The following is a 288,358-nucleotide window of genomic DNA, read 5'->3' on the forward strand; positions in this document are numbered from 1 at the left end:
GTATCTGAGAGGTGTCTATAAAATTGCAAGTAGAATGGACACACCCTGTTCAACACAGCAATTACGGGCATTAAATGAAACTAGCAGATGGTAAGTGCAAAAACAAATAAAGGAGATACCACTTCACACCTTGTGTGATTCAGCTGTGGAGCTTGCTGCCCCAAGCTATTACGAAAACTAAAAATTTGCAGTCAAAAACAGTTTTTGACTCATGAAGGAGTCAAAAGGAGGGGAAACTCATGAAGGAGGGAAAAAAGTACATCCAGGTTGGACTACTAAATACAAAGACATATACATTTGTCTCAAGATATCCATAAGACAAATCACTGGAACTTAGAAGACTGCTTGGCAAAAAGTATCCTCATGTGTTTGCCTTAGACTTAAAAATCATATGTAGGCTTCTGCTATAAACAGTCTCAGAAAGAGAAAAGGACAGACGAAATTCTGGTCTCATCTACAACACTGTTCCACTTACAAGTAGATGTATCAGAGGTATCTTATGTAAGATCTTAAATACAGCTCTCGATCTGACAGTTCACAAGCACAGATAGGCCTTTAAACACAAAAAAAAAAGAAAAAAAAAGGGAAGTAGCTCTAAAACATGAAGGGCTGGGAAGGAGCAAAATACATGATTTCTTAATCCAAAAAGAGCCTAGGACAACCACACACAACTGGGATATGTTCCCGTTTTCTCAAATTCTGTCCAGTTATTTATAAACATTTGAATTCTGAATAAGAAAGAGCATGGAAAAAATTGAGGAAGAGAGAACACTGTGGAGGGAGGACACATATGAGGAAAAAATTTACTCCAAAAGTTCAGTGAAAAAAGTGGCTGTGAAAGAAAGGTCTGAAACCAGAAAAAAGCAGTTCTCTGCTGAAGTAAGAGAGACCCTTTCAGTGCTGGAATAGCAATGGAGGAGGAAACCAGGAAAGAAGGATGGGAGAACCACCAAACAAGGGACAGAAAACTTGACACCAAACTAAAAGGAACAAAAATACGATAAAGCTTTCCTTTAGCTCTCACATTTCTTAACTGAAATTGCAACAGTACTGATGCAAATCCCTGTTTGCATCCAAGAAAGCAACCAAGACAGACAGGACAAGCTGTTATACCTGAGAGATGAGATTGCGGGAAACAGTACTACCAGGACAAAGATGTACAGAAGGCTGAGGAAAGAGAGGGAAATCAAGCAGGGAGAACAGCAGCACAATACAAGAATCATCACAGTATTTTTCTTCATTCTGTAGGTTCGTGATAATTTTTCACAGACTGGGGCTCCAGTGAACTTCAAGTCCAGCTAAAAGCCTTCAAATACTTCCAGTAGTGGCTGCAAAGAGAAGAATACAACACAGACAAGCAGCTGTTTGAAGCGCTCATTCTATGAACGGTGCAGATCATAGCTGTAAGTTAAATCTGAAGGATAATTTAATATGTGTAAGATCAGTACCTTTGTGCAGTATATAAACTCAAGACTTCAGTGATTCTTCATTTTCCTGATGCACTGAGACAGAAAACTTTTTTGCACTCTTCATCAGTATAATCTACATTGCCCTAAGTAATGATATATCAGTGCCACCTAACATCTTTTATATGCAAATTATTATATTCTGTTAATTAGCATAATCTAAGAATTATTGATGGAAAAAGTCATGTTGCATAAATAATGAACCTGCTCAGAAATCATAACTTACAGAATTAGAACTGCAGTATTTGAGACTAAAATTCTGCTTCGCACTGGAAGAATTTGAGTCCTAAACTATAACGATTTTATTTTAATTTGTTCTGGGAAATATAGTATAAAACATCCCTCAGCTAAAGTATTAATGCTGAGCTGAAAGTAATGGAAGTCATTCTGAAAAGGTGAGCAATTGCCATAAAGAGGAAGAGGATTTGCACAACAATCTTTAACCATTGCCATAAGTTCTAATATACTTGCATTCTAAAAGGCTTCACACAAAAAAACTGGACTGAAATATATAACTCTTATCAGTAAGCATTTCCACAGGTTCACTCTTTTTCCTCAACTATTACGACGTGAGAATGACAAACAGGAGAATACATCTGCTGCCTGCCTCTGTCAATGCACCACTCCTGCAATTAGGTTCTAACCCCGCAGAGTATTCATCACTAAGAGAATCTACCTCAATACAAAGACGTCATTCCCTGCCTCTGCTAAAATACTCATTTTCATTGGAGGGACGTATTGGCAATGCAAATAGAGGGTAACAAATACAAGCAGTAAGAAAAGATTAGTTGTGTTGATGTCATGTACATTGTACTAGACATAGATGATATCATAGATTCCCCCCCCGCCAAGTCAGTCGTCTTAGAATCAATTCACCTTACGGGGGCAGTTTTTAACAGCTGAACTATTTGAAAGCCTTAATTAAGTTGATCTACTTATATCAAAGTATTTTTCTATTCTGGCCACCCACATTTTATGGCTCTATATGCTACAGATTTTCAAAATGTCAAAAAGTACCTGCTTGACAATGGCTTTCTTTTTTTGGATGGGTGAGCAATTTTTTCAGTCATTTTATTGTAAAGCACCTTGCAAAAACAAAAAGGCAGGGTTGAAAAATGTTAAATGAAACTCTGTAATATAAACTTCTGTCTTGACATTTCAGAAAATGGTAAATTTAAAAAAGTGGCAACCACCACCACCAAATACTTTTTACAAAGCTACCCATTTGAAAGATTTATAACTCAGTGTTTTATGTGAGGTCACCAGAACATCTTGAAGGCATCAGCATCAGAAACACTGTAACGCAGGAAGAGTTGGCCTACAACAGAGCCTGGCCACTTGATACAGAGAGCGGATCTAAGCACTGCAGTTATCAGAGCACTGAACCAGCTGCTTTCCAAAACCATGCATTACTACCTTCTTAGGATCAGCTTTTATAAAATAATTTCCAGACATCTCCGGTTTCATCATTCCTTTCAAAGGGATCCCTTCCTCCCATGGGTGCCAGAACAGAGATGGATCTCAGACAAAGGGCAAAAAGAGATATTACTTGTATTCAATGTGTGAGATAACAGCACATCCAACAAAGGTAAACATTATTAAACACAGCTATTTACAGAAATAAAGCCTTCCAAAAAGTGGAAATGGAATATCAGTTGTCTAAAATAAGAAGGCAGTTCCTCTTCCCCTCTCCAGTTTTTGCCAGGAGGGGAAAAGACTACAAAGGACACCGAGGAAGATATACCATGCATTCATGTACTAAAGAAACACAAGGACTGCATGAGAGACTTACATTATTAGATTACCCCCTTTATAGCAGTCATTTTGATTGACAGATTATTATCTTTCCATTGAGTCATCCCCCTACCTCTGATGCAATTTTGGTTCTCCCCAAACTGCAAATACACCTTTTCCCTGTTGGCCAAAGACAGTCTGCTTTGTGCTGCCGTTTTATCTTTACTCCCATGTGCTACAATGCCTGACAATGGGTTCTGAGACAATAATGTTAACAACGTTTCACGTAGTGCAGATAATGAGGAGTTTGCATGAGTCTGCATTGTCCATATGTATCCATTTATTCAAATACATACCAAACCCGGTAGGGTGCACTAAAGAGATCCAACTGAGTCTACGACGAGAATGTTGTTCTAACCTCCCCTAGAAGGAACATCTACTGCTGTGAACAATTCAAAGCCTTTAAATGCCATCAGCATGTAAGAAAATGGAAAATTACATGTCAATGTATACCACAGACTCAAATGCATTTTCCAGCTGCTAAAATAAATTACTCGCATGCATGACAGAGAACATTTGAAACAAATCATGTCATGCAAATGCCAGATTAAAATCATCTCCATTGAGTGTAGTATACAGCATGCAACGAGTTCCTAACACTAGAACATTGAATGTATCATTTTTTGGGAAGCATTGCAGTTAACGAGTTACCATAATTTCCTAATAATAATAATAAAGTTTATAAGCTGTTCAGCAATCACAGCATTTTCCGTAGCACCATAATGAATTATCCCGCTTCCATCTTTTTAGAAGTTTGCTGTTACAATGCACATCTTGTTTCTTGTCTCAGAAAAGTATGTATTTCTTGCTACCTGCTAGAATCACCTTTCAGATGTCACTGTGGCATTACATACTATTTAAGATCAATCTACTTACTACAAATAACATCCACTTGCCAAATTATTGGGCTTCAACACAAGCTGAACTATCCTTGTCCATCAAGTATTAGAAATATTGTACAGTTGTGTCACTTTACAGTTGTGTCTCATTTAACCTCATCTCATACATAATAGACTGGCTCTTGGCTACCTTCAGATGCTGCACATCAATTCCAGAAGCAGTGTAGCCTGTAGTTTTAATTTTTTTTCTTTTTTTTTTAAATCAGGAGGAGGACTGTCTAATAACTGAGCACACTTACAGTTTTTCAGCCTCAGGGCTGCTTTTTTTAAAAAATCAAATAATTTAAATTTTGTTGCTTGTTGGGCAGAAGAATTCAGAAAAATACCCAAGCTAGCACTATGCTTCCAGTTCCAGAACTGTATCAACACAGTCCTATATGAACACATTAGCCCTGTGTTGCCACAGCTATACTATTCTTTGAACCTGCACATGGATCTACAAATGTCTTTGAGCAGTGGAGTTTCATTATCTACCTCAGAGTCATCTTTTGCATCCTGAAAGCAGTAGTGCACCACACGGTGCTAACACGTCTTAAGTCAGATGTCTTTCTCCACTGCACTGTTACCACACAGAAATGGTGAATAAAGAATACACCTATGGTGAAAGATGTAGAACAGAGTTACTCATATTAAACATCTAAACATAACTTTCCCAACATTTTTACATTTTCACACAAGCAGGAAACAGAACAACTGCATAAATAGAAGCACTTACCTTGGACTCTGGCATTCCTTAGGATACTGTTCCATCTTGCAAAGCCCTTCTGGGGTGTTTTGCTTTCTTTTACTAAGTGCCGGTTAAATAAATGCAGTCAAGTAAGAACACATTAAATTGTTTTTTCAGTTTCTAAAGCTTGGCACTTCAGAAGTTTCTACCCATTACTTCATCATAAGTAATAAGAAATGGTGGCAGATTTTTCTAAGATGCTGCCATTTGTACTAGCAGCCTTCTGACTCTCAACGGGTAATAGAAATTCCAGGTCAACATTCAGGTATTACAGAAACGATGTGATCACGCAAAGTGACTCTTCAACAGTGATGGTACAGTACCTCAATGAGGTGCAACAGGGTTTGGAAATTAACTGGGAAAAAGCAAAACAGAACAAAAATGCAACAGCCACTTTTAAATGGGATCATACATCTGTTTTAACAGCACTGACGGTAGTAAGATTTATGACTTAGTTATGTGCTTCACACTTAACAGAAGATAAACAGTCCCAAGCCTCCTCAAATATAGACTGTCACTTCTCCTTTCCATGTGAGAGCTGAGGATATGAGGGGGAATGCTGCTGGTCTGGTGGGTGCTAGCTGGTGACCCATTTCCTGCTTTAGTTCCAAATAAATTTTTACCACCCAGGAATGGGCAATTCAGCATAAACCACGCGCTCAATATAACAGGTCTTTAAAAAATGTCTGAAATACAAATCACAGGAAAATAAATAATGTAAGTCTTTAAGATTCATACTCTCATGCCTGCTTTCACCACCACGCAGTCAGACACCTGGGTGGGGAGGGGGGAAACAGTAAGGAATCACATTGCCAAAGGTTGCACTGCCAAAGGTGTAATACAAATTATCAGATCTTCCAAATCCTACAATACAAATAATACTTAGGATTATTCCCTAAAAACTTTGCTTTTTGAGGTTTTTAGGTAAAACAGAACATTTTTTGAATCTATCCAACTTCATGCTGTGCAGAAAACGGAGCAGTTGTAAGGGAGCACTAGACAAAAACATTGTTATGATATCAAAGACAAATATAGAAGTCATTTGCAGAGCATGGGCAGTGAAGAGTTTTAAAATCTATACAAGCTGATGATTCTTGGTTCATTGATCAAAGATCTGCTGGCATAAAAAACATTTCAAAACAATCTCTTGCTTCAGCTTAGATGAACAATTACATTTTAACCGTACAAATTAACTAAGAGGAAGTGAAATAGAACCCATTTTTTATGCAAACCCTAGCAGCAAAGTCCAACTCTGACCCCACTTACACATTTTACAGTGGAACCATCCTGACTCTTCCACCCAAAGAAAGTGACTTCATATATACTTGTCCTGGTTTCAGCTGGGATAGAGTGAATTTTCTTCCTAGTAGCTGGTATAGTGCTGTGTTTTGGATTTAGTATGAGAATAATGTTGATAACACACTGATGTTTTAGTTGTTGCTAAGTAGTGCTTACACTCGTCAAGGACTTTTCAGCTTCCCATGCTCTGCCAGGTGCACAAGAAGCTGGGAGGGGGCACAGCCGGGACAGCTGACCCCAGCTGACCAAAGGGCTATTCCATACCATATGGCATCATGCTCAGCATATAAAGCTGGGGGAAGAAGAAGGAAGGGGGGACGTTTGGAGTGATGGCGTTTGTCTTCCCAAGTAACCGTTACGCATGATGGAGCCCTGCTTTCCTGGAGATGGCTGAACATCTGCCTGCCGATGGGAAGCAGTGAAGGAATTCCTTGTTTTGCTTTGCTTGCGTGCGCAGCTTTTGCTTTCCCTATCAAACTTCTTTATCTCAACCCACGAGTTTTCTCACTTTTACCCTTCCGATTCCCTCCCCCATCCCACCGGGGGGGAGTGAGCGAGCAGCTGGGTGGGGCTTCGTTGCTGGCTGGGGTTAAACCACAACAGTATTATAGAACTTAATGCAGCAGGATACAGAAACCCTGGGATTGACGCAGGCATAATGAAAAGGAGCCTGGAACAGAATTCACCGAAGAGACAGGAACTGTAGATGGTAGCCAGAATGCTACTGAAAAAAACATTATTCCAGAAAAATGTGCAGAAGCCCAAAGGTCACAATGAGTACAAACTAGAACTGTACACTCAGTAACTAGCTCTTCAATGAGTGACTCTAGGGCAGTGATAAACAAGCACATAGAATCAAATGAATCCTGACCTACAAACTAAACATTGCTAATCAGTGTAACCACATGGGGAGAGCAGTTACTAGGAAAGGATATTTGCGTGACTACCCCTAGATTTACTGCCGCAGTTTCAAGATACATTGGCTGGAAGGAGGGAAAGGGAAAGGACATGAACTTCATTTTTCTCAGCCCAGCAAAACTGGCCCAGCTACTTTTAGAATTCTTTTCAAGCATCCCTTTCCGATTGCAACTTTAACTTCTCAGAAAAAAATTGGGGTTTTTGACAGAGACCTTACAAAATTATCTTTCTCACAGTAACCTGATTAGGAGCCGTTACAAGGAGATGCATTTTACCATTACATTACTGCAGGTGCTTCAACAGAAGAACAGCGCTTCCTATGTAATGCTGGAAAGACAGAGAAAGGAATTTTCCAATGAGCACAGGAATAAACCTTCTCATAAAGGCAATGAGGGAAATGTGAATACAAAAAGCAAATTTTGTATTGACAGAACCTTAGACTTTTCAAATGTACACTCACATGTTTAACTACGCTTATCACATAAGTCCTGCTGGGATCAAACTCTTTCCCACAGATATGCATCTGTCAATATTCTCACTGAAAAAAATCTGGGACTATGGAAGAAATAGGTGGTGATTTTATTCCCAAAAAGCCAAACTAGATGTATGCATAGATACTCAAAGTGAGATTTTGTAGTAGATGGTACCTTTCAAGTCACTGATTAAAATCCAGTCGAAGAAATTCAACATAGCCTTCTTTCATCATCAGATAAGATATGCTATCTTACAGTTATTTCAAGGCAGCAGGATAAGATCAGCCACATAACTGAAAAGCAAGTAACACAGATATAAACTGCTTGCATGTCAAAACCTGTTTCTCCCCACAGTTAACGGAAGATTGTAACCAAACTGCAGGTTTATGCTATTGCAGGATGGAATTTCTGTATGATGCTAACTTGCTGCATCACCTTTAGTATCTCTAGAGGTAGCAAAGCTGAAAGGACATGACTGCTGAGCTACTTGCATATGTCTGGAGGTGACACTCCCAGGGTGAAGTTGCTGATGAACCTTAGTGCCATCCACGCTGCACCATTCTTGATCTACTTAGGACACCTCTGCCTGAAGGAAGCACTTTCCGCAGCATTAAATTCACTTAAAATGCAAACTAGGAAAAGCATCGCCTATAATATCAACAGGAGTTTTTTAAACCCAATGAATAAGATTAACCAATTTCAGTGCAAATTACAAAATTCCTTTCAGTTTAAACTAACTCATTAAACTCCCTTACGTGTTAACATGCTTAAGGCTAAATGATTAGTATGCAATTTCTTCTACTGAATCTGTAAGCTGCAACAGAAGTTAAGCTAAATATTTTCACAAAAGGACCCTCTTTCCCCTACTCCTTATTTTACAGCCTGAAAATTCTACTAGCTGAGCCAAATCTCACATGCCTATGTGACTTCTCTCGCTGTCTGTCACAGAGTTACAGGAGTGTAATGTGAAAATAAGCATTAGTGAAAGTGGCAGGGAAAAGTGCTAGTTTATGATTTATGTCCTTTACAGAATAGATGGCTAGAAAGTTCACTAAGTCCCTGTTGCCTGATGGCAGCTACCATACATATTAAATTCATGCTTCAGTTCACATTTTCCTTACAAATGGCTGAAACCTCTTCTATAAACTATCCAGTTTTGCCAGTAGTAAGCAGATGCTACCAGTGTGACATATTCTGTATAAACTTTGCTGGTTTACAAGCCTGTATTATACTGGAATCTTCTGTCTCTCAGTTGCTTTAATCCACTGGGCAGCTACTGTTGTTTTCATCAAGGACATCAGGAATCGCCCCACACCTTTATAAGATATTCAGTTCCACACTTGTGGGAACAGATCAAACAAGATTTATTATAGTCATTACGTGGCCAGACCATTTGCCTGACACTGATGAAGCTAAAAAAGGTCCCGGCAGCTCCCAGCAGCAAACCTGCCAAATATTCAACAGATAAATGGACAAGGCACATCCCCCTGATCCCCTCTATGGATACCGTTTGGATTAAGATAAGACAGAGGCAGTATCTGATGTAAAAAAATGCGGGTGGGAAGAAACAGGTAAAGAAGGAAAAGCAACCGGGGGGGAAAAAAAGAGGTAGAGGTTGAAGCCTGAAGAACAGAACTTTTTTCCACCTTCAGCTGCAACCCTTGTACGTGTCATTACATAGTGACTTTTTTCCTGCAGCCTCCTGCTGCAGTTTCCAAGGAGGAGCTGCAAAGATTACCATTTGTTGGCTACATTTCTTGTACCAGCCTTACATTACATTTCCTGAACCCTCAACAATGGTCCATAGCACATGAGACTGGTATCATCAGTAACACAATTACACCACAGAAGGGCTAGTCCGAAACTCCAGTAAATTACTGCTCAGTAAATTGCCCAGCTCATGGGTAAACTTTGCATTCTGAGAGACATCCTGGAAATAAAAGAAATTCACCTCTCCATAAGGATTACAACAAACCAATAGGTTCATGGGCCATCCACATTGACTTTCTGCTTCCACCCAAACTCCATCTCTCTTTTAGGACTCGTCTCATGACAAGCTCTTTGTCAAGCTCTTTGTTCTACCCCGGTGCAAGAAAGTTCGTGGACTCAAAGGCCTTAGATTTATCTCACCTGCCTCTATGCACCTGAGCAAGTTACCTCCAAGGATTACTAACTAGTAATCCTGTTACTAGTGTCTTTCACTACCTTCATGGGAAAGAAAGAGGTACATGGGGGAAACCGAGGAGGGGAAGCATTCATTTTCCTCCAAGACAGCAGAACTTAGTGCTGCTCCCCAGTTCAAGTCTTAGCCTGCTACACGGAAAACATTGGTAGCGACCAGTGCCTAAAAGTTAACAGTTGTTGCCTATCCTATACCCCCTTAGTAGTAAACAAGTTCTTTGCTTCCTCATACAAACACCTTTACAAGAAATACATGTAGCAGGAGAGGGAAGGAGAGAGTAGGTAAGCATATGCAAACAGAATCATTCAATGAAAATAAACTCCAAGGACAGCCAGACCACCAGCTATTTTGGTGCCTTGAGAAGAAGCACCCTAACAGTAGAAAAAATGAATGCTTAACTGCAGACGCAGTATCTGATCTAAAAAAGTGTGGGTGGGAAGAAACAGGTAAAGAAGCAAAAGCAACAGGAAAAAAAAAAAGAGGTAGAGGTTGAAGCCTGAAGAACACCTTTTTCCACCTTCAGCTGCAACCCTTGTACATGTCATTACATAGTGACCTTTTTCTTGCAGTCTCCTGCTGCAGTTTCCAAGGAGGAGCTGCAAAGATTACCATTTGTTGGCTACATTTCTTGTACCAGCCTTACACTGCACCTGACCCTGCACAGATGCCAGCTGCTGCCCATGTGAGAAACAGAATGAACTGTCATGGGCCATTCTCTAAGAATAAGACTTTGTGCGCAAGTTAGTGTGTGTTATTTTATATATCACATTGAAACGAGAAAAGGAAATGAAAGGAATGAGATTGCTCTACACAGGAGCTGCCTGGAATGCCAAATGTACAACAAGGTTAGTAAAAGGTGGTGGGTGCTTCCATAGGGCTAGAAAAAAAAATCAGTAAAAGGAGTAAAATGAGAAAGTGCCCTGTCTGAAATTTGCTGCAACGATGTGAAACAGGCCGGGGGAGGAGGAAAAAAAAGCGAAAGGAAAAAAAGGCAGAGGTGGCTGCGGGGGGGGAGAGAGAGAGAGAGATCCAGTGTTGTAAAATATCTCTGGGTCTTGAAAAACAACCTTCCAAAAACTCAGTCCTTGGAAAAAGATTCAAATTGCAGATTTAAAGGAGGCAGCAAATTATTCACAGCTAGAAAATGTATTATGATTACCTGGAGTTATAAGGAAGTTTTCACACAGATACACACGTACTCTCTACCTAGGTATGTCTACACTATGAGAACATAAATGTAACAAAAGCTTGGCAAAAATTATTAATGAAGGACAAAAGGGGTAAATCAACTTCTGTTATTCTTATCTCTAAAAGAGAAAAAATTACTTTTTCAGAGAAGAATCTCAGAGGAACAAGTAGCTGCTACAACAGTCAAACGGCGTGCATTATTTTCAGTTGGATCAAGCAGTTATAAATTTGGGGCAGTCTGCTAACATCTGAGAATTAGCTTCTATACAGATTCTGGCAAAAAAAGCAAGAATCAAGACTGTTTTTATGCTAATACCCAAGCATTAGTTGGAAACAGGTCATTTGCTTAAATCAGATTTTTAATAGTCAAGGCGAAACCATCAACACAAATCAGAAAACTTAAATCTTCTTCTTACTGAATGTAATTCTGCCCAGTTTCACTGCTAGATAATTTATTTCAGCTCTCATGGAGATACGAGATTATAAAGGACATCTACACTGGAAATTCTTACTGCTGCATTAGTAGGAATAAACATAAAGAGCTGAGCCGAAGCACCCACTGAAACTCCAATTTTAATAAATCATGGAATAAATGTCCCATGTAACACAAATACGGATGTGCAGTCTGACTTGCAAGATGGGCCTCTCTTTGGACTTTACAATTTGCAGACATCTTCCTCTTTGCACTGAAATATTACTGTACGCAATTTGCACAAAATTACTGCAGGTGTAAAATGAGGGACCAAGGCACAGCAGAAGAGTCTCAGAGAGTGCTCTGTGACAGTAAATTAAAATTCCACATATAAGTGTATTTAGTTACTTAAATGGAAGGCCCCTAGTACGTTAGAGATTACACTGTACTTGCAAACAGTCATTGTGGGGAGATGCCAGGAAAAAAGCCTGTGTCTCTCAAAAGTGATAAACTTTGTGGCACTGGGTTTTTTCCAGTTTTGTTTGCTGGCTAATGAGAATGAGGCAATGTATGAATGTACTCATCAGTAATGGATAAATTTTTAAATTCATGTTTTTGAGAAAGAACCCATTGTTGCAGGTTGGCTTTTAATGGAATAGAGCTGCATAAAACAATGCAAACTTTTTCATATACAGTTCAACAACAGACAGGTTAACTAGCACTTCAATTCTAAAGAGTATCCTAAATCAACCCACACGCAGAGGTCTCCAGCTGCATAAAAGTGGAGTCCAATACTTGAACTTTGATCCTTCAGGAATACTGAGTAAATTGGGCAAGAATCCTTGTGCTCCACAAATTCCTACACAGATACAAAAATTAGTGAAAACTGAAGGCCAAAAGAACTGCCTTCTGCTCATGCTTTGTACATATCAAAGTCTGCTTACACAAATTTGTCTGGGGGAAACTAACTACTACTATGTCACTCCCTCCTAATCCCACACGTTGCTACATTTGTTATAGAATCATAGAATCATTAAGGTTGGAAAAGACCTCTAAGATCATCGAACCCAACCATCAACTCAACACCACCATGCCTACTAAACCATGTCCCTAAGCACCTCATCTACACACTGCATTTTTTTGGGTAAGATTTCATCACGACGGCTGAATTTAACTTTGTGCATGACTGATTCAGGAGAGTAAAAATTATTAAGATGCATTCCAAGTGGTCTGTATGCAGAACAAAAGTAATCCTACCTACTAATATATGATCAGTATCTGACTCATAAGTGCATTTCCCTTCAAAAGGTCCATCTCTCTTCAAAAAGAGATAAACAACTTAAACCTAGAAAGAATAACTCCCATTTCAGTTTTCTTTGGTGTGTTTAAAAGCCTTAGTTTTCAACTTTATTATAAACACCTCCACAGCTGAAGTAGCACTAATACAGAGCAACATTACTCCTTTTCCACAGACATTTCAAAAGAGGCACAGCATGCGAAAGACTCCTAAAAATGGTTTAAAATTTGAAGTAGGAACAGAATAAGCAATGCTTTGACGTTCAGTACGATAAATCCTTCCTCACCACACACAATGCACTAGTTATCCTTGTTAGCACCATTTTCCATTCTGATTTATGGTGGAAGCAAGAGACAGGAAACTGACAGAATTTAACTTTTCCTATTAAGGTCCTTCCAACCCACTACACATAAGCAGGGATTAAAACCCATTGCTTGTTCTCATTTTAATTTCTCAAAGCACTGTTTTATCTGTGCAGTTTCTGATGCAGTTATATTTGAGCTGAGATTCAGTTACCACAACTTAGTGAGTCACTGCATATCAGCTGAACTGTAGGAAAATGCCAGACGGGCAGAAGAGCAAATGCTTTTACCTAAATCTCCTTCTAATTGTTTGAATGTGTTGGAACATCTGGTAAATACAAGATAGGCTACTATATGACTGTTGCTGGATGGTAACTCATTAAGGTATACTTAAGATATACAACTTGATCACATGTCTAGATTCTTAATCTGAAACAGTATTAATTCATTTCAGCTCATGGTATCCTTATTATATTATACATGTATTTTTGCTAAGTACTCAATCACTAGCATCAGGTAATCATGTAGCTGGGGAAAGAAAAAAAAAAAGACAATGCTTGTCTCAAAAAGCAAGCATGTGACAATGAGAACAGTTTCAACAAAATCAAGATCATACCTAAATATCTAAGAGATGCATGCAAATCAAAACATGCCGGCTAAATAGGAAGAGAGAGACCAGGCAGGAAAAAAAATATCTGCAATGAGGCTATCCACCATAAAACTGCTTTCTGTATTCAATCACTATGTGTCAAAAGCGCACTGGAACAGAAATGCATTATGAAAGCAGAGCTGGTTCTGTAAAAACAATTGCAAAAAGATGGGAAGAAAAACCAAAACAGGTGAAAGGCCAGTCTGATTACTAGCCTACACTACGAAGACTTCAAAAATACATAGCTGCTATTAGTTCCTCACTAAAGGAAGTCAACTGCAGTAAAGGGCAATGACTCCAGAGTGGCAGTGTTAAAATTAAGGACAGTTCTTCAGATGATATAAACCAACACAGTTCCAGCTTGTATCAATGGAAGATCACATTAAGTGCCCAAGAATATTAATGAATTGTTCATTGAAGACATTTTTCATTTACAGGTACCTTTTTCAGAAAAAAAAAATGAAGAACATAGAACATGGAAGCATTTAGGTACACAGCAGACATCTGGCAAAACAATCAGAAATGGCAGGATTAACATTTAGATGTAGTTCTATTAAAAAGACAACTCCTCCACTGTTGGAATAATCTCATAAAAGCCCTTTCATTAAATCACACTTTCATACTAACTGATTCCTTTTCAATGCAATTAAACTCATTATGTTAAATGAGCACTATTATATTTGCAATAAAATAAACATAAGTACTGTTTTTATGCTTGCCTACAAGGTAAATCACCCTTTTAAAAATATTACAGTTCTATCTGTTGCAGAGTATTTAAACATACACATTTAAAAGTTGGTGGTGGTTACTCTCTTTTTACTTGGATGAGTTGGTCCCTGAAGTGCACACAAATACAAGTAAAATCTTTTTAAATTTTTTTCCACTTACAAGTGCTTATACTTTCTCTCACAGAAATTGTCCTACTACTTGGATAAATGATGCAATTACTACAAAGACATTGTCTTGTCTTCAGCACGGAACACTAACAAAGTCATTAAAAGCTGCTGCAAGAAATCCTGAGGCATTAAGAGAAAAATGTGATGTAAGGCTTAGCATCATGACCAGTTGTGTATTTTGATGATCAGATTTCAACTGGTGCCTCCATTTTTCCTGTTTGTTCTAACAATTGTCTTTTATACAGCAAGAATCTTTTATCACAGAGTGGGACATGCAACTCATCCTACCGTCTATTGCACCAGATATATAAAAAGGGACTTCGCAGAAGATTAGCCGAAGATTTTATCAACACATGTAGTTTTTTGGAACAGATGGGGTTTTTTTTCATTAAAAGGGCCAGTGCAGTTACCTAATGTCACTCTTTTTCTTTGTGGAGGTTCAGTGTATGTCCTCACTTATACAAAGAAAGGAAGATGGGAGTTGAAGAAATGGAAGTTTGAGTGAAGCCACACGTAACTTTCCAGGTTTGATCATACAGGTGGTAACTGCTGAATTTTCTTCTGCTGTGCAAGTTAAAAGCAACTGTCAGCTGTACACATGGCATAATACTACAGCAGGTTTAGGTCAATCTCAGGCCTATCTGAAGAGGTAAAAATGGATTCTTAGTCTTCATATCTTCAGAAAGGACAAGATTATGGTCCCGTTACTTCAGTGAAGATGCGCGAGAACAGTTCTGCAACAGTTATGTCCATTTTTGAAGATCTCAGAACCACCATTTGCTTGGTTCTGCTGCATATACACATTCTTGTTTATGAACAGCAGAAATAAGTTAGCAATAGCCTGAGGAAACTCTGCTATGCCTTGTATCACTTTTTAGGTTGACAGTGCTGCTAAAGACTTACCCTCTTCCTCATTAATTCAGTTAGTAAACTTTCACGCTACTACATTGGAGTATTGTGGGTAGGGACAGTACTCTCTCTTGTTTCATCTCCAATAGTGACACCAGAATTTGCTATAAAACATTCAATTGTATAAAACAGTCAAATGCTTTAGAAATTGAAATTGTTTTTTAAAAGAAAGGAAGTACTTTATTTAAAGAAAAAAAAAACCACAACATTGGAAATGCAACAAAAATTCAGCTAGAATGAGCAACGACGGAACTCTTGCCATTTTATGGCTGCTGAGTGCCCATTGACTTTGGCAGCTTCACAGCAGGTCAGAGAACATACTTGTACATCTCAACGGATCAATGCAGCCAGAATAATTCTACATGTTCATTTACAGGCTTAGCAGTGAGGCCAACGACTGAGAGGACTTTGGGACTGAGCCACCATTTCCTTACTAAAGGTACTGTCTCAAAGTCTAACTTCAGGCAAAAGAAAATCTTGACTGGCCACTTGTCTGTGCAGCATGAATTTCAGCATCTGTTGTTCTGGCATTCATCACACCCAGTCCACTCATTTAAAACATTTATATTACTTCAAGGGATCCCAGTCAGCATCAGCAGTCCATAAGAAAGACGACAGAATGCAGCTGATCCTGCTTGTTACACTGGCTAACCACCAAACACAGAAATGTTTCTGTTTCTTCATTAAGCAAGGTTATACAAGTCAAATTCAAACTGAATCAGCCTTAACTTTATTGTCTTTGAAAGTTAAATTAAGAAACAACCCTACCACTGTAGTATAGATCTCCTACTGTCTCTGTAGTACAGAGCACAAGTGCTTACACATAAACATTGCTTGCATGAACCAATTAATGTACTTAAACAAATAAAGAAAAGACAGAAATTATTTTTAAGGAAATCACTACTATAATGAAGTCACAGAAGTCAACAATATAGTTGTGCTTTTTTCTTAACAGAGTACTGTGAAATTACACAAATTTGCTGTGGTTTGTAACATGCTATGTAATGACAGTGGAGTCTCAATATCATGTCATTTTATTTTTTTTATACAGGGAGTAGAAGATTTGGTCCCACAGCTACTTCAAGGCAAGATCAGGCACATACATTCAATTTTTATATGAATACTTATTGTTAGATAAACAGTATCAGATATGCATTCTTTCCAAAACAACCGAAAGTTACGCACATTCGGTAAGAGCAGACGTCAGCTCAGCTGTACTGATAATTGGGACACTTATTCATAGGCCAATACATGAGGCAAGTGTCTAGGCTCAAATCAGACAGAAGGTTAGAACATGGGAAAACAGAACAGGAATTTAAAGAAATTTCATAATAGATATTATATATGATTTCTTAACAAATGCCTTAACTGCCATATTGTTCAGATCTGTGACTTCCTGCCTACCTTTTAAATCCTCTACTTGAATACATTTAAGTGAAGTATTTTCTGAAAAAAGTATTTCTGCATTTAACAAAACCTGTTAAAACCTGTTATTTACCAATAACACTGTAACGAATCTGAAGGGAACAGCACACATGCTGTTTTACTACTAGGCATAAAAGTCAATGTTCTCAAAAACAGTGTAGCTTACGTAAGGTAAGACGTCTTCACAGTATGGCTCTCACAAGAAGCAATTCGTTAACCACAGTAACAAGTATCTATAAAGAAAAGTATTCCTAAAAATAATTTCAATATACCCAGTACCAGAAACAGACTAAGCATATGATGTTCAACAGAGAAGAAAAACATTCATTTATGTCAACATGTCTCTTCAATCCCTCCAATGCCAATTAAAAAAAAATTATGCAATTGCACTTGTTACTGAAAAACTAAAAGGCACAAAACTTGCAGGAACAGTCTTGCTCATTGGTATCAATTTTAAGCATCAAAAGTTTAGTGTGTTTTTTGTTTTGTTTTTTTTTTAAAGCAAGGAAATTAACGACCCAATTAAGTCAGTAATTTGTTCCATACCAGTTATTTACCTTTTTGGTGCTTATATAAAGCACCAAATTGACTACAAAATACTCCTTGGTTTCTTCCAACCATACCAACTCAATACAGACTTTGCCCTCTGAATCTGCATAGTCTGTGGTATAGATATGACCCATGTAGTCATAAAGGCTGGATGCCTTGGAAGACAGTTCCATGTAGACTGGGGCACTGAAACACCAGAAGGGCTTTCCAGTTTCATCCAAGAGAGTAACATCCATCACGTAGCAGTCCTACGAACATAAGCAGAAGAGATTAATTCCCTATTCCATGGCACAGTAAATAGATCTGTCCCTGATTTGAGGAGAAATATCAAGGATTCAGAGAGCAATTTTTGGTATAAAGGCTAAAAACTCAAAATATAGTTGATAGTGCTCCACTGACTACTGCAAAGCAACAAATACTTATTTAGAGGTTTCCTACAGAAATCAAAATTGCAACCTACAGACATCAAAAACTGTGCTACAGAAGGTAGCACTGTCAACTTAAGTCAGACATTATTTCTTGAACATTTTTTAAGCCTTTAATGTCTGTGTTTCTCAATTATTAGTTACCTTACCATTCAAATAATAATAGTCCTTTCAATATGAGAAAGAAACCTAAGTTTAAACTCAGGGCTAAACTTGTGTGAATGCAACAATGTTTGCAAAGGTACTCAAAGAGACTACCCCGAAGGCAGTGTACACACACAACAATTACACTTATACGCCAGCTATAAATGAAAGGTATACAGCACTTTTTGAATGGCTGCAAGCTTCAGTTCCCAAAAAGGTAATATTAATATATCTTTTTACCCTCCAAATAATTATGCCTTTTAAAAATTCTTGAAAATATTTCTTACAACACTACACAATGACACCATTTTATAATGCTGAAGTCAGGATGCCAATCCTTGGGCACTTGCGAACTGACGGTTTCACACGTGCCTTAAAAGCATATGGGTTGTGTGTCATTGTTAGTATCATCAGCTGTTACCTATTCTCATGAGTTCTGAATCACTAAATGAATCAGATTATCTTAATTATGCTGTATATATGCATTACTTTCAGGAGTATCATATGCTTCAAAAGCATAAACATCACATATTCCATGCCAAAAAATTAATTTGGAATGCTTTATTTCACTGTACTACATAGTTGTGCTTCTGTTGCTTTAACATTTCTTTCACTATTACTGTACTTCAATCAAACAATACAGAGCAGATGGCACAAACATAAGAGGTAATGCAATACATACAGTCTTCCTAAGTTTGTTACTGTAGACTATGCTGAAAATACAAAATTCAAACCAAATCTCACGATCATTTAATAACTTATAGAAGGTACAAATTTACTTTAAACAAGAAAGAATTACTATTTTCTGGTCCGACATCTTGCATATCAAAGGCCAATTATGAAAAGTAAAGCAGGGTGGCCTAAAGTGTTGGGGTTTTTTGTTCCCATGTATTTCCAACTATCTGTACTTCACCAATTAATTTTTTATAAAAAAATACCCGGAAGTGCCAAAAAAAGCTCCCCCCCCCCCCCCCGCTCAGAGTATTGCACAAAATTCAAATAAATCCAATGTAATGGCATGTTCGGCTGCTGTAGCTGATTTTATTTGGTCTTCACATGTTTTAAGAGTTTTAGAGATTTATGTTGAAAGCCAAACTGAATTCTACCCACAGCTATGTGTTGACATGAGTAATCTCTCACCACAAAATGAGGGGTTTAAAAAAAAATTTGATATTTTTATTTTTCCTAGAAACAAATATTCAGTATAACTTATGCTGTAAGCACATAGGACAGAGCTAAACTAAAGGCTACAGCCATAGCCCTCTGTTTCCTCTGACAGTTAATTTCCCAGATTTTTATGTGGTACTCATGATTATTTTCACGGAAGAAAAAATTCTGCCAAGCAGCTGTAAATCATATAGAATCATAGAATGGTTTGGGTTGGAAGGGACCTTTAAAGATCACCTAGTCCAACCCCCCTGCCGTGGACAGGAACATCTTCCACTAGATCAGGTTGCTCAAAGCCCTGTCCAACCTGATCTTGATCATTTCCCGTGATGGGCATCCACAACTTCCCTGGGCAATCTGTTCCAGTGTCTCACCACCCTCATCATAAAAAAAACTCTTCCTAATGCCCAATTTAAATCTACCCTCTTTCAGTTTAAAACCATTGTCCCTTGCCCTGTCACTACAGAGCAAAAAGTCTCCCTCAGTCTTTCTCATAAGCCCCCTTTATATATTTAAAGGCCACAAAAAGGTATCCCCGGAGCTTTAATTTTCTGGTATCTGCCCAACACAGCAGCAAGATTTCCTACCTCCTATCGTATGCTTTTCAAGCAAATGAAGCATATTCTGTAATTATGTGCTAAGATCCCACTAACTTTAAGCATGCAAGCAGTTCTAACTAAATTAATGGGATACACGATAAAAATAAAATGAAAATAAAATAAACTCATTCAAGTCTAAAATTTTTCAGAAGCTTCCAAAAAGCACCTATTCTGCATTATGGTTCTCAATGAACATTCATGGCAATTAAAGAAAGATGGCAAAAAATTGCTTTAAAAGCATTTTCTTGTTAGCTTGAACTCCTTCTAATTACCAACATACAATATTTTTATTAACACACATAGGGGAAGGATTTGTTGTTCTTCTGAAAACAAACACCTAACTCAAAAAAGTTTAGTACAAACTGAGAACAAAAGCAAGTGAACAAACCTGTCACTATGCAAACAAGGAATTTGAAGAAAAAAAATTGCTATGAGCAATTAAGAGAGGGAGGACTGAATGGAAACTGCAATTCAAGCTCAACTGTAGCTGATGTTCCCAACAGATATTAGTAGGTTACTAAGTTTTAAGATAATTTTATATTCCTTATTGCACAGGAAAGCTGGCTGACACTGTAAACTGTAAAGCAACTATTTTAATATCTATGAGCAAAATATGTTATCAAACAGTATTCCATTCCGCACGTATGTGCAATTAGCAGAAAGGACAGTTATTATTAATTTTTACTTTTTTTCCAATGTAAGTGCCAAAATTGAAATAAACTGTTGAACAAAATCATTTTTCAGTAGTGCTTAAGTTACATTTATCAGAATTTTTGGTACTTCTGAAATTTCCATGCAGCTGAAGTACATTTAAAAATATGTGCCTTCACCGTTATTGCAAAATCTACAGAACTACTCTCAATCTTTCTTTGAAATAATTCTTTTAGGAATTTTATATAAGAGAAAGAGTGAGAAGTCCTCTAGAATAAAAACAGTTAATCCAGCTGACCCATGCACATGACTCAAGAGCTAGGTGCTGACTGCATGAATGTGGATGTAGTTTCTGCCTGGTTCATCAGCATTTTAATATTCTCCAACCGTTCCTAACTTCCATTGCACATACATGCTACCACAGATCTGCAGAGTATTTCCCTGGGGTTCAACACTTATTGCCAGAAAAAAAAAAAACACAACAACCAAAAACCCCACAAAAAGCACATCTGCAGAACATTTTTTGTCTAGCATTTCCAAGCAGTGCTGCTCAGTCACAGCATCTTTGCTGAGTAGAAACCACTGGAGTCATCAAGTCATCACACATGCATAATGGGTCTATCATGCAATCTAGACTCTAAGACAGAAATGATAAAACTCTTTTTCCTCAAAATTCACATAATTTTTGCAACATTTGAATTGAGTTCTTTTTCTAGTTACACACACCTTCCATAAATAAAAACCTTTTTTTTAAATTAGCATATTTAGAATGCATAAACATTATTCTCTTTTGAGATAAGCATTTCCAGAAACAAAAAATATTTCTGACTGACCTTTACATTGCCTTTAAACACATCTGTTTCCCAGGATAAGCCAACTGTCCCAATAAGAGGCAAGTGCTTCGTATTATCCTTTAAGCTTACGACTGTGAGCCTCAAATATCCATTTTCAATGTCACCTGAAAATATTAACAATATATAACATTATACTACTACAAATCAAACTAAGCCCAAGTACACCATAAATGTTCTCTCTGCTTCTCTCCATGTCTTTAGTTTCCTCCCGCTCACCCATAAGGAACCCTGACACCAACAGCTAGATATCCAGCACATTACAGAGAATTTAAGTCACAGTTCAGGGCTTTGATTCTGTGATCCACAGTAGAAGCAGCAGCTAAAAAAACAATTGGTATATTTGAGTATAAAAATCTGAATGCCACGTAAAGGACTTACGCAAGGATGCGAGAAGTAAATTCTATGTTCAATATTTCAAATTTCATGCCACCAGTGCCTCCTTCACTGCCCAGTCCCCAAACATCAAGTTCAACACATAACACGTGAAATAAATAATGAGATACCCACCACCCCTTTTTTCTTTTTTTTTTTTTTTTAATCTCTCTACTCTGTGTGGAAACTCAAATAACCCTATACAACAGGGTATAAGGATAACTATCAGTCCTCCCTGCATCATTTAAACTGACAAGAAGTATGCCTGGATTTGAATCATGTTTTTAAAGTATGGATTTGTTCATTTTTTAAATAGCTTCCCAAAGGCTCACTTTCATTTTTTGACAGATTTCTTTGTGATTTTTTTTTTTTTCCTAAACATAACCGTATTTCTTTGGCACGTCTTTCTCTCCTCCCAGAAGAGACTGACTTCTACTAATTGTTCTTTTTTCCCTTGCTACTGGAGGAGGAAAGATAACCAGGGAGTCCAACAGTCTAATTATAATTTGGGGTACATCATAACAAACAAGATCTCTGAGTACAAAAAAAAATATGCATCACATCATGATGCAAGCAGACTTCTTAGCAAGACATCCCTTAAACAAATTTCCTTGAACAAGAGATACTTTCTTAAGAGAGCAAATGAAGGCACTAGAGACCTCAAAGGGGCGGGGGGGGGAGGGGGGCGGGAAGGAACAGAACTAAGTATCTAACACTTGCAGGAGACAGATAAGAAGGGAGAGAAGGAATTCCCAGAAAAATACAGCTTGTTAGGATCCAGTAGCAGGCCCTGGATAATAACTGAAGAAGCTTGTGGAGGTTTAAGACACAAGTGGCAAAAGTGAAAAAAGAGAGAAGTGTCTTGCCTGCGGTTCTCTTTCAATCAGGCCAAAGTAGCAGCATGAGGCTGAAGACAGAAGCAGCAACATCAAAAAGACTGGCTTTGAGTTAAAAAGCTAAAGCCTGCATGCAGCAAAAGCCTTTGCCTGGTGGCTGCTGAAGGCAGAGGGCTGGAGGCAAAGTGACAGAGAAAGAGAGCCCACAGTTTACCACAGAAGCCGGAAACTTCTCTGAATTGGTACTGTGAGGCCAAGCAACTCCCAAGAGACGCTTGACTGCAAAGCAATGCTAGAAAGACATCACTCACAAGTGGGAAGTCTAAAGAATACTTACTGTGTGGAGGCAGGAGCCCAACACATGACAGGAGCAGAAGCAGAAGCAGCAGGTTTTTCAGTACAGACACTGTCTGGAACAGGAGTGTGAATACAGTGGAACCAACATGACTATGCCCAGGAAATATTTTGTATGGTTGAAGGAAAATGCATCACTCCAGACAGTGATACCCACTATCCTTGCAGTGAAGTCCTAGAGAACTCAGTGAGGAAAATGTAACCAGAATTCACTTTCAGGATCCAGCTCAAAGTGCAAAAAAGGCTATTAAGTTGATACCTACCCAAATGGTTCCGTTCCAAACCTCAGTACATCAAATCCAATGAGAAAATTTCATTCAAGATAAAAATATTTTCGATAAATAGTCAAGCTTTACTGAGTGAACACTGAAAGCCCGCATCTAGAGTTGAGCTTTTATACAAGAGACTTTAAACAACATCAGTCAACAAGCATTTTTTCCAAAGGACTATTCAGTTTTCCACAATTCAGATTTGAATGGAAGCAGCTATTCCTCTCACTCATTCAAAACAAATTAAAATTTTAACGGAATAAAGACAGATTGAAACAAAGCATACTGCTAACAAATGAATGAAGCCCAGGATATGACTACTATTGCACGGCATTAATAACATGAACTACTGCATTGCTAGATGGGTCGCCTGGCTAAGGTGTAAGTTATAAATCCCCTGTTGCAGTTACTTCTTAACTTTAAGCCCGAATGGAAAGAGGTGACACAGATCAGGAATCTGAGGCTAATTATTCGTGGATTAGTTAATCCAATCTTTATAACTTTTTTTTTTAAATACAAAAGCTTCATTGCAGTTCTTATATTTAGAAGAAAGAAAAAGTATGCCTAGAAATTAGCAAGAAGCTGAAGTGCTAAGCACTGACATCTCCCGTTCCTTATCCCAGCCAGATAAGAAAAGGAAATTAAAGGGGAGAGCAAACTACATTAGACATACCAAAAGAAACATAGAGGAAGCAAATTGGAGAGGGCTTTCTTCAGCCTGATCTAGAATTTGTTTCATTGTCCCCTTATAATATCTGCAGTCCAGAGTTTATGCAAGACATGTATAGCAGCAAAGCAGCACTTTAATCAGTATAAGTTAAAGGGAACAAATATTTCCAAATAAAGGGAATACCAATATAGAGAACATGTGTCATGTAGACAAACCTCAGGGGAAAGAAACAAATAGCCCAATAGTTCAAAGGCACTTATTTTAGCTAAAAGCCAAGCGAGTTTGTTTTGCTAACCAAGCTCTTGTTGCAAGTTGTAATTTGATTGTTATTTTCACGAGGAAGGCTGTGCTTAACACTAATTCCAGTGGCAACAACCAGCCTTACCATGCTGAAATGGTCATTTAAACTTGCAAATCAATCTTCAAGGTCAAGCAAAAACATTTCAAATACATGATGAGATATTTTACAAACAAATCTTAAAAGCTCTCTAAACAAACAAAAATAACCCCATTACATTTTGCAAACACAACTTACATCAACAAGGAATAACAATGAAAAGCCAAAGCTTAGGACTACCATATGGCTACAAAGCTATGCTTAAAAAGTTAAAAAAACTAGGTAAATACATTTCAAGAATGTTCATTAAAAAGCTATATGTAGTATTCATGGCTTCTATAAGTCATATGAAAAGCCTGTCATAGGTTTCTGAAAATAATAAAAGTTTTCTAATACATTCAATTCAATATTCACCCTACAGTATCTGTCAACCAGACCATATTACCAATTCTGTTTAAATGAAAGGAAGCATAAAATAAAATGCTAAAAACCAGCCAAAACAGAGTGGCAAAACAGCTAGTTACTGCAGTGCAAGTATTAATAACAGAAAAGATCTGAAGCCATATATACTCCATCCACTTGGTTCAATGAAGTGCGATATACCTTTTTTATTTGATGTTAAGAATTTTGCAGAAAGAATTGAAAATAGAGCAGCAAAATGAAGCGCAACGTTAATGAACATTAACAAAAAGCAGACAAAAATACAACTAAAAGTGAACAAATAGATCAGTTATTCTGCAGAACAACAAATGGGCATTCCCTGGTAACCTAGGAGTGTCTACAGCTTCCTAATGGCATCAAATAAATAAGTAAAACCCCAGTATAATAGCTGACAGCTGATCAGTGTCTCAGGTTGTGGAAACGGCCATTGGCATGTCACATCCATAATTTAAAACAAATCTGGATTGGGTAGAGAATTTTAACAAATAGTAAGACTTCTCACTATGTCGGTGACCTCCATGCTTCAGAGCCCTCCCAGAGGACAAAGAGTATCATTAGAATGGAGGCAAAAAACAAAGCGCAAACCATCATATACAACGAGCTTGGACAAACCTACTCTGTTAGCCACATTCAGAAACACCATGTGTACCAGAAAGAGCAAAGTGAACAACAAATTACTGTGAAAATATATGACAGCAGACAGCCATAAGCTGCCTCACTACCTCATTTCTGAACACAAATTATGGAGGAAATCAAGCATTTTCCAAAAGAAATTATTGTGCAAGTACGTGGAAGGGTCTAGATGATAAATGAGCTTATTGCCTGCAGAACCATGGCTTCAGCTGGCTGATGTCCCAAGAGAGCAGAATCTAGCGGCTGTCACACAGCTGAAGGACACAAAACCAGTTCAGAAAACACTCATGACCATAAAACGGATTCTCTAACTAGCAAAGTGAGATGGCATCCCAACTGTAGCTCCTGGACATTTGCTACAATCTGCATAAACACCAGCTTAATCTTTAACAGAAGTAGCTTCTTAAGCAGCAAAAAAGTGACACCAACAAAGAAAAGTGTGCCACATACTGCTTTCTCTTGTACAGCTGTATTGCTAGGAGCATGAAATTTTCATTTTAGAAAACAAAACATGACATTCACCTAAAAAAAAAAAACAAACCACCAAAACCCAAAACCAAAAACCCAAATCTCTGGCCAATTTACAAAATAAATTGAATAAATTATTTTTTGAGAGTATAAAGAGGACTCCTGTATTGACCAACTTATAAGTATTCCTTTATTTCAAGGCTGGAGCTTTTCAGGAATCTGAAAACATGTATGTTTCAAATTCAAAGGACAACAACACTCCACAATGTGCACAAGGCTACGGTCTAAATGACAGTTCTTGGAGTGATCAAATACAAATTTTTAAAAAAAAAAAGTCATGGGGAAATTTGTTCTAAGACTGTAAAAGCACTCAAGCCTGATAACAGTGCCCTCTACTGTCCTCATCAAAAACAGTGTTTTCAGAAATCAACAGAAGGCTCATTAGTACTGTTATCAGAAAAATACTGGGGAGCAATAATTAATTTACAGTGTTTAATTTTAATTGTTTAATTTTAAGTTTAATATTTTAATCTGTCTCTGCTGACAGACAGACAGCTGTATAGCTCTAGGCAGGGCTGTGTTGAAGTTAAGTCAAAAGAGAGATCACCCATATATTTTGCAAAACCCTAGTAGAATTATTAAGTTGGGTTGTACATGAACAACAAGGATAGCCAATCATGTCTCATTAAAAGAAATGCTAAGAACTGAAAAAAGGCAGCACAGTTAAAAACAACCACTGAAATTGTTTATTACACCATGAAAGGATGTCAGAATAGGCAACCTTAAGTTGACCTAAATAAAAGCTATAAATCTTAAAGTTCACAGTATCTTCTACAAATATATTTAAATATTTAATCCATCAATGCACCTGCATTCTTCTACTTGAGAAGAATTCTACACAAATAGGTCTCCAAAATGTATGAGGACAAACTCATTCTCCCTTATAGTATACAAGCGGAAGCAACATCAACCTGCACCAAAAGCTGTGCCACTGCATTATTAACCAAACGAAAATATCCTGACAATCTGCAGAACTTACATCTCAGGCCTGACACTATGTCAATGTAATAGCAGGCACACTTTATATAGAGCAAGCTTATGACGCCACACTATTCAGATACAAAGAAATCACACAACGAACAAAAAGATAGCTTACTCTTAAAAATCCATTTCGGTTTCTCCCCTTAAAACAGAGATACTGGATATAAGAGGGAAAACATAACAGCAGGGATCATTCTAAAAACAGACATTATTGTTCTGTCAACTCTACCTTTTCTGCAGAAGAGGCTTTTGAATGTTCCACACAGATAGGTGCAGCTTCTACCGTGCATATCAAGATGTAGATTGTAGTCATGCAGTCCATATTCTGGGTCAACATCATCCAATACAGGTTTATTAGGTGGAAGGGCATATTGACTTTAAAAAAAGAAAAAAAAAAAGGAACTAAGCAAGCGAGAATGACTTAATAGAAAGAGATATAGCACATAGCCCTACACTGACTGAGACTATCATCTTAGGAGAGCTTATAAGAGAGGAAAAAATTATTAGAAGATACAACTTTTCTTCTTTATTAATGCTTTTGAAAAATCAAACATCTCTAGTTTATCATATTTCTTTTAAGCTGTCTAATACAGTGTCTAATACTTCTAATCAGCTGTTCAGTCTAGCAAAGGCAGAAAATACGGCAGTTAACTTTAAAAGGTACATCTGTTAAACTCCAAAATACGGATTTGTTTACGGAAAAAAAAATGCATCAGCTTAACTACAAATCTAAAAGCCAACTAGCTACAGACTTCTCTGGAATATCAGTTATTGAATAATTTTGTATGTGCCTAACCTAAAAGAGAAACTACTGCACACAAATGACCAGAAGAGCCCAAATCCCAGAGGCAACTGAGCATCTCCTACATAGGATCCTATTTGGTAGTAAAGGAGGTGGTGTTAAGTCTCACCTTCTGTGTGAAAAGAGCCATACTAAGTTATAGCGGGCACATAAGACCATCAGTAGATACAACAGTATCTGAGCAGAAAGCTGAGGGGGTGGGCTAGGGGGAAAATAAATCCCCAAAATCATCCTCTAAAGCTAAAAAACGCCATCTTTCTAAACAGTTTACAGTGTATAAACAGGAATTATATTATACACTGCAATATACACATATACACAAATACTTCATAGGAAATCCAGCTAGTTTTTCAATAGGACTAAAAGATAAATGTAGGCACCTTACCAGTTTACTAGAATTTTTTATTCCTTCTTACACAGCTAAAGATTATTTTCGTACTTCCTAAAATGTCTCTCTCTTTTCTAGGTCTTTCAGATAGGAAGAGGGAATAAAAAGACTGCTTGTGAAAAGGGAGAAAGTATGGGCAGTGTATTTCTAACTTTCTCAATAAAACAAGTACTAGGACACTTGTATGACTAAATTATCTCCTTAATAGCATAACAGTGGTAACATTTTAGTATGAAAATACTTCTATAGCTTTGTATATAGTTACCATAACTGTTGTTTATATTAAACAAGAATAGTTAGTTACTGCCTAAATATAAACCTCTTACCAGCAGCCAATTGTAACTGTAAAACTCTTTATTCAAAAAGCTTTATTCAAAAGGTTATCTTTATTACCCACAACGGAGAAACCAAAACTTACATAGTAGCAGAACCCAAAGTGCTTCTCTCAAGAAGTTGATGATAATGAAGACTCGCCATAACAAAAGCAATTTCATTTTTCTCCTAAAAAGTTAATTAAAGTAGATGTATTTTCATCTGGAAATACTTTTTTTCACAAGGTCTTCTTGAGCATTAAAATTATAGATAAATGCTGCTGCTTATTACTCTGCCAGTTACTGTAATAATGTTAATAATGGCTTGCTTTAACACTTGGACTCCTGTAACTGCTACTGTCTTTTCACAAGAGTACAGAATACATGTGAAAGTTCACAGCATTTCTATAGTATGGGGAAAGGGAGGAAAACTAGCTATGCCAGGGCAAAAATTATCAGCAGCAATCCATGAATTGTACTTCTCTAGCTTCTACTTACCACTTTAAACTGGATACCTAAAAAGAGTCAAACAGGCCTTACTCCCAGCTACTAAATACCTAAGCATCAAGCTTATTTTCGTATGTAAGGAACTATTTGCAAAGAGGGCTAACATCAGTGAGGAATACAGAGCTATTCAATAGAAATATTGAATTTCAAAATAAAACTCCAGGTGTCTTCACCAGATTACGTACTCCTGGGAAAGCAATAAGACATATCTTCTATAGGCCTATACAGCTTAAAGAAAACTTCAGAGCTCAATGTGAGAACTAAACAGAGCCAAAGGTATCTATTTACTTCAAGAACACAGAATGCTAGGATTTCAGCTCTTTTTTTTTAAAAAGAAAAACGCATTTTTAAGTCCTACTTTGGAAACACATAAGTCAATAGCAAAATTATTCACTGCCAGCAGTCTATTACTGTCTTGAAAAGTGGGCAACTATTGTTTTCGTCTCTCTGGGTTACCAAACAGAAAATTACATCCCCTACTCAAACTTTTTTTTTTAGCTACTCCTGTACTTTTGTAGTGCAAAATTACAGCTATAAAAGATATAATGACAGAGATTTATCAATCACACAGAATCTCTCAGTCTTTCTCTATCCAAATACCAGAAGGCCCACTTAACCTGCCTTGGTTGTCAAAACTACTAGCATCAAGAATTTCTGTTGTGCCGCTAAGCTATGTGTAAAAAAAAAAAAATGTGTGGCATTTACAATTACTACACCCATCTACAGTTAAGTGCCTAATGTTACTCTGCCCACATAGAGAACAAGAACAGCTGTTCAGAAAAGTAAGCAAGAAAAATATACTAGAGTGAGGCACTCGATGCTTAACAACTTTGTGGAACTTACTTATGATTGAACCATTCCCAGGTGCTGAAAGAGTTCTCTTTCCAAGCATGGGACGGGGTAATGCGCTAGCAAGACCATAGGGACAACAACACAGGGACACCAATTTACTAAACTTCTGAAGATACAAAAGAAACTGCCGTTCACTTATTGGAGCTTTACATAGATTGAGACAACCTGTAATAGGCTCATGCAGGTCAGCCAGTCTCAAGTTTTCTAGGGAACGGACACCTTTAAGTAAGAGTGAAACAAACATTCCTTATGTGGTTTTAAACAATTCCTCTGGTGATTGTGCACATTTGCGGTAGCAAGAGTTTCCAGCTGGAAACGAGACACAGCCTAGAGCAACTGTTTACAGGCTCCCTGAGGGAAGTTCCTTGCCAGTGCCAAATAATATGTCTACGTCATTAACATGGCTGGGGGAGGAAGAAAGGGCTGCCACCTCTGAATTCAGTCCAAGAGCAGAACACCTGAGATAGGCTTCCATAGCACCTAACCATATGCAACTTCAGGCAGACACCTAGGTCCCAGTGTATTCAGTGCAAAGACACAGATTCCTTTGCAGTAGAAGTCTACTTCAGACTTTCTGCACTGCTCTCTAAAGACATTAATCTCTACGCACAGCCTACAGAGACTAACCCCTTAACTTAGACACTTAATACCAAGAATTTAATATCCCCAAAAGGGCACAGTTTACAACGTTCCTACTGCTGGAACAGGATACTACTGATACCTGGTGATGTAGATTAAAGGAAACAACTAGCAAAGTTGCCTTGTGGGAATTCATCACTTTGAGTGATGGGGATAGGACAAGACATGAGTCAGGGGAAGAAGCACGTCTCTCCTCAAACCATTCTATTTAAAATGTCTTTAGGATATCAAACTTTGGCAAGTGAAGACTGCAAAATAAATACAATTGAACACAGAAATAAGATCAGTACATTAATATACTATGATACCTAAATGTTCTTTTAATTAGAGGTGGATTTTTTTTAAAGTACAGATACTCCTGCGACAGTTCTTTAGAATACAATAAATCATCAACTAGCTGTCCCTACCTGTATTTTCTTGTTATTAGTTTAGACAAGATCTTTCAAAATCCGAAGGAAAAAAGGAAGATTAAAAAAAAAAAAAAAAACAAAAAAAACAAAACCCAAAAAAACTCCCAAAATCCCAAACTACAACGCAAAAGAATACGTTTCTTCACGTCCTAATAAAGTATGGAAACAAAATGTTATCTTACCTTCCAAAGTCCTATTAAGAGTCCTGGATTCAGCCTGAAGAGCTGGACAAGCTTATCAGCACCAACTGCTACGCTACTTTCAGTCAGGTTAGCAAGATGGTATTCAGCAATTAAGGAACGTCGACGAGGTCTTTGAAAAGAACATACAGAATGTAGCAACAAGACTATGTCTCCATATTTATGTAAAAGCTTAGCCTAATTTCATTTTTAACCCTGAAGTCTGACCAACAGCACACAATGAAAACAGTTTTGAAAGCATTCAGCATGCACAGCCATAAACTTTACTTCTGAACAACTACAGCATACTAGCAGGATCTCAACACCTAACAAGAAAAGAAACAATAGCCATCATAGGATGGGTTAATATACTACCTAAAAAAGAAGAAAAATTTATATGCTTGCCCAATATTTCAAAATAGCCACAGAATTACTTTATAATTTGTTTTTAATACTATGTTGGTACTAGATGGAATCACTGAACATCTGTCAGTATGAAGCAAGCTATTAAGAAGGTAAATTCTTCCTCCACAGAAGCAAAATTCCAAGGAAAGGATCAAACTGTACATACAATAAATTAAAAGCTTCTGTTAGAGGAAGCTTTCCTTTTTTAGAAAATTATTTCTAGATTTTGCCTGTAATTAAAGCTATTTAGCTCCATAACACCCTTTAACTAAAGTTCATACTTCACGGGCATTCTTACTGGCTAATGACGCATAAAAAAAGAGCAGAAAGCAGAGTCTGCATTACCTATTCAGAATGGAGAAATAACTCCTTCCAAAACCCTTTGCAGACTTAGGCTCTTATTATATTCAAAACTGTTCCTTGATTTCCCAATAGTATCACAGTAATATCACCTACCACTACACACTGCTGAGAAGCCAGCAACCAACAGGAACTTCGTCACATTACCTTGAACTGTAAGATTTGGGGCAGGGATGAGACATCAACCCTTTCCATCTTTAAGTCAATTAGGTTGGTATAAATACAGGGACTTTGGGAAAGCTCCATATAGTCTTAACACTCTGAGTAACATTCTGATCTTTGTGAAATCATTACCTCCATGTATATTCACAAGCTCTAACAACTTACGATTCTGTGAAATAAATACACTAACTGCCTGCAAGTTTTCTTTTACTGTTTTCTACATACGAATCATCATCTTGGTAAAACAGCTACATTTCCCACACAATTTGACTGCAAGACTTGTTTAGCTGACTTTACACAAAAGGCTTCTCTTGATTTTTTTAGGCAAATACTTTGCTTCTACTTGGGGAACCATGTTTTTTGTAGGTGAACAACAATTCTCTCTTTTCAGAGCTCTACCGCTAGGGATTTTGTGTAAGAAGCATGTAGCTGATACTACATACACTAAAACGACACATAAGATACAGATGTGGAAAACTCATTGACAGCTACCAAATACATACATACCTCAAATACACACTTTTAGTTTAAACATCTTTTCTCAGAATATAATGCCAGAAAAATACTGTACACACTTAAGTTACAAAACAACAGCTATCCCACATTGTGCTGTGGAGTAATTTTTTTTTATATGCACATACTTATATTGTACACGCAGCCAAACATCAAGTTCCCTAAATTCACATACACACCTATCAGATAGAAAAAAATAAATGTTAGTAACATAGATTACCTGATTGTAGCCACATAAACATTAATGAACTGTTCCAATCTAAATGTCTTACATTAAAATCTCCTAGATGTACATGTTTGTTTCATGCTCATTTGTATCTATGGCTTAGATTCAGCTTTCCAAGGCAGGACCTATCAATCTGTATCTTGCATGCCAGCAGCTACATTAACCTATGAATTAATGTCATAGCTTGCTGGGTTGTACCTATTTCTTGCTAAAAAGCTCTACCAATGAAGAGAAGGACATGGGCTTTGGAAGAAACACTACAGAAAGGCTTTCTAAGAAAGAATTAACTTGTTAAGTCAAACCAAGGTCAGATAGCTCCTACAGACACATTATCAACCAGTTACACCAAAAACCCCTCCAAAATCCTATGTTAAAACTCACCCATTCTTGCTGGGAGCTCTGCTTTGGTCAGGAAGCAATGGCGTAACTCCGAATAGTTTTAGGGTTGACAGGATGTCTAAGCATGGCCAATTTCTACTATACCAAAGTATAGTAACAGATGTGTCTTTAAATGATATGTTTGACTTCTCCATTACATGTTCCTTTCCATTTTTGTCCTTTAGAACAATTATCCAACTCACGCCAGAGGCTCTGTTATTTAGGAATTGAGAGGGGAGAGTAGTGTTTAAAAAAAAAGATTCTCAAAGTGACAAAACTTAAACTATGCTTCCAACAGAATTTTTAAATTTCTACTAACTGCTACTTATGTTTCTCAGGCTAGGTCATTTATAGACTATCATCATATTTTCCCATTATGATATAAATTTTATAGCTCTATTTCCATATCCCCCCAGCATTTCCAAAGCCATTAATATTCTGTACATTGTTCTCGAGTAAACATCATCTGTGGCAAGGCATTGCTTACCTCATAGCTTCTTTGTTTTTACATGGAAGACCTGTATAAGGATCCACAGGTTTAACAAGTCGCATTACTCTAGTTTTGACAGCAGCTATTTGTTTGAAGATGTATTCTTTCTTCCAGTACCCAGGCTTTCTATCATGTAGAGCAGCACAGCTCAAGGAAACAGTTTCCGTTTGTTCAGACTTCATTTTCCAAATTGTCCTTTTTGGTTGAAAACAACTGGAATAGATTTTCAGCCAGATTCCACTGAAAATAAAAGTAGAATAAAGACGAAAACCACATAAATTTCAAGAATAGTTACTTAATTATTCTATATACATGTCTCAGCTACCACTGAGCATAATGTTAGCAGAAAAATATAAAATCCTAGATTATCAGCAAACTGGGTTTGATCTAAATCTAAGTTTACAGAAAACCAGAAACTGTAGTCTCCTAGGTATTAGTCAAAAAAATGAAAAGGCACAGTTATACACTTTTCCCCATTTTGACCTTCCAACAGTTCATATGAGGTCAGTTTCCCTGGTGCAAACATGAAGGCTCAGGAACAAAAAGATGCTGGATGTCAGCATTTCTCATGGGCTTACTAGGTTATCTCAAAGAATATGGAATCTCTGAACACATTTCTTGTTCTGGATTATACATGCCAAATGAGATCCACTTATGACTTTCTGCTCTACCACAGGGGGGAAAAAACAAACAAACAAACGAAAAGTTATTCCGTTAATTCTTACAATATGCCAGTAAGGTTGATAAACATCTCAACTACATATACAGAAGATGTTTGACTAGTGCTCTTGAAAGTAGGATCATCAGATACTGGGAACTTCCCACTGTTTTACACCTCTCAATAGCACACTAGAGTATGTGGTTTTTAAAAAGCCTTCCTTCTCCTTATGCTGTTACTTCCTTCACACTCACTTAAGCAGATTTTAAAACGAACAACAAAACAGTACATATCTGAGAGAAAGCTATCATGAGGAAAAAAAGAAAAGGTAAGTCTTGTCTGTCTTCCTGAAAATACAGGATCCAGGATGAAGCTCAGAGACAGCATAGCCATACTCAGCGACTTAAGGGAAAACTGATTAAGGTTAAGCAGTTGCTTTTGAAAATTCCACCCCAAAACAATGATGCATCCTCCTCACACAAATCAGCTAGTGTAAAAAGTATTTTAATACCTCTTACTCAACAAAGATAATCTGGACCCCTCAAGTTTTTCACACAGATCCAGCTGAAAGTGCAGTGGAGGAGGACAATTAGAATCACCTATGTTTGGTGGTCACTGTCATGTCAATCCCTTCTGCACTCTCTTTTTAAAAGCTCAGAGAAGAGATGTCTTTTTGAAGACATCAAAGAAACATGCAACAGGAATGATGGGTTCACCTCTTTCCTGTTAGGAAACATATGAGGTCACATTTCCATCCCCCACACCCCCGTATCTCTAGGACAATTCGGGGAATATTGAGTACAAGAAGTTACAAGAATTCAAACAACAATCTGTGAATAAAGGTTTCCAGTAAGTTTTCTAACTTTAAAGTGCTAGCCACACAGTCTACATAACTGCACTAAAGAAAATTAATAGCAACAAAAACAAATTCTCGAGATAAATTCTCCACCATTTATTTAAGCAAGATTACCTTTACCAGTCCTCGCTTATCCCCAGGCAAACTTACACTAACGTGCTTTGTAATGCATTTTACCCCTCCTTAAAGCATTAAAGCATTCAAGGACTAAATCCATCCCACACTGCCTCCTACCCATGAAAACCACTCTCATTTCATCAGCTGCTGAGAATAAGTCCCCACATGCTGAGAGCCAGGCTCTTTGTTATTGATGCAAACGTACTCAGGAATTTTGCAAAAACCTTCCAGCCTGCTGCTCTACAGATATACGTACAATCTCCCACTGCCATTTTTTGAGTCAAAGCTGTTTAAAACATGCAAACCCATAAGCTTCTATGACTAGTAAAGGGAGGTTCACAGTCAACACGAGCTTCCAACTTCCCTTTCACCAAAATCAAGGGGGTGGATATGGAAAACATGAAGAACAATCCCATAAGTAAAACAAAGATTTAAGATACTTCAATTTTGAGATCAGAAAAGACAAGACAACCCAGTTATCAGATAGTATAAAACATTTCTGCTGGACGGAGGAAATTCTTATTTAACTCCAGAGCTGCTCAGAATTGCGGGATGATGAAAACGGAGGAGAGATGTCCTTGACACATCATCAGCAGCAGAAATTGAGCTGTGTATCATCCAATTGGTCTTATTTAGCCTAAAAATTCCAGCAAGATGTCCTCCTATTACCCTCTCCTGTTAACTAGAAACCCCTTCCCAAGACAGACATCCTTTCTTTCATGGGGAGAGATACTCAGCATCTGGCTGCATGATGCTGAAAAGATAGGGGTTAGTAGTAGGCATTTCCTGCATTTTGAGGGTACAGTCTCAGGCAATGTAAGTTGAATGAAGACAGACTTGCCACCAGTACCTACCACCCTTCTCCTCACTTTCAGTTACATATTGCTTCTTCCTTTCTCAAAACAGCATTGTGCAAAGAGATGAGAAATCAGTTCAAGAAGCTCAAAAATTCAGTCAGGGCAGGGAGGCAGAGGAGAAAAAAAGGAGGACTTGGAATCACAAGTGTTTAGGGAGGTATCACTGCCCCTTCATCCTCAACTGAAGGGCAGATAAATCAAAAAGGCATCCAAGGCATCCAACAGGGAAGCACGAATTTGCCTCTTTCACAGCAGAATATGTGCCACTTTTGCCTCAAAGCGTCAAGTATAACATTCATCTCAAGGCCTCTTATGGGATGTTGTTACAACAAGCCAACCCAACCTCCTACTGCTAACTCAGATGCCAGAATCAGACTCGCACCATTGTCAATCATCACTTGACCACAACGGCAAAAAGATCTTCCCCTGTGCTCTGGCTTCTCACTTCCTCTTACACAAGCGCTTTCTGCTGGTGATCAGGCTTTCAGGCAGATGATCTATATGAGCTTCCCACATTGCATGACAGGAAGGCTGGAATAATACCACATGCTGGGGCAAGGGGAATGCAGAAAAGGGGGTCAGAAACATTTCCTTGCCTTCAGCAGTTAACATTGAAGACATCAGTGCCAAGGAACTGTTAAAGTGCAGCCATTACTTGAAGAGCCCAAAGACAAAGCACTGCATTAGGCAACACAGATATCTCACGATGAAAGACTGATGGTCCTGTTGCATCAAGGACAGCATCCTGTACATCCAGGACAGCAGAAATATCCTCAAAAAGATACTCTGCCTAAAAACCAAGATCATATTTGTCACAGAGATATGCAGGGACTTCAATTACAATTTCTGTTAATTCACCACAAGATTCAGGGACTCGAGAAGGTCCATGGAAAGGTGATCTGGTCCCACTGAACCAGTCAGTCTCCTAGATAAGGGAAAGTATCTCTTCCTCAAATCCCATTTGTGCACATACAGTAATCTCTGTCAAGATCAGAAAATGGAAACAGACATTGTTGAGATGGAGACAGATGAATCAGCTTCCCTTGATCAGCCACAATGATTTTATCCTACCTTACTATCCTGAAGTGGAAAACACATATTAAGATACATAATTTGTGTCAACTACGCAATTTTTATCTACATGCACCTGCTGACAGCTTCAAAAAATAAACCTGGATTATGGCCTTCCCTTTAAATTCATCAGTTCTGAAGGTGTCAATGCCAATGTTAACCGCTTCACTGTACAAGTTTTGGCAAATAAGTGAGAAATGGATGAATACCAGATGCAGCAACTTCCTGTATAGGAAGACATTTTCTCATTTAAACAACACTAATGCAGCACAGTCCTAGAAAAAAAGGATACCCAGACATCCTAGTTATCGCATACCAACCACGGTCTCTTCTCTTGATCCTTCCACAAAATTATCATGATACTGGTAGGAGCAATTTGTGAACTCTGTATAAGCAATCGCTTACAAAAAAAAGGTGTCAGTATTTATCTTCGCCCTTTTTGTTTTCATTTAGATGTCACCAAAATTTGACAGAAAGAGCAACAGATAAAACCCACTAGTGAATCCCTTGACTAAATCAAACCCTCTGCAAAAACCTGATGAAAGAGCTAAATAGGTAGGACTTCAAAATTATGAAAGCTATGACAATTCAACAAAGCTACTGGCTACACACTGCTAAGGATTGCCTGAACCAAAAAGCCTGTGCAGGTGCATGTGAATACAAAAAAATCTATGCAAATTTTACAACAAAATAAATGCTAATAGTAACATTTCAAAACACTGTATTTCATTTTCGCCTCGTAACTCCCATTAAACGTAACAGGGCTTGCACAGCTAGAATTCCATATAACACATTGTACTGTGAGCTATGCAGTACATTTTCAGCAGAGTAATTGCCAGTAGGTACATGCATCAGTGCTCTGGCATCAGTAAAGTTAGAAAGACGCATAACTCAGGTAAACTCAACTGCTGCACAATAGAGACTACACTTATGCTTCCCTCTTCCTTACTTGTCATTGGCCAGATGATAGAAGTGCTTATTCACACAACCAACACACAACAGGGACACAGCATCCAAATAGGAAAATATCTTCATCAGCATTTCTGATGGCATGCTGGAAAACAAGAAAAATACCGTTAGACTTGCTGAAAACTCCAGAAATAACAATGGCAAAGAATTTTAATCCCAACCAGAGCAAAACAAAGGAGAGAGAAACTACCAGATTATAAATACACAAATCAAAACTCACCTGAAGAGTTAGTTTGCAGAGATTGGGTTCTGATTTGTCTCTCTGATCTAAAACATTTGCTTAAAACAATTCACCGCAACCTATTCAAGTAGCACAGCATAATTACGTGAAAAGCTATGGATATGCATTTTCATTAAACTTCGTTAACTTTAACCCAGTTTGACACAAAACTATCTCATTCAACTTCAGTTTCTCACTGCTTGAACCATGATTTGAACATTTAGTCCATAACCACCAGCATTTGCCAGAACTGCATACACTCAATCTCCTCCTGACTCTGGTGTCAGGTCTCAGGATGCACCAGGAGAGAAATGTCCTACTCAAACGGTGAAATCATGCTCTACCTCATCAAAATCTTCAAACCACGTGTGCTCAGGGGTCTCATACAGTTTTCATTTATGTCAACAGAAAGATGTGAACTTCAAAATAAGAGCTGAGTGGCATCTTGAAAACATTAACATTTCTGTGCATTTGTAAGGCTGCCTGAAATGCAGGTGCCAGCCTAAGTACAAGAAGCACAACATAATCTGGAGATGAGTCACTATGATTTTTGCATTAACAGACAGAAACCTCATACCCTTCAAGTAGTATCTGGTAACAGCACAGAGTTTAAAAAAGATGTATTTTATACTCTAACTTTTTGGAGCATGGTAACATCAAAATCACCACTGAAAATACAAGCTGCTGTGAAAGTCAACACCTCAGCTGTGTCTCTCGTCCATTTACTACTGTGTCACTTACAACAGCTGCTGATTTATAATACTTTATTCCACAAGCATATAGCTTTCAAGAGTAGAATGATAATAACGCCAATACTCCAAGGTTTGTATTAGAACTCAGAATCTTAGTTGCATTAACATAGAAGCGACCGTGCCAAAACTTGCACGGTTATTATGTGAAATAACTCAAACACTGTAAGCCCAAAGTAGTTAGTGCATTTATTCCAGAGAGAATTTAGAAACGATCCCTTAAAAAGCTGCAAATTAGCTAAAATAATATGCTTGATCTAGAATTCTCAACAGTAGTTTTTACAACCATATTATTTTTTCTTTGAAGGAAGCTGAAAGACAGAAAATTTTTTTTCTTTTTTCTCTTGTCTTTCACACCAAACTAACAGCATAAGAGATTGAACTGGCCATACAATGGAAAACAGAGAAATGACTACACAGGAAGCTACCAAATGTATAAAACAAAAAAAAAGAATTAATCTTTCGTGTAACGTATTCTTAGATCTTTTTTGTAGAAACGTAACTAATTTTCAAAAAGAAAACAACTTATGATTATATTGAAAGCGCCCTTTCACTGTCAAACAGGGAAGGAAATATTTACCTTGCAGCAAATACGCAGCAGCCACTTTATTCCTCCCCCTTCATCCTACTCCACCATCCTAAGCCTCTCCAAAGCAACAAGCATCAAGAGAACATCAGAAGTTTAATTCCAAATTGGCTTTTATTGAAGTAATACAATAACAATTTTTATTTTCAAGGAACAACCCATGATTTCATGATTTCCATGACAGCTACCGATGTCATCTATCTGGACCTCTGTAAGGCCTTTGACACGGTCCCCCACAAGATCCTTCTCTCCAAACTGGAGAGGTATGGATTTGACAGGTGGACTGTCCAGTGGGTGAGGAATTGCTTGGATGGTTGCATCCAGAGGGTAGTGGTCAATGTCCAGATGGAGATCGGTGACAAGTGGCATCTCGCAGGGGTCCGTATTGGGACCGATACTGTTTAATATCTTCATCAAAGACACAGACAGTGAGATCAAGTGCACCCTCAGAAAGTTTGCAGATGACACCAAGCTGAGTGGTGCGGTCCACACGCCTGAAGGACGGAATGCCATCCAGAGGCACCTGGACAAGCTCGAGAAGTGGGCTCATGAGGTTCAACAAGGTTCAACAAGGCCAAGTGCAAGGTCCTGCACCTGGGTCAGGGCAACCCCTGATATCAATACAGGCTGGGGGTTGAAGGGATTGAGAGCAGCCCTGCTGAGAAGGACTTGGGGATACTGGTGGATGAAAAGCTGGACGTGAGCCAGCTATGTGCGCTCGGAGCCCAGAAGGCCAACCGTATCCTGGGCTGCATCAAAAGAAGCATGGCCAACAGGTCGAGGGAGGTGATCCTGCCCCTCTACTCCGCTCTGGTGAGACCCCACCTGGAGTACTGCGTCCAGCTCTGGAACCCTCAGCACAAGAAAGACATGGACCTGTTGGAGCGGGTCCAGAGGAGGGCCACGAAAATTATTAGGGGGATGGAACGCCTCTCCTATGAAGAAAAACTGAGAGAGTTGGGGTTATTCAGCCTGGAGAAGAGAAGGCTTCGGGGAGACCTTATTGCAGCCTATGAGTACTTAAAGGGGGCTTATAAGAAAGGTGGGGACAAACTTTTTAGCAGGGCCTGTTGCGACAGGACAAGGGGGAATGGTTTTAAACTAAAAGAGGGTAGATTTAGACTAGATATAAGAAAGAAATTTTTTACAATGAGGGTGGTGAAAGACTGGAACAGGTTGCCCAGAGCGATGGCAGATGCCCCATCCCTGGAAACATTCAAGGTCAAGCTGGACGGGGCTCTGACCTGATCTAGTTGAAGATGTCCCTGGTCACTGCAGGGCGGGCTTGGACTAGATGACCTTTAAAGGTCCCTTCCAATCCAAACTATTCTATGATTCTATGATTTGCAAAGGAGTTGCTGAAGGCTTCATACGACTTGGAAAACCTACATACTTCATACGAACTTAGAAAAGAAAGTGAGGGAGAACCATGCCAGAAAACATTAGAAGATCAACATAGGATCACAAAGTAGGCCAGGAAAGCAAATCTTTTTTCGACTCAGAACATCTGACACAGAAATCTGCAAGGTATGAACACAGTAACTGTAAGCAGTCAAAAGATGGCTTACAGCCTGCAAGTGGTCTTCCACTCTTACTCTTAAACTAAAGACATACTCACCTCTCAATGCACAAATTCGATTTCAGTTTTATGGAAGGTGTCAAATACAGACTTTTAAATTCAGCATTTACAGTTTCAGAACATTCCACGGGCCTGGCAGCAAAGCTCCTTGACCTATTTCTAAAAAAGAAAAGCTGTTAGGAGTCACATCATCACAAAATGAAGAAATACGCATATTGTGCACACCAAGACACCATGTCTCAACTGAGACAGGATTCAGGGAATACATCACATGGTAACTCATTATTATCAGTTCACAAATTATCACCAAGTTAAAATACCTCAGATCAGGTATTAAAACTCATTATTTGAACTCATAGATGTTTCTCCTACGATTAATCTGTCACAGTAGTCAGAAGGAAATAGCGCTGGACCACCGAATCAGTTTGAATCTGGTAGAGATCCATTAACATTAGACAGCCACACCACTGTGGCCACCATAATCAAGCTCCAGGTAGGCTCCTGCAGTAAGTCAAACTCACTGATTAATCTGCTGTTTTGCAACATTACTCCAGAGATGTTTTTGAGCTGTCCAACTCTGCTAAGCTATTAAAAGATATCAAATAAAACAATACCTTGAAACTTTCCTGAAAACTGACAAGGCTCAAAAAGAATTCCCTTGACTACACAACAGAATCATATTTGAAACAAAGTTATAGTCTCATTTCAGATCTTCCCCTGCTAAAATACTTGCAGCGTTGCAAGATAAGTGTTAGTTCAACAGGCAAGACGGATATCAATGTTTTTATTGCTTATTAACACGTAACAATTGGGACAGAAATTACTTGCTCTTACTGAAGAAAGCAACTTTGCGTATTTCTAACACAAATAAATTCTTACAGTCCAACTGGCCACACACTTTTTCCCAGATTTCTGATAGTAAGAACTTTGTAAGCAAATACTATTATTAAACCACACAGAAATATTCAGATGGAGTTTCAGTCTTAATCAAATCCTCACACTTCATACCCACTGATGCCACAGACCAGGCAGAGCTCCCTATATACTCTGTTAGTGATGGTTTATATTGGCAGCTGACTTTCCAACACCTGGTCAATCCAACCCTGGCTTTCTAAGCAACCAATCGATCTTGGGGAAAAAAAAATCCAATTTTGAAGTAGATGGGTACCATCTACATTTAATGCACACTGTTCTTGATTTAAGATTGGTTTATGCTCGAAGAAAAAATTGTCAACTGTGCTATGTAAAAAAAATCCCTGAAGTTTTACTGGGAATTGTTATAAGCATAGCACAAAAAGACATGCACATTTCAGCTTGGGTGGCAATCTCTGAGACACTAACAAAATTAACAACTACAAAAAAGTAACTTTATATCAAATACACCCTGAAGGGCAAGCAAGTGTTTACTCTTGTATTATTATCAAGAAGTACACTTAGGTGATAAGATGAGGCTGTAACAAACTGCATTTTTCAAAAGCCATTCATTAAAGGGATTTAGAGACACAAGTCCTGTTCAACAGCAGTGGAACTACCACTTTTGTATCTTTCTGGGCATCACGTCCCAGGCTATTCCACCCTGTGTCTATGCTGAAGGCACAAAGATACCTAATTTAGGCATACCCTACAGTGACATACCCACACAGACTCCAGGTACAGGAGTAATTCAGATCAGGAGCTGGATCCTGGATTTTGCAACACACTTTACCTGGTACAAGCATAACCTGCATTGCCTGTATTCAGTCCTTCTTGCTCTCTTTTTAACCACTCCTTGCATCCCCCTCTTCTTCAGAAGGAATTTCTGAAGTAAAAGAAATGTTGCCTACACATGCCTTGAAAACTTTTACATAGTATCTACCACTTTTGTAAGCTTCATTTCAAAAAAAGTACTTAATTTTTGCATCTTCCAAAACAAAAATATTCTCAAGGTATGAAGAAACAACAGCAAAACTGTTGCATAAACTATTTTTCAAGTATTGTGTATACTAAGATTTGAAATTAGTATTAACAAAATGCTTTTACACCGCATTGACAAAGCTTGCCTGCCCAAGTTAAAAATCAATTAACTTATTGTTATTATTGTTATTAGTTATTCCCCCTCTTTAGAGACTTCTAGTAACAACTGAGATGCTCTTGCTTAGAGGCACAACCACCTCAATTGCTATTTCATTAGCTTTCAATTTGTGGGACTTGGTTTTGTACCAGTATTTTCACTTTCATACCCTGTAGTACTTGCAACATGACTATTGCTTTTTTGCTGGTCAGGGAACAAACCTATTTCAAAGAATGTATAGAAAGTTGTAAGTAGTGACAAAACCTGTCTCCTTCTCCAAATGTTAAAGCATACCTGGGGATAAACAGAAATGACAGTAATGTTTTGATATCTTTTTTTTTCCTCAGCTAACAATTCCAAAGTCTTTTGAAAAGGTGGGTATTATCCATTCCATTTACAGGTTAAAAAAAGGGGGGGGGGGGGAGGGGTGAAACAGCTATGAAACCCAAGCTTGTACAAATGGGTGAGCAGAAAAACCGGCTTTCTCAACTTTGCTTCCAAGATTGGTGCTTTAAATTTCTGGAAGCTGAACCTGTACTATAAGAATTAAGCTAATCACACCTTCCCCAGCTAAATCCTACCATTTATTACAAAGGCCTAACTACCCTGAACATACAGAGATTAGCCACTATGCTAGCTAGTACTTTGTAGACAGGCTACTGCTTACTACACTACCTCCTCTAAGCTCAAGCACATACCCAAGTTTAAGCCCCGCTACCCAGACAGAAAACAGCGCGTTAAACCTAGGCCTTCCCTACACCTGGAAATGCCTGTGTTTCCTACCGCAAGGCCCATCACCTCTACAAAGACATCCCCCTCCATAGGGCCAGGGGGAGGAGAGCACTACGGCCATGAGAGAGCAGGCCCGAGCTGTGGCAGTTTGGAGCTGGAAAGCAGAGCCTGAGGCGGGTGGGTTTCCCTGAGGAGCAATGGGAGTTAAGGGAAAACAACAAACTACCCCCCACGGACAAGGCGACAAAGGACGAGCAGGCAGCTCTGGGGCGGCAGAACCCCGCTCGAAGCTCCCCAGCGGCCTCTCCTCAGGCCGGGCAGGGAGACCGTTACCTGGGCCCGGCGGCTCGGCCGGGCCGAGGGGTGGCAGCGACAGCAGCAGGGGTAAAAGGCCGCAGCGGCCCAACCTCGGCAGCACCAGGGGGAGCCGCCGCCGCGCTGCGCCCGTACTGCCGCAGGGCCCTGCCGCGGCCCGTCGCCATGGCGAGCTCCGCCATGGCCACCCTCGCCCCGGGACAGCGGCCTCGCGCCGGGCGGGGGGGGAGGGGGACTGCCGCCTCCCGCGTGAGGCCGCGGGGCGAGACGGCGCCCAGCCCGGGAGAGGCGGCGCCCGGCAGCGCTGCCCTGGGGGAGCAGGCAGGCACCCGCGGCGGGCCCCCCGTGCGCCGGAGCAGGCGCCGAATACACCCAGCGGGATGGACGCGGGTTAGGACCGCTGCGGGGCTGGACTGGCTTCCCGCGGCACCCCGGGGGATGAGCGCCCCTTGCCGCGCCCGCCGCGGCTGCGTTGGGTTCCCAAGCAGTCGGGCGTGGGGCACGCGGAAAGCGTTACTACACCGGGGAACGGCAGCGACTCCCGCCATGAGCCCCTGTCAGGACCTCCGACCGGCGCTACAGCGAGCTCCGCGCCGGTGCGCCGTTCCCCGGGAAGCCGGAGCAACGGCCTCCTCCGGTGCTCTGGTCTCCATTCGCGGAAACGTCAACTGCATCGCTTTTACGCGCCTATGTGCGCAAGGTCAAAAAACAATTTGAAAAAAAAAAGCAGCTTAAAAAGGGGGACCGGGACCGGGGGCGCACGACGCCGCGGACAGCTCCCACCGTTCAAGGGCCAGCGGGTCCCCGCCCCGCGAGGGCGGGCTGTGGCAGCGCTCGGCATGGCAGTCGCTGTGCTGATCTTGCTGCGAGCCGTTCCTAGCGGCGGGCGCAAGAGGGAGCCGGTTCAAACTACCGCTCCCAGGGCCCGCTGCTGCTTCCTTCCCCGCCACCCCCATGATTTCCGCCGGGGCAATGGCGAGCAGCGGCTGTCGGCGGGTGAAGGGTAATGGCGGCTCCTGACCTGTAGCACCGGCCGCAGAGCCGCGCTCGGGGCGGGAGGCTGCCCTGACTCTTCCCCGAGGGCTCCCCCGGGAGAACGGTGGCGAGCGGCAGAAGCTTTGCCTTTCGCTCGGCTGCTTCCGCCGTACTTCAGTGAGGGCGCTTGGGAGCCGTGCCCCGGCATGCTGCCCGCCTCCCTTGGGCGGGCGGGGCAGCGCGGCCAGCGGGTGCGGGCCTCCCTGGGGAGGTGGCTGCTCGCTCCCCCTGGCTGGGCGCTGCCGGGGCCGGGGCCCTGCCTGAGGTGGCTGCAGCAGCCCCCCCGCAGGGAGCCCGCCCCTCTGTTCCGGGCCGCCCGGCAGAGCATCGGGACGCGCGCCGGGGGGCTGAGAGCCGAAAAACCTGGCGATAATGGCAAACACGTGTCCGTGCAAAGGCATCGGAGGGAAGAAACTCTGCTGTCGGCTGCTCAGAGAGGTAAGACGGGCTGTAGTCAGTCACTCGTGGGTGCGAATACTGAGCACTGCTCAAAGAGGCTGGCACGGAGAAAATTACTGCTGCGGTTGAGATTTTAGAGCCCCCAAACTCGGGAATTGAAAAAAAAATTACAATTCTCAGAAAACCAACAAGCCCTTTTCTTTTCACATCGTGTTGTTTGCAGCAGTTGATACATTTCAGTGTATGCATTGCACAAGCAGAACAGAAATTACATGGCTTCTTCCAAACAGCTGGTTGATTTAGTGTGTAGGTCACATCAGGGATAAGATGAGGTAGCCTCTCATTTCCCTTTTCAGAAGGAAAACCTATCACACACAACCTGTCTCAATGCTGTTAAAACAAGTTTACTTCCAGCAAAATTGTCTAAGCTCGACATGTGGGTGCTAGTTTTTTTATAGGACGGCTCTCACTTTGGTTGGTCTCATTCACTTCAGTGAAAAGTGGTTACTACGTAATTAACCTCAGAAATTCTAAGTGCTTTGAAAAGGTTTATGAAAAACATCTTCAACTGACTAGAAGACTGCAGGAAAATGGTTATTAAAGTTTCCTCAGTAACTTGTAATTCATTGAAAGGCACACCTTGTCGCTTAAACAAATCAGTAGTCTCTTTCCAAGTTCTCAAAAATACTTTGTAACAGAGAATCTCATATGACTTTTTTTGGAGTGTATACTGACACTTTTGTTAGCATATTAGATCAAAACTAATAGATAAAAACTAATCAGATAAACTGCAGTTGACAGTCTTAATAAATAAAATACATATTTTGGTCTAATATCCCTTCTTTTTATTGTTCACTTGATTGAGAATTCATAAAATCAGTTATTTTCAGTCACTGTGTGCCATTTATAAGCTTATGCTTTTTTATTTTTACTTCTCCCTTTCTTTGCATAAGGATTGCAATGATTGTGGGTTTATATGGTAGCTTGAATACTGCAGTGCTAAATACCTCATTAGTTCTTAAAAAAACTAGCTCTCATGTACATGAAAAGTAGCAATAAGTGCTATTCTGAGTCTTGAAAACATCTAGTAGGAAAACAGAAAATAATAAGGCTTAATACAGAGATGTAAATATGTCCTGTACAACATAAGAGACATTCCATGGTTTCTTGCTTTTAGTGATGAAGCATTATGGAAGCTGTTGTTAGAATTTTATCTTCTGCCAAAATGTTACTTGAGCTGCAGACTAAGAAAAGAGCATTTATATAAGAAAGCTGTGCAACTCTTACTATCCAAGAGTGTAACTCCTGCGTTGTTTTCTGTCTATTTCAGTGAAAGAAGCTGGAAGAGACTTTACCTATTTTATTGTGGTGCTTGTTGGAATTGGTGTTACAGGTTATTTTTAAAAATTATATTCATTATCAGAAGACTCTTTTCGTTAATTCCATCTGGTTTGATTAGTTTTCATTCCGTTTGCTGTTGTTTCTGTTACAGGTGGTTTGTTCTATGTGATTTTTAAAGAGCTATTCTCTTCTTCTAGTCCAAGTAAGATCTATGGAGATGCCTTGGAGAAATGCAGATCTCACCCTGAGGTTGGTTTTTGAACCTTAGTCATAAGTTTATGTTTCTCAGTAGTTACTGTCTCTCTTTAAGTCAAAAGTTTGCACAAGGAATCTCACAAGCAAAGCTACAGGAAGACCTGCGTGGTGCTTAGCAGGCAAACACCAGCAGATCTGCCTGTGCTTTTAGCTGGCCAGAGGTGGGTCAGCTCCAAATTGGAGCCTGTATTAGGACAAGTTAATGCAAGCACCGAGCCTGAGTGAATTAGCCTGCTAAAAGCCAAGTTAAGTGAGTGTACCACAGCACAACAACTGATGCAGCAACAGTCTCTGCCCTTTCAGCGCATGTGTTTGTGTCTTCATACAGAAAGTCTTATAGACATACCCAAGTGCCTACTAAATGTAGTAGGAGTTCTGCCAGTCAGGGAGGCAACTGGTCCCACTTAAGTTTTGTAGATCTAGCCTGCTGCCTTTCCTCAGCACAGTTTTTCTGTTGTGACACTTCACTAGGGTTCTGTCATTCTGCAAAGTATCCAGGAATTTAAACTCTTCATTTGAAACATGATTAGCATTCCTGTGGCTAATGGGAAAAGAGAAAGAGAACAGTTATGTGATCACACAGTCACATAAGATAACTAGATGTAAACAAAAATCAATCTAAAACTAGATTTTAAAAATCTCTACTTCAGGCAAAACCAGAAATGCATGGAATAACTTTCAAACAAGGTTGCCACTGATGCCACTGAGGATAACTTAGAAGTGAAGTGACAGGTTGTCACTAGAATAAAAATGAACACTGCTTTGGAAAAAGTTTGTAGAATTAAAACTTCTCTGCAGTACTTATACAGTAAAATCTAACCATGTTTAAAGTAAGTTTAAAACTAGGTTAATTTGATCTGGCTTTACAGATCTGGAAAAAAAAATCATTGAATTTCTTAAACAGTAGTGTTTTTTAGATAACATGAAGGGGAGTGCATTTGCATTTTAAACTTTGAAACATTCTCTTGGAGGAGACGAGCAAATATTTCATGCTTTTTTTTCCTTTTTACACAAAATGTCAGTAAAGAAGAAAATATACAGTAAGAAGAGAGATTAAAATGTCATAATCTCAGAGGACAGTATAAATGGAAGATATTGGTAGGATTTATTTTAGACATTTAATATGTGACTGTAAAGAAAAGCAGTGAAATACAGAGGAATTTTCCTTATACTGTTTTCTTTCATAAACTCTTCTATTCTTGACACATCAGGCTCCCAAAGGGCATTTTGTTGAAAGAAAATGCATTCACAGCAGGGGCGTGAGCTGATACTGGAATATCTGTTTGAATGTGATACTTTCTGACAACTCAAACCTCTTTTCTCTTGTAGATAATTGGTGTTTTTGGTGAATCCATTAAAGGTTATGGGGAGGCAACAAGAAGAGGAAGACGACAGCTTGTCAGGTGCCCTTTGGTGTTTGCCCCATGCAGACACTAGATTTTGCACAGCAAATACATTTTGGATCACATCATAGCAAGTTAGATCTAGATTAATGAACTGTATGTGATGTACCCTGCCACTTCTGAGTGAAAATGAAAGCAGTTTTTTGCAATACCTCTTGTGTGGCACATACCACTAAGCACACTGCACATAGAATATAAAATGGCAATTCTGAGTGCCTCAAAACAAGCAATGGTCAGCACGGTAAACATAGAGCTGGTTTCTCCAAAAAATAGGACAAGTCTGAAGAGAGTAGTACAGAGGCCTAGGCTCTGGGAGCAGGGATCTGATTGAAGTTTACAGTCTGAAACCCTCAAACGGAGTGAAATTGTTATTTGAAAAATTGTTCTTTGAGAGTTTTTCTCCTTTTGAAGCAGTAGTTGTTAGCAGGCCAGAAAGAGCAGGAGGTACTAACTTTCAGACTTTGAAGAACCCAGCTTGCTCTGTTTAAAGCTAGGCTGGGTCTGACTGTACAGGTTGTAGTCACTGCAGTGACTATTGTCCCGAGCTGATATGCAGTATCGACTGCCCATTTCTTACATTGCTTTTTGGTACTTGAGGCCACATCTCTACTGTGTCTGTAACAGAACATCTCTCACCTAAACCTTTCATAAGTGTGCCTATTTATTATTCTCCTTTTGAGGGAAACAACAGAACTAATTCTTAGAAAATGTAAATCCTTCCTGCATTATAACGCCATAGGGGCTTTGTCTTTATTGGGTTCTTTGACTTGAATTTATTCAAGGAGGTTTCGTATAGGGTGGGACACATAAGCCCAGATACATGACCTGAACCATGAATTTGAGAGGTTTTTTTTCTGGAGGAAGGTGATTTTTACTGGTGAAATTTTATCTTTTCACCAGACTGTGAAAAAGTGTTTAAAGTGGAGCTGCTAAGTGAAAAGGATGTGCACAAAAGTTTCAAGCATCTGTCTGTAAACCAAACTATGTAAATACGTAAATGTACTATCAGCTTTCCTAGTATTTAATTTCCATAATTTTGAAAGTCCAGTATTTTAAATAAATTTTTGAGCTGAGGACTTTGGAAGATTGTAGTGTTTGTGTCTGCAGTATAAGGATGACCTTAAATATCTCGAAAAAGTACAGATTTTTTTTGTGTGTATGAACACCTTGAATGTGATTTTACTGCAGTAAGGCTCATCATTCATCTTTGTTCTCTGTAACCCATCACGTCATCTTAAACTGTATTGGAAGTTTAATTCACAGTGTGTATCTGGGCACGACTGATGGAAACAAGAGCTTGGTAGCATACAGCAGTTAGTAATTTCTGTAGGAAACATCAAGTGGCACCGGAACTCTAGTTTGATCATTAGTTTCTGGAAGTGGTCATTTTGAAAGTGACGTGGCCTTTCTATTTATCTATTACTATTATTGAGCATAATCTAACTCCGGTCTAAATATCAGTATTTAGGTTGGAGATCTGATATCAGTGCTAACGTTACACAACTTCAGTAGAAAAAAATTATTGCCAAAATAAGTAAAGCATATAGTAAAACTGTAATAATTAAGTTGACAAAACATTCTTTGTGTCTTTTGGCTTGGTAACTTAGTTTAAGTGCCTAAAAATCCCCTGGCAGTCTTGGTGGTGTGGTTACTCCTGTCTAGATGTTAGGCTCTGAATCTGGGCGTTCTTTAGGATAAATACAAGGAAATTCCAGAATCTTCAGCCATTGGATTACTGTTGGGTTTTGAGGGGAGGACTGGGGTGAGGACATTTAAGCACTTCATCTGTTAATCCTCAACTGCTAATTAGTTCTTTCTTCTAATTCCACTATTTATTATATGCTCACAGTAAAGCTTGGGAAGAGCAGTAGAGAAGGAACCCGTGGTAGCATAAGGACTGCATCGGAATACACTTCGTCACAAAATAGTTAAGCAGCTTCTCTAAATCATAGAATGGCTTGGGTTGGAAAGGACCTTAAAGATCATCTAGTTCCAACCCCCCTGCCATGGGCAGGGACACCTTCCACTAGACCAGGTTGCTCAAAGCCCCATCCAGTCTGGCCTTGAACACTTCCAGGGATGGGGCAGCCACAAATTCTCTGGGCAACCTGTTCCACTGCCTCACCACCCTCATAGTGAAGAATTTCTTTCTTACATCTAATCTAAATCTACCCCCTTTCAGTTTAAAGCCATTACCCCTTTCCTATCACTACATGCCCTTGTAAAAAGTCCTTCTCCAGCTTTCTTGTAGGCCCCCTTCAGGTACTGGAGGGCTGCTATAAGGTCTCCTCGGAGCCTTCTCTTCTCCAGGCTGAACAACCCTAACTCTCTCAGCCTGTCTTCATAAGGAGAGGTGCTCCAGCCCTCTTGTCATCTTCATGGCCCTCCTCTGGACTCGCTCCAACAGGTCCATGTCCTTCTTATGTTGGGGGCCCCAGAGCTGAACGCACTTTGAATTTGAAGAAGATAAAATTTGAAGTTTAACTAGCATATAATATGTATCCTTGCCGGGTGGGTTGGTTTTTTTGTTTTCTTTTGCTGTTTTTAGTCACATTGAATACGTAAAGGATGGACTGAAACATATGCGTTTGAAGTTCTATATTGAGGGCTCTGAACCAGGGAAGCGGGGAACAGTCCATGTGGAAGTCAAAGAGGTATGTACAATTGCTTGATATAGCTGACAAGCTTAATCTTAAAATTTAAACTACCAAAGAGAAAAAAAACAGAGCCTGAAATTGTTTTCCTTGCAGAATCCTGAGAGAGGAAGATTCGAGGTCCGCTACATATTTGTGGATGTTGACACCTATCCTAGAAGAACCATTGTCATAGAAGACAACAGATAGCCAGTGATCAAAGTTGCCACCTCATCTCACTGAGTATTGGATGATAGTGGTGTAGCAAGTCTACACATGAATTGTTTGGTATTCTTGATTGTATCTTGCAGCTTTGGGGTTGTGTTACAGGACATAGCCTCTCAGGACCTCCATTAAGGTCTTTTGTAATAACAGATACAGGATTTGAAGCGAAGCCAATGAAAAATAATAGAGCCATCACTTATGACAAATAGTTTTGACATAGGAAAATAATGGCTCATAATAAACAGTTTAATGCTGGATAATACTTCTACACACCTCAAAACTGAGTCTTCCGAGATTTTAGGTTTGGGTGGGGACCTTTTTGTCTTCCTTTGCTTGGATTTCCCACTAGCACTGCAATAAAGAAAGTGGTACTTCAATTGTAGACAAACTCACTGTTTTCATTCTGGATGCTTTTGTGTAGATAAGAAGATAAAATAAGAATGTATTTTAGTGATGCAAAGGGGATCTAGCCCAAAGGCATGTAAGAATATGGATTATGGAGACACACATCCATGGCAAATGACTGAAGATAAAGACTTCAATATTGATACCTTCTAAATAGATTAACAGCACACAGATCAGCAGTACTGTCTGCCCCTTCCAAAGTTTGCCATGCTGCTCTGCTAACTAATGACAGTGTTGTAGCTGCTCAGCACTGCCTACAGTTTTTCCATTATCTTCAGATTCATATAAGTTTACCAAAACTCAAAAGCTCAACTCATGACCAAATTTCTCACCTGGGTTTCTTCCTTAGTGCAACATGGCAGATAGCAAGCATGACCCTGTGTATTAATAATCAGACTCGGTCGTGCCCATCTGTCAAGCAGCACCAACCAAAAAATTTCAAGCTTTAGCTTCTTACGTTTAACCACTTTCTAAACACCAACTAATGCATTTTTCTGTAGTTACCCATCATATGTTACGAGCTTTTTAGTTCACTAGTTAATTATCCCTACATTAAGCACACGCTGATGTTCAGTTATCAGCCCTTATTATGAGTTCATTTAATGGTACCTTTGGACTGTTCTAAAATTCATACAATATTCCCTTGTACAATGCCACAAATACCATATATAGACCTTTAGTAATACTTTTCCGGACTTTAGCTGTCCTGTTCATCTGTCTCCTAATAATCTTATTTGCGTAATCATAACAACTAAACGTAATACTTTGTTAGACCTGGATAACTTTGCTTTATATTAAGCACTACAACCGTGACTTCAGTCAGATCCTCATATTGTTTGAAAGTATTCAATGAAGAGGAATCACGCACGCATCCCAGTTTGTGAGCAGAGTAACCGCACGTTACAGCAGAGCAGCTGCCAATGTCAATCTGTGTTAAACTGCAAGGCGTTTTGGAGTTTCTACACTCTATACAATATAACTGACTTCTACCGTGCAGGCCAAAGGGATTTTTACAAAACTTTGAACGTCAGTTGAGACTGACCATAGTGATTTCATATCCATTAGTTTCAGCAGAGTTATAAATCTGTCTGTTTTCTTTCATCCCTCAATGGGTGCTTGCCAAGACTAACAAGCCCACAATTTTACACATGGTCAAAAGCTATGGAAGTCTCTGTCAGTGGCTCCCTGTTTTAAGTATGAGAAATGGTTGAGATGCTTGATATATTGCCACAAAGTAACTTTGATAAGTTTTTACCTACAGGTATTGACATCATTAATGTCCATCTGGAAAAGTGTCTTTAATTAATGAAAGCAATTGACTCCCGTTGGTCTTCATGTTATTTTCTTGAAAGCAGTAGAGTCAATAACACCTAATGGCTTGTGCTTATGACTCGTCCCAATTCCTAGTGTTACGCTTGCCAAAACTTTTGTTTCAGAAGACATTTTCAAACCAACCTAATTGATTTATAACCCAGTAAAAAAAAGAAATCTGAGGCTCTCGTTTCATTGCAACTTGCTGCAGTACTGATTGACAGCATTACATACCACCTTTACCTGCCACTTCTTATGTCCAGTTGCTATAAGCACGTGTCATACCATCGCGGTTACTGAAAACCACCTTTGCAAGGGTTTTGTCATGAATGCAAGATGGAGCAGGTTTGTCAGAGCCCCTCAGAAATTTTGCAAGCTGTATAAGTTTATAATCTAATACTAAGATTACTAGCCTTAAGCACATACTATACCTGTAATCATTTTTCACCTTTTTACAAAGCAAGACTATATAAAAACACACAGTTTAAACTAGAAAATGTAATACGATTTTTTCCCGCCCTTTATGAGTTTCTACCATATCAAGCTGCCTGAAAGCCATTGTAAATCTCCATGTCAACAACAGAACTGACAGGCTAGTTTTTTTCCTGTAACTCTGCATCCCAGCTTTGCTTTCTTACTAATCCAGCTGTGGCTTGTTTTCAGTGGACTTCACTGTGGAGAAAGGAGGACTTCCTAAAGCAAGATGTAAAAACCATTTTTTTATAGTAAATGGTATAGGTACAGCAAAGAGGCCAGCCGTTAGGTTTATTTTTGTCTTGTTTTAGAGCCTTATTTGCGCTGAAGAAAGAAACTGTCAAGACCAGAAACGTTCTGGGAAGGAAAAGATGATGACCTCACATAATGATGTTTTTCCAACAGTGAAGGTACGTGAAATTCTATGTCAGGCTTGTGGTAAAACAGCAAGAATTGGCCATTGAGGTTAATGTGTATGTTTGGCTTCAGCTTGAGAAGACAAAGAATTTGATTATTTGCAACCAGATTTATTTATGTCTTTTTTTTCAGTAGCAAGGACTTCCTAACATACATAGAAATATAATGTATTTCAAGGGTTGTGTGAAAGAACTGTGTATTTGGAAATCAGATCCCTGGTTGTTTGGTCCCTTTGAGACATCAGAATAGAAGTTTTTAAAGTTGTCTGTAAAGCTGTCAGTACCATAGTTTTTGCACTAAGTGCTCTTGTCATACTTTGGCATTTGTGTCAGGCCTCAATATCGTGCTCGCTAGCTGGGAATAAATGCTACAATTACAGGTGTCAGGAGAAGTCTTAGCAAAGTCAACCTAATGATTCTTGGCAACCAGTCCAGACCTGTATGAGAAAAATGGAGGCAGACCAAAACTGGCAATAAGGAAGAAGCACAAGTATAATTTGAAAGGCACAGATGGATGTGGAGTTGTCCACAATGCAACTGACCTTCACAATTTCTCCATGATGCTATGACTGTCTAAAAGCAAAGTACAAACCTCTGTTTTATACACTGCTTTTCAAGAAACTGGAGAATCCAGAGACACAAGTCAGGGGATTACTTTCAAGCTTAGTTTTGGTTTGGGTAGCCCCAATATGACAGGGTTATAAATAAAATGTTTCTCATCCTGTACTTGCATGGAGTGCACTGTTGTCATTTTCACAACTTGTCTTTCTCCTGTGGAGTTGCAAGAAAGCAGGTGGGTGAGCACGCTTGCTCAAAGCAGCAGGATACACAGCCGTAGTGGCACCCTCCATACACTTCGTAACAAACAAAACGTCTCACAGGCTGGAAAAAAGCTGCAGTGGAGGAGTATATCTTATGTAAATCATCTTTGTATATCATCCTGCTTTGTAAATAGCAGAATACTAGAGAGGTAGGATAATATTTTGCTTCTAAAAAGTGGAAAAAAACGATTGCCATTATAAATGTAAAATTATAATTATCTCCAGGAACTGCTAATTGCTCATTCCTAACTAAAGCTCTTTTATTTTGTTGGAGTCCAAGGAACATAGCAAGTCAGTCAGTCTCCTTCCTGGTGGGAAGGGGTACAGAGCCGCCTCGGGGTGCCTTCAGTCACCCTCTTTGCTGAAGCTGCGTTACGCACCTGGTCATGGTTAGGTCTAAAAGTTACTCACAGACTAGGGGAGCTGGAACACTTGCCGCCCTACCTCTGACAATCTCCTTTCCTCTTGGCCGCCTCCCTCAACATCACCACCCCCACAGAGAAAAGGGAGAAAGTCCTCAGTATCTGTAATTAGCTTCTGACATTCACATATCTAGAGTCAGTGACATGGGCTGTGCCCCTGGGTGAATTGTAACACAGGTGGCCTTTTTACCACGCAGTGCTAGTTACTCTCCTGTTGGCAAAAGGCCACATAAGCGGACAGCATCTTTAGCTCCTGTAATTTCAGGAGAACATTTGGTATTTCCCTTAAAGCTGCCTTTTCTGTGGAATAACTGAAATGCCCAAGAAGTAGTGTACTCCACCAGTATGCTTTGTTTTCAAGCCGTTACCAAAATGCTAGCTAAATGCAACAGTAAGAGAGATGGGCATACACGTACAAAATGTTCAGGAGGCCAAACGGTAGTGAGATCTTCACTGGTGTCTCTTTAAGAAAACTATGTAGCCTTAAATATCATTACTTTCAAAATGTTCTGAAAAACACAATATTCCATTTCAACTTCTCTCCTTTCCATCTTGTCTATCTCTAGAAGCAGCGTTTATCAGGATGTGTCCTCAGTCCATAAAGTGCTCCTCATGATTTTTTTTTACTGCCTACATCACCTCACTAGCTAAACAGATATGCAAGGGTATTTTTCTTTATATTTCTGGAATGGGGGGACATAGCTCTAAAGGAAATAACTTTTCCTGCTTTGTGAAAAAGCTGACAATATACTTAATAAAATGAAGGCAAAATAAAAGAAGTAGCAGAAGAAATCCACGTTTACCTGGGCTTAGATATATTAGCGTTCTTAATTTGGACAAATGACAAATACAAGGCTCAAATGCTTTCAAATCTCAGTGGAGGAAAGCTTTTGGGAATCCTTTTTCTAGTAAAATCTCTTCAGTGAAGAAAAAAAAGGAACTTCATAGCTTGATTTATTGTCCTCCTCCTAGCTAGATACCTATCACCAGCAAGATTATTTAACCCCCATGAGATTTCAAGGGTATTAAAGTTTTATATGTATGTAGGTTGGCTGCAGAAAAATAAGTTAAATGGCTGTCGCTAACATAGCAAGAACTAGTGGGAACTAGTTACTTCTTTTCGTATTCCTTGTGAGGCTGAAGTTCTGTCAGTCCCTATGGACCAAGCTGGGATCTGTGTTAAAAAATTATTTTCTCCAATCCTGCTTAAAGCAAGCAAATATATGGGGACACCTTCATCAACATTAGGTGAAGATTAGTCCAGCAACACGTGGTTTGGAGAACGTTGATCTCTACTGTGGTACTGTTGCGGTTTAACCCGGCAGGCAGCCCAACACAGCCACTCGCTCACTCCCCTCCTCGCCCCGCAGTGGGATAGGGGAGAGAATCGGGGGAAAAAAAAGTAAAATTCGTGGATTGAGATAAAGACAGTTTAATACAGAACAGAAAAAGAAGGGGTAATAATAATAATAATAATAATAATAATAATAATGATAATGATAGAATATACAAAGTGAGTGATGCAAAATGCAATTGCTCACCACCCGCTGACCGATAACCAAGTAGCAATTGCTACTTCCTGGACCACGCCTTTTATTTATATACTGAGCATGACATCATATGGTGTGGAATACCCCGTTGGCCAGCTGGGCCAGCTGTCCCAGCTGTGCTCCCTCCCAGCCTCTTGTGCACTTGGCAGAGCATGGGAAGCTGAAAAGTCCTTGACTAAAGGGCACTTAGCAACAACTAAAAACATCAGTGTGTTATCAACATCCTTCTCATACTAAATCCAAAGCACAGCACTAGGAAGAAATTCAACCCTATCCCAGCTGAAACCAGGACAGGTACCAATTTACCTCGTGGTAGCTTTGCACTGGAGGAGAATGACTGCATTCACTGAGTTTAAACATAATGTTTTAGAATGCCCCTGTTGTAATTTTGAAGACTGTTAGCCTAGATTGTTCCTTAAAAAGTTGTCCCTGCTTCACTGGATCATTGTGCTACCAGTGAGCCGTGCAGAGCTCCTTCTGCATGGCAAGGAGCTCAGACTGCTCCGTCCTCTCACTGGATGATGCTTGGCTGGGGGGAAAACAAAGTAACTGGAAGGTTCAGTTTCACCTTTCAGTAAACACAAGCAATAAACATTTCAGTGTTTCCTTTTTAAAGCTCTTTCCTCTTTTTCTCTGGGAAAGCACAAAATTATAGCATACGCCAGTTACTTTCTGATGTAAAACTGTCATGTTATTGTTACTAAAGCTGTGGAAAAAGAATAACTGACAGGAAGTCAGTTCAATACAATAACATTTTCATGGAAATTAAACGTATTTTCTAGAGTTAAGTTTTGATCGTTGCAGAATTAATAGATATACATATGCTCAAACCCCTGTTCTCCTTTAGGAAATGAAAATATGTCACTCACCAGTGAAATACTGTTTTTCCAGAAACGTTGAATGGCAGTCTACTCAAAATGTATTGGAGGTAGATGTGCAACTTGGTCTTAACTTTCCCGTCTCTGCCTTCATTTTTGTGGATGCCAAAACTTGTGTGTATAAGATAGGCAGCCAACATCCTTAGACCTGGTTTGTGGGAATAATAATGTCACTCTGTTATTTACATGACCTCTGTTTGAGTCTAGGTCCTGTGTATACTTGCTGTATTGTGATAAAAAAGAAATATACCTTCAGGAAATTAATTTTGTGAAAACTTTAAAATATCAAAAAATGACTACTCTTTTACTAAGCTCCAGTAAACAGGAGGTCATACAAAGAAAATGGAATTTTAGACAGGGAAAGAAAAATGTTGTTGTGCATAACTGATTGAGTTTTAAAATCACCTTGATGCATAAATAATTCCAGCACGGAAATCAAGTTTCAACAACCGATTCAGGCAATGGAGTCATGATCTTGGGAATGGTTGCAAATAAAGGCATGTCTGATACAAGAAACTTCAACAAACTCACTTAACAAGCAGAGAAGACAGGAATGTGCGTAAGCCAATTATTGTATCACATGCCAACTGAAGAAATAAAAAAGACAGCAGAGATGTGCTGGGGGTTTTCACAACTATTTTCAATCCACTTTGTTCTCAGCCTCATCTCACTACCACAAGAGATGCCATTCATCCTAATACTCACGGGACTATTCCAACATGTAAATTATCAGCAACCTAACCTGTTCAAGATTAGGTCCAAAAAACATTGAGGGCACATTTTGAGTCAAAGCCCACTTTTAGCGTTCATTACAGCCTGTAAACTGATGGAAATACATAAGGAAAGCACAAAGATTTAAAAAAGAAAAAAAAAGATTAAAGGATAAAAAGTTTCAAGGAGCAAGCTTAAAGACGAGAGTAAGGGCTCATGACTGGCTTCTGTATATGGGGTTGGGAAGTCTGCTTGAAGATCTAGAATACAGTTGGCACTGGAATAACAGATAAATTTGAAAGCAAAAAGATCTCCCCCCCTCTTTTTTTTTTTTTTTTAAAGAAAGGCCTTATCCCCAGAGAGATGTTCACTTGCTCAGAATAGAGAATAATAAAACTCCAGTGCAAATTCTCTTTGGGCAGCTGGGAAGGTATATCATTATGATATAATATACCAAGGAGTATGAAACAATGATTCCAAAAACCTGTACTGTTAATAATTGAACAGCAGGAGTATTTGATAGTTTTTCTTAGGAAGTTCTCAGGGGTTTTTTATTCTGTATGTGTTATGTAAAATAATCTATAGGAATTATGGAAGAATGTGAATTAATACCATCCTGTATTTAAATTCAGTATATTTAGATTTTCTTAATAATGATATATAGTTAAAAGTTGAAAACGTAGCAAATATATTTTGCAAGTAAAAGGAAAGAAAAGGAAAAAAAATTAAAAAGCTTGTCTGGAAGTCTTGTGGTTGTCCTAGAAGGAATACATTTGATTGCCTTCATCTCGTACAGGTCATCAAGGAACTGTTGTTACTCGACAAATAAAAGAACTAGCACAAGTACCTGTTTCAGTAAAGCAGTTCAGTTTGAAAGGCCTCTGTTTGCTGTGGATCAGATAAAGGTTTATATCTTCTCAGTGTTCAGTATCAAACTACTACGCTTCATTTTAAATATCCACATAAAAAATAATACCAGTTATGGAAAAAACATAGTAAGTAAGCTTATAATTATTTACATAAAGGAGATGACACAGTACATCTAAAAGAAAGTACCAGGGATTTTAAACTAATAGAAAATGTCAGTCTGAGTTGTCACGTATGGCAAGTACAAATATTTACCCATATATATATATATATATGTTTGCTGTATGTACTTTGATGCAGGCTTTTGCCTGAGGTTGCGGTGTGGGGAGGGCACGTGCACCCCTGTCCCTCTGGCTGGGGGTGGGATGCCCCCACCGTCTCCGCAGGGCCCAGAGCCATGCTGCGGCAGGTAGCCTCGGCCCAGACCCCCACCCGGCTGCTCCCCCGCGGTGGGATGGGGGTGGAAATGGGGAACAGCAGGAACAAGAGATCTTGGGGTTTGGGATGAAGACAGGGAGATCACTTGCCAATTACAGTCGCAGGCAAAACAGACTTCAAAATTAACTCAAGTTATTGCCAATTATTGCCCTCGTTGTCCGTGTCGCCACGTGGCACAGCAGCATGGGCAACCTGCCGCAGCGGTGGAGCGCCCGGGGACGCTGGCGGCGGTGGCGTCTCTACTTCCAGGTCATGTACACGCGTCTGCCGCCACATCTTAAAACCTCACGGTACTGTGCTAGGAAAACTTTCCAGGATAATCATGTTTATCCAACCTCCATTTAATTACAATTCCCCTTTATCTGAATCACAGTTATGTTCTCTAGCACGAATTGCCTTCTTGTATTACTTGCCACAATTAACTCTATTAACCATCATTTATCCAAGCGCGTTTTCACTTTTTATAGGAACGGGGTTGTTTTGCAATTTCAATCCTAATTCTTTTTTTCCTCTAAAAACATAACAATTCCAGCCATAACAATGTCTTATTAGAGCTGTTTTATACACCTACTAAATACATGGCTATATTCCCTGAGATCTGATTTGCTTCATTAGCGCTACAGCATCCATAGAGCAGCTGGAAGTGAATTGCTATTTTGTATGCTGTCTGGGGCCACACGTTACCTTATGTTTAATAACAGGAAGCCAAATCCCAAATGGCAAAGTGCGAATTTGCAGAATGCCACCGGTTGCTTTTTGGCGTGATACCTGGCAAGGTCCAGGCACCCCCTCCTCCTCCATGGCTGCAAAGCCACTGTATTCAGGTGTGTAGCACTGGTAAGGATAAAAGTGGTGGAGAAAGGTAGCTGAAACATCTCAAGATTTAAAACAGAAAGCAGCTTTCTATCAACTGTCTTGAGCATAAAAGCCTCATAATAAGCCACAACTATTTTCCCCCGAAAACATCCATGAAAGATATCCTACCTTACTAATTTTTTGTATTCTTCCCACTTCTTTTCCCTGAATTTCTCTTTTAACACTTTTTTTTGGGAGTTCTGCCAGCCTCTACATATATTTCTCTTTTCCTACAAGATATTATGCCTAACTTCCATGTCTGCATTTCTCTTCTTTACCTGTATTTAATTTAGCAGAATGAAAGCTGAGGAAGAAACATTACACCTTCAGTTTCCAAGGTTTCTAGAGTTGGCAGCTTTTCTCCTGTGGTTTTCTCCAACTTTTCCATCATGCTGACTCACTTAAAAGGTGGTATGAAGTCAGTGTCTACAGCTTGTAATTCAGCATCGTCTGGATGACAAGTAATCTTACAGCTAACAGATATTTTACTGTATGTTAAGGTAAATAAAGTGAAATGATTTTAGGGAAATCATTTTAATTTTACCGAGTGTCTGATTTCTACACAAAACAGCATCAGTATAACATTCAATGTATTGCCTATGAAAATTTGGAGGTATGATTATATCAATATACCATATGATACATTATGGTTTCTGTCCAAAATAAAAGTCAAGGAATTCATCCCTGCCCCATCAAAAACTGAACAATTAATCCCAAATAACAATGTCATCCAAACAAGCCCTCTGCCACATTCTGCAACTATTTGCATTTTGGTGTGTCATATGTCTCTACATAAATACATATATATGCATTTAACATATAAACATATATAAATATATAATGTAGACATATATGTTATATAATGTATCTTATGTACGTATGCCTGGCTTTGGCTGGAATAGAGTGAGTTTTCTTCCTAGTAGCTGGTATAGTGCTGTGTTTTGGATTTAGTATGAGAATAATGTTGATAACACACCAATGTTTTAGTTGTTGCTAGGTAGTGCTTACACAGAGTCATGGACTTTTCAGCTTCTCATGCTCTACCGACTGAGAAGGCTGGAGATACACAAGAAGCTGGGAGGGAGCATAGCCAGGACAGCTGACCCAAACTGGCCAATGGGATATTCCATACCATATGATGTCACGCTCAGTATATAAACTAGGGGAAAGCTGGCTGGGGGCCGCTGCTCGGGGACAGGCTGGGCATCAGTCGGTTGGTGGTGAGCAATTGTTTTTCATTTGCATCACTTGTCTTTCCTGGGCTTTATTTCTCTCTCTTTTTGTTATTTTCCTTTTCATTACAAATTATTATTATTATTATTATTATTATTATTATTATTATTATTATTATTATTATTATTATTATTTTACTTCAATTATTAAAGTAATTATATATTAAACTGTCTTTATCTCAACCCATGAGTTTTCTCACTTTTACTCTTCCAATTCTCTCCCCCATCTCACTGGGAGAAGGGGAGTGAGCGAGCAGCTGTGTGGTGCTTAGTTGCCAACAGGAGTTAAACCACAACAACGTGATAGAAATACCTACCTCCCTATATATGTGTGTGTGTGTGTATATATGTTCTTGACCTCAACTTGGTAAGCTTTTCTGTAACATCAAAGTAAACCAGCTTCTGGGGCCATTGAAAAAGAGACACCTACCATTACTGACCAAGTCATATCGGAGAGCAGGTCTCCAGTGATGTTCCTGAGATCACTGTGATCTGTGTAAGCCACGTGGAACTCACAAGTGGTGAATTCTGGGTGATGGGTCAGATCGACCCCTTCTTTTTTTAACTGATGTCCAGCACCCCATCCAAACCTTCAGCAACTGACATCTACAAAAGCTCCAGACATCTCTCAGTAGCAAATACTTCAACAGGAGTTAAAAAGAAGAGATCAGATGAGCACAAGGATGTGACTTGTGCTAAGATTCGAGCCAGTCAACTCTAATCTTCTCTCCTGCACTGAGTGAATCACAGTGGCAGTTTCTCCTTGATAATCCCTCGCTCCATCCTGCATTGCAAAGGTAAAGGCCAGAAAAATAATGCTGCATTTGCTGGTCGTTGTCAGCCTTTGGGATGAAATAGCAAACTGAAAGTATAGGGATTTGGTTTTTGTGGGTTTGTAAAAACATGCATTTTTCATGTTGAAAGTATTAATTCTAAACCAGTCACAGTCAGCCCTGTTTACCCGCAGGCTAGCCGTCGTGCTGTACCGCCCGCACGAGGGATGTGACACAGTGACTTCCTTTTCACGGAGGCCTGGCCCTCTGCTTCCCGAGTGAAGTGGTCCTACATGACATCTCCAAAATAATTGTCAACCACAACATAAACATCAACACATATGCACACAAGATCAAAGAAAAAAGAGTATTTTGGCAATGGCAAGAAAATGAGGGTGTATTCCATGGAGTGAAGTCTATGTTTTTAGATTTAACACACTTCTATGAACATTGCCAGGCAACGCTATAATCAGCAAGCAATCTTGCTGTGTGAGAGCATTAAATACTTTTGCTCTGTGCCCAATCTGATGTGGTTACGATGCTTGCGATAGAACTCGGGAGCAACCAGCACGTACATATCCACGTTGAGGTCATTGCAGTGACTTATAAAGCTGCTGTGCCCGCTGGTGTCATACCCGTGGGAGTCTCCACCGTTCAAATGGCAGACATGTTATGGCTTTCTAAAAACTGTGTGCTATTCAGCCTTGGAGCCCCAGGGAAGGTTCCTGTCTCTCATGGGTCATTTACCTCTTCCCTGGGAAGAAGGGGTGGTTTGCTGGAGGCCGGCTGCAGGCTGGCCCTTCAGACCTCTGCGTACCACGCACGTTCCTCAGGCCATGCTTTCTGCAGCAACTCCGTGCAGATCTCACTGGGATTTTAAAGACAAGAAATAATGTGGATATTTTTGGAACTGCCTGTACATCCCTGCTGCAAGTACAGGGTTACATGAGAAGCAAACTTTCACACTGAAATAATTTACCCAGTAGAAATAAGGACTTGTCAGTAATGATACAGATATTTTCTGCATCACATAAACGAGTAATGAGCACAGGGCTGGGACTCAGGAAATACTAATTCTAAACTAAGTTCTGCCACCCATCGCTGCTGTGGGCCTGGAGTGAGTATTTTTGTCTTTCTCTCTGCTGCAATGATCACCTTTCCCAAATGAGCGTTGCAAGAATCGGGTAACGAACTGAAGCTGCGGAGAGCCTGGGCAGGTCGGCAGGAGCCCTCGGAACAGAACAATGAGTTTGAGAAACCCAGAGGGACGCGTTTTCAAAAATTCTTGAGCACATTTCTTAAACACATTTCAAGTCAGGTACTCAAAAGCATTTTTCCAGGAAGAAGATCTCATCACTTCTGTCTATTAAAGTGATGAGTAAAGACGTGATTGCATAATATGTCACGACGTAGAAAAAAACCCCACGATATCAACCTTTCTCTCAGGCCATACCTCAGGAATCCATGATTATCTAGGAAGTTTTGTAGGAAACTGATCATATTAGCGCTGATAATGAAGGGCCAAAGTGTCCAGTAGCCCAAGCCTGTTATTCCTGGACATCTCATGTCCCTGCGCTGCAATTCATCTCCAGTTTTAGTCAAAAGCTCTTTGGACTTGAAAAAGAATGTGACAAGAAGCAGAACCTCGCTTTTAAGCTCAGATTAAAAAACAGAGCAAACCAAAGAATTTTATCCATAACAGAACTAAATCCATCACTGGAGGACAGTATGGACTTATTTATGCATACAAGGAATGAAATACATTTCTCTGAGCCAGATGCAGCTTTCTTCTGATGCGAACAGGAGCCATAGCACCGCACGCCGTGCGTGGGAGCACACACATCGCTCCATGATATAATGGGCTGCACGTCTAATAGCAATTAAAAGTCATTGAACTGCCACCTACTGTAAATGTGACAATGCTGTAATTTACAAAATGTGATCTGGAAGAACATTTTAAGCCTAACCATCGCGTGGTATTGTGGGGTTTTCTTTTTGCCCCTTTATAGCTTAACCCCTCAGACAGGTTTCTTTCACTAGCCCAGTGGGTCTGGCTGGGGAGGAGCAGGCGAGGCTGGAGCACAGCTCCTGATCTCCGAGCGCAGGGACAGGGTACAGAGCCCGTCAGCACGAGTCCCTTATGAGCACCACTGCCCTAGGTGAGCGGGAGAGAGCAAAAGCAGGTCTGGAAACAAGATCCAGCTGAACAGGGGTATATTGCCTTGCACTGCAAGTGCGCTCACAGGTAGACTGGTCGAGATTTTGCTCCCTCGGCTGACTTTTAGTGGATATTGTGAAACATTTGCAAAGAGAAATTTGCAGGTTTGTGTCTTGGACATGCATTTTATAGACCTTAATCTACAGCTGCTTCGGCTCCAGGATTATGCAGATGATGCCTGTTCAGGAACTGCTGCCTCTCCTGACAGCCTGTGCCTCCAAACTAACGAGCACATCGCAGCAAACGGCCGGGGAACAATCCACAAACTCAAGTGTGTTGGCAATGAGCAAATTATTTGTAAGAGTGAACAAATATATGGGAACAATAAAGCAATAATTTGCCCATCTGTTCACAAGCAAAAAGGACGGCAATAATGGATGAATATCTCTTCACTGCAAATAGCAGGTCCAGCCGCATCATACCTGGCTCTCATTGAACGTTTGCTTAAAAGTTGGTAGAAGTAAGTGGGAACACTCACAACTTCAAATATCTTTTTAGTCAACACTTGAAAGTTTTACATTATTTCATGTCTGTGCATATTAATTAAGCTTTCTAGGAGTTTTCATAATAGATTCTCAGCGATCATAGAAAAAAGCCACCAAGTTGAGAGCAGATCTTGATTATTCTCACATGACAAAAGTAACAGATGCTGCAGAAAGGACTGAGCTTTCCTATCACTGAACTGGGAACTTTATTAGGAGACGATAAATAATATTACCCTAAGTCCACTCAGATCTCTTTTCGACTCCCTACAACATTCCCTCTACAATCTTTCTGGATTTCAAGCAACAGTAACTACCATCAGTAAGTCCTTCTTTACCTGCAAAGAATGCACGCTCCCTCGGCTTTTGCCATAATTCATAGTTTAGCACCACCTTCCTAGACACGAAAGAATGACAGCTTTGCCCTGCCAGATCTTTTGCTTTGAAGCCTTCATACAAAAGCAAAGAAAAAGGAAAGTACAAAGAAGGGTGGTTATTTCCCAAACTGTTTTAATTACTAGACATTTTCAGCAATGCGGTGGAGTTCCCCATCCTCAGCAATTTTTAGACCTCATCAGTTTTTAGAAACTATCCCACAGACTGGTGCTCCCTGTAGCACTTCAGTTGTGGCAGGTCTATCAATAGCTGTGGATCTGTGCTGTCATGGTTTCAGGGCACACTACAGTTCCAAGTCATGAAAACTGAAGTTTCTAATGCAAAGTGTAATTTATGCTGAATATAACCTATTTTCATATTAAAAAGGAGATTTTGAGTGCTTGATCTGAACATGGTACATTTGCTCAACATTCTAGGCAATAAGTTTCAACCTATTTTCTACACTTCATCATAAACAACTGTTAAGGAAAGAGTTTCAATGATTCATTGAAAAACAAACAGAATTAACAAATTGGCAGCCTCATGGTCCATAATATAAATATTTTCTTCCATAATCCAAGGAGATGATAAGAAAAACAGTAAAGGTGACAGATGTATGGGTAACTGACCTGCATTAGCATCAAAGACAAGCCCGTACCTCAAAGAAAATTCAAGTGAAGCATCTAGATTTTTTTTTTAATGCATTCTTCAGTTTTCCCCTTCTGCATGTTCCCCAGCATGCCCTCACTTGCATGGGGCATGTCCAGCTAACCAAGAATAAGCTTAATCGCAAAATTACCTTACAGTCACCCTCTGCAAAACCTCCTTCTAGGCTGAGCTCCTTATCTTGTGACCCAGAAGCTGCATATAACCCCCGACATGACCTGTTTTACAAAAGTCTCACATGTTGATACTTCAAAAAACCCGAGAGGTCTGTGTACTTTCGCTTGGCTTGGTGCTTCACTTCAGTGCTCTATCAGAGACCCACAGGAAGTGCTCCCCAAGATGTGGTCACAAAATTCTGGGTGACACGGTTGTGGCAGCCCTACCTGTGTTTCTCAGGACAGCCCGGTGGCTAAGCCCATCACTGCCATGTTGGATGCTGAACCTGCGTCCCCTCTTAAGCCTTTGCTTTCCTCTCTGGTTGTAAAATTATTCTCCACCTAAAAAATGCTTTTAATAAGGCGGAAACCTCTTTGGCATTTTGTGTCTTAGTTTCTTTGCCTATGCAGTTACTCAAGTGCAATCTGACTGTGAATATAAAGCAACCGCTCATTTTTATCTCTTTTGGGAAAGAAAAAACCACCAATATTGCATATAAAGCAACCATCACACTTTCCCTGCCAGGTGTCCACCCTTTTATCACGTACCTTCATTTCCCAAAATCAGAATCCCAGTGGCAACCAACAGTGGTTTTAGTTATGGCAGTGAGCTAAGGAATAAACACACGTTTACATCTGCTGACTCTGGGCAACAGCACAGAGAGAAGATAAATGAGAAGAGAGGAGCTGTAGGTGTCAGCCTTTAAAATCTTCCCCGAACTCCACATGTGAATCAATGCATCCTTTCTGGAGGCACCCTCAAGAAAATCCATGTGAATGAGTCTTGTGAGATAGATTAGTTTAATTTCTTTACACTTTTGTGTGGATATTCTCATTCAGAATTAAAAAATTAACATGGCCTTAATTTAATTTACTTAATTTCCAAGGAGAACTAAAGCAGATCGAATTAAGGACACTAATTCTGGCTAACAGTGTCCACGTAATCCTGTGTAATGCAGTTTGATTCATGCCATTTCAATTCACATCTTTAGTTTGTTTGGACTGCATTTCCAGTGTGGCCCTGAGAAGGCAAACACCAAATGCATTAGCATTTGAAGAATGTCACAACAGCGTGCAATGCTAAACAGATACATATTATTTCCTCTCCCGATTAATGCATCATATAAATATTTCCATAGATACTGCTACTCAGTGGAGACAACGGCATAAACAGGTCTGCGTGCTCACATGGCACATATTTTGATGCTTCTGTTAATTGCACCTGGAGTTTGCATAGAAAACGTATATCAGGGAGTTCTTTCAACTGTATATAACATTTACACTTGCAGAAACTACTGTTTTTCATACCAACATGCCCAGTGTAAACAGATTAACTCCTACTTAGCAGGAAAACTATTTTTAGATGTCTGTACTTCCCTTGGCTCTCCAGACCTTCTCAGACACCAATCATTACCTCTAAAACCCCTCTCAGATTGCTCAGTATCAGATCAAGACCAGCCACAGTGTGGGACAGATAGCTCATTCGGGAAAGCCATGGGAAGGATTCAAGCTTCATGGCATTTTCCAGTCATAATGTTAATATCCCCAGTTCATTAAATTCTCTTTATAAAACATTAACACTGCAGATGAGCCAGCAGGTCTCTCAGGGGTGTTAACAGTGAATAGCAAGCCCTTTACAGCTCCAGTCCATCAAAAGCCACGGTCCGGGAAAGCACAGCCTGCAGAGTAGGCAGCCACCCTGGGCTGGTGGTAATTCTCCATCTTCCTCTCCACCATCCTTGGCGTTGGTGGCAGTGGCAGAGGTCCACACGAAGGGGAAAGCAGCACCCGGGGGCTTCGGGGCCTTGTGAAAGAGTGGCCTGGAGAAGGGTCTGTGGGCTGCCTGCGAGAAATCAAGTCCAGGTCGAAGCAGAAAAGCAATAGATTGGGAACTATGGGCTCAGTCACTTTGATTTAATGTTTTTCTTCAGTGTAATCCATCTTCCCTCATGAGTGACTGATAAGTCAGTCAAATATTGTAGGCAGTAAGAGATTTCTACCTCAAATGTACTGGCCTGGTGAAGACATTTTTTTGCCAAGCGGTTTTCCGTCCTTCAGATAAGCGAACTTCACAATTAGCTCCCCGAGCATGGTATTTGCACGAAAACCATGCCATTAAGGATGCTCTCTTTGTCTTCCAGCTGCTGCACTTCAAATTTGACAGCATTGCCGTGTTGTTAGAAATTTGAACAGAACTAAGGGTATACAGAGAGAACAGAAGGCACACCGTATTAGCAATTATTCTTTGATGAATACAAAGCGATAGTGCCAACTATAAAAGCTAGAAAAGTCCTGCTTACAGTTGTTTAACAACTTGGAATTAAATTTTACACAGCAAGCATCTGTTATCAGCCGATTTCCTCCCCCCGCCCTTCACCAAAATCTTCAGCCAAGGTAGTCTGCCCATTTCTGAGGTGAAGGCTGAACAAAAAACCTGTCTCCATTTGACGTAAAATACCTCCACCTGATGTAAAATACCAAGACCCACTTCTGGCAGCTCCAGCAACCTCCGATTTGAAGCAGGGATTTCACATTTGCCTGCAGACAGCTTCTGCTGCAGAAACGTGGCCTTTTTTTCCTGTGAAAATCCAGGTAAATTTTGCCACTACACCAAAAAGTGATAATTAACCTTGTTTGCTTCCTACAGGCCAATGCCCTCTGCCTGTGGTTATCCCCCAGTAACTGGGACTGGCAGCCCTTCCTGCGTCATGGCACCATCAAATGCCTCGGGGCACCCAGGCTCGGGCACCCCAGGATGACCATACCCCACTCTGCCCGGGCTGCTGGGTCGTATCCGTGCAGATTTCCCACTGGGCAGCAGGAAATCCCCCAGAGCCTCGCAAACAGCCCCTTCCCTTTCCTCCGGGATTTACGGCAAGCAACAGGGAATAGCTTTCTTGGAAAACTTTTTCGTCACATTTTTAAATGGTAACATCTTACTTCTTATTCTTGACCGAAACTTTTCTGTGTGCTGACAGATCCTTGCATCCTTCACGCTCGGGAAGGTGAAGGCAGCTGAGCAGCTCGCCGCTGAATCGGAGTTGTGTGGCTGCAAAATCCACTCGGCAGACCCAACACAGCTGCCGCGGGGAGGTGGGGACCTCTCCTTGGGCACCCAAGAGATGACTTCTGATTAAAGCAGAGCTGTGAGATTCTGCTATGGAGAAGAATATCAATAACTAAAAAAAACTTATTTAGAAATTTATTCCGACACGGATTTGTTCTTTTTTATCTTCCTGTATGTTGACAGCACTGGCAGCTTATCCTCAGTAATTGCAGGGACTGGCAGATCTGGTTTAATTAGCAAATCCCACCTCATCCTGGGGACGGGTGGCTCCTTCAGCCACCATGTCGCAGTTACGCCCAGTCATGTCCATAAGCCCTTAGGTTTTTCCTGTCGCTGTAGAAAAGGTGATCAGCAGAGACTGGAGCAGAGGTCTATAGCAATGGAAGAGGATGTTTTTCCCCAGGCATTTAGCAACAGCTCTTATGGAATGTTTGCAAACTCCCATGCACTGCTAGCAATTGAAAAATTTGAAAAAATTACCAAATTGTCTTAGGTCACCTGTATAAACAGTTTAACCCGTACAAATGGCACTCTGCGGATATGCTGGGGAGGAGGCTGCCGGCAGACAGCGGTGAGGATCCACTGGGATCTATCATCTTTTTCCTTGATGCACTTGGGTCAGGAGAGGATTTATTTCCATGGCCTAACGACTGAAACTCCATAGTTCTAAGCACAGCTCAGATTCATTAAATCCACTCTGATGCCTTTAACAAGTCTCTTTTTCCACTTCAGAGTTCCCAGTGTGGTAACTGGATTAATCGGTGTTTACACAGAGCTTTGTGATGGAAAGTCTTGGTAAAATGTGTTCTGTAGATTTAGCACTGTTGGAACTACAGGTTCAAAAAATTGCAACACGAAGTTATTTAAGGGTCCTCATTCAGCAAAATACTTAAGAGCATGTTTAAAATTAAGGATTTGGGTTAAGAACTCCACTAATTTCAAGCCTAGTGTTTTTAATTTCTTATACAAAATGAGCAGTTTTCCATGTTGGCATGCCAGATTTCAACAATGTTTTATTTAAAGGTATAAGGAAATTACATTTTTGTCAGACATCTGTAAATCCTACTGAAAATGTATCATCTGAGTTATTTTGCATAAACAATTTGTAAATGTATATTAGGAAATTTTAAATGTTTGGAGGCAGATGCCTCTTCTACATCCCTGAAGAAAAATTGAGAATAAAAGTGTCTTTAACTGTTTAGAACAGATGGTAGGGCAATAAAAGCGCTGAACAGTTATAAAGCAAGCGTCAGAAAATGACATCCATCACCGAAGAGCCTGTAGCAGTGCGATGCACAAGTACAGATATTAGAGAGAAGTTACTTAAAAGAGTAAAGAATGAGACTTTTTATCCCACATGTTATATTCTGTCAGCCTCTATGGTTTTTTGGTCCTCCTGATGCCAGTCTGCAATTGAACGATGAACAAAAAATACTGGAAGCATACTGGAAACTTTACTGGAAACAGGTCCAGCCATATTCAGCATTTATCCCTCATGGGCAGCAGCAGTTGTATGCTGTATGTATTACTGATTTCTTCACCCACCAATGCTGAAAACAATGAACATTTTTCACTGTAAATTTGAAATATGCTATCACACAGCCTGAGGAATTGTTTTTCCCGCTCTTCTCAGTCTTCTGCTCCAACTTGCCCTGTTATCACTTCCATGCAGAACTGGAAGGAGCCAGGTTTCCCTGCCTGGGTAGTCGATGGCAATATTCAGCACCTGATGTACTCACATGTGTGTTCATTAATGACACAACAATTAATGATACAACTGTCTATCTCTCTGCTACTACCTGAACTTCTGTGGCTTACTGCAACTGGTTTTCAGATTTCTGTAAATAATATTTTAGTAGTTACTAAAATTATTAATCATTACATTATTATTTTTACAGTTATATCTCTAGCACTCCAGAGCTTAGTGAAGAGCTGTAAAACATAACACTTCTAAACTTTTCTCTTATCTATCTACTCTGGAAGACCATTAAGTAAGTAGCCTATTTGAAAAGATAAATGGTTTTAGGACCTGTCATTATCTGGTATCTTCAGACTTTGAAAGCATCAGTAGAATTCTTATGTTCAACCTCATCTGTTCCAAATATTCATGTGTCTCTGTAGGACTTTCTTACTTGGTGGTCTTGATGTCTCTTCGGATTCCTCATTCCTCTTCTTGTCTTCAGTTGTTTGACTGAAAACTTTGGAAAAGAAGAATCTCCATAAGGAACAAATGTTAAGTTTCAAAGGACATTTCCAGATTTTGCAAGCCCAGAATTTAAGACTTTGAAAAAAATAATACCCTTTTAACAAAATTGAGTTTTATCAGACCTAACACAAATTTTTTTATGAAGTGCTTGTTTTATTTTGTCACAAACAAGCTGTGATGCTAACAGCCCTTATTCACAAATTTCTTATCCTTTTATTTTCCTTATTTAGATTCTTAGGCTTTGAATTAAATTTTAATATGCTCTGATTTTCATCACAGTCACAGAGCCTACAAATCTGTAAACTGAGAATCTTGGATAAATCACTTGACTCTAGAAACAGGAGATTTATACACATCTCTTCAAAAAAAGAGTAGCACTGCAAGTCTAGTAGCACTGCAAGTAAAAGTCTATAAATAAAAGGGAAAGAAAAGTTCATTTTTATTACCCAAGTTTAAGCAAATTCAAGGAGTAGACAAGAAAATAAAGTAGGAAAAGTAGATTAGATGCTTTAAGTCTTTCTTTTTAATATAAGAACTCTTGGTAGACAAGATGAGGATTATTTATAACTGAAAGTATAATTTAATTGTTTAATCTTCATTGTTTTGTTTCCACTGAGAGTGCTTAATCACATGTGTTGGCCATGGAATGGGCCTTGAGTCTGCACAGAGCAATGAAAATCATATGGCAATTCCTAAAGAAGTGGAGCGAGGCTTCTTCTTTCTTATAGAAGTACAGAACCTAAGTTCATTTCTTCTCTAGAAATGGAAAAATCTCTTCCTTCTGGTGCTTTCTTTAGAATTTATGACATGCGGAAGAAGGCTTGAAGTTTATTGACAGCAGGAGGGTTCACATCAACAGACACTACATGGTGATGCCTGCTGCCTTAGATCTGTTGATGCTCCATTTTCTTTGGGATTCATCACCACATAAAAATCAGACCTGTGAATTATGTCTTTGCTTCGAAACTGTTTTGTGGTTATCTAATGCTTCACGCTACATTGCAGTGTTGCAATGACAGGCATTTTATCCTGAATGAGAAATAGATGAAAGGTAGCTGGAAATGCAGTTTCTTTGGTTTTTTTTTTTCTGAATGAATGAGACCAATATTTTTTCTCTGTTCTCATAACCTAACTTGTTCAGCTGATCTTTACAAAAAGCAGGTATAGGATTTCATAGTGCATCATGCATCACTTTTTACATAGCTACAGTTACATACTATAAAATGGGAAAACAACTTCCAAACAAGGCTGACGAGTTTACAAACTTTTCCTCATGATCAGCAGACTTGGCTAGACTATTTTTCTTTCCATGCTGTATGTCAACAACCTATGACTCATATCAAATTCACACAGCCCCAAAGAGGATAATATTAACTCTGGCTAAAGCCAAATAACTCAAAGTTTTTGTGTGTGAACAGGAAATAGATTTAGCACAAATCTTCTGTTATAACTGAGATTAACATAGCGACAAAGGGGCCGTAGCAGGCAAAGGAATGAGCTGTTGAGTTGGGTATGCCTACGAGTTTCTGAGAACTGAAGAAATGTCTTTCGAAGACCATGGGTAGTACCTTAGAGTCAGTAAGTCAATGGCAAAACTCCTACTGCCTTAGCTGAACCACCTCTGCCTGGATAGCTCTTCCCAGATATTTAACTGCAGACTTGCCTGGAATTCATCCTGGCAGGTCAACCTGCAGGCAGCGATCCTGAATAACACAGGAAGAAAGAATTTGAAATAGTAGCTACATTGGCATAACTGCAAACGTGCTAATTAAAATGTGTTGCATCGCACAATAACCATCAAGCATGTACACATGAAAACATAGTAACTATTGAGAGATAATAACTTTTAATCCTTCTCTGTCATGCCGCCGTTAAAGCAGAAGTAGCCTATTAGTTCAGAACACATACTTTTTTCCTAGCATAGATGCAAAATGTTTTAGCGTACCTTGGCAAAATTCAAGAGAAAGTGCACACTAGTTTAGATGACTGTATACTGAATATGCAACCTATGCAATATTTCTTAATGCAATTCTTAGTCAGTTAGGAGAAAATGTTAAGACTATTAAATGAAATCACAGTAGCTTTTAGTGCTTTTACAATCCTCTGCAAATTTCCTGAAATGCAGTCATCCATTTTTTCAACTAGTAAATACCTTATTAAAGCTAGAGTATTTTCACCAACACAATTCTATTTTTCACTTGCAACTTTTATTCTTGTTTCCCACAATAAAGCCACGCTCACAGCAGTCCTTTGCCCTTATCTGTGATGCTGTGTATCTCTGCACAGCTGAGTTTGCACACAGGCAGGTGAAGCGCTTGGTCTCCTGCTGCTCTCCATAGTGCCCTGGGCACGGGGATGGTTGTGTGCCACCGACCTGGGCGTATAGCTCCACGCTCTTCCTTCTTTCACGAAGAAGAGCAAAGGAAAAAGATTAAATTCAAACCCCTCTTGTCTTTTGAGTCTTAGGTGGGCATTATATAAATACACAGAGATTGAAGGTTATTAGATGGCATCCTTATAAAAATGACTTTTTTAATGAGGGTTCATTACTAAGGGGCTCACTCAGGTTAAGACTTTCACCTAAACTCTTGCCTGGCAGTCATAATAAATGAAAGCTTTACACTACCGATTTTTGAACAAGCATCTTATTCCTTTTATACCATAGGGTTTAATGTTTTATTTACAATTGTGACAGATGTGTTATGCCTATACTCCAAAGCAGTAGCTGGGAATACCCGACCCCTTTATGATTTAAACATTTGCAAAAATTGCTTTGCTTTGCTACTAGAACATGGGAGAGGAGTGTTTGGCAAATCTAAATTGCTGTTTCACTGAAAAACAGTTGTGCAGAAGGTTGCAACAAGCAAGTACTGAAACCAGTACTCCTCTTCTGTACACCCAAAAGGGGTTAAAAAGAACACAAGGCACATATGTACGGAAGGTGTATACCTGAAGGAGTATTGTGGCAGCATGTAAAACTAAGGATATGTCTTCACTGAACAACACAGTACTGGGGAGATATCTGCAAAAGCTGAGAGAGCCGAAGCAGCATGGATGTGTTAGCGTCATGCCATGCCAATGTTGAATCTTACTGTGGCTCAGGCCAGATATCATGCTTGCTCAACCCAGTACGAACATTTTGTACTGTACAGACAAAAGCTCAGATAAAATCAAAATGGAATCCAGTTAAAGAAGTCATCAGCACCCACAGAAACTACACTCAACGGTTTTCCTCCAACTTTGCCCAAAAGCCCGTGCAGACCCTGTGTGGGATCTCTCACTTTTGCGCAGGGCAGGGAGGACAGCAAGCAATGTTTTCCAAATCCACAGACCACACAACCTTCATGTCTGCAATTCAAGTCCCCCACGGCTACAGCCTGCCTCTGTTTCATTGAAGAACTTTTGCTGGAATCTGCTCTTAACTCCTTTGACCTTAATGCTTAGACTCCCATTTGCTAAACTGATCATTATAGGTAAAGTACCCATAGGACACCAGAAGGTCAGAGCAACCAAACTGTGTCAGAACAACATATGCAAAACCACCCAACACATCTTCGCACTCGCCAGGATGCATAGCCCCACAACAAAAGCTGGAAAGGCACGGGTCCTACCCACGCACACGTTAGGTTATCGTACACTGCCCGGAGCCCCAGGGCAGGTAACAGCGATGCCCTCGCTAACGCTTCCCCTTTGCTTTGCAGGCACCAGCCACGGCTCCTCTCAAGTCTGATTAAAGCAATTACTCACTCTCTTCTGAGCAGCTGTTCTCAGTGTGTATTTAGCTTCACAGGTTGCCAAGAATTTAAAATCCAAAGACCTTTCACTGTACTTGCACAACGGAGTGTTTGCTGCAGAAAGCCAGCGCACGCACACCCACCCTTTCAGCTTCAACTGTATCCCGAAGTTGCAAACTGTGCTTTTAGACCTGAGGAATCATGGAAGAGACACACTACTCGTGTGAAAGTAATCTGAAGCTAACGCATCCCACACCCCCAGCCAGCACTGCCAATATCCAAACAAACGGTAAATGGAAATAAATGAAACAGAAGCTAAGTCAAAAATATGTTGTAACTAAAATATCTGCAGCGCGTTTACCAACAACAGCTAGGGACTTTCCAGAAACGTAAAACAGGATCATCTTTTCCCTGAAGAAACTACTGAACAAGGGGAGATAAACGTTAGGGGATTCTTATATCCGAGATACACTAGAAGGTCACTAGAAATTATTTAATTAGAATGTAAAGAAAAATTAATTTTCGTAAACAGTGGGAAAATTCTTAAACAACCACTCCAACTGAATTATTTTTCACCCAAACAGAATTTCACCCTTAGAAAATTTTGCATCATATAACGTAACTTTGAATAAATGGCTGAAGAGTCATTTCACATGAAAAAAATTGTCCTTTGGGATGACAGGATAATTCCAGCTGGATGGGAGCTCAGGGCAACCTCTTGCTCGCCATGGGGCCAGCTCTGAGCTCGGACCGGGTTGCTCAGGGCTTTGTCCACTTCAACCACTTCTTACCACAACGGATTTTTTTCCCCCCTCAAAGTAAGGGAAAAAGAAAAACATGAGAAGAAGCTGTACTGATTCAAACTGCGGAACCACCTAGGCCAGGATCTCATCTCCAATGGTGCTCCACCAGCTGGGGCATCGAGGGCTGCCTTCGTTCGTGTCCTTCGCGCGTGGCCCCAGGCAGCTTCACCTGATGCCCCAGTGCCGTACTGGGAGAGAGGGTGTCAGTCCCGCTCTAACCTAGTCGTACCAACCAGGATTTTATACCACTGAGGACCTACAACAACAGAATTTCCTCCTTTCCTTTCCTGGATTGTTCCATTTCTTCTTCTGTTTAGTTAAAAGATGTACACTAATGAGCCCATAGACCAACAGTACCCGGTGTCGGAGCTTTCAAATGTGATAGAAAGGACATATTCAAACATGACTGGATTAAGAGCAGCCACATCATTGCCTAACAAAAAATAACACAGGTCTAGCAAAATACAGGTTCTTGTATGACCTTCTGGGTAAGAAGTTTGCACAAAAGGAACACATCAAATAATTTCTTTTTTCCCAAAAGATAAAATTCTAGGAATGAATAAACATTCATACTACAGAAACTTTTCATGATTTTATAATAAATTTGGTCTTCCAGAAAAATCAATTGTTGCATTGTTGAATGGAAAAGGGGGCATTTTAGCTTAAAATGTGTTGAATAGGAAAAGGGGGCATTTTAGCTTTAAAATGCCACTAATTTAAAATTCACCACTGCTATAGCAAAGGCCGCTAGCAATGTTGTAAAATAAGTACTTTTGAAGGCCACAAGAGAGGTCCGCCCAGAAACCTGAAGGGAACTGAAGCACATTCTCTAGCACATAGAGTGGAACAGACATCTCAGAATCCATCTTGTGCAAATGTGAACAAGCTCACTTTGCTTGCTTTACTTTCATGGAGGATATCAACGTCTGATCTTGTAAAAAATGCTTATAAAAATGCTTTTTATTTATAAAAATTAAGTCCCAATTTATACGATAACTTATTCTGCCTGCAAAATCCATGTATTTGTATTTCTGTTACCTTAAATATTTTTCAGCTGCAGGTAAAGACTTCTTTTAACCCAGGTTTGAGAGAAAACACTCTCTCAAATTCGCCATTAACTTGTATCATTCACCAGCTTATAGATGTCCCGCTTGTGAGACTGAACTGCTGCCATGTCTACTGCCATGCTGCAAAGAAAGTTTGATACCATTTATCTCGGCCATGTCCCTTGGAGGTGATGGATTGCCTCGGTTCACTCCTAGCTCCTGCCAATGCCCGGGATGGCAGTTTGCTACCTGCAAATAATAGAAGCGAATAAATCCCAAAGGAAAAGAACTGCTAGCCTGTTTTTATATGTGATTGATTTGGTAGTTCGGGGCACAGAAACATGTTATTCCTTCGTATGTTACCAGCAGAAAGTTAATAGTTCCTTTCTTTTGCTACAAGGGCAGCAGCGATAGCTGCTTGCCTAGTGAGTCTGGCCCATTTCTCAGCTTATTTATCAGGAATGAGTTCAGATGAGGAGCATTTTGGATCCTATTCTTTAGTTGAATAAATCATGATTAATTCTTTTGGGACATTTCAGCCCAGTTGTGTTTTACACCCTTCTCCAGAACGTATGCAGTGACATATCGCTCATCCCTGGGAGCTGCTTATTTTTACAGCCAGTTTCGTACACCTTGCCTTAAGGTACTCTGACACATGTAAGTATCCACTGAAATGCATTTAACAGTTTTCCTCTCCTCCTCCTCTCCACAGCTTTTGTGGTCTGTTCCTCTTGTTGTTCCCTGACATGGGAGTTTTTGACACGCCAAGCAAAGCTGCTTTGGCATCTTGCTGCTAAAACGTAAAGCTGTAAAATATTTAGAAGTTGGTCTGAGTTTCCTGATTTAAGGAATGCTACTGCGTGCCTTATGTCAAAATGGTCGTAAGAGAAGAATTCTTGCCTTAAAGAAACTGAAATCATACGGCATTGCATGGACGTAGTTAAAGAAAGGTACAGACACAAAACAGGTATTTTGGATACAATTCAGCAAAAAAAAAAAAGTTAATTTGATCAAAATCCACTCAAATAAAACCTCTGATACATTTTTTTAGTGAAGGTTTATATATACCTGAAGGTGCAAGTTTGTTTTGAACAGGCAGGTCTTAAGCAAGTACGGGAATGAGTCTGGGTACTTAGGCTGTCTCTCAAATGCATTTTAAATCTGCTGAGTTTACAAGGTCAAACAGTTCTTACACAGTCAGCCCTGCAAAGCCTGCCAGAGAGCTGTCAAATTAGGGTTTTTTCTTTTTTTTTTTTTAATTCATTAATTAAGGTCTCACAGGAGAGAAGGTTTCCATGTTCCAGCAGCACCAGCTGTATCCTACTCTTCGTTAAGCTATCTAAACTATGCTGAAGACTGTGAAGTGGCTTGAGAGTTTTTGACTGGCTTCCTGGTTGCAATACGACATCAATTCTGGTCCCGAGTGCACTTGCAGGAGAAAAATAATTTGTTCTGAGCTCTTAGCTTATGGGTCTTGCCTACATCAGGGATTTTTTGCACAAAAATCCCCAGTTATTGCAAGTAAAGCTGAGGAGATACTCATTTAATGTGCTGCCAAAAAAAAAAAATGTGAGATGCCCTGAAGTTTTGTATGGTAATATATCCAAAATTAACATTTCAAGATGTGATCTCATCAGAGGGAATGAAAAAAATCTAATTACAGATGGGTCTTTTTACGTCAGTATTGTGATGCTAAAAACTCTAAAATCCAGAAATAATTTATTTTCATTTCTAAAATATGCATAATTGACTTCACATACAGCCTGGATGCAAATTTACTGACACAGAAGGCACCATTCTTGTTGTCATGTGCAAGAGAAGAATTGCTCTTTAAATATAATTAAAATCCCCAGAGAGACTAGTTTAAATATTTAATGATTTTCAGGTCTCGCTAAAGTGATGCTGACTATTTTTCAGATTCTGCACCCTTCCAGCTTTGGGAGATGTTTTTGCTGTGAGTGTTATGTGTTCGCATAAATATCTCATAACCACTGAGACTGAAACTTAAAATTATCAGGGTGGTGTTTTTTTTCCTAATTGTAATGACCACAGTGCACAGGATGTGCGTAGTATCTGGCAACTATAATGTCCCTCCTTCTCCCACCTCCCCTTACTGAGTTTGCAGAAAATACTGCTTTTCAAAATACATAAAGAAACCAGTGGAAGCTCTTTAAATATTTGTTAACCCTGTCTTTCTGCACATGCTGAGTATTCTGTGGATGAAAACACATTAAATAATAAGAGTATAACGTGTGTGGAGAGAGATGGGGGCTGGGGAGAGGTGGATCACTGAAGGAGCAAGCTGGAAGGAAGGAATGAGAAGACGTATCAGGGCTGCAGGCAGACAGCTGGTCCCTGGCCCCGCGCTGATGCTGTCTCAGCAGGACGTGGAGAAATTGCTAGAGGTGACATGAGGAATTGCTGGAGGTGACAAATGACAGTGGGAGAAAGCCAGGGGAGGCCGGGAGGGACGGCTGGATTTCACAGGGGGCTGAGGGGAAGGTGCGTGAGAAAGCGCCAAACGTGACACCTGAAGGTTGCGCGGGGGACTTTTGTATCTCGCAAGGCCAACAAGGCCTGGGGATCCACCTCAGTAGTGCCCTCCAAGGCTGATGTTATCTCAGTAACAGTATCACAAATAGCAAAATTAAGTTGGGATGCAGAGAAACTGGGAGTGATGAGGAAAAAGTGATTAGGGGCAGGCTATTTATCTGGGTGGAGATAGGGGGAGGTGGAGAAAGGGATGTAAAAGGGCAGCTAAAAAAGTGATCAAGAAATATGAAAAAGGAAGAGAAGGTATACAAACGATGTGATCTGGGCGCTCTGGAGGTACTTGCAGAGCAGTCCAGCACTTGGTCACAGGTTCGCAGGACCGTTCAGGCTGGAAGGGAGCTCAGAAGGTCTCAGTCCAACCTCCTGCTCACAGCTCTAAGGTTAGACCTGGTTGCTGAGGGCTTTGTCCAGTTGGGTCTTGAAAATCTCCAAGGATTGCCAGAACCAAGATGCTTAAACCACATCAGTTGTCTTGCCCACATCATGTCTCAGCCCTGCTGCCATGGCCCAGAGGCTGGAGGTGGGGGGTCCCTTCCCCCCCCAAGCCACAGGTGGTCCCATGGTACACATTGAGCCTGGACTCCCTGACCACAGCTGCACGTTATGGCAATGCAACCCTCCAAAACTGTGTTTGGTATGTCCCGGATGGCTGTCTGAAAGCTCACTATCCCTTCAGCCCCACCTCACCCCTTCTCCCAGGTCATCTCAACGGACACAGTCGCAGGGCAGGGTTTAGCCAGTGGCGAGTGACTGTACAAGTCAGGGTCAACCAAAAATTTGTTTTCAGACATAGCAGTTTTTTATCCAGAATAACAAACCTGGTGTGAATGTATATTTAGTGCACAACTTTGTTTTTAATTTGAAAAAGTTTTTTTTGTTGTTTACTTCCTTAATGGTAGAGTCCTGTTGTTCATGCTTTGACTTCATAGTATTCCAGGTCCACTAAACTTCTGATTCTCTTTTCCTCCCCTCTCAAAGTGTCTGTTTGAAAGGAAGGGAGAAACAACTGCTCTTGCTGCACCAGTACTTTAGCTATGTAGAATAATCTGTAGTTGACATATTTCATCACTAGAGGGAAATCCATTACAGCGCTCCTCCCAGTAATGCTGGTAGGCACACTATCCTCCAGAGCTGCAAAATGTGCAACAGGCTTGAGTTTGGATGCAAAAGTTGTAGCAATCGAGTATGACATAGGCAAGACTTTTTCCCTTTCTCAGAAGGGTGCCCAGGGAAATCGTCCCTAATCTCATCACATCACACCAGAAAATAAGAAGGAAGAGTCTGGAGCACAAGTGTTCCCGGGAAAGAGAAAACCCCAGACTGGGCCAACCTTAGCAGTCCGATCGTCCTGCAGCAGTGTCTCCAAGCCAAACCCAGGAGAGAAAGCTATCTCCCCGAGGGGAGCGCAGGAAAGGAGACAGGGAAGCCTATTTGCACCACCAGCCCTCAAACCACGGACATTTGGAAGAAACAGCAGCATTTTGAGACACTTGTAAAAAACACTTCCATCTGTTCTTTCCCTAGCTAGTCTCCAGAGCTCATGTTGCTGTTGACCATCAAACAGGATATGGAAGATGCCTTGTTCTGTCCAGTTTTAAAGGCCTGGGACCAAAAAGCCAATTTGGAAATTAATGGTCATAAATGAAAAGCATGGCAAGCAGAGAGCTGGGGTGCTGCGAAGGCAAATTTATTGCACTCTGCCTCATAGCCTTGATCTCACCTCATGTACTCGCTCCCTGTCTGCTACGCGCACTGCAAGCTTTCGGGACATGAACACGCTGGATGCGTACATCCTTGCCCCACCGCCCCCGAGCCTGCTGGCTGCCAGCACTGCTGCCTGGGGCAGCCGCTCGCTCCAGCTCCTGCCGCACACCCCGGTGCAGCGCAGCACCCACCCTCGCCCAGCTCCCCAGGGAGAGAGTCCCAGCCAGCACCTGCCCCGGGCGCGGCTCCAGCCCTCCCTTCGCTGAGGATGATCTGCATCGCCAAGAGAAAGAAAGAAATGAAAAAGAACTGCTAACGAGGAAGCAAACCTGATTTTCAGTGCTGGCTCTTAGGGATTTTATAGTACATTTTATCTTTGACCTCATTTGGTAGGAGTCAAAGCGAGTCAAAGGCAGAATAGAAGAGGATTGCATGAGCCACTGCCACTTTGCGTGACAGTTTGTCCATGTCTAGTTTAAATGTTTCATTTCAAGATAACAAATTGAACTTGTCTCCAGAAACACCATTTCATGCTGTCTTTACAGTGACCTTCCATGGCAAAGCACTACAGAAATCGGTATTACGGGGGTAGCTGGCATTAATTATGCTCCTTTTAATCAAAAACTCATTTTGATGAATCATAGTTGCCACAACTCAATTCTCACTACTTTTATTTTCCTTTTTAAATAGTCTTATGCTCTTTACCATTCAAATATTACATCTAAATACCAGGACATTCTAAACCCTGAACTTCAAGCTATGAATGAAAGAAATAATGAAGAGATTTCTGAGTAATTTCTTGATAGACAGATCCTCACTTTGCTGTCCATGCTTTCTGGTTGTTTGGTCTTCTCTCCACTGCAGTGGTATACACTAGTAACTACTTTGCTGCTCTGGCATCCTATGCACAGATGCTGAAAGATGGAGTAAATCTTTGGATTGACACAGGGTTACATTGACTTACACTGGCAACATCCTAAGCTCTGATCAGCCTTCTATATAATTTCCCAATTATATTGTTCCTTTAACGCACTGCAAAGTGATTTTCATCCTCTTACACAACTTTCTTTGAATGCAGCTGAGCATTAGATTACAAGTTTTTCAGGCTTCACAGATGAATGCCTGAACCTAAGAATCATAAAACCCTCGGAGATCAGACTGAAGAAACACTTGCTATAATTCTAGTTTTGAACAGCTGTCAAAATCCATTTAACATGCAAAGTTTCTTATTCTGTTCCAAAAACTGGAGTAGCTCTGTGTTTGCACATCGAACAACTGAAAAACAAGACACAGTAATACAACATGTGTTCTAGGAGGCTTTTTCTCCTAAGAGTATTTTCTTCTCCTATGAACATATATTTTAGCACAGATATTATGGCCATTTAAAAAGGACTTATATGGGATTTAAGGGCTATTCCTAGAAAATAGCAACTGGCAGAGAAAAGAAGATGAAGGAGAGCAGGAATAGAGGGAGGAAAAGAAAAAACTAGGGAAATCGCAAACAGGTTATCAGCGAAGGCTGATCAAGACAGGCTGGTGGAGACACCACCAACCTGCCTCCACCCTGTCTTAGGCCACCACCTCCCTCTCGTTGCTGCAGGTCACTTTTTGCGGTGCAGACAGGCAGGACTTGTACATGTGCCTGTTTTGGAACTAGAAATGCCTGAGATCCTCCTGATCTCATCTAGTCCGGTCCCTGCTCAAATCTAACCTTCAAGTTAGATTTAACGTTAAAATTAGATCGGATTGGTCAGGGTCACGTCTAGTCAAGTTCTGATTATCTCCAAGGATGGAGATACATGCTCTTTCCATAATAAACAAGTGGCTTAGATCCAGAGCACAGGCAGCTCAAGGACTTAACCTTTTGGAGTTGTTCTGCAAAATAAATTAAGAACACTAACGGAAGGGACTATGTGGAAACAAAGACACTTCATCCCATTCACTAGACTCAGATCTGGGCTTGGATTATAATCTACTGTTCTGTGATTAATTTTGCTCTCCCATTCCCAATATTTTACTCTCACCCTAATAAAACAAATATCATGGGTATTTTTTCCCTTAGGGGAAAAAATTAATTACATTATATACAGGTATGCAATTTAAGGGCTAAAATTAAAATTGTGTCAAGATGTTTCCTTTTATGTTCTCTCTCACAAACAGACTCTGAAAAACTTCCTTTACTGATTAATAGACTTATGGCAATCAAACAGTCCAAAGTTTTACTGGTGGGACTGAACTCTTTTGCTCTTTATCAATGATGAGCTTTTTCAAAGAGCTGTAAAAGTAATTACTTAGGCTTTTTAATAAATTACCCGGGGAAAAATTTTCCTTTTCACCAGCTCAGAGTTGTCAGTAAGCAAAATAATAAAATCAATTGGCAAAAAAATAGGTTCATTTCAAGATAAGTTTCAAAATGTTGTGGCATTTGATGTGTTCTACATTTATTTTGAAAGGCTATGCAAAATGTTGATATTTTGCATTATAAAAGATAATTGCTTAAAAATATAAGTTGTTTTGGAAAAGTTAGCACAAACAATGTTCGAATACACAAAATATTGAACAGCAACATGAAATTTTTCAGCTAGATAGGACCCAGGTGAAATACAGGACCAGACTAGAAAACAAGGGCTGCTGTAGCTTAAGCCAAAGCCATTTCAGATATTTTTGACTGTGCTGAAGGTCTCTTTTCACTGCCGAAGGTTGCTGAGCCCATCTCTGTCTCCATTCTTCATCCATCACAGTCATGGCCGCTGCAAACCCCTCTCTTATGAAGGTGGGCTTATATTAATATGCTGATTTGCAAACTGGGATATACGCCAGCTGCCACTGGCACAGAGCTGCAACCTCCAGCAGAACGGGGCTAAATCCACCACTACATGTCTGTCAGAACTATTAGGCTCAGCAGCACACAACATTAAAGCATTTGTCCTCAAATGAAGAACAGACTCCAGATTCCTTCTCCCTTTACCTGCTCCTCGTCTCTTAGAAGAGAAGTTTAGGCCCACCTGTGTAGCATGCTGAGCCTCAGCCTGTCCATGTTCTCAGAGGATACCAAAGCCATTCCTCTCAGATCAAGCACTCGGGGACTTTAAGCAGAAGGACATCTATTTCATAGTTCACATGATGAAGGTATCAATTTGCTCAGCCTGGTTAATGCTGGGACATCTCTGGATGCTACTGTAGTCATGGGGGAAACTTAAGTCAGACAGAAAGGTTTTTCTCTGCATACTAAGAGACTCCTGGGTTAAGCAACACCCAGGCATGGTTTTCAGGACCTCTAGTTTTGGACATTGGGCAATACTTTCATCTGGCTCCCAGCACCATCAGCAAGAGTACATCAACAGTAGGAAATAAAACAGGACTAGGGCACAGGTCCCCACTGTGCAGACCCAGCCCAGGCAGCCCTCGGCAGGTAGGAGGGTTGTGGATGGCGCAACATGCACAGTGGCAGGCGAACTACCCGCAGAGGTAGTGCATCCCAGCAGGTTGGTCACAGCTTGCTGATGTAGCACCATTGCTCCACGGAGCAGTAGGCAAGCGAGACAGCATCATGCGGAGATGACCACAAACCAGGAAAGTCACATGCAGAGATGACCACAAACCAGGAAAGTCACTTGCTGTAACACCAGATGACTTCTCTCTGCTAGTCTGGGCCTCTGGTAAATTGGGATTGCCATCGGCTCCTCTTGTCCTCACTTCCAGGCAGAGTATCCGGCACATCAACCTGTCAGTAGCTTGAGAAGTGTGATCCTAAATCCGTCTTTTTACAAGGCCTCATTTCTCATTGCCTGGGCAAAGGCAGCCCTTACTGTGAGCCTAACCCAAGCCCTAGCGCAGCCTATGCCATACTGTCCCCAAGATGTTTGCATATCATTTCCCTCTTGGGACATCAGAAGACTGCCACAACCCACCGGGACACTTGTCCTGTGCTCAGTCTCCAGCCTTCAAAAGCTAAAACCACAACTGCAGCATCAGCCATAATCTTACCCCATCGGCTGTAGGACAGAACATGGCAAGAAGTCCCAAACTTGATCCCTCGGGGCTTCTTCTAACTGAGGCCTTACTCTTGTTCAGTGAACTCAAGCACACACCTTACACCCCACCCCCACCCCCAAAATAGACCTATGCTGATTTCCAGATCAGCTCCCTGTCTGTCCCAGCCCTTATTCCCGTCAAATGTCCCATCATTGCAGCCCAAAAGCAAAAAGCCGTGGTTCCCTCCAAAACAAAATGTTACCTGTTCACATCAACTTCCAACAAACCAAATGCATCTAAACCATAGCCCTAACGCTTTACGCATGCCTAAAAAGCCAAACCTGATCTAGCTGTCTTCCTCAACATATTTCACTCAAGATATTCTGAGAGTCCAGACTTAAAACTTAAATAACCAATAGCTCAATATAGAAATTAGAAAATGATGTCTTAAATATTTATTTTATTTCCTTAACGCCTCACTTCTTTAACTGAAACCTGTAATTAACTCTAACTACAAATTATCCAAAGGTGCTCCTATCAGCAAAAAAGGAAAATCAAGCTAAGACACGTTCAACAAAACTGGGCATTTTTTCTGAATGCAAGACTTACCTCTATATTTAGACCATTGAAAAAACCTACTCCTGCAAAGCCCAATCAAAAATTGTACCTATTACTAGGAAAAAAGGTGCTTGGCAAGCCCAAAATGCACAAATGCTAACCTGAGCCCTGGACGAAGGGCCTTTTGAAGGTGGAGACTTAAAAAAATGCCCTCAGACCACGCCAATGCACACCCACAGCTTGGTGTGCCTGCCCTTTACAGCAGCTTGCTCCAATGGAGAAAAGGATGATCCTTCCACTCAGAGGAGCAGCCCCATGAGTTAGCCTGAACTCATGGTAGCTCAAGATAGATAGGCATTTTTGTAAAAGCAGCCAACGTGTCAGAAGCTCTCTATCAAACCTCATTTCAGAAAACTGGAGTCCAAAACATACAGCAATAAATTCAAATCTTCCTCAGACCTAAACCCAGAGCCCCAACATAAAAACTTTTTCTGCATGCATCATCCTCCCCCCACCACTAAAAACTGTCAAATCCCAAACCAAACCCCCAAATAAGTCTTATTTATTCTAAACAGCTCCAAAACATACACACCCTCCAAAGTATCCCCCACTTAGAAATCAGGCTGATCAAGGAACGAGACTGGGGATAAAGTTAGGAATACAAGTTACTGAAACAATGGTCAAGAGCGTAACATGTTAACTACAAAATAAATTAATCCTCCCCTCCCGCCTAACAGGATTAAAAATTAGTGTTTGCAAAACCTTGCCCACCAAACCCATGAAGGATCCCACGCTTCTTTGCAAAGTTGACATGGCAAGGGGATCCCAGCACATGACCCATGTCAACCCTAGGCTAAAACAGAGAGAAAAGAGCCTTGCTACAAAATTCACCTCGCTACCTCTGACCAAGCCCAAACACTTCCAGTCCTCTCCCGCCTCTCTCTGAGGCCACCACGAGTTGGTGGCTCCTGGCCCAGGAGAACTGAAGGTGTTGGGGCTTCCCCCACAGACCTCAGGCCGAGGCGAAAATCTGGCTTCAGGCAGGGTCCCCACCACCGAGGGAGGCCACTGCCCCAGGGCCAAGGACAGGGCGAGGGATGAGGGTGCAGCACCATAACCCAAGGGGGGTTGAGAAGGCACCGGGGATCGACCAGCTGATGCCTGCACGGGTCTCTGGACAAGCCTGAACTTGCTTTCTTGTGAGGACCCCTATAGCACCCCATCCCACAGGGGATGGTCGTGCTGGGTCATGGGCTCATCCTGAGAGAAAGTGGAGGCCCGGGATGAATTCTGAGGCCACACGCACATGGGGCCATGGGCTCAAGGTGGGGTTCCAGACCCTGCAAAGCCCGACGCAGGCAGGCGGCTGAGCTGGTACGGGCTCACTAGGCTGGACCGAGGACTGCTCTCCGTGTTCAGCACCATGACATTTCAGCACTTGGGACTACACGGGATGCCTAGACTAGGATTAGGTTTGGGATAACTTTTCAGGATGGCATGAGCCCTCAGGTTTAAAAAACGGGGTGTCCAGGACACACTGCGGGCTGCAGCCTCATAAAGACGGCACGGCTGTTGCAGGTAACAGGGCACAGGCTTTGCTTTGACTTTGCAGAGCCTCAGGATGGAGGTTTATCAGGTTTGCTTTGCCTGAATTCGAAGCCTGCTCGAAGCCTTCCTTTTATTTGGTTTGATTTGTTGCTGTAACAGCTATTTTTCTAATGACCATGTAGCTATGCCTAACTTGCTTTGCTTATCTGCGTACAGTATAACCACAGCTTTTATACAGATAGTAGTAACACGCAGCTGTTATGTGTAGCGTGAAATATTTATGACCTTAGCAGAATGATGTATTGCAGAGAAATGCAGGCCTGGTATGAGAGCAGAGGCCATGAAGGTGGCTTGCAAGGGGTGGTGTAGAGGAGTACAGGCACGGGGTGACAGAGACAGGGCAGGGGATAACGCTGAGGGCTGCAGGGCTACAACCAGCACACCAGTGGTCAGCTAGAGAAGTACAGACCTGGGAGCTGAACAAAACGCATCTTAGGAGCAACAAAAAGTAACGAAAAGAATAAAGAACAAGTTTCTAACATAGTTAAAATGCACTATATACAGTAAATTCAGATGTAATGTAGAATTGCAGACAGATGAAGAAAGAACAAAGCGCAAGAGGCATTGGAAAACATGAAAATGACCCTAAGTGGATCCTAGGGGAAGAGGAAGAAACCACCAACACCGTACTCCTCCCAGGGAAGGACTTGGGATGCTGTCGCCTCGCCATACCCGCTCCCCCCAGGCTGAAGCCATTGACGCAGAGGAGCAGTGGAAGGGTGAGCAGAACACCAGGGGAAAGGAATAGATCTTTGACAGTGCATGCATAACAGCTTTAACTGTATTATTACCATTACTGAGGCTTTCCATAAATAATAATATTCCTAATTTTTTTCCTCCTTCCTGTTTTGAAAAACAAACAAAAAAATTGATCTCCATAGTAACAATATTTTTATTAGACTGCTAAGACTCCAGTTATATTAACACTAAATTCTCGGCGTCCCCTGCCCTCCCCCCATGTCATGGTCTAACCCCAGCCAGCAACTAAACACCATGCAGCAGCTCGCTCACACCACCCCCACCCCTCCACCCCCCCCGGTAAGATGGGGGGAAGAATCGGGAGGGCACAAGTAGGAAAACTCCTGGGTTGAGATAAAAACAGTTTAATAATGGAAATAAAACAAAGTAGGACAGTAATAATAACAATGATAACAACAACAACAACAGAATATACAAAGCAGGTGATGCACAACGCAACTGCTCACCACCAGCCCACTATGTGTCATGAGCCAAGAGAGCCCCCCCCGTCTCTAGTTTATATACTGAGCATGACGTCATATGGTACAGAATACCCCGTTGGCCAGCTGGGTCAACCGCCCTGGCTATGGTCCCCACCCCCACCCCTTCCCCTGCACTTGGCAGAGCACGGGAGGCCAAAAAGTCCAGTGCAAGCACCACCCAGCAACAGCCAAAGCATCAATGGGCCATCAACACTCCTCTCACACCAAACCCAAAACACAGCACACCCCCCAGCTACTGGGAAGAAAGATAACTCTGTCCCAGCCGGAACCAGGACACCCCATAAGAAGATTTTGAATGTCACAAGGCTCGTACAAGCACAGGTGTATTTAGGCAAAAGGCAGCAAGGGTGGTTGACTCTGGCTAAGGCTGGAGCCAGAGTTTGGTTTAAGGTTGGGTTCATAGCTCAGGTTTGAAGGGCTCTTCCAGAAAGCATAGAGCTTGAGCTCCAAAATGTCTGTCAGGTGTGGCTGAGCTAAACCGATGTCATTCACTGCAATCCCTTCACATCTGCAGCTACATTTTTGCAGGCATCCCTAACTCTAACAAAAACATTGGTCCTTGTCCAGTGACCCTGTGCAGAGGCAGAGCTCAGTGACCCACGCAGGCATCAGCTGACAGCTTAACCTGCCGCCACCTTTTTTAACCTATCAGTTGCCTTGGTGCACCCCAAATCCCAGCTGCGGCCAGGTTGTGGGTGAGGATGACGGCTCAGGCTTGCACACACCCATGAGTAGGAGTAGGCTGGAGGTGAGCCTAGCTGGTACCGCCAGCACTCCTGCAGCTTCCCACCTCCCCTGCTGCTGCTGCCGCCCGAATTTGGGGGCCTGAAGCTCGGCTAAGGGTCGTGCTGTGCCAGCAGGCGGGGAAAAGGAAAGAGGCTGCCCAGGGAGAGCTCAAATCAGTTCACTGTCCCCAAGACAGTCTCACCTTTCCCTCGGGGTTCCAGCTCTCTGGTGTCTCTGGACCTGGCTTAGGTCTCGGGGAATGCATTACTCTGGATATTTTTCCTTCCAGTTTGGATACTGGACTATGACAATGGCTCTTAGGCAACAGAAATAGTTAATTAAGCAGCAAACCTCTGAATGGAGTTGTCATGCAACAAGGTCAATTTAACTCTTTTGCCTTGGACTCTGGCCTGGGACTGTTGCCTCTACACAGTCCAGAAGGACACAAAGTTCAAGTAAACAAAAGATTATTGGTCTGCTTGGGTAACTGGGAAGAAGAGGAAAGATAAATTAAACTGCCTGAATAACCATAAAAACATTGATTGTTGTTACCAGGGTAGGACAACGATAGAGAGTGGATAAGAGGTTTATCCAAGATTTGCAGTGACAAAAGATAGAAAAAACATCAAGAGCGAAGCCTTATCTACTTGTATCTATATGAAAATTATTCTACACATAGATGCTGAGTTAAAAAATTTACTGAATGGGTAGGAGGAAAAAGCTTTTTATCATTTCCCCACTTTCTTAAAAGGAATCAAAACCAAGTGTAAAGACCTTGTTTACTTTAAAAAAACCAAACACATTATATTATTTTCTGTTTATACACTTCATATTTACAAATAATACAAAAAAATATTTTGACCTATCATTACACTGGGGGAAAAAAAAACTTAAGGGTTTTTTTCCATCTTCTTTCAGCTTTGGATGTTTTAGCAAATGGTAATTTTTACAGAACAAAAGGCAACACTACTCTCATTCAAGATGTCAGCTTCATTATGTCTCTCCAGTTAAGCCCACAGCCTGACATAACTGTATTCCTCATCACCATAGAAAACCTTTTTGACAGTTAATCAACTTAACAAGATTCCTGCAAGGATCCCAGCATTTGCTGTTTCCTTAGTGCAACTTTATGAAGCCTCGCTTCTGAGGTCACTGAATTTCTTTTCATTAACATGCACTTGCGTGATACAGCTGATCCCGGCTCACCTTCAGAAGAAACTCCTGGGCAGCCTCTCGCAACCCCCCAGAGAAACGCTTGCTCTGAGCGATTAGCAGTCTTCAGAGGTGCCTGTGAAAGGAGTCTTGCAAATAAAGACATACTAACAGAAAAGAAAGAATTACGGAAACACAACAGGCAGCCCTAAAACATCATCTTTATGACCCAACTCCTCTGCAGCCGGACATTTGTTTAAAAAACCCTCAGCTGTAGCTAATTAAACCCTTGGCCACAGAGGGAGTCAGCAAAGTGCCTTCAGCCAACAAGCCAGCACTGGCAAGCATTGAGAAAACACACACAAAATCTCCTCTTCTGTAGTGGGTGTGCAGCATTTCTTCCTCCTCTGAACCTTGAATACTTAAAAAAAAAAAGTCCCCTAAGAATGAGAGAATCATCCAAAAACTCCCCTGGGCACAGACCAAGCTCCTCCACAACTCAGAGCCCTGTTATTTCAGCAAGGTCAGTGGGAGTTAGCCTGAACTGACAGTCAAGAAGCATTTGGCCCAACATTTTTTTAAAGGCACTGAGTTTTCCTCTGCCTCTGCCTAAGTTTCAATTAAAGGCATAGTAAAATTGAGGGAGTGGAACTGAAAGCTGGGGTATTTATACCAATCCCCCAGCTGCCGCTGCCTGTGGCATGCTCTGCATCACCCATGCTGGGGAGGGAAAAGCTTTGAAGGGAAAAAACGCAGCAGCAGCACTTACAAAAGCCAGGTAACCCCATATGGCACATATTTCTGTAATTTTACCTTGACAAGGAAAAAAATTAGAAAACCTTTTGTCCTCACTGGTCATGTTGTCTAGCAACAGAGCAGCTCTGTGTTTGGGCTGAGACCTGTGTCTCAGCTATGTTTTGGCACAGCTACAAAATCTAGACACAGGTTTTTCCTCACAGAAGGCGGCATTAAGGACTTGAGAGAGAAGGCAGAAGAGAGCTATTCATTCTTAGGTAAAAATCTGAACAGACATTTTCAAAAAGAAAAGGATTTTTCAGTGCTCAGCTCTCATGGATGAGCAGAGAAGCTTCAGAATTAATTTTTCTGTGAGAGCTTTCCCTGTTTCTGTTATTGACATATATCTATATATACGCAGCTAGATAAACAATTAGGAAGATATCTAGGTCCTTTCAGCAGCACAGAGCAATAATCCAACTAGTTTTTGGCATTAAGCAACCTTAAGACCCTGATACCTTAGCTTAGTAAATCTGTTTGCTTGGCTCAAGAATTTCTAATAAATACTCTGCCTCCTTCATGATTGTGCCTCTGAGAAGTGCAGCTATGTTGGCACGAGGTTGCAAGAGGCTTGGAGTACAGGTGGGACAAGTGGATGAAGGTGGCCTTGTTTTACCAGCACAAGCCCTCTCATGAATGCAGCTTCACTGGTACAAAGCTTCTATAAACTGAGGCAACGGTGCCCATTTTAGAGGCATCAGCCTGGTCAATGCAACAAAGCACTGCCCAAATGCTCCGGAGTAAGGACACCCTCTGACACCTGAGGAAGCTTCAGCAGCTGGAGCGTGGTGGCTTAGTAGAGTACAGGAGCCGCAACGTGCGCAGAGTGGGGCAGGAAAACTGTCGCTAGCCAAAGGTAACTCTGAAAATCCTCTGCTTTTGAAAATCAGCATCAGCAAAGTGTTGCAGGACACTCAGAACGTGGTGTAAGAAAAGCAATTCTTACTGAGAAGAGTTTCTGTCGTGGTTTAACCTGGCAGGCAGCCAAATACCACGCAGCCGCTCGCTCACTCCCCCCCCTCACCCCTCTCCCGTGGGACGGGGAGAGAATCGGAAGGGTAAGAGTGAGAAAAACTTGTGGGTTGAGATAAGACAGTTTAACAGAACAGAAAAGGAAGGGAAATAATAATAATAATAGTAATAATGATAGAATATACAAAATGAGTGATGCACAATACAATTGCTCACCACCCGCTGACCAATAACCAAGTAGCGATCGCTGCTTCCTGGATCATGCCTCTTATTTATATACTGAGCATGACATCATATGGTATGGAATACCCCATTGGCCAGCTGGGCCAGCTGTCCTGGCTATGCTCCCTCCCAGCCTCTGAAGAGTCCTTGACTAGCAGGGTACTAAATCCATACTAAATCCAAAACACAGCACTAGGACGAAATTTAACTCTATCCCAGCCGAAACCAGGACAGTTTCTCAGAGTTTTCAAATCCATGTGCTTTGTCTTTGATGCCCACTGCCTGGAGCAAACCTGACTTTTATTTTACCAATTAAAACTTGTTAAACTTGCACTTATCTTCCTTATTCTTTTCTATTGCCAGCAATCTAAAGAGCCCTGATGAGTCCCATACACTATTTCTATTTTACTATGATACTTCTAATGTCTGAACAGCTTGGTAACTCACATGGTAACTCACAATATCATTAGAAACTGGGGGAACTTTTGGATGCAAACTTCAGTATTTAAAATACTACAGTTTGAAAAAAAAAAAGTAATGTAATATGTTGGTGAACCTTTCATTTGCCATTTAGAGTGGAAATCAAATCAAGTTCTGACCTTGTGAAGTCATTGAATGTACCCTATGAAATTTTTATTATGAGGGCAGAAATATGAAATGCATGCACTCTGGCTTGGGCACATTAAATTGTAACAATAAGACTCAAACTATTTCATGAAATGGAGAAATCGGGAGTAGGATGATAACCAGGGTATACAGTATATCTTTCGCTAAAGCCACTAAACCAGTTTTGATACTACTTTCTATTTATATTGTTTGTAGTGCAACACATTGATAAAGATGATGCCTATTTTGTTATACTCATAGGAGACAAAATTTGTCATGTGCTGAGCAGCTGCTTGAATGGATTTGCGGTCTACAAATAGCTGATTTATGCAACAAGATGCTAAAAAATACGTATGCCTAAGCGAACGTTTCTGGAAGAAGGCTATGCTTATTCCAGAGCATTTTCACAGCACTTTGTTGCAGAGACTGGGTTGATCTCTCTAAAATGAACACTTGCCTCAGTTGCCTCAATTTAAAGTTTATTTAAAGTTTTAAATTAAAAAAGAAAGCATTTTTATGATATCGCAATCTAATTTCTGTGGAAATCCTGTTTTCTTCATGACATTCCTGGTCACTGATCTCCAAAGGTAACATCACAGCCAGGATACGATCAATGAATACTAGAACTCATAACACTTATATGACACTTTAAAAACCTAGAAGTCTTTTTTTATTGTGTTAGTAAAACAAGTATTAAAGTAAATTTAGCCGCCTTCTAATAGTATTGTATCAGTGGATTCAAAATGAGATTATTAAGGGAAGGTTTACCCAAAAGACAGAATGACTAGAGAGCAGTATGCCAGGAGAACTAGCACGCCGAGCAACATATGTACTCCCCTTGCTTACTTTTAAATAACACTCATAGCATGACACACAGCCACAGTTGACCACAAAATTCACACGTGGTGTCTCATTTTGTGCTCAGTTTCAAGACAAAGTTTGTAGTCTTAATTCATTCCATACTTCAGATTTTTAATTGTTCTGGCAGTTTACATAGTAAACAAAAAATCTAACACTGACGTGCAAATTTGTATTTATAAGGGAATTTAGACTCATCCGCTTGCCTGCAAGCCCCATTACTGATACCCTTTTCAGCTGTGTTATTATAACTACTGAGCACTCCAAACAAGACCAGAATCTGTTTGCACTAGGTATTTTACACAGGAGAGTGAAGTCCCTGCACTGATGGGTTTAAAATATGTGGATTTTTAAAGTACAAAAAGAATGTAGTTTAGTGATTTATTATTAATGTTACCCCTATGCTTTTTTTTTTTTTAATTAGCAGTTGGAAGTAAGCAAGCCATCTATTTTTAAGGGATTCATGAGGTCGTGCCAACTTCAGGAACAAACCGAAAGGTTCCCACGTGGAAGAGTGCGACGAGTCTGGAGCTGTATTCCTGTGCTTCATGCAAACCAGAAGCAAGGCCCAGCGGAAACCAGTAAGGTTGTGCCTACGGGGCTGATACAGATGCATGCAAGCTTGCTCTGAACTCGGCCAGGGTTCGCCCAGGCTGCAAAACTTTGTCCAAGAACCAGGGTAAATCTTCAAGCAGTTCATCTCTTCCAGCGAGAGAAAAAACAATGCCAGATTCATAGCAGAGAGGAGAGAGCAAAACTCCCTGTAGCTTAGCAGTTAGGGCACGGAGCTCAGAAAGAAAATCCTGGATGACAGTCCTTGCTTCACAGGCTATTTCTGTTCTCTCCAGCGACTGTTCCCGCTCTTTCTCACCTGCTGACACTTACTTGTGAATACTAACTTGCTGTATGAAAAAGCACAATTTATTGTGAAGAGTCTGATCCTGTTGATGTGTGTTGTATGTGATCTGAGACACCGTCCTGGATCAAGACTCTCATGGGACTTTGAAACAGGAAGGTCTTGTTTGGTCAGACCTACACACCTACTAGATGTTGAGCTTCTCAAGCATGTGATCATATATCCTTCAGCAAAGGTGCAATAAACTATCTCGCATGCAACCAAGACTAAGAGCAGCCCACCACCAGGAGCCGCCAGGGAGTAGCTAGCTTTAAATCTACACACCCCAGCTTGTATTCTAGTAACGTGTTCACCCATATCCTCAGGTCTGAAGGTCTCCTCACCATGACAACAACGTATACAATAACCTGTATTGCTCAAGTGTCTTTGTTACATCAATAGGGTCAAAAAGTGGTTCTGCAGAATCACCTAAAAATAAAACAAGGTTTTCTCATTCTAATCCCGGAAGCTGTGACTGCTCAAATATCAACTTCTGTTTATTATTCACAAATTGCCTGTCCTCCTCAGACTGATGCAGAGTGTTACTCATTGCAACGCTACTCTGAAAATGGATCCAAATAAATCCAAGTTGGGAATCCATTCAGTTTACAAATGAAAGGACACATTTATTTCCTTGTTTCCAGTTACCAGTCCACCACCCTGCGGGCTTCTACGCAGCAGAATAAGCTCTTATTTCATGTCCACACTCAAAACCTACGTAGACAACACACCTATCATGCTCTTATGGACACCCCTACAAGCCATGTTAAGACTAGATGAGTGACAATAAAAGCATCAACTGGCTTCTGAAATCTGTGATATGACAACTGAATGTGACAGGAGAATGTTCTTTCCTTATTTTCAAGAAGTCATTTAGGAAAGCACTCCCCTTGCTTGGCTTACTTTTTTCTCTCTAACCACCCCCTCCTAGACCTTGAAGCAGTTTCCGGAACACATTCTGTTTAAAGACACATTTTCCCACAGCTGACGGGTAAAAACCTTGCCATTTCAAACGAGGCTGCATTTATCCAGGACCTAAGTAGGTGGAACTCCAGAGACACCATGGAACGCTCTCACCCTGCAATAGGATCAGTCAATCAGCTTTATCCATAGACCGCAGTCTATGGAAAAAGGCGAGATTTCTGTGGTAACTGCGCTACTGGGTACCACTCCTGGACTCTGGGGGGCCACATGAGTTCTGTGGTGTTCTGTCTGGAGATACCAAAAACCCTTCCCTAAGGTTTTCCTGTGCGTAACTCTTCCTGCCTGACAGTGCTACTTTCCTCTCGGTGAACAGAACTGACAGCTCGTGGCAGTACGCTGTCTGCCTACGTGCAGTAAACTGTAAAACATAGGCACAGAAATTATACTACACAGGATAAAAATCAAAATCTGTTCCTTATACATGAGACTCTGCAGTGCAATTGAGTCCATTCTGAGCCCTGTTTTAGCAGCCATCAATAGAGACCAGTGGTTGCATTGTATGTCCCCAGTTTTAGAAAGCTGGCAAAAACATCAACGATTGTTTTATGCGCATTCTTACATGTAAGAAGATTAAGAGCAAGTCTAACTAGTTTTCAGAAAGAACAGAAAATCCACCATTAATCATCTACTGAGATCCAATGTTCCAACATTTCTCATGACCTCATGTGCTTGTCTGCCCACCTACTTATAAGCCAGGTCATTCAAAACTCGAAATATTTCAACACATAATGAATTAATCATGAGAAGGAATGTAATGTAGTATGAAAGTAAAATGAAGAAAGTAAAATTCAAATACTTGATCCATCAGTTACTAGCTTCGCCTCAGATCTGGCCAGGCGTTAGAGCTAAGCATACAGGAGTATGAGCTTCCTTCCCCCCCCCGTTCCTTCTGTACTGTTTCTGAAATCCTTTTCTATATTCAGGAGAAAACGCTGTAATAGTATTAATGTCCTACATGTTTTGTACGATACTTCGATACAGCTCATTCATTCTCACTGAGTTTTGGTTAATAATTTTCATGGGCCACCTTGCAGAAAATACAGCAAGTTTTGCTCAAAACGGCCAAGAATTTATAAGCATTCATTTACCCTCAGCAGTCACACATTGAGAAAATAAAATCAATAGCGCCTTCTCATTTTTTTACCTCTGAAGAAAGATATATTAGGACTTAAAATTTGTGATCAGCTTCCATTTGCCTAGCTTTTACCCCCTTGCCGGTTCCTGTCGAGCATTCTGCAAAATCCTGACTGCAGCACAGAAAGGCGTTAGACCACTGTGCCGAAGCAAGCGAGCCAGAGAAAGGGACAGCGTACTATTTTTTTCTCATCATAGCAGAGGGAGCAAGTGAACAAGTTGTGCTGGCTTTACTCAACAGACACCAAGAGGAAGCCAAAGCCATCTCCATTTAAGGGAGCTCTCTGCCACTATGCATTCTTGAGAACAACAGAGGAGAGGCAAATGAAGGCCAAAAATGCAATGCCCAAATAATTTATTTCGGGATACAAAGGCAGTACAAACGTTGTGAAGTTGTACAAGTAAACAACATGAGACAACATCTGATTTAAAGCATCGAACACCAAAAACAGCCTCTCCAAACAAAAATGAGTATTAAAGCTAATTGCCAGACAATTAGAGCAAGTACCTTCAGATCGGATCTGGGGACAAAGAATTCTGTTCTGAGAAGAAAGCAGACTGTCCATTCTTTTCTTTTTGCTGTCAGACCATAAAAACATTGACTATCCTTAACTCATTTGACTAGTTTTTCCATAGCATAATCATTCATTCCTCACCACACCCATATACCTTTTCTCTTCTTCTCATATTCACAATCAAAAGCTGAAGTCACATAAAAACTCCTGTATAACCCCCTATGGAAAGCAGCTCTAACCTTAGGATATTAAAAAGGAAAATTATAAGCCTAATATTATTTTTTGAGTTTACAAATTTATCAGTTTACATTTAAAAACCTGAAACAGCCAAGTCCACCTCCGAGGAAAAACATCAGCACTGGTAGAAGGGAATACGAACAGACCAACCACAGGGAACGAGCTATGTGCATCCACGTTAGCACTTTAACTTGTATTAGTTTTTGAAGCATTGCCTGCTCGTCTCCACTCACTGCACTTTTGGTTCCCATTGTGGAAATTCCCTGCCCATGTCAGCTGACTGCTTCTAGATGGAACTGAGCTTGCGTGGGTACTCCAGGGGATCGCTCCAGCCCCCAATAAACATCCAGTATACGATACTAAGCTCCCAAAACACACACAGCATGGAAAAAAGGCTTTTTGCAAGAAGTGTTTTGCCTTATGGATCCACTTTGATTGCACTACCCTGTCTGCTGATGTGGACATAATTATGCCAGTCTGAAATTCTTGCAAAAAAAAGATACGAAAGGTTAAGCTCCCTAAAGTTGTTGTGTTGGGGTTTTTTGCCTCACCTAGACATGCAAATTTAAATGTTATTTTAAAAAGACAGAAAATTCAGTACTTCAAACTTGATTTATGAGTCTAAATACCAAATCAAAGGTAATATATCCTTTTTAAAGGTTATCTGTAAAAAGTCAATAAAGCCTAAATTTTTAAACTCAGCTTCACCACGTTGAGGAAAAGCTAGGGCAAGAACAGGACAAAATAAGTTAGTGCTAGACACAATCCCAAACACTGCCATTTATACTGCAGGTTAAAATTTCCAAGGTAAAGAAGTTGATAGGATCTACGGTAAGTGCACATGTCTGTATCTGCAAACCAAGTCTGACAGAACACATGAATACAAATGGAAGAGATCCTAAACACTTTCACAGTTGAAGCTGCATGAGATCTCCTTATTTGCTGTAACAGTAAAGGAATTCCCACAACAAGGAATTCCTAAAGGAATCCTGTATTGACATATTCCTACATATGCACACGACAATCTGCTTAAGTCACAGCACTTCCCCTCCCCATTTTTTTAATTTTTTTTTTTTTAAAGCTGGTGTTTATAGTGTACTATCTTTCAATTTGATTTGACACAGGGCCTAAACTGCATGCATCTTCCCTGGTGCTGCCAAGAAGCAGCCCAAGGAATAGTGTTTCAAGTCCTGATGTATGTCAGGGAGGAAGAGCTTGCAGGGCCAAACCACTGTTGAGGTGGTGTTGAGGTTATGCTGATGAAAACATTTCTCTGTGCTAACTGCTCCATAGCACACTTTTCCCACTTTTATATGCGACTTCCCTGCATAAGGGAAGTATCTTGACTTTCAGGATGCACCATCAAACAGGTACTTCTGAGAAGTGTCCCTTGATGGTCGGACTCGATGATCTTAGAGGTCTTTTCCAACCTTAATGATTCTATAATATGCAAGAGCATCCCTTCCAAGACCTTCAAAAAAGTTTGAAGAGAATGTATTTGAGCCAGCAAGAGTAAGCAATTAAACTTTTATTCATGATCATTTACATATGACTAAAAATGTTCACCACAAAATGCAAACTTTCAGTTATCTTGTATTTAGCAGTGAAAAGTCATCTCTTCGTAGTAAAGCACCAAGGAGCACATCTCAGAACAGTCAGAAACAGATTCCACGTATCAGTTTTTCCCCCACAATGTACATGACGAAGTTAAAGATTTTATAAAAGTCTAAAAATTCCAGAACAAATTCCAGAGTCACCTGAGTGCTTGGCAGGAACAGTATTATTTAGTAGCAGTTACATTACTTGTAGTGGAATTTACATAGCACTTTTTTCTGCCTTTTTTCCACAAAACTGAGGCAGACCTAATTGGGCCAAACATTGGGTTTCATATTTTGCCTGAGTTTTTCAATGGGAGCCAACCAGAATAGTTTACTAGTAGGAGTATCTACAACTATAAGAGCAGATGTCAAGAGGAAAGTGGGGGAAAAAAATAAATCAGCTCATTATAGCCTGATTGATAGGGCCCAACTGCTTACAGGCACCTATACTCACTACCCCACTCAGCTTTTTCCATTATGTTTAATTAGCATTTCACTCAAAGACACTACATTTAAGAAGACAACACGATTTTTTAAGTAAAGTGAAGTTGTGTACATGGACAAATACATGTACACAGTTTTGGTAGTCATTTAAAGCTGTAAAATTTATATGTAAAGAGAATCCTATGGACCCCATTACAGATTAAACAGAAATAACCAGAATCAGAGTGTTACATACAAAACAATATTCTAACACTGAAACCAATACAGTTATCAAATAATTCATTAGAGAATAAAATTGTTATACAAAAAGAGAAGTGCTGCCTTTTTATCACTTCTGAACAGCAAATAAGAAGGCAACATTAAGAAAAGTGCACAGCAGAAAAAAATTGTTCAGTTTTCTGAAAAAGTTGGATTTTTCTTCAGACATCAGGCTTTTGTCTGGAAACATATTGAGTTAGGATTGCTTATATTCTCTCCCAGATCAGTCTCTTCTTGCATTAGTTCTCAGTAAGGCGCTTACTCTGACATGTAGGAACGATACATCAGGGCCACGATAATTGCTGCTATTGCCGGGATCACCCAGTTGGACCACGAACTAGAACGAAGTTTTTTGAAACAGCAGTTTAGGAGTTGACAACCAGCAAGTTTGAAATAAAAAGAGTCATGGCTTAAAGTCCTTCCTCCCTGCCCCAACAAATACTTCAAAGTTAGGGCAGCAGAACACCTGGGCTGGCCAGTAATACTCTAGTCAAGTAAAAAAGCTTGTACTGTTAAGGCTTTGTACTAGAGCTCACAAGCAGTTTGCTTACTAGAGAAGAGTAAGACTCTAGACACGTTTAAAGTCATGGCGTGCTGCCCGGAATATTATTCATTCAAAAGCCATTTAATTAGCAGCATCACATGACACTTTCAAGACACCCAAGCTTCTCACTCAGAGGGGCATGGAACAGTCCTCTGAGGTTTCAGCAGTAGGCACTTGTCAGCAGGATATAACTTTATGAAGTTTAATTCAGTGGTGTTCCAAAGTGTTCTTTCCCCCCTCCCAATTCCGACAGATTTTCCTTCTTATAGACACAATCCTCTTACTTCCCTTAGATGCAACAGTTGTAGCAAATTTTAAAAGTGAGGTGTCCATATCAGTAAAAAAGTCAGCAATGGCACCAAGTGTCTTATATTCACCCGATAGCCTCCAGAAATGAAGGTTTGTGCAACGTAAACCATTTGGTAGAGACTGATACATATCAATGTTAGAAAAAAATCTAGACAGTAAGCTAACATGCTTGTAAAGTGGTACACAGATGCCAACTTGGACTTTATCTAGAACAGAAATTGTCATGCACCATCCTCTGACATCTAAGCTTCCAGTAGATAGAAACTATTCAGCTTTTTAAGCTTCAGAAACATGATCACGAGGAACTTCAAGTTTGACATCAGGTGTCATACTATACCTGGAATTAGACTGAACAGTGGTAATAAGAGTTTCCTGGAAAGCAAAGCATAAAAAGATATTTACATCAGGCAGACATCCCTCTCCATCTTAACTAGCCCCTCAACTTTAAGACTCATTAAGTGGGACTAATTTAAAAACAACTCAGTGCATTGCATTTGGAAAGCATTTTCTCAGAATTCCTGTAATAAACTGTTGTATTAGAAGCAAGCTAGCAGCAGTTTCTGTAGTCAACATTGCTTCAAAAGTTATTAAAAAAATACCATCACAGGGAATTTTGCTGCAAGTTTTCCATGAGGCTAACTTCAACCTCAGGTTACATTTGAAAAGTTTTAGTCACTTAAAAGAGAAAGATCCTTTATTTGCCTAAAATCTAATTGAAAAGACTCTGAATTAATACACAAATATCTCCTATATAGAACCTACATGAAGAAAGCTACAATTTACGTCGACAACGCCTATAAACTTTTTTTTTAGTGTAGTGTTTCAGATTGCATAAGAATCAGTCAAATTATTATAGTTGTTTCTGATACTGATTTGGACTTCTTGTTCAATTTCCATAGGAAAAGAAGCACTACACGATCAAATCCCAGTTGGGTTCATGTGCACAATTTATATGAAGACTTATTAATTTGAATACTACTAATTGCGCATGGTCCTAAGTGCATTTAAAAGATTCAAGCCTTAAAACTGTATTTAAATTTAGTGGTACAAGATCCATCACTGAGAAATTAATTGCTTCAGTATCAGAATATTTGCAATACATTCAAAGAGCAAAAGATTCCTAACATCCTCTCACAGGTTCAAACAGGCTACTTTTTCAAGCACCAAAATCATCACAGGTTTACACGTGACAAATACCATGTTTAAAAGAGTAAGACTCGGTGATTACATCTATACTGGTTTTGTGAATGCCTCCATGAAAAACTAATCCCAAAGCCAAACAGTATGGAACAGCTTGTGCCTACACTATCAAAACGTTCTACCACAGACTTGCCACTTCCAGGGCCAGGGGATGGTTCCCCCCCACACCAAGACAGTAAGAGCAACGTGACCCAGCTCATCAAAAACCTGTTTCTAAACAGTATGACACTGGACATGTACGCTGAGGGTACTTTAAATACAATGCAAGGATGAGAAGGACATTTGAAAGCACAAGGCACACAGGGCCTATCCTGTCACATTACATGCCCAGAGTGCAATGCGAAGTGAAACTGTCTTATCGGCTACGCCCACACATCCTGCTGGAGGAAAGTGCTCCGGCTTCCTTCTGGAATGATGGAACACACACATGTAGTGTAGATAACTATGACCAGCAATAAAACAAAGGAATAAGACAAAAAGCAGTGTGGTAAAACGTCATGGATCTTGACTCCCAACTGACCACGCTTTGGCCAAACTAATATTCTAAGTACTTCAGTTTAGTAAGTTCGTGTGAGCTTAGTCAGAAGCTTTTATTACTACAACTTGCACTGGGCACTCTGTTTCTCAGTTGCACTTATGGTTGCTGCTCTTACAGCTTAAGCCCTGAATTTCAAAAGAAATCTGAATAGTAGATGTTATTCTTGGTGGGAAGAAGCTCTGAATTCCAGTCACCACTCAATTTCTTATTTTTATTAGTATACTAGTTCCAGTCCTTAATTAATAATAAAATTAATAATTACTATAGCGAACACCTCGGTGTGTGTATATATATGGGGTTTTTTTACTTTCTTTCCTTTAACTTATTCATATTATTGGAAGATCTTACAAAAATGATTGTTTCTTAAAAGTGATCTCTTAAACAGCAAGAGTAAGTTCCTATTCCTACTACACTTCATTTAATCTTCAACTATTTCCTAAGTGCACTGCTGTACTGTTAAGCCAGCCCTGAGCAAACATCCTCTATACACGCAGCAGCAGCAACTGTACAAATTAATCCATGATGCACTTGCTCCTTTAAGGGACATCTGAATTTCATGAGTTTGATAGTTGAGTGCCAACACAACTTTATTCTATTAAAGATATAAAAAAAAAATTAGAAAATAAGGGCAATACTGCATTGATAGGACACTCCAAAATCTACTGAAAGTCAGGAAGCAAACAGTATTTTCACTTTGAAAAGGGTTCACAATTGCAAATTAACTGATCTATAATACAACAATCAAATGCCTCTATATTCTGTATCTACTAGTGTTACCACATTTTTCCCCACAAACACATATTAGTTTAATCCATTCTGTCTATAAACTGATTTTTTTCTTAAACCAAATAATAGAAAACCATTGACTGATTCTAGACTCACCTTTTTGCTATAGCATAACGCTATCACACTTAACCTCTTGGTTCGAAACCACACAAATTAAAGAAAAGAACAGCTAACAGGAAGAATAAGTTCTCAACAGGTTTGAGATTTATGACCTGAAACACTACACTTAAATCAAGCCAAATTATTTTTGCCTCTGGGGGTATACCATTTACAGAGAGACACCGTTCCTTAATGCCTAAAAGAAACAATGTGGTATTTCAAGAAACACACTTACTGTTGGTTTCTGAAGCTTCCCTCTATCATCCTGCAAGAAAACAAGCAAAAAAAAAAACCCCATTTAGACAAAACCCCAAAGCATTCAAATAACATTTATCACTAAATTCAGTCTGCAATTCTATTCTGTTAATGTGTACCTATTTTTACCCAGGAAACAGACTTGTAAAAGAGCAGGTATCAGTGTATGATTTTGAGCTACCATAAACAAGATCACTTCCTTAAAATAATACTCCCCAGTATAAAATAAAGAAGTGAAAGCCGAGCCTCCAACATACTACTTCATTTCTTGTGCCCATAGTTTTTTTGCATTTCCTTTGTCTCCAAACAGTACACATAACCTTAGTTCATACACTGATTACAATCATATTAGTTTACTTCTACCTAGTCTACTCGTATTATCGGGCAAAGTCATCTAACTGGTTTTGGTCCAACATCCAGTACAAAGGTCCCAAATTTTATGGATCCTTCATAAACTCATGAAGTTTTACTTGAAATAGTCACATTCATTACAAAAAAGCCCAACAGTATATAATCTTGATAGTGCTGTATTTGTACGTTAAACTATCCAGCTGTTTGTTTGATACCAAATGAAAACAGGCACTTGTCAAACAAGGAAGAACTAGACTGGTAGCCAGGTTAAGAACAACTTTACTGGCATCAACTGGCATCTGAAATAGACGACAAGCCTTCAAGGTTACAAATGTGCATCAGAGCTGAATTATTTCGTATTAGGAGAAGCTACACTTAATATTTGTCAAGAGAGGACCTAAGACAGATACAAGATCAGGAACCTTACTGTGAAATATGCTACTCAATACAGAGATATTTACCCCGAATGCAAGACAAAACATACGCAAGGCAGAAGAGGAAAAGAGAAGAGGCAGAGATGGGCAGCAGAGTAGAGCAGATGGGCACACTAGCAGCTTAAGACTCTAACAAGTGGTTTTTAACTATTAAGATGCAGGAGAGTTTAAAAAAGACCTAACTGAAGGAAGCCAAGGCAGCAGCTCTGTAGCTAGAAATAAAGCCTTCAAAGCTTGAGGCAGCAGAAAGGTGCTTGTTAAAAGTACAAGAAATGGTAAGGACAGTATAGAAAAGAGGAAGTGACACATGATCCAGTGGGAACTGATCATAAAAAACCTGACAACTACAAGTAGGGAACATGGATACAGCACAAAACAGGGGGAGCCACAGAGGGGGAAGACAGGGTATCAAACTACAAGTAAGATGCTTACAGTAGCCATTTTCTAAACATATATATGAACAGCCAGGATTGTACTTTTAGATCCAGATGGAAGCCTGGCATATATTTACAATGATGAAAGAATGAAAACGGCTGTTAGTAATCACTGTGCATACTACCTTCAGGGATTATAGAGTCTCATTATAAAGCTCACAAGATACACCAGAAATGGCATGATTCCATATTCACTTTATTCAAGAACTAGGCTGTAAAATATTTCAAAGCAGCAAACTTTTAGATGTGACCATCCTTATGCTACACTAATCAAATCCCTTCACATTGGCAGAACTTATCTCCAGTCCAGGTCCATCCACAAAGAGCTGCAAGGCTGGCATCCAACCAAACTAGCAGCTCTCCTTTATTTTGAAGTAAATTACCAGAGAAATAACTAGATGCAAAAACACTACAGTAAATAGCAAGTACTGGTACTCTCACATACTCACCGGATGAAGTTCCCCAACAATAAATGTTTCTGACAGTGTCCTTGCATCTGTGGAATGGCCAACATCTTCAAAGTTCTCAGTAGCATCTCCTCCAGCTTGCTCCCTGAGGACCTCTTCACCACCCGGGTGCTGCAATTTTTAATGAGTTTGAATTTGTTACTGAAAACCATTCCACATTCTAAAAAATGGAAATTCTTCATTTCTAAAAATAAAAAAATTGTCCCTGCAAAATCAGCTGCTAGACTTCTTAAAGCAAACATAAGCCTCTCTGAGTAACTAGAGAGCTTTATGTACTCTCTGAAGCCAAAACCAAGGAAGCTAAGTTTCTACTTCTGCAGGAAATATTTTTATCCAAACAACACTTTATACAGCAAAAGGATAAAAGCCAAAAGGTCTAAGCCGTAGCAAGAACATTCCAGGGAGATATAACAAAAAAGCTATTCACAAGAAGAGCAATCAAGCACTGAAACAAGTTGGCAGGGGACCATGCAGAATCTCCATCCTTTGAGGTTGCCTAGACAAGGCACTAAGGAACCTGACCTTCAGGTTAATCCTAGTTTGAGATGGGGGTTGGACCAGATAACCTTTGTGTTGGTTTTGGCTGGGATAGAGTTAATTTTCTTCATAGTAGCTAATACAGGGCTATGTTTTGGATTTGTGCTGAAAACAGTCTTGATAACACAGGGATGTTTTCGTTACTGCTGAGCAGTGCTTACACAGAGTCAAGGCCTCTTCTGCTTCTCACCCCACCCCACCAGCGAGCAGGCTGGGGGTGCACAAGAAGCTGGGAGGGGACACAGCCGGGACAGCTGACCCCAGCTGACCAAAGGGATATTCCATACCATACGACGTCATGCTCAGCATATAAAGCTGGGGGAAGAAGAAGGAAGGGGGGATGTTCGGAGTGATGGCGTTTGTCTTCCCAAGTAACTGTTACACCTGATGGAGCCCTGCTTTCCTGGAGATGGTCAAACACCTGCCTGGTGATGGGAAGTAGTGAAGGAATTCCTTATTTTGCTTTGCTTGCATGCGCGGCTTTTGCTTTCCCTATTAAACTTCTTTATCTCAACCCACGAGTTTTCTCACTTTTACTGTTCCGATTCTCTCCCCCATCCCACCGGGGGGGAGTGAGCAAGCGGCTGTGTAGGCTTTAGTTGCCAGCTGCAGTTAAACCTGACAACCTTCAAGGGCCCTTTCCAAAAGAAGTTATTGCATGATTATCTAGTAAGCTGGCTACTTTGGAATGGCTTAAGCACAACTGAAAGTTCATACAAGAGACTAGAACAGCAATTTGGTTTTAGCAGACTATGGAATCCCACACTGCTGATAATAACATTAAGGTGTAGAGAAGTCGTCTCCCGGTATCTCCTAATACCTCAGCCCATCACCATTCCTTTAACCTAAATTCCTGCTCTCCATTAACTTCTATTCTTCCCCAGGACGCACTTTTGGGACCGCACGTAGTTCCACATTTCCATCCATCAAATAACTCTGTCTGTACGTACTGCAAGATATATCACATCTTCTAGTTCAGTGAACTTTCTCAGTTTCAAGTTACTTGTTCATACAACGGATAAGTAACATGCCATAAAAATTTCCCACTCAACTTTTAAGTAGGAAACTACTACATAGACACCAGGAATTATTAGGTAAGCAAGATGAAAACACTTTAGTACTACTGCCTTGGATTAAGGCAACCAGGAAATAACAACTTCTAACACTTTACCAGTGACAGAGGAAATAAGGTTTTGGAGCCTCAATTCCATTTTTAACGCTTCTGACTATAGGATCTAAAATCATGAAAATAGGCAAAACTTCTACTGTTTAGGGTCACCTTGCCTGGAGTATAGCTGAACAGAAAAGCTATGCTTAGACAGTAGATTAAAGAAACGGCATAAACATTTCTGCTAGTCTAGACAATTCAGCTTAGCATTTACTTCAAATCCACCATATTAACCTCCTATCAATCCTTCTCTTCCAAGAAAAATAAGATTGGTTCATATGGATCAGGAAGACACTATTGCTACCAGTTTCCAGCAGTACCAGAACTGCAAAACTTGAAGCTTTGCATTAAAGGTAGACATTTATTTTAACAGATTGAGAAAGTTGCTTTTTTTAGAAAAAACATAACCACCCAACACTTTTTTTAAAGAGCCAAGATACCACAGCTAGAAGGGTAAGGGATCCCTACCATGACTAAGCAAAAGCAAGATTAAGCAATTGATAGAGAGATTAGGCACAGCAGCTGAGCCTAAAAAGGTTAAAAGAGTGCATGCAGAGTAAAGATTATGCAAGCAGACGTGCAAATATGACATGGTCACCAAAATCCTGCCCTTGAATCCATTCTGATAAGTATTCAGGGAAAGGACTGGAAAACAGCTGAGCGATCACTCAAGTTCAGTGCCTTGAAATGTATAGTACATTTAAGAAGCTGAACTTGGGTCTAACAGGCTCTCCCAGATATTGCCACAACTAAGTCTTCAAAGAATTCCTTCAGCAACATGGGCTTTGGGGGGTTTTTCTTTTTATTAATACCATCTTACAGAATTGCATGCCCCAAAATAGAAAAATACATGTAGCATATTCAGCAGAAAAAGCAGCAAAACTCCTTGGAAAACATGCTTAACAAAAAAGACATCAACAAGTAGCAAAAGGCATCAAAGCTAAACTACCCATAGAGCACTAGTAGCATGAGTAGCATGTACACTCATACTCAAGCATTGCAATGAACCCAAACCCTACTCATACGAGTAGATAAAACACTAGTTACTCCAGCAAGTTGTCAAGATCACATGGTTTACACTAGTTCCCCCCCAAAATTCAACCAGCCAAACAAGTGGATACCCACCGGTATAACTGTATCTACATTAAAACTACTTCACAGAGTACTTTAGCAAACTACCTGCAGGTTGCTGACTACAGAGTGATCATATACGAATTTGTTCACAAACCCCTCCCTTGTGCCACTACAAAGCAATCATGTAGCTGTATGGGCAGCTTCACTGAGGCACTCCAGCTTTTCTCTGTAGGGTTACTTTTTGGTCTAATTAGTAACTGATGCCTCTGTTTACAAAACCACAATATTAGCATTACCACAGTGACCGTGACCAACCGTCTCAGTGCAATCACACATCAGCTGAAGGGAACAAACTCACCCTTGACCTCTGCTACCATAGCTAGACAACTGATAGTATTTTTTCCTCACATCAGCCAGACTAAGTGTGTTGGTTTGGGCCAGGATACAGTTGATTTTCTTCATAGTGGCTAGTATGGGGCTATGGTTTGGATTTGTGCTGGAAACAGTGTTGATAACACAGGGATGTGTTAGTTACTGCTGAGCAGTGCTTGCACAGAGTCAAAGCCTCTTCTGCTTCTCACCCCACCCCACCAGCGAGTAGGCTGGGGGTGCACAAGAAGCTGGGAGGGGACACAGCCGGGACAGCTGACCCCAACTGACCAAAGGGATATTCCATACCATACGATGTCATGCTCAGCATATAAAGCTGGGGGAAGAAGAAGGAAGGGGGGATGTTCGGAGTGATGGCGTTTGTCTTCCCAAGTAACTGTTATGCCTGATGGAGCCCTGCTTTCCTGGAGATGGCTGAACACCTGCCTGTCGATGGGAAGTAGTGAAGGAATTCCTTGTTTTGCTTTGCTTGCGTGTGTGGCTTTTGCTTTACCTATTACACTGTCTTTATCTCAGCCCACCAGTTTTCTCACTTTTACCCTTCCGATTCTCACTCCATCCCACCAGGGGGGAGTGAGCAAGCAGCTGGGTGGGGCTCAGCTGCTGGCTGGGGTTAAACCACTTCTCTCTAAGGTAGCGAGAATCACATACAGACTTCCTAATTTAAGCCATCTAGCAGATATTACTAGTAACCTACTATATATACATAGAAGTACTTCAAAGCTAACCACTTTTCTTTTAGATGGCACCTCTGCTTAAAGAATGCAAACCCTCTGCAAACAATTAGCACATAATACAAGCAATTAATGAAAAGACTTCGCCTCCCCTAATGAAAGGGAGCAACTGTAATGTCTCACAAAGGGCAAGTAGTGACTTTTTTATCAAAAGCTGAGCATTTTCCATTGTTCAGTGAGCCTCTGGATAGACCCTGGAACTGGAAGCCCACAAGACTAAACAGATAATGACTCCTAAACTGAAATCCTGCTGATACAAATAACTAAAGTGTTTTTGCAGGTAAAACTGTGGTTCAAGGGAAATGAAAAAGCTTTTGCTGATAAGTTAAGCTACTCTACCTCATTCCTAGGACATTCCCAATATAAGAACATAGGTATTTAAGTTACATGCATAACAGAAGTCTGTACAAAGCCAGCACTAGTACATAGCATAGACTAATTCCTAACAGCAGCACATTAGAAAGTTTTAGATAAAGCAAATGAGCAGTTAAACTCACTGCTCTCATCTGGGTCAGATGTCTGTGATTGCTTCATCCTAAACATCTATCACCTCTTCTCCCCCTCACCACAGTCATGCAACTTTCTCAGTATCATAGTTCAAGACTGTCAAAGTGTAACTGTCCTAATTCACAATTCCTGTCCCCTCCCTCTTCCCGTACTGGGAGAATCAAATCTAGGGTCCAATTTAACTTTTGAGGAGATTAGCAAAGGTCTCCACCAGTGGCAGTCTTATAAATTCAAGTTTTGCTTTCTGCACCACAGGGAATAAGAAGCAGAAAGGGGCAGCAACAGAGCCAGAAAGACCCAGAGAACCTCAGCTTTATTGTGCAGGACAGCCAGACTAACACTCATTTGTTTTAAGGGCACTTTCATGTAGTCTGAAGAGTCCTCCTAATTATTTCCATCACCTATTTAAGTTACAGGACAGAAATTCTGTACTCATGTAAAATTTTAGGCACCTAGGAGAGTAGATCTCTTTATGAGTGTGTATTTTTGAAAACCATTATTGGGGTTTTAGAAGAACTGCAAAAGAAGTGCCCAGTAGCTTGGTGCCCATTTCCCCACTTACAAAACAATTACATCTTGCAACGTCTTGCATAAAAGAGTGCTAAGAAGTGCTATTTTTCCAAAGCATTTTCAAATCATCCTGCAAGCTTCATCGGAGCTTAAGGAAGTGATAACACCGGTTTTAATTCTTAGACTGCAAGGTTCTGAAAAAAATTCACATGGCACATTGACAGACTTCAAAATGTGCACCTTTTGTTGTAAGCTATTCATTACTTTACACATGGAAGGTATTATGCTACTCTTCCACAGTATTATCATACTAGATGAACGTAACTTACCACCACATAGCAGAGAGAACATTTTTCATTGTGACAGAGCAAAACAATATTTGTTTTACTGCACTTTATTTAATCAGCATTACAAAACACCTTTTGTGGGAGCTGTCCATTCTGTTTAGAAACAGTGCTACAAAAGCACAAGTTCACACCTTATGAAAAACCCATTTTCATTGGCCATTAATATTTTCACTAAATTATGACACCACCAACAATTGAAGTAACCTAAACAAAGTCTGTATTAAATGAATATTAAATATATACCATAGTTAGTTTCCAGAATAAGGAATTTCTCTCAGGGAGACATGTTCCTATTCTTGTTAGCTTCTCTGCCTAGTTTAAGGAATCCAACCAAGCTTCCACAAAAGCCACAGGGAGGACTCTCACCACAATGGGAAGCGGATCAGGACACCAATCATTTAATTCTTATTTTTATAGGCCCAGCTACTCTTGTTTAGCTCATTAGATTGATGTCAAAGCATGACTAGTGGGATTGCTTTATTAAACTATGGAGAAATAATATCAAGCAATACCAACATACTTAATCCATTAATTGACATTTAATATTATTCACATATGTAATTATCTGTAATACAGATATTGCCATAAGATCCTGCTGTGAGTACACATGCATTTCTAGTAGCTATTTTCCTTAAATGATGTAGGACCTAGAACTAAGAAAAGGTTTCCCAAATTTTCTGCAATACAGGTCCGACAGCCTTTGAATGAACAAGATGATATATAAGTTTCTGGTCTCAAGAATAGTCTTTCATGCCAAGAGCTTTCAAATACTGCACTCCAAAAACTGAGGTATCTGGATTTCTCTCATAGAGGATATACTTTAATAATCAAGGAAAATCCAGAGATATATATTCAAGTCATAAAGTTTTTCTGAGATCTGCCATTTAAAAAAAAACAAAACGGAAAAGAAAAAGCAGTTGCTGGAATTTTCATCTTCACAATCTTTTGTGCACAATCTTTTCCTCCTCCAGCACGTCATCTGTATTTCAAATGATCTTTTTTAAGCCTTGTCCTTACGAAATCAAGCTAATATGGTGACACTATGCAATGCCTCCACTCTTTTTCAGCCTCACCACTCCCAACGCACATACATCACCACCCCCAGTCCACTTACTATCTAATTTCAATCAAGCGTTCACAGAGACTAATGGTTCCCAAAACCCAAACAAGTTTCACTTAACACCTACAAGCTTTATAAAGAGAAAACAGCTAGACAGAGGAAATATGCCCTTTAAGTACTGTAATGGAGTGAAGAGCACCAGCATACTTTCACTTACTAGGCATGAGAGCATCCAGGGTGTCTTTACCACTGAAGCACTGTAAAGTTTTCAACTTCATAACGAGTAATAAAATATTTCCATAGGTTAATGCAGTGGCTGGAAAGATTGCTTGTTGAATTAAGAAATGGACTGGTGAAGTCAACTTCTGTTCCCAGTTCTTCACTCCCTTGTAAACTGATACTTTTACTTATTTATTACTTGGGAAGAGCAGGAGTGAGGTGATGCTTTAGCAGTGTATCCTTTTTAGTACTACTGGACTTATGTTAGTAGCCTACATTTAATTTTTGAAATATTTTAAGCTTTTCTACTCCTGCAAGGAACTGCAAGAAGTAAAACTGAGTTTGACCAATAATGCTATTGAAACAGCTAATGTAATCCCCACTTCACTGAGAAGTGTTTACCGAACTCTGGAACACACCAGCAAGAGGCTAGCTCCAATTTCTCCTTATCTGTCACATGTAAATGCCTCAGGGTTTCAAAAGCATTCAAAAAAAAGGTAAAGAAAGTGTCCTATGAAATATTTTAATCCGAGAGTTCCATCCTAAAAATCACCAACACATGACAATATCCAAGAGCTTTCCTAGGAGTGTAGTTTCATTTAGATACTTTGTTGAAAATTGTTACCTAATCTCATTCATTATCTCAGCATATGAGCCAGAAACTTCAGCTTCAAAACCAGCCATATCCCATTGAAAGCTGTTTAGTGTGAGGCTGAATTTTGACCCATGTGTACCAGAGTGCATCAGACATCCCACAATTGTCCAAGAAACAACTATTTAACTGCTTACAGACAAACTGAATTCTTTTGATATGCTGCTGAATTAGCAACGTTGTCCTGAAGGCTGAAGTGAAGACTTTCTTGGAGAAATTTGCACAAGGTAGTGCCTCTTAATATTTCCCAATTTCATCACATGTACTGAAGGAAGAGGTTGTCAGCTTGTTTGTCCAACTGAAATCCAAAAGCTCATTAGATCCTGGATTTTTTGCAAGTGTGTTTTTTTTTCTTGGGTTGGGTTTGAGGTGGCTTTGGGGTTTTGGTTTTTTTTTGGGGGGGAGGGTTTTTGTTGGTGAAGGTCCCCCCCCCCCACCTGGAAGTGCTTATACAATTATGTATCGACCAAAACTGATCAAGTTTCCAAGAATAGCTACTTGAATTTCTCAGGCTGCATGAAAAATGGCATTCTTCTCCAGGACTTCTATAATTAATTGGCCTTGCCTGCATAACCAAACAAACATTTCCATAACTAAAAGATGAACCAGCCTAGGGACAGAACTAAATGAAAAATAATCAAGAAAGAGTCAGTAGATCAGTTTCACAATCCACCTTGCTGAAAAAGCCAACAATGTGTGCTGGCACAGGGCTTAAGAACAAAATACTACCTGTGTCAACACTGCCTTTGAAAAAACGCTTGTCAATCTCTTATTTGCAAAATGCTCAATTTATACTTTGAATTTCAAGTGTTTACAACCACAAAAATCAAGATGAGGCTACAGAACTACCGAGGCTTGAATTCTGTCACGTCTCTACCAATCTGAATTGTATTCTCAAAGAAATTAATGTAAGTCTACCGTAACACTTAATTGGGTGCTAGACCTTTGCAGACTACAAATAATGTGAAGGAGAAAACTCAAAATATCACTAATAAATCCCAGCTACATTTAATACTGAAAAAAATTGCTCAGTAGTTGCTTTTCTGCATCTCCACAGAATGATGTTTTAGTCCAATAACTAAAATGCTTCTTTATTAACCGTAACTATCAATGATTACATCAGTTGTTCATCATCAACAAGTGATCAAAAACATCAATCGTTAACTGGGGGGGAGGAGGGACACAACCAAAGGCATTCAACCTGACCACTATACTCTTAATAGAGTTTGAACTTTTGCAGCTTCGCAGCACCGCGTGGCGTGCCCACGCTGAGGGTATTAGGACCGCAGTAAGAGCGCAAATCCTTTGGGAAACTTCGGTTTCTGCAACGGCGGAAAGCTTAAAGGCAGGTGAAGGGAGAAAGCAGTTCCTAGCAGCGGATTACACGCGAGCGGGCGACGGCGTGCTCGGCACACTGGGGTTTTTCCTGCCCGAGAGCAGCCCGAGAGGCGGCCGCCGCCCCGCCCGGAGCTCGCCCCTGCCCCCAAGGGCCCCCCGGGCGCTACAGCCAAGGCCCGGGGCCGCCACACGACCCGAGCACCACCGCTGCAGGCCGAGGGCGGCACCCTGCTGTGCCGCGCCCACAGCGGCCGCCTCCCGCCCGCAGTCCGGGACAGGCCGACGAGAGGCCACAGGGGCAGCCCTCGTCCCGCCCGCCCGGTCCGGGTGAGCCAGCCGGCGAGCCTGCACCGCGCCGCACGGGGCTCAGGGGGCGTCGGTAGCCGCAGCGTCCCGGCAGCGCGGCGCCAGGCTCGCAGCCTCTCCCTCGCCCTCCCCGGGCACCCACCTCGTCCAGAAACTTGGTAACATCGTAGATGCGGTGGTGCAGGATGATCCAGGTGCTCTGGCTGTTGTTGTGTTGCTGCACCTCCTCCAGCCGGTAGTACCGGCCCCGCCACGACTCTCCCCCGGCCTCGCTGGCGCCCACCATGTCCCGCACCGCCGATACCCGCCGCCGCGCCGGCTCCGCAACAGGCGACTGCCCCGCGCGCACGCCAACTACAGCCCAGCCGCAAGCCTATCACCGCCCGCCCCCTCTCTGCCGGCTTCTCATTGGCGGAGCGAAATGCCTTTCAAAGAAGGCGTCAGGCTGGCGATCGTGGTGGCCGCGGGGGAGGGACTTGTGGGGTGGGTCGGCGGCCTCCTGCCTCGCCCTCTCCCCCCGCCGCGGGCGTGAGCGGCGCCCTCCACGTGACTCAGCCGCCGGTCACGTGTGGCGCCGGTCGCCGCTGCGGCTGGCTCTGCCCGCCGGCGGGTAAGGGGCGAGCGACGCCCGGGCAGCGCCCCCGGGCGTCCTCCAGGCCGCCGCCGGGCTCCAAACCCGCAGCGGGCGAAACGTGCTGCGAGGGCAGGTCACCCCAGCGCTCGTCACCTTTGGCAGCGGAATGCCGGGCCGCGTAGCGACGAGCCGATCGTTTACTTTCACCTCCCTTTCGTCCCCGCGGCCGCCGCCGGATTTCTCCGCAGGAGCGGCGGCAGGTGCGGGCGGGCACCTCTCGCGCCGGCAGGCAGCACCCTGCCCTCTCCCGCCCGGTTTCCCACCAGGTCAGGGGTTGGCCGGGGAAGTCAGAGACGCAACCCCCTTCCACCCCGGACGCCTGCCGACAGGGCCCTGCGGCGTTCCCTCACCACGGTGCCCCCGCGGCCGCTGTACCCCCTCGGGCTGGCGTGGAGCCGCCCCTCCGGCGCCGGGGGCGGCTGTGCCTTCAGCCGCCCTGCGCGCAGCCGTTCCTCGGGCGAAAGGCGGGAAGCGCGCGGGGAGGGGGAGGGGCGCGGCTGCCGCGGCGCCCCGCGTAGCCCGTGAGGGGGCGCGGCGGAGGCGGCTGGAGGAGCGTCCGCGGCAGCGGTGCTTCTTTACAGCGCTTCAGAACCTCCCGGCTGTCGCAGGAGCCCCTCGCCCTGCCCTGGGAGAGCTCCGCCGGCGGCCTTGAGCCGAGGCTTCCCTGTGACAGCCCCTCGCCCCGCCGGCCTTGCTGCCAGGTGGGCGGAGGGCACAGGGAGCAGCGCCTTCCCCTTCCCTTGGTGATGCCCTTTCACCCACCTGCCACCCTGTTTTCCTTCAGTTTTGTTTAAGCTAAAACCTGTTTCCGCTGGCCTCAGGTGTGTTTGATGGCTTTGTTTGTTTGTTGGGCCAGAATGGGTCCCCTCGTCCCCTTCACGGCAGTGCCCCATGCTGCGCTAGCAGCGCTGGGTAATGTCCGTATGCTACTTGGGTGCCTCAACAGCAATAGCTCTGGCATGATTACAGGCCAGGGGTTTTTTGAGGGGTTTGTTTACAGCATAACTTCAGTGATGTAAAATTTACCCAATATGACTAGTGGAGACTGCTTTTCTTGAAGCTGGTGCTTAGGTAGTTGTGTACCCTGTGCGTGTGCTGTTGGTTATCAGTGTGCAGGACAGCTTCATACTCGCTGAATGCCACCACAATCTTCAGATCCCATCTCTAATTCATTACAGTCAGCCTAACGGAAAGGGTAGCTGCTGTCCCTTACAGCTTGGTGTCGTTCTCAGTTTTAATAAGGAGGGTCTCCATTCCATATTCCAGGTCATTACTGAAAATAACAAATATCGCCGCCAAGCTCTGTGATTTACATGTCTGTTCTGACAGAAAACCAGCAACAGCCATTCTCTGACTGATGTCCTGTTCAGCTTAGCAGGAGCTCTGTGGTGGTTTCAAGTTCATGTGTTGTGATTATTGGCATCTAAAGATGTAATTTCTCCCACACACGTTAAGTTCTCCTACTTGTACAGAAGGCAGTTGGGTTTATTTCCTATGATTTATAACTGGTAGTTCTATGTTAACTGGTAGTTCTCTCTTAATCCTCTCCCCTGAAGGGAGAAGCCATTTGCAAACACTCTGTCCCATTAGCTTTTAAAATGACTGGGAAGATTTGACTTATGCTGAATACAGCGAGTGGTTCCCACAGGGGAGTTGGCGTCAAACAGCAAGCGGATCACTGGAGCGTTGCAGCATGTGTTTTACAACATCTTTGCCACAAAAAATCCCCAGCTGGCCATTTAGGATTCTTTCAAACATTATGAAAGCTGAGGACCCAGCCTTTCTTTTCTGTTTGCAAATGGACAAGATTTTTTTCTCATTTGTTTAAAATGGTCCTTTCCCTTAAGCTGTAGCTTTTGGAATTCTCTGATGAAGTGATAATCTTGGCTGGCATTTTAAAAAAATCTACTTTTCATGATTGCTAGAAAAAGCTTGAAGTGTGTTTTCCTTTAAAGGTAAGAAATGAGGAAACGTTATTTTCTTTAAAATTACAGCTATAAAACACTGATCTTGTGATTTTTCTAGGATATGACTGAGGTTAATCGTTTAATGCATTACACTGTAAGCAAGGCAAAGCAAAATCAGAACAGCAAAGTTATCTTTGACATTGTTCCTCAAAAAATGTTTCCAGTTCATCATTTTTTTGATCACGATTTGCAAAATTGCTTTTCAGGTGAAGATCTGGTGATTTCATAAAATTTGGAAACAATATATTTATTGCTATCTTCACTACGCTGGTAAGACCATTTCCCAAAAGGGTTTTAGGGTTTAGAGGCAGAGATCTATTAAAACAGCTTTTTCAGGTGTGCAGTGTTTGTTCCTGGCTTTTCATAACAAGCAGGCTTTCTACCTGCCTGTTTTTCTTTGAAACACTTTGAGAAAGGTGCTGTAGTTAAAAGGTGTATTTTCTTTAAATAATGACATTAGATGTTCTTTTTTGTCATAAATATACTAGTTCCTTTACACTGAGCCTGGCCTGTGCTGCAATACATAGGAGCATACAACAGGCATCCAACAGGCTGGATAACAGCTATAATTTTATATTACTCCCACTCACATGAAATTTGTTAGTATTGCGTCAAAGGATCACATTCTCAGTCTGAAATTCGGGTTCTTTCAGTTCGTCTTTTTGGTGCTTTTTAGGAAGTTCCAAAAATGATGGAGTTGCAGCACATCTGCTCAGTGGTATGGCAATGAACATACATGTACTCTGTATTCTAACTTCGCGTGAAATATCAGGATGTGCATTTCAAGATAGTGACTGCGGCCTGAGCCCAAAACTGCCTCATACTCTTGAACACAAAATATAGTCAATAGTTTTTATTATAAGGCAAAGCTTAGGATGTGAGAGACAGCTTTGGTAGAACTACTATGTGTCTAATCATATTCCACTCCAAATATCAGCTATGTTTTCTTCATCTTTGATAAGTATGTAGGATTGTACTTATTAAAAATTCCCACCAATAGAAAATGCTGTTCTTCATACATCTCTCCTTTGAGAGCAAGAATGGGAGAACAAAGTGTCTGTGTTCATTACTAATAATATAGCTGAATGTGATTCTGGATTAATACAGCTTTCAGTCCGGTGTAAGACTGTACTCAGTTCTGCATAGGTTAGAATACAGTGTTCACCTGTCACTTGAGAAGAGAGATGGATTTAAGCAGGGAGCACACAAGTTCCCTGTACTACTAGGAAGGGAGCCTGGTGTGGGGAAAAAGAAAAGATTTCCAGTGTGGCTCCGTGTTTCTGTGGTTTTCATTCTCTCCAACAGGCCGGCCACGGTCTTTGTATGACTTAGTGAGGCGATCACTGGGAATTAAACTTTCTTGCCCGACAGGAGGGGGGGACCAACATCACAGAGGGATTCCTCAGCTCTTGGATTCCATATAGATTCCAGCCCCAACATAGACTGAGAAGAAGATGGAAAGGATGCTTTTGTCCTTATATATTTACTCTGAATATTTTGACTCTTGTAAATAATTATTTTTTCAAGTATAATTCATTATTTATAGCAAAAGTATATTGAGCTGTCTGTTTTAGTTGACCAAATTATGTTATATTGCCTACCTAATCTTAATCAGAAGATAATTGATTTTTCATTTACCTGATACCATATACTTATAAAGTTCTGTAAACAAATATCTGCCTTATAAAAATGAATTAAATTTTTTCTTTTAAGACCCAGGTGCTACTTTGAGGCAATCAACAATATAACATGAATGATACCAGGTACCAGTCTCTGTTCTTTGTCAGTCTGCCAGAGCTACAAAAACTCTGTGCTACTACAGTAACACTGAGTTCTGAGATACCGGAAACTGAGACAAGAAGTACACAGATAAAGATTTGCAGGTAAAGAATTCTCAGGGTTATTATTTTCAGAAGCTGTTGATGGTTGTTGTTCAAAGATTTTATTAGCAGTACTAGAATTAACTGTAATAAAATCAGCAGAAGTCTTATCAGCAACAAACAGTATAAAATTGTTCAAAATTGTTGGGTTTTTTGGTGGGGGACTTGCTGGCTATTGGGGGAAAAAAACCACATTTTTGTTATGTTTTAAATGTCATCAGCTAAAACTAACAAGGCTACCTACTTCAAATTAATAAATAGTTAAAGTTAATCTGTGTTCACTTGCAAAGTTGGAATGCTTTAGGTACATCTTTTGAGCTATTGCATTGCTTTATGTAGGTTGAAACTGAGTGAAAAGAATACTTGGAAAACATATGTACGCTCCTTAGTGTTCACCAAGAATTATGTCATTCCCTTTAATAGGAAAGGGAAGAAATGAGAAATTCTGCCAAAAGGAACACTTTTGGAGAGTTCTGTTCATGTGCCAAAGGCCTGTAGTCTTTGTCTTAGACCACTGTGGGTAGGTTAAGAGCAAGTAACTTGGACTAGTCCAATATATTATACTGAACCACTGGAAACCAATTAAAAATGGAATGTATTATGTTTGCAGAAGGTGAGGAAAATAAATTTAAGCTGAGAAAATCAAGTACGGAAAATTATTTTTAAATTTTTTTCTAACTTTTTTTTTATAGACAGTTATTATTCCTGCATCAAGAAATCCTTTCTGCACCTGTTATTGGAACACTAAATAAAATTTCAGTTGTGATGGCGGTCAGTATCACTATGTAAATAAGTATATGTAGTTACATACTGTTGCAGATAAACAGAATTCACCTCACTCAAAAAAGAGAAGCAGCAATACGTTTTATTGAGGTAAAATAATAATTTGACAGAATTCAATAAGTTTGATGGAATTTAACAAAGTTTTAACAGTGGTTTGACAAGGTTTAATAAGTTCGATGGCAAGGTTCACCTTATTAATTACTGCATGGAAGAAACATACAAAGGAAAATTGAGTTAGAATGCCTCATCCAATGAGACCGGAGGCACACAGAGTAAAGAGGACCCTCCTATTGAGTCACGAGGTTCAGAGTGGACCCCCTTGCTTTCTAAACTCCTTTTTGGAGCCTAGGTACGGCTGGATCCAATCTTAGTCTCAGACTTGGTCAATGATTCATGTCTAATGGAATTATCCATACCATGTTTATATCATCTGAGTAGCTACATGAATTAGTAATGCCTCATAGTATTAATTCAGCATGTTATCAGTCACTTCCTGAGGATCTGTAGCGGGTAAGGGATCTCTCTGCCTTGGGTAAAGAAGGATCTCTTAGTCTCAGGTAGGGAATCTCTAATCTTGAGAGGCGTCCCTGCTTAAGGGGAGAGTCACCTGGCGTGCAAGCCAGCTGCCTGTCAGGGAGAGCTCAAATTGGGCCCATCCTGATTTTAATATTTATAGGGTGAAGTAGTTGGCTGCTAGTCAATAGTATAGACAAGACAGATGTCTTCGGTTTAGCTCTGATATCTTCTTCTGTACTTTGGTTATCCTGTATTTTTGGGTTTCAAAACCACCTTTCGAAATATTTTTCAAGACACCTTCACTCCCTTGTACATGAGCCAGGGTCTTTCCAGCTTGCAAGTTCACCCCAAGGACATGAGGTCTGTTGCTTCCTGATTAGCCTGAACCAAAGTTCGGCTAGGAGTCAAGTATATCTGTCACACATACATGCATGTTTCTCTAAGAAGTGTTTTGTTTGAGGATCAAGGATAAGTAAAATTAGGTCATTTAAGCTTTTGGTTTTGTGCATTAGTAATGTAGATGACAGCTTATGTTTTCTACTCTTTTGATGAAATGGCCTTTTCAGATGGTGAACCTTTTGTGGAACAGAATGGATTCAGTTGATAAGATGCCACCCAATTCACAATGAGAGCAGCAGGGGCAGAGTTCTGCGATTTTGTTTTGGGCAGTCTTTTGCTTGCTTGTTAATGTATCTTTAGCTGGAAATGAGATTACACTATGACAAATGCCTGAACTAATTTTTAGTTATCATTCTCTTAAAATACAGGGTATGGTGTTTCCCTCAACTATTCCGTAGCATGTTTTTCTTGGGCAAAGTCACTGATGGACCAGAATTAAATTTATGATTTGCTAAAACACCCCTTAATTTCAGACACTTGGTGGTTTTTTTTTATTTTTAGATATCATTTTACAAATCAGGAGTATGTCAAGCCTACATAGAGAAACAAGGAGCTACCGTAAGTGCTGAGAGATGTCACAGTTCTTAAGATTGTTATGCTTGTCTGCAATTGCTGTTGCCAGAGATGAGTATTTTCCGTGGGGCATGCAATTTGCACTACAGAAGCCAAGTTTCAGGGAAAAAAGTCTGTCCCGTAGACAAAATGTCTCTTACAAATGTGGCTATAGTAAGTATACTTTGTCAGAATCAGAAGTTTTAAGGAGTTCCTGAGCAATTTCACTAGATTTCTCTGCTGCAGTGGGATCCTGATCCTGTTCAGGTGCGTTGGGGTTTGACCTCGAGGCAACGACAGACCTGCCCTTAGGGCCAAAGACCTGCAGCTCCCCTGCTGGTGTCACCCCTTCCATGTGTACCCTATCAGTTCCACGGGTGGGGGTGTTCAGACATTTGAACTATCTCCCCATTCACGTTTTGGGTTTATTCAGCCTGTGTAGGACAGTCTCAGAGAAACAAAACAAAAACCTAGAGAAGAAATGGAACCCATGAGCTTAACAGCTGATACATTTTTAGACCGTTATGCATATGCTTTACTGTCTTATAGTATGCAATGTTTGTGGGTTTTATGGATGTATCTGTGGACGCACTAAAATTGCTGAGTCAAAAGTCTAATTGTAAGCAAAGCCAGTAGCTCTCGTGATTCATTTGCACAGCCAGTTGGGTGTATTTTTCTTTGTTCCAAGAAGTGTAAATGCATATCTGGATTAGTAAGACACACACTATTCAAATATGCTTACCTTACAAAACTGCTTTATGTTGATACGTGTAACTGACCTGTCACTGTTAGATTTTCCAACACCAGCAGATTAGTAGTATGAAGTACATTTAATAGCCATGAGCTGCAAGGATATCCTTGCAGGATCTCATTAGAAACATCCTCTTGGAGGTGTATTAGTTAGTAACTCTTTTTAACCCATACTAATTAGTTTATTTTTCTTGACTAATGCTAACTGTCAACAGAAGGCTATACAGGACAGGCAAGCAGTCAGGCAAGTAATACTGCTGGGTGAACAAAGCTACATTTATCTATTGTTCTTGTGATTACAAGAAAATGTCTTTGGTCTTGAGTCCAAATATGTAAATTTTGGATGTTGTGCCTATTGTCTGGAAAGAGATGCATATCTAGTAAAGTACTCCATATAGTTAAATTAATCTTTTCCTCAAGTTTATTATCAGCCCTGTGAAAACATTAAATGAATTTTAATGCACCTTACTCTGATGACGCATGAAATCTAAATGCTTACATCAAATATTATGCTAACTTACTCTTGTAGCTAAGTAGATGAAAAGTAAAGATGTGTAACGTATACTAGGATGTGGCTCCAAGATGCGTATCTTTGATAAAATTTTGAAACCTTTAAAAAATTTGTTAAATTGTTAATAATGTATTTTTCTTTTCTCACTGATGTTATTAGCTGGAAGCACCACAAACAGTCAGTCCAGCCATTTTCCAAACCTGTCTCTCCTACACACTTACAGCCAGACTTGCACCCAGATGGAATAAGGCTGGTCATCTCTTGGTGCAAGGTATTTGACTCACCTGGGTCAGGGATCAAGCATTTAGTTTTCAGTTCTTTATTGTTGCATTTATTTTCCATTACTTCATTTCCATCATTATTTCATTTCCATCATTATTTCATTTCCATCATTATTTCATTCATTATAATCAATTATTTCATTCATTTATCCTGAGTTTTTTTCTTTGATTGCATTTTTATTGTTCCTTTATCCAAGTTCAATGATTCAAATTAACAATCTGCATGTACATATCATTCACTTTCTCATCTTCCTCCTTATCTTTGTAATAGATCAAATAATTATTTCAACTGAACGCAACATACCAGATTAATAATTTCCAGACCAAATATTATTGGTCAGTAAATGTCTTCTAAAAATTGAGCCTGTTTTTCAGATTCATGCTTTCATCAGTGGCACTTCTGCACATGGCTTGCATGCTTTTCTAATACAGAAGTGTTTTTCTGTCAGACCACCTCCTTCTACCAAGCTCTGTTTTTTTAGATGGTAGTTCCTTTGCCTGTCATCTCTCTACTAAATCCTGTGTAGGATAAATGTGAATTACCAAAGTATGGAAAAACAAATGTGAATTACCAAAATATGGAAAAACAAATGTGTTTCAGATACTGTGGTCTGCTTGTATTAAGCTGCGCAATTGCATAGATCATTCCAAATATACATTGAGGAAAGTGTATATGTTATTGTCTTATTTCCAACCACAATATTAACAGTATCTTGTTTTCAGTATTTTCAAAATATATAGCTCTCTGAATGAAATCAACTTATTCGGGAATAGCCTCTAGAAGTAGAGAGCTAGATGGTAGGTGATATAAAGCTGGTTTCAATGAAGGACACTGACTAACAGCAATGTGACCCTGGTACATGCAGCTTGTCTAATCATCTGTGTTGCTAAAGCTGGGCGAAACGGATGATAGATGGTAAAATATGTAGTAATACTATACAGATTTGCTTTTGAACCTGAGAAATTTATTAACTGTTAGTCAACTAAAAATAGTTTCTATGTATAAATTCCTTACTGGGAGGAAAAAATGCTATATAAATTGCTGTCCACTAATACACTTTCATATATCTTTCTTTTTTATATATGTTCTGGTTTAACCTGGCACGCAGCCAAACACCACACAGCTGCTCGTTCACTCTCCCTGCCTCAGTGGGATGGGGGAGAGAATCAGGAAAAAAAAGTAAAATTCATGGATTGAGTTAAAAACAGTTTAATAGAACAGAAAAGGAAGGGGAAATAACAATAATAATAATGATGATAGAATATACAAAATGAGTGATGCACAGTGCAATTGCTCACCACCCGCCGACCAATGCCCAGCCAGTTCCCAAGCAGCTGTCACTGTCCCCCGTCCAACTCCCCCCAGTTTATATACTGAGCATGACATCATATGGTATGGAATACCCTGTTGGCCAGTTGGGTCAGCTGTCCTGGCTGTGCTCCCTCCCAGCTTCTTGTGCACCTGGCAGAGCATGGGGAGCTGAAAAGTCCTTGACGAGTGTAAGCACTACTTAGCAACAACTAAAACATCAGTGTGTTATCAACATTATTCTCGTACTAAATCCAAAACACAGCAAAATACCCACTACTAGGAAGAAAATTAACTCTATCCCAGCCGAAACCAGGACAATATAAGATATTAGTGAATCAGTGAAAAGTTAATTAATAGAGGGTTTTTTCTCTCCTTAAAAGGAATAAACCTTTCAGCATTCATGACATACACAAACAAAACTGTGTGATTTCTCCTTTTTTCTTGCATAAAGACATTAGGCATATGGTTTAGAAAATAATCTCTCTCTTATTTATTAAGGAAAAGATTTTTTGTCTCATTCCGGAAGGCAAAATGCTGTTGGTAAGTACAATATTCTGTTCATGGTAAACTTGTGAGAGCAAGGTATAGTTATGTGGCTTTATACTGCCACGATCTTGGTATTACCAACACAATGTCTTTTCGTTTTTCATTCTGAAATGACCTCAGTCAAAATACACTTGATGGCAGATGGTGCTCTGTATGTAATAGTTGTCAGCTCAACTGCACCTTTGAAAAATTGCCCACAAAAAAGGTAATTTTTCTACTATTAATCTACAGCCATAGCTAGAAATTTACCATTTAAAAGTTATGATTATTACAATTAAATGCACTTGCCTCAAATTACGAGTCTTGCAAGTGATGTGAAAGTTCCATAATCATAGATAGGAAAATGAGCTGAAGAGACTGTTCTGTATGTGCTATGTTTGCTGTTCACAAAAGTTAAGTCACAAAGCATGCTGCTTAGCTATTGCAAAAATTACAAAGTAACATTTTTATTCCAGTATAAAAATTAAAGATTACATTTGGAGATATTGAAGCCTAAATTTGTAACAGAGACATATGTTGAGGAACATAATATATTCAGTTCCTGTGCTAGAGCTTGCTCAGAGCTGGGTGGATGTTCTGGAGATGTGTCAATAAATGCTTGCCTTGCGCATATAGTCTTTCCTATTGACCACTTCTGGATGCATAATACTGGGCTAGATGACTCAGAACAGCCAATGGTTATAACAACTACATTTGCTTTGAAAATGGGTGTTTGTGTATCAAGTATATGAGTATCAAGCATCCAGTTGCATGGACAGCCATGAGTTCCTAGGGAGGTGTACTGTATGGATGGTAATTCATTATCATTTTAATTTTTCACAGTTGAAATTAATTTTAGTTTCCATGCTGAGGAAGTCTAGCCTTTTGATTTTCCAACACAGCATTTTGACTAACAATTACTTTAAATAAACATTTGGTTTAGCTTTCTGTCTAACAGATGAACTGTAGTTCAAAACAGGGCTTTGTGCTTTGTTTTTATTTTAGTTGTAGACCTCAATGTATCAGAGACACAGCTTTGCATCAGTGTGGAGGCTTGCTCAATTCGGTTGCCACCCCCTGAGGTATAAAACAGTTATATTTTCTATGTCTGTATTTGTCTTATTTATCTTCTTTTCTGTTAGGTGACTTGCAATTAGCATGATGGGGATAGAAGTGCTTATTTCTGATTGTATTAAGAGAGTAATCATATTCATTGACTATCTGCATCTGCTCTAAGTGCATAACATCCATCTTATATGTATATTGATGCATTCTAGCAAGCATGGTAAAATTGAGACTCTAGACTAATTAAGAGACCTTTCAAAAATGCTAACAGAATATAGTAGTGAAGTGTCTTTATGATTCTAGATTTCCTTCTAGCAGTGTTTTCTAGAAGGCATTCACTGTCTCACTGTAATACATAGACGGTTTTGAATAACATCTTAAAAGTGAAGCTACAAGTAAGTTGTCAGCACTATGTTTAAAGTCCCTGTATATGATTCGTCTGGAATCTGCTTCATTTTCTAGGCAGCTTCCAAAATACAGGAGCAGCCTGGATTATGCTGCATGTAAGCATAATTAATAAATTGTTTAAGAAATTGTGGTGGAAAAGTTACCATCCTTTCTGACAGCCATGTCACCTTTGTTGAATATGTCCATACATACTGGGGCATATTTGTCAGGCTTGCTGGTTTCTTCCAAAACAAGTATTTCTGATCCAAACTCTTCTTTCTTAGAATTGAAGAATAGGATTTCTTCTGTGACCTCATTGGACAGCATAAACATTAAAGCTATCTTTAGGAATCCAATTCCGAAATGACACAAAGCAATGATGGAAGCGATCATGATGTGGCTTCATCGTCAGTTTGATCATTTAAATACTTTTCTAAAACAGAAATGGCCAGATTTTCTTGTCAGTGAATAAATGCAAACCCTGGTAGACCATACAGAGAGAAAACGTTTCTCAAATCTCAGTATTTGATTGGCCTCTACAGTCAAATATTTTCACATTGTGAAAATGTGCAGTGTTTTTTGACTTCTCACAGGGTGAAACTATATGTCCCGTTAATTCTGTTGCTTGGATCTTTGCACTTGATTAGGCAAGGTGGCATATGCAGTTACTAGACTGTCAAACACGGGTTTCTGATTTGAATTTTAAAAAATGCGCATGGAAGTGAGACAGTTCTTAGTTTGAGACATTCCTTCTGCACTTTTACTTATTAAAACACTTCAAATAAAGTTTAAATCTCACTGATTTAAATAACCTTTAAACCTTGTACTTGCATAACTTTTGGAAGTGTAGGCTCTAACATAAGATAGTGTGCAATTTGTTAATGGGAATATCTTCTGAAATAAGCAGTCTGTGAAAGCTGATAAAAGAATAATAATGAAAAATCTTCAGTGTATTGCGATAAGCAATTATTTTTGAAAATTTTAATTTTTGACTGCTGTAGAAATATTTGCAAATAACTTTTTTTTCCTGTTTTAAGCTGGGAGATTTTGATATTTCAGCAAACATCTTAAAGCTGTTTGACAGCAGTGAAAATACAGTTATTCACCAACATTCCATACTAAGTAACTGGTGCTATGTTTTGCCAAGGTAGGAGTCTGTTTACATTTCAGCAGAAACAAACATTTCCTGGAATGTTTGCCATACAAATCGTGAATTTGATGCTAGTGATAAGAATACTTCTGTTTTACAGTCTGTTTTACATTCAGGAATCTTTCTTTTTTACTTTTATGGTCTCAATGTTATGGAAAATGAGAAAAATTTATCAGTGAATCATAAATTACACATTTAAATATTAGTAACCTCTGCTACTTCTGTGATATGCAAGAGTATTAATTTTTCTCAAATATAATTTTAGCAGAAAGTATCAATTTAAAGAAAAAACATATTTCCACCTTTGCCACAAATTATCTCTATTTTCATCTATGATTTTCATCATAAAAATATGAGAAGTAATGATATATTTGCTTTTGTTCTACATTCACTGGTAGTGAGTATTACAGACAAGAGAAATTAGACATGTTAGGTGGCAAGTTCTTTTCCATACTTTGGAAATATTGCTATTGTTCTGTCATAAACTTATAAGCTAAAGGTATTAGTCCTCAAAACATAAAAATAATCCATAAATACTTTCAATGGCAAAAAGAAGATTTTTTTTTTTTTCCCCCAAAAGTCCAATATATTTTCAGTGGAGTTTTATGACACTCTTTTTAAGCATCCCTGCTTTACCTTTGCACAGCATGAAAATGGGTCAGATCATAAACATCAGCCACATAATTCCTCCAGAATCTCCTTTCCGTTCATATAAAGAACTTCAAATGCACTGGAAGAATCTGGTAAGAAACAATATACACTGCTTTAGTTTCTCCCTCCCTTTTTTGTACGTATTTAATTTGTATTTGTAATACAAATGTGATAATTTGTAATAATGTTTGTGGTTGTTTTTTTTTGAAGTATGGATATATTCTTCCAGATGATCTTGAAAAGACAAAAATATACTTCAGTGTTTACTTCAAGCCAATAGGAGAAAGGTTCTTTACGTATCCTTTCAGAATATTTTTGTTACATTTTTGTTACATTTGCCTAGACTTTTCCTCTACTACACTTCCAGATCTAAATTTTCATTTTTTATTTTCTTCTTCCATAATTTCATAGAAATCAGTGGAGAATTGTTTCACTAGACAAATTGGAACAAAATATTTAGTCAAGTCTCTTTGTCCTAGTATTAAATAACAGTAAGTCAAAAGATCCGTTTCCTTCACAGCTTCTATAAACATGATAATGCCACTCTAAATGGTGATGTAAAAAGAAGGGTTAAATTCCTGTAAAAATATGGCCAACAAAGATTTGTTTTAAAGAGAATTTTCCTGCTAGGAAAGACTAGACTAAGGATTATTTATATTGAGTAGTCTTTACTATGGTAGATTAGTATGGTATAATCATGTTAAAGTCCTGTAACTTTATAAGCTTCAGTCTCTTAAGAAAGTAAGTGCTTTTGTTCACCTTTTTTCAATAAGCTTTAGATGTGTTCATGCTCAACAAAGGATGATTCATAACTATAGAAATTTAAAGAAACTTGTTATGTATCCCTGAATACTTACTCAGGTATCCTTTAAGTTGCATTCGAAGTCAGCCAGTGCAGTATTTCCCTAGAACAGATTCAGAAAGTGTGTTGAACTCTTTTCTTTCTGACATGAAGTGTAATCTTTCACATCTATGTGGATTTCCAGTAAAGATGACAAGTAAAGCACTTTATGCTACACAGGAGCTCTCCAGGGCACCGGTGCGTGTAAGGTTTTTTTATAAACATATTAATGGCATGTACTTTGTTCATGGTGTGAAGTGGTCTTTATGATATTCAGAACACAGTAAGAGCGTAAAACTATGCTTTTCACAACAAACAACTATCAATCATGTAACTTTTAATTAAATGTGTAATTAAATATTATATTGCTATTTGCTATTGTTATGTTGTTATTCACATCACAAATACATTAAAAAATTGGACTTAGTGTTAATTAGTTGCTATCAATATTTGCAGTTCTATAGACCTTATTTTACAGTTGGATATCCAGAACTTTCTCACACTTCTTCCATAATAATAATAACAACAGTAATTGTAATAATAATTACTGTTATTATTTTTGTTATTAATACTATTATTACAATATATTAAAAAAAAAAACAAACAAGAAAAATATAAAGTTCTGTGGACTTATGCATTTAAAAACACTCTAGCTGTAAGATTTACTCCATGGGTGGTGATGGAAGGGAGGCAAGCAATCAAAACTCCTTTAATTTGAGGTTGTGACAAAGGCTGAGACTCAAATTTCTTTGGTAGTAGTGTGTGAAAGAAGAAATGAAGTAATTAATTCTGAACAGAGAATAGTGACAGAAATTGCAGAGATTCTAAAATACTATAATCCTCTTTCAGAAAGCAGTACCTGTTTATGTCTCTTCAGTGATCAAAGCTAGAATGGCTCCTCCTTGTCATCTGCAGTTTTCAATGACATCCGAACTGTCTTTTGCTCAGAATACAGATGCCCTTAGAAGTCTTAAGAGACGAGGAGCCCTGTCAGTCAAACTCTCTGCAGACCCCCTCAAAAGGGCTAGGCATTACCCAATTGGAAAGCACTAAACCACAATAATGACTGTAATTTAAGTCTTTCCTTCTGAGAAATACGGTATTCCAGCAGAGTTTATAAACAAAGAATTAGGGGGAGGAGAAAACAAATCTTCATTTATAGTGACAACAAAATATTGTTTAAAAATATAGTTCATTCTAATTCAAAACAGGAAAATGTATGGTTACATATTGTGATGTATATTAGGTAGATATCATATAGCGATGCATTAGGTGGCACTATCAGATTTTTAAATCCAGTTAATTCAATTTAGCAACTCTTGTTGTATTGCAGGAAATAAAATCTAAGCATATGAAATTGGCTGGTGAGATGGTTTGTGTGGTATCTCTAACGCAGGCTCCTCCAAGAAAACAGACTTTGCCTAGAACTTCTTCACTATGCAGTATGGAAAACAGCCACTGGATGGAGCGTTTGATCAAAGAGCCAGAAACAGAGACTTTCTCAAGTAGCAGTAAGGGTACGGAAAAGGTTAGCTTTGAAGCAACAGAGAAATCAATGAATAATAGGCAAATACCAGGAGTACCAGAGTTACCAGTTGTGAAATCTTTAAGAATGCCTATAAATTCAGCCTTTGAACTCCCCCCCAAAAAAATTAGCAAAATTATACCAATTTTCAAAGGAAAGTTGATGCAAATGAATGGAAAGACAACAAATCAAATGGATGGGAAGAAAAAAGAAAATGCTGTAAGACATTCACCAATAAAAATTATGGGTGTTTCATCTTCTATACTGACTGTGTGCAAGTCCAGCATAACTCAGGATTACAAACCCGTTCAAAATATGTCAGTCAAAAACCCTACTCATAGCAGCGTACTTCAGGGAATGAACGCAAAAACATATCCAAAACATAGTATGCCTGTATTTCAATGGAAAACAGAGTCTGGTGGACAAATGACTAATTCTGATTTTTCTGATAACTCAGCTTCAGGTGGGAATTCAAGTGAAGTCAATCACAAAAGGGCAAATTTTCCTTCCTTTCTTAAGAATGTTGGGTCAGTGCTTCAGAAATCGAACATCAATCTGAGTCTGAGTACATACGCATCTCCTACGTCCAGTGCAAGAAGGGGAAAAAAGTTTGCAAGTCAAAATACCACACAAGTTCTTGAGAAACAACACCAGTCAAAGAAAATACATTTGCAGATTTGTAAATTAGACAATGAAATGACAAATTCTGGTTTATCACAGCAACAAACAAAGAGATCAAGTGAAGGAGCACGGTTAAATATTCATGAATCTGTTTTAAATGATACAGTGTGCATTGCCAAAAATGAAGAAAATAAAGCAGCATGCCATTCTAAGGACTATGTCACTACGACAAACAGTCGTCATTCCAAGTATAACTTTGAACAGGTATGGTAAATAACAGAGCTCATTCTCACTGGTTCTCACAAATTCAGTATATTCTAAAACAATGTTAAGCAGTAAAGAGCATGGCTTTCATCATGTTCTACCATCATTCTCAATATAGTTTTCTAAAATTTCTGCCATATAAGTTAATGTTTTCAGCCACTGCTGCTTTTTTTCTGAAAGGGAAGATGATTTACTGTGTTGTCTGAGATACACGCTTTTTTTATTTGGAACTTTTAAGGTGGGATAATTAGTTTTCCTTTCTTTAAGACAGTTTATCAGCTTATCAAGATTTGTGTGAGGTTAACACAGTGCAATTTTGGGTGTTCAGTCTGTCTTCATATGAAACCATATTAATGAACAGCACCTGGAAGGAATCTCAAATCTCATCAGTTGTGTAGTGCTGACTGCAGTGTGTGTAAGTCATTGAGCTGTTAGACAAACATGGAAGTTTTGCAAATACAAGTTTAATTGCAGTTTCACTAAAAGCACAAGTTGCAACAGGAAAAATTCCTACTGGGCATAAGGAAAAGAAATCTTCAGAATGAGAGTGGTTAAGTAGTGGAACAAGTTGCACAGAGAGGTTGTAGGGTTGTTATCTTTTCGATTCTCAAAACTTGATTGGATGGGACCCAAAGCAATGTGATCTGACTTTGAAGTTAGCTCTGTTTTGAGTAGAAGTTATGATTGGATGACTGCTAAAGGTACTTTACCTAATTTTCTATGATTCTGTCTGCATTTCAAGAAAATAAATAGCTGAACTGATTTCAGTGCAGTTTTTATGAGGATGATATCCCACAGATTGGGCACATGGCTGAAATGCGTTGTGCTTATCACCTTTTTCACCTATAAAATGTAATTTGGTAGCTTATTTTAACTTTGTGATATGAGGGCACCTTTCGAAAAAGTAGGTCATTTTAACAAGTAGAAAAATACTGGGTTTTTTTTGCTAATGAAGTTATAAACTTCTATACTTTAAGATGATTACAGGAAACGAGTATCTGACATGTGAAACAGTGACCTCAAAACCGACTTCCTCAATCAAGGAGAGCAACATGGAAGCATCTGTAAAGAAAGGTTGTGCCAGAAGAAGACAGGTAAAAAAACCCCACACATACCCCCCTTAATCCAGTCTACAGGGACCTGAATTAAAAGATAAAAAGGAAAATTTAAATTTTTTCATTTTAGCATGTTCCAGTTAAAACAGGGAAACCAAGAAATCTTATTGAGCCTGCTCTGGATAAAATTAACCTTAACCAGGATAAAATTAACCTTAACCATTGGTTATGTTACTGTTACTTCAGGCATGCATTTTGTCTCATCCAAGAGAAACTACTAAAATGAAAACGTTTAATGATGTTACTTAATGTAAATATGTTTCTGAAGCAGATTTTCTGATTCTACAGAAAACAGTTTTATCTTGCCCAGTATAACTATGGGCATTCTCATTCGCTCTGTAAGTGTTTCATTGTAAGTGTTTAAATTCAGCACGTTCTGTAGAAATGAGATCCTAAAGGCTATTTGTAATTCATTTTGGGTTTTTAAAAGTTATATTCTCTTAGTTATTTAATATATTTAAGTTGTTATTGTATTACTAAATAGGGTCAGCAGCAGCAGTTAGATAGGTTCCTAATATGAATTTTTTTATATATAAATATATATATATACTTTTTCCTCTGGATGCTGCTCTAATGATAATAGTGTGTACTTTTAAATTCCTTTTCAAAATATTTTTTCATTATTCTTAAATATTGCTTTTACCTACCACTGGGCTACACTCTGTTTCTAAATATCAATTCTTTAAAACTCAGTTGTCTCCTTCTTCTTACAACCACATTCTTTATGTTTTTACTACCTACAAATTAGGCCCATTAGAAGGAACAGGTCCCAAGTGTCCAATGCTCAGTACAATTGTATTTTCTTACATGTATGTATTATTTCTCCTAATAGCCAACTGAAAATACTGTGCCGTAGTTCTACAAAATAAGCCAGGAGGAAAAGGTGCACTCACTTAACTCCCTTTTCACCCAGGTTCCCTTGCCTTTTGTATTTCATTTCAGTTGTGACTGTTTGAGGTCTCATTACCCATGCTTGATCTGACCTGCCCTTGCCTAGTCACATGTTGCAATATATAAACTTCCCTTGTCAACATACTCATTAACTGGTGATTAAGAAGTTAAGAGTATGTATCTATAATTCAGATTCTTCCACTTAATTTGCATTTGTTAACATTAAATTTTATCTGTCATCTTTTTGTTTTGCTTTTAAAGCCAAATACAAGACAATTCTGTAACTTTTAGTGGTAATTAAAAGAGCACAGTCTGTACTACCCATGCAGCGCAGAAACGGCCAGTAGAGCAGCCTCAGGGGCCTGCTGCAGGAACACACTCACACCCTAGAGCTCAGGCTGCAGCAGGGAAGAGAGGCAACGCCAGCCCAGCTGCTCTGAGCTGGCCCCATCCACCTGCAGCTGGGAAAGGCCCTTCCACAGGGCCACAACTGAGTGACGAGTTACAGGCCAGCACAGCAATGCTACAGCAGTAGAGTCAGGAGTCAGTCTCACAAAGAAGAAAAGAAAAACGGCAACTAAAAATAACTGTGGTTGTAAGAATAACAACCCCAGGGGTCTGAGTACTGAAGGGAGACTTCCACCATAATACGAATGAAGTGCTGAAGTCCTTTGCCTGCCACTGGATATGACTCAGCCACACTAGGGCTTGTGAGCATGGAGCTAGCTCTGCAGCTTGGGCAGACTGGACAAGCAGAGAGCTTGTAGCTGGTCTGGCAGCACTGCTGGGATGGAGAGGGGGCACTGTCCTGTCCTTGTCACGAGTCACAAGTGCCCCATGCCATTCCTCTCTCTCCAGGCAGGCTGTGAGTAGCGCGGGTACCAGCCTGAGCCCTGCAAGCTACTTTTGGGAAGTGGCAGGAGACAGCAAGTTCTCACTGTCTGCCTGCCACACTGCCAGTGTAGCACTGCCACAGCTGGAGCCAAGTGAGGTGGATGCACAGCTCTAGGGAAGCTACAGCTGGCGTCTCAGGAATAGGAGAGGGACTTATCTATTAACTGAGATAGGGATGGACTCTCCAATGCTCATTAGTCTGATTCCTCCTCTCTCCAGATTAAAATACGATGGTGCTGACTGGGGACACTGCTAAACACTTCTCTGAAGAGTAAGCCTTTGTCATTATCTCAAGTTTGGACACCAAAAATGATCAGTGGGTTTTGAAAGTCTTAGCTGCCAGCATGTAAAAGGGTATTTTCAAAATCATAGAATCATAGAATCATACAGGTTGGAAAAGACCTCTAAGATCATCGTGTCCAACCGTCAACCCAACACACCATGCCCACTACACCATGTCCCTAAGGGCCTCATCTACACGTCTTTTAAATACTTCCAGGGATGGTGACTCAACCACTTCCCTGGGCAGCCTGTTCCAAGGCCTGACCACTCTTTCAGTAAAGAAATTTCTCCTAATGTCCAGCCTAAACCTCCCTTGGTGCAACTTGAGGCCATTTCCTCTTGTCCTATCGCTAGTTACTTGGCAGAAGAGACCAACACCCACCTCGCTACAACCTCCTTTCAGGTAGTTGTAGAGCGCAATGAGGTCTCCCCTCAGCCTCCTCTTCTCCAGACTAAACAACCCCAGTTCTTTCAGCCACTCCTCATAAGACTTGTGCTCCAGGCCCTTCACCAGTTTCGTTGCCCTCCTCTGGACACGCTCCAGCACCTCCATGTCCTTCTTGTAGTGAGGGGCCCAAAACTGAACACAGTATTCGAGGTGCGGTCTCACTAGTGCCGAGTACAGGTAATTGAAACCTCTGGTTTCAATTATTTACCCACTGTACATATAAACAGACTTTATGTTGGAAAATAAGAACTTTTATTAATTACTTCTCATATCATTCAACTAAACATTTCACTCAGAAACAACTTTTTAGCTGAGCAGTTAGCTTAGTATTACTGCTTTGTTTGCTTTACTGTCTTTTGCCTTTTTCTTTGTTTGTTGTTAACAGAAAGAAGGAGGTTATTCAAAGTTAAAGAAAGCCAAAAGAAGTAAGCCTTCTATTTAGGATGTCCGGGAGTACTGAAAGAAAACTCTGGGTATGCTCATTACAAATGTTAAATATTTTTCTTTATCAAAATAATATCAAATACCTAGAATAGATCCTACTCTTTTGGATCATGAAAATATATCAGCTGTCTTCAAAGGAATCACTTTACTAAACAAATGGCTTCTAGAGCAAAATAGCAAGGTAACAGAAGCCAAGATTCTTGGGTTTATTGGACACTAGCAAATAAAGCTTTGCTTTTTTTTTTGTGAAACAAGCAACGTTAAATACAAAGGCATCTTGTACTTAGTAGAACTTAGAATTTGGCTTAAATTTGTATTTTGATTGGCTCATTTTCTTTCAGACTAAAATAAACCAGGTTTTTGTGCTGCTGAGTTTCATTTGAATCTAAGCTGAAGTTAAAACCATAAACCATTAAAGTGAAGCTATGTATATTATTTAATATCATTACATGAAATGGGGTGGCTAAATGCTTTTGTGGTGCTAAGATCTAATCCAAGGACAAAGTGGTCAGTCATACAAAATGAATAAACTCAGTTTTGTGACCAGATATTTCAACCCACATCGTGGGTGATTGTTGATAATAGTCTTGCAGGATAGAATAAGCTTTTCCTGTGAATATTCCTTTGAATATGAAGGGTACATATAGCATATGAAACGCACTAGTTTTATTGACCTAATGCCTATCACAGGTTATCAGTAGTAAAATATGCAGGAAGAGTAGCTTATACAGTTAACTGTTTCAGAGATAAATAGAAGTATATTTATTCAAAAGAAAATATTTATGTAAGCAGGATGGTCACACAGACACAACAGCACAAAAAGTGTTTAAAATACGATTTCTAAGAATCCCATTGATATGAGTTCTTCATTGCTGTCGATGATTTAAAAAGAAAACTGGAGCTAAAATAGCTTCTGCTATTGGATCGGTGCCTACAATTTTGATTCTGAAAAGGTTTGCTCTGAATTTCTTTATTACATATTACTACACGTGCATTCAGAGTGCATGTTTTCATTTGAACACTTGAGAATTACTTGTAAGTTTTCAAATTTACTGCGTAGCAAGATTTATGGGTGAGAAGGTCTTACAATGGAATTCAATGATGTAGTCAACAGGAAGGACTTGGATCTATAATTTCTGACAATAAAAACATTTTTGTACAATTATCTTGCAAAAAGGGTCAGTTTTTATGACTAATGTGCCAAGTTGCACAGCCTCTCAACTTGTCCAGGAAGTCACAGCATAATCCTAATTTTCTTCTTTGTTTTGCTGGTGAAAATAGTTGGTATGTTAATAAAGCAATGTGAGAGAAGTATTTAACATTTTAAGAAGTTGAACCTTTGATTCTAATACTACATCATTCTCAATCATTCTGGTTTTACCTATATGTAGACAATCCCCTACTCTCTGGGGAAGGACTCATGCTTTTCTTTGGCATAAAAGGAGTAGCTAGATATTAAGCATCAGTTTGAGATACTCCCCTCCCGTCCCCATATTTAGGGGTCTGGACTATGCTGGGTACGTTGTTCTTTTTCAAGGCCATGCAGATTGGGCCAGTGGAACCTCCAAGGCTGCTGAGGTGCCCAGCCTGTGGGGTGGGGGCAGGATACCTGCTGCTGAGTGAGCTCTGTAGAGTCTGTTGGGTATGTCTACTAGATTTCCGTTAAATTTAATAGTTTTGACATCTAACACATGTAGGCAGCTAAATGTAGGTGGTCTAAATCTGGCGCTCAAAACCTTCCCAAGAGTTAGACTTGAATAGTTATTCAGTTTAAATAAAGGCTATTAAGCTATTTTATATTTGCTGTCAAATTAAAAAAAAAAGTTCCCATGCTTAGTCTTTTATTAATGAAAGTCATCCTATCATTTCTCAAGGTCAAAAACTACTGTGAAAGGGAAGTTTGGCTTCTAAGACCAATCAGAAGAGCAGAGCTTCCAAAGGAGAGTTTATATTAGTACAGAAAAATGATTTAAAAGAAAGATTTGCATCATTACAAGCATTGGTACTAGAACAGACGTATTCAAAACAGCAGCAATGAAGTTCCCAAGCCTTTTCCATTGTTCTGCAGAACTCTTCCTGTTGCTCTGCTCCTGTGTTGTCATGTGATACTGACCTTTGGTTTTAGTTGCCAAATTTCATTTAGCAAATGAAAAGCTACAAATTCCTTGGATATAGTAATAATAGTATTATTTTACATGGAAGTAATTGCTACCATTGCTGTAAGGTTATTGTATGAACACAAGTTGAAGGCAGTGAATCCACACAACTGGAATTAGGTAAAAATTCTCAGCAGTTTTGTATATAAGGGCTAGAGATCTATTGGACTGTTTCTTCTACAAGGTGGATTGCCCCAAGCCAACATTTAGGAATTTTTCTTCTAATTAGAAATCTATGGTACACAAATTTTAACAAAGCTATCTTTCAAATGCTTTCTTGATGTGAAATATTAGGCTAAAATAAGACATTTTAAGCTTGAGCTGGTTTTATGAAGAAACAGATTTAGTTTAAATTTGAAAATATCTTCATGGAAGTTGTACGTGGTGAAAATATTTGCCTTTTCATTGAAAAAAGATTCTGAAAATGTTTAGACTTTCAATGAAAAAGCAACTTCTTTTATGATGGGGGAAAATTAATTTCCTAATCCTAATCCAACCCATTAGTGGGTTGTTGGTACCTAAATACTTGAGGCATACTCCAAAAAATAGATCCTGTCATAACATTATTGCTATTATCCTGTCCATTTTTCATTGTTGCAGGATTGTTCCAGGTTGGGGTTAATCTAATTTACTGCATAGTTGACCATTTAAAAATGCTAAAGAATAGTTTCTTACGATTCTGTCTCTTACTTTCTTGTAGAGCTAAGAATGTGGTCTGGCTACGTGATCTCAGCTGGTTAAAAAGGTGTGAATACACTTCTGCGATCAAAATTCCTTCCTCCAGCACCACAAGTGACTGTAATATTTTGAGGGCTTTAAATTTAAGAACCCAGACCTAAGAGGAAGGATAAAGCTGAGAATAGTGTCATAGATTTAACAAGGAGAGAATTCTTTCATGTTCTGTATAAAAATGCAAACATTTAACTTGAATGCCCTAAATCCAAACTTTGTAAACAGCATGAAAATACAAATCTGGAAATACAGCAACTTTTGTCTGTATGTTAACCATACAGTTCTGAGTTGTCTTTCAGTTCCTTTTGCGATCTAAACTTTTTCTATGTTTTCCTCCATTCGGGTTCCCAGGAGGGCATTAACATACTTGAGGATCTCTGAGCTTTGTGAATTTTGCTCTGTTTATTTCACATCATTGGTACCTGTTTCTGGATGAAAAACCAAGGGTTAAATACATACAGTCAAGTGAATCCACATATCAAGAACTTCTCCAGACAGTTTAGGTTAATAAGCCTCTAATGAATTTGAAAATTTAGCTAATTGCTTAGTTTTTGAATCACACGATGTCTGTCCTAGTACTTGCTTACACACTTAATCATTCTTCCAAGTTATTTTGAAGTTTCAAGTCTGTCTTTTTATGATATAATTATATTTAATTCTTTGCTACAACGTCTGGGCCTCTCTATTTCATCAGTAAAACATTTCTGAATAACATTTGTCAAGTCAAATGAAAAAAAAACAGTATGGTTTTTCTTAGGGGAATAATCTGAAGGCTGGATTTGATTTCAGCTCTTTTAATTCTTGTTATAATTGTTAATGGATTTCCATTTTCAGAAATGAAACTGCTCTATAAAAGATTTTTTTAAGTCTAATTGATAACGCCATTCTTCAGCAGTTGATGCAGAATGTGTATAGCTGTTCTTTGAGTAATTTTATCAGCATAAATGTTTCTTCAATGATTTACTTGAAGGTGTAGTTACAAATATATACGTATATATGATTGTTGCCCCATAATAGCTGTTTTTAAGTGAATTTTATTTTGTTACCTGGAAAATAAGAATCAAACATCACAACACTAGCTCCTAAACTCAAACGATACAGAACTGTAGTTTAACACTTGCTTTGGATATACATTTGCAAAACTTTTTTCCTAAAGGAATTGGTACAATGGAACTTTATTTGCTTTGTGCAAACCTTTTTAGGTTTATATTGCCATATTTGTATTTTTATTTACCTCATTTTTCAAAGCAGGATTTTGCCCTACTACAATGACAACTTTTGTTTTGTTTGTGTTATTTTTTCTTGAATGGTGACTTAACATAGCTCTAATTTAATGGTGCCGGTGTTTAAAAGGAAGTGGGCACTTCAGCAACATGTGATTTTCTCATAAATAATAGAAAAAATACAAACCAGCACAAATATTACAAAAATTAGAGCAATATGCTCAGCAAGAAATCAAATCATATTTACATTTTGTCTGGAAATTGGTATACAAACCTACTTTTCAAATGCTGTGGATTAGTTATTCTTTCATAGGTTTGACTATATGTAATTGATCTTTTTCTTGTCTTACAATATGAAAAAGCCTGCAGAGCAGTTGCATTTCTACTATGCTGTATAAATTAGTGCTTCATTTGATCTATTTCCTATTGTCGCTTTTTAAATGCTGCCTCTTGCCAACATTTGCCTTGTATTATAACAGGAGTAATTTTGCATTATTCTTACATTTTAAAATGTTTACATCATTTTGTGTTACCTATTATAGTACTCAAAATACAGAAAATGTAATTATTGCAGATCCAATTTCTTCCATTTAAAATAAACTATTAATTATTCATTTGTGCTAAATTGCTGAATACTTCCTCGTCGCTGCTGAGGGGGAGGACCCTGTTATTCTACCCCACCCACCCACTCCTTGTCAATGTACAGTAAGGTGTTGATAGTGAGTGGGAACATGCTGGGTGCAGGAGTGGCGGTGGAAATGTCACCAACGGGAGGGAGGGTTAGTGCTGTGGCTGCTTTCGGAGGATTTGGCGATGCTGAAGGGACCTTGGCTGCTGCCTTACCCTTCGCTGTTTGTATGTGGAGGGGTTGTGAGAGCCCATCTCAGTTTCTCCTTTTCATCAGTTCTTACTAACTGGGCAGAATACCATCGCTTCTGGCAGGTACACGAAGCTGTCAAAGCACAGGAGCCCTCGACGTCGAGGATCACCTGGAGCTTCCACGTGTGATGTCTGCAGGCTCGACTTCTCAAGGTTAAAGGACAGACCCACCCACCTGCCCCAAAATATATAAATGTACATCAGGAACAAGTGGAAATGTAAAAGGTTAAAACAATCGCCAGGTGTGAGGAACTCGTAAGAGGTTAACTGGCAGAAGATATCACCTGCTCTTTGACGCCTGCTGGGTTTTATGGTGTTTTATAGCTTTTTCCTCAGTTTTCAAATCATCTGATTCTATGTCTAAGTCAATTGAGATTTACATTTGAGAAAGCTTTCTTTGGCCACTGTATTAGAGGATTCAGGAAGCTTCAGCTGAGGTGTTCATAATGAGTTTACATATTTAGTAAATATGCACTTCCAGAGAGTGAGCTTTTCTCAAATATTTTCATAAGTTGACAGTGTTCTTTTCCTCCCTAGTCTTCACAGATGTAAGCCGAAGGGATTTCTTACATACTTTAAATTGGCATATGCTCAAGCGCTCTGTCAAATCTGAACTTAGAAGTTTACAAATTATTTTACAGGTGCTTATAACAGCAGGGAAGCTTGCTGTTTAGTTCCTTTGGTGCCGGTTTCATACCAGCTTGTGGTTCACAGTTGGTTTAAAAATAGTCAGATTAAGACCTCTGAAAGTACTATGTCACTATATCACAAAGTAATTTAGTAAATACAGCAATTTAAGGACTTTGGGCTGCATTCTTATGTCCATCAACATGCTCGTCCTACTTCATGGAGAACCGTGAATTGAAGAATTGTGGCATCTCTTGTGCTACTTCAGGAAAACGATTTGTTGCAGCCCTGCCACAGTAGAGTGTTCGTCTCTTCACACGACTGTGTAGTTCTGCTGGCCTGCGGACAGCACAGAGCAGGGGCTCAACCTCTCACCTAAAAATTTGCAGCCAGGATGAGCAAGAATGTTTTCCCTGGGATCTGTGCAGAACTTGATGCAACCTCTGAACAGCTTAATCCCCCCAGGGTAGCATCAGAATCTGGGACAAAGCAGTCTAACTTTGCTGGAAAATATGTGAAAATTACAGTTCCATCAGGAATACACATAGCTTCTTGCAATGATTTTTTTGTTGTTCAAAACAGTGACAACAAATTTCTTATTAAACTCGATATGTAAAAGGGATTTAAGCTTGCTCCAGCAAGAGAAGTTCAAAAGTATTGGAAGCTAATATGTCCGATCTTCTTGCAGGATGAAGGTCTTTGTGTGGGATCAAATAATCACTTTCGGGAACAGATACAGTTTTGTTCCAGTGTGAGAGCAGCCCAATATGTCTGTAAATATATATATAAAAAAATATATGTGCACACATATGTATATGTGTTAGAGCATCTGTGCGTGTATACACACGTACATACATATAGCTATGTTTCATTACAGATGCTTAAAAAATATGCAGAGTATGTGCAATGTGAAAAATGTTCTAGAACAGAAGGTTCAGATGGGGCAGCAGTGTTTGGTAGTTCCCTGCTGCCAGGTACCACGGGGTGATGTGCGAGGGATAATTTTCTTTCTGTCATCCTGGTTCCCCCGTCAGAGTCCACGACACACAACTCCGTTTCCATCGAAGGGAACAGGCTGCCAAAGCTTGGTTTCAACTGTGCTGTCTCTATCAGTATATGAGTTTAATTAAATACTATTAAGCCATCAACTACTATTTAAATAAATCGATTGTTAGCCAAGTGCACTGATAGTTGCAGCTTGCAGTGTGGCTATGGTATGAAATCTTGGGCGATGCCAGCTTAGTAGTGAAGGTAAAACTTTCACTCTTCTATGTGCCAGGACCCACCTGCTCCAACGCATCGGTCTGGGCGCTGCAGGGTGCCTGGGGGTCAAAGTGGCCACCTGGGCAGGTGATCCAAAGTTGAACCTTAAGTTAAAGAAACATAAAGCATGTGATTATGTGCTTTTCAGCTTCCGCAGTCCAGTAAAATGCGTTTCCCTTAATTATGCATGATATCACAGCACAGATTTTAGCAAGAATAAACATTCGTCTTACAAAGCAGCTGGCCATCTGTCTCAGTTCAGCCAGTGAATAGCACCAGGGAAAGCAGCTAAGACTGCTCAGTGCCAAAGTGCTTTCCAGAATAAAAATTAAAAGGATTATTCCACTGGGAGGTGCTAGCAAAAGATACCTATGCCTATACTGCCAAAATAGATGCAGATACCTATTTAACTTTTTATGTTACATTTTTTATTGTATTGTGCAGCAGAAATATTTTTATTGCTTCTGGGGCTGCATGGCTCTGGAATATTTCAAAGTAGATGAGGTAGATGAAACAAAATTCAACCTCTACGGAAAAGGAGAAAAAAGGGTGATAAGTCATAACTCAAAATGATAATGTGTAGTTTTCAGTCTTCAAAAGAAAAAATTATCAGAAAATTAACTTCATTTCTTCTTCTACCATTCATATAATGGAAAATAATATGAAAAAAAGAAAAACGGACCCTCTCTAAAGCAGATGTCATTCTGCAGCTTACTGTGCATCTTTTAAAACATATGTGACCAGCATTGTAAAGAACTGAAATTTGTGTAAAATCAAACATTTGTTAACCAGGAAATTTCCATACTGCTCTTTCTATTGAAAGAAAAACTTAAGTAAGATTCAGTTCCATAGGGTTTTCTTTCCTGGGAGATCAGACACTTTGAAGGTTGATGAAAGCATTTCATTTTATATCGAATCTCTCAGCTCCTTTAGGAATGCCCTCACTAAAATGCCACCCAGACAAAGTGAGCACTTTGTCCTATTGACCAAACTTGGGTTATTATTCTTCAGTCTTATAGTACTAATTGGATATTCTGCCTCTGCAGGTTTTTTTTAATTTAGAAAGAATAACAATAAGATTCGAATTCTGCACATCAGTGAGAGTAAATGCATTCCAGTAATGGAAAAAGCATAGCTCCCAATACCTGGGCACCCGGCCAGCCCAGCTTGGTATTAAGCATACATCTTCATTAATTCTCATTTAGAGATGAATCGATTGATGTTAGCAGCGTAAGCTCAAGTAGTGTAAACCGCCATTCAGCTGTAAAGGGAAAAAGAACATCAGTTGCAGGATTTCGACCATACTGGGAATACTGGGTGTGCGTATATCCATCCACTATTGGCATGCATGTGTCTGCTGAAATCTGAGGCCCCAGCTGGGTGAGGGGCGCTGAGCTGTACCCCCTCACATCCTGCGCTCCCCTGGCAGAGCCAAATCTGCCGGCCTTTGGGTCAGAGTGTGGATTTTACCTACTTTCCCAGGCTTTTTCTGGGCTGGCGGGAGCTGACTGGGTGGAAGGGGGCAAGAAGTTGTGTTAAATCACAGGGACACTCCTTTAGAAAGCTGGTTTGCATGTTTGACATCTGACTACAGAGATTAATTAGTTTTAAATGAGTCCAAATTAAAAGGCTAAAAGCTACTTACTTTCTGCATTGTTAGTCAGTGATAATAAGCCAGCAGGAATTTATCATAACAATTACGCTGGGAGTTTCAATACTCTGAATGCTGTATACCTTTGCATCTTTATGGAGGAAAGTTCTCATCTGCTTGGATCTTTTCAAATATTCCTGGAAAGTTTAAAAGGTGCTATAGAAGAAGGTTTTTTTCCTGCTTCACAGCTTAAAATATTTGGGGTTTTTTCCAAACTTCAGTTAAAAAAAACCTATTTTTATGCTATCATATGGAATTTTTAACCCAAGATGGAGATCTAAAGCAGTATTACTGGCAACTAGAAAGGAGAACACAGAGTGGAAGATCTCACAGAAAGTCTCTGTAGACTAAGTAGAAAAATAAAGACACACAGAGAAGGAAAGCTTTTTGGTGAACTAAGCCCATTCCCCTGTACGTCGAGGGCATACCCATCTAGCTGGAATCTCATCTGAACCTACTGAGTTGTGCATCAGTAATGAGATAACACTGAAAGTATGCATCATTAATTTTTAAGACAGCTACTGTTAGAAGAAAACTATCAGACTTTGTGAAGAGTGTAATAGACCTGTCAGGGCTACATTTTAACACCACAACATTTTTATTTTCATGTCTCCGAAGACTCAGTATCTGTTTAAGTTACAGCAACACTCATTTATTGTGCAGTTTCGCACAGTACCCAGGGGAAATTTGATGCAAAGTTTAGCTCCTTCAAATCAACTGCACATGCCTATTGCTGCATAATCAGGGCAAGTGTTTTCAGAATAATTCAGAATAATAACACAGCAGCCTTTTAACATGCTCGTTACAAAAAAAATGTTTAGCATAGACTGCACCAAGTGTTTTTTTTATATTTTTGAGAACATAGGATAAAATATTTATGCAGTAACTTGCTATTTCATTAAGATATAATACGTTTTATTATCACTTTTAGAGAAAACAATCACATCAGCTCAGAAGGTCTGTAAAAATTTGAAAGTAGCATAGCGTCACTGGATATGACACTTGCTGTTCTGATGAGCTTATACTTGAACAGACAGGAGAGACACATAGTTGGAGGCCCAGGCTATGTATAGGAACAGAGAGCTGGTAAGTATCAAAATTTGTAACTGATTATAGGTCACCAGATTCCCATCGAGTTCTTTGTACATTTAATCGTGTCTCCCTTTTTGATTATGGCGGCAATTCTATTAAAGCTAGTTCATTAATCATATTGAATTCCGTATTATTTTCATCACTCCCCTCTCCCACAGTTTATGCATGCTCAGTCCGAAGGCGTAGCTCTCTGCCTGCATGCGAATGAGGGTCTTCCCACCTCTGCCTCATGAACTACAACGTGCTTAGAACTTCAGTGTGAATAATGCACATATGGGAATGCTCTACAGAAAGTAATTAATGGGGCTGGCTTCCATTCCTAGTGAGTCATGTTTGGGCCAGCAACAATTTTCATCCAGTTTAGGTCGTTCAATCTTGCTTAATAGGACAGATGTGATTAAATGCATTCAGAGTGTCAGAGCCAGGTGTCTTTAGAAAAGGGAACCTAACAAGAATTGAAATAAGCTTTATTTTTCCCATTTTGGTCTTTCAAGATTGAGGTATTTCATTCATAGCCGTACACATTAGATTCTTTTACCTTTTCCTTTTAACTTTTATTCTTAGGGGGAAAAATATTTTGACTTAAAATAAAACTGTGAGCATAGGTATTCTGCTCATATATTTGCTCGTGTCTTCTTTATCCTTGTCCTTTCTCCATCAACTTCCATTGCTTCTTGGGTGTGCTTGTGTTGTCTCACTCCCGCAGATGATGTTTTGCTGCTCTTTGCCGCGTACTGCTTTTCCTCCTGCTCTGTTCCCGAGTGGGTCACCCACGGCTGCAGTCCCTTGGGGTGTCCCTGCCCCAGGGTGTCTCTGTCCCTGCCAGCATCTCCCTGGCCAGGAGTGCCAGCCCAGCTGGGCGGTGCCAGGACCAGCTTTGCCTGCGGGCAGGCGTCCCCGAGGTGGCAGGGCTCCCAGGCAGGACGATATGGCTGCAGCCCCGGTCGGACAGCAGGACCCTCTGTCCTGTCCCTCAGCCCGCCCCCCCACTTGAACATGGTTCCCCGTGCCTGCACCAGTGGTCAGACGGCCTCTGAACCCGGATCTCCCCCGTCGGCAGCAGCAGGAGAAGCGGGTGGCAGGGCCGTGCGGCTTGTGTGTGCCCTGTGCTCCTGCGCCTGCAGCTGCAGAAAGCGCCTGCCATGTCCCGTCCTCAGACTCAGCCCCTATGTCATTTTTGAGCAAGCCAGTGCTTCCCACAGCCACTTTACACAACGTCAGAAAAGGTCTTAACGGGAATGGTCTTTGTTTGAATGCAAACTATTTGCCCTAAGGTGCTGATCCCTCTCGGTACCCAGGCCCTGGCCAGCCGGCTGCCTCCCCTGATGCCCTGACACCCACCCCTCCATTTCCCCATCCCAAGCTTGCAGTCTTTATCCAGGTGGGTTGATGGTTGCCACGTGAGGCGCGTAGAGCTGATTCCCTCCTGGGCCAGGCACCAGCTAATTCCGTCTGTGAGTACGTGCCAGAAATCCATTTCCGAGCAGCCTGGCGCGCCCCAGAAAGTCAGACAGCCCAGCCTCTCCCACAAGGCTCGCTGTCTCCCACAGTCTTACCCCGGTCCGATGTCTTCTTAGTTTGCCAGCCAGAAATCTCTGTCACTAGTCAGTGTTTTCTTACCCCCGCTTTAGCTTCCACACTTGTATCAGCCCAAGCAAAGATCCAGGGAGGACCAAGAAGTTTGCCAGTTGTCTACTCTTCCAAGATTTGCTTTGAAGGGACCTTTGAGAGAGGGACCTTGAGACTTGTCCTTTAGAGCAGTGGCTTTTCCAGGGTGCGAGGGTGAGGGAACATGTGCTGATTTCAGACGGATGATGCTCTTCCCCTGACTGCACCACCATCTTTCTTCTAGCTCCTACATCCTTTTACGCCCAATGATCAGTGATCACTGTCAAGAAGTATATTCCTCCAGTTGTGTATATGGATGTCTGGAAAGTGATCCTGTAGCATCCCAAGATGAGGTGACGGATATACCAGTAAAACTGCCCCATCCCTGCCAGAGCTAGCGTTGACACAGAAGCCATCTAAGCTTACTGCACAGCCTGGTTCCCATTAGGCACTACCAGAACTACCCAATGAGTAGGCGTATGGAGGACATGAAAACACAGAGATGGTGGATTCGTGACTGACACTAATCAGTAGTCCTGCACAGCTCTACAAACAGCTAGTTTCTCTGTTTTCAAGCTTTTACTCCTTCCCTCCTCACCTTCTTAAAGGGGCCATCCGTCAGACTTACTCTTAGTGACAGCCCTGAGCACAAAATGCCCTGCAGTGGGTTTCCTTGGGCTCAGCATGGTTTCTTTTGCTTTTTTAGAGAAGCAGATAGCCTCGTTTGTGCTTCTCCTGCCATGGCAAGTCTTATCACAGCCTTCATGGCGGACTCCATGGTGGCTTCCAGGACATCCCACACTGGACTGAGATTTCACAGGGCATCGAGGCCATGAGAGTGCACTTCTTTGTAGCCCTGTTGCATAGGCCTGAGCAAAGCATGGGAATGAGGAAAGCAAAGGTGGTTTTAACTGAGGCAATACCAATGGACTTCGACCTTTGCAATGGAATAAAGTCAACGTCTGTGCAGGTGCTCAGGGAAACCTGAGGGTGCAAATGCCAATTGCTCCATTCAACGCCAGCTTCTGGCTGCCAGTGGCTACTGCAAGGAGCTCAGGACTGGGTTTCCCCACCCCTCCCCTTTTTGTGTTAACCGGCAGTGGTAAATAGTAATGTCAGCCAAGCAGAGACATTTATGTGGCCTAATAAAGGGGTATAGAAGTGGCCTCGGAGATGAATCCTGTGGTTCTTGACTCTGCTAATTAAAAGTCATGGCAGTTTCCACAAGTAAGATTTGGCCCAAAGCTATTCTTAGTACTTGGGGAGTACATTTTATTGTTTAGAGTTTGTGATTAAATGGGGAAGTAAGTTCTCATGCCCCTTCATCTCCCATTTATCAGCATGGCTGCGTTGAAACTAAAATAAATGACCTTAGAAAGGAGAACTATATGTTGCAAAAATACTCTCACAGTATGTATGGGAAGAATGTGAATATTCCTGAAATATGATCAAAACATAACCCAGATGACTCAAAGGGATTGAAGTAACATTATCTTTCCTTTATTCAACCCAAGCAGAATTTAAATCCGCTTCAGGCAGTCTCTGGAAATAGCACTTAATGCGATGCCAGAATATCCTGCAGAAAAGGTGCAGCACATTAATGTACGTGGATTGTCTCTGGTTTCCTCTGGCTGTGTGAAAGGGCATAATCGGTAACTGCACTAATGGTGATTGTGTAATCGATTCATTCACAACGACTAGTTAAGTGCAGTGTTGTCCTTCCGTGGTGGAGACCAACAACAAGAAGTTAGACTATTGTCTCAATTATTAAAATAAATCTTGGCTAGTTTGTTTTGTAGGCGTCTTTGAAACTCGTATTAGAAAGATGACAGTAACTTTCTAGAGTAGTACTTTACAGGTTGTTTGGTTTAGTTTGGTTTTTTTTTTAGTATTTTTACTTTTCCTGCCCTTGCCCCTGGGCTCTCTGCCTGCTTTTAGATCTCTGTGGGCTTCGAGGTTGGTGGATTTACAAAACATTCGTGTGCTTGTCTCATGTTTTCAGTATGTCCTTATGGTGACATCCTTCCGAACCCAGCCTGTAAACAGACGGCAGATGGACCCACCCCAGCGCAGTGACATTAATGTGGGGAGTGACATTAACAGTTCTTGAATCTGAGGGGACTATCTAGAAGAAATATTTTAGTCAAAGCAGTAAAGCATGCATTAGCATTGAGAGCAAAGCTTCCATAGGTTTCAACGGATGCAGACCCAAATTTTTTCTTCTTTTCTCTGCTGTGTTTTCTGCATTTTTGAGTAATTCCCGTTTCTTCTGGGCATCTGAGGCCTCAGTTTCTCTGTCCATCTTGATTTCAGGGTAGAGTTGGCAGAGAAGAAACAGCTTTCTAATTGAATGCCATAGTTGGGTCTTTAAGGTTTTTCCCTATGAGTTTCGTTACAGACAGGTGAAGCTTTGAGTTTTATTTCGTTCTCTTTAGTCAGACAGACTGTCAGCTGGTATTTCTTTAGAGTTTCCAGTGCTGTTCTGGCCTACTCCTTAGACAGTGTATTTCTCTAACTTCATAAACAGACACTTGAGATAGATAGACAAGAATGCAGATGTTCGTTATACAAAGCAGAAGAACAAATATGTAGGTTTTTGTATTTTGCCAATTCTCGATAATACCTGCCTAGAGAAATATTAAAATAAAACCATATGCTCACATAATGCTCAATGCCTTTTAAAATGCTATATAAAACACTAATTCAGTGTGGTTTTTTAATTTCAATTCACTTAAATAAATATATAAAGAGTTTGTAATTAAAAATGCTAACAATCATTCTTGCAGAGCATTTTGCTTGAGCGGATGTAGCTTGCCAGTGCCTGACCCTGACTTACGCAAAGCTGTCTTACTTCATGAGAAAGACATTATAAGAATAGCTGGCTGGAAGCCAGCATCAGACAGATTTAATTGAGAAACAAGTGAGAGTGATTAGCCATTGGAACAAACTACGAAAAGAAGTGGAGGGCTTTCCATGTCTGGATGTCTTCAAATCAACAATCAAATCTCACATGGAAGAAATGAGTAATCAAACAAACATTTTGGGGGCCTCAACAAAGGGTAGCTGTATGAAAGTCAATGGCTTGTGATCTACAGAAGATAACAATATTTAATGATTCCTTCTGGGCTTAAGTCTGAGTTCAGAGCAAATTGAAATACTGATAACTGTGACCTTCTGAACCCTGAATTCCCTTGCAGATCTTTTTCTCCAAGTCTGCCAAACTCTGAATGTCCAACTATTGAGTGAATACGGAAATAATTTTGAAAAAGCCCAGTTTTGAAAAGTTGCCAAGGAAATCATGGGCCCACATGTCACAGGAGACATCTGTAGGTGAAAACTTCTCACAGCAGAGAGAAGCTGGTTTTATCCTGATGGGCCATCAAGGAGCCCCACTAGAGACGGTGTGCCTGCCACTGGCTCTCTTTGGCCCAGAAAACCCCTTGGTGACTCCAAGTGTCAGGCTGAGATAATTCCTTGACTCAGTCAGTTATTCTAGATGGACACCAAATGTAAATGCTGCCAGGATTTGATTGTCTTCATGCTTGACAAGTCCAATGACAGAAAAACGGATTGAGCAAACTAACTTGTAAGTCGTCACCAGTTCTCCCAAAACACATTTTCCATCTAAGCATTGACTCATATGATAAAACATCTTATCATTTGATAAAACTGAGCTGTCAGGGGTTAAGATACAAGAACAGACTACTACACAGGAAACAAATCATTAGAAGCACTTATTGCATTTGTTGTTTGTGGTGATAGAGTCTCCACTCTGAGACCAGCAGACAGACACCACTCGGGACTGCGGGGGGTGTGCTGCAGCGAGCGCTGGGAGCACATGTAACCCACTGCAATCACCCCTCCATGACAATAACTTCGATAGCAAGCATAGAGTTCATAATCAGTCAGTATTTAAAAAACCCATATGAATGGTGGCACATCTTCTGTCCGTACGTAATAAATCATAGAATCATAGAATCATTAAGGTTGGGAAAGTCCTGTAAGATCATCGAGTCCAACCATCAACCCAACACCACCATGCCCATTAAACCATGTCTCTAAGTGCCTCATCTACACGTCTTTTAAATACTTCCAGGGATGGTGACTCAACCACTTCCGTGGGCAGCCTGTTCCAAGGCCTGACCACTCTTTCAGTAAAGAAATTTCTCCTAATGTCCAATCTAAACCTCCCTTGGTGCAACTTGAGGCCATTTCCTCTCGTCCCATCGCTTGTTACTTGGGAGAAGAGACCAACACCCACCTCGCTACAACCTCCTTTCAGGTAGTTGTAGAGCGCGATGAGGTCTCCCCTCAGCATCCTCTTCTCCAGACTAAACAACCCCAGTTCCCTCAGCCGCTCCTCATAAGGCTTGTGCTCCAGACCTTCACCAGCTTTGTTGCCCTTCTCTGGACACGCTCCAGCACCTCCATGTCCTTCTTGTAGTGAGGGGCCCAAAACTGAACACAGGATTCGAGGTGCGGCCTCACCAGTGCCGAGTACAGGGGCACGATCACCTCCCTGCTCCTGCTGGCCACGCTATTTCTGATACAGGCCAGGATGCCGTTGGCCTTCTTGGCCACCTGGGCACACTGCCGGCTCATGTTCAGCCGGCTGTCAATCAGCACCCCCAGGTTCTTTTCCTCCGGGCACCTTTCCAGCCACTCTTCCCCAAGCCTGCAGCGTTGCCTGGGGTTGTTGTGGCCCAAGTGCAGGACCCGGCACTTGGCCTTGTTGAACCTCATACAGTTGGCCTCAGCCCATCGAGCCAGCCTGTCCAGGTCCCTCTGCAGAGCCTTCCTACCCTCGAGCAGATCAACACTCCCGCCCAGCTTGGTGTCATCTGCAAACTTACTGAGGGAGCACTCGATCCCCTCGTCCAGATCGTTGATAAAGATATTGAACAGGACTGGCCCCAGTACTGAGCCCTGGGGAACACCGCTCGTGACCGGCCGCCAGCTGGATTTAACCCCGTTGACCACAACTCTCTGGGCTCGGCCGTCCAGCCAGTTTTTTACCCAGCGAAGAGTGCACCTGTCTAGGCCGTGAGCCGCCAGCTTCTCTAGGAGAATGCTGTGGGAGACGGTGTCAAAGGCCTTACTGAAGTCCAGGTAGACCACATCCACAGCCTTTCCCTCATCCACGAGGCGGGTCACCTGGTCATAGAAGGAGATCAGGTTGGTCAAGCGGGACCTGCCTTCCATGAACCCATGCTGGCTGGACCTGATCCCCTGGTTGTCCCACACATGCCTTGTGAGTGCCCTTAAGATGATCTGCTCCATGATCTTCCCCGGCACCGAGGTCAGGCTGACCAGCCTGTAGTTCCCTGGATCCTCCTTCCGGCCCTTCTTGTAGATGGGCGTCACATTGGCAAGCCTCCAGTCAACTGGGACCTTAACGATTAGTAATTTGAGGAGGAAGAATTCAGTAGCTTTTCTCTTTGCAGTAAATTATTGTTTGTGAGCTGCAGCTTTTTCAACCCATTTTTATAATGTTTCTCTTGCAAAATAAGCAGATACGTGTTTTAATTTCAGGCTAGCACTCTAACCAGTGGGGTTTTTTTTCAAAATTGGAAAGAAAAACTGGTTCCTTTGCTGAGCGGATTCCTGTGATCTAAAGCCGCAGTGAGATATTTCCCCTGTTATCAGTATTCAGCTGCTTGCTTTAAATTGCTAACTTCTGAAATACTTTTTCAAACATGCCTGAAATAGAATATTTCATGTGGAAATAAATAAGTTTGTGAAACTGTTTTAATTATTTTACTTCAGTGAAAAGATTAAAATCTAAGTCTCGCTCCACATCAATGCTGTAACTTAAAAGAATATAAAAAAGATTAATCATTTTCATGCCAAATACAGAACAAAGTCTATTTTTCCCTTTCCCCCACACAATCTGAAAGCCATCAAATTCCCCCGCCCACCTACTGTGCGTATGAGTTGAACATTGTCAAGTACAAATTAAGGATCTGATCTAGCAATTGCTTCTGAATGTAGCCTTCCAGAGCCGTGCCGGCTGTGGTGGGGAATAACAGGCTTGATCCAAAGCCTGCAGAGCGCTTCCGTAATACGCTGGGGATTAAGCATCTCAGAGAAATAAAAAGGCTCTGAATCTGCAAATATGGCCCGTATCTAATTGTAACTGTAAAAAAAAAATTGTTACTGCATCAGTTTTAGAAAAATTTAGCACCATTTAACAACAAAATGGACTGATGAGGTGTTTGGAGGGGAAAATGTACTTGTCTTGAGGGGTTGTTTGGGAATCAGGTTGGTGAGAAACTAGACCCCAAGATTTGGGTCTTTTTGAGTCCATACGGTCTTGTAGTGCTGTTTGCTCCCAGTGAACATACTAAGCCTTCTGCCCCACTCCCAGGGAAGCCGAGTGCTGGGCATAAATCAAGGAACGAGGGCTTAAATGTAGCCTACCAGCCCCTGGGCTACAGCTGGTGAGTACCACGCCACACACTGCAGAGCCATGAAAACCTTGACTGCAGTTTAGTTCGCTGTAGTTTGCACTTTGTATTAGTACTATGCATTTCAAATCAGGTGTGCGTTAATGCATCAATTATCAGGAATGAGCAGCACAGAGTTTCGAGCTTTTTATAAAAACTTATTCAAGGCTAGCTGATTTTTAATGTGTGTGGTTAGTTGCAACTGAAATTACAGTAATCGAAATAAAATTATATGCAAAACAGAATAGGAGGCTTTTACATAAGAATGGGGCAAATGATACAACAAATGCTAAATTGCTTTCTAATGCTGGTTCAAATAAAATGTTTATAAGAATTACTTATGCTTTGATCTCAGTACTGAAAAATGTAAAGATTTTGTTTATTAAAAAATACTTCAAAGCTATTAAACTCTCTGTTAATGGAGGGTATGCCCATATTTGTAAATGTTATAAAGAGTGGGAGTTTGTTTTATGCAGCATAATGAGCATCATTCACAGCAACAGAGGAATCCCAAAAGTTATGGGGAGTTCTGTATCTCAAAGTCCCCTTTTGCCCAAAGTCTCCAGTTCTCAAATGGTGAGTCTGTTCTCAGAAAATCACCATTTGAGTTGGGGCTTCTACAATGCCGGTTTTGCAAAAGGGTTCTGGAAACTGTGGGGTCATATGCTTTGAGGCAGCTTACAAATTAGGGCTACTCCTAGGTATGACAATTTTGGCATCTGCAGGACCACTCCTTTTGCTGAGCAGCCACAGAAGAACAGATCCTACACATTAAGCCTAGTAGGTATCTTGGCAAAAAAAATACACTAGTTCAGTGCCATTTTTGTGTTCCTGTGGATATTTCTCAAAGCAGATACATTTGTTTTGCAAAAGATTTGCTTTGATTAATTGGTATTTCTCAGTCTTTAAAAAGTTGCTAAAAAATTCCCAAGCAGCTGGCTGTGGAGGCTTTACACAAGAAATAATACTTAAGTACCCTTGAATCCAATCCTAAGAAGCACTGCACTTCTCTAGAGCAATTTATCCCCAGAATCTTCTGTAATGTCTTGTCGATTGTTGTCTGTTTTCCCTGGCTCTGCTCCATGCCTTCGAGTAATTTCTCTCGCCAGCTCACTCAGTGGCTTCGCCGTGAACAGATTTCCTGCTAAGTTTCAGATTTTTCCTCTGCCTCTCAGGTATTCTGGGTTTCCTAACGGAATTACTCTGGGCCCCCCGGCTGTGATTTGACTGATAGAAAAAAGGGTTTCTGTTCCCTGGACTCCATATTTGATGTTTATTCACCTGATTCTCTGTTCGTGCCCGCTGCATATATGTTTCAACACATTTCATCACCTGCTTTCCTCTGAAACTCTGCCAAATGCCACCTCACCTTTACAGCCTGCAAGGGCAAGGAAGTGAGCTTGCACCAGGCTTGCTCTTGACCCCAGGGAGGCTGACTTGGGTGTCTGAGCTGACCTGTCCACCTTACCTTCAGCCTCTGCAGCTGTAGCGGAGGCTTTGCTGCAACTCCTCTCCTCCCTTCTGAAAGGACTGAAGGAGGGAGGCACAGAGATCTCCACGGAGATCCCACCGCCTGATTTTTTTCCAGTGTTGCAGACCACGCAGATGGTTGGTGCTTTAGAGCTGCCAACCCCAGCACTAGCTTGGGTTTCAGGGTGCTTTGCCGGGCAAGCAGGGTGCCAGCCCAGGATGGTAATGCAAGGCGTGCACAGGGGCTGGAGGCTTCGGGCTGAAAATGCTAGCCCAAGGGTCAGGGTTTCACTCCTACCTTTCCTCCAAGCGTCTTGTGTCCTTCAGCCCGTCAGTTCAGGCTAGGCTTAAAAGATACTTGTGCCGGGAGGTGCACGTAAGTACTTAGCTGGAGTATCCACCTGCAGTGTACTACATAGCTCCCCATGACTGTTAATAATCCAAATAACAGTGTAACTAACTACTCCTTTTTATCTCTAAAACTTGTTATAAATGAGAGCTGTTTGAAATACATGGAAAAATTAATAGTAGCAAAGCTCTGCTTTGTAAAGATATTGTTCAAGGATAAATGCATTCACATTTGTGGGGTTCTTAGCCTCTGTGTCCTGGGGGCTGTAACAGTGACAGAGGCAATTCAGGCATGGGAAAATACTAAAACGTGAAAAAAATCCAAATCAATAGGTTACCTTCATGTGATTTGGAGGCATGATGTTTGTTGCATCTTTTAGAAGTTGACTGTGAACTTGTTTATCAAGATAGCCCAGCCTATACGCAACTAACCCTTTGTACAGCTATAGACTCAGCTGTGGTGGTAAAGGGGATCCACTGGGTTGGCCCCTGGGGTGTAGGTGATACAGAAATCACCCTGTGCTTAGTAAGAACTGAGCACATAAAATCTCCCCTCGGCCAAACACATATGTCAGAGCACAACTTGACTGTGTAATTTCACTTGCGATGCTAGACGAGATGTTAGTCTGTCACTAGAATGATACCAGATTGCAGCCAGTGAGGATCTGACTGCTAATTTTCCTCTCCCAATGGTTTGTACTATTTTGAAAAGATGTTTTCTTTAATGAAAATTCCATCAATGTTATTCTCTTTCACTACCGTTAGCTGAGAAGGTTCCATTTACTTTATTAAAAAATCATTTTTCAAATAAACTTATTCTGACATTTTCTTGTTCTGATGATGAGAAAATCTCTGAATAATGTGAGAGGAATAAAAATGTGCTGCCCTTTTTTGCGATAAAGAATATATTGTAAAAGATACTTACCAGCTCCACCAGAACTGTTTTTGTGAGAGCATTTGCGGCTTTCCCGATAGCAAGGCTGTTGTTAGACAATTATTTTGTCTGACTCGGAGTGGCTCTCTGACATGTCCCATTTGATAACTGATGGGACTGCACAGCCAGCTTAAAATGTTGCGCGCCAGATCCTCAGACTGTAAAAAGCCCCGGCTCCATTAACTTCACTGGAGATGTGTCTACACCAGCTGGCATGGTGTGAAATGCAGCTATTGTCCGTGGAGGGAAGAGGGTATGAAATGTCGGAGAGGCAGCCACTGACAAAAAGGTTGTATTTGACAACAAAAGAGCTGCAGAATGAAATCTCCATTACTTTTTTCAATGCTGCTATTAAATGCTCTTCCACTAACTAATGCCACAAATCTTCTTTTTCCTCCTACAAGCAGCAGGCTTGTGTTAGCACAAATCACAATTTATAATGTGCTAACAATTTCTGAGGACCCTTCTAAGGAAAGTCTTAAAGTAACTCTCAGATGTTTGCAGGTTGCAACAAAATTAGACCAAAGATCCTCAAGTATTCATCGCAGATGTTAAAAAGTCAAAATGTTGTTGTCAATGGTAACAAAACAGCTCGTAGCCAAATTCCTGGGAAGCCTGTGCACCTACTGAAGAGAGTTCGATAGGCTTCTTTGCTATGGCCACACCATGTTCTGGTCCAAGACAATAAAGCCCCAGGGCATGCCATAGATGCAGCAATTCATGCCAGTGATTTCCAGCTGCTTACTTGGTGGATGACTATACCCCTAATTCTCAGCAAGAAGCCTTTTCTCTCTCTCTCTAAGCTCACTGATTCAGAGGAGCCAGTTTTGCTTTTTAGCAGATGCCATTCTCTGTTTCGTCTGCCATCCAGCAAAGACCACATTGCTGATTAGAAAATAAAGGTTTTTATTGCCTCCTCTCGGCAAATGTGATAAGGTATGACAAGGTTTACGTTACTTTTACCCTTTCTGGCATCCTAATGAACTGCCTCCATGTTTTTTGGCAGTCCAAGCTGCCCCCTCGCTGCAATGGAAGTGGAAGATGACGCAGGAGCATCCGTAGCTGCAGTCAGCTGGATGCCATTGCAGCTTCAAGCAGAGGAGGAATCCCAACCTGCCTGAGCTTGTTCCTACCTAGAGACCCATGGGATGCATTCAGTCTTCTTCACCTGATGTGGGTCAGATTTATGAAGAATTACTATTTTTGCAGCATTGCAAGGGGTCAATTTCAAGGTCTCCAGCACTGCTTTATTAATGAAAACTAAAATGGTTGAAAACTCTTCTAATTAGGAGATCTTAACAGTCTTTGACTTAATCTTCAGATCTGTTGTAGGTCATGTATGGGGGAATATGGTTTCACACAATTATAAATTAATGAGGAGTATGTTATTAGTGACAATGAACTCTCTGTGGTTTATGGTATACTGAAGAATATTTTTAAAAGAAGACTTTGTGCTCTCAGGGCGATTTATGTTGGAACAAGAGTGTCTATAAGCTGCAGGTGTCTCATTAAATTCTGCTGGTGATTAGAAGAAGCAGCCATGTGCAGAGATGTTCATCAGGGGCTCCATGATTTGTGTTGTCATGCTCGGTTTTTCCCTAATAGCTACACACTACTTAGCATTGATGCTCAGCTGCTGTGAGCAGAACTCTGCAAAAAGAGTCGGTTTCCATTCAGAAGCGAATGGCATTGAGCCAGCTATTGATTTATGGACTGAGACATACCCTTCATAATGACCGTGAGAACATTTGCCACTTACCTGTTACCTTTCTTCAGGAGTACATTAAAAATAATTTTCCACTTGATAAACGGAAGCACGGAGCATGATATTTTTACTGGTCATTTTCATAGAGAGATCTGCACAGGGTTGTTTTATACAATTGCACTGGAGAGAGAGAGAGTTTGAGAAAGTTTGTCAGTATTCCCAGTTCTGGTTAAATGGTTTGGCCTGAGGGCAAGATGGATACATGCCCATTTCTTCCCAGCATCGACATGTGTTTGAAAGCAGCCACTTGGCATAATGCTTTAGGAAAAAAAAAACTAACACGACAACAACCCTTTTGTATCTGCCACATATATTACTTCTTTGGGGAGAAAAAGCAATAATATTCAAGCTTCTAACAATAGTGATACATTATTTAGAATCTTGCTGTCTTATTCATCTGAACAACTAAAAGGCATTTATTTTCATATTTCTGCAGAATTTATTTTATAATTCTCTGCTAGTTACATGACAGCTACTTTTTAAAATCTTAGTACCTTCAGTGCTTGGCTGATCTCTCTTCATCCTTAATCTTGCAATTGTGCCTAAGACAAAGGAGGAGCAGTGGGGTTTTCTCACCACGGCGGTTCTGTTTGGGAGGAGGAATCTAAGTCACACCAGAGGGTACCAAACTATTGGGCTTGATTCCGATTCTTTGTCATGTTGAGGTCTTGCAGTCTACATAGATTATCCTGAAATCCACTCTTGTCCCTGAAGGTCTTCTACAGAGCAGGCCAGAGGGGTTCAAATGTGAATGCAAACTCAGGCAGTGTTTATTACTCTGGTCCTGTCCAGCACCTGGCACAATGAGGCCCTTATCCACTTAGCCTAATAGAGACAACAAAATGTTTAAACCATGATTGTATCGCCCTAGATGTTCAGATGGAGATTAAGTCTTGGGATTCAAGAATTTTGCAGGGGATTCATCCTGTTGGCAATGCAACTCTGCAGTTCCTTGGCATTCATGAAACTCTTGTTCTCCCCATTCCTCAGCTTCCTCAGAGCCTGAGTTGGCTTTGGCTAGGCCAGAGTGTGAAATCTGGCCTAAACTGCACTTCAGTTTAGAGTAGAAGATGCCTGCAAACAACTGGATGGGGCACTTGTTAGAGAGAGACCAAATATGTGCTTTTGGCTCCTTCACATAAAGGATATTCACAGTTACAAGAAACATTTGAGCATTTTGAGTAATAATAGTCAAGAAAGACCATTATGTTTCTCTGATTTTTAAACTGTGGTTGACGTTTTTGAAAGGCTGCATGCTGGCAGCCTCTGAGACATGGAGGTCAGCTAGTCCAAACCCCTGCTCAAAGGAGGCCCAATTAGACCAGATTTCTCAGGGTTTTGTCCTGTCAAGCTTGAATATCTCCAAGGATGGAGACTCCACAACCTCTCTGGGACCCTGTTCCAGTGCTTGACCCTCTTCACAGTATAAAACTTTTTCTTAATACTGAGTTAGAATTTCCCATGTTCCAGCTTGCACCTATTGCCTCTCATCCTGCCACCACGAGCTTCCGAAAAGAGTTTGGCTCCATCTTTACACGTTCCCATTAGCTGTAGACAGCAGTCACTTCTTATGGCTAAACACACCCAGTTCTACCAGCCTCTTCTCATAATAACCTTCCCTAGTCCTATGCAAGGGAGAGGCTGTATTTTTTTTGTATGACTTCCTTCTTCTAATGAAAAGACACCATTATCATCTTCTTTTAATAGCGCTTCACAGTACCAGAAGTGTCCACAGGCACCCTTTAAAAGCCCATACCTATTGATTTGGCATTGCTCCAGCTCTGCTCTGCACTCCAGCATCATTGCAGCTTGAGAACATACGCTCAGAGTAGCTAGTTAGATATTTATAGCCGTGTAGTTGCACGCTCCAGCTACCAGACTTTTATCCAAATGCCCTAGCAGGTGTGTGTTCCTGCATTGAAATCCCTGTTGCTTCCAGAGACGGCATCTGACCTGGCTGACAGCTTCGTGAACTCCTGGGCTACAAATTAGATACAGCCTTGCTGTGCTTTGCTATCTGTAACATGAAAGGGTGGAGCCCAACAAATTCTTTCTCTTCCTCTACACTTTCCAGAAAAGCTGCCTCATTTTGTAGTGGTTATTCAGACAATTCTTATCTGTTTCCCACATGGAAAAGCAGATAGTATTAAATTCAGCCCTGCAATCTTTTTGCAGCGGGCTATGTTATGAGAGTATGTCTTTCTCAGCAAAGTTTGTGTGAGGCTGTCAAAATCCTGGAGCTGTGGGAACAGGGTGAAATCAATAGACAAGAAACTTCCAACGGTGCCGCGTTTGTTTCGTTTTCTTTCACTGCCCTTCTTGACATGAATGCGGCGTTTCTCCGAGGCACCAGTCTCGGCATGGGAAAGGCTCTTGCAGGCTGCGCTAGAGGAGCAGGACGGCGAGCGGAGGGGTGAGCTCCCCACGTGGTGTCCCACCAACGTGCCGGGACTGGGAAGGGGCCTGGTTATGAGAGAGACTTCCCTGGAGGAGACACCTCAGCACTGGGAACGGTGCTAGAGACTCGCCCTCCTGCACCCTGTGAAGATCCATGAGAGAAGTGGCCTTTATTTCCCAGTGAGCTTGCACTCAAGGACTGGGAGAGTGAACACTCGTAATTCATAGAATCATAGAATCATAGAATCATTAAGGTTGGAAATGACCTCTAAGATCATCGAGTCCAACCATCAACCCACTACACCATGTCCCTAAGCGCCTCATCTACACGTCTTTTAAATACTTCCAGGGATGGTGACTCAACCACGTCCCTGGGCAGCCTGTTCCAAGGCCTGACCACTCTTTCAGTAAAGAAATTTCTCCTAATGTCCAGGAGACTCATTGCCTAACGATCAGCGCTACCGGACGAGAGGGACTGAGCTACAGCTTTCGACCAGCAGGTTGGTCTGATCTATCTGCTCACCGTCCAGGTGCAGGAGAGAAGAAGAACCCGTGGCCCCGAGCTCCCTGCCCTGCCCTAGAGCCGAGAGGAGGTGGCTGCGGTGCGAGCGGAGCCACAGCCCCACCGCCAGCGTGCCAGACGCCATTGCTGAACCAGCGTCTGTGGAGTGATAGTGATGGACAGTGCCGTGGTCCGTGAGGAGCACCCCTGGATCCCTTCTGAGCTGGCGCAGCCATGTGTCACCCTTTCCACAGAGATTTCAGCTAGGGAAAGAAAAAAGCTCTGGGCTATACTGAAACGTCTGTATTCTCACATTTATTAAATGAGCTTATTGCTCATATTACTCCCACCTCTGCCCATTTAAAATGCAAGGAGCTCCTGCTCTCCTGCTGACGTGAATCAAGAGCACGCACCGAAATGCCAGTGAGTTATGTTGGTGTAAATCCAACTTGAGCCTTAAAACATGTTAATATCACATGTGAATTCATGTAAATGTGCACACAAGGGAAAACAAACACAAAAAGAATGAGGTGGGACTGAAGATCTGTCCCTGCTATTTAATGCAGAGTCCATTTGCAGGCATTTCAGCAGCGCTTATCACTGTCCTGTCCGGCTCTTGGCTTCATTTCTTCGCTTTTGAGAGATATCTACTGAAGCGGCGATGGAAATTCATGCAGTATACTTGCATTATCTAATGCCTCTTCAGCGATATTGCTTTGGCTAATATAATACTGTTCATTTGATATTTTCTAAGAGTTGGAGACTAGAATGTGGTCCAACAAATTTAACTCTTTAATCACTTAAGAAATCTCAGTGAAATCAACGGGTAAAAATGAAGAATTTGATTAAGCAGTCCATTAATTTTTCATTCTTTCTCTATACTGTGTGATGCTTATTCATGTTGCTAATTACTCTTGCATTTTCCCAATTTATACAGAATATAATAGGAAAAATAAGAATACCAGGCATTTGTGGACTATTCACTGAGTATTTGTTACATGAAGTTACAGTTCAACAAACAGATGCATGAGTATCTGTGTGCACACACACTGCCTTTACTCCACAAACCATTGAATACGGTGACTAAAAGAAAGACCATGGATATAAGTTTGTAAGAGTTATTTTTTGTTCCTCTATTCTCCAGTCCAGATACACAGTTTGGCCAAGAGTCAGTTGTAGTCTTAATCCATGTGAAAGCAAATCTGAACATAAGTTTGGCAAAGCACTTACTTGTACGTATGTAATCTGGAATCAGATAGGATAATACTGGTATCGTTCCATTAAAAGCGAAACTCTGAACACTGGAGTAATTACATGGATATTTATTTAGTTATTGTTAGACATTGAGTCCATTAATCAGGCCCTGCTTTCATGTAATAAATATTCAGCCACTGATAACTCTCTGCAAGATTAGAATGGTGCTTAATAACCCTTGAACAATAGAAAAAAATTAATTTTTGGAAACTGTATTTTTCCAGATATTCACTTTCTTGGGATAATGGAAAAAATCAATTTCCTAAGGACAAGGATACAACCTGAAATATCTGACATAGAAATGGGAAAGAAGTTATTGGCATACCTGCGAAATTTGGAGAAGTAAACACGTTCTGCTTTTTTAAATTTTCTTTTGACTGGGAAAGGAGCAGAGGGCTTCAGATTATGCAAATACAGACAAAAGTTAATTCATAAATATACATGGGATATTGGTTGAAACATCTATTTTTTCAGCTACTTACATTTAGCCAGAGAACCTCTTCTTTAGAAATAAAAATTAACCTCTGTTCTTTCCTGCAGCTTTGCATGTCGTACCTTTAAGAGAATGAACCCACCCTGAACTCGATGCAGTTTGGGCTTTTCCTGCTGTAGCATGAATCTTGGAGAGATTATAACCAATTTAAGCAGGATGGGGGATTCTGTTTCTAACTAGCTACAAGCAAACCGCTAAGGAACCAGCAAGGGAAAATGAGAGGTATTCACAATAGTCTCCAGCTTGGATTACATGCATCTTGAAAGCACTAGCAGCAGATGCTTGTGGAAGTGATTATGCACTGGATCATATGCACATCCTTCTGGCTGCCGTCACCACTTAGGCACATTTGTAGTGTAGGAAAAAGCCCCTCCAGTTTACAGAAAAAGGAGCTCAAAGTATACCACAGAAGGCACCAATAATCACAGAGTTTAAAGGAGCTCACCAATCACTCTGCTGCTTAGGGGCCCAAACTTGCAGGATCAAAACTTTAAAAAAACCACAGGATTATGGATCATAGCCTTTCAGGGATTTCAACATTTTGCTGTATTTAATGTATAGACATAATATAACACTTTTATTGAGAAAAGCACTCTTTTCTCCTTTTTTGGCCAACATAGGCTGTTACTAATTAGGGCAGTTTTCTGCATTTATGTAAATAGCAGTTCTAAAAGCTTTTGCAAAGTTATTTTACTCTGCCTAGCCTCTAGGCTGCAGACGTCAGTATACAGCTTCGCAGTCTACTTGACAGATCCTTAGACACATACAAAAAACGGCTTTGGAGATGCCTGCACTATATCCCCTGTGCTGCTGTTCTTTTTTATTTTAAAGAACTACAATAGAAGTGTTTGGGCTTTTTTTTTCCAATCAATTTATTGACGTTCTCTGATTTTTCAGTACGGGGTCTCTTATTAGCTTTGGTTCCGAGTTCAGTTGATCTGGATTTTCATACTTCCAAGCAACTCATTCTTTCCCTCTCTACGCGTTGCTGCCTTTTTCTGCTACTGAAAGCCTAGTAGCCTTTCTCTTGATTTCACCGAGGGTCCTGGAAAGTGGCAGCGACTGAGGCTTCTGCAGAGCAGCTCTGCTTATTGCTTGGACTCACCACAGGTCAGCCCCAACAGAGGGATTTCATCGCTCGTCTGTATTAGGCTTCCGAAGGCATCTGCCAAGATGCCTAATCTGGCTGTACGCTTCCACCGATACCGGCTATGGGTTTTGTTACAGCCGGTTGTCCAGATGTGTAAACTGATACTACAACCACAAGGCTCCGATGTTACAGCCTGATACTCGTTAAAAGCTGCAATTTATGACCTTCCTGCCCATTACATACAACAATATGATCTGCTGAAAGACAGGCAACATGGTATGTGGCTTCTTTAATTCTTTTTTTTTTTTCTTGAAAACTACATAAAAAGTAAATAGGGCAGCTTGGGTCTACACTTTTTAACCGAGGGGAAAAAAAAATCAGTGAGGAGTCCCTAACTCCTTCATGTTCCTGATCCCATTTTTCACCTGTAGGAAGTGTTTTGTTCAGACAATGTTTCTAATCAAAAGAAAACAAACCCTTCCCTTTCTTCTCCCCTGTCCCAAGTATCTGTTGCATGTATTGCTGACTTGAGCAACGTATCTGAATGCTCTCAGTGGACAGCGGGGCAGTGAATACACACTAGGGAGCAGTAGGGCCTGATAACTGTGGCTATAGCAATGACCTGCTGTTCTGGGTTAGTCATCATTAAGTCAACCTCAAAACACAAGGGAGACCACATAAATCCTTTGGGGCAAGGAGTTTTGCTCTGTTTCACATCACCCTAGTGCAGGACTATTGCTTGCAGATGTTTTTGCAGAGCATACAATGCCAATTGGACAAAAATCTGCATTTAAGAAGTAGTCGTTCTGTGAAAATCTTGAATTTATCTTTCCTAAAGATTATGAAGTAGACCTCCAACTGGACTCACCTCTTGTAAAATGTGGGAACAGATAGTGTATTTAGATTATTGCAGAGTTGAAGCACATGCTGCTAACCGAGATGCAAAGAAGGAATAAACAATGACTTAATGCCATTCCTGTTCCACAGAGAGCCATAAATATGGGGAGAAAGTTGCTGAGTAAGGCACTAATGCAGCAAGTGGTAGAAATGAATCAAGAGGTAGTGCCACTTTAATAGGGCAAAAAGGATTCAGGAACAGGCTGACGGAGCAAAGAGATGGGGCTGAGATCAATTGAACGGGAATGGCCGCCTTGGATTAAGTGGCCATTCCCAGTGCAGCCAAATGCTATTAGTGAATCTATATAAGAGCAGTCATCTTTTATATGGCGGGGATGAACAGTGTGAAGAATCTTACGTAGTCAACGATTTTGCAAAGCTGCGGTGAACTAGATACCAAGCAAGTTTGCCAGTAGGCAGGTGCTTTGGAGACACCTGAAAGTCAGAGAAATCAAGCAGAAACCATTGCAGCCCAAGTTAAGATCACAAACAGTACACAGAAATGAAGTGGGAAGCAAAGGTGACTTCAAAAACTATATGTGGACCTCCTCTTTTCCGGATCTCACCACCGGGGCTGGGTGAAAAAGTCTCTGCAAAAGATTTTGAGCTTTCATGAAATTTCTCATCTGAATCGGGATGAAAAGTAAACATCAGAAAGTGATAAGGCTACTAACAAGCTTCACTGCATAGACCAGACAAAACACTGTTTTTTAAATTGTGATTAATTTCAATCTTCATCTTTTTATTTTGCAAACCTTTTCAGTATGAATTAACTAAATTGGGAAAATAACTTGCAGATTTTTCCATATAGAAACTGTCAAAACTATGTTAGACATTTTCAAAATTTACTTAAAAGCATTTTAAATTGAGGGTTTTGGTGTCTTGGGTATTTTTTAGACTCTTGTAGTGCATGATATAATTTTTGACAACTTTTCATTTTCTGACCATACCCCAGGGCTGTTTCACTGCAGAATTTCCCAGCTATCATCACTGCTGGCTCTTGTATTGCAACAAACCGTGCCAACAGCCCCGGTTCAACAGCACACAGGACTCTCATTCAATACACGCCTGACCTGGCCGTGCCCTCTGAAGTACGTACCAGCTGGGTATCTCTTTATGCCAGGGCTGGTTTTGGTGAGCAGCGCCGCCAAGGCAGTATGAAAAAGGGCTTTGTCAGAAGGGACATGTGAGTGGGGTTCTTCATTGTCAAACACCTGTATTTGACATTTCCACCATAAAGCATGGGTGTAAAATAATGCAGTTTGCACTTGCCTCCTTAAGGTAAATGGCAACCAAACCAGTGTCTTCACTTTCTTTTCTTTCTGTCCCAGGAAGATAACGGCATGACTACTCTTCTATTCCTGTTCTGGTCATTGGTACCTGTGCTAAATCAGTTGGAACATTTCATTTGCTTCACTGGTAGTATTTCTCTCTCCCGTTTCCCAGGTTTGAGTGACTTTACAAGGCGCACGGGGGGCAGTGAAGAACCAAGCCCTGTGTGCATCAGCCTGTCAGAGTCTCCTTGTCCTTCCGCTCAGCGGTGAAGGTGTACCAAAGCCAGCTGGAGCTGGCTGCATCAGTGATATGCAATCTCACAGCCCAGCCAAGTACAAATAACCCATTTGTGTCGCTCTTGCGAGGTTTCTGAGCATTATTCTCTGTATCCTGAAAAGAAGAAGTGAAACCTAATGACCTGGGAAAGCGTGTGGTGTGGGGGAAGCAGGTCCCTGCCAGGTGGAGGTGGCTGCAGCCAGGCCCTGGGGGGTTTGGAGAAATCTGTCAAAGCAGCTTCCCTTCCTAAATCCTGCCAAGGATGAGATCCTGCCAGGATCTCCCTCCCCCTGAGAAGGGGAGCCCTGCCGTGGTGGGGTGTAACACTGCTGCAAAGCACCGAGTGTCTGCACGATGCTTGCTTTTCCCTGATGGTACCCTCCGGGCTTGGGAAGCAGGAAAGAATTAATGGGACCAGGGAAACAGGAGAGGGATAAGGTATGAGATCTTCAGGTTCCCCAGCAGCATCTGGAATATATACTGCGTCATCCTGACCTAGCAAGGATCAGTGCCTTCAGCAGGGAGGTCGTGGGGGGAACACACGAACCCTGATCACACCACCAGGCTCCGTAGCATCATTTGCACAGTTGGAGATCTCTGCGCCTTCCCTTCCCAGGGGACCCCACAGATTTGCACATAAAAGGTAAAGGAGAGTTACCCATCCCCATGTCTCAGAAGGGTGGATTTTGTTGTGAGGGAGTCGCAAGAGCACAAGCTGGTAATAACAGAATCAGGGTTTGGAGACAAAAGGCTACCTCAAGACAGGATCATCGATGTAACTGCATGTACATCATTCCTGACAGGCACTCACTCTTGCCTGTAGTTAAAAATCACAACTTATGAAGCCTGAAGTTTTCTCAAATGATCTGTGCCATATCTCCACTGTTCCTTACTTGAAGAAAGCCTGTAACAAATGTCTAGCCTGAATTTCCCTTGCTACAATTTAAGCTCATTTCTTGTCATATCCACCAAGGAAATCTGGACAGGGCAGTTCCCTCCTATTCTCTTTTGACAGCCTCTTTCTGTTTCTGAAGAGTGTTACCGTGCTTCTCTTCAGTCTCTTCTTCCTCAGACTAAATGCCAGTTTATTCAATCTTACATCATAAATAGTGTTTTCACAAAGTGGGCCATATTTTTTTACTTCATTTTTCCATTTCTTCTTCGTCTCTTTTTCTTCATCTTCTCTCTACCTGATACTTTATCTGTCCCCAACCCTTCACCATAATCTGATCCCATCCTTAATTATTTTCTCTTCTATCAATTTCACGACTTTGCAACAAGGCTTGTTCTGGAATTTGGGTTTCTTCTTATTCTGCTTTGCTTTCCTGCTTTTGCAAAGGATGATCTTAAAGTATTGAAACATTGCCTGTCTCCCTGGTTAGAGGAGAACTGCGGACTGAGCACAACTTTACCAGTCAGGAGCTCCTAAGCTGTAGCTCTGGCTGAGCAGCAGCTTGTCCTCAGCACAGCCCCAGGCAGGGCAGCCAACCTGGCCCTCGCTACGAGCTTCTTGACGGCTTGCGTGATTTTTAAAATTACGGTAGTTTATCGCATGAAATAGAAAGAAAACTAGCACTAGTCTGAAAATTTGAGCTAGTTTTGGATGAGTGTCAAGGTCTCCTAAGCAGCTCACAATTTTTTGTCACAGGCAGTCTTTAGAATCATAGAATCATAGAATCATACAGGTTGGAAAAGACCTCTGAGATCATCGTGTCCAACCGTCAACCTAACACCACCATGCCCTCTACACCATGTTCCTAAGGGCCTCATCTACACGTCTTTTAAATACCTCCAGGGATGGTGACTCCACCACTTCCCTGGGCAGCCTGTTCCAAGGCCTGACCACTCTTTCAGTAAAGAAATTTCTCCTAATGTTCAATCTAAACCTCCCTTGGTGCAACTGGAGGCCATTTCCTCTTGTCCTTTAACATCACTTTAAAGAACCAACCCAGAAATGGAAAGTTTATGTATAATTAGTGCTCACGGGCTTCAGGGCTGTCATAAGGCTAAGGGATATAAAGACAAAAAAGATTAGGTGGTGTTATGTGTTGCACATCCACAAACCAGTATTGTCAGTCTTAATATTGAAGAGTCCTTCGGAGCTGAGGGCTGTCATAGGCTGTTGGTTTTTCTGTTTGTGGGGTTTTTAATGTCTTCATGCCAAACCCAGCACAGGGGTATATTGCCCAGTATTGGGTCTAAACACATGCAATGTCTTCTGAACCCCTGTGTTAGATTCTCCAGACACAGCTACACACGTTTGAAAGGCAAAGTTAATGATTTTAAGTTAATCTAGGGATCTTTATGTAACTGACTGTAAGATAATGAATTCTTATGAAAAATTTCCTTTTGTTCGTTAAAAAAATACTGTGTAAGAAAACTCTGGGTCTGGATATTGTTCTGTTCAGTGCAAAGGACAGATTGTTGGCATTCCTGGGTAATTCTGCTCTCTGGCAAAGGAGTGCTTCTTATCAAGTGGTCTGATGTACAAGTGCCTGAGGCCTTGTTCACATGGGAAAATTCAGTGGCATTATTCATACCTCTCCACTGCAGAATGTGAGTACCCACATGGGAACTCAACAAGGGTATAATTATTTTGCTCTAGAAAAGTCCTAAGTACCTTCATATAATTTCTCCCCAGAAAGTTAGCTATGGCACAGGTAATGCAACATGCCAGAGAAAATGCATTTGGGAACATCAGAAAGGACTGCTTTGTACAAAAGTAGCTCTTCACTCGTGTGACAATACATTTCCCTAGTTGAGATTGTTTTTTCACACAGAGCACTCCCTTCCTGCTTTTAAAAAACCTCATTCTACAGAGAAATTAAAACAAACACCATGCACGTACTTAACCACACCCACCCACCATTTTAATTATTGATATTAGTTTTGCTGCACTTACTTACACTTTTCTTCTGTAAATGCATCCTCCCTCTGAGCACCGCACTCTGAGCAGACAGATGCTATCTGAGCAGTGATAGCTCTTGGTAAGCAAACAATGATGTGCTGAATGCTAATGGAGAGGGCTAGCGCTAGCTCAGGAAAATAACAAGAACAGGATCCAGGTAACGTAAAACAATTTCACACTTGAAAGGATATTAACAGGACGTGCTGCACCTGCAGCCATTAATTTCATTTGCATGAAAAACAATTTCTGTGCTGTAAATGTAATACAATGGGTAGGAGGGATGGAAGAGAGAAAGAAAACACAGGCTGCCTCCTATACAGCGTCCGTCCCTTAGCAGTGGCTGGGATGTGGCCTTTGCAGTTCTGCCTTTTGTGTCTACTCTGCCCTTTGCAATTCTCGCTGAGTGACCCGAAGCAGGTGGTATAATTCGGAGAGAGATTTCAGAGTCCTCTGGTGCCCGGCAGCGTCCGTGTGCCCCGGCTCGGCACACTCCTGCACAGCCTTCTGCAGCTGCAGCTGCAGGGGGAAGGAAACCAACGGTCCTCTGAGATTTGGGGAAAACCAGCGACGAAATATTTTGTCACAAATTACCTGAGGAAAGGAAAAAGAGCAGACTGTTGTCTTTCAGGAGCCACACCTAATGCCCTGCTGCTTCTCTGGGACTGGAGCAAAATGTCATCTGAATCCAAAATGCCTCCAGCCATTCAAAGAGGAAGGTGCAGAAAAGGAGCATCCACAAAGGCTACGCTCTAGCTGAGGAATCCCCCTTCTTCTCAGACTGCTCTTGCACTTCTGCGTAACAAGCGGTGAGGGTGAAGGGGTGGGAGAAGCAGGCAAAAGGTGGCCAAGCTACAGCTATGGTCCCGCAGCCCCTCTGCTGCGCTGGTGCCTCCCACCAGCACCAGCTGGGCGAGCTACAAGACACCTTGTCCCAGGGCCAAGAACCCCACGGACTCCTCTCTCCACTACATCCCCGTACTATGTCTGTACTGTGGAGAATGGCAGCCATAGCCCCCCCACACGTGGACAGCCCCGACTTTCCCATTAGTGGAGACAGTAATGCTAATCCCCTGCCCCTGCTTCCTTCAGTCTCCTATCTGAGGCGTTGGGAAAACAGCCACAGGAAAACACGGCAAATAAACACCAGTGAATATAAAGACCTGTTTGTGTGCCCCACGATGGGATTCTGAATGGGACTGGCATTTACGTGGCCACGTTTAAAAACCTGACTGTCTTCATCTCACAGTCTTCTAGTACATACCATGCATTTTACAGTCAATGTGATTTTAAAAGAAATGGATGCATAAAGCAGCTGTGTCTACTCACTTGCAAGTTGTTATTGGCTCTCTGTGCTCCACATTTTCTGATTTTCAGATTGCATTTTGAAAAGCAATCAAAAAAATTACAGTCTTCGTCACCTGTGCAGTTCTGTTCGAGGATGTCTCTCATTTTGGGTTCAAAAAAGGCCATATCCACATCGATAGCCACCACCTGTGGATCAAACCAACCCATCAGAACTGGCACAGCACAGCCTGTGGCACAGCGGGACAGGGCTGAGCAAGCATTCTTCGCTGCTTGCTTTTGGAAATGCTGTACTGAGAGCATCTCCCAGTGGGGAACTGGGATCACAATGAAAGGGCTTTATTTCACTCAACTGAGCTGCAGTAGTCTTATGAATACCACTTTTTAAACAAAAACAGCCAATGCTTACGACACCAGGAAGAGGTTGTTTATTTGTGGACAATATGTGTCCCTGGGGTCAGCCAGATTGATTTGCCTTAAACCGGGACTATCCAACTTGAAGGTTGATCTGCTTGTTGTTGCAGCTTATGCAGATGGCACCTCCACCTTTTAATTATATGATGGGGCAAAATTACCCACTGGACATATGGTACCATTCAGACTAAACCCCTGACTTTATCACTGTAGAGAGGAGCAGTGGGACGCACAGAAGTACCTGCACCTAGTACGGCTCCTGCAAAGCTGCCGTTGCATTCAGTGGGTTTGCGTCTGTTCAGCTGTAGAAAGAGATCCCTGAGGTTGTTGAAAGTGGGGACTGGCTTTGCCCGGTCCTGTTTGCTATGGTTTGACTCATTTATTGTGCATGGTTCTTGTTCTGCTTGTCCAGAAACATGGTCCGTAATAGAGTCCAGCCAAAAGTTGGTCTCAGCAGAAAAAGCAAAGCCTGGACTGAAGGGATCAATCAATTTTCCCGCCCTGACAGAAAGCTTGCAAAATAGTGAATATGCAGCACAAAGAGGTCTGCAGAGCTGCTGCCCGTGCTAGGCTTGAGACCATTCTGGGAGTCTCAGTTTCTGCCAGTGTCGCTCCACCCACGAACACTTCACTTAAAAAAATCACAGCAATAAACAGGGAAAGAAAGGAAGCCAGCTGCTTGACATGAGGCAAACCGTGGGTGACCGCAGTGAACGCAGCCTGCCGTCAGCGCCACGGGTGCAGCAAGCAGCCTGCCTCCAGAGCTGTGCTTAACACTTGGCAGGCAGGGGCAGAGGCTCTCCCTTGCAGCGGCTGACACACGTGGTCATGGAGGGAAACGTCTGGGACCTGGGCAAAGCAGAGTTACTTGGGCTCAAACGATAGTCTCATTTTCGAGATTCGACCTCCCAAATAACAGGGGAAGCTGAATTGCGTGGCTGGAGCAGCAGCTGGATCAACCCCAGGAACTAAAGATGTCTGGTCTGGTAGAAGGCCAAATAAACCTTCCACAGGCAAAAGAAAGAACAAGGTCTAATCTTCCTTTTATTCTACTTCTTTTTACCCAGGGAAAATCTTAGAGATGGGGCACAGCTTAAAAACTCAAGTATTTTTAAACTTCTTGGAGAGCTTGATAATGATGACGTAGCCTAAGGAATTTCACACGTTTGGACAGGCAATTTTTTTTTTCTTTTCTTCTTTCCTTCCTTAAGCTTTTTTGCAGTTTTGCTGTTCACTTCTTTGGAGAAGAGACAGTAAAAGCGGTGCAGGGTTTCCCCAGTCCAAGGGTCGCCGCATCAGCACCCCGGTGGGGTCTCTGCCAGCACTGAGCACCTTTGACAACCTGATCAATTGCTCCGCTAGGAGAAAAACCCTTGGTTCCCAAATGTGCGGCTGCCAAAGGGTTCAGTGGTTTCACTGAAGTTCATCTGTACAAAAATGTGTGGGCATCCAGCCAGACCTTGTGAAGATAGATCTGGGTGACACTCTACCTATAAACAACTACATTTTGGTGGGGTTTGTTATGATTGTAATTGAGGATGAAGGTACCTAAGAAAACGCAGGAAGGACCCAACTTGGCTCCTGACCTGATTTAAAGTCATTTTTAAGGTGCTGTAATCTTTCTAGTTCTCTCTGAGGCGCTGGTAAAATAGGAAGCTCTCCCGGAGCACTGTATATTTACCCAGACCTCCTTCCAACTCTGCCCCTTATGTAGCTCGATGACAGCTTAAAATCCCCCTGGATGATACACCAGGCAGTGACCTCTCCCCTCTGTGCGGCAGGAACAGCACGGGAAGGCTGGAGTGAGGGACAGAGGCTTATCCCCACCATTTGAAAATAATCCTCAGAGTAAAACTATTGCACTCCGGGCACATTTCTTTGGGCATTAGCAGTCTTGTTGCTGGGATTAGGAATACTGGTACTATTATGGGTGTTTATTATTATCCTACACAGAGCACAAGAAGAAGCAAGTGAAAAAATTGCTTAAAACAAACATGAGGGACAAAAAAAGAGGCTGCGGTGCTGTGTCCCTGTTCTGGAACTGGTTGACAAAACTGCCTAGAGTTTCTGCTTCTCACTCTCCTTCCTTCTTCACCGATCAGAAGCTCTCTCTGTTCCCCACCCCCCCCCCCGCCCCGCAGCTTTCTGGCTGTGTGCATCTCCAGCCCCCCAGCCCAGTGGGGTGAAAACAGGCGATACCAACAGGCTGCAAGTAACGTACAGCTGGGAGAGCCATGAGTGGGCAGCAGCTCACTTTTTGGTTTTTAATTAATTCTCCTAGAAAATACTAAATTAGAGTACTTTCCTACACCAGAAGATGACTGCTGTCTCTTTGGACCCCAGAAGTCACGGCAGGATCCTGGAGAAGCAAGCCTCACCAAAAGGACTTGTAAGGGAAGACACATCCAATATTCTTTCTCTTTTCCTAAATGAAATCTCTTTTCCTCTAAGCAGTTGGTAAAACAGACGCTCTGGTGTGTGCTCAGCCACAGGCAGTCTCAGCCCTGCGTTACTCAAAAAGATGGGCAAAGCCTTGAGGAATCCCTGCCGTACCTCACTTTGCCTAAACACTGGTATGCTTTTTCAGTTTCTTGCTTTAGCTCCTCACCCATTCCCTGTTCAGCTGCTGTACTGCACCTGAATAAACAACGGGAGGGAAGGGAAGGGTGAAGGGGAAGCACTCTAATTGCTCTTAATGGCTATATGTTTAGGCAATGTTTATCTAGTACTTTGAAGATGCGAGTGTTATATTAACACTCAGTGAGTACTGAAAATAACATTCAAGTCCCTGAAAATGCTTTATGTTCACTCAGAGTGCAGAAACTCCACTGAAGTCACCGCAAATTGTGAGTCTGGTTCAAACACTTACTGCACAGTGCCTCCAGTCCGTACACACAATTCTCACTGAAACCAGTGGAATTTCTGTCCGCAGAATGAATGCAAGATACATTCAGCAGTGCTGAGCTACATCACTACTTGAAAAACATGCATAGCTGTTCAGGTCTGAGTTACAGCTGTACAATGAAAAGTCAAAGAGTAACGGTACCAGGGAGTTTCATGTCACTGTCCTTGGATCATTTCCAGACCAGATAAGCTGAACATTAAAGCACGAAGATGTGTGTGTTTGAGTGTGAGGAGTTCCCCTTGTACCAGGTCAGAGAATCCAGCCTTAGCTTTCAAATTCAAATAGTTTTTCCTTTCAGCATCACTACCAGAAACAGTTGCCGTGATTCAAATTACAGCTTCATTTTCAGCTTTTGAGATCTCCTTGCCTTCAGGAGGTATCCCTCACCACATGCAAGGGACCCTGTCAGTGCCGGTGCCTTTGAGGAGGTGAAACAAATCAGAACTGAGCAAACAGTTCACGAAAAAAGCAGCAGGATCTAGCGCTCTGAAACGTGGCTGCACATACTACAAAGAGGAAAAGCAGTAGGGAAGCTCCCCTGTCGCTTGTAAATGCATCGGTTTTGCAAAAACTTGGCCAAAAGCTGTATGAGGAGGGAAGCGTCATGTTTACATAGCCACTTTCAGACTAGAATTTGACCTCAAATTGCTACAACACAACCCCAAAGACTCAACTTACCGTGAGATCGTGCCTGATAGCGAAGTTTTCTGGTTTGATGTCACACAGGTGAAGTCGGTGAGAGAAATCATTATCAAAATGCTGCACCATGTCCAGAAAGCTGAGTGCAATGTCAATGATGGCTCTCACCCTGCTTCTGTGACCAGCAAGGGAAGGACCGACCACGTTTTCCAAGGGAAAAAGAGTTTTATGCCAGGCATGTCCAGCTGTGAGATACTCCACAGCATAAAAGTGTCCACAAGAGCCAATAATTCGTAGCACGTGTTTGCTGAAGTCCTGCAGCAAACTGAAGTAGATGTATTCTTCCTGCTGGAGCAAAGACCACATGCTGGCCACCTGTGCTTTCCAACGTGGTCCCTTCTTCCTTGTCCACAGCGGCCCCATGGTACTATTAGACAGTTCTAGCCCCAGGACATTTTTGACCTCCAAGGCTACCATCAGCAGAAGCTCTGTTTCAGGAATATCCTGTGTTTCCACCTCCTCTAGCATAGTGAGATGCTGGTAGCTGGAGAAGATTTCCTTTTTGGATTTCAGGATGATGGGCTGGCCTCTCCAGTCAGCCTGGATGACCTTCTTACCTCTGTCATAGTAAAGGCAGTGTTTGTACACCAGCTTCTGTGCCACACACAGGTCTTCACAGAGGTCGCCAGTCAGGGCTCCGCTGCTGTAGTCAAGACACTGAAGTGAAAGAGCAGAATATTCATAGCAGGCCCATACACCCGTGGACCACTTAGAAGAAAGGCAAAGAATCAGCAATAGTCCTAAGCTCAAGAGTCTTGCAGCAGTCATGGTACCGCAAGCACACACCTCCTGCAACCGTTGGGTTATTCAATGGTTTTTCAGAAGTCTCTAGAGACCTTTTACTAGGGGGAATCTTGCTTCAAAACAGGGATTCTTGGGATGGTAAAGGAAAGGCTTTTTTGGGGCAAGGAAATGGACTAGATGACCTGTTACTCGTAAGTTCTTGCCACACATGAATTCAGTGAGACACATTTGAACACATTTGGCTGCGCTATGTGAGATTCTGGGCTGTAACCTTTAAGGCACAGGAGATAACTTCCAGTGTAATTCAGGACTTCTCTGGAAGGTTCAGAGCAGCATAACTTAGACATCCTCACTTAAACTACAGGAAAATCCATGGGTAGCTGGATTGCTGGGACCTTCTGCAGCCCTGCATATTTCAACCTTGCACTCAATGAATGTCCTGAATGAAGCTGTAAGAACCTCCTTCTGCTCTACCAGGAAACACACAGGTTGAGCTCAATGCCTCTTGGACCAAGATCTTCAGAATTTTTAAATATGTAAATGCTGTAGGACAAAACGACTTTTCCAGTTTTTATATGTACTTATCAGAAGTGACATTCTAATAGGAATTAAATACTTTTTTTTTTTTAATTGGAAAAAAATCAGCCCATGAAAACATGGGAACTGCTGCTTGATAGTTAAGTGGTCATTGCAAATTCGTACAAGAACTGCAAGGATTCCCTCACCAGTCCTTCCTTCAACCCATAATTGTTTCCATACCATCATTTCCAAAAGTGTAGGCAGTTGATACATTCCCATGGGCATTCAGAAGTGCAGCTGCAGGGACTGCTTTGGGCGAATCAGTAGAAGGGATGATCAGAGGTCTCTGGTGAAAGAGGAACAGACTGTGGTGGTGTAGGAAGCCAAACATCTGGGAGGCGGCCTGACAGTGTCAGCCTTCTTCATTGCTTTCTGGCATTTGAAACTTCATTTAAACAAGTTGGCAGCTCCCACTGCATGTGGAGCACTTGCAACGGCTGCCTGACCCTCACCTCATTTGTGACTTGCTGTTACATACACATGAAACATGATCATAAAATTCAAGTGATGTGTTTTCTTAGCACAGCCTCTGAGGTGTGCACCAGAGGAATACATTCTGATGCCAGGCAACATCTAGAGTCCAACCTTAAACAATACGCTGGGGAATGGGTGGAGGATGACGTCCAAAATCCAGGAATGGTGATAAATTGACTAAAACAGCTCACTGAGGACAGTTCAGACAGGCATAAAATTCATTTATACTCTGATGTTCTCACAGCCCAAATGAGAACATTCAATGCCAGCAAGGAGAGCCAGGTAGGCAAACTCTAGCATGAATGTCCTGACCCTGAGTCCAGGGTGATGTATACGTGTGAAACACACACATCTGCATCCACATCCACATCAGGATGGTCAAGCAGACTCACTGGGCTGTCCACACACTTCAGAGCACGCAGATCAATGTTCTTGCTTTTGAAAATCCACTCCTATGAATACAAATTTATTTTCCCTTTTTAAGTAGGAAATGTAATTTTCTCAACAGAAGTAGTTTAGCAGTTCTTACCATCTGGAACTAAGCAATTTTAGAAAAAAGATTACAAACAGAAGGAATTTTGGGGGTTTTCTTTGGACAGTAAGTATAATCATATTTAAAATCATTGCTTTCCTATTGAGAAGGCCACAACTTAACTCTTCTTCTGCTACAGTAAGAGAATATAGGACTTACACCTGTAATTGGGTGCACATGGGTGAGCCCTTGCCCCTGTGGACAATTTTACTGTGGTCCATCAAGTCCAGTCTTAGAGGGTCCGAATGCATGGACCTCTTGCATCTAGAAAATCACATGCCCAGAAGATCTGCAGTCAAACATGTGAACATGCAGCTTATTTTCTTGTGCTGCCATCACGTCATTCTTAATGGCATTAATGAGAAAAAGTAGTTGTGGAAAAAATAGTCTCACTTACATTTCCCAGACATAGGAGATGAGTCATTTTTGAACCTGGCTGCTGTTTAGGACTTGTCTGCTCTTCCAGCTGAACCCATAAATCTTTGATTATTAACCTAGTATCTGACAAAGAGTCTCTGAATCTGATTCTTCTTACACTGAACTTGCGCAGCGTTTTGCAAATGAGGATCTGTGAAACAGGACTTGACCAAGGAGTTCCTGGTCTCACAGTGATGAAACACAGATCTACCTTCCAGAAGCAACATTCTCTGCTGGTCACCAATGCAAGCAGGAATTTCAAAAACACTTCTCCAAATAAGCAATCAAGAAGTTTGAACAATTTTCAAGGTGTCTCTCTCTACTCACAGAATGTAGTGAGTTGTGAGTCACTCAATGGCTTTAAAAATCTCCTCAGTTTCCTGTTCATTATAACCTAGAAGGTCAGCAAAGACGGACTGCACCTTCACGTCCTCACTACTCCCCCCCCCCCACTATTCCAACTTTTAGTGTTTTATGTTTTGCCATAAGCATAATACACCAAGTAAGCTTAGCTCCCCAGCCCTCCCACTATAATTCTTATTTTTTCAGCCCCCGGATTATTTTTGTGGTTTTATTCCCTCCCTGTTTCTTCCTTCCATTTTTCCCTCCACCAACCTCAGAAGCACAGACATCAGAACTGAATGCTGTTGTCCACTGTTGCAAAGACAGCCAACAGCCCTTCCCGAATTCTCCTTTTTGGAGACATTCCGACATATCAGCCTTTTAGGCACAGACTGCACTGGTAGTTCATGTTGAAGCAATTATTTGACCCCTACGTCCTTTCCAAAATCATACAGTTTTACAAGACAGTCTTCCATCCTATTGGCATCGCTTGTACTCTTGTGCTCCCCGGTGTACTAGCTTGCATTTTACTGTATTAAAACACATTTTGGTGAACTGAAAGCATTTAACCAGGTGATTCAGATTACCCTCCATTGAACAGATGGTCTGTTTATTATTTACCAATCCAGAAACCTTTGCACTAACTGCAAACTTTACCATACGAGTTTTTATATAATCACGATGACTGCAGATAAAAAGAAGAATCAATTCTCCAAAGAAATCTTCCAGAAATGGTCCTCCACACTGCCATCCCTGTCTTAATGACTCCATTTTGGGATCTGTCGATGAGACAGTTTTAAATCTACCTAATGAGCGCCCTTTGAATGCCACTAAGTGCCAGATTTTTTAAACTAAAATATGAAAGTAATAAAAAGAAAAGCAGCTGATAGAAAAGCAGCTGTACTACACAAAAATGCAAACCCAAGCATGGTTTGGACTCGTTTGTCTGTTTCTGTTTAAAATTGGCTGCATAATTTTTAATATCCTTAGTACACTTATCAAGATAAGTTAAAAAAGCTGGGTTTAAATTCATGTAAAAGTTTAAATTAATGTAAACCCCACTAAGAACTTATATAAATTTAAATAACTTACTGTACCACCATCACTTTCGTGTAGATCAGGCGTGAGACTGAGTCCTGCCTTGTTATCAAGTACTTCTCCTATGTAAATGCAATACAGAGCAAGGTTTCGGAAGGCATCAAAATTAAATAATTTCTCCAGATAAAACCGAAAATGATCACTATGGTTTAGTGTGTTCAGTGTGAATGAAGAGGAGACCAGCGTTAGGAAAGCGTAAGAGGAGACCAGCGTTAGGAAAGAGTAAGCGGTCTTTTGGAGAGTTAAAGTTGGTCTCTGCAAAATGCCCAATGCTACTTCAGCTACTTCCCAGTGCAGTACACATCTGCACAGATGTACAGTTTACTCAGAAGAAGGAAATAAACCTTCAGAAATACCACTTGCAAGGGTATACAACCATGCAGTTTTCACCCACTTGCTTAAAATAGCTCATCTTCGTATCTCCTACTGAATGTATGACAGATTACTAGTAAAATAGTTTTTCTTGGAAGTCGCATTTTGCTTAATAAAAGGCGTGAGACTCAAGCTATCAGATTATTTGTTTCATAGATCAATTGCACCTTCTATAACTGTGAAACTCATGCCGTGCTCAGAAGATATATAAAGACTTATTTTGGGGCTGATGAAGATGAGCTTGTTTTCTAATCGTTCTGCTGGAAGGACGATGTCTTTCTGACATCATCTGGGAAAACTGTTGCTTACAAACCTTAACGATACTATTGAAGACACCTGCAGAAACAGATGAGGACTCACCGATGGAAACAGATGAGCACAGCAATCTCAGCTACCCTTCCTCTGAAAGGAGGGTCTGAAACTGAGCTATCACACAGTGATAGAGACAACTTTCCAAGCTTGCGCCTGAAATCTGATCCCTGCCTGGGCTTTTGAAGTCATGCCTGACGCTCCCCAAACTGAATAACAGCAACAAGTCTCTGTCCATCTGTTTACTGGCGAGCGTGATGGCAAGGGCCTGGACCTTCCTGAGCTCGGCAGCTCCTTGCAGCTGCACGCCTCTGTGCTCTTCCCAGCCACGTAAGGAGTGGGCAGGATTCATTCCTTCAGCTGCAATCCTGAGCTCAGTATTTCAAGCTGTTTGGGTAAAGAAACTGAATCTCACTGCCACTAAAAACATGCTGTCAGGGCCGCTGCCTATAGTATCTCTTCCTTTATTATACAGAATTTAGGGAAAATCTACGATCAGTTTTTGCTTGCTGTAATAATAGATTGTTTAATTTCCATTAGGATTCCTCCCTTCCCACCTAACCATTGGCACTACAAATACCTTAATTAAGAAACAAAATTAAACTCAAAGGATTAACCCACGCTGCTCCTCTTCTCGAAGTGTTTCCTACACAGTTCTAAATCTGTTTGGTTTTTTTTTTTTTTAAGGGAGATTTTAATGAATATTCGCAAATCCTTTCTTGAATTTTGAATAACTACATCTTAAATGCCAGCCCCTGCCAGACGTAAAGGAGGCATTTCTGAAAGAGGAAATTTGTACAAACACATTTTCGGCTAAATAAAAGAAACAAACAAACCCGGAGGGAGGTTTCCTCCCGCTTCGGAGCGTGCGGGACGCCGAGCTGCCCTTTCCAAAGCGCTTGGGCAGCGCACCCGCACCCCACGCCGGCGGCCGGCCCGCCGCCTCCGCCTGCGCCTGCCCCCGCCCCGGGAAGGGAGGCAGCCGCCCCCCGAGGCAGCGCCGGGGCCGCCGGCAGCCGCTCGCCCGGGCGCACCGGGGGCGCGCCGGTGATGCGGCACCTCCGGCGGGACGGAACCAGGCAGGAGCGCCCCGGCGGCGCGGCCGGAATCGGGTGCTCGCCTCTCGCAGCCCTGACGGACTCCCGGCGCCTGATCCTGCCGGGCAGCCCCCGGGGGATGCCCCGCGCCCCGCCGGGGCACGTACCAGCCTTGCCAGGATCCGGTGGCTTTTCTCGTCCGTGCAGCGCTCGGAGAAGACGCTCCTGTGGAGGAGGAACAGCAAGGCGCTCACCACCATCCAGCAGGCAGCCCAGAGGAGGAGGAGCACCAGGGTGCATCGCCGCCAGATTTTGAGCCGCAGCCGCTTAAAGCCCGGGATGCCCCTCATCGTCGCGCCCGGGCTGGGCTTGGGCGGCCGCTTCAGCTGCTGCGGCCCCGAGCAAGCGGTGGCGGCGGCGGCGGCGGGGGGCTCCGCGCTCCCCCCCGGGCAGGCTTGCCCCGCTCCCCGCCGGCGCCCATCGCCAAACGCCCGCCGCCTGCCTCCCCTCGCCCCGCCGCCGGGCTGCCCGCCGCCGCGCCACCGGCCCCGCTCCCGCCCCCGCCGCCGCCGCCCCCCTCCCCGGGCCGGTGCTGCCCTCAGGGAGCCCGGAGCGCCCCTTTTGAATTTGAGCCACGTAGTTCCGCCGGCTTTTGTCTGCTCTCCCCTGTGCCAAGCGGCCCCTGCAGTCACTTGGCGGCTTCTGCCCGCGCCCCCTCCTTCCCCCTCCGAGTTTCTCACCCGAGAATAAAAAGGGCTTTGAAGGGTGATGGAGGCTGCTGGGGGAACCCTTCCCCGCCCAGGCGCTTTGAAAGAGGCAGCCTGGAGACGGACGGCTCCTTCTGGTGAAAGCTTCGCCTCCCGTCAAATGGGGGGGGGGGGGGGCGGGAAGTTGTTTATTCTGGAGTAACTTCTCCAGTTTTGTCCGCCTGGGGTAAAGGGGGAAGAGAGAGAAGCGACTCAGGTGCCCGTTCAGTAACGCGCCCCCCCATGGGGGGTCACCCCTTGACTCTCCAGCAGCTTCCACAGCCCCCCCTGCCCGCCCGCCGTCCCGGCCGCGGGGATGCGGGCTGGCTCCTGCCCGGCACCCCCATCTCCTGGCTCCCTCGGCCCGTGGAGAAAGCCAGCGTAGCGGCCCCACTGAATACGTTGCCAAAACAGGGCAGGGTGTACTGGGTCCGAGGGTGCGGGGGACGATGAATTGCCTCCCCGCCCTCTGGCAGAGACAGTATCTGTGGCTACGTCCCTCTCTGAGGAGAGGTCAGCTCCATGCGAAAGTCTCCGATATATTTGACTTTGTTAACGTTCCTAAGGGGTCAAAGATCCAGATGTTTGTTCCTGTGCAGCAAACAAGATCCTGGCATCCTTTCCTCAGTCCAGGTGCAGATGTTCCTTGTCTCTTTTCAGACTACCACATTCACTTTTTTCTCCCTTGACTCCCGCTTGAGCATCTCACCATCGCAGTTTTCAATGGGAAAATTCATATTCTAATGTACAGCCCAAGGTAATAAGGGTATCTGAGTCAGGTTTGCCATCAAGTAAGATGAAAAAGGACCAGATTCATTTCCTTTCCCTTGTATGGATGGCTACCTCAGGCTACTTGCAATCCCATGGCAGGAAGATGAATTGCAGTTAATGAAACCTCTCAGAGGGTAAATTATTTACCCTAATGAGTAAGAATAGCAGAATCAGGCCCATGGATGGAGAACTGCAGAATAATTCAACAGACATATTTTAATGCGCATCTTGTGTAAGCTGCTCTGGTGCACATTTTGTTAGTAAATCAATTTTATGTGATAAGGGGAAAGTTCACTGTTGGAGAGCTGGATTCAGGGATATATGTTCTGTGCCATCATGTCCAACTTGATGAAAAATATCTCCCTGTACAAGTTGTTAAAAAGAAAGATGTGTCTCTTGACATGATCGAATTTTACCTCTCAGAACGGCGAGGGGAAGAGCACAGGTGCAGCACACTTGCTGCTATCCACCCCTTTTGCATGGTCAGTACAGTTCTCCCCTACACGGCAGAGCAGGTCTTGAAATACAGCTTGTAAGTAGATGGCAGATTATGGCAGAAAAGAAAATGGAATGATAAAAATATTGCTGAAATTACTACAGCTTTCTAGAGACTGGCAGTGGGGAAGGGGATGCAAAAAAAGAGCAAAAGCACTTTCCTCTGCAAAGAGTCTCAGAGGCAGAATTGTTATCACTAGCCACATCTCTCGGTAGTGTGTTTTGCTCTCTCTCTCTCCACCATCTCATTTCTTCACCTGCAGAGGCTGTCGATGGCCATCCTTTTTATATTTGCTTTTTTTTTCCCCTGATCCTTTTCCCTAGAGGAAGCTTCCTTTTGAGGCACTGAGGATACAGTCTGTTTCTTGGGAATGTAGCAAGCAGGAAAGACTGGCTGGGGCAACTAGGAACTGAAAACTTTTAATCCTGTTTCTCAGTCTGATACAAAATACTTTCAGAAGCTGTCTCTGACCAGTTTTGGGTGTTCCTCTGGAAATTCCTAGGACAATAAGTGGGAAGGGCAAGAGGGACAGTTGCTTAGCCGTTCCTCTGTAGGGCGTACCAGCTGGGCTTGCACACAGCCAACCATCACCAGCTGCTGCTGCCACCCAGGAGGAAAAACTGCAGGTCTGCCATAGCAATGTCTGTACAGTCCTGAGGTGGAGGGAGATATGTCCCACATGGAAGAGGGATGCAGGTGGTAGGGGAAACTCAGGCATCAGAATATCTCCCTACAGCGTTGTCCTAAGCTGTCTGGGCAATAGTTTGGGCACTACCAAAACTGTATCTATTTTGCACTTTATTTTTTAAAGTGTGGATCTCGACTTCTCTGTGTGTCAGCATTCCCCAAAGGATATTATGTATTATTATTTCATGTCCATGAAATTCTGTATATGTATCATTTGTGTTTTAACGATAGTTCTGAAAATAAATCTTAATCACTCCTGACTTTGAGCTAGGCACCAAGTATGGAGACTTCAGGTCTGGTTAGGTGTCATAGCTGAGCCGCTCTAATTGCTACTGAAAGAAACAAGCATGTTCCCTCCTCCTTCTCCACCATCACCTCCCTGTTTTCCTCTTGGTCTTGCCTGCCTAGTCCAGTCCCTTTCCCCAGTGAAAGGTATGTCTCGCTGCCCAGTGAGTTTTCTCAACTCACTAGCAGGGCAGAAAACTGTCAAGCTGTTCTTTGCTGAGATTGTTTTCAGACGGGTTAGAAAGTCCGGAGGATGCCACCAGGCACGCCGGTGGAGCTGCTGCGGGGAGGCGTGTTGCAGGGCCGGGCGCTGTGGGATGCTGGAGACAGAACTGTCCCGCTGGCTCAGCTGTATCACGCCTGCACCTTAAGGATGCAACGTGATATTACGGAGAAGGTGATCTAAATGGAAACGGTTGCTGAAAGGAATAGTCCTGTCCCCATTTTCACTCCAGCCACATGCTTCCACTGCTTCCTTGGCAGTTGGATCAGGGTAGTTAGCACTGCAGGCAGCACCTCTAGGTTTCTGAGTGCACTTTTCATTTCCTCCCAAGATACCAGCTAAAATTCACTGGATTTTGGGATGTGTAAGGAGCCCACATCCTTCTCTCTGGTTTGGGAACAGCTGCTACACATAGCTAGTGCAATTCTACCTTTAACATACAGGTGTCTGCTGCTTTGAAATTATGGAATAAGAAGAAATAATAATATTTTTAATACAGTTCTAATAAAAAATAAAAGTACAAAGTGAAAGGAATCTGATGAAGCAAATGCAAGTTGCATGACACTCACACTAGGTTCTTTACCAGTTTTATTTTATGGTAAATCCCACAGAAGGCATTTGCAGGGAATAAAGCCCTGTCTTCCCAAAAGATTTCGATACAGCATTCAGATGGGGAGAAGGGTTTTTATCTAGTTATTCAGTCTCTGAACTTTCAAGTATCCCACTGACTTTAGTGGGAGTGAAAAGTTGGACAAGTCTGGAAAATGTATGTGTGTGTGTATATATACCCTCATGTATGTACCTGTATACATGCACACATATACATAGACATCTTCAGAACAGATCAAGAATTGACCCAGAAAGCTGGGATTCAGTAAAAGATAAAAGCCTGGATGCTTTAGGATCGGGGGTTTAGCCTTTAATAACAATCTGTTGCTAGCTGCAAAATTCAAAGCTAGTTTTAGATTTCCCTAAACTTCAAGGTTCTTCAGACTAACAGAGTTCATTCTAGTCCATCCTCTGTAAAATATGTATCTAAGTGTCTCTCTGTCCCACAGCAATTTTCCCTTGAAAAAAACCTCTGCATCAGAGAAACTTTGCTTCCGGTATATACTAAAATGTGACTATTTCACATTGCATTCCTACATTCCTAAAGGAAGCTATATTCCTATTCTCATTTTAACTGAGAATTAAGCTTTATGGAAATTAATTAGTAGAAGTTGAATTAAAGCAAGCGACATCAAGGGCAGTAAAAATAATCCTGGACTAATTGTATTAGTTCCTACCCTATTAAATTGCTGAAATGTTTGAATTACTGCTTAGAGCACGATGACAACATCAAGTTGGTCTCCTCTTCATCGCTGTGTTGGGCACATCACAAAATTGCGCATCACGGGTGACAGTTCAGAGCTGGAATAACCACAGGTTTCGGCGGCCAGGAGTGAGATGCCTTGGGACAGCCAGGTGGAGGAGCCTGCCATGGCGTCTACTCGTGCTGCCTGCCTACGTGTGGGCTCAGCAGCTCCTGAGCCAGGACTGTGAGGAGCCCTCAGCTTGAGGAGCTGCTGAGCCCACACGTTTCTCATTGCCTTCAGGCACCAACTGGCTCAAGCACAGGCTCAAGTTGTATTAGGCTGTTAGTCCTTATTTTCCTAATTACTTAATTCTTTATGAGAGTTTAAAAGAAAAAAATAAATCAGTAATTAAGAACTACCTTGGCACCCAAGTTAATGAAATGTAAAACTGGTTCATTAGGAATTATTGTTCTGTTTGATGGATTTCATCACCTTCTGTCATTAGTACTAGGTTGTCTATGGAAATAGGGTACGTTTCTGTTAATCTTTCACAGGGCGCAAATGAATCTCCTATTTTCCTGCTAGAAGCTCAAGAAACTTTCAAGTGCTCTTCAAATCTACCTTGAAAATGTATTTTAACATACAAATATTTCTTTCTGATTTCCTGTGGCAAAGCTGAGTTGCTGAAAAACATCACAAGGTTTGACATAGGTTTGAACATGTCCTTTAGGCAGTGAAATTCCCCTGCGGAGTACTGAGTCTACCAGAGGAATCCAAATGTATTTTCTCATTAATGCCATTAATCAAAAAGAATATGTTGCAAACTACTCATAGAAGTTTTACGGCATCAGCATGCAGCGAGTTTATTGGGTCACATTGCAAACAAGAAGCAGAAAAATGGCACAATATAAAATACAGAATATAGCTTTGTGGACAAGGGAAAAGCCTATAGTAATTCACTGATTTAAAAAAGGGAAAGTGTTTAGACAGAAAGTTTTCCCATGTATATATAGAATAAAGAATTTGTAATCTATTTTGTCCCGTTTGCTTTTTACTTTCAGCAGATATTTCTTAGGCATAGTTGCCTATGAAAGCCAAAGATAGTTATTTTCTTCTTCCCTTTTACCACTTTCTAGGTACCACACCACAAATTTTAATTGCCCTGCTCTTCTCATATAACCCCTTCCAATTAATCTCTTTATTAACCTCATGCCAACTTTTCCCTCTCATTTGGAAACAGTATCGCCTGAAGAAGCCAGTGAGATACCTTGGCAATGACTGTGACAAATTGCGGTTTACTTGTAGTTCTTCGGATTAGATGGAACAATCAAGATGCAAAAATATTCTGGAATTTTTGTCCACATATTAAAAATTATGCCCAACACAGCATCGCCTATTGCTTCTCTGCTACATTCTTTTTCTTTTCATGCTACCAGTCTCCAACAGGAAAAAATAGCTTAATTAGCTGTAAGATGAAGCTTAATCAGTTTGTAAGTGGAATTATAAGTGAAATTGTCTTTGCCTGGGATTGGAGTCAGTGACTTCAGAACAATTTTTCTAGCCTAAGAGGATGCCCTCCAATGGAATCTGCTACTGTGTGGCGTGTTGCATGTCTGTCCACAGTGTGTGAAAGGGAGAAACGTCTGTCCACAGCATGTGAAAGGGAGAACGAAGAAGGGAAAATGCTGCAATTCTTTTCCAGTCTTTCTATATGCACTGTGCACCAAGTTCAGGCCAAGTGATCTCATTATACCAATACTGAATCTGGCTCTTTGTAGCCTCCCTTTACGAGAGTCTGAAGCAATTCCAGAAATATTTTGAAGTTGCACTAAGATTATGTAGAAAGAAAAAACTCACCACTAATAAGCTAATTCCCTGTGGCCTCTTGCATTGTGCTGTTATTTACATGAGTGATCTGAAGTCATTTAAACAGGCAGATTATTTTACACAATATATATATGGCTTTCACAGGGCTGTGATCATTTAGACATGTGGTAGCTCAAAAGAGTAAGAGAGTTAAGTGTCATCTTTTCTAGTCCAATGACTAGATTATACATTCCAGTGTATTGACTAAAAAAACGTTTCTATGGCTGATACCGTCAGAAAAGTTACCACGTTGTCACATAGATTAAAATCGGTCCAGCACCATGGCTGCAGACTCTCTGGAATTAGTTTATGTGAGGAATTTGCACCAGGCTGATTTTAAATTTGTTTCACTGGCAGACTGACGTAGGGTAACCAAGGCCCATCCACTTGCATCTTGTTATGCCACAGTGTTTAAAATGCAGCCCAGCTCTTTCCAGAGGTCTGCATGCTCTCTGTTACTAGAAGAGAAATGGAAAGCAAGTAACTGATTCTTGGAGATAGAAAAAGACATCTCCATCGCAGGCACAAGTGACCACCAAGTGGATACTTCCGATATTGCACGTGAAAGGTTTTGTGAACTATAAATAGACCTTCCAGAGATAATCTGTGCTGCTTTTCTCCATTCACATAAGCAAATCTGAATTTATAGCATTTTTCTGATTGTTTTGCTTTGCTCTTTTGGCTTGAGGGCTGTGTACTATAGTACTCTATGTTTAAAAATCAAATTAAATGTAGGCATCACATATGATAGATCATAGCTCATTTACAAGTGGGTACGTCCATTTCTTGATTTCTATTCTAAAAATCCAAATCTGAAATAGAAAAAAAAATGAGGATTTAGCAAGACCATGGATGACTTTTAGTATCAATTCTGTAAAACTTAATTACTTTCAGTTATTTCCTTGAAGCTGTTCTTTGCAATTTCTTTGCGAATGATGAATGCCTGGGCATGGAGCAAACTGCAAAACAATCCATTAGTGAAATTCAATTTTCTATCAGTCTTTGCAAGTAATTAGCTTTTCTTTAGGTAATGTATTGTTACTTTGCACACATCCAATGTTGTATGACATTTGTTTAGGGAAGAGTAGGCAATTTAGTTGCTGTACTGCTTACAACATATACCTGATAATTATACCAAGGTTAAATATCCATTAGTGCGAGTGACTCCCCTGTGTTACTCCTGCAGAAGAAATCTGCGTGTGCGATCCTGTCTCGCTGCCTGAGCAGCGGCAGTGCCAGTGCTGTACGACGTTCCTCCTGTTACACAGAAGCATCCTCCAGGAACCTGAGTAGTTCTGGTGGCCAGGCCTATTTCTGAGGGGGTCATTGCTACACAGGCATCAATAGCCTGTGCCACGGCACTGCCTCCTGCTTCGAGCAGAGTTGTCTGTGGCTGAGAAGCCCCAGAAGTGGATTCCCATAGCTTCTTCCGCAGGCACAATCTTTGTACCCTACTTGCAATGCAATTCCTCACACAAAAAGAACAGACAGACAGAAGAATTTGCTTCTCGTCAAAGCCAAGCGTGTGGTTTACCCGGTAGATGGGTCTTTCAGGAGATGTAACATTCCTCTCCGTCGCTTCCTACGCTATTTTAAAATCTGGCATTGAGTCAGCTCTTCCTACCAGGCCACATTGGTTTTTGCGAGCTGTCTTTTGATGAGCGACTAAATTGACTGAGAAATACTTTATAAGGCAATACCATATCTTTTGAACAAACTTAATTTGTTATGGGCTGGAGCCAATGGCCACTGCAGTCAGCGGGAGCCATCCCATGGTTTTCAGTTGGCTTTGGCAGTATAAGTATCTTTCAGCTTTAAGGATGTGTGATTACAAAAATCCCCACTTAAGTTAGCTACCCAGTTGTCCCTGTCTGCACTTGTGCAATGAATAATCAAAATTTTGCCTTTTTTCTTAAAAGCAGAACTTCATAGAAGCTTGAAAAATGCCTTTATGTAATGAAGCTTTTGCTCCAGAACTTCTTACGATTAAATAGGCATTACTATTCCTAGTTTTTTTCTGAAGTGACGTGTTGTCATCCTTTTTCTGTCTTATGTTTTCTGTCATTTTTCTTCAGTACGATCCCATTATCCTCCCCACTTACATTTTTTCAGTTCTCCTTATTCTCCAATGATTTACCCTTTCTATCCTTATAACTGCTAAGTTATCTGCCACCAACAGCATCTGTCAGTCATCTGTCTGCTCAGAGGACTTTGTGTGTTGTAGAAGGAAGTCCTTCTTCCACATCCTTAGCAAGTGGTGTCTTCAGATAAGAAGAGGCCTAATTCTGACCCAGTATCAGTGGAATTACTTTTGATTTACACTAAGCTACACAAAAGGAGGAACACACAAAGATGCCATTGCTAGACAATATTCAATATTCCTTGCTTTTGTGACTCCCTGTTTCCTGCATATAACTAAATCGTGCTTTCGGCCCATGCTGTAGAGATGCACATACATATGTTCTTACCAAACAAACTCATAGCAAGTCTCCAAAAATTAAAAACAGGGATTGCATTATTCTGGATGTGATCCTCAATCTGGAAGAGGGGAGATCCACCAAAGGATGAGGAAAGGAACCATGGTGAAACCACAACAGACACTGAAAAGCAGTCCTGCAGAACTGCAACCTTGGAGGAAATTTCCAGCTGGGGAAGCACTTAAGCTCCATTTCCTCGAGGAGAGCGTGCAGCGCTGGCCAAGTCTCTTTAATATTTCTCTTTCACTTTGGCAAATCAACAACTTATAAAAGACCGAAATAAAGTCTCCCAACACTCCAAAATATATTCAAGGAGAAATTGAAAATGACATCTACTCACGCACACGGCATGTTCTATGCGCTTTCAGCGTGGATAAACTGGGCATGGTGTTGGGATGAAAAGTTAGGATGAAATACAGGGTAGTTGAGATCAAGTTGCAAAAGGGTAAAGGTTTTGGCATTTGGGCTCCGTGGTTATTCCAAAGAAAAGTGCTGGACTGAAGCAGTCTCCAAGGGCTGTGGTTCTCATTTGCAGTCAGGCCGCATCTAGCTGGACTATTGACCCTTTGCTTGCCTGTCTATTACACTTGCTTGTTACATGACACACATCCCACCGTTCCCATTTGAGCCATTGCCTTGTTATATTAACGCAGAGCCTCAGGACAAGCAGGCAGAAGCACAGAGTGCTTTAGCGACTCTTAGGCAGAGGAACAGACATTGAACAAAGGGACGTAGGTGCCTTTTTTACTCCTTTTAGAGCACTGGCACAGCTGGCCTAACGCTTCAGCAAACAAGGAATCAGCTGGCATACCCATTCAACGACTTTCCAAGATATGTTGGCTCCGCAGTTTGCGAGCCAGTCCTCCAAGGTGCTGGGGAAGAACAATTTACTAACAGCTTCTCCCACCCTTCTTACACCTGTGCCTCAAAATCAGAAGAGGGAACAGAACCTGCCTTCTCTGAGCCTAAGATCCCCAAAATAGAAAGACTGCCTGTTCCTGGGCAACGTTAGGGCACTGCAATGGGGAGCGTGCTGCCAAAATCACATTAATATTTGGGCAATCTGCACATTAAATTTAGAAGAGTTTCTTTTTGTCTGGCTCTCTGCCACTCTCTTTAATTAGAGACAGTCTCTCCAGCCCTCTAGACAGGTTAGCCAGTCTTCAGGTTTATTTTGGGTTCCTAAGAGCGACATTTCCAATATGTCACTGCCGCATCCTGACCAGAGGACATGGAAAACACAGATTGCAATATTGTGTACAGACTCAGGAAAATAGCACGTACAGGGAGGGGCAAAGCCACCTTGTATAAATCCAGGAAAAAAGGAGTGAAGAATTATCCAGCAGTGCACAGCAAGACCCTTGTATTCTACTTTGTGCGCTCACGGTTTGCAGATAAACCTAGAGCCTAAGATGAGAGACTTCAAGATCTATGGTGTCCTGAATTGGCTTAGTTAAGCAGCTAGTGACTACTAAAGGCTTAGAGTAATCAAGTTTTGGTACTTTGTGAAGACATTGGAGGATTTGAAGTCAAGCTTTTGAGTGTGGTTTTTAACAGCAAACTTACAATCTTATTGATGTAGGGGCTACCAGAGTTGCAGAAAGGTTCGATGCAACCACCACTGAGCCAGGAGGTTGGGGACAGGACAGGGTTCGTAGGAATCAGTGAGGAAGGGGAAAAACCCTGAGAACCCTGGGCATTCTGAGCATCCAACCCACCATGGCAGGGCACAGAGCAAAACTCCTCAAGCTTGTGCCAAGCCAGAAAGTCAACCTAGCACAGCAGCACAGAGCCGCCCTGCTGTAGCGCTGTGCTCAGACAGGCTCATCGGTCTGCTGCACAGCAGCCCGACCCTGCGGGACTCACGGGGGATCAACGCAGATGTCTCTGTTCTGAGTTGGATTGCATGGAGCCACGGGGCGATACGTGCCCTGGGAATACAAACCCTCACTTGCCAGGCTCAGTATAGTGAGAGGACACTGGAGATGACAAAAGGAACAGCCAACAAATGCTGGGGCAGAGAAAGGGACAGAGCAAAGAGAGGAAGAAGGGTCTTTTAGTGTTTATTATTACTTGGGCTGCCGAGCCACATGGGTCCCATTTGGTACTGGTGCCCCATTGTACAAGGACGGGAAGAAGGATCATAGGACCAGGACTCTGGACTTAGATTCAGTTCTTGCTGCAATTGCAGCATTGCACATCTTTGTCCACAACAGCAAAAGCTGGGTGCATAGTCCAATGTAGGGACACGGCACACTCCAACAGGATTCTGACCAGGGACTCGGACATACAGGCACCCCACACTGTGCAAGCACTGGTCAGCAATAGCTAAAACACTGGTGTGTTATCAACACAGTTTTGGTCACCCGTCTAAAACACAGCACCATACGGACTGCTATGAAGAACATTAATTCCATCCAAGCCACACTTAGTACACAACTTCGTAATCTTTACTGTTCGAAAATGTTTCTAGATTCCCAGTTTCAACTTTTTTGGTGTGATGTAAACCTGTTCTTCTTGTTCTGTTCACTATGGAGAAATGATCCCTTTTGCTTGCTGCAACAGCTCTTTAAATATTTCAAGTGAATTACCTTTAATTTAGTCTCATGCTTTCACTTGGGATTCTGCCTTTACCCCAAGTTTTCCTTCAAGTATCAGTGCAAAGCCAAAAAAAAAATGTTGACTGATATCTCTTCTAAGCCTTCTAAGACTCTTTGTTCAAGCCTGGTCAGATCGTAGATTCTTGGAATAACAGATTAGTTTTGGTTGGAAGGGATTTTTGGAGATCACCCAGTCCAACACTGCCCAAAGCTCTGGCCCTGCCTCCTGGATGGATCTTAGACCTGTGTTTGTAGATAAGTTGTCTCTTGGTTGACCAAGAGATAGGTGGACCCCACTGTCATGGCACTGGGTGGGCCAGGGGCTCCCTGTGGTCCCGGGGGCCAGGAGCAGTGGGAACTCCCCAGGTGGTCCGGCAGAGCACGTCCTCCCTGTTGTTGCTTGCATGCATGCATGCATGCATGCATGCATGCATAGCCTTTATCATAACAGGGCAGCCCTCCCATCTCTCTCTCCATTGCACCTCTCTCCCTTGTCTCTCTCCATTGCCTCTCTTATATCTTCCTTCCATCAACAATCACTGTCTGCTCACAATTCCCTTCACCTGTTTCTGTTCTTCAATCAGCTGGTACTCATTAGGCCACCTCTTAATTCTTCTCCACATCTCCCCCTTTTTTGTTTATGATTTTGTAGCATAGCCAAAGTCCTATCCGGAACTCCTGATTCCAGAATTCTTCTCCACACCTCCCCAGCCAGGGCCTGTCCCACCACCCCTCTGAATGGACTGAAGCTGGGCCAGCATGTGGGCCCAGGAGTGGGCTGGGTTTGAGGGACCCATGGCCGGGCAGGGGTGAGCAGGGACGGGCAGGGCTGGCAGTGCTTCAGAGCACTGGTGTTTGTTTCCAGTCCTGTCCCTGTCCCTGTCCCCTGCCTCCTGCCTGGGCTTTGGACCCATGTTGCACCTTTGCCTCCAGCCTGGTCTCTGGCCCCATCTCCTTTTGCTCCTCACAGGACTCTCTGGCTGGACCCTGGACCTGGCTCCTCGCTTGCCATATCTAGGGCCATTGATGGACCCTGTCACCAGCTCCTGGCTCTGCCTGCCATGTTCAGACACTGTGGGAATGCATGCCTGTGCTGGGTCACCCTCGCTGGGTCACCTCAGCCAGTCCCTGCTGTTCCCTGGCAAGTATCTCCATGGGTGGAAACTCCACAGCCTCTTGGACAACTTGTTCCAGTGCTCAGCCGCTTCCACCTTATATCTACTCAGTATTTCTCTTGCTGCAACCTGTGACTGTTGCTTCTTGTCATTTTGCGGTGTACCTCTGAGGGTGACCTGTCTCCTTCTCTGTACGCTTCCTTTAGTTAATAGCAGACAGCCATTTGATACCACTTGGCCTTCCCATCTTCAGGCTGAAGAAGCCCATCTCTCTTAGCCATTTCCATACCTCATGTTCTCCAGCCCATCTAACCATCCTGGTGGCCTGCTGCCACCAGTCAATCCAGTTTGTCCATATCTAATTTGCTCGTTTGTCAATATCTCTAATCTCTCTCTTGTATCAGGAGGAGGGCAGAAATTAATTTGGAAGAAAACCTGATGTGTCTCAGAGGGCTATGGACTTGATCCCACATATGTTAATATGAACATCCGCAGAGAGGATACAAAACCCAACAAGGGTTGGTATAAAGTGTTGACGTACATAAATTTTACATAAATCTTACAGATACATCAACCTACTTATGTGCATTCAGTAACAGAGTCTGGTGACATCTTAATGGCTTTCAGACTCCAGAAGAGTGGAAGAGAAGTATGTTTTTTAACACAGCAGTAATGAGGTATTCCCAACAATCATGGGCCTAAGAGATGAGGGTTAACATGTACTTTTCAAATCTCCTTTGCCTCATAAATGTGCTCCGGGACCTTAAGTTGATTTCATGAGGTCTACAATGCAGGTTGGTTGTATGAAACACCCCCCTATCTTGTGAAGCACCTGGGAAAAAAAGAGAACCAAAACCTCAGGGAATCCCCTGGACATGCCAGCTTGACCCATATACACCCACGTGTGCAATCTGCAGAAGTTAACACACTCTGCCTTCTGCATTTGAAAATACAAAAGGAGGGAAGAATCTGCAAAAAATGCTGTCTTGAAGCTTTCAAGTCATTACCCAGATTAGTGTATTTAAGGTAAGCAATGCTAGTGGAGTCAAAATGTCTGTATAGATGCCATGTACATGGGTGTGATATAAATAGGACACACTGAAGTTTAGAAGGGATTAAAGCAATCAGTGAGGAATTCCTTAAATATCAGTTGCAACCTGCCTATGCTAGTGCTTTACATTTACTGTCACCAGTCCAAAAACTGTTGTGTGCAGGAAAGCAAGTAAATCCAACAAAGCTGCACTGTTCTGCAAGCCTGCATATACAAACTTTCCTTTCTATCTAGCAGTCCACGTAATGCAGTGTGAGCACCCAATGTTTAGAAAATGGGGCTTGTGACCCACCTAAGCAGAACCATACAAAATAAAGAGGAAAAGGGGAAGACAGCAGGAAATAGCAAGATAAATTAAAGAGGCTGAAGACAACTAATTTACAGCTTTTCATGTTGTTTCATTTTTTCCTCTCAAAAGTGCAGTAAAGTAACGGTCGTGGTTTAACCCCAGCCGGCAACTGAGCCCCACACAGCCGCTCACTTACTCCCCCCTGGTGGGATGGGGGAGAGAATCGGAAGAGTAAAAGTGAGAAAACTTGTGAGATAAAGACAGCGTAATAGGGAAAGCAAAAGCCGCGCACGCAAGCAAAGCAAAACAAGGAATTCATTCACTGCTTCCCATCTGCAGACAGGTGTTCAGCCATCTCCAGGAAAGCAGGGCTCCATCACGCATAACGGTTGCTTGGGAAGACAAACGCCATCACTCCGAACGTCCCCCTTCCTTCTTCTTCCCCCAGCTTTATATGCTGAGCATGACGCCATATGGTATGGAATAGCCCTTTGGTTAGCTGGGGTCAGCTGTCCCGGCTGTGTCCCCTCCCAGCTTCTTGTGCACCCCCAGCCTGCTCGCTGGTGGGGTGGGGTGAGAAGCAGAAGAGGCCTTGACTCTGTGCAAGCACTGCTCAGCAGTAACTAACACATCCCTGTGTTATCAACGCTGTTTCCAGCACAAATCCAAACCATAGCCCCATACCAGCTCCTGTGAAGAAAATCCACTCTATCCCAGCCAAAACCAGCACAGTAACTGTCGTGTGTTTATCTTACTCAGGAGAAAGGAAAGGAATTGAGCAATGTGAGATCTTTAGATGCCACACACCTGCATACAGGGACACGAATGCCACTTGAAATTAATTTCAAAAGAAACGAGAGTGAGATTTTGTATGTTTACTGTAGCTTCCATAGAAGCTTTCTGTCCCATTTCATGGTTTCGCAGCTATTACGGCAATGGGATCCCTGTCGGCCCGCAAGGCTGATTGACGCAGTTGTCCTCTCCTCAGAGCAGGGCTTCGGTTTCAGGCCCCTCACCTACTCAGCTGCTGTGGCTTCAGCCGTCTCATACACGCTATACCCCCGCGATTCAGAAGCAATGGCACAAGTATCTACAAATTACTTCTGTACAACAAAACTATTTCAAAGAGAACACACTAAAAAAAAGAAACAGAGCAGCTTAGGTGTTTAGATAGCTTCGCCTGGACCGGAGAAGGCCCAGCATCCTTATATTTTCTTTGTAAGGTATCTTGCTTTGTCACCCTCTGTCCCTAAACCATTCCTGACAGATGTGTCTTTTCCTACCCTTCCTTTCTCCTCTGCTCCCAAAGGATTTTTATGGATGCACATATTCTTTCCACCTCCAAATTACCAGCCTTGTAAAACAAAGACAATTTACAAGGCCCTCAAAGCTGATAATTGGGGCTCTTATCCTTCAAAAAAGTTTTTGTTGTTTTCACTTGGGTAAGCCCCTGTGTGGTTTCTGTGTTTGTTCTTCACATAATCCTGTGTGGATTTTAAATCAGCACGGGCTTGCAGAAAACTCTGATAATACAGTACACAATATCTTCACTGTATGCTTCCCTAATGTTTTTCTTTTTTTGCAGCTTGTGTCCTTGATTCGTATTTTTGGTTTGTGGGGGTTGTTTTGGATGTGAGAAAAAAGTAACAAAAATTACTTCCATGTAGGAACATGGGCATGGAGAGAGGTCACCAGAATCATCCCATGTCGTGTCACATAGTAGCTTTCATAAATGCATGCTTTCTTTTTTTATCTTTTTCTTTCCTATTGCTCCTGCACAAGGTTTTCCCTAATGTAAGCGTGGATGGAAACTTTATTCCCGTTTCTAAGCTACATTTGTCCCAGTGCAGTTGATGTTGCCATCTGCTCTTCCACCCACACGGAGCAGTGCCGGGTGCGCTGGTGCCAGGGGCTCCCTGGGGTGCCAGGGGTGGGGGGGCTCCCCGCGGGGGTCCAACAGGGCAGGGCCCAGCAGCCAGGGCCCGTCCCACCCCAGGCCAGGCAGCCGGGGGCACCGGGGCAGCCCCAGCCCCGGGCAGCCACTGTCGCTATTTTCCTCCCCCCTTGCGTTAACCCCAGCGTACAGAGAGCTTGCAACCACGTCCCTCCGCAGTCCTCTCTGCAGGTTACTTCAGCCAGATCCGCATGCTCAGGGACTGCTTCTCGGGTCCTCCGAGCCGCCCCCAGGGCCCTGCTGTCCGTGGGTGACTGGCGCTGTGCCCGGCGGTCGGCGTGGGACAGCACTCGCCACAGCCTTGGGCAAGGTCCTAGCACTTACCAGGCAACCCCCGCCCGCTCCCCGCAGTATGTAGTTCTCTCCCGTGGCAGCTCCTGGTAGTTCCCGGACCTCCCGAGACCAGCCGGCATGCCCCGCTCCTTCTCACTCATTTCCAGCTCATGAGCCCCCAGCCACCGAATTTCATCCTGGCTTTATTTCTGCGATCCTCAGGGTCATCGCATTGTTCCATTCTCCTTCTCTGTCCTGACTCCATATCCTGGCCTCACGCCCTCAGCAGATGTCACCAGCCCCTTTCCTAATATTTGTGGCAGTGAGGACCACCTGCCCAATAGGCTTGACTGAGTGGTGAACCTCCCTCAGCAATTCACCTAACAAATACTTTTACTACAGCCTGGGGCCAACCACCATTTTTACAGTTCTTTTACGAATGTCCATAAAACAGTATTAGTTACCAAATTATTGTACCCATACGTGGTTAACAGCTAACGTATCAGAGCTATTCAATTACTCATGAACAGAAGCGGCTTTAGCAGTTCCCATCTTACACGGCCTTGCTTCATTTAGGTCAGGGGCAGGGTATCAGCAAGCCCTACCTGAACTTCTATCTTTCTGCACTTGGAATGACTTGATGCCCTTCCAACATTGTTAGGAGCTAAGGAAACTCCTCACCAGGTGATCTTCAGTTTTGCATCTTACCATTCATACTACACTTTCCTTTTCTAATCTATCTAAACCACATCTAAATCTATTGAAATCTATCAAATCTACCTAACCCATAAATGTAACAAGGTCATAAGGACACTCCCATCTCCGGTTGGAATAATTCAGTTGTCCAAACAGGCTCTGGCCAACATCTCCCAAATTTATTCTCCCATGTTATATTCCCATATTACTTCTCATATTTGTCTCATACTATTTATGTCCTCGCTCATAACGTTTCACGAGTGAGGGGTAGCACTCGACTACCCCGAGGCGATGCCCCCAGCAGCCCGACAGGGCCCCGCTCACCCCCCGCCCCCGCCGGGCCCCGGGGCGCCCCCTTCCCGCCCCGCCCCCGGCAGGACGACAGCGCCGCGGCCCCGCCCCGTCTTGCGGCGAGCCCCGCCCCGGGGCCGCGCGAGGCCTCCGGGCCGCCCTCTCTTTGCCCGCGGATTGGCCACCGCGGCGTGCGGCGCGGGGCGGGGCCGGCACGGGGGTATTTAAAGCGGCGCGGCGGTCGTCGCCGCCTGCCAGAGGGAGCCGGGACGGCGGGCGGGATGTGAGTGGCGGTGCTGGCGGTGGAGGAGGGAGGGCCTGGTTCCCTTCGCGTTGTGGCCCGGAGCGCGGGGCCGCGCCCGGCCTGCCGGCGGCCGCTCCCGCGCCGCGGCCTTGCGGGGCGGCTCCGGCGGGTGCCAGATGCGCGGCCTCCCCCCCAGGCCGGGCCTTGCACGGTGTCCCGCTGTAGGAAGCGCCTGCCCGGCCTCGTGTCTCAGCCCCGCCGGCTCTCCCGGGGCGCGGCTGCTCCTCTGAGGGAAGCTGCCGCTGTCCCCCTCCCCACGCTTGTCCTCTCTGCCCGTGAGCCTCCCCCTGTCCTTAGGCAACCTGCGATGTGCCTCCCTCCCGCCCTGAGGCTTGCCTCTCTGCGGTCACAGAGCTGGGGGCTACGGTGAACTTTCCCTTTTGCTGCAAAACCTTGTAAAGTCACAAATTTGACCTTTAAGTCGACCTCAGCCCAAAGAGCAGGGCCTGTGATGTGGATGTGGGGTTTGTATGCTGCTACTTCTAGCGGCTTGTGGAGGGCGGTGGGTGCTCCGGGGTGGCTACAGGCCTCTCCTAACCTGATGAAATGCTCCCATCTGGGTACTCATCTTGCCTGTGGGTAAGGTGGGCAAAGTTGTCACAGTGCACTGATAGTCCCTTGGGTTATCTTATTTCATAATACAACTGTTACAGTGCTGTGAAAAGGTCAAACTGCGGAACCTCTTTCATGCAGGTAGGAAGGATTCAGTTCTCCAGCCTGAAGGACCTACAGGAAATTCTAGCCCTGATTTTTAAGAGGGGAGGGGAAGTAATATCCAGCTTGTGCTGTGCAATAAGCTACATTTGCTTTTCTAAGTTTGAAGCTGTCTGGGGCAGATTTTTTGCAGCTCTACAGTGAGACTTGAGTAATTCAATGACCTCCTAATTTTTAAAGATATTTAACTGTTTAAGATGATACTTAAAGTAGTCCCTGACTTAGCAAGTAGTCCAGATCTTGTTTGTGTTGGACAGAATATCATCCTCCATGTAATATGTTGTATTTTGTCTGTGCTGTGAAGCTGAAGTCCTGATGTTGCTATAGGAACTGGTTGAGTGAAGGCGAGTGTCAGGTGCACAGGGCTGATGCCTGTGTGCTGGTTTCTCTGAAAAGCTCCAGATTAATCATGCCTGAGCTCTAACTGCATCTGAGTATGGTGGCTTCATAAGGGAAACCAGGCTTCAGTGAGAAGCATTGGTTATGTGTATATAGTCCTTTTGAAGGCATTCAGTTTTCACCATTCCTGACTATTGAATAGAATGCTTGAGCTGTCTGGCACTTCGGGGTTGTTCTAATCAATGCTTAAAACTCATTATCCAAATTTTAACTGGATGGATGCTGTAAATTAAATAAAAGCCACCTCCAGTGAGTGAAGGGATTTTTGTATGTCAGACATGAGTGATCTATGTAAGTATAACCCTGCTTGAAAGAAAATCTGTTCTGTAAGTCTTTTGTAGATTTGGGGTGGTAGGATGTGCTTATATTGCAGTATGTTGTGTGGGACAACCTGCAGCTTGAAAGTATTCATTTCAGCTGTATGGGGTAGTCAGCTGTTCAAGAAATCCTAAGACAAACAGTCAAATGTTTTAACAACTATCATACTTGTCTTGTGACTTCCACATAGAAGTGGAAGAAAGGCATAAAGCTGACTGAACAAAATACTGAATCACAGCAGTTGGTGCTGCTGAACATGGTTGTTCAGTGTAGTACACAGACATTGGAGTTATTCTCATGGTCCAGGCACTTGGATTTCAGAGGCATGTTTCTAAAGCTCATTATTTTCCTGGCTTAGAGGAGGTGCTGTATCTTTAGTTCTAACTTGAGAACTAAGTTTAAGCTTGTTGGTTTTGTTGGTTCAGTGGACAGTATGTCTTTTAAATGTGGATTTTGGATGGGTGAGGAAGACAGAAAACTGAGGAGGGGAGAGGTCTTGGATTTTTCTCACATGAGCTTCAGTTGAAACCAAAACAAAAAAAGGAAGTGGTAGCACTGAACCAGTCACTGACCACTTGCTCATGGCCTGCTGGGGCTGGTTTCTGTTCCTCTGGCTTCACTCTGACCTTCTTTGGGAAGGCTGAGTGGCAGGTTAGGACTTTAAAGCTGAAGAAAACACAGTTCTTAAGCTGCCTGCTTTTAACCTCCTTTGTAGAGCACAAAGTAATTGTGGTGCTTTCTTGGACCTAGCTACTAGGATTCAAGCCTATGGCACACTATTAGTTGAACTCTTACAATAAAATGCAACTTCAAAGGGTAGATTTCACTTGAGTAACATTTTGCCTGTAATTTTGCAATAAACTGAAGTACATGACTTGATTGAAGTATCTCCATAGGCAAGCTTGCTTAGTTTAACTTCCAAAGTTATTTTGGGGGGAGAGGCAGAAACAGTGGTATTGAGATTAAATATACTTTTGTTAAGCCACTTCACTGTGTGATTTCATGAGAGGGAGTGGCCTCAAGTTTTATATTCACACAGCTTGGTGTGTGGCATTAGCAGTTGAAAGGTGAAAGTCTTCTGTGGCTTGTTGCTTCTGAACTGTTGCTTCTGAAACCTGTGGAGGCTAAATTATTTTTCTGTCACAGAATCTTCAGCAACACCATTCTGGTCAGAAAATGTCTGCTCTTGAAACACTTTTTAAATACATTGATGAACACCAGGACCTCTACATTCAGGTAAGTTTTATTTCAGAGTTTTGTCCTGCAGCACAGATAGCTATGGGATTTTAAAAGCTGATAAGTGGTCAGCTTCAAGCTTGTTGTTATACCTGTATAATATGCCCAATAATAGAGTAATGCCAAGTAATTGGGGAGGGGAGCAGGCAGCAGGTGTGACTGGTTTGAGTCAAACCAGAAAACTGTTTCTTAATTTTAGGGATAGTTCTGTTGAGAGACATAAATCTCCATCGTAGATTTATTAGGAAATGCTCTATTACTGTATAGTGCAAGCAGTGACTTATGTAGAGGTAGAAGTTTGATACTAGCTCCCAAATGCCAAACTAGGTTTATACTGTCTCTCCCCTTTTGAGATGGGAGAGAAAGGATATAAACAAGGCTGCAATAAAGCTTTCTCATACGAAACTGTTCATGTTTGGGGACAGAGGGAGAGGTTGCCTTCTGTACTTTGCTGTTTAACCTGCTATTTAATTGCACTTTGTATTGCAGTCCCTTTTGCCTGTGAAGGAATTGGTGGTATAGCACTGTAAACTCCCAGGCAAGAATTACACCAAGTGTTCAACTTGACTTCTGACAGTTGCTCTCACTGATCACATATCGGGGGGGGGGGAAGCTAAGGCAGCTTTTCTGAGAAGCCCGAAGGACATTTGCTGGTTCTGGATTCTTAAAGAATGGCAACCAGAAAGGCACAATATGCACAAGCTGTCTTAAGCCTATCTTCTGTATCTGTAGACTTTGTGCTACACTGCAGGGTCAACTGTAAGAAAGTGAGGTTTTAGAGAGCTTTTGAGTGTGGTATCAATGGTTAGAGTACTCCTTTGAGGAGAGGACAGAGCTAATTTGCCTCAAGTTTAAGCTTGACTAAACTAGTATTAGTTGAATTGCAAGGTGTTGTATTTGTATAGTGCCTCCCATGCCATAATTCATGTGTAGTGAAACCTTTAACTTTTCTGTCCTTCTGTAGCGGCTGGCTCAATGGGTGGCAATCCAGAGTGTGTCAGCATGGCCGGAGAAGAGGGCTGAAATCAGATGCATGATGGAGGTTGCTGCGAAGGATATTGAGCGACTGGGAGGCACAACCCAACTTATGGATATTGGGAAACAAAAGGTATGTGAGCATCCCCATGTCAGCTTAGTAGAACAACTCCCTTTAGGAGACAAGGTGTTTTGCACCAGGCTTCTTATGATCCCAGTAAGAAAGGCACTTAGACTCCATAAAGTATCATTTAAAATGCTGTTTATTAGAGCTATCACTATAAAGAAAGAGATAGATAATCTTATGTCCCTTCAGATGCTGGGCACCCCAAGCTGTGCAGTGTCTAGTGAGCATCCAATCAGTGTGCAGCATGTTGTGCAGATCCCATTCATAGAAATGTTATCCCATTTTATTTATTCAAGCTGTTTGATTCCACTGCCAAACAAAAGGGATATTCACATGAGAACTTCTTGCAGCACTTGGAAGGACAAGGACATGCAGGTGGTGTAATCGCTGGTACCAAGTGGGAACTGCCTGTGAGCTACAGTCAGCTGGTGAAGTTTATCTTGCAGCCTGAGGACATGTACAGCACAATACAGGCAGGAGGGCGAAGCTGCATGTGCAGCATAGCACAGCACAGGCTTGGGAGTACTCAGGCTAACTATGTGGACCACTAATTCCTTGATGTCTGATGGTCTTCTGGCTAGGATCATCACACAAGGGTCTTGTGGGTAGTGGCCTAGACAGGCAGTAGCCTGTTGAGCTGTGGGATAATGTCTTTCCTGCCACACAGTCTGAGCTTCCTGTTAAAACCTTTGTTGTTTATAGTAAACCTTGGGATCCAGATCAGTTAAGCATGTTATGTTACATTTTGGACGGTGTATTAAATGTATTTTAAATACTTTTCTAACTGAACATGAACAGAGCACCTGCAACAAAAATGTTTTTAACAGCAGGCTGGTGTTGGACCTTAGAATCGTAGGCTGTAAAGATACTGACTGAAGTTTCAATGTCTTCCAAAAGACTTCTAGGCTCTTCCAGAAGTGTTACATTTGTCACAAGAGTGCACTGCTCCCTTACCAGATACAGAAGGATCCTTAATGGGATGAGTCCCCTCCTTATTTGTAGTTATCTGGACTGCTTTTCTTCACCTGAGGAATATATGTGCTTATGAGAATGGTAATGATAATCTCATCCTAGGGAACAATCCACTTGATATGTTCCTCCTTTGAAGTCCCTAATCACTACATGTCACAGCATAAGACCCATACGAAAATTGCTAAACTAGCATTTGGATAGTGGCGTTCAAAATCCTGTTGTACTGCAGTGTTTGCTAGTTTTAGAAGATTGTCATTGTAATTGGTGCTAATGACTGCTGGGTGAAATCTGTGTATCAGGACCCTCTGAGCAGTTCTTGCTTTTGGCAGCTGGAATACACTTGTTTGTAGGACTACAGGTCCCAGCAGGGAAGCAGCTGACTTCACGTGCCCTCTTGGGAGGGAATCTGTAGGATAATTCTAGCTCTGCTACTACCTACAGCCTAAAGTCCCATCAAAAGTGTTTCAACTACTTCAGAGAGAAACTTGTTCCTTTTGTCAGTGTAACTTTTTGGGGGCAAGAATTGATTTTAGAGTTTATTACAAGTAACATCTCTATTTAGAAAACTCTTGCAGCTGGATTAAAGCTAACTTTAGAATTTACTTTTATATTAAGTATAGACAAAACTAGTCAGTGTATTATGTATGTTGCTGCTATATCAATGAAGGACAATGTAAAGCAACTGGTAAACTTGTCTGATCTAACTTAGTTTACTGCTGCACAGCAGTTTGTACTATGTCCTGATTACTCTAAGTGTAAATTCTTGCAATAATGCTATAATCACTTAGAGCTGCAGCTGGCCAAGGACCATGTAACCTGTTGATAAAAAATTGCAGCTTGGAGCCTGTATGAGCAAAAAGTCAAAGCTGATCTTGATCTGCTGAACAGTGTCTAGGAGTATGTGTGAGCTCACTGAAAGGGAAATACATGCTGACTGAGGATAGCATGGGATAATTGCTTATGGAGTATTCCAAAGGACTAAGCCAAGCTCAACTCTTGAACTAAGTTCATCAGCACTACCCTGCCCTTTGCTTAACAGCGTAGGCTGGTATAGAGAAATACAGCTGTTACGCTGACCTTATTTGGGTGTAGGCATGTGTTATACTCGGTGACACCACTGTCAGGAAATTTTTATCTAGAGAGCTATACTGTGGATAGGATGAAAGTGCAGTGACAAGCAATGCAGAATGCAATATTGAATGGAGTTTTTCACTTATGCTTAGGTCAGCATTAGATATGGCAGTTTGGCATGCAGACAGCTTGCTCTGCTAAAATCTGATTGTTAGTTTAAAGCTAACAATTCTGAGTGGCTTGGAACATTTTGACTATTATTGGGACTTATCAGGAAACTTTTACTGGCATGGTGCTGGCATACCTTTGTTGGCATGCTGCTTCTGGCAATCAGTTTAAGTAGCTTAGTTTTGTTTAGCTGTCTATGCCTGTAGTCTCATAACCTCTGTAATGTTAAAGTAATTCATTCATCTGGTAAAAATGTGCCACTCTGACATTCCACATTTGTATAAAACTTCTTGCCTCCTATTTCTAGCTGCCTGATGGATCAGAGATCCCTCTACCACCAATTGTTCTGGGAACACTTGGCTCAGATCCATGCAAAAAGACGGTGTGTGTATATGGTCACCTGGATGTTCAGCCAGCAGCACTAGAGGACGGCTGGGATAGCGAGCCCTTCACACTGGTAGAAAGAGAAGGTAAGAGCGGTGGACTTCACAAAGTGATGAGCATTTCTGTAACAAGTGTGGTATTTGTCAACTGTTCTAAAGTTGTACCCTTGATTGAAAGGGGAAGGGAGAGTAAAAAAGACATGGGTGTTTATTTAATACTGTTGAGATAAAAGATGCAGGAGGGGAAGTGGTAAACAAGTAGAGCTGCAAAATCTCAGCTGCTCTCGGGGCTTGTTTCCTTTTCTGATAGTCTAGACTGTACCTGCATGTTATCTTCCTTGTAGCTACAGCAAAGTCTTAACTGCTGCCTTCCAGTTTGTTGCCAGAAAGCTTTCTAGAACTAGTTTCTTGTGCTGTTCACAACTTACTGCCTGTAAAGTCATGTCAGACTGCAGGGATTTTGAACCACTACAGGGGACAAACACTCAACACAGCTCCCTTATGCCTGGAGACAGGAGTGGTACAGCAGCCTCCCTGGGTTGCCTTGTGTTTGCGTACTGTGCTACGATGAGTACTGCAGAAGCTGTGTTTTACAGAGCTAGTGCCCAGACAAGTGTCCCTCTCCCATAACGGGGGATGAAGAAATCGTGCAGTAACTCCTGTTGAAACAACACATTGCCAGTAGCCAAGAGGAGACTAAAACTTTCTTTTCTATTTAAAGCTCGAATTTCCAACAGCCTCTTCCTTGTTTCATTTGCTCAGTGTTGTGTCAAAGGTCATATGACTAGAAGGACATTAACCATTCTTGTTGCATAAGCATTAATCATTGCCAAGGAAAGTAGTATCTGTGGTAACTAGTATTTCTACCTGGGCACTTGGTCATAGGCAGCAGAGTCCAAGTTACTAAGTTGGATTATCTCATCTGATAGCAAGAGCTAGACTTGCCTCAAGCTGTGGCTTACCTCTGTGTAGTCTGGCAAGGTAGGAGGCATGTTTACCAATGGCACCTTACCTTGCAAGCTGTCTGGCCTTTTCTGTCACTGTCGCACCTGTTCTGTCACACTGTCACACCACCTAGTGCTTAGGGGTTGTAGCAGCTCTCAGTTGCAGCAATATCTGCCTCTACTGTGATCCCATGTGCTACGTTTACTGGGACTTCCCTATACCCTGTAAAACTTGTCTTTGACTAAAGCCCTTTCTGGGGAGATTCACATTTATCTGGAAAATCCAGAGAAGTGACTGGTCACTAGTTACTGAAGTCTTACTCTTCAAACAAAGAATTATTGAATTGAAGCTAATACTGGATAGCTTTCTGTTAAAAGGAGGTAGCTTGTTTCTATACCTTTACTGCTGCATTTGTAGAAAATGATATTATTGTGAAGGATATGGGAACAACTTAGCCCAAGGCAGAGTTACATCTTTTCCAGGCTAATGTTCAGCTCCTATCCAGGGAGCAGCTGGGGGAAGAGGTGGGGTAGCTCTGGAAGTGGTAGAACTATTGCAGTCCTGTACCTATCCCACTTGAATGGGTGCATGAAGTGGGAAGTCAAACTGCCACTTGACAAGAATCAGAAATGAAAGTTAATATAAGCAGGGCTAAAAAGCTTATCCAAAAGGAGGTTTTCTCCTGCAGGCAAGAGATGACTGAAGCTTCATCCTAACTTTTCTCCACAGTGGTTAATTTGTATCTTGTTTCTGCAGGAAAGCTGTATGGGCGAGGATCAACAGATGACAAAGGTCCAGTGCTTGCCTGGCTGAATGCCCTGGAGGCTTATCAACAAACTAACCAGGTACATGCCCAAAATGCATCCTGCTTTTTTACATACAGCTGAGTCTAGCAATAAATGTTATCCAAACCACAAACCGTTGTGAGGCAAGCCTGCTTATTCAGCTGATTGGAGGAATGATGCAATAGTCCTGTAAATTCCCTGATGACCCAGTAGGGTTGAGTTGACTTGCTGACAAGTTAGTCTTGTAGATGCTTGGATTGCACTTTAAACGTTTTTGCTTTAATGAAATGTGTAGGAAGGAAAATGCATATGCAAGCATCTGGAGCAGGAGGAATAATCAAATGTGATCACTTTCATGTAAGGATGTCAAATTAGGTTAGCCTTTAGCAAAGCTTAATGTCTCACTGCCACTGAGCTCTAAGAAGGGATTAACTTAGTAACACTAAACTGGGAGCTTTGCTGTTTCTGTTCAAGAAAAAGTGCCATCAGAAATAGCTCAGGATGTCTGCTTTATGTTGCCAGACTAGTTGCTATTACTTGTGAGAATAAGCAATTCTCAAGTGCTGTCTAGGCATAGAATACGGTAGACTGGATAGACAGGGTAGCTCTGACTCTCCTACTGTGGCATGCAACTTCTGTGGTTAGTATTAGTTTTCCTAGCCCTGTGACTTACCTTTGGCAACAAATCTCTGCTGCGTTCCCACAGTTAAGAGGATTGGGAACTAGACCTTAGTTAAACCTTTCTTGAAGAGTTTGAATTCCATCAAATGAAGGGTGGTGCAAGTGGCCTCAATGTAAACGCAGTCCAAACTTTGTAATACTTTGTGTATAATTAACAAATTCCACTGTCATGGAACTAACTTACTCATGTCCATTTTTCTGCTTTGTATGTGACAGATGAAAATTACTGATCGCTGAAGGAGTCCAATGTTTCAACATACTTAATCTGTTCTTGTGTTTCATTTTCAAAGGCGTTTCCAGTAAATGTTAAGTTCTGCCTAGAGGGTATGGAAGAATCAGGATCTGAAGGCCTTGATGAACTGATTTTTGCTCAGCGAGACACTTTCTTCAAAGATGTGGATTATGTTTGTATTTCTGACAACTACTGGCTAGGCAAGAAGAAGCCTTGTATCACCTATGGCTTGAGGGGTATCTGCTACTACTTCATAGAGGTAAAATAATAAAATTGCTGAAATACACTGTAAAACCAGTATAATTAAGCTGATTTTTCTACTGGAGAAGTGGTAGCTCTAACTTTTTCATGCCAATAGCTTTTCTTCAGAAAAGGTGAAACTGACTACTTAAAGTAGAGCTGTTTCTCCTAATGTCTAAATATCTTCCTTTTACTATCCTATGTGATACTTGGGTGGGATTGATAGCTTTCAAATGTATGAAGCAAGATAAGCCAGTATCTTCACTGGAGCATTCTTACGGTGTAGATTATCTTCATCCAGATATTTCCTTGAGTGCAGGAGGAGATGTCACCACTGAAGTCTCCAAGGTTGGGACAGTCAGTACTAAGGGCTTGTACTCCACAGAGCAATAAAAAACCATATCTGCTTTACTGTCCTACAACTGAGTGGCCTGGTTTTGAAAACAGATGCATTCTCACAATACATGCAGCAAAAAGCTAGGGTAAAAGTCAGTTCTGAGCATTTGACAGTGTCTTCATGCTAAAAATAACCTGAATCTTAATTCACTTCAAACCAGGTGGAATGTAGTGACAAAGACCTTCACTCTGGAGTTTATGGTGGTTCTGTACATGAGGCCATGACAGATCTCATTACTCTAATGGGTAAGAAAAAGCAGGTTTCACTGAATGCATCTAAAGTGGGAGTAAGAGCCATTAAAGCATGAGTTTGTTTGCAGTGTGGGGGGTTCCTAAGGGCTGGTTACACTAGCAAAGCAATGACAATGAAATGGTGCTTGCCAGGTATGCATAAAACAGGCTGATGCCTTAGATATAGAATTATGAGGAAGGTCTTGCCAAGAAGTTGTCTATCTACTTTAGCTTCCCCTAAAATCTTGCTGCAAACTCGTATGTTAATTAAATCAGCTCTTTTCTGCAAACTCTTCTACAGATGCCACATCCTTGGGAATCTTCCCTTCAAACAGCCAGCCAAATATGTAGCAGTAGAATTAAATGCAATTGCAAGAAAGTACACATTTTGAATAGCTGCAAATTCCATAAGTGCCTCCATGCTTAGTGGTACAAGCTCTGGGAGGTAGAGGTTGGTTTTATTACATTTACAGAGTTTTCAGAAGGCAAAGACTTCTGTTTCCCATGGGAAGTTTTCCCAGCCATGACATCTTGTTTCTTCTGGTTGAATCCTGATATTAGGTGCTTGTTTACAGGCTCTCTTGTAGACAAGAAAGGGAAAATCCTCATCCCAGGCCTTAATGAAGCAGTGGCACCTGTTACTGATGAGGAGCTGGCACTATATGAGAAGATTGATTTTGACCTGGAAGAATATGCAAAAGATGTAGGAGCAACAAAACTATTGCATGATACGAAGGTATACTGTACTCCTTCCTCTCTACCTGGTTAGCTGTGTTAGTTCAAGCTATCTATATTAGTAGGAGACAGAAACAAGCTTCTTGTGGATACTTGTGTAGTTAGCAAGTAATTTAGTAAGCAGAGAATTCATCTGATGTCTTTAAAATGGTGAGATTTCTTTGAAGATAATTTCACCTACTGTATAGTTGACTGCATTCTTAACACTAGCAGTTCCTCTGCAAAGTGTTAGGTGCTTGGAAACTTAGACTAGGTTACCCCATGTTTAAAATAAGCAGTCTAGGCAACTTTAAATCTGTTCCTTAGTCTATGTATAAGTAGCATTTCAAACTTGTACAGAACTTTCTTTATCTAGTGCTGTTCACTTAATGCTAGATAAGAACTGCTAACACTTTTCCAGAGGTCAGATATCATGTCTACACAAAGCATCTGATTTCCTACATCTGTGGGAAGTTCAATGGGTTATCAGAAATAAAGTAGTTGCTCACAGAGATGACTTCTCATAAAGTGAGAAAACAGCTTGAGATCGAGCTGTGATGAACTTAAGGTTGACATACTGAACACTTCCTAGACCTGGCAAGCAAGGACTGTTTTGTAGCCATGAACTAGGCAGCCACCCAAATCTTTGAAGAGGCTCCAGTTCAATAAACTCATGTCTAAACTTCTCAAATCTTCATCCTGGGAGCTCTCCAAATGAATTCTTTTAACAGCATTGAATCTTGCAAGATATAGGTATTACATACTAATTTTAAAGCATTAAACCGTGGATGTAAATACATCTATCATAAAAAGCAGAAACAAGTGTTGTAAAAGACAAGTTTACATGTGCAGGTCTGTCTTCTGTTCTAGTACTATCAGGAGGAGACTTCAGACTCAACTCATAGGTATAAGTAGCAATTTTAAATCCTCAACCTTGTCTTTACTTGCTCAGGTTTATATCAACTGAGAGCATACAGACTTCCTTGTTTAGCCTTGTCCTATAAAGTAATGGATGAAATATAAGTATATAAGAAGGAGCTGGCAAGATGCTTGTCTCATATGATACTGAACTAAAGCTGTTCAGTCTAGACTGAAATCCTAGCTTAACTTACCAAGGGAGTTCTAACTAAGCTGCATGCAAGAAGGGTCTTGGGACTAAGGGGAGATATGGGAGAGAAGGCTGTAATCTTCAGGTCAGAAACAATGTGCTTGAAAGATTTGAACAGTGACAGTTAAATTCTCTTTGAGAAAAGATTAGAGGCAGGTTGTACCTGGAACAAAACAAACTCTTAACATGAAAGCCCACAAAATTTAAGTCTCCTGAATCTCTGCAGTGAAGTTCAAGTTTGAGATACTGTAGCTATACAGGACACAAGTACATTGAATTCAGTATACTGAACAGCTGTGTCCAAGGCAATGAGGAGGAAATGCAGAAGTGTATCTGAAAAAGGCAATAGTGCTCACTTTAATCAACCTGGAGTTCAGGCAGTTTAATGCAACTGATGATATAAATAGGAGCACACTGTATGCCTGTCTGCACATTAGTGAGGCTTTTAGAAAACTTGTGATCTTCATAAGCATGTGACTGTGATGAAGGCACCTGCCTGACTTGAGGCAGTGGGAACTAGAGCTTCCAACACACTCCCTACATATTGTGCTTGAGCACCTTAGAAATGGTATTTTTGTCTTTGTCAGAAGCAGACTGGTCATGTCCTCTAAATTCCATAGAACTAGGAGAAAGCCAAACTAGAGCTACTGAATCTCTTAAGGTGCTGAAAACCCAACTGTTGTATCAAAATGTGTGCTTAATGGGAGTAACAGCTTCTCTTTAACTGAGTGGTCTTGAAAGAGCTGCATTTGTCCATGGGAGAAAGCACTGTTTCTTGCAAAGTCTTTATCAGATTGAAGAAATTACTACTTTAGGGAACTCTGTCAAACTTCTTGTAACCTTGCATCTTTCCCTTTGCTTCTGCAGAGAGATATCCTTATGCATAGGTGGAGATATCCTTCTCTGTCTCTCCATGGAATTGAAGGAGCCTTCTCAGCCTCTGGAGCCAAGACTGTGATTCCTAGGAAAGTGATTGGCAAGTTCTCAATCAGACTTGTGCCAAACATGACTCCTGAAGAAGTCACAAAGCATGTATGTTGAGATGGATTGATGGTCTCAAAACAACCAGTGTCTCTAAACTTCTGTTCTCCATGCCTGGGGGAAGAGTATTTCTGGTTTCTAAAGCGGTTCCAGTTACTTTGCTACCATTTTCCCTGTTCTGCACCTCAACTCAGAGGGAATCACTGTATGGTCCGTTGTGGCCTAGCTATTCAGTTTCTCTCAACTAATTTGAAGAAAGGGCTAAAGAGTAATTAATTGTAGGGCAGTTGTATTGCCAGAAGTGCATATTCAAAAGCATAAGAGTTTGACATATTGGCAAACTGTTCTACAGTATACTGTTAACTTGCCTAATGTAGATATTCTGACTTCAGAGCAGATATGATAGGAATAATATGAAATAATAGTAATAGGAAAAGTATTGCTGCACAGTAGTAGTGACCTGCAAGTCCCTAAGATGCTTTTAATATACAGTCTTTATCAGTGTTCATATGAATGCTAACAGTAGATAAGATTGTTCAATCTTTCTTATAGGTTGAAGACTACGTGAGCAAGAAGTTTGCAGAGCTGCAGAGCCCCAACAAATTCAGAGTATACTTAGGCCATGGTGGAAAACCCTGGGTGTCAGACTTCAACCATCCCCACTACATGGCTGGTAGGAGGGCCATGAAGACAGGTCAGTGGGTTTTCCACTTGGCATTGAGAGGACTAAAAAGCTCTTCCAGCACCTCAGGAAATGCTGAGGAGGTTGTTTGCAGTGTTCTGCACTTATGTAATAAGTTTGGCTCACTAAGTAAGGAAGCATGTCATGTGCAATCCTTAAACTGAAGTCTGAGGTACAGGAAAGAAGGAAATGATATCAAGCTCATTCCTACTATTCTGGAACAAGTCCATTGGTCTGGTCTTCCTTTTGTGTAAGGATGAGACTGTCAGTAGTTCAGATCACTTGCTTAGCCAAAGCCCTCAAAGTCCAGTCATCCTAGCATCCTTCGTAATAGTTATGCTAGGGCAACTAGATTGCAACTAGATTGCGTAGGGCAATTAGAGCGAATTTAACGTTTGTGTTGGAGTACAAATGGGCTTTCAGATGAAGTGTTATTTGTGTAACTGAACTCTGAAAGTGACAGTACTCCAGCACTACATCTGGGGGGGCAAATACCACAATTCTGCAACCTCTGCACTCTGGCTGATTAAAACAGAGCAAGATTTGGCCAGCACATGGTATAGAAGTGGTTGGTACTCAATTGCTTAAGCAGCAGTAAGGATCTGTGTTGGAAAAACAAGTACAATTCCAAACTGACTAGAGTATCACTTTGTTCTAGTTTTTGGAGTTGAACCAGACCTGACGAGGGAGGGAGGAAGCATTCCTGTTACCCTTACTTTTCAAGAAGCAACAGGCAAGAATGTCATGCTGCTTCCTGTTGGAGCTGCAGATGATGGTGCCCACTCTCAAAATGAGAAGCTAAATAGGTAAGAGAATATTTATCCCTGTGCCAGGCTGAGTTGTACTGTGGATCTTGGCATGTATTATGAAAAGAACCAAGAAGAACTGAGCTCTTGCTTTTCTTTAATTTTCTGGAAGGCAAAGTGCCATTTCTCCCTGGCAGAGAATGGCTGGTTGGGTAGCTAGTCTGTAGCTGAATCCTGACGTCATTACTGCTTCTGGTTTTATATGCTTGAAACCAGACGCAGTTTTTATACTTTGGTCTCCAAGCTTGGCTACCCCCTACCCCGAGGGTGGCATTTCTGTCTTGCCAGGGGAGACGCAGGGAGGTTGGGAGTGGTGCCTGTTGCCTGCAGCAGTAATGCCTGTCGTGTCTGTTGCATGTGTAGGAGTGAGATGGCAAAAAGCACAACTGCTAGAAATACAGCTCAAAATAAGACAATGCTAACGGAAGCCATCTTCTTTCCAGGTACAACTACATCCAGGGGGTGAAGATGCTTGGTGCATACCTTTATGAAGTCTCCCAGCTGAAGGACTAAGACACCTTACCTTTTGGCTTATGGATCAGAAGTCTGAATCTTCTTATAAAATGTCATCAATTACCAAGTTTTACGTGGCTCCCCTTTTCCACCAACATTCCACCGCTTTGGTGGGGGAAAGGGAAGAATGCAGTTCCACTTGACAAAGAACATTGTGTAACAAAAATATTTCTTTAAATGCTTACTTCAAATGACACAGACTATTCCTTATCTGGCCAGCAGTCCTGAACTTCATCTTTGTCCCCTCTGTATCACTTCAAAGTTGTGGTTTGCTGTATTGATCTGCTTTTCCTGTAAAGCAGGAGGAACAGTTTGCTCTCAACTGTTTAAGCAGCCACATTGGTTGCAGAACTGCCAGCCAAGTTTAAGGTTCTTATTCCTGGATATGTCCTGGAAGTAGTCAAAGTGACAGATTACGGGGCTGTACTGGAAAGTGTTCAAGCTGTAGTGAGGCATCTGTCTTGCTAACTGAGTGATTGGGAAGAGCAGTTTGTCTCTTACAGCTTATACCTGCCTGCAGGTTTCAATTTACAGTGAATTGGGTTATAACAAAATTCACTGTGGTAATGACTGCTGGCCATCTTTTTGTAAAGCTGCCTTTGTATTCCCTGAAAAGGACAATAAATAATCATGCTCTAGAGTTTGGCTCTTGGTCTCTAAGGATTAAATAATCACTTGGGAGGGAAAGCAACTTCAGGTAACTCAAGAGAAACTCTTCTATGGCTATAGAGGCAGATGAGCAACATGGCTACACACTGTACTTCCTGGGAATCCAAATTTTTATTCCTTAAGCTCTGGCTCCATAACAGCTTGTTGACTCAAAGGAGATGTTGCTAAATCCTGCTCTCCTGAGGGAAAACAAGGTCAGAAAATGTTCCATTTTGGCTCTGTAAACCAGGTCATCACACTGTAGCACAACTAATGATACTGCAAAAGAGTGGGTGGAATTTGTAGGCATAAGTGAGGAGAGAAGAGCATTGCTCATCGCAACTACTGACTGACATCCAACTTCAAGCTGTTTTTTGGAAACATTCAACTCAACGCCTCTGGTACTATGTCAAAAAAACAAACCCTCTTAAACGTGTGGTAATCTGACCTGGATTTGGCTCACTGTTTCTGAATTCCCTGAGCAGCACTAGCAGGCTAAGCTAGGTCAGTATTTCAAGTGATGTTGCTTTGCTCTGAGAACTGCCTGAGAGCATGGTGCAGTCCTGTAGCCTGACAAATAGGCGAGCACCGTGTGATGCTTCCTCCCTTGGGCGGCAAAAGGCAGGAATGTCTTGTCTGTCTGGTTTTCACTGTTGCTTGATCTGGAGTCTTAATAGTGGATGGTTGTGGGGGCAGGGAGGAGTCTTCTGTTCTCACTGTGAAGCTTCTACATCTTCTCTGCCTTGTTTGTTTTGTTCTGTTTGGTTCGTCATGGAAGTTGATGGCTGGAGGTAATCTGGTACCATTCAACCTTGCACTTGCAGCTGGGGTACAGGCTGAGACCCATGTCGTATGCCTGTGTCAGTACTTGCTACCACCAAGCATCTGTACGAACACCGGGTAGTGGGCTGCTAGGTTCTCACCTTTCAGTGACACTGGAACTACTCTGATACAGCGTGCGGTCTGTACATAGGACAAGACTGGCACGCCTGAGTATTTGAAGGTCATCTGTATGCTGAGATCAATTAGTTACACAGGATAACTAGTCCTAGCAGTCAATGTGTTTAAAGCAGCTTCCTTGGTTACTGAATCGACACCTCAGACTTCTCTGAATGGGGTAACTTACACAAAAAGACAATTCCCTGGCTGTTGGTGAGTTTATATTGCTTGTTTTCTATCTATCAGTTTGAAAGCATCAAAATTTAAAAAATCTAGTTCCTGGACTGAGGTAATACTAGTTTCTCACAATGTAAAGAAAAAGCTTATTGGGGCAGGAGAAAAGCTGATAATGTCATGAACTATGTTCAGAAAGTGAGCATGTCTGTAGTATGTCTGTAGTTGTCCTATTTCATTTGTAACTATTTTCTTGAGAATGACTTAGTTGTCTCAAGTGCTGCACTGAAGATGCTGCATCAGATCCTACACTTCCTGAATAAGTACAGCCTGGCAGAGTTGTGAAGGGTGCCCAAAACAGAAGAAAGTGTGTTAAGGGGTTTGTAGAAGAGGCTGAGAAATGGATCGTGTTGGATAGACAGCAGAAATATTTTTAGCATGGGGTGAGTGTCAGAACCCTGTGAAAAGGAGATTAAGGTGGAACTTAGGCCCCTGCATTTTGCTCAGGCCAACTTAAACATGTAGGAGTAAATTGCTGAAGTAATAGGCCCTTTGAGACTTAATGGGATTTCAGATTTGTTTAGATGTATAATTTTAAAGTTGGGAATCATCAGTATTTGTTTCCTTGCTACAGTAGAGCTTGCTTTAGCTGTAACCTCTCTTGTCCCTGCCTAAGATGACCACAAAAGCAGTAGTAGTTGGCCTGAAGGAACAACACAGGCAAAAGTGGTGCCAGCTTATTTCTGTAGCCTGCCTGCTTCAGACCTGACTCTGTGAAAACTTCTAGAAAACTAGTATCTGTTGCAGAGATCTGGTTTGCTACATCTTGCAATGCTTGTGCATCGTATGAAGAGTTTGCTTCGCCCAAGTTGTTTGAATAACTGCACTATTGTACAACACAGAAGTGTCTGACGTGACAAAGTGTGAGCTAAACATGAAAACCAAAATGCATCAGTGAAGCACAAACCTCGCAGCACCATCTGCTGGGTGTACAAAGGCTGGTTGGTATTTTCCACAGAGAACTTCATAGCGTCGTTTTTTACCTGTTGCAGTTTACTGAAAGGCTTGGCCAGCTCCAGTTAATACATAACATGAAAGCTTATATAATTAATATCCCTCACTTGGTGCTCATTAAAAGGCTCCTAAGTGAACTGACTTAACTCCTCTGGTTAGGGGGAAGTACAACCAGGAGGAGGGGAAGACTGCAGATGTTTCAGATGACTTTGGTTAGCCTAGGTAGCTGCTATATATTTTTACTGTGCTAAGTAACTCCTACGTGATGGTAAGCACTGGAAAAATGTTCTGGCTGGTTTTGCAGTTTCTTCCTCACGGTCTTTGCCTATAGTCACCATAGTCTGTCTGGGGTGGAGTTGTGCCTGGAACAGCTTTACAAATGTGAACAGCTACAATCTCCAATTTTCCTGAGCAGAGATGTGCCAGCTCTATTTACAAGCAAGCACAAGCAAGGCTATCAAAAGGAATGTGCTTACACACTTCTCTCAGCTGGTAAGTGTCTGAATCTTGGCTGGGCCTGTCAGGGGTACCAACACGTGCCTGCTTAGCTTAGACTTATTTACTGCTTAGATTATTGCTTCAAGATGTTGTTTTCCTTTTTTTGTCTACTACTTGCCTCTTAGGGGTAAACCAGGTAGGAGCCCAGTTTATTGCCAGTTGACCCAAATGGCATGTGGCTGTAAATTGGTGAGATTTTTTTTTCCAAGCTTCTGTTTAGCTAAGTTATGTCAAAGTATGCTAAACGCCTTCAAATACCAAAGTAGAAGTAGTTGGATCACCTTTGTACCTTCTCTGTGCCCCCCAACCCCAAGATAATTTTGCTTTTCTTGTCCAGATTCCCTTCCAGTCAAACTTGATGGAACTGCCCAACTCTGCTTTATTTGGAAGCTGGAGTTTTATTAAAGATGGTGAGAAGGTTTGTATATCCTCACTTAGGTATTTTTTTCCTTGCGTAAGTAACTTAAGTCAGCAGCAGTGGTTTCCTGGAAACTAATTCTGGGCACCTGGGAGGATTACTTGCAGAAGGAAAGGTGACTTCATAAATAGGCAGTTGGGAAAAAAGAGTATCTATATGCCACAAAAGCAAACCACATTCTTCTCTCCTGTTTCCTAATGTGGAATAATAGCTTGATTCCTGATAAGAAATTGGGTAACCTCTTGGTCAGTGGCACGCTCCTGTTCGCAAGTCTGCATGGCTTGTACTTCCAGTTCTCCCTCTCCAAGGATGGAGGGGAATCTACAACATGCATTTTACAATCACTTATCCACAGGGTGAAACTACTGCAAAATTGAGAATGCAGACTTCTGGCTTGCAATACCTCGTTGCTCACTAGATTTCTTGTTTTTTAGCAAAAGCCATGACAGTGCATCTTGATATGGAATACACACTTAAAAGAGCAGCTGGAGTTATTACAAGCTATTATCCCTAAATGAATAAGCTCTAACTGCCTTTTAAAATGTCACTTTTCTTTATTTTTGCTGTACTGGGAAACAATAGCATGCACATTAAACACAGCCCTGATTTTCAACTACGTGGCAATCCATTTTAGGCTTGTTGAGCACAATGTTTCCTAATTTGAAACTGTTTTTAACTTACAAAACAGACTTTGGTTTAGCATAATGAGTTTGGATGTACTAACTAAATGAAAGCTTGTTTTTCCATGAGGTTACATGAGACACTCTTAACCTCAAGAACCTCAGCTTCGTGATCTTGACCTTGAAGCAATGTGAAGAGTGGAGGTAACATAGAGTTAATCTAGTAAAGTATGTGAGTTTGTTCATTCTGTCAAAGTACTAGCTTAAAAACATTACACATTTTTTTTCAGTGTCATCTGAACTCATTCAATTAAAATAGAGTAGACTCGTGTTAAATACGCTTTTGCACTATGAGGAGTCTATCTGAATAAATCACCTTCCTGGTAATTAACAAAGTTATGCAGGGGATTTAAATCACTCTTCAGAGAATCTGCTTAGGCTACACAGGAAAGCTGAGTAGTGGATAATTTTGATTCTAGTCCCTTGCTAGCTTGATCATACCATTCTGCATCATGATGTTAGGTTATCACAAACCCTGAATGCTAAGACATGTTTTGCTAGTACTTTTAAATATTTTTATTTAAATATTTTTATTTGCTAGTACTTTTAAATATGTGCCAGCTCATGCTGACACATTAGTATGCAGTGTCCTCCTTCTGTCTGGGCAGGCTTATGTTCTTAATCACGGAGACAGCCCATGGACCTCATATTTCTGCCCTTTAGACTGAAAAATGAGATAACAAATACAGTTGAACAGCTTCTTTTGTCATCGTTATTGTGCTATGCTCTCCTTTGGAAAAGCAGCTGTCCTGTATGCAGTGCATTTCAATCGTGAGACCTGTTGCATCCTCAGAGGTTGTGTGGTCTCTTCACAAAAAGTAAAAGATAACTCCACCAAGATAGCTTTAAGAGTAACTATATATAATCTGTAGCAACAAATTTGACCTGCAGCACAAAGTGCCAAATATTATTTGAAGGGGAAATATGTTCAGTTATTAGATACTCAAGCAAGCCTTCATACAGAGACACTTCTGTGTTAGCTGTTGCTTGTGAATACTTGTGCCCTACAGTTGTCAATCAGCTGGTCTGTACTGAATGGCTAGCCTTAATAAAGCTTAAGAGTCCATGAGCACTATATGAATAGCATTTAAGGACGCATCCTTTGAAGGCTGCTGTTACTATCTATACATAAATAAAAACATATGTCAGGACATTTAGTATTTTTATATAAAGGTGAATCTTTGGAGGACTGTTTTCTTGCTCTTTTGGATAGAGTAAGTACATGGAATTGCAAATCTGAGCTGTTAATATACGTAAAATTGTAGCCAATTCCTGAATTTCAAGATAGCTGCTAAGATATATGATTAAATTAAATTTCACGTTTCTGAACTACTTAATGGATTTAATGTCCATGTAGTGAATAGTAGAGTCAAGGTTAGAGACTTGAGAATAAATGCTCTCTTGTCTTGGACTGTTTTAAATGCTAGTAGGGAGAATTCTGAGATACTGCTTCTTCATTTCAAGAAAATCCATTAAACTCTTCCTCAGACTTGCAGCAACTTGGAAAGCAACAATGTAACTAAATTGAAGTGTTGAAATAGTAGCTGCAAAAGACTCTTGCAATCTAGAATGCTGTTTAGTATTTGTTTGTTTATGAAAATGACGTTGATAAGGTGTTGTTTTAGACTGTCTTGCTGTATTAGTAATGGGTTGAAATCTTTCTTCCATTATCAACTGTGTACTGGTGCATCATTAGAAACCTTTTAAATGCAAAAATTCTGTTTCTTTTGATGGACTTTTTAATAGTACATGCAGAGCACAGAAAACCTGGCCTTTGTTCCCTTCCATATTCTCTACTGCTGCTGCGCTTTCTGCTCCACCTCTCCTGCTATTTCTTCCTATCATTCACATGAGGGGAGCTCACTCTGCAAGGGGGACCCATGGAGTTTCCCAGGAATATGACCAGGCTTTCACTTCATAATGTGATAGTTACATGTTGACTGGGCTAAGTCTCTTCTACTTTTTGTATTAAGACTTCTACTGTTCTTCTAATGCTGACGTGGAAAACGCTAGCAGGCAGTGACCTTTAATTTCAACCTCACCCTGTAGTTGCCACTGCAATAGTTCTCAGTTTTTGGAAGTTGGCACAACAGTATAACACCACTAAACGGAGGGGGAGAAGGTAACTTTTTGTTTCCAAATTCCTCTCCATTAACCTCTTTACTATTTGAGTGAACAGTAACCTGTAAAAATTCCAGCAGAAGAGCAGCTATTTCTGCAAGTCCACTGGAACATACTTTTTAATTTGCCAGAAATGCCAGAAGTTAAAGGCATCAGATAAAAGACACTCAGAAATGGTTCCAGGCGAATCTCTTCAGGTTTTTCTATTGTATGTGTTGAACACTTAGCTGGAGGACTCAAGTTCAAAGCCATAAGAATACAATATAAACTCAAAATACAGTATAGGCTGCATGTCATCATTTTCAGGAATAGGTTGTCAAACCGAGAATTAAAAAGAAAGCAAAAGATTTATTTCTGCACAGCTTTGAATCTTGTTTGTATTTCAGAAATATCCTGTAGTGCGTTGTCAGCCGTATCCTAAACCTTTGTACAAGGAGGCACAGGGCTGCTTGTGATTATTTTAAGGCAGTTTTAATTCTGACTGGATGGATTCAGATGTACAAATCAAGAAGGGGGAAGACTGCATCGTGAGCTCAGGCACATGTTGGTTACCAATTCTGTTGTCTGGCAACAGAATTTCAGTATAAAGAGATGTGAATAAAGATAACTTGAATGTGGAGAGACTGCGGAGAAAGACAGGTAGAGAGCAGGTTTCAGAAATAAAGTAAAAGGCTTCATGAGAAAGCTATAAGTGAATGTATAAATGCATGTTCCTAGAGGATGGACAGCCAGAGTTTCTTGGTTTCCTGGCTTTAGTCTGCTAATGTTCCTTTGCACTGATCTGGAAATAATATCTAATGGAATTTGGCTGGTTATGAACTTCTGTAAGTTTGTAGAGCTGCATATAATTTTTGGAAGCTTTACTCGGAGTTGTCTGACACTCAGATGGAATTTAAATACCTTGAGACCAGTTCAGAGGTCCTTATTTTTTAAAGTCAATAGGAGTTTTGAGGAAGGGATTTGAGAAATGGGAGAATAAAACATTGACTTTAACTGCAGATAAGTTCATGCATTGATTGGTTTAAAATAGAAATACACTAAAAAGTAGCAAACACATCTGAGGTTTTTTTCCATGGAAAACAGGAGCATCAGTTTTACTGAGTATTAAATTAATAGTAAACTATGCTGCATTACATTGTCTGCTTTGTGGAAGTGTTCCTATAGGATATGACAGCTAATTGAGTCATCAACATAAAACATTAATATTTAAGATGATACATTCCATTTTCTTAATGCGTTGTAGTTCCACATCTATCCATGTGCAAATATGACACAGATTTCCTGGGACACAGCAGTAACCTTGAAGCCACGCTCAGTAGCAGTTGATTAGTGTTATCTGTTCCAAATGTAAAACAAGTTCAGCTTCTCTGACCTCTTTAGAGGGAGCCGAGAGCACCTCAGTAATAAATGCTCCTCTAGCTCCTTCCAATGATTTGATTTATATGGAAGAAATTTTTAATGACACAATCCCTGACACTAACAGACCAGCAGTCCTTCAGGATGTGGAAGAAAGATTCTGAAAATAATTAGACTTAGCACTAAAATTAAAAAGGAGGGGGTTGGAATAGGAAACTGTTTTTTCAATAGCACACAGTCTGCAATAGAACAGTCTTTTCATCCACTTACATTCATAAACATCAATACAGAAGCGAGGCCAATATATCCAGAATTGCATAGTAACCTGTTCATAAACTTAGATATATGCACCTGTTTGCTTTTGAATTTGAATGACTAGAGTCTGCGTCCATCAAATATAACTAATATTCTGGCTCACTGTTTATTGGTCTTTTTAAAGTATTGAATGTAAGAATTTGGGCTGACAAAATGACAAAGCAGTCTGAATCTGAGAGCCTGCTTTAAGTTTGGATCTAAAACAAAAGTAAAGGGTATGGTGATTTCCAGCTGTGCAACGTTCAGAAATTTGTTTGCTTTATAAAAGAGCAATACAGTAAATCTTAATTTCACACACTTTGCATAAGATTATAATGCAAAAACACATACTATAATTAATCTGTTCCAAATACTATTTTATCTGTATTGATAGAAATTAATGTGTCACACTGAGTCCTTTAAACCTACTAAGTTATTTTACAACTCAAAACTAACAAACAGCAAAATGAAAACCTTTCTTGCAGTCTGCAATTAGGGAGAATTGGTTACTTCAGGTAAGCCAGATATATTGGCAAATGATTCATACATTTATGAGCTTGGTCTGTCACTCATTTTTCACAGGTTTATCAATATTCAGAGAGTTTTCAAGATTGGCAGGAGCAGAGAGTGACTTATCTTACTATTAGCAAAGGAACACACCAAATGCCAAAAAGCCCACTCTCTAAACCCCTTATTTCAGTATTTGGAGTGGCACATGTCACCTGGATAACATCCATTTATCTTTCAGTTTAAAGATCAAAAACTCTCTGTATGTTTCCACAGCGCTCTGCATTTGAGAGCTTGATCCCACTAAATCTGTTAGCCAGCTTAAGGCCCAATTACTAGTCACAGGGATGAATGAAATCTTCAGATAAGATGACACCATGCTGTGATAATTCAAAAGGAATCAGTCACACTACTTCAGGCTGACACTTTTTTTTTTGCTTGAAATGTGGCTCTTTGAAAACTCAATATTTATGAGAAAAAAGCACTCTTTTTTTTTCCTTTTCTTGCAGGATTCACCTAAAGCCTCAGCGGTGTGAGTTGCGTTATCTTTCTAATATCTCCATAGAGCATCTCTTCACTTCCCAACTAAGAGCGAGCAAGTCTAGGTAGATAAAAGGCGTGTTTACACATGACTGGGAAGGCTGCACGCCGATGAAGGATCTGACATCTCTGACACCTTTATATTCAGCTGAAATCACTCACAAGGTACTAAATGGACAGTTTTGACTCCTTAAGTCCATAACATTCCAGAGTTAGATTCTTCTTTAGTTCTTCATGTAATTACTGCTCTGGAAATGGAAATATGTGCTGCCTCTAGCAATACTTTTAATAATAACTTTCCTTTACCCCAATATGAATGATCAAGTAGGTGAAACCAGACTTATTGCAAGTGGAGAAACTAAGGCTGACATAAATGTATTTGTACTTCTCTAAATGTGACAGGAAAATGGGGTCCATTTCCTTATGCCATTATCTTCAGTCCCCATTTTCTTGTGCTAAATTACCTGCATAAGTTGTTGTGTGTGCTCCCCAGGTAGGTTTTTGTTGCAGGAATCTACTTGCCCAGCCAGTTTCCCTGTAGGTATCAAGATGAAAACAAACAAACTATCCTAACCTCTGTAGCCTTAATGAGGGAAGGCACCATGGGAAAGTAAGGGAACATCAGAATGTTTTTTGGTTCCTATGGGCTTTTCTGTCATCTAAGACATTGACCTGTGACATAAGAAATAAAAAAACCTGCTAAACAAAGTTTGTTTGTATTCTGATAAAGAGGCATAGCAAAAGACACAGGTATTGTGGGTTTTCCACATAGATAGAGAAGTGAAGAAAAATGCTACCTCTAAATTTTCAGTGTTTCGTTATGGGAAGTTTCGATGTAATTGCATGTCATGGATTGAGATAAAGGATATCCAGCTGTACCATCGACTATCTATGTCTGTCTCAGCACGTAGGAAACAACCAAAGAATACAATGTGGTCATGCAAATAAAAGCAAAACAAAAGCTATCCGTGTGTCAGACTGGTGTGGGTGTGGTTAAGGGTCAGACTTTGAAAACCTGGAGTTGTTTGGTGAGGCTGCCCAGCAGCTACTGGGCTACTGGGGAGGGATTTGGATGGTGATCAGTTTGGGGTGAGCCTTGGAGAGGAGCCTGGAGCCCTGAAGTGGGGAGCAGTACCTGTAGCAATGCATCGGGCATGGATCCATACTACCAGGCAGCCCTGCAAGCTAAGGGAGCAAACTGAGGGCTGCCCTAACATTCAACTCAGCATGGCAGGGAGACCCCAGCACCTTCTCTCAAAGGCAGGGGACTATAACCTTGTATTCAGGGGCCTGAGCAGGAAACCCTCATTAAAAACAGATGAAAAGCAAAGCCAGTGATAGCGTTGCTCATCGGGAGTGCAAGAGTCTGGTGGCTCAAGCATGCGTCCAGGCAATGTGTATCCGAGATGTGATTTCCTCCCCAGCCTTCCCGTTTCCCAGCTTGCAGGAAAGGGTATATAGGTTATTGCAAATGGAGAGAAGATGCTTTTCTTCTTGGTCACGCTGTGTCCCCCTTAAAGACTGGCTTCCAGGCAAGAGGAGAGGAGCACAGGGTGGAACTGTTCTTTGCAGAGCTGTTTGTGCATTTGATCTTTCATAGCTAATGGCTTAAATGCATTTTAAAATATTATTATTATTATCATGGGATTTCCCCTCTTTCTCTTTTTTAGTTCACCCTAAAACTTAATTCCCTCTGAATGCAGTGAGTAAGGGGATACAAACTTTATGCATCTTCATGAGTTATCTCAAATACTTCAACCAAAATTTCATAATTTATATAAGAATTTAGGTATTTGGAGTGTGGGATTAATGACTTATATCCAAAAAGGTGATTTTCAGAACTGTCATTTGCTTGGAAGTTGAGATATAAAAATATTAGCTCTAAATGTTTGAGTTCCTATAGTACAAAAAGTACAAAGCCATCATTGCCTTTTAAGTCATGTCAAGGCACATGCTACACTTTTGTTGAAAGGCCTTTGACATATGAGAAACTGCTCTGCTTGAAAAGACTGTAATGAAGAGAGCAAAAATACTTGTCTGTAGCGAAAGTATTTTAAGTCTAAACCCTCCTGGAATGAGTAGGGAACTATTTTCCACAGACGTAATTAAGTTTATAGCACCTCAGCCAAAGAGCCTGATCCACTAGTCACAGATCCACTAGTCACAGATCCACTTCAGTTCTTAGCAGGCTCAGAGTCTATGTGGAGGCGTTTAATAAGATGTCCAGTTATGAATTCGTTTTCTAACCAAAGGCACCAGTCTTGTAATTACCTGTGTCTCTGTTTTTGTTGAGATGCTATCACATCTTTCACAAAACGCCCCGTTGATGGCATGACTTGCATAGCACGTGAATGGCACAGAGCCTCAGCTTAGTGAGCATCTGCTCTGGGCTCTCGAAACACGTGCTTTACCCTTGATGTAGTCAGTGGCACTTTGATAGAGGAGACGTGCTATGAAATATCTCACGTTCCTCCTTAAGGAGGTCACAATCACAAAGACCTTGCAATGGTAACGTCTGTCACCATGAGATGCAACAGTGTTGTGTGTGTATATATATAGTTTACACATATGTATATATATTCATGTATGTATAAACAGTAAGTTCCTTTATTTTTAAGCTATTGAAGAGCGACTTATATTTGTCAAGAGAAGAACCTCTCTGCTTGCTTTGGCCTTTTCCGAAATACACTTCAACCACAGGAGGGCTGCAATGGAAAAATTCTCATGATCCTTTCTTCAGAGGCTGCTGCTCCTGGGACACCCAGCCGAGATGCAGAAGTCAGCAAAGTGTCAAACTGAGCTAACCTTGCGGTATTCCAGACGTGTGCCTTGGGGGACACCACGCACACCACCACCTCAGTGACTCGTGCCCTGCCTCTGCCAACTCCTGGACCTCACAGAAAGTTGGGAGGAGGCAGCGTGAAGAGCTGCATAAACATAAGTACTGCATGGTTAGTATCAACTTCACCCCGTGAACTCATAAAGCCAGTCTCCGATGTCTGTTTGACTGTGAGTTATCAGCTGGATAAAAACCTCACCTGTGTGCTGGTTTTGGCTGGGATAGAGTTAATTTTCTTCACAGTAGCTAGTGTGGGGATGTTTTCATTACTGCTGAGCAGTGCTTACACAGAGTCAAGGCCTCTTCTGCTTCTCACCCCACCGCACCAGTGAGCAGGCTGGGGGTGCACAAGAAGCTGGGAGGGGACACAGCCGGGACAGCTGACCCCAGCTGACCAAAGGGCTATTCCATACCATATGGCGTCATGCTCAGTACATAGAGCTGGGGGAAGAAGAAGGAAGGGGGGGACATTTGGAGTGATGCAGTTTTGTCTTCTCAAGTAACCGTTACGCGTGATGGAGCCCTGTTTTCCTGGAGATGGCTGAACACCTGCCTGCCGATGGGAAGCAGTGAATGAATTCCTTTTCTGCTTTGCTTGCGTGCGCAGCTTTTGCTTTCCCTGTTAAACTGTCTTTATCTCAACCCATGAGTTTTCTCACTTTTACTCTTCTGATTCTGTACCTCATCCCACTGGGAAGGAGTGAGCGAGTGGCTGGGTGGGGCTCAGCTGTTGGCTGGGGTTAAATCACAACTGTTACTTTACTGCACTTTTGAGGGGAAAAAATGAAACAACATGAAAAGCTGTAAATTAGTTGTCTTCAGCCTCTTTAATTTATCTTGCTATTTCCTGCTGTCTTCCCCTTTTCCTCTTTATTTTGTATGGTTCTGCTTAGGTGAGTCACAAATATTAGGAAAGGGGCTGGTGACATCTGCTGAGGGCGTGAGGCCGGGATATGGAGTCAGGACAGAGAAGGAGAATGGAACAATGCGATGACCCTGAGGATGGCAGAAATAAAGCCAGGATGAAATTCGGTGACTGGGGACTCATGAGCTGGAAATGAGTGAGAAGGAGCGGGGCATGCCGGCTGTCTCAGGAGCTGCGGGGAGCTGCCACGGGAGAGAACTACATACTGCGGGGAGCGGGCGGGGGGTGCCTGGTAAGTGCTAGGACCTTGCCCAAGGCTGTGGCGAGTGCTGTCCCACGCCGACCGCCGGGCACAGCGCCAGTCACCCACGGACAGCAGGGCCCTGGGGGCGGCTCGGAGGACCCGAGAAGCAGTCCCTGAGCATGCGGATCTGGCTGAAGTAACCTGCAGAGAGGACTGCGGAGGGACGTGGTTGCAAGCTCTCTGTACGCTGGGGTTAACGCAAAGGGGGAGGAAAATAGCGACAGTGGCTGCCCGGGGCTGGGGCTGCCCCGGTGCCCCCGGCTGCCTGGCCTGGGGTGGGACGGGCCCTGGCTGCTGGGCCCTGCCCTGTCGGACCCCCACGGGGAGCCCCCCCGCCCCTGGCACCCCAGGGAGCCCCTGGCACCAGCGCACCCGGCACTGCTCCGTGTGGGTGGAAGAGCAGATGGCAACATCAACTGCACTGGGACAAATGTAGCTTAGAAACGGGAATAAAGTTTCTATCCACGCTTACATTAGGGAAAACCTTGTGCAGGAGCAATAGGAAAGAAAAAGATAAAAAAAGAAAGCATGCATTTATGAAAGCTACTATGTGACACGACATGGGATGATTCTGGTGACCTCTCTCCATGCCCATGTTCCTACATGGAAGTAATTTTTGTTACTTTTTTCTCACATCCAAAACAACCCCCACAAACCAAAAATACGAATCAAGGACACAAGCTGCAAAAAAAGAAAAACATTAGGGAAGCATACAGTGAAGATATTGTGTACTGTATTATCAGAGTTTTCTGCAAGCCCGTGCTGATTTAAAATCCACACAGGATTATGCGAAGAACAAACACAGAAACCACACAGGGGCTTACCCAAGTGAAAACAACAAAAACTTTTTTGAAGGATAAGAGCCCCAATTATCAGCTTTGAGGGCCTTGTAAATTGTCTTTGTTTTACAAGGCTGGTAATTTGCAGGTGGAAAGAATATGTGCATCCATAAAAATCCTTTGGGAGCAGAGGAGAAAGGAAGGGTAGGAAAAGACACATCTGTCAGGAATGGTTTAGGGACAGAGGGTGACAAAGCAAGATACCTTACAAAGAAAATATAAGGATGCTGGGCCTTCTCTGGTCCAGGCGAAGCTATCTAAACACCTAAGCTGCTCTGTTTCTTTTTTTTAGTGTGTTCTCTTTGAAATAGTTTTGTTGTACAGAAGTAATTTGTAGATACTTGTGCCATTGCTTCTGAATCGCGGGGGTATAGCGTGTATGAGACGGCTGAAGCCACAGCAGCTGAGTAGGTGAGGGGCCTGAAACCGAAGCCCTGCTCTGAGGAGAGGACAACTGCGTCAATCAGCCTTGCGGGCCGACAGGGATCCCATTGCCGTAATAGCTGCGAAACCATGAAATGGGACAGAAAGCTTCTATGGAAGCTACAGTAAACATACAAAATCTCACTCTCATTTCTTTTGAAATGAATTTCAAGTGGCATTCGTGTCCCTGTATGCAGGTGTGTGGCATCTAAAGATCTCACATTGCTCAATTCCTTTGTCCTTTCTCCTGAGTAAGATAAACACACGACAGTTACTGTGCTGGTTTTGGCTGGGATAGAGTGGATTTTCTTCACAGTGGCTAGTATGGGGCTATGGTTTGGATTTGTGCTGGAAACAGCGTTGATAACACAGGGATGTGTTAGTTACTGCTGAGCAGTGCTTGCACAGAGTCAAGGCCTCTTCTGCTTCTCACCCCACCCCACCAGTGAGCAGGCTGGGGGTGCACAAGAAGCTGGGAGGGGACACAGCCGGGACAGCTGACCCCAACTGACCAAAGGGCTATTCCATACCATATGGCGTCATGCTCAGCATATAAAGCTGGGGGAAGAAGAAGGAAGGGGGGATGTTTGGAGTGATGGCGTTTGTCTTCCCAAGTAACCATTAGGCGTGATGGAGCCCTGCTTTCCTGGAGATGGCTGAACTCCTGTCTGCCGATGGGAAGCAGTGAAGGAATTCCTTGTTTTGCTTTGCTTGCGTGCGTGGCTTCTGCTTTCCCTATTACGCTGTCTTTATCTCACGAGTTTTCTCACTTTTACTCTTCCGATTCTCTCCCCCATCCCACCGGGCAGTAGTGAGCGAGCGGCTGGGTGGGGCTTAGTTGTTGGCTGGGGTTAAACCACAACAACCTGCACGAAGATCATTAATCACCCCTGAGGGAATGCTGCTGTTATTTGGCTGAGCAAAGCTGTCTGAAGGATATCAAGATGGGAATAACCTCTTGCCAGCGCTTCAGTGTGATTAATAACTGAAAATACTGTTGCTTAATCATTAAGCAAAATGAATTTACAATCTTGCTCTTGGAAAAATAGGACAGTCTCCTACCTCAGCATTCAGTGCAGCGTAGTGGAAAAGGCGCTGGACAAGAAGAACTTGTTCGTTCCTCTCCAGGATGTATCGCTTAAAGCCTGCACGCTTGGAGATCTGTGTACAAAGAGCTCGCTGAATTAGCCACGAGGCGGTGAGAAGGCTTCTTGTTGCTGGTCTTCTTTCCACAGAGCATCTCAAATCTTTGTGGCCCTGCTCCTGGATGGTGCTGAGCATCGCTGCTGTATACAGAGGACAGTCTGTGGCCACCAAACCTCTGAAGCACTGTGCAACCTCTTGCCTGGGTAAGGGCGTCTTTTCTAAATTAATCTCCTTCCACTGACATACCCAGATGCGATTGTCAATGTCCAGGTAACAACTATTACTTCAGGGTTTTGGGGATCTTTACCTCTCTACCAGTGCAATCTTGCTCCACTGTCCGGCTGGCAACATTGCTTAACTTGTGGTCCCAGGTTTTGGGATCAGTTATGATTATCTCAAAAGGGGATGGCTGGGTAATACTCTTCAAGCTGCAGTGTGAAGTTGGAAGGAGTGAGGAGGTGGAAGGGCTTGCTGCTGCTGCACAGGGAGCAGAAGTAGAAATCCTGGTAGGGAAGAGATATTTCGGGAATTGTGTGAAGGGGCCTCTTCATTCCACATTTATACTTCTAGAGACAATGATAATTTAAAGTTATATGAAGGCTTGTATATTGAGAAATGACAGTAAGCTGCAATAATGACCAGGTACCACTGATATTACCAATGATTATTATCATTCTCCTTTTCCTGAAATACACCTTGAAAAAATGAAAATTAGCTGGCTTGAGCTAGAAGTAATTGCTTATAGAGTGACAGCATTGAAAACCATCATATAATTTCTCTGTCTACTAAATATTGCTCCCAACAGCATATTTCTTGCATATTTGCTCACTCTAACTTAATATTGTAAATACTTAAGATAATTTTTAAATTAAAGTAACAATTGCAGCGTGCTAGTTCTGCTGAAGTGTCAGTGAAATTAAGTTACTGTTATTTGTGTCATCTCTTTGTAACCAACTGAGGCTGCTGCCCTGATGTAGTAATAGAAACACAAAGTAGGAGACCATCTCTGCCCTGGATAGCTTACATTTTCAAAGGACAAAAGAAACAGAGACATTGATGCTTTTTTCTTTATCGCACTGTTTTAGTTCTGCTCTTATTTTCCTATAATTGATCTACTTCCTCCTGCTTAAACACTTACTCTATTCCAAAGAGGAGTTGTCCGTGCCAGCACTCAGCCAAACTATTCAAATTGGTTCTTTAATCTTTCCTCATAAGTTAGCCTTTCTTGTAGTTAATAAGCTACCATCAAAGAGTATTCTTATTAAGGAGATAAAGCTGACTGCATTTTAAAAGGCTTCCAAACAATATTGGCAATGTTTATGATACTCCATAAATGGAATAATGACCATAAAAAAAAAAAATCTCTTACACTGTGAACTCTAAACCTTGTTCCAAGTTATAGTTTATAAAATAAGGAGCAATTAGCAAAGAAATAATAAGCTGCAAAGTAATCATCACTTTTTTTCCACAAGAGTATAGTTTCTCAGTAGTATAAAGTGATAAATAAGCAAATAGTTGAATGAATCAATTTAGTAGACCTATTTCTAATCTCACTCCTACTATTGTAATTCAGGAGTAACTTCAGCGTGAAATGTGTAAAGTTAGGATAAAGGAAGGCAGGATTCATGTAAAAATAGAATTATTTTAAATAAATGCAAACAAACATTTAATTTCCCCCCAACTTTTGCATTTCATTTGCAAAACAGTTTATTATTAATCAAAAGAAGAAGAAGAACTTAAAAGAAGAAAAGGTCTTTGTAAGGCTCTGAGGCAGGACCTTGACCTCCCTTTGAAGACTGATGCTTGTTACTGAACCTGATCATGTGAACAGTGGTTGTTTCAAAATGGGCAGAGGACCATAAGGCTAGAAACTTGTACACGAACACAAGCACCTAAATCAGAAATTTGCTATAAATTCAGAGGCCCTCTGGTGTGGAGAACTGGCAGCAAGATGATGATGAGGTTATCCACATCTAAGTGAGTACAACACACCTAGATGTGGATGTCAAATGCCATCCCAGCAAGTCAGAATACACTAAATATTCTTCATGTATACTGTAGTTTTCCTTTTGGTGCTCACTGTGTTTTAAGGGCGCTATGAACCAGATTAGTAGCTCAGCCTTACATACCAGCAGATGTAGTTTGGCACTTAGCTGTACCTCCCACAGGTCTTTCCTATTAACCCTTTTGCTACTAAAAGAGGAAAAGATAACGTAGTCGTCTTTCCAAGAAGGATCTTTTTATACCAGTGTTTATCTGATTGCAAACCAATGAGCAGTCAAGCTCAGAAAATTTTCTTAGGTAAACAGTGATTTACTTCTCCTCAGTGGGCACAGAGTGAAATATTACTTCCTGGGAGAAATTCTCCTTAACAGAAATGTATTCTCTTCTTTTCCAGTTTTCAAATCAACAGGCAACAGCCATGTCTTTTCTGTAATTCCTCTAAAATACCATTGTAAAGCAGCAATGCTTATCAGCAACGTTCAAGTGCTTTCTGATGCTGGGATTCCTGCTAGGATCTGGGACTTCCAGGGAGAAAAGGAGGAGGAAAAAGAGATGGGAAAATTTCTCATGGTTTGATGTGGTAGTGATTTGGATTATTATATGACAGAGATATGATTTAGAAGCAGACTTAAGCATCTAAACCAAAAGTTAATCTTTAACTTAAAAGTAACCCTTCATAACTGCAGTGAACTGAGATAAAATGTCCCTGTTCAGCAGGTGGAAGAGGAGATCTTTCCAGTTCAAACTCTCATCACCAACCATAAAGGCAGCTGCAAAACAAGAGCACAAAGAGGTAAGGGCTTTCTTTTCTAATACCATCTGTAATATAGCGAAGCAGAACTGATAAACAGGGTCTCGTTTTTTTCTCTAAGGCTTGAGCAAGAGGGCCAGTCATTGCCATTCTCCGCAACGCCCTTAAGGCAGCTCATATTGCAACACTTCTTAAGAGCTGACTGCTGGAAACAGCACTGGGCGTTGCAGTGTCACCTGCCAGCAAGTGCCAGATTTTACCTACGCTTTCCACCAAACGTTTTCATTGCTGTTACACAGTTTGTTGGCTTTAATGCCATTTCTCTAACCATCTTCAAATGCGGTCAGGCTTTGTGAGCGGGCGTTCATCCCCCTGCACATGTCTGGATCTCTGCAGCTCCTGGTCATCACAACGGCAGTGGCTGCATGTGGTCAGGGCTCTGCTGGAGAACTGCCATGTGAAGAGTCATCCTCCTCCTCCAAGGGTCTCACCTAGTCAGCTGCAGAGGCGACTGCGGCTTGACTGCCTGCTTCCACCAAAGGTAGGCCACTTACCAGTGAATGTTGCTAAAGGAAGTTAAATAATAACTCGTTATCCCGATTATCTTCCTTGATGGTGGTTGCTTAGAGGGAATGTTCCTTTCAATGGAGCCCACCGTTGTTTTGGTAAATTAGCTCCTGTTGCCATACACATCTTTATCTCCTTTCATGTCAAATGTTCTTTATATTATTTGCAAACTAGGGAACTTCAGACTTTGTTTTTCTCTGGGTTGGTTGCAAAATGTTCAATTTTCATTGGCACCCCACCCCACGCACACACCTCAAACGCATCGCAGGGAGGAAAGCATGTGAGGCATGCACTTCAGGAACAGCCAGGAGGGCAGCAAAGCACGTTCAGGAGCTGCTTCTCAAATGTTTGTAAGTTTAGTTGATATTTTATCAGAAAGTCATCCTAGTTAAAGAATCAACTTGGATTTCTTGTTAAATCATCCCCTAAGAACACTTAAGTTTTCTTTTAACAGTACTTAACGAGATAGGAGGAATTGAGACACAAAATGTTCTTACTACTGAGGAACGAAGGAAGAGAAACTGCATGACTGTCATGCATTATTTCTAAAAATAGTCATACTACTTTTTTCTATAAAGCAGCAACTGCTCTTTAAAATGAGATCAAATAAAACGCACTTGAAATTGAACACTGAAGTCTTTGTTTCGCCCCAGGCTTTATCATCCTTTCAAATCATTTTTCCCCTCCTCGTAACACTGAGCTATTTTAGCCTTGCCTGAAATCCTTCTACTGTTTTATTAAACCGACTCCATTTTTTTACACAAGTTTTCCCAGTTGTGATCCACATGCTTTCTAGCAGCATTGTCTGTGTATTAGTACTGCATTAACATGAAGTTCCATCTGCTACCGCCCTCCCTCCCTCAAGTACAGCACAACATAGTTGCTAACTAGTTTCTTGTTTGAATTATTAGTATTTGGTGCACTCTGCTACTCTGGAGGACTGTGTAAGTATCTCCTCACGTTCATTTTCCCAACTTTGCCACTGTTCATGCTTATTTTTGTTGATGAAAGCAACTATTTTTGTGACATTCTGTAAGCTTTTGTTGGAGTCTGTCTCTGTTTCAAAAATACCACAGAATTATTTCAAATATTCCTAGGATGGTTTGCTTGTTTGAGTGTTTGGGTTTTTTCCTCCACAGCATTTTAGTTTTCTCCTTTCTTTTTCTTAAACAGTTAAAAGCTAATGAAACATGACTTGAAGACATAAGTCTCTTGTCTGCATCTTTCCAGGTCATTTGCATGTAAGACGGATAAAAAGAAGAAGAAACCATCACCACAGCTCACCTCCCCTCTATAAGCAGCCCTTTTGTGTAGTATTAAAAGATATGTGTTTCATATGTAATATTAAAAGATATGTGTTTCTTCAAGTCACCATAAGGTGCCAACTATATATATACTCATTCTTTTTAGAGTGAAAATGCACAGAATTCAGCAAAATTGAATATTTGAACAGAAAGAGGGAAAATCATATATGATGGAGACTCTGATACTTATCCAGGCATGAGCTTGGTTACTCTTGCAGCCATGTTCTGACCTGTGTTATGATTCTCCTCGTTCAAGTGTGGCATACCCAAAAGGTATTTTTTTGTAAGGAATTGAACCTGGAGAAGCCTGCCTGGTTTTCTATGATAAGGTTAAATGAGGGCACATTCAGCGGCCTCTGTTGCAAATATTTTCCAAATCGAGGTTTGGAAATGGCAAGGTACAAAGAATGAGTGAAATACGTGTGAAACTGAGGCATTTAGCAGGCTTTGTGGTAAATGAAGGTAACAGCCCTAAAGTCTCTCTAGATGAACATCTGATTAAAATCCTCACATGCTGGGATCTCTCAGTCTGTCTGTTGGCAACACCCACGGCAAGACTAGGACTCATCCCACTGTCGGATGAATGACCACACTGTACAATGCCTGTTCCTATCGCTCTCTTCTGGGGGTGCAGTGCCTTGCACTTTTTTGGAGCCCCTCACAAATGTACCCATAGGGGGTCCCGTTCTCTCCTCAGCCCGTGCGGGAACCAGCTCCGCTCCACGAGACCCAGCTCGGAGGTGGAAGATGCTTTTTCTGTAATAAGGACGAGCGTGAAGGTAAACTTTGCTCTCCTGGGACCCACTGCTGGCTAAAGCGAGACTGAGCAACACCACGCAAGCAGAGCCATTGCCTGCTCCCCCAAAAGCACACAGCAACAAAAAGAGAAGCAAACAACATGAATGGCCTCCATGCTCGGCTTTTACCTAATACTGATCATCTTCCTGTACCTTGGGCCCCTTTCGGACATGACCTGCAATGTCTCAGCTCAGATGCCCTCCTGTATCTACCCGGGCACTGCCCCAGCAGGCGCCAGCGTCTCGGCTTTGTCAGGAAACGCTGCTCATCGGGGAACAGTTACCACCACCCCAGCCAGGGACTCCCGGCCTTGTCTGCCCTGTGCAGCCCGGGAAGTCCTCCTGACCACATCTGTGATCGCACTCCTACGAGCTATCGCCCTCTCTAAAATGGACTTCGGTTGCCAAATATTTGCAGCCACTTGCACAGTCCAAGGCTGGAAGAAATAGCCAGACTGGGGATTTTAAGTTTGGGGTGCTTGTTGCAAAACCCCTGTTGTTAAGCCTTACCTGCTGAAGCTCTACCCAAAGATGACTATAACCTAAGCTACCAAATCCCAAAACTTCATTCTCCACCACATCTTTGTTGCTGAATCCCAGAAGCTGCTTTGTCTCTTCTGAAATATCCTGAATTTTTTTCATGCTTTCTTCAGAAATTCCTGCAATAATCCCTTTTGGTTTAGGCCAAATTGCGGCTGCTGTGACTGGTGATGGGAATATTTGAAGAGAGGGTGGTTGATTAGATCCACCTCTTGGAGGTGGGGTTTACCTTTCTATGGAGAAAACAATGGTACTTTGATCATCACTTAAGGTTTTTTTCCCAGCAAGTATTAGCATTTAAATAATATTCCTACATTTAAATAATATGCCTACATTTAATCTTTCCACCCTAAAAATCCCACTCAAATTTGGACTTTCTTGTCTCAGTTAACAAGTCATCTCCGTAGCAGTGCTTTGGAGCTTCACTGTCCTGCAAAATTGGCATTTGGTCTCTTTCAATACCAGTGTTTCCAGTGTCAACAGATGTCAGGAACGGGACACTGGGGATTACATCTAGTGTCACAGGCCTTCTCAAAGCTTTACTTCAGAGAGTGACCTATGTCACAGGCAATATGGATGCAACCTTGCTTGCAAGGGAAGGTTGGAAAATGGGGCCCATCCTTCATACAGCCAGGATCTCCAGCCGAAATGAACAATGTTTCCCTCCTCTTGTTCATCACGCTTGGGTTTTCAATCTTTCTTCTCTGTCAGAGAAACATAATTGAAATTATTAATATTACCATAGCCTATCACCTTAGCAATGCATCAAAGTGAAGGAATTATGGATGGACCTGCAACTGCATGTTTTGTTACCGGTATAGAATATTTTTAGAATCAAAGTGTTGGGTTTTGACCTTGGAGTCCATCCTGTTGCACAGCCCGATACAGTGGCTATTCTGAGTTTAGCCCAGCCAAGTATTTAGCCATCCAGGTATTACTCTGCTAATACTGATTCAAGAAACTACAGCACAAACTTCAAGGAAACAGGAAGGGAAAACTGCAGGAAGGAAGAAAAACACTTTTTAAAATCTTAAGGTTTTTAAATCTTCACTTATCTTGTCAAAAACAAGATGGCAGAGAGGTTTGCAAGTACTAAATGGCTTCTGCACTTGTCAAGTGTTTCAGTATTGACACTGTTCTTATTCAACCACAAAAGCTATTTGTTGCCCAATACTCTCCTGTGTCAGGATTGTTCTCCCTTATTCATGTGAAATATGCAACATGTGTCAGTGAATCCATTCTTCTCCCTTCTTCTGGAAATGAAGAAAAAGAAAGATGAGTCCCCTGGGTCATTGGTGTGTGTTGGTGTTTGTAAGTCTTCCCCTGGGGTTGTCTTCCCAGAACATACAATTTGATGTTTGTGCACTGAAAAATGACGCAACAAAGGTTTTTTTAGAAAACGCTTCCCTTAATTTACTTATAAAGCAGAAATTATAAAGCTGTTTGCTCTTTGGTCATTTTTTCACTTTCTTCCAGAAACTTTACTATGAATCAACTGCAGGTTTTGAGTGATAAAATAATTCAGGTGTACTTTCTCCTGGGTTGAAGAACTTAAATGAGACTTAAATAGGCTCAGCACTTTGCAGTTGTCTATGCTTTCTAGCCCTGAAAAGAAGTGCATCTTGCAGGGTGTCTCTAACATCTTGAATTTTATCCTTAACTTTCAGATAGCATCCATCTCGGCCTTGCAGTACTCTTTAAGGCAGGAATGTCCTCATCATCCTCTTCAGTGCTGGAGATGGAGATCTTCCAGTACATTGATGTACATCAAAATGATTTCATCGAGGTAGGAGCTATTTTGCAATGAAATGACTGGAGCACAGAACTGGTGTCCCAGAGTCCTGTGCTCTACATGCCAGATGAGTGTTTGCCAATAAGGTAACGAGCAGGGTTCCAGGGCTGGCATCAGGTCTGCTGCCATGTGCTTCACAAAGCAAGGCTGCAAGGGGAGAGTCTGTGCTGGGGACCCTCTGGGTGGAAGAGGGATTTGCACGGACCTCCATAGACCAGGTAGCTGTGGGCATCCTTCGAGTGTGTGCAGAGAGAGGCTCCAGTGAGCCAAAATACACCCATATGGGAGAACTGGCAAATCTTTACCAGTTAAGAAAAAAAATATAGCATCCATGACATTGCTGTGATGGGATGGAAGTGAAACCATCTTCCAGTGTAGATGAACATTTCTTGTGTTCAACGGCCAAACACCGCAGCATCCTGGGTGATTTAACTGCACTTCCTTCCTTCCTGCGCAGGATCTTAAGGAATGGGTGGCTGTGGAAAGCGATTCTGTTCAACCAGATCTGAGGAAAGAAGTAATACGGATGATGGCATTGGCAGCAGACAGACTTTCAGCGCTGGGAGCCGCTGTTAATTTAGTAAACCTGGGGTCACATCAGGTGCTTGTCTGATTCTTGCATTTAAAACATCATATCTGCACACGTGGTTTACCTATTACATTCAGTGCTAGGGATATGCATATGTATGTTATGACTTACTGATATTTTTGGTATCTAGATAACAATTTATCAATAGTCCCGTAGCTACATGATACCTGCTGAAATCAGTCCCTCAGACTGTCCGAGAACAGACTTGAGAGACCACACAGACAATCCAAACGCAAAGAGATGTTCTCTGCATAGCAGGGACAGTTTGACACTTTTAACTGGAGGGAAGCCGTTCTCAAAATTAAAGTCCTGAGTTTTTTACCAGGGCTCATTTTTACATTCTTCCGAATAATGAAGCATGATAGTTAATGCATCGGTTCGTCACCAAAGTCTCGATATGAGGGAGGCAGCTTTTACAAGGAAAGTGTTGCCAGACAGAAAGGGCTAGCTATCTTGAGCATCATCTTTGGTTTTGGGACAAATGCTCCAAGCCATTTTCTTAATGACGGTTGGAAAGCAACAGGCAAAAGTTAATCTCTGAGAAATCTTTGTCTCTAGTTTACTTACCTTACTGTAACCAGGGGCTCTTTACTGCCTCTGTTCTAACAGGAATTCAAAAGTTCACTAATGGTGGTTCCCTTTTGCTTCCTCTGAGGCTTCTGGGGAGGATTGTGAGAGTCTTAGCACAAGGACCTTGCAGCACAGCAATACTTTAATATTTCAGGTTATGTCATTTAATAGTTGTAATGAATGCATTTAAAATTAAAACCCTAGCATGCACTTGGCGTGCAGTTATGATTGCCAAAATATATAGCAACAATCTGTATCGGTAACAGTGGGGAATGGATTACCTGTTGTTGGAGCAGAGACCAGAGATACTTTTCTCTGCCTAGGGCCAAAATATTGTTTCACAAAATGGGTTTTTCCTTTGATTGCTGTGCAAGCAGCTACGCTTTTGTGTTGCAACAGACCGATACAGACTGATATTATTGGCGAATACAAGGGAGTACACACTTCACTTCTTATTTCTCTCTCCTGTGAGACACCCAGCCTCTCTTGGCCAATGTGGAGATCTGTTCTGCACAGCGGTAAGTTACAGGATTAGTTTAGAGCCTTAACCTGTTCTGCTGTCTCCTGCCAGCAAAACTTTATTTTGTTTCTCTATTTGAAGTTACAGGCCTCCTGCGATCTGGAGGAGTTTGTGTGGCTTTTGACTACTTCAGTGTCACAACATATGCTTTTGTAACTCCAGCACACAGTCTTCTCCAGTGCTGGGAAGTAAGAGTTTAGCAATGAGGGCATTTATGACAGTAAAATGTTAGAAGAGCTCCATAAAGTCCCTGCAGAACCTAAACAAGTGGGGAGAAAAATCTTAATTCCTCTGGGTAGGTTAGAGCTGGATTCAAAATCAGATTTGTGGACCTGATCAAACCAGAGCCAACTGAGTATGTAGAAGTATTTTCAATACTGAGAATTCCAGGTTTTTTTTATATAACATTTGCAAGTTTTCAAAGGTTTGTTTTTCCTTTCTTGCTTTTTTAAACATTTCTCCACAGTTGCCTGATGGCCGGGACCTCCCACTGCCTCCTGTGATTCTTGCGGAACTGGGAAAGGATCCACAAAACCCCACTGTATGTTTCTATGGTCACGTGGATGTGCAGCCTGCCAAAAAGGAAGATGGCTGGAAAACTGACCCTTACACACTGACCGAAATCAATGGTGTGTATCTGGTCATAATTTTTGTATTGTTATTTGAATACACGACTCTGAGATTGTGAGTAGAAGGCGGCTCCCGGTATGTTTAACCACAGTGTGAGGACTTCTCCCATGGAAAACTGTGGGACAAATCCAGTGGCTTTGAGTCTTGATGACCATGCTGTGAGTAGTGAGACCCATCAGTGATTGTTTAATATTTGGTGTGGAAGAGCCACATGAAGTTAATGCCGCTTCATAGAGTATTCAATAGAGAACCCATTTCTGCTTTAAAATTCTTGTTGGGTTGTTGGATCAGCCATTATCCTCCCTCGCACTTCCCGCTCTTGCTTCATAATCCTTTAGTACCTCCACCTGCCACGCTGGAGCTAAGGAGCGCTGGTGGTGGAAGAATGAGAGGCCCCCCCGATGTACTCATCCTTCCACTACAGCCAGCTGAGCATGAAAAGCTCCATTCACTTAAAGGACCAAAATTAAGGATGGAGAATGAGCAGGGAGTAAGACCAAGAACCCACAAATCCCAACTCCCAAGCCCGTCCTATAGCCATTAAATCACCCCTTCCCATCTGTTGGGACCAGTTCCAAACACCCTTACTAGGGTAACTCTTCTGCCTCCAGTGGGGTCTGCCAGAGATAAATCTGGTAGTGGCAATCCACAGATTTATCTCTATATGAAACAGATTTATCTGTACATGAAACTGAAATCTGTCCCTGTATATAACTGTACAGTCGAATGCTTAAAAAAAATATTCTGTACCTAGACTTGTAGGTTCATACTTCTACTGTGGTATTTATCTGTGTTTGTTACCTGGGCTGGCTGCTGTGCACAGAAGCTGCATGTTGTGCAAACTCTCCAGGCATGCCTGGTGTGAACAACAGCTCCTAAAAACAAAGTGAAGCTCAGAAATTGGCATGTGGCAGAAACCACAATATGATGTATATAAAAGGGAGAAAAAAAAGTGTACCAGTCCACTTGGAAACACCCATCACCTTATTTAAAACAAGTCAATGAAATCCTGATTCTTTTGACACTTCACTTGACACACCACTACAGCTTCTGTGGCAACAGGAACTTGCTGATTGCATTGAAGTTTCAAAGCTTGCTTAAAAACTTTCCTTATTTCTTTTTAAGGAAATCTCTATGGGCGTGGAGCAACAGATAATAAAGGACCTGTCTTAGCTTAGATAAATGCAGTGGCAACATTTAGAGCCTTGAAATTAGTAGGTATCAATGAAGAATTATTATTGTTGTTGTTTTATAACATCATGTCTCTGGAGGGATGCATTTACCTTCCTGTAAGTTAGACGATATGTCTCTGTTCCAACACACTACATGCATTTTGAAATATTAGCTTATTTCTAATGCTATATCCAGGGCACTGGTCCCACTCCAGTAAGAATCTGTCCTTGAACATTTCTATTTTGAACAGTCTGTATGCAATGTAAATAAAGTATTGCTGTCATTGCCCTGCAGAGGAAAACACACTGGGGGAAGCATTCAATATATATTACACACATTAAACAGCTTTGATACTCTATTCTCTTGAGAGCTTTTAAAATGGTAAAATAACATACATCACAGATTGGTCATGAAGACTCATCTCTGCTGTTACATTCTGCCAATCTTTGGTTTTGTCTACCTACAAGTTACCTTCAATTTATGTGCACGCATGAAGAGAATAAGTATCAAAAAATGCTCATACATAATGGGCTGTTCTTTCAACGATGTATTAGATTTACCAAAGCAAATGCTTTGAATGGGTGCATTAACCAAGTACAAATATTCTTGTTTATAGCGTGACGTATCTCTAAGAATCAAACTTTTGCCTGAATTATTACAATGACCAACACAGTTATCTTTAAATCAGTCTGCAGATTTAATAATTTTGGGCTAGTTGTATCCCCAATGCAAAGCTAAACCAACATATAGTCTAAGTTTATAACTTGGTTAGTGAGCATTTCACTTTAAGGTGAATTTGCACAACACGTTTTGTTAGATTGTTGAGAAACAGTTTTGTGCCTCTGTAATGACATTATGGCACAAATTGAGCGTAAGTCTTGACTTTTTAAGTCTTTTTGCAACCTTCTGGAAAACTGATGTTTTTCTTGCATCAATAGTACTGAATTGACCTCAGTGTCTCTTAAGTGCTAGCAAACCCACAAGTTATTTGCCTACGGATTAGTTGTTGTAAGTGGATACAGTTATGGGGCTTTCTTTCTGCATCTTTCCAGTTTTTCAAATCACTAATAACTATTTGGGCATTTTAACAAGCAAGCAAAAAGAAATCTTTGTCATTTGAAGCCTTTCACCAGAAAACAGCACAGATCATCAAACAATATTCATGAACAGTTTGTTTCTAAGTTTTTTTGTGGTCTTTCAATGAACCGTTGGTGAACCCATCCATAGCACAAGTTCATTTAATTCTACACATTTGTTCCTGCGTTTAATCTGAGCATTGAATCAAAAGATAAAACATCTTAAAAGCTGTTAGGAGAAAATTAATTGGAATGGGAAACCAAGCTCAAATTTATTTCTCCTATGGGACGTGTCAGCATTTCTAACTCGCACTATTCCATAATAAAAGTTCTCTTAATTACCCTTGGAAATACATCCTTATGAACTAGCAGGCAAATGGATTCATGAGTGCTATAAGGACAATCATAGTAGAATCACCAGCAGCATTTTTACCGCTGTGTGACTAACTCTAGCAATAGATAACATGTTGGGAAAACCGCAGCAGTGGACCTCTGCCAGTGGTTCCCGCATGGCCACTAAGAGAGCAAATATAAGAGGCAGGAAATTTTCTGTGAAAATGCAACTGTTATTACACAGGCTTTCCAAAGCAATTAGAATATTTAATAGTACTGAGAGAAATCCCATTTTATGAGACAATCCAGCAAGTTTTCTGGAAACACAGGGAAAAAAAAATCACTTACATTCTCTTTCAAAAATGAAAAGTACAGAAAAACATGAAGAAGAACAAGCTTTTCTGGGAAACTACATGTGTATATGTATCAATGCCATCTTTATTGAAACAAGCTATATGTCCTTCGTCCTTCTTTCCTAACACAACACGTACTGCAAGCCAGTCTGCTTTTGATTTTTTAAGATTTTTTTATTTTTGAAAATGCTTGTTCCTTACCCAGACTTCTCTAATGTTCATTTAGGCTATGCCAGTAAACTTCAAGTTTGTAATTGAAGGCATGGAAGAAGCAGGATCCTTGGGGTTAGAAAAATTGCTTGAGGAAGAAAAACAGTGCTTTTTCTCTGATGTTGATTATATTGTGATTTCGGACAACCTCTGGCTCAGCAACAAGAAGCCTGCCCTTACATATGGGAGCCGGGGAAGCGCCTGCTTCTTTGTGGAGGTAAAGGACACAGGTTCATTTGAACTGGGCCCCTGACCAGAGAGCAGTGATGTACCTGTAGCCGCATCTATAGCTGCATGCAGAGAAAGACTGAGAGCAAGCTTAATATTTACAAATACAGACCTTTCTTCCATATCCTTTTTTGCTTGTGCAGATTTCCCCACCTCATTTCAGTTTAATTAGCCTTCTTTCATCAACTTTTCTTCAATCATCATTTCTCCACTTACGCTCTCTCTCCTCGAACCCCTTCCTATCCCATTACTCTCCTGCCGCTCTCCAGTCTTTTCTCATCACCCCCTCCACACATCAACTCCGATCTCTTGCAGCATCCCTCCTACACCTCCCAACTCTCTCACTCACTCCAAAACCATTCCTTCTGCAGCTCTGCCCTTTTTGCAGCAGATACTGCTTAGTGCAATAGATCTACCTAAAGGCACTCCATTTAGTTGGATCCCTGGGTTTAAAAGCCACACAAAATTTTTTGTAACCATTGGCAGAAGCAAATAATAGTGCACTGTAGTATATTTAGCAGCCAGCATGAGCTACTGTGAAATGAAGATGAGAAATTTCTCATCATACTTCCTGATGAAGCATAAAAGGAATTCAGAGAGAAGATTAAAGAACTAGAGAACTAAAGAAAAATCTGCATTAACCTTTATGTCTGAAATAGAATAAAATTTGTTTTTAACCAAAAGAGCTTGGGCAGCCTTGATTCAATTCTTCTAAGTCTTGGTTAAGAAAAATGATGCTATTAAAACATCAAAAATGATCTCTGCCTGCTACCAGACAGTGGGCTGTAATGAGGTTTTGAGAAGAATAAACAAGTTTCTTGCAGGCAAATAGTTTATGATAAACCTGCGTATGAAAATGTGTCTAGAAAAAGAACCCATTTAATAAACCAAATGCCTCGCTCTATTCTATGCCTCTAAATTCTTATTTGTTGCAATTTGGAATTAAGGTTGGACATATATTTTCTTAATGCAAAACAAGTAAGGTTACTTCTTGCCTTTGTTATGAAGATTTTGCATTAAATAAAAAGGATAGAGAACTTGAAGAATTTATTCTGCCATGTTAGAAACAGTAATATGCAAGTGTTTCACTTACGGTGTATTTAATCTTACTGAAGCAAAGGAGGGAATGGAGAGGGACCCTTGCTTTCAAATGCCTGTAAGTGCTATAGACAGCTGAATTTCTCTCTCTAGTGGTTAACAAGAGAGCCCTATCTTCTCTTTACCAGAAGCACATTGTTCCTGACATGATGTTTTCCATTTCATAAATAGAAACACATAATCGTTTTCTATTCATTTGTGGCTTCGTTTAAAAAACTGAAGCCACCAGTTGCCATGGAAAACAAACACTCGCAGAAGAATAAGGTAGGGAGTGTTTATATGTAACCAGTGTGTTTGGTACAGGTTGAATGTGGTGGCAAGGACCTTCACTCTGGAACTTTTGGAGGCATCATTCACGAGCCGCTGACGGACCTGATAGCTCTGCTGGGTAATAACATGCATCATTGCTCAGGAGTAACTGGGGAACAATGACTAGCAATCAGCCTAATGAAGATCGGTGCCATGTTTAATTGACCTGAGTAAGGCAAGTCTAATTGAAGCAAGATGCCCAGGTTTCCAAATCTCACCACAGCTATGGTGGCAGCAACCGAGGAGGGGAATGTCCCCGGTAAGGCCAGGACCTCAGACATGCGCCTGTTAACCTGATGTCAGTCACGTGTCAATCAAGAATGTTTAAGGATTGCTGGCAACTTGTTACATACACACATAGCGAAACCTGACTTTTTAATGCTGATTTGTATCTCAGTAGGATGAGGTTTTCATGTCAGCAGCTGGGCTGACCCACCACAATCTAAACACAAACAGCAGCTCAATGGTTTTCTTAATAAATATGAAAATACATCAATGTAGGTGCCACAACTTGATGGATGCAAACAGTTGCTAGTAGTTAGTTGGTAGGCTTACTCATTTGGTAAAGAGTTAGGTAGAAGAGAAAAAGTGTTGTGATTGCCAAGTGAAAGCAATAGGTCCCACTTGTACTGATACCTCTCTCTCATTTTGTAGACAGCCTTGTGGATCCCACAGGTCGTATTCAGATCCCTGGAATCTATGACAGCGTCGCTGCTCTGACGGAGGAGGAGAGGAAATTGTATGAATCGATTGAATTTGATCTAGAGGAACACAAAAATAACAGTGGTGTGAAAAGATTCCTCTATGGCACCAAGGTAACATAAACTCTGTATAAATGGTCAGCAGAAAGAATTTAAATCACCCATTCATAGCACTTGTGTATAAAGCCAAACTGAAAGATATTTTCAGTCAATGGCAAAGTCAAAATAAAATAAAGGAGCACAGAGCATTAAAAGGTAAATAAAATTAATCTGCTGAAAATGCAAGCTCCTGCACCTGGGGAAAGTGATCTGAGATATGAATAATCAATGAAAAGGAATAATGCAAAACTAACAGTGTTGCTCCCCCTCTCTTGCACTGCAGATCCTCTCCCCCTCATCTAACCAGCCAAAGAAAATAAGCATTAAAACCCCCTGCATGGAGGTTACATAGCAGGAAAGAAGCTGTATTCGGCTCTGAAAAAATGGGGAGGCAGCTTTAGGCAGATGTGTTTTGGGGTGTTTTTTATGTGTTTAATTCAGATTTTTATGTCTGCCGAGCACGCCAAAAAAGCACCCAGAGCTATAAGCCTCTCTTTGCCAGCATTTAAAAATTATATCCTAAATAAAAAACAGCAGGTAAGGGCTGGCTCAGAAAGATCTCTCTGCACAAGAGTGGCAGCTGGGAGAAAGGAAAGAAGTGATTCATTTTTTTTATCACTAATGTAATTATACTGGTATAAGCTGCAATACGGATGCTTTTATTTCCGTGAAAAAGCCTCTGAATTAGCCTAAGCTAGACTGTAATAATCAGTAATACAGAAGTATAATTTAACTGTGCTAAATAAGTTTTGATGCTTTACCTATATGAGGATGAAGTGGTGCAAATTTTATGTGTACTTAAAGCTCTAGTCTCATAAAACTGGAGCAGAAGGAAAGGAGCCACGCCCTGGGGTTCTGCACAAAGACCGATTTATAATTTATATATTTCTCCTTTCTTCCTTAGAATAAACATTTTCTTTTTTTTTTTTTTCACCCTTCTTATCTTCTCCAGAAAAACAGATCAACTTGGTTACTGAACATTATCATCTAACCTCTTGTATTATTTAACGCTCATTAGTAGAATTTCTTCCCTGATATCATCTGGGAGGGGTCTGGCTAAACTGGTCACAGGTTTCTCCTGCGAGAAGTTCTGAGATCAACAGATGGTCATATCAGAAGTTGTTCTGATTTTTCTTTGCACTAGAAAAATTTACTTCCAAGATATTTTAAAATAATGCTCCACTTTTCTTGCTGTGCATGAAAAGCTGTTCTCATCCAAATATTTCTAAAGGTAAACAAATGTTGACTGAAAGAAGTAGTATTTTTTAAAATGAAAAGATATGAGCATGGGTTTAAATTACAAATCAAACATCTTTAAAATAAGAGGTCTCCAAATACAAATTTTAGGATGGAAAAAGGTTGTTTCTTCACATCAATTTATATCAATTGTGAATGGCTCCAGTGCCATCCCTTATATTTTCAATGTTTTTTTTTTTGAAGGAAGAAATACTTCTACACCTGTGGCATTACCCTTCTCTCTCTATTCATGGGATTGAAGGAGCTTTTCATGAACCCGGAATTAAAACCGTCATTCCGGCAAAAGTCATTGGCAAATTCTCGATCCGTCAGGTCCCCCACATGGACCTTTCGGTTGTGAAACAACAGGTAAGAGGCAAACCTTTTCTTTGGCCTCTGCTGTGTAAACTAAGTCCCTCTCAGCACCTCACAAATTTACACCCAAAGTAGTAAACTGAATGTTTCTAGCATTTATTTGTTTCTGAGAGCAGAAGTGGGAATGGGGGTGTAAGCTTGAGTTGCGAGAAGCTGAACACTTCTGCCTGCAACGTGTTTCCCCCGCAGGTGGTGGAGCACTTGGAGGGTGTCTTTTCCAAGAGGAACAGTCCAAACAAACTGGAAGTGTCTATGCCTTTAGGTGCGAAGCCCTGGCTCACTAATGTTAATGATCCACTCTATAAAGCTGCAAGAAGGGCAATAAAAACGGGTATGTTCCTTCTTTTTTCAGTCCCTAATGTGTCTGCAAGTGTGCAGGGGAATTGTGCTCATCCATCGAGCAAAAGGGATTTCCTGATTCGGTGCTACAGTCACTTACATCTCATTGATGTATGCATCTTACTGATTTTGATAGAACAACTTAGCCATTGAGGCCTCCACCTCTTGCTGAATTGGGGTGTATTTAATAGGAGTAGCCAGAAGACCTCATTTAGTTCTTTCATGTACTGATACAAAGCCAGAGGTTTGTAGAGGGCAACTGATTCATGAAATCAATTGGCTACACACTCAAAACAATTCCTACTCAGAAGCTCTTTATGTTTGAGCAGATACCCGATGTTTGGTGGCTGAAGACAGCACCTTAATGAATTCATTCTTTCCGTGTATTTCAGTTTTTGGAGAAGATCCAGATTTTATTCAGGATGGTTCAACAATTCCTGTTGCCAGAATGTTTCAGACTGTAACGCAGAAAAGTGTGATAATGTTTCCAATCGGAGCAGCCGATGATGGGGAGCACTCCCAGAATGAGAAAATAAGCAGGTTTCTTTTATTTGTCCATTTGTGCTATAAGAGAAGGGGGAAGAACCAAAGTCCTCGGGTACCCAAGCATAAGCACTGCCAGATGGGAAGCTTTGCTCTCCACTGGACAGTCCCAAACCACTGTCCCTGGCAAAGTTGTTGCTGTGCCAAGCTGAAAGCAAAACTCCCAATCTAACACGTACCGCTATATACTTTTCATGAAGTGTTTACTCAGTCTTTAAATACATAGCACTGGCAATTTTCATTTCACTGCCAGTTAAATTTGTCTCTGGCCTGAATGACGACGATGTAGACAGGCACCTTTCCATCACAGCATCAATTTCAAAGGATTCCAGTTGGACATATTCAGGCTAATGGTTAAGTAAGGGTTTTAATGGTTCTCAGTATAAATGCATATAAAGGTGTATTTATGCTACAGGGACCAAAAGTAGTGTAATTATATCAAAATTAGCTTAAACTTGCCACTTGTGTTCATTCTTTGAGGAGCCATGGTAAGACACTGTTCAGTGTGTTGCCTGAACATCTGTGCAGCTTCGGAGTCAAGTCATGCCGAGCTTGAGGAACTGGAGAATCCTACAATAATTCTCAAATTATTTTTTGTTGTCCCTCAGTATGGCCTCAACACCTGTGGCTACAGACAATAGCAATAACACTGGAAAAAGTTGCCTCAGTGAATCCTTCAGAGGAATGCCAATTGCAGGATGTCCAGAATTTCTGTGCACTTCGTCCTTTTTTCGGGTGACCAATCTTGCAAATTCCTCTGAAGACTCCGAAAACTTCACCAGACTATGCCACTAATTTGAAGAGCAGAACAGCCTGACAGGGCTTCATTCTCTTTCTTTCTTTCTTCATAGACACAACTACATTGAAGGAACCAAAGTGTTTGCAGCCTTTTTCCTGGAGATATCAAAGCTACATCAGCACTTACACGAAACTTCCAACATGGAGACTAACAACTGATAGACCATCACAAGAAAATCAGCAAAGCACTTTTTTAGTCTTAAGCTTGCTAACTTCCGGATCTGGAAAAACATATAAATCACATATTCAGTGGGTCTGAATTGGTGGAAAAAATAAATGGCATGCTATTACTTTGCATACTACTATATGGCATGCATTTGTGATCTGGTCAACCAAGTGATCTTATCCCTAATGCTATAAAATAGGGTTAGGGATAATTCATTCTTGCTGAGTGGAATATGTTACATTTTAGTTTTAAAATTCAGAGCAATGGGAATTTTGGCATATATTTTATTAAAATGATTTTATTTCTGTTTTGTAGTATGCCCATGTTCATACCACCTAGCTCATATTTCAGTTTCTGAATATGAGCAATTCGCAACACTGTCGTTTCCTCCCCACTATACACAAAATTTCACTATTTAATTATTTGAAGAAAGGGCCACTATCATGTTAATCTCTTCCCTGTCCTTCACAGAAGGCTGTAAATAGGAAATGCAATACAATTAGCTTGCTGAATTTGATGCAAAGACTTCCCTATGAACATTTACTTCTGAGAATAATCACTAAGGTCAATAGAACTGCAATAGTAAATAATCATTTCCAGGGCTGGATTCTGCCTTTTCCCCCCCATTTAATCCAAATCTCTTTTTATTGTGCTGTGAGCACAGTTTTAAGAATCACTACATAATACGTTTCCTTAATGTGACTTTCTTTTTGTACAACAGAAAAAAGTTTTTGTAAACATCTGTTCTGGCCAAAATCTGTCATCAGAAGGGCGTTTTCCTATCCAATTAGCAACTGGTTGTTGCTAATTACTTTTAAAGCATCAGTTTACATTGATAATTAAATCAAAGCCAAATTACATATTTTGAAATTAAAGCAATAGTTGAGAGTTCTGTTTGCTGTTTAAGCAAAACACCTAGCACAAATAACATAATTCACATCTCTCTATATTTTTTTATTTCAAAATGTGATTTTTATTATAGCATGTAGTTATTTCACACACAACCGAAGTGACTGAACCAGATTTAAACAAAAACTTAGTAGTGTTATCCCTACTGTTAAAACAAATGACATATTAATTAAATTATGGAAAGCTGTTGGTATTTTTCCTTTCTCTTCTGCTCCCTCTCCTGCAAAAACCTGCAAGAATAAAGGAGATTAAGGGCATAAGATGTAGATGTGGAGTCTATAGAAGGGACTGTTGTACCACAGATAACGTGTATGAACAGCGGATGTGGAAAGTTATCAGGATAAAACCCTTGGCTGAATTTAGAAACGTAAATAAACAAGTATGATTTCTGATTTTTAGTAGCTCCCCTGAAATTCCTGGGAGCTGGACATACAGGGAGCTGGCCTTTTAAGAGGTCTGAAAACAGTACTGATCCAGGGTACTTAGGTTTCAAATCAGGTTCTCAATAAACACCCATTTTCAGAGTTCCCCAGGGCTGTGAGGCTCACAGTTCAGCTGGTAAGAACTGAGTAAGGATGCTGGTTGCTGACGGTGTTCAAGGAGAAAAGGAGGACCCAGCTCAGTCTCTCTTGCTTGTGTGGCTCTGCAGACTGTGTAACTGCAGCGTAACTTTTGGTGCCCATGTCAAGAGAGAGGACTCCAAGACAAGGCAAGGACCCAGTCTCCAAGATCAGAAGACTCCAGTTTGCACATCATCAACTTGCAGAACAGGTCCTCTACAGTCTCTCAGCTCCCTTCGCCTGTTTAAACCATTTAGGAACAAGCACGGTAAGGAGCACTGCAGGGGAGAGCACTCCGGCACCTGCACAGGACTCAGGGCAGATCAGTCCATGCTTAAAAGCTATCGCTCCATGAAGGTAAATGATTGAATTTTGCTGAAGTATTTAAGGACATACAATTGACGTAAAACATTATTTGCAATCTCCTGTTTTGCAGTGGCTTTAGAAAGTGACCATCAATCAGCATTGAAAGCGCAGCTACTCATAAATATGACCCTTTTGGCAGAAGAGAAGAATAGAAAGCTCGGGGAGGTGTTGGAGGTGGTATACTTCCTCATGCAAGAGGTATGGAGGCTGTGTTTCTAGGACTATAAGTGCTTTGGAAAACAGTACAATCCATGCTGTTTATGGGCTCTACAGCATGAAGAAGCACAACTGAAGGTGGGCTTATGCTATACGTAGTTTTTTCTATTGCTCTTTGGAACACCAAATAAAATACAGTCAACAAAGACAGCATAATTTTATAAGCACAGGCACTATCACAGTAGTGCACTGAAATAAGGTTCTGCTCCGAAATAGCCACTTACTGTCAAGTTAAAACCATGTGTGTGAAACCAATGAATTATGCAGACCACCTTCATGCCTCCTTCAGTCCCAGAAGAGAGAAATAGCAGAAAACTTCAATTTCAGATTCTCCTGGCCATGAAAGAAAGCGATGGGGAAGCCACTCCCATCCACGGGGGTATGCAGAGCTACTCTTTCCCTCTTAGATCAAGACAGGGCATCCAACAGTCATCCTGTCTTTTTTTTTTTTTTTTTTTTTCTGGTGTGCAGCATCTCATCAGTCTTTTGAAAAAAATATTTGGTGTGCATTTTTCTAAGGTCTGTACTGTTATACACCATTGCTAGCAATATTACTTCTTGGTGTATTAACAGTTATTTGTTACCACAGTAAGTTAAAGATAACTCTAAAATAATAGTGTTACAAATAGGATTCAAGTTTGCTTCTATTTGTTAGCCTTATTCCAGATATGCCATATCCCATGTCAGAGCATATTAGATATTCTCAAATCCTGACCAGCTACAGAAATCATACGTACACATTGTGTGTGTACATATGCATAGGCGTGTATGTAGCTATATATATATATGTACATATAGATATGTACACTCACAAGACCTAATCCTGACATTGTTATTAAAAAAGATTTCTTATTCATATTGATTCAGGTTTTTCTTATTAAGAGTGGAATAACGGCTTTTGGTTTTGCACAATTTATGGGCAAAACTACAAATGCTACAATATGTTTATCAGCCCAGTTTACACAAAGTCACAGAACAGGGACACCAAAAAGAGGTGACTTTTCAGTTTAAATTGGACTGGTTAAATTTTATTCTAGACTAATTTTTACACTAATAAAGGTCTAGTGTTAATTTGTGTTTACTTTAGGGTACCTCTTCTCAGTGAAACCTAAGTACCATTTGTTTCATATATCATATTCATATAATCATACAAGAGGAGGCTTTGCGGATTAAACCTACCCAGGTAGTAAGAAAACAATTTTGTGGGTATGTCCAACAGCAGCATCTATACCTTTGAGAGCTTGACTGAGGTATCGAGACTTGGATGCCTTGTGCCTCTGGGGATGTCCTACGGTACTGAGAGATATGCCCCAAACTGAAACCCTGTGTGAATACTACCCGTGGAGTGGCAGCCGGACAAATGCAGCACCTCAGAGCACCTCTAATAGCACCAAGTGCCTACACACAGCAGGTCAAGGTCTGCCTGTCTCCCTGGTACATCGTCCCAAGTCTTCCCTCCCGTAGGCTGTACATCCATGGTGTGGGGAATCAAACGCTCAAGGGTGGGATCATATTTTCCTACTGATTATTAATGTGAAATAAGAAATTGGAACATTTTAATTTCCTTTCAAAATCAGTGGGCTTAATTGTGAAAGTTGCTTTTTTATGTTAGATGAATACAGTTCTTAATCCTTAAGTAACATCTCAAAAAGATGAGAAGACTAAAAAATGTGGCAGTCAGCTAAAATCATGGAGAATGAGTACAATAATAAGATGCTGACAATAGGAGCTGAAGGCATAGAGAGATAAGCAGCCTCCTGAGACTAAGAACTAATCAGGTCACCATCTGCTTAGCATATGAAAGTGGAAGATCAGGCTTACTCACGTAGTTATGGTTTTCCTTTTCAGTAACATTACTCCCAAGAAGCTTGACTTTGACTCCTGCTAGTTATTCCTCTCAGAATACGGCATTTAGCTTGTTTCGCAAAACGTTATACAATGCCTTGCTAGTTAAGAATGTTCATAGTCCATGTTTGGACAGGGAAGATTGTGCAACTGTGCCTTTACCAGTGACACAGGAGCTCATGCCACAGTGGCTGGCGCCAGCTGGTTCCTGCTGGAAACTTCCACCTGCAAGTAACATGTGAAGTTAAATTACTGATGCATGAAAAAGTCCTGAACACAATCTTCTCACTTTGTATCTCCTATTTAGTCTCCCTGGCTCATCTCCACGTTGCTCATCACTAGGGTGCGAAGGGTGCCTGTGTATGCAAAACTCGCGTATGGGTAAGTCTACGTAACCGCACGCCCTTGTTCCCACCTACCTCTAGAGTCTGCCCCCTCTGCTACCAGAAACGCTCACTGCCAGCTATTTTCTACCATGGGATTTTCTAGGATCCTAAAAAATTTGCCCTTTCTCATCCCTTCTCCTTTTCACTTGCTTTCTCAAATACATCTGGTTTCAGAAGACTTCTCCTCTAGGAAGATGCTGACTCTGGAATTGGTCAGAACTGCACACATTACCATAGTTTTGGTGCAAGTTACTCTCTTATAGGGAAAAAGTGTGGTACTTCGCCAATACTTATTGCCCCAAGGTGAAACGTAATTGATTTTCAAATTTACACCTTGTATCACAGAATCACAGAGTGTCTTGAGTTGGAAGGCAGCCATTAAGGATCATCAAGTCCAACTCCATGCATGTCCATATATGTCTGCATTTTGAGCTGTAGACACATCATGTCCTTTAAGAGGTAAATCATTACATAAATATTTTAAATGGAAATACATGAATAGAAAAATATGAACTGTTCCTTGTTAATAGAGTGCATTTTTGTCTACTTAGCTCTACTGCCAAATATTTCAATGGTCTTCTCACTCGCATTCTTCAGAAACATGTATGAAAAACAACCTCACATTCCAGGTCATTTTGATAAATAGTAAATGCTTTTTCCGGGATACTGCTACATTAGATTACATAAAAATAGACCAGGAAATTCAAACTGACCTGCTAACAATACAAGCATGATGGTAAACATTTTTGCAAGCTCTTTGCAGATTTTTTTCAACTGAAGTATGAGCTGGAACTGAACTCAAGACACTTAGACATCATTTGGACATTTCCACTGGTTTCTAAGGAGGTAAGTGAAAGAGCCACTGACTGCTGTAACGGGGCTTTCCAGTCCTGCCTGAGGAACCCCAGCTCCTGCAAAGCTTTTCAGCTGATTCTGCAACCCACAGGAAATGCGTTGTTTGAGATGGAGGGCGACAGAGGAGGTTCGCAGTTACTTCACTCTCACACAGTTTTAAAAATTGCAAATACTGTCTGAAAGCCTGCTTGCATTTTGTTATGTAATTCCTCTCAGGTTCCTTGTGTGACACGTGCCACGTTCACTTACTCCTCAAGGCAGGAACGATAGCTGTGTTTCTCTGTGGACTTAAATAGGTGTGTGAAAGTGCTTGCAAAAATATCACTAGGCATTGAATTCGGATTCTATTTGCTAAGAAACTTTACCCTTGGGAGGGGAAAGAAGCCAACAAAACCTTGCTTAAGCTTCAAAGTACACACTGCACAAGGTGTATCCTGACAGCAAAGAAAAACGGTCATGCTCCTTATCCGACGAGCATTTCAGAACTTCACTGTGTAACCAGGAAACGTTTTCCATAAAGCTGACAGTTCACACACATTCTTATTTCAGTGGGTGTCGCTCCAACAGGACTTGGATGCATGTGCCAGGTGGATCAGATGCTGACTTAGTGAAGATGAAAACTAAGGATTAAACCTGTATTTCATGTAGCATGACTTTCTTTGCAAGTTCTTTTCTGATCTGATCTGATACCACATTAAATCTTAAAGTTAATGTATTGATGCATAATGCACCAGACTCAATGTTTATATTTGAGATATTTGTCTTTCACAAACTTGCTTTGTGGGTTTGCAAGAGATGAATTATACAGTGGCAGAGCTGTAAATACTGGCAAGCTGGACATCTTCACACATAACAGATAATACAGGGTAATAAATTAATCTCTCTCATTTTACTGCAATGAATTACCTTTTTATTAAAAAAAACACAGTACAACAACAACAAATCCTTGGAGGTTTGGCATTGTCAGCCTTCAGACAGACTTATATATAGCCATACTTAAAAGAAACCAGACGTTGTGTACGTATGTGTGAATAATACTGATGTTGCTACCTGTCTTAAAATCGTTTCAGTGATCTCTCACTGTGAAATAACATGAAGTGCCAGCCAATTGCATGTTCCCCATCTTTTAGATGCAGTTACAATTTTTTTATTATTATTATTTTTATCTGTAAGAATAATTCAAAGATCATGCTAGCCATGTCTTTTTATTTGTGGAGCTGAAGGGGATTTTTTTTTTTCTTTTTTTTTTTTTCCCCCTGAACTTAGAATCAAACTGTAATCTCTGTAAGAAAAACTGGAAAATTTTCAACATGACACACTCCTGACATACAGCCTTCTGGTGTGAAGAAACAAGTGGTGGCAGAGCCCTCATATGAATTTCATGTAAGTTTGTATCACTCTTTTTTTACACTTAGAAATTCAAGAGCTAGTACTGCTTTACTCACCTCCTGTGCATTATTGCCTGCATGACAAGACAGCAAGTTCTGTACACAGGGTTACCGTCACAAATTTGGCAGCAACCCTGACATTCTGCTTCAAATGATGCAGTTTCATTTAACCACAGTGGAAGAACCAGTAAGATCTGCCAAGTACATCCTTTCTCAAGTCTCTTTTTTTTGGATTCTGGATACTGAAACTTAGTTATATACTCCACTTTCTATTGAAATGCAGTGGAATGAAAGAAAATACATTTTAAACAAACAAGCACACACAAACCCATGATGAAGAGATGTTGTGCTAGCTTCATTACTGGTGAAAAAGCTAGCAATGACAGTCTGTGGTGCCTTTGCCAAGTTGCCACCATAATGTGCACACAGAAGTGTATGGGCCCAGGAAAAATAAATTAACCTTTAAACCCGCAATTCTCTCTAGGTGGTGGTCTATCTTAAAATGGAATTTTCTGAGCGGAACAGCCTGAAGACTTAAAAGACAGTGTCCATGGGTCAAAGATGCAGTTGTCTGATTCAAGTAACCTCAGTATTCAGCAGCAAGGGAAAAAAATGAAGAGATCTGATTTATTGGTACACTCATATTGCTGTTTGTATCTAGAAAGCCATACCCACAGAAACATAAATGATGTCACTCGTTTGCATGTTTTGTGTTGTGTATGCAAAACATTTTAATTGTTTGTGTTTATATACAATTGCTTTATATGACCATTTATTACTATTTATTTTTGCGCTATTGACTGCTGTGATATTGAGTAGATAGCCGGTTGGCTATTGTTCGAGACTTTTACATATCATAATTGTTATACACTTCTCTTACCACTTCTCAGCTGAACTGTAGCTTGGCTTTAGAGGAACGTAACTCAAAATTATTCAGTATCTGACTAAAGATCATGTCTGACTCCTCAAGTGCCTCTGTGGAGACACCTCTCAGTGCACATGTAGCTATCCACAGCTCCCGTGCTTCTGTGTTGCAGGCTTCAGGGACCTGCTGTGCGGCCATTTGCAGGATCAGCACTTCAAAGATAAATACACTCTAGTGGTAACTTCTAAAGCTGTCAGTCCAAGCTTCGTAACAGATCGTAATTTTGCTAGGAAAAAACCACCTTGAAAAGTCCACATAAATATTGCCTTTGTTTTGCAATACGGAAGTTTTTTTAGCTACAATTATGGCTTCAGTTACCCAAATATAAAAGCAGAAAGGGTAAGTGTTAAGCCTGTAGAAATTCAGCTTCACTTCTCGTAAGGTACACATTGTGTTCCTCGCATTTGGAAAAGAGGCTGGCATGATCCACCAAGGTGGAACAAGTCCAGTTGTTTCATTTCTTCAAGAGCTGAATAGAAAGCCTGTAACGTTACTCGCAACAGCAGGCCCTGATGATGCTTCTCCTGGGCCACACGAAAGGATTTGCAGGCACTGTTACTCTCTGTTGTTAGAATTTGTGACTCTAAGTATTAGCCTTAGGGCAAGGGGGAGAACTTCAAGCATTATCCTGGTTTTTTCAAATTCTTGTAACTTCTACATGCAAACTTAAACTGCTATAAATAGTATTTTTCATTGAAAAAAACTATTTTCTTCTCTTTAAGCTGCTTAAAAATTTCCTTTTTCTAGATTTTATGAAATTATAAGAAATTCAAACAGATCCCTTCTGTTTGAAGCATTCATTAAAGCCTATGTGCATTCTTTCTCATTTTTCTCAAACAGTTATATTGCAGTTATAGTAACAGGAAAAGTTGGGAAACCACGTGATTTTTATCACATTTTTACTTGTTTGCATAAGGTTCTCTACATTACAACAGAAAAATTTAACAAAAGGTACCTACCAGCGGGTGAGCATTTTCTTTATGTGAAAATGGGTAACTATTTGTACCGCAAACCAGTTCCTTGGCCCAACTGGGCTGCGAACCCACAGGATAACATGAAGTGAGGACGAAGGCGCAGCCTTTAATGAAAGAGCGAGCCTGGGTGCCACAAGCGGTGTGGCCTCGCTGCCACGTCACAGCGCAAAGGTGCAGTCATGCCCTGACGCGGCCGCACCTCCTCTGGTTCCCAGAGCTGGCGTGGCCACCAGGTCGCGGACCAGGCTGAGCGGAGGCGTGCGGGCTCGCTCTCGATCCCTTTTTACACGAGGGGCAGCGGGGACCGAAATGCCGGCTCGGTTCCCTCCCCGGCGTCCGCAAGGGCAGCCCCGACGCCGTTTCTGACAAACCTGCGTCAGAGCTGCCGTGACCTTGCCTTAGCCAGCCCCAGCTCAAGCACGACGCTGGCGGTTGCCTGGCCCCTTTGTGAACCTGCCGAGCCATCCAGAAGGGCACCTGAGTTTTTCCCCGGGTTGCCTTTCTGCCGAGGCGGTGCCCAGACCCGGCTCACCCGTCAGTCGCACCGGCGCTGTGCCAGCGGTAAGCGAGGGAGCGGGATCACACGACTACGGCAAATTGCACCAGTTTGAAGGGCACGCAGCAGCAGACCAGTCAAACTGGAATGTTGCATTTTGCTCCCTAAATCACAAACCTTGACACTTCCAGCAGTCATTGCCCGAGCACCTTAAAAACCCCTAAGCTTCTATTTTTCAAGGCCTACCTGTGAATTTTTTTTGTGCGACACAATAGTGCATGATTCAGACTAGCATGTCTTTTGGTTTGATTATCTAAGAATGCATACATTTATCTCATTAACTTACTAGTTCGCTTAAGGGAACCAGAAGAGAACAGTGAGGCCCTTTTGTTCAGTCACCAACATACATGAAATAAGATTTCATCCAATAACTGAATTAAAAAACAACAAAAAACATTGTGAAAAACATTTAGTCTCACTTTTCAACTGGAAGAAAAGCCACTTGATAGGGCTTTTCAAAGGTTGTCTTTTCTCTATGGGGAAAAAAATATTTTGCATTAAAAAAGGGAAGGTATACGTGTATATATGCATGGATAATTCACATTAAAAGAGTTCCTGGTGTTTACATCCTAATTATTGTTTCATGTTTTCTTATGGGTGTAATTACATTGTCAGAATAAAGATATATGCAGATTTTCTTTAAAAACTTGCTACTCTGGGAAAAAAATAACGGCGGTTAAGGAACTCTTATGGACAATACTGTTGACCACTTGACTATCCCACAGACAGTATGCAGTGTCCTTTGGAGGGCCCGTCAGAGACATCAAGTCATCGTCAAGTTATTTTTCTAAACAAATTTGATGTGCAAGAAAACCTGTAATTCAGAGTTGGTTAGTATGATTACTGTGACTGCCTTTGTCCCACTAAACGACTGATTTCTGGTAATAAAAATCACAGAGCTGTGTGTGTTTTCCGTACATGAACAAGCATGGAATATTAAATAGGAAAGGTAGACAGAGTTTTAGGTTACACTGCTAAGTAAAGAGCTAGTACTACTCTTTAAATGAGCAACATTCCTAGCAACATCAGTGTTTTGGTGTGGAAGAAATATAGCAACTGCAGAATCATTCCTAATGTCACATTCTGTTGGAAAACAAATATATTCTATGTTTACAAGCCACTTATAAACTAATCTATTAAGTAATTAACACTTTGCTAATTAATCATTGACGTATTTATTCAGCTTGCACCTTAATATATTTTAATCAGTATAAATATTTCAGAACAAAGAACAAGCATTTAAATTTTCGGCATGACTTTAAAATTATGTACATATCTAAACCAGAACATTAAATGTAGGTATGTCTGTAAACATTTAATAAATAGAGCTTAAAAGAACAAAAATTATTTTTGGCACATATATAATTTTCATTTTATTAATAGTGATTCTGCCTCAGTTGTTGCTTCTAAAATACCAATGGCTCCCTCTTCAGGCTATTCCTAAAAAATGGTGCGTCTTTTCATTTTCTATTAGAAATACTGACGTGCACAAAACTCCAGCTCTCACGATCGTGCCTTCTACCCGCCTCAGCAAGCAGATGATGAAAGAACTGATGGACCAGGCACGCTGACCTGGATATTACGAGTATTTAAATACAGCTGAAACTTGAGGCCCTGACCTATAATAACTCTTGGGCATATAAAAGGAACTTGTAAACCGCAGTTTGAGAGACATCAAATGGTTGTTTTACCGATTTTCCCACGCTGAAAAATATCAAGAACAATGTCACCAGTTAGACTGTTCTTAATCAGATCGTTCTTAAAACAGCCAATGGTTTCCGTAGTCTCCCGATAACCTATTAAAGTTCTTCAATGTTCTTATGAAGGTAATATATATAACTGAAGATGTCTTTACTACAAATTAAGGAGTCTTCTGCTGCGTAGACTTATTATTATACAGAGGACAATTAAAATCCGTACTATAGCCCTGAGGTACTGGACAGACAAAGAGATATCTGCCTGCTACCTGTGCTCTGTGTGATGCTTTATCTACTGATGCTTATATGTTTTAAACTCTGTTCATTCATTTCAGTCTTTACCAAGACTCTGGTCATTCATCTGGGTTCTCTATTTTCATCCGATGAACAGCTCAGGCTGCAGTGACTGCTCATCCTCAAACCATTCTTACAGTCTTTACAACCTGCTCCAGAATAGGCAATGCTGTGTCATAAGGCTAACAGATTAGGCAATGACTAATTGGCTAAATGAAACGGTAAGTTGTTAGGCCTAATTAGTAAGCCTGATTGTGCCTTATATACACTGTATGACTGGAAAGTCAGTGAACTCCAAACATTCAGAACAGGACGTTCTCTCCTTCTGACATCCCTGCAATGGCCTTGAAGAATGCTAATGCTGTTTAACTGACACTTCGATCTACTAAAAAATACTGTGCAATCATAATATAAATGGTAAACCTGCGTTTTTAAAACCATAAGCAACTGGGAAAAAGCAATTGCATTCCACCACAGATGTCGAAAGACTCTTTAGACCGCGCTTTTAAAATTTTATTAGTTATGTGACTTAGCTAAAAAAGGGAGGAAAAATATAAAGCGTTGAGCTGCTGCGGCAGAGGCCACACGTACACAAGGCTCTGCCAGGCGCACATGGAAGTGCAGCTCTGAGCACTTCAAACACGGCATCTGCCGCCTTCTCCCTTCGTCCGCCCGGGACCCGCAGCTGTGGCCTCACTGGCACGCACACCCTCAGCCAGGAAGGTCAGCGCCAACCCCGGGCAACCCCTCGGGACGTCCTCCTTCCCTCAGCACCGTGGAGCCCTCCCGGGCCCTTCCCGCCGAGGGAACCGGGTGGATCGGGCAGCAGCAGGAGACAGGTGCGCCCCAGGGCGCCAGTGCTCCCGCCGCCGCCAGGCCCGGGCAGGCGAAGATGGCGGCGGCGCGCGCACGCCCGCCCGCCCCTCCCCGCGCGGCGGCCGTTGGGCACAGCCCCTCGCGCCCGCGGCGGCACGCGAGGCCGGGCGCTCGAGCAGCGCCTCACCGGCTCCCGCCCCGGCGCCGCGTCACGTGACCGGGCCTCGCCCGCCTCCCTCCCCGCGCCGCGCGCCTCGCTCTGGGCGTGACGCAAAACGGCGAATCTACGGCGCGCCACTAGTGACCAAGATCCTCACAAGCGGAGGCGGACGGCTCCCCCCGCGCGGTAAGCGCTGCCGGACGGGACGCGGCCGCTTCGCCCGCCCGTTCAGCGGCGTGGGGCGGGCTGCCGGTTCGGACCCTCGCGGGGGAGGCTTATGGGGCCGCGGGGCCGGGGTTGGCCGGCGGTCGGGCCGGCGTCTCCCCTCGGGCTTTTTGGGCCTCTGTGCTACCGTCGTTTTTTTGGTCCTGGTGGGCGGGCGGCCAGCAGCTCTCCGCCGAGCCAATCCCGTCCCTCGTTCCTCCCCCGCTGCCCGCCGAGTGGCCGGGGCGCCGAGGGCGGGAAGAACGCCCCGCGCGCCCATTGGCTGCCTCAGCCGGCCCGGGCCGCGGCTCTTCCCTTCCGCTCTGCCGCTGGCGGCCGGCGGGGGGGAGAGGAGAGCGGCGGGACGGGCAGGGGGAGCGGAGCGGGGCGACCCGGGCGGGGCGGGGACGCGCGTGCGAGCCGCGGAGGGGTGGGCGGGGGCGCGCGCCCCGGCCGGCTGCGTGGCGGCGCCGGCGGACGCGTGCTGTGGTGGCGCCCCCCTCCCCCCGCAGCGGGGCTCGCCGGGGCCGCTGCGCATGCGCGGGCCTGAGGCCGGGCGGGGCTGGCTGCGGCGGGGCTGTGGCGGCCGCCGCTCGCAGCTCCCTCAGCGGGCGGGACAGTGAGGGGACACCGGCGGGGGGCGCTGGCCCCGTCAGCTGGCGCCCCGCGGGGACGGTGCCGGGCAGCGCCCCTTAACCGCTGCGCGGCGGCGGTTGCGCGTGTGCCTGATCGCCGTCAGTGCGGCGCCTGCGCAGGCGCAGCGGGGTGGGGGCGAGTTGGGGCGGGGGCCGGCTCCTGCGCCCCCGGCCCGGGTCCGGGCTGCGGCGTCTGGTGTCGTTGGCTTACGGTGCCGTGTCCCGCCGGGGCCGTGGCTGGTCTGGCCCCGCGCAGCCAGGAAGACGTGACTTTTGTCGCGGTGCAACTCTACCTCGAATGCTTTGTGCTGCTCAAAACCCAGTTTTTCTGACTTTCCCCTCCTTTCCCGAAGGTCGTTGTAGCGTAAGTGTGGATGAGCTTGAGAAGTTGTGCCGTTGGCAGTGGGTGACAACGCATGTGACTGCAGGAGCTTTGTAAGCAGTTCTTACAAGTGGTGAAAAAACAATGGTAGCCAGTTTCACTTTACTCTGCTTGAGTCACCGAACAGAGCAGTCTCTGAGTCCCGATCACCTTCTGCACTTTCACGATCTTGTGATTTTCAACATGGTTTTGTCATCTCTAGGGAGTTGGTGGTCTTTCAGGGGACCTGTCAGATTGCCCTAAGGAAAGCAAATTTGCATAAATAGCATAGCAGTTTCTTCATACGTTTCTAAATGGGTGTGCATCTTCACTGGAAAAGATCATTAAACCAAAATTAACTGTTCTGGGTGGCCTGTGAGGGGTAGGTTATCATCTTGTTTAATTTGACTTGTTATGACAGGTTTCCTGTTGCTCCTTCAAATAATTAGTGTGGTCTCTGAACCACAATGTTCATCTTACGTGTAGTGTTAGTTAAGGAGAAAGAAAAAGAAAAAGCATTTAATTTGTGACCTGTATGCTATAGCTATTGGTGATCTCAGAATTTGCACAGTTACAGTTTTAATTCTTGTTTTCCTGTACCCTCTTTTCTTCTTTGTGTAGTTGTCCTGAAGCAGACTTGCAGGACCTTGGGTTTGTCATGTATTCATGTTCATCTATATCATACTAAGCATGATGGTGACACCTAGGGAGTAGTAAATAAATGGGAATCCAAAAGTGCAAGGGTAATAGTGGCAGAGTGATTTGCTGATGGTGATGGTGTAAAACAATAATAGACTAAGGTATAATTTAAACATTGGATGTAATTCGCTGTGATTCTTACCTTAATAATCTAAAGGTGTGGCCTGTGAAGACTATAAATTTTCTTTTTCTGTTCCTATATCAGAACATGAGTAATCAAGATATTTGCATGAGGATGGAGCTTTGGATGTTGGGATCTATATTTTCCCCAGGTCACACCTCTTGATGAAAGATGAAGACAATTACAGGCTTCAGTTTGGTCTCTCCTGCATTCTCCTAGACTATTCACAGCAAGTTACATTCATCATAGAAGTAACATTACAGTCATTCCACTCTTATTTCATAAATTATTTCAGCATGGACATATAATCAGATTGTAGCTTTTATATGTAAAATATGGAGCCTGCCAGTAATTGTATAATCCATACATTTTAAAAAAGTCAAATGCACTGATGTGACAGCGTGATGATGGACTGTTACTTTTTCAGTATGTTCAAACATGTCAGTTTTATTAGCATTTTGGGAAATGTAATTCAAACGACGTGAGTTAAAAACATTGAGCCAATCCTTTACTATCATTCTTCTGTAGGAACTATTGTATAGTAACAGCATCAAAAATTTCTAATTTATTTGCATGGAAGTTTTCTTTGTTAGAAACTTTTTTAAAACTTAAGCGGTGTTGTCTCCTTTTATAGAAAAACATTACTTGGAGAAAGAATGTGTGTGAAGCAGATGTCAGTCACAATACTGCATAAAAACCACTTTTTGTAATGAAGAACAGCATTTTTGTATTAGTGTGCACAACATTAAGAAGAACATAGCTTTGGTTTGCCTAATTGTTTTTTTTTATCTTTTGAATGTATACAGACTTGTGGTTTTGTGCATGGGCTAAAATTTACAGACAGATTGGCATATGAAATATGGTTGAACTGGAATTGTTGAGCGGCTCCTACATTTGAATTTCCTAAGATGATTTAGGATTTAAATATTCTCTTTCTTGGGGAAACAAAAAGGCTGCACTGGATGGATGATCCATCACTCGAATAAAATATTGGTTAAAGATATGTCTGGTTAGTCATTCATTCAAATTAATGCCGCAGTATTATGGTGCATGTTAAAATTACTATGTTCACTTTTTAGATTGCGCATCCTGGAGTATAGGTTATTCTTTTGAAGTGAGCACATCACCAAAAATAGAGATTGGGGGGGAAGACAAGATGACATGATTCAACAGATGTAGTGGCTGCTATTCTTTCAGTGACTTTTTTTTTTTTTACGAAGGTTGTGGTGATGGGCAAGGAATAGCTGCTCCATTGTTGACAAAACTAGCCGCTCGGCGTAGTGGTCTCTGTTCTGTGCTTTGTATTATAAAAGGAGTTAAACAGAAACAGTACTTTCATTTTGACAGATTAATAGTCAACAGCGGGCCAGTGGCGCGCTCTTGGCTGTGCTTCTACCCGAGAAAGGTATTGTTTTGTGTTGGCCTCGCGAGCTCGGGGTCGCACAGCCACCCAGTGCCGACGGCGCAGCTGCGTACAGTGCCTGGCCAGCGGCAGCACAGGCCTGGAAGTGCCGCTCCCCCCGCAGGAAACGACTTGAGTGGAGTGAGCAGAACGAATGACAGCAGTTCTTGGTGGACACAAACGTGTGTAGGAAATGAGCAGTATGCCTCGCTGGTGATGCTTAGAGCTAATAAGAGGCATAGGATTAACCGTGGATGTCTTGGAGAGAATGAATTAGGAGTAGAGCCGCACGGGAGGTGGCATTGCAAGCCGCTTAAATATTGCCTGGCCCAGGGTGTCAAAGGTCATGTGACATCTCTCTGATAAAGTCAGAGTGGTTTAATCTTTGATCTATCTGCCTTTGCCGTGGACATTCTTACAGCATTACACAAAAGTGCATGAAAGTTTAAATGAAATCTACGTATACCTACTTTTCTTCTAAACTAAGTACTTTTTTTATTTTTGTCATTTCGGCTTATGCTAAGACATAAGCTTGACGTGTTTATTAGCCTATGTGTATAAAACCAGTGAAGAAGCAAAAAACGTAAAGACATTGTTCTTGTGATCTCTAATTTCTCACCTGCAGAAATTCCAAAGGCATCTTTTGCTTCGCAGAAAGAAGTTGTATGTTTAAAACAGGGGAACTATACCCACCTTGCTGCTCTGCAACTGTGAACTCTATGATCCTGTTTCTGCCATCTGCCAGTGAAGGGTCTGTAATTTTATGAGTTGATAGCCCATTCTAGGTCTTTATGTTAAATATACATGGAAGTTTTCTTATTTTACTTAATTTCAGTTCTTCAACATGTGAAGATGAAAGAAGGTTCTGTCCCAAATGTATAAAACGGCAGCAATCTATAGCTTTAGAGCAGAAAGAAGTCCAGTTCCCTTCTTTCTTCAATATGAAAAGGAAAGTTACAATAAGTGCTAGCCAATTCACACGCTTCTTTACTAAGAAATAACCCAAGTGCCATTTAGAAACAGGCAGTAATGATGTTGCAAAAGTAAAATGCTTGTTTGCATGACTCATGACTGCTTTCTAGTCCTACATTAGCAGAGTTGTTGATTGACGATTCTTTGCTTTGTTTTGTTTTGTTTGTTTGTTCTACAGCAGGCTGACCTTTTTTCTGAGTAGTCTGGCCTACTACTGAACTACTGAACTACTGTCTATAACACTATGGGTTATATTTAACTGGGCTGGGAGGCTGCAAATGTTCTTAGTTTCCTTCAGTCCTTAGTGGTACAAGCATAAATTTTAATTGCCTCTGCCCTTCTGAGTCTAAAAACATATGCTATTATGTGTGTGTGGCATATGTAATGGCCAAGGAAGAGCATGCAGAGTAGTTAGGGTATGCAGTATTTCAGTGTCTAGATCTGGATGTATATATCTCTATAGATTACTGTTTTGCTACAAACATAGATGCTTTCCTGTCTGGTGTTTCTTTTTCTCATTGTAGTTGAAAAGAAAGTTTCTTGCTGTCCTTAGCCCCATCTTTGGCATTTCAACAGTCTCTCTCAAAATACAGGTACAAAGATATAAAAAATACATATAAATGTGAAAATCCACTGCAATTACAAGGTGTAACAAAACTCATCCAAATAGTAATACTAAGTCATCAATTTATATAGAAACCATCGTTTCGTGTGATACTTTTGTTACGGAATCCATACAGTTATGTAGTATACAAATATTTCTGTAGGAAACATTCCAGCAAGAAGTTTGAAAAGTGTGGCGGTCCTGACAGGAATTCTAATTTAAGCAAAGACCAAAACAAACTGGCCATTTGGGTGGCCTTAAGAGCTCTGGTATGGCTTAATACTTCTGTACATGTAAGTTCTCTCGCTTGGGCTTGCTTGGAAGACCCTGTGGCCTGCGCCCGTTTCCATTCGGTGGGCTAGTGGTTGGGTTTGTTTGCTTTTGGTAAGCTAGTAGAATGTTTGCTATAAACATTTGCTATAAACATATAAGATAGTCCACCCAGAGTTGGTTTTAAGATGTGCCCTAGCAGGACGAGACTTGCTTACTTTACCTGTATGGGTGGTATGTAGCATGTTGGCATCATCCACTTCTGTGCGTGACAGGGAAGTGTGAACGTGGGTGACCTAGCGGTCTCGGTTCACGTGAGGAAGCATCAGACTCGCTGCTCATGTGCTGCCTGGGGGGTTTGGTGCCTCTAGGAAGCACCGCACTGGCTGTAAGGTGTGTGTGCTGCAGCCGAGTCACACGCCTGCAGTGTGCCCAGAGCTCACTGGAAGTTCCTGCTCGCGTTCTGCACCTGCGCAGGAAATCCCGCGTAGCTGAAAAGCCTCAGTTTTCCTGGTGCATGGGGTGCGGGCTGTAAGCTCAAGGCTTCTGAGGAGCATGTCTTGACATTCATGTGATGCCAGCATATGTGCCCATCTTTCTCCCTGTTGTGGTTTAAGCCCAGTCGGCAACCAAACACCACACAGCCGCTCACTCACCCTTCCCCTCCTGCTCCCCCCCCCTCCCCCCCAAGGTAGGATGGGGGAGAAAATCTGAAGAGCAAAAGTAAGAAAACTTTTGGGGGTTGAGATAAGGAAAGTTTAATAATTGAAATTAAAAAAGAAAAAAAATTGTAATGACAAGGAAAACAACAAAAGCAAGAAAGAGGAAAAACAAGTGATGCAACCACTCACCACCTGCCAACCGATGCCCAGCCAGTCCCCGAGCAGCGATTGCTGCCCCTGGGCCAACTCCCCCCATTTTATATACTGAGCATGACGTCATTTGGTATGGAATATCCCTTTGGCCAGTTTGGATCAGCTGTCCTGGCTGTGCTCCCTCCCAGTTTCTTGTGCACCTGGCAGAGCATGGGAAGCTGAAAAGTCCTTGACTAGTGTAAGCAACAACTAAAACTTCAGTGTGTTATCAACATTATTCTCATACTAAATCCAGAACACAGCAGTACACCAGCTAGTAGGAGGAAAATTAACTCTATCCCAGAGAAACCAGGACAATCCCCAAGAACTATGATATAGAAGAACAGCACTTTTGCATTTTGCAATCCCATGTGGTCTGTTAACAAGGAGAAAGAAATGCCTGTTGCGCGCTTGTCTTCCATTGAATGTTTAAGTGAAATCATATGTTATGTTTAAGTTGGATTGTTCCAGATAGTTGGGAAAAAGATCGCAAACTCCAAAAATACAATAAAGGCAAATGGTTGTTCTCTCTGAGTTCCTTGCTGTGTAACACACCTTCTGCAGGGGTGTGTTACATTGGATTTGAGACACTGGATACACAGCAAGGACAGCAGTGATCCTGGTGTTTTGTTTTCTGTTTGATTTGTTACTTTTGTCATCTTCACTTCCCGTTTTCAATGCCAGTGAAGTAAAGGCTCGCTCTTTTCATGCTCCCCATGTGAGGCAAACCTAGATTTATCTTACTCTTTAAAGGGAAGGGGGTTCTCGCCTTATGTCACATAAATTGTTAATAAGATATACATTTCTGAAAAGTCAAAATGGAAAAATAAAAAAATCTAAAGGCATCCATAAGCTGCGGCTTGTTTGTTTGTTTTGGCAGCTGCAGAATAAAGTGCAATGAATACTAAAAATTACTAGTTTAGCATGTGTATCCTTTACTGGGCACAGCCTGATTGTTACAAGTCAGAGCTAATTTTTTTTTTATTGGATCCTGTGCTAGCATAATATCTAAGTTCAAAGATATGGTACATAAAAATGTTTTCTGGATGTTGTCTTCAAAATCTGCCAACTTCTTTTCTATTGTTTTCAGTTTTAGTGGTACAACAATGGAATGATTTGAATTGCATTTGTTTTTTTTCTCCCTGTTGTTCGCATTTTCGTTTTAAATTATTTACAAGTCTGAGGCTTGGAGATGAGAGGCTAATGAATGCTTTTAAAAATAAAACCTTCTTCTTTAAGCACGTTATGCTTCATGTTTTGAATTTATAACCCAAGCCTTAATGAATCGTTTCCTAGTTACTCTCATCTTAGAATTTATGAGCTGTCCTATTTACAAGTTTTACCTATACAATGGAAAGATAATCCCTGTTTACCTTAAATGAAAAGAACTGTTCTTGTTAACAAGCTTAAACTGCTAATTAGGGGTAATATGGCAATAAATACCATGTCAAACCTTTTAGCAATGTGAAGATGCAATATTTATTTTTTGGGCCTTTTCCTGATGCATTCCATGTAAGAAGGCAGTGTGTTGTGGTTTTTGGTCTCTCATATACGTATCAGGTTAATAAAAAGTATTTAGGGAAAAACAGTAGCCCATAGGTCCTTACAGGAAGCAGGTTCACTTCTCTTCTACCTTTAGGGTGATATGGTGCCCACGTACTATAATGTTGCTATAAACCTTGTTATTGTGAGGGATAGATGGCAGACATATGAAAGAACCCTGATGACTTCATGTATATGTGTTTGTGGTGTTTTGTTAACAGTTTAGTTATTCTGCTGAAAAAAATAGTAGGACTAGCAGTAGTTGCTTTGTTTTGAGTGTGCATTAATGTAATTTAATCAGAAAGGAAAGAAAACCTGGGACTAGAATTTGATGTCGTTTACCTGACTATAAATCGGAATATCTCCATTTAGTTTAACAGAATTTTTTCAATTTGCATCAAAATGATCAAAATCGGAACCTGACACAAGCTCTCCATCTCATAATTTGTGCATACAAAACCAAAGAAATAAAATTGGATTTTTTTTTTTGTCCAAATCTTACCCCAAAAAACAGAGCTTGGTTTTTGAGCAGAGGTTTTGTAATAGTGTTGTTACTTGTTGGTACCAGGGACTTTGCAGGTATATTGTATGAAGAAACATTTTTTCTTTAGCTGTTTCTGATCAGACTTTAACTGTCAAAGGCAGAGACTTGTGAATTTGAGAGCCATTCTAAGTCTAGGCAGCTTGAAAATTCTTGACAAGTGTTTTCTTTGACTTCTTTGTGTGTGCCTCTGATGACATCTGCAGAGGGTTGTATGTCCCTTTGCTTGTATGTTGCTTTGTTCCCCATCTGATTCTCTTTATGTCGCCCAAGGAGTTTGCAATAGGGATGGCGACCTGAGGAAGGAAGGAGAGGAAGAGGCTGAAGAGAAGGATAACGTAGGTCTGATGTTGGAGGTGTCCCTTCTGCCGCTCCAAAGCAGACATCTGATGAGGTGTAAGGAGCTCCTTCTCTTAAAACTGAGGAATCTTCCTTGGGTACAAGGTTATTAGGTACAGTAGACAGTTCTTCGGAGAAGACTACTGAAAACTGGCAATGCATTTTGCCAGCTCTGTTTGGGCGACTCTGTTTCCGTTTCCAGATGAAAAACATGCTGAGCTTTGCAGGTGGAGGTTGACTTGCAGGGCTACCTGCTCTTTTTCTGTGTTCACATCATCCTGATTTTAGACGTTGCTGATATCAACACAGTGTATTTTGGGGTACAGTGTTGAATAAACTTTTTTTGTCAGAGAATGGGTACCTTTGTATTTTGGATGCAAAGGGTAGATACCCTGTCAGGGGGTAGATTTCTGAGGAGGCAGCATACAGGCAAAGGTAATACATTACACGAACCAATATAGATGGAGAAGTAGGCAAGCTTTCAAGCACACAAGCCTGTCTTCAAGTCCGCTGCTGATACCAAGATAATTAAAATATACTTTAAATGAGAACAAAGTTCATCTCTGGAGTTTACACTTAAATGTTGTATGGAAGTGCAGAAATGTAAGGAGTGTGTCTTTTCATGGGGTCAAATAATATGTTATTTATGCATTTGTTCTAAGTACTCAAAGGTCATTAGACTTTAAATTACAGTTTTGGATGACACCTAATCTAACTGACAGTGCTGAGAAAAATTCAGTTGCTATCACTGTGGCCATGGTTTCATTTTGATTTTATTTTTAAATTATTTTTCATCCTTGTAAATTATGTTTCTAAGCTCAATGGTATCCATTTTGAGAGAGGAGAAATACTTCACGGAATATTTAAATTTTCTTTGAATAAACCACCTAGAAAGTGTAGAGAGAAAAAGAATGGTATATTCCCTAAAATAAAATTGCAGTAGGAATTTTGCTTTGTAAAAGAAGATGTTCATAGTGCTGGAATTGTCTAAACCATCAGAATTGCCAAGCATAAATAATTGCATAATTTCACACTTTCCAGTGAAGTCAGACCCTGATTAAGAAGTTGACAGCCTGAGAGAGTCTACTCTTTGACAGTGATGTCTGTATTCCCTAAATTTGTAGCGACTGCCTTTAGGAAAACAAGACTGAGCTTTAAACCTTTTACTTTGAAGGAGAACCCTTATCGACAAATGGAGAATATTCTTTGTCTTAAAAAAGTTTTCATACTTTAAATGCGCAGATATTTCAGCTTTTCCGCTTTCAGCTAGCGTAGATTTTGCTGATACCAGGTCTTCTTGCTGTCTTGGTCCTCACTGTCTTTCAGTATGTTTGATATTCATATTTCTTTTTTATTCCTTCTTCCTTGCTGTGCTTTTTTTCTTCCTTTTCTTAAACAAATAGATAATATGGTAATATGAACTCTAATAGGAAGAAGGCATTGTTTAACTCAGCTGGGGTACTACTAATCCAGTCACCAAATGTAACCATAACACAGCATGTATTTTAATTATTAAATATAATGGAAACTTTGCATTTTAAATCTAGAGCTATAAACCACTTGTTTGAAAATGCATAGTTCAGCACTATGATTTTAGCTTGTAGTGAATTACAGGGCAGTATTCTTTGATCAGTTATTACAAATTGAAGATTAGTAGCATTCAGCGCTTGTGTTAATTTTGAGAATACATGTAGGAGTCACTGCAGGTCAAACTGAAGCTCAGTCCTGTATATTTTCAATGATTTAGTCAGCTGGCTGGATAAAGCAATGTAAAATGTATAGGTGATACAGTCATGCCAGTCATTCCAAATAAGGGTAATTTAAAGGAACATTTTCAAGACTAGTACTCCCCCAAATTCCAGTACTTTGTAAAATATTTCTTATTAAATGCAATGTTTTTGAGGTTTTTCTTTTAGATACTTTGAACAGTTCTACAAAGTGGTCCTAATGCACTTTTGATGTCTTTCCACTAAATAACAGCTGAAGGGTAGAACAACTAGTATGTGTTTGCTTATGTTTGGTCAATGCCTGTTTTTGTAATGAATACATTTTTACCATAAATAAACATAATGAATTCTAATAGAAAATCTTAGCGTCTATGCACTTTTTAACATAAAAAATAAAAATACTCTTAGAGTGAATGTGGATTTTACTGAATCATCATGAAAACTTACCAATCCCTGCATGGGATGTGCAGGCTTGAAGCTCTGCTCTGTTTTCAGAAGTAGGGGATGTCACATTATTGAGCATCTCCAATAGGTTTGGAGGAGGGGGCCTTGCTTAGGTGCCTGCTTCAGGACGCTGGGACAGCTGGCATGGCCTAGGTGCAAGAACAAGGCTCCCCAGATTCGTGAGGGGAAACAGTGTGGTGGTAGCTCAGCAGAACCAATGTTTTCTTCCTTTTGTCCAGGTTGCTAGGCCCAACAACTCTCCTTTTCTGGGTTCAGGACTTGTGCTCGTTGTCTTTCTTCTCTAGCTGAGGAGGCTGTCCCCTGTGGGTTGAGCAGGAGCTGTTTTTTTTCTTCTCTCTGTGTATTGTATGTCAGATACCAGTACCTAACGCAGGACTCCAGATCTCGCTTTCTGTTCCCAACATTTTAAAGCTTGGCATTGAGCAGTTCAGTAGTGCCTGACATCCCTGGTGGGTGGATACAGGCTTAAGTAATTTTGGACTGTTGAATTTTTAGAATCAAGCGCAGATTTCTGTTCCATAGGGCCACCTGAATCCTTACAGAATCCTTGTCGCCTGGTTCAGCCTTCCCTTTTCCTTCATCTTTTTCCTTTTGGTGATCTGGCGTAAACTCCATAAACTGGTAACTGATTTTACAATTGCAGCCTTTGCTGTTGAGTCTGGTTGTTTTAAGGATATGTTTGTCATAGAGCACCAACTTTCTCATTCTTTCTCTTGCTCCTCACTATTCATCTGTATTGCAAATCAAATTATGAAATCAAAATAATTATGATACCAATGTCTAGTAGATCCTTAAAATTCTTACTTTGTAGTTCTTTTTGCTCATGTACCTTTTTTGAGTGTGTGGCAGGAGGGTGTGTAGGTAATATCTTTCTACCGTGTTTTTTTTTGTTTATACATACTTCGGAAATATCCTCTGCTGTCTGTGTGTGCCAGATTAATTTAGTTCAGCAAAAGATCTTCACATGAAGGCTATTTTGTTAACCATGACTGTCTCCAAACCTGAATCACTGTAGAGAACCAAAGAATTTGTAAACATTACTCATTTGTATTGTTCTGGGGATGGGTTGCAAACTGTGTACATTGGCCGAGGACTGTAGTTAAAGAATTGCTAAGAGAGCGCCTTTTTTGATGAATAAAGTTAGTTACGGACTAAATAAAGGCTACGTTTGAACCCATGGCCTTGGTTTCCTCTAAAGGAAGGAGTGCAGCATCACCTGGGGTAGCCATGAGCATCTTTGGACTTCAGGTCTTTGCCACCAGTGACTGCAGGCAGCTCCCCAGCATAGCGTGCTTGCTGCTCCTGCCAGCTTCACCAACCCACCAGCTGCATTGTGAGAACCAACGCAGGGTTTTGCTCCCTTGCTACTTTTTTCTATTCCTTTCAGACTATAAAATGGGGACTCTGAAAATGAAGGTACATTTTGCTTTTGTGCTTTTTGTTGTGCTCTAGGGGAAAGCTGAAAATAAGATACTGGTAGTAGGAAATAGCCTAGGTTGTAGCCTACACCTTAAGGTCATATGTTGCTTGTCTCTTGTTGCTTTATTTCATGCTTCATTTAAGTATTAAATAAAGCCCTTTTTGTACCCTTTAATACTTTGGCTTCTGTGAACTTCTGATGTTTTCTGGCTGCCTTTATCTTTCTGTTGCAGTTTTCATTGCACTGTACGTTGTCCAGTCTCCAGTTCCTGAATTCTCAAGTCTTAGGTCTTTTAATTGGGAGAAGCCCTTTTTTACATGCTACTTTGTCTATTGTTCATTTTTAAGATGTGCTCGTTTATTTTGTCTTGTCTTTTCTCTGACACAGACGATTTTAATCCTTCTTGCTGTTCTCACTCATTGTCAGTGTGTCCGATTCCCAGTTGCACAGATGACTCTGTAGGACCGGGAGGTTTTCCTCCCATCTGCCAGCCTGAACCTGGCCCAGGTCAGCAGCAGCTGCAGGTCAGTACCTGGTGCCCATCTGCCCAGGGGCTGTGGTGCAGCCAGCTGACCATCTCCCGCTGGTTCCTCGGGGTGGAAGCTGGGTCTGAGTTACAGTAGATGGCCCTTATTTACTGATTTAAGTGGCTAAGCATTAAAGTTTTTAGTCTGATTGCTTTTCTCCTCTTCTCTCACATCCTTTCTTGCCTTCCTCCTGGAACAGAATTTTTTTTTTTTTTAAATTTGTAAAAGGAAAAGTATACCAACTCTAAGGATGAAGTGAATTTTTACAGCCGAGTTATAAATTCCAAAATCTGGGGGGTTTATAATGGAAACGCTTAGGGGGGAGAGGGGAGGGCACGCTATAATACATATGTAACCTTTTTTCCGTCTCTTTAGTGAATGGACCGTTTAAACTAAATTAAGTAAAGGATATAAATTCTGTTGTTTCAGTTTTTAATATTTCATGGCTGATTTTATAGGTAAAAATTACATTTAACAATAAATATGAAGAAGAATTTATACAGCCTGTTCTAGTTTGATATGGAACAGCAAATCGCATTTCTCTGTAGCTGTAAAGAAAATTCATTATAATGTCTTTGGTTGTAAGAGATGGCTTCATTGTGATTAGTTACACTGATAATAAAACAACCTTTTTACAAATGGCACAAGATACATGAGTTCTCATGTGTCTGCCTTTTAATAGCATTGAAATTGTGCATTTGCTACCTTTATTCTGTAGTCCTTTTTTCATTTATAATTGGGCACTTCTAAAATCTACAAGTTATTAAAAATAGTCTAATATAACTTAATTTTTCTTTTGAAGCATTCTGGAGAAGGAGTTATTAATGCAGCTAAGCATTCTTAATTGTTGAGTTTTCAAAATAAAAAACCCCTAATTTTAATTACAAAAATGTGTTTTTATATAATTTTGTTCAATTCTGAATAACAAGTTTTGGGGATAAAATAATGAAATCTGGATAACTGACATTACTTTCCGAATCCCTTTTAAGCACCTAAAGAAATATTTTGACTTTCAAATGCCCTATTCCCAGTGACTTCAGTTGGATTTAGACATTTGTAGGTATTTGAGTAATTTAAAACACAGGTAGTGGCATTAGGATGCCTATGAAGCAGTTGAGAGTCCAAGTGTATGCATTTGGGGGAGAGGATTTTGTGAGGAATTCATAGCATTAAAGGGGTATTTATTTATTTTTTCCATTGTACATGCATTTAAAAATACTTGGATCTCCTCAGCACAATAATGCAGAATGAGTTTGATGAGAAAAGTATAATGGTTGTAGTAAGAACCTTTGCATATTTATATTGCTGTGATTTGTGCTGTTAACAGGAGTTTAACGAGTAAAATCTGCATTGTTTAGTTTATAGAAATAATGTCGGATATTAGATTCTGGAAAAATGATGCATATGTGACAAAACAATATTTTAAATTGTAAAATGGAATTACATGGCTACTGTTAGAAGTTAATTCCTTTCCTGCTTCATGTAAAAAGCAAAAGAATTTGGTGCTTTAGAATGAGGAAGGCTGCAGAGCCGACAAAACAGAAGTTGCATATGATTATCAAATATTTATGGAATTTACCGGAAAGTGAAAATCTGAATCATAGTGCTTGGAAGAAATAGGATGTAATGCTCAGGTCTTCTGGAAAATACAAGATGGAACAGCACACTTAATATTAGGTTTCACTGTAAAAGACATAAACCGACATTTTTGCTCCTGTTGTCTGTAAGGTTTAATTTTAGACTGTTGTTTCTTTTCCATTGATGATGGAAAAGGTAAAAAGGTAAAAAAAGGTAAAAAGGTAAAAAGGTAAAAAGTCCTGTAGCACTTGTTAAAAGTGTTTTCCCAGGACGAATACCAGGAAAAAGACTCTTGATGACTGAAACACAAGACTAAATATTCTTTTTGGCACCTGAGAGAAGAACGGGCCAGGCCAGCACCCTTTGCTGTAGGAAGCAGCCGAGCAGCCCGTTTGGCTTGCAGTCCTCTTTCCGTGCCCGCATTGCTCCATCAGAGGAATGGACTGGGTCTGCAATTCGGGCTGCTCGGTCAGGTGAGAGCGCAGCGCCGAAACCCTGCCCTGTCTGTGGTGGGGAAAACTGACGTTGCGTTCTGAAATCACACGCAGGTCGCCCATGAGGGTGAGCTTGTGGTCCCTCAGATCCTGGGGGTGTTTGAGCTGAGCGATAGCCTACTTAGTAATATGTCGATTTTTTCTCCCAGGAAAGCATTGGAGCAGGTGTAATTTCTTACTCTAGCTCAGTCTCCAGGTACTTGCTGGTGGTTGCCACAGAGTATGTTTTCTGTGTTCATTAAAACCTATTGATCTCAGGAAAGTTTGTGGGATTGATTTTAACTCGGTGCTTTTCAGGGAATTAGTAGTATTTTTAGCAATAAGACTCTCCTAACACATTCCCAAGAGAGAGTGATATATCGAGGAAATACAGAGGCCACACGCACAAGTTGCAGCCCTGACCCAACTCCCAAGGTCCCCTTGCCCTGGGAAGCGCCGCGTGGTCCTGTTGCAACCTCCTGCAGGGGAGGATCCGGTGGCATGCTGTCCTCTCTGCCCAGGAGGGATTTGGGGAGCAGGAGGCAACGGATGGGGCCACTGAGTTGACCGGCACATGTCTTCCCAGTCTGCGGAGGAGGAGGGCTGCGGTGCCGCCCTGATCACGCCAGCTGACGGCCAGGTTAGCAGTGGCTGTGTGTGGCTGCCGGGCTCTGGGGGCAGGAGGAGACTCCCCTCACCTTGGGCTCCGTCGCTGATATTTCCTGGGGAGCTGTTTGACAGCATGGGTGCTGACCAGAGATTCGAGTTTGTGATAAACCAACAGCTGATGGAAATGCACTGTAGTCTTGTGTAGCTGTTACACGGTGTGCTTCAAAATAATGAGATGATTTTGCACACTAGATACCCAAGTAACAGAAAACTACTAAGCAAGGTGCAGTTCTTAGATATAAGAGAATTAAGCTGCATAATTTTTGTAGATATTAGGGAAGGGGTGAGGTCCCCAGCGCAACTGTTCCTGACGTTGCACTGCATGCACTGTTCCTGCAGGAGAAATGAAAATTTTAATTGCCAGGTGAGTCCTTGTTCGGTGATGCACTTGAACACATGTGCCTCACGTCAAGCCTAGGAGGAATCCTGCTGACACTGTGCACATGCTTAGGCATATTGCTAGTTCTGGAAGACAGCCGAATTTCCTGGACTGATTTAGGTAGGCACCAAATTTGTTGCATTGAAACAAATAGACGTGGCGGGAAATGGGTACTATCGGTAAGCAGTGGCATTTGAAACCTTCATGGTAGTTGTTCCCAAAGTATCAGTACTGTGAATGCTTTGGACAAGAGGTAAATGAGGGTTTTGTAGGTGATGGTGGTGTCAGCAAGGGGCTGTCCCTTTTCTTCCTCAATTCCTTCCCTCCTTCAGTTCTAGCTGGCTAGGACCTGTGCTGGGGAGATGTGCTGTCACTGTACGGGCTGTGGTCCAAGACGGATGCTGCTGAGGCATCCCCTGGTCCTTCTCTGCAGTGTGTACAGAGCCCTTTGCTATAGCACTGCCTCCTCCCTCGTTCACCTCCGCTCTCCATCCGCTGACCAAGAGTGCATTTGGCTGGGGAGAAGTGGGAGCCTGCTCGGCTTTCAGCCTCTCTTCTGTTGTCTGCTGGAGTGAAGGCACCTTGTGTAGCTACATGGCTTAGCTCTGGCGAAGGGCTCGGGGACGGGGAAGGGGAGAGGCTCCACATTGTGCTGCAATAGTAGCTCCTGACTGGTATCATCGGCACCACAGAAGTCACGAATAATTTTTGTACCATCTCATATTGCCAGTGCTTGGACTCACAATGCCACTGTCACACCTGTATGCTTCCCATTGCTGTCTTGTATTGGTTTCCATCTTGACGCAGACAGTGATGGAAGTTAGAATAAAATTCAATGGTAACCCCCTGAACTGTTCAGAGTGCAGAAGTACATAGCTTTAAAAGGTGTTCAGCAACTTCAGCTGAAGCATGGGTTTGTTCACCTGAAAGCAAATAAGAGTTATTATGGAGGAAGCCAAGCTTTGCACACAGCTATGCATGGTTTAAGTTTCAGTGATGATCATCTAAGGTTATCGGGGGAAAAAAATCCCTCTATGTGTTGCAGAGGAGATGGCAGCACTATTGTGGTTGCTTGCACATATTATAAGAAACCATCAAGGAGAAAAGGTGTGATTTGACATGCAGCTTTTCCCCTGTGCATTAAGGGTTTATCCCCTCTGTAGCTGAGAACTGTGTACAGCTATCACCTTTTTATACTAATTTCTAATGATGGATATTAATTTCTTTTTGTTACGAGATCCAGTGATACAAAGAAGTGAAGGCTGCTGCTTACGCTTTGCTGAAGTGTGCTGGAGGACTAACGTGTTGTGGCAGGGGTTTAGAGCAGCATCTATAGCATAGAGACCTTCCAAGTCCAAGTGCACCCTGGTGTGAGGCACCCATGCTTCCACCGTGCTTCTCCCCCATCGCCCTCTGCCTTCTTATTTAAGCCACCGAGAAAATAAAAACTGAAAAGAAAGTCTGGGTTTCATATGTCTTACAGGATTGAGCCGAAGTCCTTCCAGTGTGCTCACATCTATTTTATTGTACAGAAACCCAGGTTTTATCTTTATATAATAAGCTAATAGTTCAGATTGTTGAGTATGTCTATGTGTGTTAATACCGATAATACAAATATATACAGATATGTAAACATATATGTTCCAACGAGTATATATTCTAATTGATAATAATATCGCTGCCATTTCTGTAGATATGCTTGTCAAAGAAACATGTAACACATTTCTGTTTGATCTGCTTTTCTCAGATGAAATGCAATTACTTCCTTGTGTGCAGTGGCCACCAGGTGTCATCAGAATGCTTTTATTTTTATTAATTTCGCCTTTTCTTTAGAAGCATATGTACACTTTGTATTCTTCTCTGGAAACTTTGTTAACCTACCACACAAATAATCCTAACTCCTTATGTTACCTATTCAGCCAAAAACTCATGCAACTCTTTTCAGCTGAGCTACTTGAATAAGCAGCTGACAGGAGGAAAATAAAACGCACAATAACACCAAGAAACGTGTGCATATACACACAAATTATTACATGCATTCTTTGCCCCAGTCATTCAAAAGATGGAGGTAGATACAGTAAGCTAAATCCTGTGGGCCTGGTTTACCTTAGTAGAATGTCATTAAAGAGCTACAGACAAGGCGATTAAAATTATTACTCAGAAAATACTAGTATTTAAAGCATGTTGAATTTCCCGTTCTATCTTCTGCCAACCTTCCTCCTTTTTATGCCTTTTCTACAGTTTTGCTATCCTAACTTCACATTAAATGTGGTTCTGTTTTTTTTAAAATGATTTATTTATTTAGCTCGGGATGTTTGGCATACTTGCATTAATTGTGGATAAAACACACCCAAACTATTATCAGCCTACCTTCAATTTAAAATGGTATTGGCTAGCTTCTTTTTCTATCTTCAGTGAGCTATTGGTCAGTGAATAGCTGTGTAATAAATAACTGAAAAATGCTCAATATCTTCTTTTTAATTTTTTTTGTTATATATAAAAAATGAAGAGAACATTTCAATGCAAAAAATGCATTTTTTTTCTTTTTTTTTTTTCTTACTTCCTTGCAGGTTTTTCTAGTTCCTACTTCCCTTCTGCATCTTGGTTCAAGTTACAAAAAAAAAAAAAGGGTTCTGGGCTGTCAGCTGGCGGAGAACTGGCCATTTGTGTTGGCCTTTTCACCGGTGCTGCTGCTTCTGCCACCTCGAGTCTGCTCATGCTGTGTTAGTAGACAAATGTGTCCCAGGCTGTGATGATGGAGGCTTCTTGTTGCTTTTTGTGTGACACAGTAGTGTAAAACAAGGGGCCAACAAAGCCATCTTTTTTTTTGTCTTTTAGGTTTAATTTTGAGCAAAAGTTGATGAAAATTTAGTAAATCTTGGCAAGCATTAAACACCAGAATAGCAGTTTAGGAAATTCATACTCCTTATATTTTAAAGGAGTCAGGGCATTTAGGACCAGGTTTCTAGGGTAAAAATTCCAAGAGCCAGTTTCCAAGTAACAGCAATTTCAACTTAGTGTTATCTTTTGATGCCAAAGTGCAGGAAAAAGTTAAGACCTCCAACAATATTTTTCAGGTGTTGGCATGAGATGGTGCCTGTGCACTTCCTCTGATGAATTCTGGTGTGGTCCACATAAGAGGGTCCTACAGCCTATGGTAGAAAAGAGATTCAAATTGCATTTACTTTTTGCTTTCCTCTAGTTTTAATTGGTGAAGATGGTGAGAATTGCGTCTCGCATGAAACCATGTCATTCTGAGAGTTCCCAGAAACCGTGGGACTCATTACTATATGTGAAAAATGAACATTTCTTTTCTGTGAGTTTCCTTCACGGACCTGATAAACTCTCCAAAGTGTTTTGAGAATACTTAAACAGTGCTTTTAATCCATAAATATCACAGTGCTATATGAATACGATCTTTCTTGGATCCTCAGAAGTTTCTGTTGCATATTTTTATTGCTATTGTTATATATATGCCTCGCTCTGGAAATAGTTAAAATTCTTTGAATTACCATTCAAAATATACAGACATTTTAAATATTCCAAAATTGAAAATCTGGGGGTTATTCAACACTTTTTAGGAGATACTAGTGCATTTCCTCTTACTCTCTGTCTTGGACATGCCTATTGATTCTGACAGCACTTGAAATGAGTGTGTATCCGTGTCTTTCTCTTTTGAGTCCCTCTTCAATGCTGATCTAATCGGTGGTCATTGCTGCATTTAGCAGCATTTAGCTGTTTCTGAAGTGAGTGGATGATGGACTAGGGAGCCTTTCCTTTTCCTCTTCATTTTTTTTTGGTGTGAATTAAAGAATATATTCTTTACGTCGGGAATTCATAAGAACTTCCTTTATGTTGGCAATTTCCGCGCCCCCCAGCCCCCGAATGATTTTCAGTGGTTTGGAAGCAGAAACAAGAAGGATGTGAGTTGTAATGCAGGGTGCATTTCCCCGTGATGCTGTTACAGTTCTTTCTGATGCCTGCAAGAAAATGAAGCTAATGGGTGCAGATAACTTGCCGTTTTCAGTGATACTCAGGAGATGACTATCAGTAGGCTTTTTATTTTGTTAGTTTAATTATTGTAGATACATCAGTGTGGAAGTTTCAAAGTCTTTAGTCTTTGAAAGCCTGTAGCTTGTTTGGAAGTCTCCTGTGGAGGTTCTGGTGCCGTAGGAAAATGGTTGGCTTTATATGAAGAACAGGCTCACGATGCAAAGCTCGAAGTTCCAGCAGTCTTGAGCTACAAGGGAGAATACGTTTGTAGTGGTTAGCATCAAATACTCCTCAAAATAAAGGTGATCTTTGTTCCATTTGAACCAACAACCATATTGTCTTCTGTATTCCATTATTGAGGATACTATTCTCTTGGATTAGTTTCTCTGAAGGAAGTGGGGTAACTTTGTAAGGCATAAGACAAATCTATGATTTGATTTAGCAGGATGTTACGCCTTTGAAAATGAGAAGATGGTTATTTGACACAAAGGTCCTATGTTGAGATAAGTTGTTCACATTCAGTTTTGTGCAGGCTATTTAAGGAGCTCATTAAAATGATTTTGCTTCATTGTATCCATGATTTCATTGAAAGAATTAGTTGTCTGAAAAAGGGGAATTTTTATTGGAGAAAAAAAAAAAGAAACTCTGTTTTCCGTATTTCACATCCTTTACAAACACTGCAGGTTGGGTATTGAATACTTGGAGATGATAATATGCTGACTGAGAAGTGCTTTGGGAATTCTAATGCCAGGATTAGCATAAAAAATAAAAACCAAAGTAGAATGTAAATATACTTTCTTTGGGTTCTTCTGTACACATCCATACCCCTTCCCTAAAAGAGCTGGCATATGACCAAAACAAGAAGTAAATAAAAATGTACTGAGCATCAAGTTAAGGAACTTTGCAGTTCATTTCAGGTTTATGGATCATCACTAAATTGCTTGTCCTTCTGATCTTAATTTAAGATTACTACTTTCTAAATTTCATTTGAGGATTAGGGCAATGCAGATCTTACATTGAAAATCTTAACTGCACTGACTCCACCTTTTCGCATAGGGGAACTATATACTATTCTTTGGACCAGAGGAAAAAAAATAGAGAAAATACTCAACCAAAATGTTCTTTATTTTCATTAAAGAAAAGATCTTCTGTCCACAAATGACTGATGCTTTTGTATAGATCTGTAGCAGATACTATATCAACATACAAAAAGGTATTGTAGGAAGAATACAAAAATCTGTGTTGTTATCTGGTAAAAAATGGTGGTGGCAGCTCAAGAAGTGGTATTTTTCTAATTTTTTGTATTTATTTTCTTCTTTATAGGTAGTGAGATGATGCTGAATTGTGACTGTGGGATGTCTTTTCAATTAGATTAAATATTGAAACAAAAATTCCATGATTCTGACCATTTGGAAATCCCAATGCATGAAAGAGGAGAATCTTTAGCTATATTGGTTTCTGTGACGCAGCCAAAGTATTGTGTATCATGCACTTGTAATTTAAAAATATGTGTGTCTCCTCATATATTTTGTAAAGATTTGGATATTTGGCCTATGCAGATGTAGCATATGTAACATAACATAAACATTTTGCTTTTGAAGATCTTAAAAACGTTTCACTTCTTTCAGATACTTGGAAAATTATTGAAGAAAAGCACTATGTTAAAGACTCAGCTAATATTTCCAGCAGAATTACTGATCTTAGCTTTTTCTGTGTGCAAATGGTGAGGCCACAACAGGTTTCTTTCCAAAACTTACGAACAGCAGTGTGCTGCAAAGAACCTTAAAATGTGTTAGGTAATGTATGACTGTCTCCAAGCAGAAGAATTTGTTAACCTGAAGCTAATGTGGCAAATTAATTTTTGGTCATATCCTTTAAGAATCTGTTCAGCTATACTTGATTTATATGAACATTAACAAAAGATTTATGTTACAAAAAGTCAACCCACTTTTGAGGTAGAACAGCTTCATTTTGAACATCAAATATGATGTTGAGAGAGCTGTTTGATAGAACCGGGTTTTAAACTACGGAAATACTGAAGATTTGATTGCTGTCTGCTTAGCTTAGGCTTGATCCAGTGCTCTGGTGGTCTCCTGTGTTGTACCTGGCGATGCCATCGGTGCAGTCTCGGAGCCTATATAAATCCTTTCTGGTTTATTTATGCAATACATTAAGTGGTTACGTATTGTTGCGCTTTAGGTATCTGTTACTTGTAAAAACGTAAACGGAATCTTTAAAAGGTGAAGGTAGAAGAAAAAGCACGAGAGCTTCCATCTTGCATTGTTTTTAGTCTTGTTGGTCCATGAATAAGGTAGTTCAGGAGCTGTTCTTCCCCACTTCTGCTGTATGAGTTTGCCAGCATTACACTGATATCAAAAGGCTTACTCAGTCACACTAATAAGTAGGAGTTAGACTTAAGCATGCGCTTAAGCTGCTGTGGCTGCAGAGGATTACTTGTTACATCGAGAATGTGGTTTTGGTTACCAGTTGATTTAATCAAATTCCAGATGCTGATTCTTTGCTCCTGATGACGATCCCTGGGCCAGACTAAGGTTTGATCCAAGATCAATTTTGCAAAAAGAAACCCATTTAACTTTATGTGTCATGTGGTCACTGGGACTGTACAAACTCGGAGTGCTGCCGACGCCTTCTCTGATGCATCAGTTTCCATATTAATACCAACTGTAGGCTAGCCCTTAATTAGTGTAGTGGCTTTGATGAGAGCGTAGATGAATTGGCTTATGCAGGCTGAGGATTAAGACCACGCAGATTTGTGACCAGTTTGCTGCTTTGCCATTGTCCTCCTGTCCTGTGGCTAATCTGAGAAGGGGCTTTCAGGAGAGAAGCTTACAGCAGAGGAAGCACTATAGGCTCCTTTTGCCTCGAGGAGGCTTATGGTATGCTGAATGCGTCCTTCAAGTAGCGGTAGTCGTTGGTGCAATAAATCCATGCAGGAAGCTGGGAAGAGGTCTGCCCACAGCTCCCTTTGGGTGTGAGGCACTACTCTCCCATCAAGGAAGCTGAGGCATATGCTACTGAAATTGTGTTAGAGACACAGCTGTGTTTTCTGAGCAAAGATCATAGCGGGGAGAGACAGAGACATGGTTCGGTGTTGTGGTCTAGATCTTGTCTGAGATGTGGAGAACTGACCACAGCTCAGCAAATCGCTGACTATAGTCCCAGCAAAAAGTAGTGGCAGTAGCCATTAAGTGCCTACCTCAGAAGATGTGCTCTTGTCCTAAAGGCAACTTGAAGAGAGAACTAAAAAAAACTGAAGGCAATTTGATTCCTTAGATTAATTAATATAGGGGCAATTTTAGAGAAACAACAGCAACCGCCTCATAGTTGTTTTCTTTCATAGAGAATTCTTTCTCGGTTATGGTTTCATGCAGGTGCATACTCCCATGTAGTGACATTTTGACACAGTTTATATGGAGGTGGGACAGAGGCAAATCTAACTCTGGGAAGGGTCTGCAGGGGGAGATTATTTTCATGAAAACTCAGATGTGAGGTAGAGATGAAACTGCTAAAGATGTATCATTAATTGTTGCTACACCTAACTTGTGCAGTGCAGCCGAGGCGCTATTGCCTTGATAATACTTATTATTAGTTGTGGGGATAGATGTGAGGCTGTTGACTTCATTAGGAATACTGCCTGTAAACGAAGCGGAGTGCATCCCCTGTCTGCGCGCTAGAAGTTTATCATGAAATGAAGGCAGAGATAAGTGTCTCCGTTTACTGTTGACTTGGAGAACTGGAGGAATTAAGCAAGAAGGCTGGGGCGTAAGGCCCTTTGCATATTTGTATTACATATGTGACTATTTTAATTTCATGCTGGAATTATTGGCAGCACCTATGAGATTTGTATTTTGCATTTTTCACTTGCCTAGCAACTAGTTTGTAGTTGTGACTACAAACAGTTTACAAAGATAAAATAAGGGAAATACATTCTTTTTTTCCTAAGCACTTGAAAAAAATCCTTAATTGATGCAATACAGTTGAGTTGAAGACAAGGTTGGATGCCAGAACTGGGATTGCAATCCGGGATTTTTGGTAGAGCACAGAGTAGGATGAAGTTCTATTAAAGAGTTAGTGAACAAATGCCGAGTAGTAAGGCTAAGCCTGCAGATACTGCATGCAAATAATCAGCCATCTTTCTTGAGGTGTGCGGGTGGCTAGTGGAGATGAGCTGAATCTGCGCTGGTGTGGCAGAAGGGGCATGTTCTGAGACTGCTGATACCTGCCTGTGACAGCTGGGAAACAGCCACCTCCGGTGATGACTGTATCTCTGGCTGAAAGTGGCTTGTGATTTCTGTCAGAGGTTGATCTAGGTGTGACAGCGCTTTAAGGTTTAAATCAAAATATAGGATGGCTTTAAATGGGCATGAAACATGTCAGAAGAGAGTATGGTGTGGAGCCACAGTCCCCTACTTAATATGTCTTGAATGTATGAATTTTTGTCGATGGAGAAACCCCTAATTATCCTGATACAACCTGGAAATTTTCAGTGCAGGTATTAGTTCACTCCTGGACAGGTCCTCTGATAAATCAGATGGTTTGAGAGGAAAGTATCCTATAAAGAAGATGGAGAATTGGCTTGAGATTGCAAATTGTCTTGTACAGCAAAGAAAAAACTGCTGTTCTTCCTCAGGCCATGCAAGGGCAGAGTAGTCAGGACTCAGTGGTGGGCTGGGAACCTGCTGTGGAGGTGCAGCGAGGCAAAGGACCCACAGCTGCTGCATGCAAGCAGTTGAGGATGGACTTATGGCATTCATCACTGAAGTAATTTCTTAATATTTCCCAAGTTACGTAAATAAAGTACTGCAGTTAAACAACATAATGTTCATCTGATCTTTTTTTTCTGTATCCCAAACAGTGCTCATAAACCTTTTCAGGGTAAGCTTGCACTTCAAAGGCTTCATCCTCCTCTGCTATTAAGTGCTGTAGCGTTTTTGAACATACTGACAATATGCTGACTTACACCAGCTGAGAATATAGACCCGATTGTTTTACTTCTGACTAATTGTGATAGGTTCTATCATGGTTTAGTGAACAAAGAAAAATAATAGTGTAAAAGAATCAGAAAACCACAGTTAGAGAAGCAATATCTGGATCCTCCAAAGGGCTGTTTTGATCCAGAGGTGGTTATTCTCTTGTTATTTAGGTAGAGCTAGCTCAGTATAAGTTTGGTCAGTACTTTGTCTCAATGAGAGACCTACAGTTGAAAAACTGTTCAATGTATGCAACTACTGTGCACCCAATTCCTTATAGGCCTTCCATAAATTATGATTAAGCAGAAAAGCATTTTTTTACTTCTATAGGTAATAAGTCCAACTCGTTTGAGTATATTTCCCCAGTTTAATACTTTCTTACTTTGTCCTCAAAAATAAGCATAATTTTTTTTTTTTTAGCATGTACTTGAATAGTTTTTTGTACCCTGCGTTGTCTGTATCAACATTGCAATTACTTAATCTTGTCAGGAAGTACTTACAATTGTGGTCATGGCCTCATTCAGTGGGTAACTGAACAAAAAACTGGATACTTGGATCTGCAGCAAATTGATGTTTAAATCATAGTGTAAAGCACATAGATAAACATTTAGTATTTAATCATCTGTTAAAATGAAATGCATTTTCAATTCTCAATCGCTTCATATCAAAATGAAAAGGTAATAAATGTCAAGATTTGATTTCCCACCCCCATCCCTCTTATAAACTGTGTTGGTAGCATCAGTTTTCTAGTGGTGACATGTTTGTGGGAGCAGGAAGGTCACACTGGGCAGTTGAGCAAAAGCTTTTGGGAACTGGATTTGGACGGTTAGAGTTTGTGCTGGGGTTCAAAGATGCTGCCCTTCTCTGCACTGCTATTTCATGACTTCTGTCTTTCTTTCTCCCGCCCCCCCAATTGGGAAATGAAGTTTTAGAGGATATTTTAGGAATGATGGGGAACTATACTTGCTGCATATTCTTTTAGAACATGGGTCTATTTGTGTTTTCCCTCTCTCTTTAGCAGGTAATCTAAGCAGAGGAAGGAAAGAAAGCTTCATACTTTCAATGTTTAACATTTATGTTGGCTTTGTTTTGCTTGTTGTTGCAGTCATGGTCATTTCCTCCTTGGGGCTTTTCAATTTGGGAACCTGGATTTCTAGTTCAGGAAAAGTTGAACATCCCATCGCTGGTTCCCTGAAAGCTGTTAGTGTTTTGTGTCCTAAAAATGCTTCCAGAAACAAAGGTTAGGCTTGTCTGCCCAAGTTTAAGTATGCAGTAAATTACTTGATTACACAAAAACTATTGAAGCTAGTGCTCACTCACACGGTGCCCATCACAGTGAGAGCTCTGTAACCAAGTGCCTAGAAGTTGGTTTGATTTTTAGATGTCGTAAGTTTAGACGCCATGCTGAAAATGTAGCCTCGTATCTTTCATTGAGTCTGTCTTCCTGCCATGATTTTAATTTGCTATATTGCTTTTTTTTGATTTGGGTCTTTTAACTTTTGGTTGTGCTTAGAAGACTAATAGTAACTCTTCTGTTTTACAGGTACTAAGCCAAATGATCTACAATTGATAATATCAATGTTAAGAATGGATGGGGACGAAAAGAAGAAGAGAGATGATGTTTATGAGAGTTTACAAACTGGGTTGACAGAAGAATCCCAGAGAAATACATCAGGAGAAAATGCTGGATGTGACTCTTTGTCTCAGCAGAAAACAAGGCTTATATCAGATGAAGTGTTCAGGGACCTTGAAAAGAAAAGAAAAGAGAATGGCACAAACAAAAGGGCACTGTCAGGATCACCAAACTTGGATGTGGTTGAAGCAAACAAACCTGAAAATGTCTCCAGAAAAAGAAAGTGGAGTTCTTCAGAAGACATGAGAGATAGTGAAAGGAAATTGCACAAAGTCGTAGCTGGAGAAGCAGGTAGTATAGTAGCTGGAGCTGTAAGGAAGGAAGGAGTCGCCAGTTGTCTTGGTGATGACATATTTAATTCAAATTTCCTGTGCCTACATTGTGATTTCAAATGTGCTGATGGTGCCATATTGAAAATTCACAAGGAAAATAAACATTCACAAGAGGTGCCAGCTGCTGTTCCTGATAAGTTATCTTCTTCAGAAGAAATCAGTGTTGGCTGTACAGTTGGAAACATAGACAAAGGTCTTAAAGGCAAAATGAGTGATCAGTGTTTACCTTCCTGTTCTGATACGGAAAACCATAAACGAGAAAGCCCCTCTAAACAATCCAAAGAGCAAACATGTCCTCACTGTAGTTGCACAGCGGAATGTAGTTCAACATTACATACACATGTTAAGCAAGATCATGAGAAATCCAAGATATTTTGTTGTGATCTTTGTGGTTTTCAGAGTGCTGAGGAAAATCTCCTAAATTCTCATCTCCTTGGCAAGACGCACCTTCGACGCCAAAATCTTGCTGCACGGGGAGGATTTGTACAGATATTGACAAAAAAATCCTTCAAAAAACAGCAGTCTACTGCAACCAAAGAGAGGAATGTCAGAGCAAAACCTGGGACCAGTAAATTAAGGGCAAGAACTGCTGATGCAAAAGAATTAAGTGTTTGCAGTGCACTGAAAGGTTCAAAAGTAAGCTTGTCTAAACAAAATGGTGGCACTGAACTAGTTGAAATGATACCATCTTCAAATGTTCCCACTGAAAAAACAGATACTATGACAGAAGAAACGTTGCTTTCTTCTGGTGTAGAAGGAAATTATGAAGTCCATACTGAAAAACTAGAAATACCAGGACCCTCAGAAAATATCCTGCAGAAAAGAGAACTCCCTCCAACTATCAAAAAGCTAGTTAGCAGTTTAAACATGACAAGGAGATTTGATAGACCGGAACATAAAAGAAATGTTGTCTTGTTAAGGTCTTCATTTGGACAGAGTAGGTCTTTTAGATTAAAAAGGCAGGTTAAAAGAAGGTACAATTTGTTGGGTAACAGTAAGAGAGGCAAGTCTGAAACTCAGAGATTACACATGAAGCATATCTCCAGTACACAGCTTAAACCTTGTGATTCAAGCCCTCTGTCACACACAGAATTAGAAACAGATGCTAAAAGTAATTGTAATACTACTTCAGAAATTCAAGATCTTACTGAAGATAAGCCAAATACCATTTCTTCCAGCACTACAGATACTAAAGATTCTGATGTTAAACTTACTGCTGATCATGGTGGTGTTCATACTTGCATTGATTGTGGTAATGTTTTTCAGAACAGAAAAAGTTTGGAAATTCATGTTGCAAAGCTTCATACAAAAAGGATCCAGTTTCATTGTCAGATGTGTAGTTATTCCTCTGGAGTCAGGGAAGACATGAAGCAACACTGTCAGGACAGTAAACACCAGATGGGTGGTTGTAGCTTTAATTGTCAACTCTGTTCATTTACCAGCTTGAATGTGATCAGCCTTCGAACCCATATGAGTGAAGCGCATAATATGTCCCATAGTTGTCCAACTTGCATTCTTTTTTTTGAAATGGAAGAAGAGCTGATAAATCATCAAAAAAATGAGAAACATGATGGTTCGTTATTTCAGCAAGCTACTCCATTGAGTGACAGTGATCGGACCTTGCAAGTGGTAACTTACGCTGACTCAGTATCAAACAATAGCCAAAATTGTGCAAAGGAAATGGAAGTATCAATGAAAGCAAAAACTCCAGACTCTTCCTTCATAAATCATAGAAATGAACTAAAGCATTCTGTTCTGAATAAAACCCAATTTCAATGTAAAAAGTGTTTTTATAAGACAAGATCTTCCACGGTTCTTACAAGGCACATAAAACTCCGACATGCACAAGAGTATCACTTCCTTTGCAAAGCATGTAATCTCTACTCACTGAGTAAGGAAGGAATGGAGAAGCACATCAAAAGAAGCAAGCACCTTGAAAATGCTAGGAAAAACAACATTGGACTACGTTTTGAAGAATGTATTGAAAAGGTTTGTGTTGGTGTTGGTGGTATTAAAACAGTGGTGGATCCTTCCGTTTCTGGGAGTGGGAATACAGAGTTAGATAAAGAAATTATACATGTTTCATCCTCTTCTATGGAAAACATATCAAGAAATAAGGAATTCGTTCCACTTGATCAAAGGATTGGTGAAAATGAATTGGTTTTAGTTAATGCACCCAAAAGAGGGAAACCCAAAGGCGCTATTTCTAGGACATGTACCCATTGTGGTCTTTTGGCCTCCAGTGTTACAAATTTGACTGTTCACATCAGACGAAAGCACAGTCATCAGTACAGCTATTTGTGTAAGGTTTGCAATTATTACACTGTAACCAAAGGAGATATGGAACGCCATTGTGCAACGAAAAAACACAAAAGTCGTGTTGAAATAGAAGGACGTGGAAAACAGAACTCGGAGATCATCGTTAGCCCTGAAGGAGGTAATTTTGAATCCACGAGCAAGAAGGTTAACAGCCCCATGACTGCCTTATATGAACATGCTGAAGACGATAGCCAGTCATCAGATTTGGAAAATTCTGTCTTAGACAATCAGGAAGTTGAGCAAGGAGTTGCTGAGCTAAAAGTTGTAAATGCCAGTAGGCTGCCAGATTTGGAGCATACTAGCAATCCATTAAATATAAACCAACGTATATTTCTGGAACCAGCAAGGGTTACTCAAGATGATGAACCATGCTTCCAGAGAAGAGCAATGAGTGCAAACGACAACAAATGCGTACACTGCAGCTTCACTGCTCATTCTTCTTCTTCTTTAGAGCTGCATGTGAAGCGAAAACATACAAAACAATTTGAATACTACTGCATGGCTTGTGACTACTATGCTGTTACTCACAGAGAGATGATTAGGCATGCAGCAACAGAGAAACATAAAATTAGGAGAGAATCTTACATTTATTCCTCTTCTGGGGAGGAAGCAAACACAGCAAATATCACTAAAGAAGGCACTGCTTTGTCTCAAGAGGAGCACCATCACAGCGCAGGAGAATCGAAAACTGTTTTAGGTGAAACAAAACGTGTCAATGACACAGCAGAAGGTGATCATATGAGTAAAAGCTTAACTGAGTGTAGTGTCTCAGATGAAAATGCATCTCCAGGAATGCCTAAAGACGACAGTTCCCAAAATGCAGTAGAAGGTGAACTTGAAGAGG

At 41.4% G+C, this 288,358-nt stretch overlaps 8 protein-coding genes and 1 long non-coding RNA gene across 19 annotated transcripts in view; 5 read left to right on the forward strand and 4 right to left on the reverse strand.

Moving 5' to 3' along the window:
- Positions 1–15,565: 15,565 nt before the first annotated feature.
- On the reverse strand, positions 15,566–44,879 carry FBXO15 (F-box protein 15). The gene is made up of 10 exons (XM_075142178.1): positions 44,592–44,879; positions 40,970–41,089; positions 37,777–37,881; positions 33,266–33,508; positions 32,782–32,991; positions 30,738–30,867; positions 28,255–28,337; positions 26,876–27,021; positions 21,205–21,329; positions 15,566–17,633 (listed from the first exon to the last, which is right to left on the reverse strand). Exons 1-10 carry the CDS (start codon positions 44,699–44,701, stop codon positions 17,364–17,366), a joined length of 1,542 nt encoding a protein of 513 aa, XP_074998279.1. The 5' UTR covers positions 44,702–44,879; the 3' UTR covers positions 15,566–17,363.
- A 195-nt stretch (positions 44,880–45,074) lies between these two features.
- Positions 45,075–58,641, forward strand: TIMM21 (translocase of inner mitochondrial membrane 21). Of its 4 annotated transcripts, none has more exons than XR_012672395.1 (8): positions 45,075–45,500; positions 46,792–46,854; positions 46,954–47,051; positions 48,387–48,460; positions 51,009–51,114; positions 51,211–51,381; positions 53,820–53,918; positions 57,565–58,641. XR_012672395.1 is itself a non-coding variant. In XM_075142179.1 (6 exons), the coding sequence occupies exons 1-6, from the start codon at positions 45,209–45,211 to the stop codon at positions 51,301–51,303; spliced, it is 726 nt and encodes a 241-aa protein (XP_074998280.1). In that variant the 5' UTR covers positions 45,075–45,208; the 3' UTR covers positions 51,304–51,695. The 4 variants fall into 4 exon arrangements, 2 of the variants coding, with proteins under 2 accessions (XP_074998280.1, XP_074998282.1); XR_012672394.1 differs by lacking the exon at positions 57,565–58,641 and adding an exon at positions 54,305–54,650; XM_075142179.1 differs by lacking the exons at positions 53,820–53,918; positions 57,565–58,641 and having other exon boundaries at positions 51,211–51,695.
- A 7,343-nt stretch (positions 58,642–65,984) lies between these two features.
- Positions 65,985–85,056, reverse strand: LOC142078906 (uncharacterized). 5 transcript variants are annotated; one of them, XR_012672397.1, is made up of 4 exons: positions 77,216–85,056; positions 73,209–74,042; positions 69,308–71,632; positions 65,985–68,562 (listed from the first exon to the last, which is right to left on the reverse strand). It is a non-coding gene; the product is annotated as an uncharacterized LOC142078906 (long non-coding RNA). The 5 variants fall into 5 exon arrangements; XR_012672399.1 differs by lacking the exon at positions 77,216–85,056 and having other exon boundaries at positions 69,308–69,521; positions 69,933–71,632; positions 73,209–76,796; XR_012672398.1 differs by lacking the exon at positions 77,216–85,056 and having other exon boundaries at positions 69,308–69,521; positions 69,682–71,632; positions 73,209–76,796.
- Positions 85,057–99,471: 14,415 nt separating this feature from the next.
- CYB5A (cytochrome b5 type A) lies at positions 99,472–115,056 on the reverse strand. Of its 4 annotated transcripts, none has more exons than XM_075142183.1 (6): positions 114,660–114,991; positions 105,658–105,786; positions 103,970–103,999; positions 103,359–103,441; positions 101,449–101,483; positions 99,472–100,595 (listed from the first exon to the last, which is right to left on the reverse strand). In XM_075142183.1, the coding sequence occupies exons 1-6, from the start codon at positions 114,801–114,803 to the stop codon at positions 100,576–100,578; spliced, it is 441 nt and encodes a 146-aa protein (XP_074998284.1). In that variant the 5' UTR covers positions 114,804–114,991; the 3' UTR covers positions 99,472–100,575. The 4 variants fall into 4 exon arrangements, with proteins under 4 accessions (XP_074998284.1, XP_074998283.1, XP_074998285.1 ...); XM_075142182.1 differs by having other exon boundaries at positions 103,382–103,441; positions 114,660–114,986; XM_075142184.1 differs by lacking the exon at positions 103,359–103,441 and having other exon boundaries at positions 114,660–115,056.
- A 2,267-nt stretch (positions 115,057–117,323) lies between these two features.
- On the forward strand, positions 117,324–138,818 carry C2H18orf63 (chromosome 2 C18orf63 homolog). Its single transcript, XM_075142186.1, has 15 exons — positions 117,324–117,388; positions 118,832–119,001; positions 119,691–119,769; positions 121,198–121,254; positions 122,669–122,780; positions 124,601–124,642; positions 125,633–125,709; positions 127,117–127,226; positions 127,876–127,972; positions 128,091–128,176; positions 128,742–128,925; positions 130,055–131,131; positions 132,109–132,225; positions 135,147–135,234; positions 138,062–138,818. Exons 2-14 carry the CDS (start codon positions 118,868–118,870, stop codon positions 135,201–135,203), a joined length of 2,229 nt encoding a protein of 742 aa, XP_074998287.1. The 5' UTR covers positions 117,324–117,388; positions 118,832–118,867; the 3' UTR covers positions 135,204–135,234; positions 138,062–138,818.
- A 30,048-nt stretch (positions 138,819–168,866) lies between these two features.
- On the reverse strand, positions 168,867–180,065 carry DIPK1C (divergent protein kinase domain 1C). Its single transcript, XM_075140678.1, has 4 exons — positions 179,883–180,065; positions 173,791–174,468; positions 169,818–169,982; positions 168,867–169,082 (listed from the first exon to the last, which is right to left on the reverse strand). Exons 1-4 carry the CDS (start codon positions 180,063–180,065, stop codon positions 168,867–168,869), a joined length of 1,242 nt encoding a protein of 413 aa, XP_074996779.1.
- A 17,006-nt stretch (positions 180,066–197,071) lies between these two features.
- Positions 197,072–212,451, forward strand: CNDP2 (carnosine dipeptidase 2). The gene is made up of 12 exons (XM_075142187.1): positions 197,072–197,113; positions 199,712–199,801; positions 200,766–200,909; positions 203,422–203,584; positions 205,199–205,287; positions 206,199–206,399; positions 206,938–207,022; positions 207,583–207,743; positions 209,697–209,861; positions 210,363–210,504; positions 211,151–211,298; positions 211,742–212,451. The coding sequence occupies exons 2-12, from the start codon at positions 199,742–199,744 to the stop codon at positions 211,809–211,811; spliced, it is 1,428 nt and encodes a 475-aa protein (XP_074998288.1). The 5' UTR covers positions 197,072–197,113; positions 199,712–199,741; the 3' UTR covers positions 211,812–212,451.
- A 22,636-nt stretch (positions 212,452–235,087) lies between these two features.
- CNDP1 (carnosine dipeptidase 1) lies at positions 235,088–246,510 on the forward strand. The gene is given in 11 exon segments (XM_075140679.1): positions 235,088–235,165; positions 235,629–235,772; positions 237,317–237,479; positions 238,606–238,694; positions 240,642–240,842; positions 242,255–242,339; positions 242,915–243,075; positions 244,501–244,665; positions 244,861–245,002; positions 245,403–245,550; positions 246,405–246,510. Coding segments are annotated over 11 exon segments (1,482 nt in total).
- Positions 246,511–258,527: 12,017 nt separating this feature from the next.
- Positions 258,528–288,358, forward strand: part of ZNF407 (zinc finger protein 407) — a 353,370-nt gene continuing 323,539 nt past the window's right edge. Inside the window, exons 1-2 of the mRNA XM_075142188.1 lie at positions 258,528–258,650; positions 284,774–288,358. The exon at positions 284,774–288,358 is cut by the window's right edge and continues 1,245 nt beyond it. Coding sequence (XP_074998289.1) covers positions 284,809–288,358 — 3,550 coding nt within the window. The 5' untranslated portion in view covers positions 258,528–258,650; positions 284,774–284,808. The remainder of the gene's footprint in view (positions 258,651–284,773) is intronic.

This window comes from Calonectris borealis, chromosome 2 (assembly GCF_964195595.1).
Source record: "Calonectris borealis chromosome 2, bCalBor7.hap1.2, whole genome shotgun sequence".
NCBI lineage: Eukaryota > Metazoa > Chordata > Aves > Procellariiformes > Procellariidae > Calonectris > Calonectris borealis.

Bases quoted from the DNA above. Each gene is read 5' to 3' on its own strand.
- DIPK1C (XM_075140678.1), bottom strand. From the start codon at position 180,065: ATGAGGGGCATCCCGGGCTTTAAGCGGCTGCGGCTCAAAATCTGGCGG. The intron at 169,983-173,790 runs GTAAGTTGAGTC...TTTGATCCACAG, and splicing joins CTATCAGGCACGATCTCACG to GTGGTGGCTATCGATGTGGA. The intron at 169,083-169,817 runs GTGAGTAGACAC...TCCTTTCCTCAG, and splicing joins GAGCCAATAACAACTTGCAA to GTAATTTGTGACAAAATATT.
- C2H18orf63 (XM_075142186.1), top strand. From the start codon at position 118,868: ATGAATGATACCAGGTACCAGTCTCTGTTCTTTGTCAGTCTGCCAGAG. The intron at 131,132-132,108 runs GTATGGTAAATA...CTATACTTTAAG, and splicing joins CCAAGTATAACTTTGAACAG to ATGATTACAGGAAACGAGTA. The intron at 132,226-135,146 runs GTAAAAAAACCC...TGTTGTTAACAG, and splicing joins GTTGTGCCAGAAGAAGACAG to AAAGAAGGAGGTTATTCAAA.
- CYB5A (XM_075142182.1), bottom strand. From the start codon at position 114,803: ATGGTGGGCGCCAGCGAGGCCGGGGGAGAGTCGTGGCGGGGCCGGTAC. The intron at 104,000-105,657 runs GTGAGTATGTGA...GTTTTCTTGCAG, and splicing joins TTGTTGGGGAACTTCATCCG to GATGATAGAGGGAAGCTTCA. The intron at 103,442-103,969 runs GTAAGTGTGTTT...TATCTTTAATAG, and splicing joins GGAAGCTTCAGAAACCAACA to AATAAAGTTGTGTTGGCACT.
- CNDP2 (XM_075142187.1), top strand. From the start codon at position 199,742: ATGTCTGCTCTTGAAACACTTTTTAAATACATTGATGAACACCAGGAC. The intron at 199,802-200,765 runs GTAAGTTTTATT...GTCCTTCTGTAG, and splicing joins ACCAGGACCTCTACATTCAG to CGGCTGGCTCAATGGGTGGC. The intron at 207,023-207,582 runs GTAAGAAAAAGC...GCTTGTTTACAG, and splicing joins AGATCTCATTACTCTAATGG to GCTCTCTTGTAGACAAGAAA.
- FBXO15 (XM_075142178.1), bottom strand. From the start codon at position 44,701: ATGCAGTTGACGTTTCCGCGAATGGAGACCAGAGCACCGGAGGAGGCC. The intron at 32,992-33,265 runs GTAAGCAATGCC...CCTAAATAACAG, and splicing joins AAAAACAAAGAAGCTATGAG to AGCCTCTGGCGTGAGTTGGA. The intron at 21,330-26,875 runs GTAGAGTTGACA...TAATATTTTCAG, and splicing joins AAGCCTCTTCTGCAGAAAAG to GTGACATTGAAAATGGATAT.
- TIMM21 (XM_075142179.1), top strand. From the start codon at position 45,209: ATGCTGCCCGCCTCCCTTGGGCGGGCGGGGCAGCGCGGCCAGCGGGTG. The intron at 45,501-46,791 runs GTAAGACGGGCT...TGTCTATTTCAG, and splicing joins GCTGTCGGCTGCTCAGAGAG to TGAAAGAAGCTGGAAGAGAC. The intron at 51,115-51,210 runs GTATGTACAATT...TTTTCCTTGCAG, and splicing joins TCCATGTGGAAGTCAAAGAG to AATCCTGAGAGAGGAAGATT.